Raw genomic sequence first — 288,358 nt, 5'->3', positions numbered from 1 at the left:
TTCTAGTCTAGGAATAGGATTTCTACAGAACTAGGAAGTTAGTCTTCCCGTATCATTTACTGAACAGCCTTTCCTGCTGTACTCAGGCCAGGGAGTATGTACATATGGACCAAGTTCTGTGCCAGGATGGGAGATCTAACCAGGGTCCAAAGAAACCTGATAGCCCCATAGAGGAGTCAGGGGTAAAACCAATGAGCTCATCAGTGTTAGGGCCTCTTTTGGCCCATCCAAAGAGTGAAGTCTGCACATGTGCTCTCTCTCTCTCTCTCTCTCTCTCTCTCTCTCTCTCTCTCTCTCTCACACACACACACACACACACACACACACACACACACACAGCCTGTGGCAATGAATATATATGAAGTGTGTGTAACAGTGGTCTTACCTAAGCCACAGAAGCGGTGTTGTAGCTGAGGTCTGAAGGGTAGGCAAGGTGATAGGTAGAGATAATGTACAGCAGAGAACCTAGAGAAAGTTGCCCCTTGTTTAGGTGATCAATACACAGGAACATGGTGGCTGGAGCACTCAGTGGGACTGAAGGGAACATGCTAAGAGTAGCTGAAAGACAACAAGTCTATGTCACTAGGAGCCAATTGTGATTGTCATCTTAGAGCAATGGACTCCTCAGTGAGATCATTGTTTTCCAGTGACTAACATGCTTAAGCAAGGAGATGAATTGGAAATGGCAGGCAGTGATGGTGAACTGAATTAAGAAGGCATCCGGGCCAAGCAGATGTCCTGTGTGGGGTTGAGGAGAGTGATAGAGACACACCCACACACCTGGGCTCCCAGGTTACCTACTTTAGCTGCCCTGGAATAGAATCTAGTTTGAGGTAGGAGTTTAGTTTCAGATCAAACACTCAGAAGCAGGCATTAGCAAATATCTGTCTAGGTCTACACAGATGAGAGTCCTGGGATTGGGAGTCATCAGAGTATAAGTGGAATTAAAATTGGATTCCCAGAGGAAATTGTCCTAAAAGGAAGTAGCGTACAGGACTAGATGTCCCCAAGTGGTGGGGTCATGACCTGAAGAGAGTTCCTGCCAGCATGACATCATCTGGGAAAAAAAAAAAACCAGTCTGTGAAGTAATCAGAAGAGGACTTCTCCATACCGTACATCACCTTCTAGAATTCTCCAAGACATTCAGATGGAAAGACCCTCTAGGTACCACCAAGAGAATTGCTGTTGCTAAGGCCTCTGTGATTCCAAAGGCTACTGAGCAGGGAGGGAGCCGTTGAAAGTATAATCAGGAGTAAGTACCCAAGGGCACACGACTTAATGTAGTTCTGCTTTCCTAAGTAGATCATCACATTTTCAAGTTTCCTTTCCTCATGGCCTCTCCAAGAAAACCCACCCCTACCCCACAGGCTCCACCCACCCCTACCCCACAGGCCCACTGCTTTCCTCCCTTATGCATATAGCCTTGTTTCCTTCTCTGAGTCACATCCAAGCTATTCTGACTTCTCCTAATTAGCTCTTCTTACATTGTAGCTTTTCAATTCCTTTCCATTTCCACTGCCCATTTAAAAGCCTTATTTTCATTTCTGAAGCATCCCTTTAAAATCCCTGTCACTGCTTTGGTTTCTATTGTGAATCTGACAAGTTGCTAGCTTAAAAGAGTACATTTCCATATTCTTCTTACAGATTTGCATTTCCATTTCAGCTAGAGAGAAAACAGTGGAATCCTCAGAAAGTGCTGGTGGGCAGAGGGAGTATCAAATGAAGTGGCTGGCTCCTTTGCAATATGAGATCTCAGAGGAAGATTTAAGAAACTATCCACAGGCACCGAGTGTTGGTGGAGCAACTTGGGAGGCAGAGGCAGGTGGATCTCTGTGGGTTCAAGACCAGCCTGGTCTACAGAGTGAGTTCCAGGACTGGCTACAAAGCAATACAGAGAAATCCTGTCTGGAAAAACCAGGAAGAAAGAAAGAAAGGAAGGAAGGAAGGAAGGAAGGAAGGAAGGAAGGAAGGAAGGAAGGAAGGAAGGAAGAAAAAGAAACTATCCATAGGCAGAAAACTTTGACATAAAATTGCATTCCTACATCACTGCCCCAGATCCGCCCTAACCCCTTAGTTTATATTGATTATGTCCCAAAGTGCTTATTGTAGAAGGTATAGTTGATGTCCCAAATAGTTCAATTGTACTTATTTCATCTCCTAAAGAGTAAACTTTGTTTCATACGCACATTCTTCCTGTCCTCCAAGCAAAGCAAAGGAAAAGCAAAGGTAATTTCACTTAAGGTTCCATATAAAACATTCAACCGGGCTTCACAGAGGTGTCAACAGATGGCAATATTCTCAACCCAGCAACAGAGACGGCAAGTCAGTCTCCTCTGGCACTCGCAGCACCATTATTTCATGATCCTGTAGCTACTCTTCCCTTACTGATCCTTGCCTTGCTCACCAATTTCCCTCATGACATATAAATAGAGCCCCACGCACAGGCATACTGCCTCTAGCATGGCGTGAATAGCTTTGCACTAGTCCACTGGCAGTGTCTCTGTGCTTGTGTCCACCCTGTCTCAAAAGGAGAAAAGCCCTTAGTGCTCAGGCCTGGATTTGGCTTCTGAGTGTCGTTCTCTACTGTGGACCAGTGAGAACTATCTCTTGGAATGCCGAAGAACTAACCAATGGATCCTCTTGGGAAGGAAGGGTCTCTTTTGATGGTCTATACCTGCAAGTTTTACTCTCTTTATCTTAGGGACCATGGACACAAAGGGGCAGTGTGCCTCTTTACCTTCGTCCCTGGCCAGCAACTGATGATGTTAATGCTCCCCCTTCTACTCTCCCTCATCCTCTCCTCCCTTGTCCCCTTCTCTTTTACTTCACCATGACAGCATTTATCTCATCATGGCTGGCCCTCCAAGAACATCTTAGGTCCAGAGTCAGACATCTTCCCGCTGTTGGTATGTGTTCCATGTGCCCTTGAGAGGGTCCCTGCGGCTCCGCTTCTTTCTCTTTACACTGTACCTGGCTGTATCTGTCAGACTTTCCATCCCTGAGACTAAAAAAGAAAAAAAGAAAAAAGCTTAAAAAATAAGTTATGCTGGGCGTTGGTGGCGCATGCCTTCAATCACAGCACTCGGGAGGCAGAGGCAGGTGGATCTCTGTGAGTTCAAGACCAGCCTGGTCTATAAGAGCTAGTTTCAGGACAGGCTCCAAAGCCACAAAGAAACCCTATCTCAAAAAAAAATGTACATGCCCCAAGGACAAGCCCCCAGTGACCCACAGTTTCCAGCTAGGCCCTTCCTCTACAATCCAGAACCCTCTAAGATATGCCACCAGCTGGGGTCCAAACAAAATGGCATTTCCTATTTAAACTGTTATTGCCAACCTTTCAGCATTCACTCAATTTTCAGTCAGTTACTAGGTCTGTACTGTGTTGTGGTTAGCTCTGTGCCCAGAGCCATGCTATGTCCTTGCTCAGCGGAGTACATAGGGCATTAACTAAAGCGCATCTCGCTATATATACACTGTGTGCAGGACACTGAGGCTGAGCTGCCTAGCCATCAGCTCTTGTCACTCCTGCACTGGAGACAGACAAGGGTGCTTTTGGAAGAACAAGTAGCAAACTCCTCCCTCCCCCAATCTTCCTCTTCAGTTTGTAAGAAACAGAGGAGGTTTCCATATTTCAACAGAGGCCTTTGGAAAGGACCCTGGGGCTTGTGAGATAGCTCAGTAGGTAAAGGCACTTGCCATCAAGCCTGAGGTCAGGCGATCAATCCCTAGAAGCCACATGGTAGAAGGAGAGAATCAGCTCCCACAGGTTATCCTCTGACCCCACATGCATGCGGGCACATCACCTCTCCCCCATAAAAACCATTTTTGTTTGAAAAGAATGGGCTCTGGATCCTCACACGGGCAGCCAGTGGAACCATTCACTTACAAATTAGATGGCTATTTTGCATGCTGAACACATTTTTCAGATATAAGGGAGACACATGGACATTTATTTAGCCACAATAAATGAATCTACAGCAGACTAGCTCCCAGAAAATTGTTTGCCATGGTTATTGAACACAATGATGACCTCAGCCCCAGACTGTTGCTAGACCTACAGATGCTTTCACTGAACAGTTGGTGTAAGACCCTGGTCACAGAAGGCCAGCAGCCCTGTACAGCTCAAGCAAGACAGTGTGAGAGTATGAGGTTTGGGACGGACTATCTAAACCCCCACGACCAACACCTGCAGTTCCTTTCCCCCCCCCACCCTGCCTACGCCATGCCAAACGGACAGCAGCGACCAAGAGAACTGTTGGCTCTAGGCCCCGTTTTAGCCTCTCCATTGGGATTCTTCCTGGCGTTTGCTTCCCTGTAATATTTCATTCTCTCCCCCTCTGCCTCCCCTTCCAGTTACATATTTCATTATTTGGTTCTGCCTTCTGATGTACAACAGATGATGTTCACACATACATGAAATATGCATGTGCATGCACACAGGCACGCGCGCGCGCACACACACACACACAATTCACAGTTGATGCTAGTGTTAGCAGTATTTGGAGATGAGGGTGTTAAGGGGCTGTGACTCATAACAACATGAGGTGCATTCCTCGCCTTGAGATTAGCATCCTTACAAAGAATGACAGATGAAAGTTCCATTCCTCTCCACTCTTTGAGGGTTTTTTTTTAAAATGCCATCTGCCAACTAGGCCTGGCCCCAACCACACACAGGATCCACTGGCACCTTGACCTTCTGATGGGAGATGTCATTCTGTAAATGTTTCTCATACTGGTTAATGAATAAAGCACTGATGGCCAATAGGAAAGCAAGATAGGAGGGACCAGGAGACAAGGAGGAAAGAGGAAGGAGTAGGGAGGGGTCAACATGGAGAGATTGGAGAGAGCAAAACACCAGCCCCCCTCTCCGGTAAGATGAGACCACGTTGAAATACTTAGATTAACAGAAGTGGGTTAATACTTAAGACAGAGCTAGGCTATAAGAAACTAGTACCTGGCCAACAGCATTATATAAAAAACAGAGTCTCTGTGTGTTAAATGGGGCTGGTGCAGCAGCGGAACAAGACTAGCGGCGGGCAGAAAAACCTACTCCTTACATATGGTGCCACAACGTGGCTAATAAGAACTTCCATTTGAAACTTAACAAAAGCTTGTAAAAAGGTTTTAGAAACAAACAAACAAACAAAAAACAAACAAAAAAAACAAACAAACAAAAAAAAAACAGAGAAAAGCAAGGCTTTTTGGAATCAGCATTTTTCTCGGTTGGGTTCTGTTTTGCTAAAGATAAACAGAGATTTGTGCGTCTCCTTTAAGGGAGGTTTCCTGACTCAGCATAAGCGGCACAAAACCGCATGGCTTCTAAGAAGCACTGCTAACAATTTATTGGTGTGTATGAGAGCTGGCAATGGCAGTGACCACATCTCCAAGCCGGCAGCATGCTGCTGGGTGCAGCATAGATCAAGACGGTGAGCACAGCTCTCACCGCTGGCGGTAAAGGTACCTGCCGCCATCTTTGATAAACTGCAGCAGAAACAACTATGACTTTCATTTTAGCAATGTTGTTTACCTGATAAAAGACTCGTGGCCAGAAAAAGATAAAAGATTTACAGTAAAGACAGATTCACATTTTAAAAATGCCCTAAATGTTTACAGTGTGTTCTAAAATATATATATATATATATATAGGCTTGGGAGAGAAAAGGAATAAAATGATTTTAAAAATACAGCGAGGAGTTGGGTGTGGTGGCACACACCTTTAATCCCAGCACTAGGGAGACAGAGGCAAGCAGATCTCTGTGATTGCAAAGTAAACCTGGTATACAGAGTGAATTCCAGGACAGATAAAAGTTATACAGAGAAACCTATCTCAAAAAATAAAACATAAAAAGTAAAAGAAACAGAGTAATAATAAAGCCACGTAAAGATGAAAAGCTTAGAGAGAATCTGTATACTGTATGGCATTATATTGTCTTCATATCGTTTGACTGCTGAGGAAACAACTGTTAAAGGAAATACTGCTGGATTAATTCAATTTATATATTTTAAAAATGCTTTGACTTCAAAATTTAAGTCTAAGGACAAGTTACTGGGGAACAGGACTTCCATTTTTGTTTCCACAGAAAATAAAAAGCTGTGGATTCCTTCCAGACTAATGTGGTTTGAACAAGCCAGACCCCCTGAAACAGAGTACCAGGTGATCCAACATTCAAAACAGCTTGAACAAGGCAGCCTTGCAGATTACAGCCAGGATTTCTGCATCTTCTTAGGATTCCCAAAGACAGCACCCCCTACCAACAGGAAGCAGTTTGTAAAGAACAACGCCCAAATTCCCAAATATTATTTATAAATGTTTGTTTTCATTTAAATGGGGTTGGTTATAAATGGTTAATGACCACAACCAATCTCTTTTTAAAGGTATAAAGGGAATTATGGTATGGATATGAATACTTTGTGTTGGAATGGATTTTCACTTACTGATACAAATTTAAGGTCAATCTTGTGATAAGTATATTTCTCCTCTTGTTTAGGTATTGTGTTTATATAGCTCAGTTAGAAATGTAATGTATAATTTAGTGCAGATTATAGATAGTTATCTATAATAGTCAAAACTTATAGTTAGGTGAGTTAGGATTTCTAGATATATAGAGATGTGTTTGAGATAAATAGGCATTCTTCAAACCTTTCAAAGACCTACAGAATATGGCATTTAAAATGGTTTAGGGTTTTTTTTGACAATGAGGCACAACTGCTCCTGGCAACACCACCTGACAGAAAGGAAGATGGACATTGAAGAAACTCATTATGGAATTTGCTTTCAATATGGCAAGACTAGTCATTTGGGCAAGATACTGCTCTTGTCTGGACTGTTTGACTTTATGCTGTATAAACTGGACATGCAGGACTCACAGGAAAGTGACTGCTGATACAAGATGCACATTCCTGCTTCATGGAGGAGTCTGCCAGACATTCTGCAGGATGGACACACACAAAAAATGACTGACAAACTGCCAATACAAGTGGACGTTTAAAGTTTCCTGCTTTGCTGAAGAGTCTGCCAGACACACTATGGCCTACCGGCTGAAGATGGAACATTACAGAAGAACTTCGGGTGACTGACCAGGCAGTGAGTTGTCTCTGTTTCTAGAGTTTATATATTATCCTTCTGTGGTCTTTGAGGGAGCTGAAGACAAATAGTAATGGTTATAGTTTTCCTTAGTTAGGATTAAAGATAAGTTACATAGGCTTTAGACACACAAAGATAGGATAGATGATGGAATATTTTCTTAAAATCTTGCTAAATGTTAATGAACTAAATATTGTTAACTGTGACTCTTACTTGGTAAGTGTGTGATATATTTTGCCATGTTAAGGTTAAAACCCTTCTTTTTATTTAGACAGAAAAGAGGAGATGATGGGAGATGTCATTTTGTAAATATGTTTCTCATACTGGTTAATGAATAAAGCACTGATAGCCAATAGGAAAGCAAGATAGGAGAGACTAGGAGACAAGGAGGAGAGAGGAAGGAGTAGGGAGGGGTCAACATGGAGAGATTGGAGAGAGCAGAACACCAGCCCCTCTCTCCGATAAGATGAGACCACGTGGAAATACTTAGATTAATAGAAATGGGTTAATAATTAAGACAGAGCTAGGCTATAAGAAACTAGTACCTGGCCAACAGCATTATATCTAATACAGGGTCTCTGTGTGTTAATTGGGGCAGGTGCGGCAGTGGGACCAGACCAGCAGTGGGTGGAAAAATTTACTCGTAACAACCTTCAACCTCCCAGCTCCCAGAACTATGAGAAATAAATCATTGCTTAAACTGTCCAGTCTATGGTATCTATAAGATTATTCCAGATTGTGCCAGTCTCAAGACCAGCACAGCAAGAAGAGGGCCAAATACTTCCTGGGGGAGGTGTTCAGATTTAGCAAGTAAAACTATAGGATTCTCAGTTAATTTAAGTTTCCGATAGGTAATAAGTCATTTATAATGTGAGTACATCCATGTAATGTTTGGAATGCACTTACATTAAGATGTTTCTTTGCTTTTTTTTTTTCATATCTGAAATTCAGATGGAGTTGAGCATGCTGTGTTTTCACTTAATCTGGGACCTCCTCACTTCAGCACACAGCTTTGGTGGGAGGAGTCATGGTAGGTTAGGTCCTTTGCTGTCCCTGTGACAGGGAAATGATAGGAAAAGCTAGGCCCCAAGTGAGGATGCAAAGATACCATTGTGGCAGACTATTAGTTATGTTCCTAATCACTGCAACAAAATACCCCACAGAGACAATTTAAGGAAACGAGGTTTCTTTCGCCTCATGGTTTCAGGAAATATGGCCAACTATAGTGGAAGGGATATAGTAAGTGGCTGCCTGGAGTGGCAGGAGCCAGCAGCTTTAACCTCTCACATCTTAGCAGATCATGAAGCAGGAAATGTGGGGGTCTCAAGGCTTATGTCTGCCAGCTGGGGCCTATGTCCCAACATTTTCACCTGCTCCCAAAACAGCACTGGCTGGGCATCAAGTGTTCTGATATATGAGTTTTCTGGGAACACTTCAGATCAAAGCAAACATCTGGTAAGGAGAAAAATCAGTCTAGAGGGATCTCATTACACCTCAAGCACTCAGCTCCTTTGCGTCTGAAAACCGGAGTGTGTAACTAGATAATCCATCAACAGCCTTTAGTGCTGACCCCCTGAGCCTCCTCACATAGCTAGAACCATTACTCTGTATGCATGAGAGAGCTGTTTTTCTGTTGGCTCTGCAGCCACACCTGAATCTACTATTTTAACCACCATCTGGGGTCCCAGTGCTCCCCAGTCAGCATCCTGTCGCTCTGGTCCAGCCAGCACTGGCTCTGCCGCTGCTGCCAAACATAGTTTTGAAATAAATCTTCCATTCTATTTATCAATAAAAACTTGGAAGTCAGATGTTGGGGTGTAAGCCTGCTAGCTCAGAGAAGCCGAGAAGCAACCAGCTGACCTTCATTTTGGGCTGGAGACCAAGCAAGAGAGTAAGTACCTCTCCAGCTGTCCAAAATCAAAAAGACACTGAAACTCCAAGTCCCTCCCTACTCCTACCTGTTCATCCTTCTATCCATCTTCCTGTCTTATTCACACTCTTTATGACTAGTTCCTGCCAACTAGCTGCTGGCTCTGCCTACTGATCATCCAAGGTTGATTTTATTAATACTGCCTCAGGTTTAACAGTGTGAGCAAATATCCCTCAGCATGAGAGTCATTTGAAGGACACACTGAGTGAAGGTGACCAACCTGGTCTTGAAGATCCTAACATTTGGAGGAGGGATGTGGGTCCCTGTGTTCTTATCACCAACAAGAGTCAAGATTCTTAGCTGGCTATAGTGATGCACATCTTTAATCCCAGCTTTTGAGAGGCAGAGGCAGGCAGATCTCTGTGAGTTCAAGGCCAGCTTGGCCTACACAGTGAATTCCAGGACAGCCAGAGCTATAGAGACCCTGTCTTGGGATGGGGGGAGGGGAAGAGTCAAGATTCTTGAGCATTGGCACTGCCCCAGGTAGAGCCAAGACTTCAAGCACACCTTCCCTTCTGTTACCAACAAGTGGCCATTGCTGGGCATGTCTGACAAAGCATCACTTCCCTAAGGCTACATAGGTTGGTGATGAAGCACATGTGTCCTGGAGCTAGGTGACCCACTGTCACATATTTAATCCCTTTGCAAACTAAGGAAAGGATCTCCTTCCATGACACCACTATTTCCAAGAAATGAGGTAGCTCACACACTGCCTCCAGGTACAGATGCCTTCAGACCAAGTCTGCTTGCTTTGTAGACTGCACCAGTCAGTGACTGGACATGAGCTGTCTTGGGCTAGAGATCTCCCCTTCACCTAGAGTTTTCTGAGCTCCCTGCCATCTGAGGATCCTCCTGTTTGATCCTTCCTCCTCCTCCCTCACCTCTCATAGACAGCTGACTTCAACAGAGACTGGGATAAGTCTCCCTTCACCCACCTTTGCTTAGCTCCCCACCTCATTTGCGGGTATTCTACCCCACACCCGTCCACTATATCCATGTGGGTTTGGGTATATTCTCCCTGGAGGATCCAACCGATGAGTCATTCCATGCTTTGGGACGCTAGCTTTTCCCATCAAGGTCCTTATGACACAGTCTGAGCGTCTTGTTTGGATTCATCCTCTCTGCCATTTAAAGAATTAAAAGGCAGAAAACCTGCAGCACAACAGGTGGTAGCAGAAACACCTTCAGCGTGGCAGATAGGATCAACAGTTGAGGAAAGGGATTTACTGGGGGTGGGAAAACACACATGCAGCAGACACACAGAGAAAAAGACCCTATGCAGAGTAGAGGGGGGCTCAGAAAACTGAAAATCCCACTCCCTTCTTGAAGGCTGGGTTTGTTTTTGTTTGTTTTCAAGTCTCTGGAGAAGTTTCCTCCCCTAAACTAGGACTGGTGAGTTTGAAAGAAGATAGAATGATTGATTGGCTGGCAACTATGTATGGCATGTCCTCATCTGGCTTTGAACTTGAGACAGTCCAACTGCAGGGGGCCTGCTGGTGGGAGACAAAGACTTGTTACAAGGCCTTTGTTTTAGGCTGTCAGGCTATCAGGCTTTTGTCTCAAGTCAAGAGGGTATACAAGAAGGCGTTTGGGGGGTTTACCACCTTTATTCCCTGACCCTGGCCCCTGTCTGTCTGTCTATCAGACAGTTTGTCAAACCCCTGGTCTTTTGTTAACTTTAGCATGAAGAATTTATTGGCTGGGTCTTTCAGATAGCAGAAATCAAACTCACTAATCTTGACCTCACTTCAGTGTGGCAGGAAAATGACCTTGGAACCTTGCACAGAGACCTGCTGGCTTCAAGTCACATCCCCTGCTGGGTGCTTTTATGTCAACTTGACACAAACTAGGGAACCTCAATTGAGAAAACAACCCTGCCCAATTGGCCTGTGGGCAAGCCTGAGGATTGATGTGGGAAGACCCAGCTCACTGTGTGTGTGTGGTGCCACCCCTGGGTTGGTAGTCCTCTTGCTAGAAGCAAGCCAGTGAACAGAACTCCTTCATGGCCTCTGTATCAGTTATTGCCTCTAGGTGCCTACATTGAGTCCCTGCCCTGACTTCCCTAGATTATGAACTATAAACTATTAATATTAAATATTCCTTTTCTTTCCCAGAGTTGATGTTGGTCATGGTGTTTCATCACAGCAATAGAAACCTTAACTAAGACATTCCATGGGTTCACAATTGATGGTCTTCTCTTCTTTTGTACTTTTGTTTCAAGCCATTGTAGACCATTGAGATCAGACACATAGTCTTAGCCAACCAAAGGCAAAGAGGGTCTTTATCACCATTTAGTTTCCCATACTAGTTGACAGTTGCCCTGAGGGCTTTAGATTTCCATTACAGTTTGTGTGTGTGTGTGTGTGTGTGTAGGTGTGTAGGTGTGTAGGTGTGTGCTCATATGCACATGCGTGTTGAAGCCACAGTTTGATATTGTGTGTCTTCTCCTATCATTCACTCCTTTTTTTATTTTAAAGACGGTGTCTCTCAGTTAACCCCGAGTTCAGTAATTTAGCTAGATCCCACCAGCTCTAGGGATCCCCCTATCTCTACCTACCTAGCACTAGAATTAAAGGCTCATGTCATCATGTCCTGCTTTGTATGTGGAGGCTGGAGATCTGGAGTCAAGTCCAGATGTTTGCATAGCAGGCACTCTATTGACTAAGTCATCTCCCTGACCCCAGATTCCCAGTGACTTTTTTAAAGACGGGACAGTCTGCACACAGAAGGGGCTCTTGCTGCAACTGTAAAAGAAGCCCTTAGGCCAACAAGCAAACAGAAGCAGGGACTCAAGGTAGGGTTTGTAAGCTGTGTAGGAATTTACTGGAATGCTGGTTGATGTCTTTCATTCCAACATTCAGGGGCCTGAGGCAGGAAAACCGTGGCTGTGACGGAAACTGTCTGAAACAAACAGGAAACAACATAAAGCAAAAGCAAACCAATGAAAGAACAGCCAGGAATGGAAATGCTTGTCCATTGCAGCTGTGCAGAATAAAGAGCCTGACCTCGCCCATCCACGGTGTATGCCACAAGTGACATTGCCCCACAGGTGGCACCACTGCTGTACCACCCATCTCAGCTGTTTAATCCCTCATGGTCCATGGCCAGTGCCAGGCCCCAGCAGCAGGGCAATGTGGGGAGCGTTAGTTTTCCAGTTAGAGCTTTGAGGGGATGTATGTAGCCTTTCTTTTTTAGAAGGCGCTACTATAGACTATAATGTAAATGTCACATGACTTTTCGAAACTAAGTGAGAATTTCCAAAAGCCCTCATGATTGAGACTGTCTGCTTTGTATGAATCATCTATAGCCCTTTTGTCCAAGGTGAAAAGGCTGACAAGCAGAGCTGAGGGTCATTCGGGCCACCCAGCATTATCATGTGAGAGACTGCAAGGATCGGATTTATGGGTTTGAGGGTGATGCTGACAGCAGCAAGCCCCAGAGAGTATATGAGCCTAGGGCACAGTGGTGACAACACAGGGACCGGCGTTCTTATTTCTGGGTTGGGACAACAAAAAGTCATTCTTCAATTATCACTGAGTTAGCATGTTGAGGTCCACTATGACCAGTGTGGCAGAAGGGAATGTATGATAGGACAAGACTATTCCCTGAGCAGTTCCTAAAGGAAATGACACTGGGTATGAACTCTGAAGAGAAGCAGACATGAATTGAGAAAAAGGTGTGGAAGAAAAAAAGTCTCAGGTATAGGAGGCAGCTTGTGCCAAGGCCAGGGAAGAGAACGTGCTATAGGAATGACAAGCTTGGCCATGAACCAGGAAGAGAAGAGAGGCCACACAGGACGGGTCTGCACTCCAGGCTGCCAGGCAATGCTAGAGATTCTGTGACTGGAGCAGATCTGCGGAGACAGGGCTCCTGTCAGCCTTTGAAAAATCTTGCAGGCCTGAAACAGGCCACTGAGTCACAGTGTGGAGAATGACATAAAGAAGGACACTGTGGTTACTGAGTAGTCATTGAGGGGGCAGAGGTGTTAGCCCAGGAAGGAGATACTCAAAGCTCGGGCCAGGGGGGTAGAAGCAACCGGTAAATGTGGAAGGAAGTACAGTTTCAGGGGAGAATTAAGGGGTACAGTTGCTGAGCAGGAAAGGAGTAAGAGGACAGGACAGAGCCCCTGGATTTGTGCCTGAACAGCTAGTGTGTTTGCAAGCCTTCCGTCACCACACAAACACCCACAGTAAATCAACTCATGACCAAACGAAGCTTGTGTTAGCTCACAGTGGGGGAAGTTTCAGTCCACGGTTGGTCCCATTCTTTGGAGTCTGTGGTGACACTTTGTTAATTCCAGAAATACAAATTTCTTGGAGTGTTTGCCCTGGAGCCAAATAAGAGTGCCTACAGCTCAGGAAGACACTTTTAGGTGATCCCGAATCCCATGCCCTAATGCAGTGTCAGCTTTGTGAAGTTTTTATAGCAGAACAAAGAACAGACATGCTAAACATAATAGTGACTGACAGCTTCATCCACCACCAATTGCCCTGATCGTGTTATACTTCCTTCTTTGTAAGTCTATCAGCACTTAGTCCTGGCACGTGCTAAGACTGTCAGACAGCCTGCTAATGAGATCTACAGTTCTTACCCCTGAGACAGAGGGATGAGCCTCAGGCAACTAAGAGACCATGGGACAAAGCAAGAATGCAGGATGGCAGACCAGGGAAAGCTTGGGCTGTTGCCAGCATCACTACTTCCTGTCCTCCTCTGCTCATCAAACCTGTGTCAACAAAAACGGGCACTAATCTCAGAAACCATTAGAAGGCATGGAGAACAGATAAAGTTTGAGCCCCACAGCAGGGCAGGCATGTCCACCCAGAGCGCGCATTCACCGTTTGCTCAGTAAAAAATCAGGGAAAAAGATGGGAGGGAGGAAGAGAGGGAGGGAAGAGAGGAGAGAGAGGAAAGGAGATCAGTACTGTATGACACCCTCCTGGAGGTCTGTGCCCAGGCAAGGTTGATTACAGGAACTGTCACACCTTCACATCTGCCTCAGCATTAGCATAGGGCAGGGGAAAAGATAGGCTGTGGAGTTGAGTAAGTTAGCAGATGTTTCTAGGGTACTTAGAACAATACCTGAGTCACAATAAGCATAAGTGCCAGATATGGTGATAAAACAATAGCATCAAAAGTAATTATTGTTCTTCAAAAGCAGAAGTTACAGACAGAAAAACTGACAAACCAGATGTGAATTGTACATTGACTGCTTCCCCAGCCAGGGTTCTCTACTGATAAGTCGTGTGAACTCTGATCTCCGTTTCTTTTCCTTTTGCCACTTATGGTACAGAGTAGAGTGGTTGTGTGGGACAGTGGAAGACACCAGTATAGTTTAGCAAATAGCAAGAGTAGTCTCCCCAGGCCAGGCTGATCTTCAGCTGAGGTGACATCTTCCCTTTGGGAATCTTCCCTAAGATTCTGTGATGGCTATTTTTGTGTCAGCTTGTCTAGGACAAGGAGCTGAGATATGTGATCAAGAACTATTTTGGACTTTCCTGGTAATGGAAAGTTGGGCTCTGTAGTCAGGGTTTAGGTGTAGATGGAAGTTTATGTCTCACAAGCTGCTCCCAAGTAACCACACAGAGGCTTACTATTAATTATACATGCTCAGTCAATAACTCAGGCTTTCTATTAGCTGACTCTCACATTTAATTGACCCATATTTCTTATTTGTGCTTTGCCACATGGGTCAGTACCTTTCTCAGTACGGCATCCATCCCGGTTCTCTCTGCATCTGCTGGTGACTCCTCTGATTCTGCCGTTTTTATCCCAGCATTCTTAGTTTGGTTATCCCAATTGTACTTCCTGCCTGTCTACCAGCCAGTCAGTTTCTTATTAACCAATGAGATTAATATATATTCACAGCACACAGAAGGGTTATTCCACAGCATTTAGGCATGCAAAGAACCTGGTGTCTGTGAAGGTGTTTGTTAGATGAGGTGGGTGCTTAAATCAGTAAATGTTGGGTAAAACACATTGACTTCCCTTGTGCAGGTGAGCCTCACCTAGCCAGGGCAAGACCTAAAGAGAATAGAACTCTGACCTCTTCGGAGCCAGATGGAGGATTCTCCATCAGACCTTCTTTGACTGGAATGGCATCATCGGCTCCTTGCTGGGTTGCCAGCCTACTTCAAACAGTTTGGACTTGCTAGCTTCCAGAATCTTCTGTAATTTCTATATATGCACATCCTACTGGTTCTGTTTTTCTGGAGAATCCTGATGAATACATGGGCAAAATTTGGATGGCTTGTAGAAAACAGAATGAGGGAACCTAATCACCAACCTAGCCCAATACCCAAAGAAACAAAATCACATCCTGCCTGACAGCAGGGTCTTTTGCTAGGTGGTGCTTCCAGTCTGACCATGGCTGAGCATCCACTGATGACCAGGATGGTGTGGAGTCTGAGGATCTCACCTGGAACAGGAAGAATCTCCTCCTTCTAACAGGCCCAGGCCCAGACATTGTTCTACCCGTTGGGGACAACGGTAACAACATAGTGGACTCTAGTGGCCCTACAACACAGTCTGCTGGGGGCACAGCATTATTCTGTGTATAAACAAGACAGAAGGGAAAGTCCTGACGTTTCATAGATGTAAAAACAGGAAGAATATACCTCGTAATGAATAAAATATGAGAATGGTGATAGTAGATCAGGTAAGCCTTGCTGTGTCCAGGCACCAGCCTTAGCAGCACCTGTATGTTGACATATTTAGTGCACACAGCACAGTCTTGAGACAAAATCTATCGTCATCCCATTTTATGAATAAGGGCTTGTGATTATTCAGGCCTGGTACCCACATGGGTGCTCATAGCTGCCTAAGAACAAGGCTAGGATTTGAACCCAGAGTCTGGGGTTTCTTCACAATCTCAGGAGCAATGTAGGAACTGCTTATTCCAAGTCTGTTCATTGTCCAGTTTCCTGCTCACCAGTCTGTGGCCCATTCTAGAAAGTTCAGGGGCTGTCAGTCTGCCAGCCTGGCTGTGTCTATTCTCAAATGTATCATTTGCATTTATTGAGAAATTAAAATGAAAGACATCTATAGCAGTTTAGGGTTGAGCCATGATGTCACCTTGTCAAATGGCAAATGTAGAGAGAGGCCAGAAAACAAAGAGCTCTATGCTAACTGGATGTATTGAGAGAGCATCAGATTGCTTATGTTTTCTCAGAGCCCAGTCCTCACCCATAAATTCACTCAATAAGCAATTATCACACACCAGGAACAAGGCAGCTGGTGAACAGTGAAGATTCAAGGACCATGTGGAGAGTGCCTGTATCACTCGCCCTTCCCCCAGGCTAATCGAAGTGGGGGCAGAAAATCTGGACTCCTGCAACTTGAGAAGTGGGAGGGCTCTGAGGAAATGCACTGCAGGACAATCTCTTACATGGTCTCCTCTCTGGTGGTGGTATTCAAGACATCCTGGGGCATTTCACTTCAGCAAAATGATCACGTTGCCATTCAGTTCCCATGGAAACCAAACTGGGACAGGAAGAGCAGCAGCCTCTCAAGGTTATCAGCAGCAAGGACAGTAAGAGACAGTGGCACTTCATCACTCCAGTGGGCCTGGGCCCCAGTGCCAAGGACTCCATCACTTCAGTGGTCCCTGACCCCAGCACACCTTCCTGCTCTGTGAGTGCTAAGAAGAGGCACTGAGCCTTGCAGAAGCAGTCTCCTGGTTCCCTGCTGCCTCCTGGCCTGGTCTGGCATCTGGTTCCGGGATGGACAAGCCCCATGTTGTGTCTTACCCTCCTCCTCCCTCCCCTTAGAGCCACCAAGGTTCCAAGTGAGTCATCTTCATTATCAGCTTCAGGAAATGACTTTCGGGAGTCGGGGACTGCTGCCTGGAAGGCCATCTGAGCATAAGCTGGCTCCTCAGGATGCAGAGCAGGTGGCAACTGACTGCCCCAAGTGAACCCATGGCCCATGCATATCCCCCTCACACGCTCCCCTCAGTGCTGATGTCTCCAGGCCTGCACGGCTGCTCCCTCTCGCTCTTCTTAGTACTCCGTCTCTCTTCTATAACCCTGGCTATTTCTCTAGCTAAGATCCTTCTGTCCTTCCAGATACCCAGAATTCTGAGGAGGAGGATCTCCAGGGTCTTACTCAGAATAGTGAACCCTGCTGTATCCAGTCCCTGGTGCTTGTAACAAAAGTCTTCAGATCATGCTGAACTTGGGAATCCAGGTTCACAACTTTGTCAGCCTTGATTTGAGGGGGATCCTTTCTGGTCAGCTGGCACCAGGCACACCCACTCCTTCTATCTAGTCTTGATTGTAAATAGGGCCCAATGTATATCCACAACCCCAGAGAAACTAGATCCCTCTTCCAGAAACTTTAAATGGAAGCAGATGTGGAGATCTATAACTAACCATTGGGCTGACTCTGCAGAGTACAATCGAAGTGAGGGAGGAGTCAAAACTATGATGGGGAAACCCACAGAATCAGCTGACCCGAGTTAGTGAGAGATCACTGACTCTGCACCATCAACTGGGGAACTGGCACAGGTCTGAACTAGGACCCTCAATACAGATGACAGTGGTGTGGGCAGTATATGAGGGCCCTGCATTAACTCTAATGCATAAACTGACTTTGAGGAGCCCATTCTCTATGGAGAGATACCCTGATCAGCCTAGATGTGTGTGTGTGTGGGGGGGGGGGTGCTTTGATCCTGCCTCAATGGGGTGACGGGACAGACTTAGTTGACATCCTAGGGAAGACCTTACCACCTCTGAGGAGTGGATAGGAGGTTGGATGGGGGAAGGAGGAGAGAGTATGAGGAGGGAGGGAGAACTGGGATTAGCATGTAAAATATAAATTTTTAAAAAATAATTCAATGTGTATTCTCTGGCCTGGCAGAATACAACCCACATGGAGCATCACAGGAACCCCAGTCTCTGCCCTATGAACTCCATTCCTGGAGTTCGAGCACACCTAAGGCTCAGCGCTGCAGGAAACCAACAGCAGAAAGGATAAAGGGGGAAGATGGCTTGTTCTTGTTGTTAGGACCATCCCTTAAGAGTTACAAACACAAAGCAAAGCTAGGAAGACAGCTCAGTAAAATGCTTGCTGTGCAAACACAAGGATCTAAATTTGATCTTAGAATCTACAGGCAAAAATATCAGGCTCATGCTGTTCCCTTGTAATCTTAGTGATCTGGAGGTGGGTGGGGTTTAGGTAGGTCCTGGGGGCTTTCTGGCCAGCAAGTCTAGCCAAATCAGTGGGATCTTGTCTCAAATAAACAAGGTGGACAGCACCTGAGAAATGGCAACAAAGGTTGACCTCTGCCCTACACACATACACACACACACACACACACATACACACACACACACACACACACACACACACACAGGTGCATGTGTGCACTAAACAAAGTATTTAAAAGAAGTTAGATTTCTAACTAAATACTCAAACAGGAGGCGTTGGTACTGAATTTGGGGAAAGGAAGCCAGGCAGTAGGTTGGGATCAGGATTGTCTTTAGCCAGGGGACATTAGGGAAGGTAACAATCCTTCTTCGTTCACAACTATACAATGAGGGCTGTACAGCTTCCAACTGTGTTAATGGTTAATTATCATTACAGGGCCAGACTATGAGGAATACTGCCCATAGGAAGCCTGTCCCCTCTCCCTGGTAGCAGAAGAAAGTTAGTGGAGGTGGGGTGAGGGGAACAAAAGCCATAGGTCTAGGTCACTGAGCCAAGTCTTTGCTAGCATTAAGTACCTGTCCCTCCACTAATCTATATAAAAAACTAAAAGTAGGTAGCACCCATATCTCTCTTTACATATAGGAACCTTAAGGAGGCTTCAAGAATGATGAGAGGTACCCAGACTCATATCTAGGAGCTAAAGGGACAAGACTGTCATCAATATGATAAAGTCAATATTCTCAAGAGGGACTCAAACCAAGATGTCCCATCCCAGAGAATCCTAGAGGAAGCTCACCTTGTCACTAGCTGTTGTCCCTGCTGAAAACAACCTTCCAATAGGGTGGTGAGGAGCAGGTTTTTCAAGTATGGGCTGGCTATGGGGATGGTGCAACCTCTGGAACCTGGGAAGAGGTGACCTGAAGGTTGGCATGCAGTCACTTGAATGAAGAAGTCTTTTTCCCACCCTCAGAACCCAAGGCCTTTGCAGAGGGTCATGGGGCCCCACAGGGACACAGACTCCATTAACTTTTGTCTCCCCATTCTTGGTCACCTGCTGACTCTCCCAGGGACATCAGGCATATCTCCAGAGGCTTGGGAAGCAGAACAAGAAGATGGAATGGTCTGAAGAACAAACAGACATGTCATATAGGCATGTCCCTCAAATGGATGTTCACACTCTCCAAATCACCAGGTAGCCATCTCCCACCCCAATTTCCAAAGTCCCTCTAGAATGAGAGTCTAGCCCGAGCACCCTGCATTAGCTTGGGGAGGAGGTAATATGGTAATGGGGGGGTGTGTCCCTTGTTACAGAAAGTTTCTGCCCCACCAGCCTGGTCCCACAACTGTTTCAGCCCCAAACAAACACACAGATGCTATATTAATTATAAAACTGTTGGCCAGTGACTAGGGATGGACAGAGGGTTCAGCAGTTAAGAGCACCCAGGTCCTGAGTTCCAAAGGTTCTGAGTTCAATTCCCAGCACCACAGTACCTCTTTGGGAACCTAATGGATGCCAACAAACACTGACAGGGACAACAGCTAATAGCAATTCCATCACCAAGCTCACAAATAAGAACACATCTATGATAGGTCATTAAGAGCCAAGGAAAATGAAAGGCCTTTTTCAGCACCCAATCTTCCCCTCAGAGGTTTTCTTGTTCTGAATCAAGGTGCTTCCATCCACCTTCCTCTCTGATCTCCTGGATGTCACAGCTCTCAGTCCATGTCTCCCATGGCTTTGTGTACTTCAGGCTCCTGTAGACATTTTCACTGTGGGGACTGCTTAGTCATTCCCTGTGCCTGCTCTCTCTGGGAAAGGACTTTGTTCCAGAATTCCCACATCCTTTCCCTAGCAGGGACAGTGACAGCTCCTAGTGTTGCAGAACTTTATTCTGGATGGTTAGTGAGACACAGTGTGCAACACTTACAGAGTGCCCTCCCCCCAGCACCTGGGTCACCCACAGAGATCACACACAGAAGTGGTATGAGGAAGCCACTCTCCATGCAGAGGCACTGAGAGGAAAGAACCATTAAGAGTTTCCTTTGTCCCCCAGGAAGTGGACAGAAGCCACAGGGTGTGTATATTACAGGCAGGAGGCTGAGGCTAATAGCATCAGAGTCCAGGCCAAAAAGTTCAGGGAGACTGTGATTTTTAGCCCTCTCCTTTAGATATTCGACAATTCATTCGTCTTTGTGCACACTAGCAGGTACCTGTAGCTCTGCTGAATGCTGTTCGCATACCATTTCTTGATGTCCTTCCTCCATTCATTAAGTCCTTTCTCACTCTAACAAGGAGTGAGCGAGTGCAGAGGCAAGGGTTGAGTGCAGGCTTGTGAAGCCAAAGGCCCTGCACACATCTTCATGCGGTCTCTTTGCCGACCTGCTTCTGGTAAAGAACCTCAGCAAGCCCCAGAGGCTCCATACACTCTGAAGAACTGTCCCAGGGACTGGGACAAGATGTGTCAGTGGTTAAGGGCACCTGGTGCCAATCATGATGACTTGAGATCGGTTCCCAGGTGGTGGGAGAGAAAACTGACTTCAGCAATTTTTCCTCTGACCTTCACAGGTGCACTGTGGCAATGGTACACACATGCACACACGCACACAGGCACACACACATACACATTTTCAATCAATGTTTAAAAAAAAAAAAAAGGTTTTTTTTTTTTTTGTATTTTTTTTTTTTTTTGAGAAGCTGTCCCAGAACAATTGTACAGGCAGCTCACAGCTGAGATGAGATGTACTCAGCATCCTCCTTACAAGATCCACCCAGAGGTCCCCACTTGGCTCATAGCTGTCATAGGGTTTCTATTGCCACATGACCATGTCAACTCTAATAAAGGAAAACATTTAATGGGGGATGGCTTACAGTTCAGAAGTTTAGTTCATTATCATCATGGCAGGAAGCCTGGCAGGGAGAGGCAAACATGGTGCTAGAGAAAGAGCCAAGAGTTCTATATCTGGATGGGCAGGCATCAGGAAGAAAGAATGACACTGAGCCTGGCTTGAGCATCTCAAACCTCAAAGGCCACCCCCAGTGACACATTTCCTCCAACAAGGCTACACCTATTCCAATAAGGCCACATCTCCTAAAACTGCCACTCACTATGAGCCTTTGGGAGCCATTTTCATTCAAAGCACCACAAAGGCATCTACAGGATAGAAAGCAGAGCAATACTGATGCTTCCATCTCCCTTTTCAAGGGCTGAAACACTATGTTGGTGTGTCTTGAACTTTATGATGAACATTAATTCAGCTGAGGAGTGGAGCTAGAGTGGGCTTCCTCAGCCAACTGAGTGTAGGGGACTCGTTTTCCAGTCCTAAGTAGCTCATGCTACACCTTCAAGAGGGACTATGACCCAGAAGACTAGGGTAAACTTTCCAGAAACATGTTTCCAGGCAATGAAAAGACAGGTTTGTTTTTGAAGATCCAGGCTATTTCTGCCTAGTGCTGGCTGCAATGAGTGGTATTTCCGACTCACACTTGAGCATAAAAGTTTTCAGATAGAAACACTCTCATCCACCTAAAAAATGTATGTAGGAGGGGTCCTGTCAGACTTCATAAAGAACCTTAGACTATATGTTTTGAAGCAGGTGCTATGCAAGGCCCAATTCCAACAAGAGGTTTCCCTCTTTGCAAGATTTCTTCATTGTTCTGGGCCTGTGAGTTGCATCCTTGCTTAAAGTGCCTTGGTTGACCCCCTCAACATCTAAAAGCCACATAAGAGATAGAATGGTCACTTCTTTGTTATGACAAAGAACACCATGGCTTCCGGGAAGGGAGCCCATTTAGATGACACAGTGGCCTGAGGCTTTTTAAAGACACTGAACTGATGCTGAAGGAGAGATGGCAAGCATCTCTCTTCAGCCTTGATGAGGCAGAGCTAAACACTTCTGGACCCATCTCTGATGTAGCCCTCAGTAGAAGTAGCCTTGAATGATACTTTACTTTCACTATTCCCTCTAGAACTCAGAGTTTCTGATGTGCTAGCATCAGGAGATGGTGCTCTTTAGAGCTTGTGATTGGGTCACACAAAGGATCATAGATAGATGGATTGTTCCTCCCCCATGGGGCTTAATAAGCCATCTTGGAAGCAGAGAACTAGGCTTTGTCACACACTGAACATACCAGCACATGCCCTTGAACTATTTGCCTCCAGATTGAGAGAAAATCCACTCTGTTCTTAATAAATGAAGACTTATTATGATAAACATTCACTTCTTAGAAATCCCAGAACTTTTATTAAACTGCCTAGGATACCCTACTCTGAGTAACAGTCTCATTTGAATTATTAAAAATTCATTTTGTACCAAGAAGATGGCTCAGCAGGTAAAGGCTCTTCCCACCCACTCCTAAAGGCCTTTATTTCATCCCCAGAATTCATGCAAGGAGGGGGAGAGGGACTCCATAGTATCCCATCACCCCCTCCTGCAGTATGGCACACACACACACACACATATACAACAGGCATACACATATTTGCATACACAATAATACAAATTAGAAGTTTCATCTGTAAGAACTCTCCAATCAACAGTATGTGCTTTGCTATAATAATTTTTTGTTCAAACATGTCTTCTTCGGTGTATTGTAAGGGGTCTGGAGGGCATGGAGTAAAGAACTCTGTTCAGGATGGTTCCAGTGTCATTGCTTATCCAGTGACTAGGGGAGAAAGGGTTGGGAACAGAGGCCTTCTCCCAACACTCCTGTGATAGTATCCAAAGCAGAAGGTCAACCACAAGTTGCTAGAGAGGAGTTGTATGGCTCAGATGATACTTCTCTTCAGATTTGTGTTCTGCATAATAAGTACCCTTAGAGAGGCCTCTCCCTCATACAATTTGCCTTTGGGGCTATGCCCACTTTGTACACTCAGCCTGTTCCACCTGTTGACCCAGGTGAGGTACCTTGCTTCTTGTCTATTGTCCTTTGCTAATCCACATAGAATTTCAACATGTATAGGAACCACAAACTCAAAAGCACTTAGCATCATCCGAGCTATTGATAAATGTTACTTTTCATACTATTGTCTGTTGTAGCATAAGGAGTGGTGTTCCTTTAACTATATCATCAAAGCAAAAATGAATAATCAAACTGCAAACATTCCTGACTCATTAGCCTAATGCCATTCTGGTCACTGACCTTGAATGCTGGACTTGAATAGAAGGAGAGGGTAAACACTGACAAAGTTAGATCCAGGCCAGAAAATAATTATTATCAAAGCTGCTGAGGGAACTGAATTATCCTGCAGAGGTACTTCATAGACTATAGTCCCAGACCCCTCCTTAACATGACTCATGTACACGAAATGGTGGTCCTAGAGTTCCATCCCAAATCATTCAGTCAGTCTTTGTTGAGCCCAGGAATCTACATGCTGATGATTGATATCAGTGTGCACACAGGCTTTCTCTTAAGACACTGGCACCATTGACATGGTTGGCCACTTTAGCTGCACTTGATTCAAATGGTAAGGCCAGAAAAGTGATCATTAAAAGACTCCAGCTGAGAAATGACAAAGCTATGAACTAAGTCATTAGTGGGATTGAGGTATGAGGAAGTCAACCCAACGATTTGGGGTTTGAATGACCGAGTAAATAACAGACAATTAGAAGAGGAAAAGCATTAACAGATGTGGCCATTTTGGCTATCCAAACTCAGGAGTCATGAGGAGAAGTTGAAATGACAGAGCTGGAGCCTAATGTAAGTTCTAGGACATGGATCCAAATGTGTGGGAAAGGCATTTCATGAGTAATTTTCCAGGAAGAATATGAGACTAGAGAAAGAAGACAGACAGACAGCAAGATCTTCTGGAACATCAACATCAAAGGGACAGGTGAAGAAAGTGAGCCTTGTCCACGAAATGGTGACAAGTATGTGTGAACTTTATGCGCATTCATATGTATCCACAATGGAAGGAGAGAAGTGACCTCTGGAAATGTCCCTGACTTCTGCACAAGTGCCATGCATGCATGCGTGAATATGTCCACACTCACAGATTCTTCATCATCACCACCACCACCATCATCATCATCATCATGATAAATCAAAGTCTGGGAACTTGAGAGATAGATGGCTCAGCAGTTAACTCAGCAGCTAAGAGCACTCACTGCTTGTCCAGAGGACCTGGGTTTGGTTCCTAGCACCAACACTACGTGGTTCACAACCACCTAGAACTCGGGTTGCAGACAATCTTCGGCCTTTTCTACCCATCCCACCACTTGAATACACATAGTGCACATGAACTCACAAAGGCACAACACACAAACATGTACATAAATAAAAATGAATAAATCTTTAAAATTAAATTTTAAAAATTTAAAGGAGGCGAGGAGAGGATTGAGTTAGGTAGGAGAATAGCTAGCGCTAGTCCAAATGACGTGGATATAATTTGACCATATTCAAAAGCTCAAGTTCCCGAATGTTGAGAAAGTAAAAATTCTTCCAGGAACATTGCCTTCCATAAGAAATGGCACTAGCTGACCTTTTCAGGGGCGAATATGAGAAAAACCAAAAGGCCATTTGGAAGGACAAACTGCTTCTGTCCCTCACATTTGAATGGGATGAGAAAGGGTATTTATTGTAAATATCTCTTGGCTGAGAGTAAAATGGATTTCCCTTTTCCTTGTTTATGGTATATTGTTGGCAATAATTCACAAGCATTTTCCTATTTATACAGCATTTCACTTCTCCCAGGAAATGCTTAACTGTGACTGTGCCTTGAAAAGGAAGAAGAATTTACATGGGTTACAGTGTGCCAGACCTCACACTAAGTATGTAACTATATGGGCCCACTGGCTCTGCACAACCATGTTACAGAGTAGGCACTGTTGGCCTCAATTTATAGAAGAGTAAACACAGGGGTTGGAGGTCAAATAATATTACCAAGGTCCCCGTCTAGTCATTCCAACCAGCTGGCTTCTGTGCTTGCTCTCATCCTTATTTTATGCTGCCCATGTCACAGAACCCACTGGTTATTAATAAGTGGAACAGTTTAGATTACTCAGGTACTTTTGAATCTCTCTGAGGAAGTCAAATATAGCTTACACCTCTGAACTGACAGGAGTGCTTATGGTAAATAAACAATCAGCCAGACAGAAAGATTCATAAATGTTCTTCCTTGCTCTCAGGTGATTGGGACCTCATAATATATGCACATGTCATTAGGAGCGTTATGCATATTCATTGCTTTAGATGGCGTTCACCTCTCTGGTTTTATATGATTATACATGTCTGAGGTAAGGAAATACACACTCCCAATATTTCTACAGGAAATCAGTGAAAGGCCAGTGACTCGATTTTAATGAGTAACTCAGGGAATGGAGGGGAGCTCAGAGGGCTGCTTTTAGCTCACAAAAATATTGTCAATTCTTCCCCAAAATTTCCTGAGTTCATGAATCTAAACCTAAAGTATATTTTAGGTGTTTAATCTCCCTTTTGGAATGTTTAAATACGTTTTCCACTTCTAGAAAAACGTAGACACAGTTTATTTTGAAATCTCCACAGAATGAACAGCAATTCTTTCTGCTACTGTATAAAGAAAAGAACTTTTGTTTTTAATCTCAGCAAATCTCTGAAGTAAAGACAGAGTCAACTGGAAGTTAGCTACAATCCAGTCACCCCAGAACCTTGTACTCTCTGTCAGTACCCCAAATGCCCGTCTTCTCTCTCTTGCACCTGCATACCCTCAGTCCCTATTTGCTACAGAACACTTGCATTGAGTGTTAAAAGAGAAATGCTGGCATTCAAAGTGGCCAGAGTTGAAACTCCCAGTAGGATGGCCTCCCTGATGGTGGGGAACTTAGTCATTGAAAATAGCCCCTAAACTGAGGACAAATTTTAACGTGTCTCTTAAAGGCTGCTTCAGCTATCATTAATGAGGGAACAACATCTCTGTTTAAAATGTGTCATCTTTTGTGTGTATATGATGAGGTTATTTGTGTGGGGACATGAGCTGTGGTGTGCATGTGGAGGACACGTGATCAGTTCTGAAGGCGCTGCCTGAAAAGCTGAGAGGCCATTTGCTAGGTTTGCTGTCCCTGGATCCCAACATAAAGCTTGATGTGGTGGTGAGATAGGATGGGCTGATGAACCCACGTTCTTCAGTGGGGTCACTAAAAGGCTGTGCATAGGAGCAAAGTGGATGCAAATGGAGTGGACACAATGTGTGGAGATGGAGAATGGCTGGGAGCTTAATAGCACCGCTGGGACATATCAAACCATGCACACAGGAAGTTCCACCACTCCAAGCAAGATGTTAAAAAGTATAGGTAAGCTGGGCATTGGTGGGGTGTCGGGAGGCAGAGGCAGGTGGATCTCTGTGAATTCGAGGCCAGCCTGGTCTACAGAGTTATTTCCAGGACAGGTTCCAAAACAATAGAGAAACCCTGTCTTGAACGCCCACCCCTGGCAAAAAAATAAAAAAGTATAGGTAAAATATTCATTAAATGTAAGGCTTTTTTCTGAAATGAACAGATAGGGGAAAAAGAAAGCATTAATGGAGGAAATGATCTGCCACAGGGTGGGAGAAGACCCCATACATTAAATGAACAAAGGATCCCTGCTCTTCTCATTGAGGCAGGGCACTGTGATAGGAAAAACAGGGACATGGGGAGAGGAACCCTCACTCAGGACTGTAGTCAGAGCTGCGATAAGCAAACGGAGAGCTGTTAACAACCCTGAACTTCACTTGGCTTGAACCACAGGCACACACCCCTTTCCTAGCAATGCACCTGCGGTCTGAGACCCACACCTGCACTGAATTACACACACCCCTTTCCTAGCAATGCACCTGCAGGCTCCTCACCTGACCGAGTTGCATTTATATCTCACTTGAAATAAGGGTCTGAGTGATTTCTCCTTGACAACCTATGGTAATGCTGCATTTCCATTCAAACATGTCCAGGAACAGAAGACATGGGGCTGAGCCAAGCTGAACTGGCTTAGGGTGCATGCACAGTGAGGTAAACAGAGTCCCATAGGTGGATTTTTAGGGTAAATCCCTACTTATCATCTCACGACTATCCATAATTGGCAATGCTGTATATGATTAAAATTGGATGGATGGGGGAAGGATATGTGCAAAGAAGGAGAACTGATATAACCCACATCTATCAATCAAAATAGGAGACCACTTACACCTAGGCAATTTACCCCTCCCCCACCTCCTGGACCAACAAAAGGAGCCCAAGCAGGGCTTTGGGGCACTGGAGTGAAAGTAGCCTGCTGCTCTTTTGCTGTGTAACCTGTGCTATTTCTATAAATAAAACTTGCTGTTTTTGCCATTTCAGTGCACCTTTTCAGTTTTTTAAAGAGGATGCCAAGAACCTGGAAAGTCCTGGTCCAGATGAGACCTCCAAAAGCCAAAGCCTCTTCCTGGATGAAAACCAGGAATCTCATCCATGGGGCTGGAGAGATAGCTCAGTGGTTAGGAGTACTTGTTGCTCTTGTGGAGAACCTGAGGGGGTTTAATTCCCAGATTCCATGTAGCTCACCACTACATGTAACACCCGGTACAGGGGGTCAAAGTCCTTCTACAGGTATCAACATATATGTGGGACCCAGACATACATGCAGGCAAAATAGTAAAAGAAAATGTTTCAAAAATTAACAATTATTGTAAAGGTTATTATCATTGAGAAATTTCTTTTCAAAAATAGAGATATGGGGTTGGACTCAGAGGTTAAGAGCACTAACTGCTCTTTCAGTGGTCCTGAGTTCAATTCCCAGCAACCACATGGTGGCTCACAACCAACTATAATGACATCTGGTGTACCTTCTTCTGGTGTGCAGGCATATATGAAGGCAGAATGTTGTGTATGTAATAAAAAGTGAACCCTTAAAAAAATAGAGATGTGTCAAATAATAATGTTAAAATAGTAATGAATCGTGCTTAATTATCAAAGTCTGTCTCTTTTCTCAGTGATTATCTTACCGTTTTTTGAGGAATCACACCAGAAAGCCCATTTACAGTAACAGGACATGCCCCAGCCCCTCTGTATAAACTTAGCTTCCTGGTATTGTTTATCAAATTATATTCCCACCCAAGGCACCTCCAGAGCTATTCTACAATGGCAATTTTTTGAGATGTAACTTGAGAGCCACCAGCATGGTGTGCATGCCTGTTTCTGTCTTAGCTTTGTTTCCTGTTGCAGAGATAAAATACCCTGGCCAAAGCAACCCAGGGATTTGCTTTACTAGGAATTCCAACTTAAAGTCTACCATTGCCAGGAAGTCAGGGCAGCAGGAACCAGAAACAGCCAGTCACATCCATAGTCAAGGGCACAGAGAACATAGCCGCCTGTGATTACCTTGTAGTCAGCTTATTCTCCCTACTTTTACTCAGCTCAGGACCCAAAGCCCAGGCAACTGTGCCATCCACATTCAGGATAGGTGGTGTCACCTCAACTAACGTGATTTTAAAATCTCTCACAGACATGTCTACAAACCAACTTAAATGTGACCATTCCTCACTGAATGTCTCTTCCTGCTTGATTTTAGATTGTGTGGAGTTGACAATTAAAACTGACCCTAACAACCACCAAGACACCTAATTGTAGCCCCTATCCGAGAAGCACATGCCGCAGGGCAGAGGTGCCTGATTCTCTCCCTGAGTGCCTTCCTGTGTTTAACCAACTCTGACTCCTGCTCCACAATGGCTTTTTCTAAAGCTCTGTCCACTGCATGGCCAAAGGTTTTGCACAGTGACTGTGTCTGAGAAGGAACTATTCCAGCTGCCTGGGCAGCGGCATGGGGGCTGTGCATCTGCCTCTGCTGCCACCCACAACATGATTATGCAAAAAACTTATGAAAATGAAAAAAACAGACAAACAAAAACATCAAGTTCAAGGCAGACCATGGAAGAAAGGCAATTGATGACCCACAGGCCTTCTGGTTACTAGCTGTGCTTCTGTTCGCCTGAATGGGGGCCACCTGGCTATTCACTTTGAAAACAAAACAAAACAAAACCTTAATTGGCACTTTTCCAAAGTGTTCTATTTCACAGACCAAAAATTTTATTAAAGAAGAAGGAGGAGGAGAAGAAGAACTATGAAAACCAGTGAGATAAGGGCATTCGCTGCCAAACCTGATAACTTGAACACAAGTCTCAGGGTCCACAAGGGGGAAGAAGATAATTGGCTCCTGTAAGCTGTCCTCTGACTTCAACACACATGCCATGGCATGCCCCTTCCACTTATGTGCATATGACACATTCTCTCCAACTGTTCTCACCGATGCTCTTGTAATTGATTAGCAAGCTCAGAGCATCCAGTCACTTTTGCCTCATATTTTAAAGATGTTTGAAAACTGCCTATAGTGATTTGTCTTTTTAGGTGGAAAAATAGTTTTAAAAGATAAAATATATTCTGTAAATATTTATATATCATCACCATAAGCATGATTCATGATAGGAAAGCCCATGATCTGCTCCCTGGTCCACACCCATGCATGAAGTCTGGTGGTAACAGAATAGTCTCTTTGTTTTGTTTCCTGAGACAGGGTTTCTCTGTGTAGCCTTGGCTGTCCTAGAACTCACTCTGTAGACCAGGCTAGCCTCGAACTCAGAGATTCACCTGCATCTGTCACCTGCATGCTGGGATTAAAGACATGTGTCCCACCTAGTCAGAGCAGAGTCTTGTGACTCAGTGTCCACATCCCAAACTAAAACAAACGAGAGAAATGCATGCATACGGATGTCAAAGGTTTCTTGCTTCACCTGTAAGCCATACCATGACCGAGACCGGCCATGGACTTACTAGCAGAAGCAGCAAGCTGTGATAGAATAGGTCTTCTTTCTTTCTTTCTAGGCGACTGCTATCTCTGCTGCTGGGAGGCAGCCAGCCTCCCGCGTGGGCAGAGCAGCATAGATCCACCAGGACTCTAGGCAAAGTCCAGAGCCTGTGTCCCTGCCCCATTTCAGGTCTCAGAACACTTTCCTGGCTCCTTTGATCTTATGCACTCTTTCCTGGTTGCATTGTTGTTCTCCACCCTTCCTAAGCACCTGTCACATGGCTGTAGTAGCACACATAGTGGTTTGAAGATGCCATGTTCCTTGTCTTGCAGTCCTGAACTCCACAAGTGCAGCAGGAGTGAATTGCACAGCATGGCTGTGCATGGTGGATGTCTAAGGGACAAATGATCTTCTTGCCTTTCCAGTTGCTGCCCACATCCCTTGTGCACAGACCCTTCCTCCAACCTCAAAGCCAGTGAGGTGAGTCCTTCTGCATGGGTTCTCCGGTACCAGCTGCCATTTAATATCCCGGTCTTCGACTCTCCCACTTTGAATGATGCTGGTGATTAGATGTCTAGCCCACAGAAAATCTCCCTGTTTAGGTGGAATGCCTTGCAACTGCGCTTCCCCTCTGTCCCATACCTGTGTACTTAAAGGTTCTGGGGATTGCAGTATGCAGGTCTTTGGAGGAACACTGTCTCTTTAGAGGGACACTCTCACTACCACAGCATTCATTAGCTACTTAATTTTGTGTTTAATGTGCCTTCCAGTCAGTACGTATGTGGGTCCCTGTGCACACAAACATGTTATTCAAATTTAAAATATCAACCATGACAGGTGTGTGAGGAAAGGTCTAGCATAAAGACCCCGGGATGGGGGGGCAGACATAGATAAAGGGACTGGATAGATGGCTCAGTGGTTAAAAGCACTGTTGTTCCTGCAGAAGGCCTGGGTTTGGCTCTTAACAACCTTATAACTCCAGTTTCATGGTATCTGCCCCTCACTTCTGATCTCAGTGGGCAGCAGGCACCCACATGGTGCACAGACATACATGTTGGCAAAACACTCACACCTGTAAAGTAAAATAAATAAATAAATAAAATACATAGATGAAAAAAAAAATAAAGGGAAAGGAACAAGCTAGAAATAGTAATACCAGTACCGTCTTATGTCTCTTAAGTTCTTGAGTCCGACGAACAAACAGAATGACATGGAAACATAAAGAAGGGAAAAGCTCTGGATGGGATGGAGCGCACTTGTAATCCTAGCATAAGGAGGCTGATACAGGCGCTCTTTTGAGCTTCATGCCAGTCATCCAGTCTTTAAAAAAATGGACAAACAAAACAAAAAACCAAAACAGAAAAAGAAAAAGCAAAGAAAGAAACATTCAAAGAACAATAAGTAACCCTGAGGAATTAAATATATAGAGAAGAAATAAACGATGTAAGGATTTTTTTTCTGAACCAGAAAACAACCTGGAAAGTAAACAAAATGTCAAAGGTGATGAGTGGAGAGAAAACAGTGAGAATCAAAGAATCAAGGCAATAGTTCAAAGTTCAAATGACAGGTGTTCATAAAGATTCCTTTCTCTTTGAGAAGAAAACACCAAATTAAGAATGTTCAAATCCGCAGAACTGGAAAGCCATGGTTGCAGACTGGAAGGACCACGGGGTGCCTGGCCAGATTAGTGCAGACTAACTCACAGCACGGTGCGGCATCAACATCCCCAGCTTGGTGAAGAAATCGGGCTTCCACACAGAAAAGTTACACAAGGATCAGGAAACCAGGTAGCATCAGACTCAACATCTGCCTTGACAGGCAAAAGGCAAAGCCATCAGAACTCAGAGGGGAACTGGCTTTCACTTAGAATTCTAAAGTAAGCCAAACTTTCCAAAGTGTAAGAGTCGGAAAAGGTATCTTCACACACACACACACACACACACACACACGCACACGCACACGCACATGCACACGCGCGCACACGCGCACACGCGCGCACACACACGCACACACACGCACGCACACACACACGCGCACACACACACGCACACACACGCACACACACACCAGTGGTGGACTGTAAGCTTGGCAGGCTGCAGCCCTTGCCTCCTTGATTCGCTCTCCCCTGTGTTCTTTTGCTCCCTTTCTAGTGGAAAGGTGCTGAGGAAGTGTGTGTGTGTGTGTGTGTGTGTGTGTGTGTGTGTGTAGGGATGAGTGACATTTTGGCTCTGGGGTAACCCTGATCCCAGGGTCCATGTGTTAAAGGCTGATCTACTCCCTTGGTGCTTTGGGGAGACTTTAGGGAATTAAACTGCCAGCTTCCAGCTTTATCTCAGCCGTGAGGCAGAGGTCTATGCCCCATCACAGGCCTTCACTGTGATGTGCAGTTCAACACAGGTTCAAAGCAGCAGAGCCCATCAGTCACGAGCTGACCCAGATGGAGGTCTGATACTGTGTCCTCTCTGTAAGTCGATTAGCTCCAGAATCTATTACAGGGATAGGAGCTGACCAAGAGTGACTGTGTGCAGCTGGGCCCTGACTTGGTGCCAGCAGGGTATTGTTCTCATCCAGAGAGTCACCAAATATCTAAATGGGAAAGTGCAGGACCAGCAGTGTCTAGAAAAGGGTTGTAAGCAACAGGAACAGTGACCAGAGGAGAAAGCCCACCCTATGCATCAGACACCAGGTTAATGAATGGGTGCTGCTGTTTTACTACGAGACCTGTGATCAGATTTGACTTTTAAAACTAATTATTTATGTTACAGGAAAATTGTGTTGCCAATGGATGCTGTCCCGGTTTGGAGATGTTCAGCTCCCAGTGCTAATAGTCCAATGTTTATGTCCATTGGACACTCCTTAACAAAACGCAGGCTGAGGCCTGGTACTCAGTGTAGCATAGAGTGGGAGTGGGAATGGGGCCTGCCAAGAAGATCATAAAATCTACCCACCCCAGGTAAGGGATGACTACCTCTGGGAGACAGTTCCTGCCCTCCAGGGGCTGGATTTCTGACAGGGTGGGTTGTTATAAAGCAATGCTCTTGTCAGTAAACACCCACTTACCTCTCTGCTTTCTAACATGAGCTGAGCCCTCATGGCACATTTCTAGATTCCCAAGATAACAAATAACTCCCTCTTCTTTCTAAATGACCCAGTCTCTGGTATTGCATAACAGTCACAGAGCAAAGACCACAACATAGCTTTTTCAGAGCATTCTCTCATGGATCTCTTCCATTGTTCCTGGGTGGTTCTAGGCATCATGACTGCGGGTCAATGTCCCCCTTACAGAGACAGCTGTGAAAGCTGGAGGAGGTAGAGTAAGTTATCTGCCATGGGGTCAGCTCCCTCAAGTTTAATGTGGGATCAATAGTATAATTGGTCTATTCTAGATTCTTTGTGACCCAAAAGCCTTCCCAGAAATGCATTCTGGGAAACATCCCATGGACAAAGTGTTCTGTGATCCAATAGGACAAGCAAACTAGCTTAGTCTATGACCATGCTATCTTCTGAGGAGTGGGGGCACTCAGGGATAATGAAGTTCTTTGAAAGAAAGTTTGGGCACGCCCTACAGAACCTCAGCTAAAGTCCAGGACTGGCAGGTGTTAAAAGGGAACCTGGAAAGGAGGCTGTAAGGTTTTCTCCACAAAATGGGCTCCTATATCATGGGAGGAAGACTTGTCCAGGAGGCCCTGTTAGTAATTCAGCCTCTGTGGTCCCCGAAGACAAATTTAGCAGAACAAGCAGATATTTGCATTTAAAAAATCCCTGCAAGGATTCTGGTGTGGCTTTAAGAGCCCTGTTGGAAAGAGCACAAGAGACTGAAGAAGCTGAAGTCTGATGTTTTATGCAATTGTATAAAATAGAGCAAAAACTGACAGTCATGAACATAAATACATGGGAGAGTCACTGGAAATTTTAGGGCTCCTCAATGCAGTTTCAGGGCTTGTTCCAAAACAGTGCTTATCAGCAACCACGTCTCTTATCCCGGCATTTTCTGTAGAGCTATTGCTTTTAAAAACTGCTTTTGTAAAAGTGGAGTGAAGACAAGGACCTAGAAAATCAGCTGTTCAATCATAAGCTGTAACTGGCTCCAGTAATGAGGCAAGGCCCTTCTTGAATAAAAAGTGTGCTGATACCACCCTCTAGTGGGATCTTAAAAGTACTACTCCCTATGCAGCAAGCGCATTTGTACAGACTGCTTGTGACGAAGGGCATTTTACTTTATGTCAAGCTCCCATGCAGCTTACAAACAAAGAAATAGACACAGTCAGCAACTCCGTAAATAACCTCTAAGAAGCAGTATTTAGAGAATTAAGGAAGCTACAGGATCAAATGGACACCTCAGATTGGGTTCTCTGGTAGTGTCAGACGGTGGTCTCTCATGGCTTGTACCAGGAGTCTGAAAGTGGAGATAAATCACAGGCAGATCCTATGAGCCTCGAGTATGTGTCAGAAGCAAGACGAAGGAGGAGGAATTCTCTAGGAGGGACACAGTACTTTCACCATGCAGCAGACAGCTCCAAAACAACCTTCAGGAGACACTGCTGTATGTCTAGAATTCTACAAATCACATTAGTCATGGGAGAGACATTAAACGTTTCATTTACCTGCTTAGTGTTTTAGTCTCTCCTACTGTACTGGGGCCAGATGAGAAGCTACTTCTGTGGCCAGTGCATGCTACTGGTAGGTACAATGCCACTAAGCAATAGTCCCAGCCTGAACAGCCACTCCTGAGTGAGGGACCATTTGAGATCTCTCACAGGGAGGCAGAACCCTTTTGTTCTGAGAGCTGTGTGAACACCATACATGGCTCTTATGCTTATCCCACCTTCCCAAGTCTCCTGTCTTTTTCCCCCGTGCTTAGGGTCACAGGGGAACTGGGTGTGTTGCTAAGAATTGAGGAGGTGTGAGGGTGGGTGGTAGTAAATCTTCCTGGGCCATAGTCACCTTCTCTAAGACTGAGTGGAAATTATCCCAGAGAGCCAAGATAACTTTCAAATTGTTGTGATGGCAACAGCCACTATCCTGAATCACTCATTTGTGATTAGTGGAAGCCTTTTCCTGGCTTCATGGAAGTTATCTCTTATTTATCTTTTTAGAAGGGTCATAAAAGCCAAAGAGCCTTGTCTTTCAGCCTCCTAATAGTTACAAATATTGATAGAGAAAAACTTCCCATAATTAAAGTATAATTAAGTGGCATCAAGAGGAGCTTGCAAGCAAGGTAATGGCCTGGCTAGCAGGGCCCAGATAACTATGAAACCTGGTTAAGACAATTAAGTTCAGAAATTCTTTATAGGTTTTGGGATCAGAGAACAAGGAGGTCTTAGGGTTCCAGGAAGTTTATCTCATAAGGGTCTGTGCAGCACCAATGGTATTCCTTCTAAAATTCATGGAGATCTGTTAAAGTAGATCATCCAGGCTGGACAGTGGTGGCCCACACCCTTAATCCAACATTCAGGAGGCAGAGGCAGATGGATCTCTGTGTGAGGCCAGTCTGGTCTACAGAGTGAGTTCCAGGACAGATAGGGCTACACAAACAAACACTGTCTCAAAAAAAAAAAAAAAAAAAAAAAAAAAAAAATCAGACCGGAGTTACTTAGAGCTTATTGTTCCTAAATGTTATTGTTTCTTAGAGCATGGGTTTTATGGTTGCTCAAACTATCTAAGCCTTGGTCTTTCTTCTCTCAAAATTGCTATGCCCGGAAGAAAAGCGCTGGATCTTCATTATCTGCATGCAGAGATGATGTGTAAGGAGAGTGTACTGGGAGGTCTTTCTTACCTCCAAGCTACTTGTCTTCCCAGCTCCCCAGGCACTCCACTGGGCTTCATGACTAGCTCTACACTGTTTGGAGACTCTGGAAACTAGACTGCAGATATTCTCAGCCTTGTCTTCCTTCTGGAACCAAGGCCATTAGTCCAAATGTGCTGACAACACGTGAAAACAAAGTAAACAAACCAGATTTTTTCTTTCCATGGGAAATGATCTGCTGTATTCCAGTTGCCAGCAAGAAGGGCTCTGAGCATCTTCTCTCTAATGCATTGCAATGGGCCTGTTCATTCTCCAACAGCTGCAGAGGCACTAGTGTGTAGTTGTAAGAGAAGCAGGAGACAGAATCCCTGCCCTCTGAAGAGCCCACATCCCAGAGGAGTAAGATAATGTATACAGTGAGACAAGAGCTGGGTAAGGTGCTTCCGAGTGCAGCAGAGCACAAGACAGGGTGATGAAGGAAGCCATCTCCAAGCGGTGAAGTCTGAGCAAAGTTAAAGTGAGAGTTAATCTGAGCATTTATGGTTGAGCCAGTGCAAAGGCTAAGTACAAGTAAAGCAGACAGGTCGCAGGGAAGGTGGCCATTCCTGGCTCTCAGACTGACTCTCAGGAAAGCTCCTTCCTCCACTTTTCAGGGCTGGAGCAAAATGCCCCCTTCATTTTCAAAAGTTCCCTGTACCTCCAATCTATGGTCAGAAACATGTAGACACACAGCTAATATCCACACACATTTTAAAAAAGTGTTTTTTTTTTTTAAAGATGTTGACCTGAATGTATATTTGTACTGCACGTATAAAAGTGCTCATGGAACCCAGACGAGGCTGTTGGATATCCTTACACTGGTTAGGGGTCAGAGAACTTTGTTGTAAACTACTATGTGAATGCTAGGAATTGAACACAGGTCCACTGTTCAGGAGTCACATGACTTCTTGGAAAGCTTAACAACAACAACAAAAAAGAAAACCTATTTCAGGTATTTACTAAGACCTTGTAGTAAGCAATAGTATTCACTATCAGGTATGTTCTAAGGATCACTGTGATGTCTCACCTTAACTACTAACTTATCGCTTGCTCATTTAATTACCAGAACCCTTTTCTTACAGTGTTTATTAGCGATGCAAAAATACAGGTGTGCTGTTCACTTAGAGACAAGTTCTACCTATATAGTTCTGGCTGGACTGGGGTTCATTATGTAGAGCAACCTGGCCTTGGACTCACAGAGATTGACTCATTTCTGTCCTTAGCATCCAGATTAAAGGTGCGCATTGCAGCTGGCTCTTCATTTCCAGTTATGTATATGTTTGTGCATATACTCCTGCCTTTGGGGGCCCGTGTGGTGGCCAGAAACCACCATCAGATTGACCTTCACCCTCTCCACCGTATTTTTCAAGACAAGGTCCCCTACTGACCCTGGAACTTAAGAATTTGGTTAGACTGGCTAACCCGGCAATGCCCCCCGGGTCTCCTGTGTCCTTCCACTGTTAGGATGACTTGCACTCTTGATGCACACACTGCTTTTTACATGGGTGCTAGGGATTCGAACTCGGGGCCTTCTGTTTGTGCAGGAAACACCTTACCCACTGAGCCACTTCCACAGCACACCAGTTTTTCTTTTATGATTGACATAAAATAAGTTGTAAATGAATACAACTGGATTAAAACCTTTCAATCGATTATGTACGTATAGGACAGCCCACTTCCCTTTAGCTGCCATGTGGCACTACACTCAATTATGGTGAGCTCTGGCTAGCTCATTCATTGCTTGCTCTCCCATCTTTAAAAGGCAATCCTCACAGTAACCCTTAGTCGGTACTACCCATTACTATTCCCATCTAGAGCTGAGAAAGCCACAGCTTAGCAAGTGCTGTAGATACAGCTTTAGAAGTGAGCTCAGTAAGTGGTTGAGAATCAGTAGGCAGCAGCCAGGTTTCAGTTATCCAATCCTAACCCACTTTACCTGGAGTGTAACTCTGAGAACAGGGTCTGAGTCTGTACCCCACCCCCAGCTATCATGTGAAAGTGGGCAAACTGCTAACTTCTGTGTGCCTCAGTTTCATCTATGGAGCAGTGGCTCAACAATAACTGAGTTAGTGGTAAGATGCTTAATGCTTACCATAGTGCCTGCCACTATCAAACACCAAGCAGTTATTGGTAGCTTTAAAAACACTGCCATGTTGTTCATAACACACACACACACACACACACACACACACACACACACACAGTGTAAAACATTTTTAAAAAGCAAATTCTTTAACAGTTCTTATAAATAAAAAAAAAAACTTGGAAGTCATCACAAACTAACCAGAGATCTTCCTACTTTCCACACTTAGTATTTGAAATAGCTGACACACTAACTAGCAAACATGCTGGACCTGCACTTCCTAGACAGCCTGAATGCCACACCAGACAAAGCACATGGAAACAAGTATCAATAGTGCTCAGCAGTCTTCTGTTGTTTGTGTTGACGTTTTTAAAACAGAGAACTTAAAATTTGGTCATTATCAGAGGAATTAAGATAAACCTAGTTCTAGTGTAATAGCTTCTCACTACTGTGACAGACACCCGAGGTACACCAATTCATATTAAAGAAAGATTACTCTTACTTGATTGACAGCTTTAGGGAGGTTGCTCCTGGGCCTGCAGTGCCATAGCACATCAGGATCACTGGGAGCCAGGTGGCAAAAGAGGTAGGTATCTGAATGTCCTTGTCTCAACCACATTCTCCATGAACTTCTTCCTCAGGGACCCACTTCTTCTTCTTCTTTTTTTTTTTTTTTTTTTTTTTTTTTTTTTTGGTATTTTTCCCCCCTTTTTATTATTTTTTTTTTTTTTTAATTTTTTTACATGTCGATCCCAGTTCCCTCTCCTTCCCTCCCTCTTACCTTTTCTGCCCCCTCACATGTACCCCGACCACCCTCCCCTCCCACCTCACCCCCCCCCACATGTAGGGCAATGCCATCCAGGTGGGTTCAAGTCATTTGAAGTAGGGACTAGGACTTCTCTCCTGTCTCTAGGTTAAGGCAGTTATCCCTCCATGGGGGATGTTGTCTGCAAGGTCCTTTTGTGCACCAGGAATACATCCTGGCTCCACTGTCTGAGGTCCCTTAGACTGCTCAATCCTTCTAGCTGAAACCCATATTCAGGGGGGCCTGAGTCAGTCCCATGCTGGCTTCCTAGCTATCAGTCTGGGGGCCCATCAGCTCCTCCTTGTTCAGGTCAGCTGTCTCTATGTGTTTCTGCAACCTGGTCTTGTCCTCTCCCTCTGCATCTGGATTCTAGTTCGACTCAGTGTTTAGGTATGGGTGTTTGCTTCTGTTTCCAACAGGTACTAGAGGAGGGCTCCTTGATGGTGGGTAAGTTAGTTGTTGATCTCACTACCCAGGAAGGGCATTTATGGTAGCCTTTCCATGGTTGCTCAAATTGTTAGTTGGCGTCACTCTTGTAGGTCTCTAGACATTTCTTTAGGTTCAGTTTTCTCTTCAAACCAATAATGGCTCCCTCTTTTATGTTCTCTCTCTCTCACCCACTCATTCTCACTCTCTCTGTCTTCTATTCCTACCCTGACTCAATCTTCCTAGTGGCATGTGTTTTCCTCTCCTCCCTCTTGCTTTCTCCTACTTCTCTCTCCATTCGCTGCCCCCCCCCCACTTCCCCTGAGCTCTGGGGGACTTGTCCCTCTCCCCCTTCTGTGAGGGACTTTATATGAATCTCTCAGAATACACCTTGTATCCTAGTTCCTCTGGTGGTGTGAATTATAGGCTGGTGATCATTTGATCTAGTTCTAAAATCCATATATAAGTGAGTACATACTATGTTCCTCTTTTTGTGACTGTGTTACCTCATTCAGGATGGTTTCTTCAAGTGCCATCCACTTGCCTGTGAATTTCAAGATTCCATTATTTTTTTGTGCAGAGTAGTATTCTATTGTGTAGATGTGTCACATCTTCTTTATCCATTCTTCAGTTGAAGGCATCTAGGTTGCTTCCACGTTCTTGCTATTACAAATAATGCTGCTATGAACATAGTTGAGCACATGTCTTTATTGCATGGATGTGGATCATTTTGGGTATATGCCTAAGAGGGGGATTGCTGGGTCCTGTGGTAAACCAATGAGGGACCCACTTCTTAAAGGTCCCACCACTGACTAACAATGCAACAGGCTGGAAACCAGGTACATATGGGCCTTTAGAGAGCATTTCAGATTCAAACTCTAGCACTCAGTATTCCTAAAACCATGGGATTCCGAGGTGTGAGCCAAGAATGTGATAAGTTCAATAACTAGACAGTTCCTGTAGACAAACAGCCTGTGAGCCTAGCCGTGCAACCTTCGTTAGCACTCAGCTAACACCAGACCCCTCGGGCACAGGTACCCGAGGCTGACTCCAGATCTATGCAGTTAGCCTACCAGTCTCTCTAACACTCTAGGTGCTTACTATGAATTCCACATTGTGAAGATTACTAGCTAGAAACTTCAGGATTTCCTTTCCAAAAATTGGTATATGTAAAACATTAGTTGAATCAGGGTGGTGGTGGTGCATGCCTTTAATCCCAGCTCTGGGGAGGCAGAGGCAGGCGGATCTCCATAAATTCAAGGCCAGCCTTGTTTGTCTACAAAACTACACAGAGAAACCCTGTCTAGAAAAATCAAAACAAACAAAAAACAGACAAAAAAAAATTAGTTGAGTGAATCATACCTGGACCAGAACATCTGTGTGATACTCTTGCTCTTAATTGTGGGTGTCAGATGTCCTCTATGGACTAGCACTTTGGTGTTCAAGTGTGTATGCAGAGGTAGGGGTGTGTGTGTATGTGAACAGAGGTCAGTGTTGGGTGTTTTCCTGGACTATTGTTCACCTTTAAGAGTCTCTCACCAAACCTGGAACTCAAGTGTCTGCCCATTCACTCAGGCTGCCTCTAACCTCTAGCTAGGATTTTCCTATTGGCAGAAAATCTACTGACAGGGGAAATGCATTGTGTCTAACCACATGTCCTCCATATAACAAACTTCCTCTCACTTGGAACTACCTCTTCCAGACTTCATTCATTACCTCTCAATAGTGAGTGCCACAGGCTGGTGACCAACCCTTTTACAGATATCTGAATGACACTTCAGATCCCAACTCTCTTGATGTGTCCTGAGGTTACCACTGTATCACAGTGCAATAATTTGAAGTATACCAGCATCATAGTTTATGGTTTAAAATATATTCTGGGAATCTTTTAAAATACCTAATATTGGGCTAGCCAGATGGCTCAGCAGCTAAGAGTTTGTTGACAAGCCTGAGGGTCTGAGTTTGATCCCTAGAACTCATAGGATGGAAACAAAGAATTGACTTCCCTAAGTTGGCCTCTGACTTCCATACTTGTACTGTGGTGTACACACACACACACACACACACACACACACACTAAAAAAAAAATCTAAATAACTTAAAGATAGTAAGTCTCTGACTTAAACACTGAGGATATGCAATCTCAAGAGAAAGGCAGGGATGACTATAATACTGAGTCACCAGGGAATCACACACTTCATGGTCTATCACGTGAATGCCACAGCCTCATTCCCTTCTCATATTTAAATTGACTCCCGAGGGAGGGACTGGGAATTCTACCTTGTGTCTTCCAAGTCCATTGTGAAATTAAACTCATGTAGAGCTTCAGAGAAAATGAGGTCTCATTCTTTTTAAGAAGTATGTATGTTTTCCCAATGTGGAAAGCATGGCCAAGGGCATTAATCTGTTTGCACACATCCTGGGTTCCACTGCAGTGAGGAATTAGACTTACAGTAAAATGTGCCCTTTCTAGGACAACACAAGTGACTAAAATTTCAAACACCGACAATGCTATTTGCCATCAAGTCCTGATAAATACACATTTGGCAAGGCAAGTCTGCATTTTCGTCAAAATCAAGGACATTTGGTAGTGAAATAGTTGGAATGACAGAGACTAGACATACCCAATGTGACTGTCCTAAGTGGCTCTTCTGTCACCTCATGTAATGTTTCCATGGAAACTCAGGTCTGGATAGTTGCTTAGTCTGGAGTTGTAGTAGATTATCAGGGGTACCCAGTGCATGCAAGAAACTTCCTAATGCTGAAAAAGGGGGACATGACCATAATATGTTCTCAGAAATGATTTGTAACTTTCAGCCAACAGTGGGAAGACCAGCATCTGATAGTTGACTAATAAGGCTCCATTCTACACACTCATGCAATGTATTATGTGTGTGTGTGTATACACCCACCCCCCCACACTCACACATATATGTATACGTATAATCTTATTTATTTTTATTCTATGTGCATTAGTGTTCTGCCTGCATGTATGTCTGTATAAGGGTGTCAGATTTTGGAGTTACAGACAGCTGTTATCTGCCATGTGATTGCTGGGCATTGAACTGAGGACCTCTGGAAGAGCTCTTAACCACTGAGCCATCTCTCCAGCCCTTCTCCCCAAGTCTTGCTGACACTGAAACATTGGCCTGCCAGGGGGCTATGTTACTCACACCTACAGTGAGTTATTTCACCGAAACACTGCATCCACTGGGTGTGCCAAAAGCCAGCTTACCACAAGTAGCCAAGTCTAGAGGATGGCTATTTTCTGGTTATCTTGCTCTGAAAACAGAATGTCCAAGATGCTTTGTGAGAACCGGAAGGCATGTGTCTTTCATTTGACTTCCCCTTCAAGAGGACCCTGAAAGCCAGTTCACCTTTCTGGAGATTGCATATGGGTCAGGAAGCAGCAGACAGCAGACCCCTCAGGGAAGCTCAGGGCACTTGCTCTCCAGAATAGACAGAGGGCCTGAGATGGGTGTTTGAGCTAAGAGGAACTGGCCAGAAAACGCACTGCAGCTCAGCTGATACACCACCTAACCTAACGGGTTGTGGGATAAAATATTTAGTTCAAACACCCCAATAAACTACCCCATCTACTTCATCATAATCCATACTATGTTAAAAAGGAAACACATACACAAAATGTCTGTTTTAACCTGAAATAATTCTGTTGATATTGGAATTGTTTTCAGTGGGACATTTGCTTTAAACCACAAGATATCTCCATCTCAAGTACAAAAATCCCTTTTCCCCCCACCCCCACCCACGCCAAACAAGGAAACAAACAAAACCCCAAACCCACAACTCAATTTCAAATAAGTTTGGAAGAAATGAGACTGTAAATATTTACACAGGGGGCAAGGAGTAAATCACAAAACTATTTACAAAAATACACAAGCTTATATGCATTAACAATTTACACCAGTTCACAAAAATATTAAAACATAAAAAAACACTATATAAATTAAAGAACTGAAAAGTATGATCTAAGACTTCCTAGGATGCTTTCTCATGCAGGTCATGGTTGAAAATCAGGTTTTGCTATCTCAGAATCTAACTGCAAAACAATCATTTTTAATTCTTTGAACATTAACAGTACTAATCAGATAAGGAAAAAGACCCTCTGTGCACACCAACATTATCTTGCACACATTAAAATACATCATTCTTGACATTTCCATAACACACAGTACTGACAACCACATGCCTCTAACCATTTGGAAGTAACTTTCTGACATACTTCAGCTTTCTTTATTACTTTCTTGCACTCTCTGCTCAGGTGACACTTTGCCAACATATTGAATGGGTGACCAACGGGGCTGGAACAGAGAACCGGACTTCACAGGACCCTTCTCCATGCACTCACTGCTTCCAAACTGACAACTGGCTCCTCTACCTCTGCTCACCTTCGTGGTCCTCCTCTGCACAGAATCACTCTTGGGATATTTCTTTAACCTGACCCTACATTTTAAAAAATGTTTTACCATGGTAAGAAATGTGTAGGCTCTGCCCTTGGGATCGTCTCAGGGACTTCTCCAAACCGAGCATATAAAACAGACGGGTGTACGCTTGCAAAGAAACTGTTTTCAGTAAGAAATAAGGCTCAGATTAGACTTATTAGTAAGAACGCAATGCCCCTGGAGCCTTTAGCTGAGCTCCCAGCCTGCTATCTAGGAACATCTATTTCAATCTAACCAAACTGTGGAATTTTGCCAAAAAGATAAAATCTGGAGATACGGCTGGGAAAGTACCAGTGGGGTGGGATTATGCTTAATGTGTAAGGCAGTCCCACTTCCTTGACCATAATGCTCCACGCCAACACTTGAAAATAACATTCAGTTCCTGTGTTTGTGAAGTCACACACAAGGTGGACAACACTGAGGTAACCCTGGCTCACAGTGATTTGCCATCCAATTTCTGCCCCCACAGTGTTAGAGAAACATGTGGGCAACGTTGTTCAAATAGCTGAATCCAAAGTTAAGGCTGTTGCTACGTACAGTAAATAACTTTAGACTTTATCTAAAGTTTGTTTTCATACTTATACCAATAATCTGAATTATTATTCTATATTTAAAATATTTTCCTGACATTTCCAAATCCATAGGATGTTATTAAGAAAGGGATTGTTCTAAGGAATTTATTTATAAAAGAGACTTTAGTTTCTGGAGTAAACAATGTGTGTGACAAACAAATCTACAAACATCAAAATTGGCCTGGACCTTCCAGCTCCTCTTTTCAGGCCAGGCCTGCAGATACTGAAGCCACTTGTCTGTCTCACCATCACACTGGCCTCTCTCACTCCATCTGTGCTGCTAAGGGTAACATTCAGGGCTGGTGTGGTCTTCAAGAGGCAGCAAGTTGCCTCCTTAACAAAAAAAGATGACATGGTTTGAAAAGAAAAAAGTGTCTGCCAGCATATCTATATGCCAGACGGAGGCACCTATCAGGTCTCCAGACACTCTGACCATGTGCCAGCTGGGTCTGCACTTGTAACTCAGATGCCAGAGTTCCCACAAACCTTTGTGTGTAGGGGTTTCCAGGTATTACTTTAGATTTCACTGGATCCCTCTGGTCAACCTGGGAAATAAAGAACACCTTACAAACTATCTCCAAATATAAACATGTTCTTAAAACTTTACTTCTAAATGTAAACCCTTAAAATGCAATTATATGACTTAATTACAAAGACTGCTGTAAATCTAACCTTTCATGATTTCACAGCAGTAACAGCAGCATGATTTTAGTCTCTTAAAAGATTTCTTCCCGTGCTCTAAATAGATAATCCCATCCTAAAAAGCCAGAACAGCAATCACCCAGTAATAAATGGAATGAAATCGTCTGTGTCTCCTACAGAGTATTAAAAGATACAAATGTACAAAACTCAAGTAATATGATGTAAGGAATGAAATGCCAATCTAACTCATTCTAGACACAGGTCTGACTTACTGTCTTGGCTCTCTGAGGTGGGATGGGCCTAGGAAACAGAGGGAAGCTGGGCTAATGAGGTACCCTGTCCCAAACTTAATAAGGAATGCAACTTTCAAAAGAAAGTCCTGGGTATTTCACATGTTTAACATGTCTAGAGAGTTAGAAAGAACTATTTTGAAATGCTGGTGTAGATGACAAATACAGTAAAACTATGACCACATAACAGAAGTGAGCCAAACCGTGTGGCTCCCAGAATGCCAGCTGGTGAGATGGGACTGTGTACTCAGGGTCAATGAACAATGTAGTTTCCTAACAAGTAATCTGTAGGGGTTTAAATTCACAGGGAACCTGTACTGTAGTTTAGAAATAGAATAACATGTACATTTATATCCCTAAGAAATTTTATCTAGCTAAACTGCACTGGTCTCTTCTTAATGAGAATGTTTTGGATCTAGAACAGGGTGACTATTCTATTTGTAGCACAGCTTGCTGAATCTTGTGGGATGTGCAGGTGGGCAGCCCACTGAAAGCACTAGTGAGGTTTTCTGACACTAACAGTGGCCAATGACAGTCAGAACTTCATTTTCTTTCAAAGAAAGTTCCTTAAAATTTTAACTTAAAAAGCAGCCCCTCGGGTTTCTGTAGTAATAGGAGCATACACACGAGCAAGTCAAGAAAAATGGCAGATTAATGAAGAATAAGGTTCAGCTTGGATTTGCTATTTCACAATGATGTGCTGCTAACTGCTTAAAATCCTAATTCCTTTACCTTTTAAGATCATGCTGCTAGCAGTCTACATTACACAGCTGAAGGAACAGGGAGATTTCTCTCTAATTTAGCACACTGGACTCCTTCATGGACAGGGATAATGAAAGCAGGACAGAGTGGAGAGTCCATCTGGCCAGGCTGCATGGCCCCCTACCGGGGAGTGGGAACGTAACAGGGAATGCAGAGCCCACCAGGAAACAGAGGCGAACTGCTCTGATCTAGGTAGCAAGTGCTAAGAAAGGTCAAAGTTAAATTAGTTAAGGGTGGTCCTTAAAGTTGTACAGATCAGCCCTGCACGGAAGTAGGGTCTGCGGTGAGAACTTCTTCACTAGGCTTTCAGCACAGCGCTGTACAATCATCCAGATCTCTTTAAAGACAAACAACACAGCCTATAGATGGATGAGGCGGTAATGAGTGGGAGGGGAAGGTGTGATTTGTTTACTTTTATTATGCTTCTTTCATGTGGTTAGGGGGTTTGTAGCATTTTTTTTTTTCCTTAAATCTTTTTGGTTATTGAAAAAAATAGAACAGTCCACTGTCCAGCAGAGGCTGCTTCAACTCTATTGCTCCCAGGGCTCATTCTGCATGGATCTGTGTGTCAGGGTGTGGCAAGGACAACTCTGTGGGCAGAAAGGCCCCCTGACCCAATGCTGTGGCGTATGTCCTGCTCTGTGGATGGACAAAGCCAGAGGGCACATAGGGCCCCATGCTTCCCACTCCAAAGCCTCCTCGAGGGTGCTGGGGCAGGGAGTGGTAATCCTCCAGGTTATCATACTGGGACACAACAGTCATACTGCTCTGGCGCTTGTTGTGTGTTGGATACTGATATAGCACGCTGGGGTCCCTCTCCAGGTTCTGGGTATGATGGAGTTTTAGGCTGTGACTCCTCTCGGGTTTGGGGGGTGGGACCATAGACTGAGTGAAGTGTTCCTCTTCTTTGTAGCAGTCTCTGGAGTGTTTCTCGGGGGCAGGCGGCTGCCTGGCTCGAGGCCTGTCCAGATCTTTGGAGAGCCTCACTTCCTTGTGGTTCATTCTCAGAGACTCCTGCCCTGATGTGACATACTTCCCTCCAGAGTTATGGTAGCTGCCTGGTTCAGAAGTGTCTGGCATCCCTTTGGGCCCATAATCTAACTGGCCAGCTCCCTGTGGATAAGGTGGTCCATTTTTTGATTCACATAATTGCCTATGGCTTGCTTCCTGATGTGCCCTGTGCTCTGGGAGGCTACAACCCATTTCGTGAAGCTTTCTGTTCCTAAGGCTGCTTTGCTTCTGTGGGAGGGATGGCTTTTCTACCTGTGTGCTGCCATACCCCCCATGATGGTGGGCTCTGTCAAATTCAGGCTCTGGATGCTTCCTGTAGGATCGGTCATCCCCCTCAGGGCTGACAGCTTTGGCTGGGTGCCGCCCTTCTTTCCCCTCAGCCACAGAGAGAAGTCCAGTTTTCCCAGGATCTGATTTACTACGCAGATGGATGACATAGATCCCTCCCAAGTCGTCTTGCACAGCTGGTGTCATGTTGTCATACTGTGACATAACAGGACCTTTCACCTTTTGTCGTGCTCGACTTTCTCTCCGGATGGACTGCATGCGGTATTTTTCCATGTCCTCAAGGTCCCATGAGGTGTAGGTGTGCTTTACATCAGCAGTGGGGGGCATATTAACCACATTATGGTCATTACCAGAGAAATAGCCAGTCATGTTGGTCCGTGGGCGTGGAGGCAAACCAGCATAATTGTACAAGTTCTTTCCTTGCAGCCTCGGATTGTAGAAAGCAAAATCACGATTGGACAGGCGGTGGAGGGGCCTCAGTTGGACTGTGCCATAGGCATCAACATCACACAAGGCTCCATCGGGACTGTAATAGGAGCTTGAGGAGCTGGAGTATGGACTATAACGGTAGTGGACCCGTCCATTCTCAAAGTAAGGCTGAAGCTGAGTTACATGGTAATCTGAACGGGCCTGGGAGGACTGATATGGCTTATATTGGTAGACGGGCCTTGGGCAGTAGGCTGGTTCATCATCTGGGGGAACTTCTGTCCGTGAAATGGGAACAGAACGGATCATAGAAGGTGGGGGTGCATGGAGGGACTGTACCCTCCGGATGGTGGGGTAAGGTAGAATGTCTTCAGGGCAACAGGCATTCCTAACTGAGGAGCCCAGAGAAGAAACATACTCAACCCGACTGCATGGTTTGGAGTGGTGTCCAGACAGGTTTCTTCCCGGTGCCACATAAGTGTTATAACGAGGACCCATGGAAGCTGGTGGCTCTGACCGGGCACCATACACCTGGTGTTGTTCCAGCTTGTTGTGATGTGGAGGTACACTCTGGGGACGAAACTGGCAGTTTGGAGTCATATTGAAATGCAAACAGTTTTCTGGACCAAAGGGCTCAGTGGTGACATCAGGTCTAGCAAAGGAGGAATAGGCTATCTTCTGAGAAGCATGCTTAGGTTGTGAGATGGGGAGTGGCAAAGGCAATACATCATCCACTGAGGCTGAGGAAGGAACAAAGGAGTGGTAATTTGAACTGCTGTTGGCATCTGCAGTGCTGGAGTGCATAGCAGCTGCCATCTTGCTTTCCACTGTCCTTGTTGGGGGGATAGGGGCAGCAAAGCCACAGGAATGGCCAGGAAAAGACTCAGCACGCAGGTGGAGCAGTGGGGCTCTGGTGCTTTCCCGCACCTTCTCAGGCAGTCCTGGTTGGGGAGCAGGAGCAGCCATGGGACACTGGGCTGCTTCACTATCATCGTTGGCAAAGATGGATGCAGGATCACTCATGGCTTGAGGCTCAGGTGGCCTCTCTGGAATTGGAGCTACTCCCTGGACCTGCTGAAAGACAGTGACATTAAGAATCTGTTGTTTAACATCCCCCATGCCACACCAATGGAGCCAAACCCTTATAATGTGCAGGGTGGCAGCGTGAACTTTCCCAAACTCTGTAGTCACGCTGGACTTAACACCATGGCTAGGAAAAGAGCATTTGTGTGGCCACATGGTACATTACCACCTGTGGAGAAATATGCAGTGTTTTCTAATTCATGCTAGGCTTTAAATATGAGGAGAGGTTGCCCATAGTGGAATCTAATATGTCAACCCAAACACAGGGTTAGACAAAAAACAGTGCTAGGCTTAAAAATAAACATCCTGCCTATTGGTCTAAGCTTAGCCCCAAGACCAGAAGGATTTTTAAAAATGAAAACAGTTGATATTATCAGCTGGAAGGAGTTTCAAAGTGACCCAGTCCCACTCAGTGAACAGTTTTAAACCTCCGAATACAGGGAAGAGCTGGAAAGTGGTTGTCTGGGGTTTGTTACTACATCTTCTTTCTGTCCATCCTGTTTGTGGGTCTACACACTAAATGTTCCCAAGACACAGGTGCTACAAATAACTTTCTCCAGGAATGACTAGATGTTTAACTTTTGGTTTAAGGTGACCACAAAATCTGAGGTACTTCTGTTTTTGCTTTACTTTGCTTTGTTTTGTTTTTTAAGGAAAAATAAGAAAAAAAAACAAACCACCTTGGCATTCTGTGTCTAACATTCCTTCACCAAAGCACGTATTTAACTGCAGAATATAGCTGCTTATTGGTTATGGCTGAAAATGTAACAAATAAACAAACCAACAAAACACACGAAATTTGCGGGATATTATCATTCCTTATACTTCCATAGAGCCCGTAAGAGGATAATGCCCTTCCAATGTACAGATGTGAGGGATTGCCACAGGGTGGTTCCATGACTGGCTCAGTCACAGTGAGTCCGTAATGGAGTTGGAAAAGAGAACCCCCACTTTAGGCCTGATATCTGGGCTCACTTTGTTCATTCTGTCAGAATCTTACTGTGAAGGACTCCATGCTCCAGGAAGGGAAAGCAACAAGTTGGTTAAACTGTATTCATCAGTGGCTGCTGTCTTTACTGCAAAACTAGTTGCCAGGTAAAGGCAGAGATGTTTCAACTTCAAACAGCAGCTGCTTCATGGAAACCTGCCACTTGACTGAAATGTATTTCAAAGATAACACATCTTACTGAAAAGTGACATACCTTTGGAAACAGTATATTACTTTATTTACTTCCTCTCAGTCTTACCTTGTGGGAAGTATTCAATCCTACACTTGGTGCTTCTTGTACCTGCCCCAAGACTGGTGGTTGCTCTGCAGGCCTCTGGGAAGGAGGTGGGGGGAGGGGACGGTTAGTTCTGTGTGCACGCTGAAGGGTGGCAGCCACAAAATCAGCAGCAGTTGGCTGTTCAGCCATGACCCTGCTGGTATCTCTGGTGCTTGCTTCAACTCTTGCCGGAGCTGCCATCATATAAGCCATAGTGGCTGTGCTGGTATTCTCTTCAGGGGACCCAGAAGGAGGGTGGGCTTTGTCCCTAGGCAAAGTAGAAGGCGTGGGAGATTTGTCTGTAAGATCTGAGGAATGATGGGGTTTATCCAGACTGGCAGCAAGGTAACAGGGGGGCTGATCTCTACTGGAGAAATGAAGTGGAGACTGGTCCTGCTCCACAAAGGAGACAGTGGGCATGCTGCTCCTCCCAGCCTGGTCTTCAGGGAAACTTCCATGGTCATCAGACTTTTCTGAGTCTGTTAAGGGAGCTGAAGTGCTTCTAGCCTTTTCTGGATCCCCAGATAAATGGTTTCGATGTAGCGTATTCCCTATTAAGTCTACTTGGTGGAGTTGCTCCCCAGGGTCAGTTGTACTGGAATGAGTGGGATCTCCCATAGCTGCTGTTTCTGGGAGAGGCTGGTTACAATTTCCGAGTCCACTCATCTGCAGGTGGAACTGCTCTGCTGGTCGGTCCGTTTGGAAATAGGTTTTATCTAGAGTAACATTAGAGTAGGAGCTAGGCAGCTTCTCTTCGGATGTAACAACTGCCATGTCTCCGTAACTAGTACACCCAGCCTGGGAAGTCCCTGGTCTCTTCAGTGTCTGAGTTGAGGCTTGCTGTGCAGACTCAGCTAATGCTAGTGCCAACATTCGGGCGACATTTTTCGGAGGCGGTGGTGGTGGGATAAGAGAGACTGAACTGACAGGAACGGGATCTTGAGGGGGGTCATGGGTAACTGCTCCTAGTGGGAAATTGGGAAAAAAAATTAGAATGAAAAGGTAGCTTATGTTATCCTACACGGAAAGCCAAACACTCCCCATGTGATCACTAAAAGCAGGAGCCTTCCATATTTCAAAATGGCAATCCATGATCTTCTATCCCACATGCAAACGCTGTTGAGAATACACATGGTTCAAAAGGAAAACTAACACAGTGCTTAAAGGCTGCAAACTGGGGTGGAGGGGAAGCAGGTCCCCACCTGACTTAGAAAAGGCCACTTAGAATACAAGCTTCCAGTGCTTACAGACTGTGATAACAGTTTTTACATTGGTGGTGTAGACTGGCTGGTTAACTTGTAAGGCTATAATATGATATGTATCAGAAGAGAAAATAGAATCAAGAGCTATAAAGTTGTGCAAAATTTATCCATGAATTCTGACTGTCCAAAGAGGTAAGGGGTCTTTTGTGAAGGTCTGAAGCAGGACCAGGGGCTGCCCTTTGGGGAGCTCTGTTGGACTCAGTTTAGGGCTTTGAACCTTCAGCACCATTCAGATAAACATTCTCTTTGATTCTAGCCTAGCTGCGGAGAAGGCTCTCTCTTAAAAGGCACAGATGGCACACAGGACGGAAGACCCCTCTTAGCTTAGAGAAGGAATGGAGGAGAACAAACGGTACCTGTCTGACTCTGTCCAGAAGGTACAGCCTTGCTCTGACTGCTTGAGACAGGCCGCTCCTCTTTCCCTGGCAACTCTACTTCTTCAGCTGCCCCCTGCTCCAGGGGCTGCCCTTCAGGCCCACTTCCTTCCTGTGCCTCTCTCTCACTTGACTTCATCTTTCCTATCTGGGTGGGGGATCTATTTATGACATCTCTTTCTTCCACACTTTTATCCCAAGATGGAGGTGATGCATTCTGAGCTACAGTATTGGAGACAGTACCAATGACTTCTGACACCCGAGGCGGAAGAGTCACTGAAATGGGCTCAGATATGTTCATGGAAGGAGATTTGCTTAGCTTCCGTCCAATCTTCGGAGAGAAAGCATAAACGACCTTTTCTGTAAATGAAGATGGTTTAGAAGACTTGTCCTCAGTTGGGCTCAAGTCCAGGGTGAAGAAGGGACTCAGCTTCTCCTGGACTGGCGACACAGGTTCAGAACTTGCAGTGCTGCCTGGAGTCTGAGACTGGCTACCACCTGCTTCCACATCCTTCTTACTGGTATTTGGTTGATCCCTGGCAAACCCTAACGAATCCAGAAAGGAAGCTCCACTCTCCAGACACTCTGACTCAGCTTTCGGAGGACTACATTGAAATGACATGGGATCAAAATCCAGACTGGCCACTCCAATGTCTGGTGGACTCAAGTCAACGTCCTCAGCAGAATGAGGGGACACCAGAGCTGGGATGTGGAGCAGCCCTACTTCCTCTTCACTCTCATTGTCGTGGGGCAGATTATCGTAAGAATTGCAGCGGTTCCCCAGCATTTCTCCATTGAAAGAGGCAGAGAGTGCATCACTGCTAGATCTGGGTCTCCTAGGTCGGAACAACTTGGAATCACCTGGTAAAAATGGACAACAGTGTCAAAGCATGAATGTCACAGGAAACATAACACCACAGTTAGTCACCTAACTAGTAGTAATACTGCATAGGGTAAGAAAAATGCAACTTTTAACTTCTCCCCACAAACTGTTTCTGGGTGTGTAGATGTCAGTCACACTTGTGCTAAGAGAACTTCCGAATCAAACAGTAATCAGCAAGACCACATGCTATAAGCAGCAAAGAGTGCACTGTCTTATCTGTAGCCTGGATAAGAAAAAGGCAAGAGGCTCAGATTATATTACTGATCCACCATTGAGTTTTGGTGTGGCACTGGGCAAGTTTTTCACTTTCTTTGTGTCTCATTTTATCACTGGCTTCACATATGACTTATAAGTAGAAGCCATTCTTAAAATAACACTTTGGGCATAATACAGAAAAAAAAGTTGCTTATTATGGGAAAATATCCTTATTGTGTCCTATTTTTTTACAGAAAAATGTTTCTTCATAATTATAAAAAAGTATTTATGCACATTTTATAAAGTACTCCATTCACACGTTTAAAATACTTCACATTTTTTTTTTTTTTTTTTTTTTTTTTTTTTTTTTTACCAGACCCGGCTTTTCACTTCTCAAGCAAACCCAAGCTACACAGTATAGCATAACACTTTCATAAAGTTTGCTCTTGAGTTTCAACTTAGGCTATAACTTCACCTTCCTAAGTTCTGTCAGGACATGACTTCTTTGGAGGCAGAGCCCTTGAGTAATGGAGACCACCCATCATCCATTAACAAATGAGGCTCAAAGCTGCTCCCATACCAAATCTAAAGGAATTAGTGACACTTGCTTTTAAGCACTGACAAATATAAATACTTGCTTTGAAACATTTCAGCCATTTGATATAAATAGCATTCATGCTGAAATATGTCACCATATTAAAAGATTCATGAGTTTTAATTGAACCATATTTAATAAATACTGATACTACTGGAAGTGATAATTCATAGTCTTCTTGCTAAGCACACATTCACACCATTGCTGTGTGCATGTTCTTTTATGCAAGCCATCACAGAACACTTTAGTCTTACCATCAACTGCATGGAGAGAAGTAAGAGACTCCTCACTTTTAGCTGAGCGGAGGGTTCCTTCTGCCCTGCCACCTAAACAATCAAAATCAAATAGTGTAAAACCTGTGATTTTTAAGGATTATGCAATTAAAGGGCTCGGTGTCTTTCCTAAGTTTGTATTTCCAAGTGGGGTTAGCTATGCATTTTTATAGCCATGTTGAGTTTACCACTCTACTATGTAAGGTGCTACATTATTCAGCTTTTCATGTGAAGATAAACCCTTTTCTAAAGCCTGTGAATTTTCACACAGAGGTGAATTACAGAACTTCTTCCTTATGTTTCCTGATGACCAACTTGGTAACCTTGAGTGATGTATTTAAGTTTTATTTTTACTCATGTGTATGGTTCATGTGAGTGTATGTACATGTATGCCAGTGCTCTAGGAGGTCAGACGAGGGTGATGGATCCCTCAGAGTTTGTTACAGGTGCCTGGAACTGAACTAGTCCTTTGGAAGAACTTTTGACCACTGAACCATTCCCTCTCTGATGATATCTTACAGTGGCCCAATCCTCAATGATGGTGCCCTTGAAAAAAATACAAGACAACGAGGCACCAAGAAGGAGACACTGTTGGAAGTTGGAGTGATGCTACCTAAAGGCAAGAGATGTCAGAAGCCATGGCGGGATAGATGGTGTGGGAAGGAATCTTCCCTGGAGAATTTACAGGTGACCACAGTCAAGCTGGCACCTGCCAGACTCCACATACTTTTGTGCTTCAGTCTCAATTTGTAATTATTTACAATGGCAACCTCAGGAGACTGCTATTTTAATCATATGTACTAATCTTGCCTGCTAATCTCCCATGTCTTGTTGACCTGCTGGTAGCAAGCACTCCAAACTGCAGGTGCTTTAGGCTCTGTCTCTTAAACTCTTTGCATCCTTCCTAATCACCTCCTTCTGCTCTTCTCTCTTGACAACAAAATCTCTTGCAGTCCTTTAAAAGTCTCTTTTCTCCAACTTCTTCCCACCCTGCTCTCATCCCCTTAAAAATCAGGTGAACTGCACCTCCTTCAACACCCAAGTTAAAAGTTCTCTTCTGAGGGGCTGGCGAGCTGCTTTAGTGGTTAAGAGCACTGATGCTGTTTAGCAGACATGGGTTTGGTTCCTAGCACCCACACAGCAGGCAACTCACAGCCATCTGTAACTTCAGTTCCAGGGAATCCAGTGCCCTCTTCTGATCTCCATGAGCACCAGGCACATGGAGTGCACACACAGATGCAGGCAAGAATTCCAAACACATAACATAACATTTATTTTTCTAGAGTTAAGCATTCCTATCAGCCCATTCCCATGAGAACTGACAATGACTGTCAAAGATGCCAAACAGAATTCTACTTCAGCTGTGCCTAATACTCAAAGTCATTTTCTTACAGATTCCTTCCTAATTAGACTGTTAATGCAGGGCACTGACTTAATTTTCTTTCTTCATAGTTTGCTATAAAAATACCTAAATACATATTTGCAAACTGAATGATGTAAATGAACTGAACTTTACTTGTAACAGTACCAAAGGAGAAAAACACTACTATATTTCCTAGATTAAGAAGGTGTTCTTATTCGAGCACAAGTCTTTAAAAACTATTTTATAGAGTATTTTATTCAACAGTAATAGCTCTAACTGATAGGGCACAATACCAGCAAATTACCTAGGAGATAGAGAATGTCACTTGTTATTATAGTTATACATTTGAAAAGTATGGTGAAAGTTCTATAAATTTTAAATCTGTAAAATTAACTATCAAAACAAGTATATAACACAGAAGAATTTGCATATTACCAGCAATATTATAAGCTATGTTACAATAGAGAAGCAATGTCACAAATGTAGTTAATTTTTAATGTGTATGTATGGAATCTATCTTCTGTACATAATTTATATTATCCCATGAGTTGATAATAATCAGACCTGAAGACAATTCACCTGTGCCATACTACCATGGACACTTTACAGTGAGCTGTGTCATTACGGCAGGGGAAGGGACACCCAGAGAAGACAATCACAAGAACAGCAGTAGGTGCCAGGAGCCACCAGGCAGTCTGCTGCAGCAGGACGAGGAGGCTGAGTGCTCACCTTTCAAAGCCATGGCTTTCATCTCTGAGGGCTCACTCTCATTACGTTGTAACTTGCGTTTAGAGACAGAAGATGACTTCCCCAAATTGAAAAAGGAACGCCAGCTGCCTACAGGAGATTTTTTCATCTTATTCTGAGGCCTCTTTCTACAAAATAGAAAAGAGATTATCAGTATTAAGATAACCGAGGCTCTATTTCCCTACAGAAAAAGAAATGAACAAATGGTAGAAAGAGAAAAACAGCCTGGAGAGGCACAACTGGAAGAGAAGACAAGCCTTCTCCCTTCCATGTCCACACTGCACAGTGGTTCTGCATGACCTAGAAGCTAAACATGTGGATAGGAACATGCGCAGCAGCTTCACAAAGGCCCTTGTACCTCACAATCTGAAAAAAAAAGGGAAAATAACACAATGATACTAAGCTTCCACAAATAAAACAGAAAACTGAGGTGCAGAGAGAACAAGGACAGAGGAAGGAGGTTTAAGAATCTGGCATATGCTGAATGCCAGGCAGTGTGCCAACCACCTGTGTATATTTAGAATGTCCTTTAAAATCAGATAACCACACAAGAGGCTGATTAAATGAAGACCTAAGAAGTTCAACTGCTTTCCTTAATACTGTGAAACAGTGTGAGGAAATGAGGATTTCATGAAACCCAAACACGTCTACATCCTAATGTCTACTTTGTGAATCACTACTCAGTAAAGACATTTTTGAGTAAATCAGAACTAAAACATGAAAGCAGGGTGCTCAAGATCAACTCAAGAATGACAAAGTAACACTATGTACCAACTTCTTGCTTTTCAGTCACAGAAAAAAAAAAGAAGGTGGAGGAATATACAACAAGGAAAAAAGAACAAATTCTGAGGTTTCATGAGTGTTACATCATCTAGGGAACAAGATCCCTACATTCATGAGCACAAACCACAGGGGTAGCAGACACATAAAAAATAACCCGCACATGCATTCATCTTCCTACAAACCTAGTAAGGGATTCACATCATTAGTAGTGTTTCCTTAGGGAAGCAAGCAGTGAGGGTATCAGCTCAGATGGGCACAACTAAAAATTGGAGAACAAAATAAATTCTCAAGCAAGTTTATAACAGTGTTGTGTTGAGTTCACAGCTTCTCTGGGTAGCACAACAACTTCTGCCCTCATGAAAACCACACAGGAGGCTCTGCCCTCGTTCCTGACCAGGCGGATGTGAGCTGGGAGGAAGGGTCTCTATGTCTCAGTTACCAGGGACTCTAATGCTAATCAGGAGTTTGTGGGAGCTGGATAAGGAGCCAGTGTCACAGAAGTCACTGCCCATTCACTACTTTATGAATAAGTTGTTTCAGCACAACTGTTTTTAAAATTCCTAAATAACATTTCTCAGAGAGAAAAGCCAATGCCACATAGTGAACATGTATCACTTTATTAGCAATTTCCCTTGTACAACTATTATTTTAAATTAAATTATGTTATAAAGCTTTGCAAGAATAATTTTTATCATTCCTTATAAAGTATTTGGTATTACTTATATTCAAGTAAATGTTTTCTACAATTGCCCCAGATTTTAATATAATAAAATAGAAAATTTAAAGAAAACTATTTTTTTATAGCTATGAAACCATACTTTAAAACAGGACTTAGTGTATTTTACCTTTCAAGTGGGAACTCAATTATGGTATGAAACTTCCCTTGAAGTGCAGCAGGCCCTTCTCCTACTTCGATGTATTTATTTTCAGTCACAATGGGAGAATTGACCTGAGCCTGTGTTCTTGCCTGGGCTTCCTCCAATGTCAGCAGCTTGGTAGATGGAGAAGAGACCAGCAGGGACTTGGGCCTTGACAGAGAAGCTTTAAAAGGAAAAGGAATAATGACAGTATCATTATGTGTCCACCTTCACTCTCTACTTAGTGACAGTGTTCTCACTTTTCTTCAAGGTTTTTCAACGAATAATATCAGTGCTTCATAATTCACAAGAAACAGAAGGTGACATCCCAAAGAACAGTGAATTTCTATAATAATCTATTTTGCCTTGTTAAAAGTTATCAATCAGGTAAAGGTTATCACTCAACATTTTTAGTTTCAGAAGGACTTTTTCCTTTTTCTGATAAATCTCATACCCTTATATATACTAATAATGGGGTGAATTTTTTTAAATGTTTAAAATCTGTTTAATTATTGTTTGTGTATGGGTGTTCTGCCTATATTTTGACTGTGTATTCCCTGGCATGCAGTACCCATGGAAGCCTCAAGGGGGTGGTGGATCCCCTTAAACTGGAGTAGGCAGATGGTTGAAAAAACAGAACTTGGGTTTTCTGTTACTAAGAGTCAGTGCGCTTAACTGAGGCACCATCTCCCCAGCCTGGAGGCAAGATATCCTTATGTGTAATGAATTTATAATAGTCCAGCATATAGTATTCACTGTATACACCCATCAAGGAATTGCCAATTTGTTGAGTTTGTAACAGATTTTAATTTACCATTTTCACATTGTATTAGATGAAATGATAATTGCAAAGTTCTCTATTAGGCATTTGTTCCTGCTAATGAGGAAAAGCCATCTGAGCCATACCTGCCCCTTCTTGCATGACAGCGCTGATTTTGCCACTGAAGAGCACATCGACATGATTGAGAATGAATTCAACAACGACAGACTGAATTCTCACTTCCATGAAAGCTGCTGTCCCACTGAAGCAGGCCGACTCTATCTGTTTGGATCTGTGGGGTCAGTAACAGTTCCATCAGAGCTGTGACTGGAGGTCTCCTAATGCACAATTCTTCAGCACAGAAGTTACAAAGAAAGTGGAAGAAACCACACTTTTATAGCCCCTTAGCTAATGCTTACAGGCTGCTTTAGGGAGATGTTAATAAAATAATGTATTCTCTAAAGTTCATAGTCAAATATAAATTACCTCAAAAGGTTTGGTGCCCAGACAATGGCAAGATTTTTTGCATGCATATTTGTGATGGAGCAATAGTCCGCTAGAAGAGATAAGTGCCTCATCAGGAACTCCAGTGTTCTGGAAAATGAATACAACATGCTAACTGAAACAAACACTATGGCAGTGTGGAGATCATTGGCTTGTGAGTTTCTAACAGCAGAAAAGGAAATAGTGAGCACACGCGCACGCACGCGTGCGCACACACACACACACACACTTTTTGGTTACTCATGAAGTTTAAACATCACTCAAAATGAAATATCCACAAAACTAAGTTTCTACACACAGTGATATTTTGAGGTTATGCTATTCTGCTTTCAGCAGTGAACTAAAAGGAAAGGATTCAAACATCTAAAAGCATAAAAACAAGGCATTACAAACCTAAAGATGGCCTGAACAACTTCAGCAGCACAAGGAATAGTGCCTGGGCAGCTTACGTGCTTTTATAATGAAAAGCCCTCTCAGCTGTGATGTCCTTATTTATCTTATTTTATTTAAACAATTCTATGCATACGGAGATTAAATAATTGAAAAGAGAAGTTTTAGAAATAAACCATGATCAACTACACACACACACACACACACACCTATACATACATCATGTACACAACATCAGCCATCTACAGCATCTCTGGATTCCTAACTATATAGAGATTAAAAACCAGTAAAAGACAGTGGTCAAGAGACAGAACTACAGCTTCTATTATTAGAAACAGTAATTTATATAGGAGTCACAAAGGTTCAGCTGTGTCCCACATGCACTTCTCTGGTTGCTAGTATCTATCTGCCAAGTCATGACTTACCTGTAGTGTGGTGGGGGTAGCTGCTGGATGACATCATGGATTTTTATCAACCGTTCTTCATCTGTTGCTGCTGAAACGGCATCCTGAAACAGATATAACCCAACAAACCAGTTAGCTTTATTAGTCCAAATTAGAGTTCCTAACTTGCAGCCTCACTCTGAGACTCATCTATAGGACAAGGTATAAACACAGCATCAAGAAGGCACACTGCTTCCACGCTGTGGTGCTCAGTTGCCACTGTTAAAAAGCATGATGGTATGCAATGTCACTCCTACTAAATTAGCAGCTCAAAGTCAGAAACGCAAGAACAACAATTTGAACACTTCAAAGAGCCAGTTCACTTGATAACTACTATTTGTTTAAGGAGGGTTTGTTTGTTTGTTTGTTTTAGCACAAAATTAGTTCTCACATGAGATTAAACCCAAACACATTTTTAATAAAAACACAGCAAAACTACAGGGAGACGTTGAGATGATGCATCCTATCTAGTACTCACAGAGAATTTCTCATACAGCTGGTAGGTGAGCAGAGGGTTGGGGAGTTCTCGGAAGTACAGCTTACAGAGGGAGCCCACGGAATGGATGTCTTGAACATAAGGTTCTTTTGTCAGGTCGGGGACATGCTCAGAATCAAATTCATGACTAACCCAAACAGGAGACAAGACAGGATTACTTTAATGAAAAGAAGAAAATACACACCATAGAACAGAATGCAAGTTCCAAAATGTTCAACTCTATTTCAGAGTTGTGGTTTCCTTCAAATTATTACATGCAACAGTAGTGAGAGATTATCGTTTGTCAGATATTCATGTGAAAATTGAGAACAAAATTTTAATAATAAAATAGAAATAAACTACTTCAGTGACTTGCTACTTTCTTCAAATCATTATCTCTCATATATTACATTAGAATTTTGACACACATGCTAAGGCACATGCTGGGCCATCTCATTAGCCTCTTTCCAACATTTTAAAGAGAAAAATATACTGAAGTACTGAGAAGGTTAGCATGCATAGTTCTGGGACTCTACAGGTAATGAAATGTCATTTACATGGAGAATAACATGAATATCCTTTCCTAGTTTATCATAACCATGTTACTGGTAACTATGATTATCAAAGTTATTGTTTTTGAAATAATTTTGATTGGGTGAATTAAATAATAATTAAAAAAGTCATAAAGTTTTACCGAAGTCTCTGAATATTGGAGGCAACGCCAGAGAGCCGATATATGCCATCCACAATGCCATACCTCTCGATAAATGCTGTGCAGCTTTGAAGAACCTGGGGCACTAAACAGAGTTTTAAAGACAGATTACTACTGCTATTCAATGTAACTAAGGTGACACCCAAAACATACTGGTCTTCATAGGCAAAATACAATTCATAAACCAAAGAACAAATTAATTAGTCATAAAAAATAGGGTGTGTTTATTAAATCTCATATCTAAACCTGGCAACACCAGGCCTGGCTCTATTTATACATAGTTTAGACAGTCACTGACCATAGACTCATTTAGATCAAGTTTTTAACCCTCACACAACTATAGACTAAAATAGACAGCAGTTCACTCGAATGCTATCTACAGCAAATGATTTTACAGAGCTAAGCACTTGCCCCAACAATGTAATTACTTACAAGTGTTATAGCACTCCTAAACATGTCTCTTTTACCTCTCAGTCAATGCAAACCACATATGGGCTTGAACAAAAGTTTGAAATCATGTGATACACTTCTATAACCATTTAAAATTTTACAGTCTGAGAATTAGCATTCCTTACTTTGTTATGCAAACTAATCAGCACATCAATTTCTTAATTGGTCATTTGATAGTTTCAGTTAAAATCTCTGACAAACAATGCTTGGGGGGGGCATTACTCAGTCTGTAAAGAAATACTACACTAAAGGAAAAAGACCCAGCGGTAAATGAAATAGGTTGGATGTACTAGTAAGACAAGCTGAGCTACTGAATTTTACTTCCTGTACAGTAATTACTATGTCATTTTTTTCCTGTATTGGTATCTTTCTTTTCCTATGTCTGGCTAGAGTCATGCAATCCACCTTTCAAATTTTATCAGCTATCATATTTTACATATCATAATTGTGATTAAAAATAAAAAAAAACAGTGGCAACTAGCATTGAGCACTTTGTATATCAAGGACTAGTCCTTATAGTGTAGACACTTCAAAACTGTCTGTCTCTCCCTCCCTCTTCCTCTTCCCTCTCCCCCACACCCCTGTGTGCTCTCCCACATGTGCACAAACACACCATGAGATGTATGTGGAAGTTAGGGGACAATGCGAGGGAACTGCTTCTCTCCATCATGTGGATCCCAGGGATCAAACTCACATGATCAGGCTTTAAGGCAAGTGCCTTTATCTGATAAGTCATCTCATCAACCCTACAATGCATACTTGTTTAATTCTCGAAGAAATTGTATGGGCAAACTACCATTACTATCCCATTTTATAGTGAAGCACTACATCTTCAGACATCAGGTTCTCATAGAGACATGGAGGAACTGTGATGGAAATTAAATTCTAATGCAAGCAGTGTAAGCACAAAGTCAACATTTTAAATTACTGTACTATACTGCCAGGTTCATTAGGCCCTTTATAATTTATACTCACTACCTTATTTCCTGTGTTTTACAATTCTAGAGCAACTGAAACCTCACCCTTTAATACAATGGACATTTTACAACTCCTCTCCCTAACCAGTTTCACCATACAGAGGCCTCTATGCTGTTGTTCTAGCAGGTTCAGTGATCTTTTAGCTGCACTGAATACCCACAAGTCAAGGCAGCTGCAGCACTCTGCCTATGTGGTCACAGAGCAGCATCATTTACAAAGGCCTCTGGATTGTACACCATTACCCCTTCATAACTGTAAACTCTTAACAGTGAAAAACCAAAACAAGCTTCCTCCATCTTTGGGTATCCAGCACTCAGGAATACAATCCTGATATAGGTACAAAATCGGCTAGTGATTAACTTGTTCATGCCCTGAGAGACAGTTACTTCATACAGAGCTATATTCATTTTCAGCTCAGTGAAAGAGAGAGAGAGAGATGCTTATGTAGCAGAGAAGAAAAACACAGAGAACTGTTAGAGATTTTTGTGGGTTTCTTATTAATAATCAATCTGGTGTGCTAAATATGAAGTCATGTTTTGAGAGCTTAGGTTGTCTTTACAATATTGTTTTATCAATAGCCTGTGTGCCTTCAGTCAGTTTCTACTTTGTAAACTAGGAGTGGAGTACAATTCAGGGTAACAAATTTGTCACCTATCCCAAATCAGATATATTATGGATTATTGGAATAATGAATATGAACACTTTATAAAGGAAAACAGAGCATTAGTGTATGTATGTGTGCATGCTACTACCCATGCCAGACTAGCTCATCTACAAGCTCTAGGGACTTTCTTGTCACCATCTCACATCTCTCTGTGGCAGCTTTGGGTTCCAAGTGCTCATACTATTCATCTGGCTTCTATGGGGTCCTGGCTCTTCACACCTATGCTTTTATTTACTGAGCCAGGATCTCCCAACTCCTTGTTCTTTGTTAAAGAAGTTTTTCATAGGGCTGAGTACATGGCTGGGTGGTTAAAGTGCTTACCACACAAGCAAAAGGATTTGAGCTTCATCCCCAAAAACTGCATAAGATTTGGGAGCAGTGGTCCTAACACCAGGAAGGAGATGGAGGCTCTGGAACTTCACTGCTTGACAGTTTCGTCTAAGCCTAATCAGTGAGGCCCAGCAAAAACCAAGATGCAGACAAATGAGAAATACATCCAGCACTGACCTCTAGCTTCAGCATTCACATACATGCACCAGTGTGCACGCGTGCGTGCGCGCACACACACACACACACACACACACACACACACAGCTTTTTATTGAGCATGCCAGGTCACCTGTGTACATAAGGCTTGGCCTTGGAAGAAATCCTTTCAGGGGAGGATTTTATTTCTTTATTAGGTTCTCTTCATCCATACATTATTTAATTTTCATAGAAATAAGCTACTAAAAAGCCTGGGTAACTTTCACTAGACATATCGCATGATAATAAGTTAATCTTTATTAGCTACCCCCTCCATCCTCTAACAAACTAGCCAGGGTCACACAAAACAATGACCTAGTTGAAATGTAAATAAAATGTTCAAAGTGATCCCTCTAAAATAAGATCACTTCAATAAATATACAATTTTCAGATTTTGGTATAATCTTACAAGAGGATAAGGAAATATTTAAATTAGAATTTCAGAAATTTAGAATTACTGCTAAAACATGTAAGATAAAGACTACAACAACAAAAACTGATCCTTGGTTTTACCTGATGTTTTGGTTTCATGTTTGTTCTCTTTACTCACTCTCACACTGACCAATCAATATTTATTGTCTATTTTATCTGTGGGAACCATGCAGGCATTGTAGATGAGGATGAAAAGCACAACTGATATTTAGGGAGATGGCTTCAGGACACTGGCACAACCATGCAGGGCACTCAGAACAAGCATCACAATTCTGAGTTACAAAACTATACTGGCTCGAAGAACTAAATTCAGGAGTGATTTCATCCTGTTTTTGTTTCCTACTATGCTCTAGTCATAAAATTCTCATATGTGTAGAATGGTTTAGAAATAAGGGCCTTTGCAAAAGGAGAAAAGTAACTTCAAACACACTAATGTATGGAATTTCCTCCCTTTAGATTTTAAAATACTTTTCACATATTTTTTTTTTCTTTTCTTCTTTTTCACAGGGTTTTATGTAACCAGGGCTTGCCTAGAATTCATTTTGTAGCCAGGGATGACTTTGAACTTCTGAACTTCTTGCCTTTGTCTCCCAAGGGTTGGGACTACTGTGCTTATTTACAATGTACTAGTGATGAAGCCTAGGGCTCTGTGCCTACAGGCAAGTACTCCAGCAACTGGGCTACAGCTCCAGCCCTCACACTTTTGTATTATACCAAACATAATTTTACCTCTTTCCTACAAAGTTCTCGCTATTCTGATTAACAATCTCCTTTCAAACTTTTAAGTAAATACCATTTTAAATATGTATATGAAATAAAAGAAGCCTTCATGAGAAAAAACAAGAAATATTAAACAGATACCTGAAAATTCCTTTCCACCTGACCAGATTTTATAACCAGAGAATTTATAAATACTATAATAAACCTTCTATTTGTCAAAACAAAATGTTATGTTAGCAGCTATCTTCCACTAATCATGGAGGGAGGGAGGGAGGGAGGAAGGGAGGAAGGAAAGGAGGGCGGGCAGGCAGGCGGGCAAGCCCAAACTTCTAGGGATCCAATGAAACCAGTTCAGTTAGTGGTAGAAGCTGAGCGTGCTGGAGCAGCCTGGTGAAGGCTGGCTCTAACTGATGACCCCAGCCGAGCAAGAATGTACCATGTTAAGAGTCATAAAAACAAGAAAATAACCTGACTCTAGGGCTAAGGACGTTCAAGTAAATGATAAAATCAGTAACGACTGCACAGAAAATAAGTTGGCAGACTTGTAAAGAGCCAGTCCAATGAGTATCTGTAATTTTTAGTGAACTCACTTTGTGAAACTATGGAAGTTTAAGCTCTGTAAAATTATTATTGCTAAAAATTACTGCTACTAGAAACAACAAAATAACACACAGAAAACTGGATTGTCAGGCTCCTGAAGGATTTCTTACCACACAGTGTAAAAGGGACAGGTGTGGTTTGTGATTCACTCTGACAGGGAGGTGCTGAAGAGTAGAAAGTGTAACAGGATTATCTCTGTAAGTGTCATCACTCAGGAGGAATACAATTCAGAAAATGAGCCACTTAGCAAAGTATTACTCTGATATGAGCCTCTCAGAAAAAAAAAAGTGCCACAAATGTACATGTTTAGGGTAAAGACCCTAGAGTCAATCATGCTTTGTTTAGTGACAGTGACATGTGCTCAGACAAACACCCAGAGATTTCACTGTGCCTGTATCAGCCAGCCTGTGTCCTCACACATACCTAATGATGTGGTTACTTTATATCCAGGCTGTATAATCTTGCCACTGTTCCAAGGGCACAGAGCTGGGCAGCATATTACTGTTCTGAACACTGTGGTAAGTATTTGTATCTGGAAACATATCTAAACATAACAACTACTGAGAAAAGTACAGCATAAAATAAAAAATATAGCTCACCTGCTGAGTGCAATTATTATAAATGGGGCTTTCAGGACTGGAATAAGCGCTGGGTGAGTCACTGCCTGGGCCCAAGGCAGTGCTAGGCACCTCCGACTAGAAAACTATTGCACAGGCTGCACCAAACTCATAAAAATATTTTCTTTCATAAATTAATCTTAGCTACCATAACCATTTATTTTTTATATTCTGACTCTGTAATCACAGCTAAAACCACAATGTACTACAGTTTTCTTCCTTAATCTCCAAACTTTTTTTTTTCTAATTATTTTACTCTCTCAACTTTCTTCTTAGAAACAAAGACATAAACATGCTGACCCAGTCTAACTCAGGATCTGCAGTACCACAGTCTCCTCCACTTCCTACTGGAAGCCAACAATGCTCTCTGGGATCACTCCGAGGCCCTGCCACAGTTGCTCCTGGAGAGCTGGCCATCGCCAGGTATCCACAGGGGGTGGCTTGGCTTACTTCTCTTTTACCCAGGTTCACCAGTAGGAGGATCACAGGTCCTTCCTTACTGACAGCCTTTGGTGCTGGTGTAAACTGAGCTGGGGTCTAAGAAAGCTGCTGTGATAGTCTCATTATAAATTGGGGGGGGCTCTTTTACCCCAAAAGCCTCCTTTACTCTTGCTGCTGTGCACTTGTGACCCAGTTCCAATTACTCCACATACACCCATTCCTCAAAAACATCCCCTGGGACTGAGTGCTGCCCTTACCCACACCCAGAGTTAAGGCGTTTGCCCGCTCCACCTCAGCCATGCTGGTTTTCACAATCTTCCCACCCTTGGCAAATCTTCTGAAGCAGAAGGACTCCTCTTACTCATCTTCTAGATGCCATTTATAACCTGCTTTGGTGATGCCCAAGCAAAGTTCTGGAAATCAAGGGTATTTCAGTTTGACCAGAACTCCACGATTCTGAGCACAAATCAGCAATTGAACTCAGGGTCATCTCCCCAGCTGCAGACAGTCAATTTCTGTTAAGTCTTCTTGTCCCTGATAATGCAGAGCATTCTTTTAAAAATTTATTTTTTCACAACTTCTCTCTCTCACCTGTCCTGCTACACTTTCCTTATCTCACCAAATCCCTTATTACTCGTGTGTGTGCACGTGCGTGAATGTGTGTGTATGTGTGTGCGTGCGTGCGTGCATGCGTGTGTGTGTGTGTGTGTGTGTGTGTGTGTGTGTGTGTGTGTGTGTGTCCCACTGCACTTAAACAATGGTAACTTTGTATTTACCACTAAGGAGTATTACACTCTCTCTCTAGCAACTGCACATTGCTCCCTAGTGAGGGATGGGGCCTTATGAGATCCTTGCCCACTGATGCAGAATGCTAATGATATCAGACCGTCACTGCTGTTGAGAGTCTATGGGTGCAACAGCCATGACATACCCAGAGGGGACTGTATCACAGTATTCCTTCTGATTCTCCAGATCTTGCATTCTTTCTGTCTCCTAGTTAGTGATGTTCCCTGAGCTTTGGAGGAGGTTATGCAGAATTCCTGTCTAAAATTGAGCATTCAATAGTCACTTATTTTCAGCATTTTCATCAGTTTTGGGTCTCCAATAAAGCAGCCTCTTAACAGCCACCAACACTTTCTTCACAATCAGAGCTACGCTAGACTGGGTGTGCCCGACAGGAGGGACTAACCATCACTGGCTGCGTCTACATGCATAGTTCTTAATCACTTAACATTGGGTCCAGGGTAAGCAATGTGGCCTCTTCCTGACAACATTAACAGTGGCTTTTGTACACTTAGGAGCCACAATGAAAAACACAACATGAGATTAAATCAAATACAAGACAAAATAATCCAGTCAAAAGACACAATAAATGAAAGATGTGTGTGAGGCTATTGTTCCACAGTAACTTTTAAATAGAAGTAATGTATTCTAACAAGTATAATTCATAATGTGTAAAACTGTTACAAATGAAACATTTTCTATAGTGAAAATGTGTTTATTTTAAATAGCACAGTTATTATATAAAATAGTAATATTATCATTATGTACATAGGCATGTCTGTTAGGTCACAACTATAATCCCAGCACTTAGAAGCAAAGGTAGGGGGATCTTCATGGCCACCCTGGACTATATAGGGAATGGCATATGCATATGACTATATATGCAGCCCGTCTTAAAACAACAAAAAATTAGGTATGTCATTATAATTTTATAGTTTATACTTTTATACAATGACCAACACTAGTGTTGACACAAATACACAGTGCTGTGCTAGCCTAGACTTTTTGTTGGGAACAGTAATACTGGAGACTAAACTCAGACCCTGGGATCTCTAGCCTGTCCTAAATTTTTGGAAGACTACAATCTTACTAGGTGACAGGAATTTTTCATCTACATTACAATCTTATAGGACATAAATAAAATCTATCACTGCCAATACAGTTTTATGTGGCACACAACTATAGTTTATAGTTATCATTTATAAAATTTAAATAAAAGCAAAGTAAATGTAAGGAAAACCAATTATATATAATACATAGGTATATCCTTTTATTTTATATGTATTTCTCATCTCCTCTCAGTCATATATAAAAAGTTGAATATTTTTCTTCATGATTATTCTAGTTATTTTATAATTTAAAGTATACATTTAATTCTTTTAGACTTTAAAATAGTCTATGTAAATATAAAATATACATTCATGGAATAACTGTACAAACAATATAAAGTCTCAAATCTTTAAAAAAATCCTTCCCACTTAGTAAATGAAGTACAAATAATTTACACATTTCTAATTAAAATTTCAGCCAACAAAACTCAAATTCCTTTCCTTTCCTCCAACCATTCATCCAACCACTAAATTATTCACTCAGAATTGAAGGAGAAAGGAATGTAAATTTTAGGTGTAAAATCTAGGAGGCAGGTTTAGTATTTTACAGTCTCAAAAACAACATCTGTCATTGGAAATAAATGTTAGAGGACATGAACAGGGAAGCTGGCTAAAGAAGTTATCTGGACAGATGTACAAAGGCCACAAGGTAACAACACCCATTGTATGTCACCAGCTCTTTATCTGATCAGAACACTCTGGCAAAGCACTTTCTAAGACTCTCAGCTCCACCATGAACAGAGGAGAGCTGGGGAAGCTCAGAGCCAGATGCTGAATTGAATGAGCCATGGCACATACCAGCCACCACATCTACCCAGTTGACTGGTGACAGAAAACCAATACAAATACATCAGGAACTAACACTGTAAGTTCATAAAATTTAATATTACCTTCAAACCCAGAATTCAGAAGGTGCTCCCCCAGGTCACAACCAAATACTCTCTCTCTCAAGATTCCCCGCTGCTTTAGCTTCTGTTTTGTTGGGCGAGACTTCATGAATGTTCGTAAGAAAGTAATGAGCTTGCCGTGCTTTTTAGACACTAAAAAATAAAAAAAACAAAAACACAATGAGTATCTTAATTGTAGCAAGGGATTACATTTCAGTTAGCACAAAAAGAAATCAACCTTATAGTCTACCATCAAGATAATCTGTTATAAACAAACATTATAACTGTATGCAGCTATCTGTTGATGCACTTTGTTCTCCCTAGCCTGTGTTCCTATTTGATGGGACTGTGAGCAATTATATGTACTGTACTCTGTGACCTTTACATAAAGCCCACCTGCAAAGTAGCCATCATCTCAGAGCATGGTTTTGCCAGGTGTTGGTGGCACATGCGTTTAATCCCAGCACTCAGGAGGCAGAGACAGGCAGATCTCTGTGAGTTCGAGACCAGCCTGGTCTACAAGAGCTAGTTCCAGGACAGCCTCCAAAGCCACAGAGAAATCCTGTCTTGAAAAACAAAAACAAAAAATGAGAAGGAACTGAGTTTGGATCCAGTGTCTGGATTCAGTCAGTCTTAAAAAGTTCTTTTCTTTTTTTCTTTTTTAGTATTGGAGAGTGAGCCAAGGCCTCTTGCATGCTCATTAAGCACTCTGCCTTAGCTATCCTTAGCCTTTATACGTTTTTTACACTGAGATGATAAGTTGTGTGGACAGCTTTGAACTTGTTCTGCAGCCCAGGTAGGCCTTGAACTTAAGATCTTCTTGCCTTAATTTCCCAACTAGTTGAGATAGGCCTGCACTAACTGGCTTGGCTAAAATATTTTTCTTAATGGTGAGAAATTTCCACAATATTTGTAATTCATGGGATACAACTGGAGAAAGAGTTGGTTTTCATTTTGCCGTATGATGGCATAAAACATGGCAGTCAACCCAATGGCAATAAAAATACCACATTATCTAAATACATCAATATAACTTCTTTGAAAATCAGGGCAAGAAATAAGACAATTAATATTTGGAGAAAATATTTCCACTGATTAATACATGAGAAAGACAATAGTGAAAGCACTGAAAACAAACTAATCTCTAGAAAAGTGATGTTTTCTAAGAGATGCAGCCTGCAAGGAGAGTTACTCTACGAGACAACACACAGCAAGCAAACACCATAAGCTTAGAGATCAGGGGCTGGACTAAAGACTCTTTCCCAAGGCCTTAATCCCCTACTCTGTACACACGATTACTAAAGTCCAATGCTTCTTACTATAGGTTCTTCAGCAAATCTCAATCTTCATCTTCAGAACAGATGAAGACTACTAAGGGAGGTCTGTGCACCTACAGCAACTCAGGGCCCAGATGGACCACTCTAGACCAGATCAGACATTGGTCATCCACTTGCTTCATCTCATGGGGAACACAATTTGTAGATGGAAGCCTTTTTCCCACAGACTGCAAATATCCTAGCTAAGCTTTCTTAGGGAAAAGTCCTGGGCAAACTGGAGCAAATAGTCATTCTACACAGTACAGGTTCAATGGAAGGATTTTCTTTAGTCTTCAAATGTTTAAAATTTACTTAGAAGTCAGTCACGATGCACACACCTTTAATTCCAGCACTCAGAAGGCAGAGGCAGGTGGATCAATGACTTTGAGGCCAGTCTTGTCTATACAGTGAGTTCCAGATTAGTCAGTGCTACACAGTGAGCAAGGATTTTTTTAGTTAGAATCATCAATATAATTTTGATGCTACCTGTAACGTGCAAAACCTGCAAAAAGTAAAAGTTCTTTGTTGCAAAATTAAATGTTATGCTCTTAATTTCACCAGTATATGGTGAGACACACTTTAGAGTCTGTGACAAACTATAATAGGCTAGTGTGCATTTATTTCCCCCTAATGACTAGTAATTTAATTAATTAATTTAAATTAATATATTAATAAAATATTAATATATTTACATATTAATTTATATTGTGTGTACTCATGTGTACAATGAGCGTGGAAAACAGGACAACTTTTCGGAGTCAGTTCTCTCTTTGTTGAGAGGCAGGGTTTCTCTTATTGCCATCTTGTACACTGGAGCCTAGATAGTTCATGAGATTTCAGGAGTTTCTCCAGTCTCTGTGTGTAGGAATACTGGCATTCTAGATTCCAGACATGTACCACAACATCTGGCTTTAGGAAAAAAAAAATTTTTTACATAAATTGAGTTAACAGGCTTGTGAGGCAAGTGCTTTTACACTGAGCCATATGGTCAGCCTTCATCCCCTATTTTAGATGAGGACACTGAGGCACAAGAGGCTAAGTCAACATGCTGGGGTTAAATAATTAGAATTCAAAATCAGGCCATCTGATAATACCCAAGCTCTTAGCAACTGTATGATATGACCTAAATGCAGAGAGCAAGGCAATGCAGATGTTTTCAGTGGCTAACAAGGAAATAGGTAGGACAAAGACAACATGACTTGGGAGCAAAGTAACTCCTAGAGACAGGGTGGTCAGAGAGAACTGCTCCAAGAAGTATATGTCAGAGTCAGAAGGTATGAGAGCTAGTGGGGCAGCAAGTATTTCAATGTGGTTACAAATGTCAGGCTACAACAGAGAGTATGGGCTTTATGCCATGGGAACACAATGACTAACTCAAACAATTTAAAACAAGTGATTACTTAAACAACAACAGCAACAAAAACCAACCAGTATGTATATGAGAAAGCCAAAAATGTACCAATAAGGAGTTAGCTGAATAAATCATTTTATACTTACACAGATTATTGATATGCATTTCTTTGTTCCTTTGTTTAGTTTTTTGAGACAGCGTCCCAATATGTAATCCTGACTGGGCTTGAACTTAAGAGATTCATCTGCCTCTGCCTCCCAAGGGCAGGGACTAAGAACATGCATTGACATAGTCAGCCATTTTTTTAAAGACTATCTACTGATAAAATATAATCCCTAAGAAAATTGAGTTTGAAAAGTAATATATAGAAGTTTATTATATAAAAGAATGAAAAATTAATAACTCTCATAATCATAAATTCACACATTCATATGCATGAATGTATATAAAGATTTATTTCTTAAAAGTAGATCTCTTAGCCGGGTGTTAGTAGCCCATGCCTTTAATCCCAGCACTAGGAATGCAGAGGCAGGCGGATCTCTGGTCTACAAGAGCTAGTTCCAGGACAAGCACCAAAGCAAAAGAAACTCTGTCTCAGAAAACTAACAAACAAAATAATAATAATAATAATAATAATAATAATAATAATAATAATGTAGATCTCTCTTTTAAAAAAAAAGATTATTTGTATGTGTATGGGTATTTTGCCTGCAACACAGATATACCTGCATGCATGCCTGGTGTGATGGATTCCCTGAAACTGGATCCATCTCAGCTGTGTGCTGTCTTATGGGTGCTGGGAACTGAACTGGGGGAACAGCCTCTAGAGGAACAGCCAGAGTACTCTTAACCTCTGAGCTCTCTCTCCAGCCCCCTTAAGATTTATTTGTATTATGCATATTTGTATGTGTTCAAATGAACTCATCAGCAGAAAGAGGCAAATAGAATATTTTCCTTATTACTTAAAGCATCATTCCTAGAATTATCAATGGGAATTAGTTACACATAGAAATCACAACTAATTAATAGTGATGGGATAAATTTAGAATTATGACCCTTTAACCAAACTCTCAATACAGTAAATCCCATTATCCAGAAAATATCCCATGTTCAACTGGTCTTTCCTGGGCATTAGGCTGTTTTAACTATGTTTTTTGGTTTGCTAATGTGGCTCTCTTTCCCGGTTAGGGTCAAGAATGTGTGCATTAATTTTTATTCTAAGGTAGTGGCACAAGGCCTAAGTGATTAAAGCGGCAATAAAAATTAAGGCAGCAGAGAATGGCATTAGGATTCTAGGCCCCATTTGCATTTGAGGGTGCAGAGAAAATGCCTGCGTGCATATCCTCCTTGCTTCTACTGTGTGTCACCTTGTTCCTCTCACCTTTCCAGACCATTACTGATGTATGACAACATGACATCCAGACCTGGGACTAAGAATAGGAGGGGTGGTAGGTTTACTTCTTGACTACTTACATCCCAGCCTAAGGCTTAAAATAATAGATATTCATGATGATAAAGACTAATCACACTGGGTTAGAAATCAGTTAAACTAGAAAAAATGTTCAAAATTCATTGTACTGAAATTGATGCTCGAGTAACAATTCTAAATTATTCATACTTGTTTTCTTCACTTAAACTCTCTTCCCCATTTCTTACATATTAATATAGCAAAAAAAAAAAAAAAAAAAAAAAAAAGGAATTCATTTTGGATATAAGAATTGTCTCCTATCCTTGTCCAACGTTGCCAGTATACTCCTTGAAAGGCAAAAACAAAGTACTGTCAACTCTATCGGTACACCTCTGTGAGGAAGGTAAAGTTTGACTACACATGGTTAAATGCTGGCAAACCCAATCCTAGGGAGAAACACAGTAATACACCAGAAGCGAGGCTGCAGGGGTCAAGGTCCACAAAACATGCTAGATTAGAGACAATAAAATAATCAAACATGTAAGAAGTAAAGTTTAAAATGATACCACTGAAGCAAATCACATATTATATCCAAATTTCCTATTCCAGAATTAAAAAATGAAACATGGGTCACAATACTAAACTCTTCCATGTTATTTTGCCAGGACAGATTTTCTAGCCACAATCTTTTTATAAACCAGGCAAACCTACCAGACCTGTCTTCCTGGCAGTTACATGCTTTAGCAGTACAACTTAATTTTGCCAATGTAAATCTTTATGATACCAATTACCAGTTTATGGGGAGATACTAAAGGCAGCCATTTCTGTAGTGCATGGTGAACTCTGATATGGAGGTTGGACGCTGAGGTCTTTAATTATATGACAACAGTTGCCAAACAGTCTCAACGAGGACCTGAGTTCTCACATTTCATTTAGAGTTCTCTAAATCAATTCTCACTTATCTTTCAGACTAACAGCACAAGTCTAGGCTTGGCTTAACTTCTGAGGGTTTAAAAGAAGCTGGTTTGTCTAGAAAATGGCCCTAGCATTAAGTTTATTTGAACATCCATCATTGTAACATCTATAACAAAGTCAGAAAGTCAAGCAAATAGTATTTTTGGTACATACAATCTGAGATTTCCCTGCAAACTGAAGATATAATAAAACCTGTAATTCTTAAAATTCAGTGGTATTTTACATATTGTATTCAAAAGCCTACCTACTGCTTTGTTCTCAAACACTGAAATCAACAGCAGGGAATACAAGCATGGGCAACTACTACATGATATTTAGGTTGTCTTAGAAAACCTCTTTCTACTTAGCATTCTAAGTCTTAACTGTGTACTTTAAATATTTTTCCATTATATAAATATAAAGACTTTAATTTTTATTAAAAAATCATTAAGTTCGCTTTTAGTAAATATAGCAATATCTATATACACCATGGAACACATAGTAAGGGTTTTATCTGGACCACTTCTAAGCTGACTGAATGGGCTAATACAAAATTCTGTTTTTCAAAAGAAAACCTAAACAGTAAATTTCAAGGCCTGCCTTAGTCTGTGACAATCTACCAGGGTCACATTCTTAAAGAAAGCTGACTCACCCTCTCCCAGCAGTTATCAAATACCAATTGTGCCTCAGACAGGTAGATTTCACACTCACCTTCCTCTCCACTGTGCTCCCAGCTAGGCTTTTCTCTCTGGCTTGAGCTTGTGCAGATCTTGTGTGTTATACTGAACTACATGTGTGTATAGTCACAAACAATTCAGATGAGCATGCTGTGGTTTAGAATTTTTAGGAATGAAATCATGACATCTAACTTTATATCACTAGATATTCTGAGATTTATCCCTGGTACTTGTGGTTCAGTATATTAATTTTTCACCGTATTAATCATCCCTTTAGGTGTATACAACCATTTCTACTACAGTGTCCTACTGGCAGCTAGAGCTTTTATTATTTTAATCAATGTTGCACTAAGCAATTTAGTAAGTGCTTCCATGGCAGGTGAGAGGCTTCCTCTGGCAACCATGCTTAGAATCCATGGACTCCAGAGGATGCTGCTGCCCAGCCTTACCCGAAGTTTACCAATAAAACTTAAAGTGAAAGTTTTAGTGCCTTCTGCTTAGAAGTTTACGGAACCTGTCTCTAGAACGACAGTCCCCTACCTAGATAATGTACTCATGTCACACTCTCACAGAAGACGGAGCCATCCTTCAGACCTATGTCCTATTCTGTTTCCCATCAGTCTCATGAATGTGACACTGTATTTGACTTTAACGTGTACACTGTGACTGTTAGTTTAGCAAGTATTATGCTTCACTGGTTAATCATTTTCCTCCTTAATGGAATACTTGTTATTTTTGTTTGAGTCTGTTTTTCTTACTGATTGGTATTAATTTCTTATATAATCTGAAAAAAATCTGTCAGTTGAATATGTTACTCATAAAAATCTTTACCATGTTTATAGCTTGCTTTTTATTGTACAAATTAAAGCATGTCTTTAGGTATGGCATCTTTATTTTATGTCATTTTTCTTCACCCAGAGACATAAACATATTGCATGATTTCTCATGTAAAAATCCAGCATTTCACATTGTGAAGCTCTCTTTTAAATGTATTAGCAATTATTCTATCACCCTTAGTTAAATATTTGTCTACTAATTTGCTAAACTAATTCTGCTTTTGTAAAAGGATGTATATTGATCTGTGTAAGTTGACTCTCAATTAGCAACTCACTTTACTCCAGTACTTAATGAAAATGAGTCCTTCCTCTTATTCTTAACACTTCAAAACTGCCCTGTCTTTTTAGCCCTGTATCTTAGAATCAATTTGAAGAAAACCATTGGAAATGTCATTGGAACTGCATCCCATTACAGATTATTTTAGAGGAAACTGAACTTTTTGAACTACAATGTTGAGTCTTCCCAGCTATGAATGTAGTGTTTCTCTCCCTTTATTGAAGGTTTTTTTTTTATATCCTTAAATTACTTTTTCTATGAAGATCTTCCCTATTTTTTGCTATAGCTGGTATTAGAAATGTTACAATTTTTTATTGCTACTGTAAATACTATCTTTTTTCTTAACTACATCCTCTAACAATCTCATTACTATGTAGAAAATTAACATAGTTGGGAATTGTGAGGTTCCTAAGGTTCCAAATTTGCCTTGTAACCACTAGCAATGTGACTGTGGATAAGCTAACTATAATTCATTAAAAATTTTTTTTTGAAAAATAGTAACTATGTAATAGTTTTGGAACAGTGGAATGATTTATTTATAAGTCTAAAGCACTTATTGCTGAGAAGAAAACTTAACAAATATTATTATCTTTTATTCAACAACCATGCTGACCCCCATTATTCTTTTAAAGATTCATTTATTTTGTATTCATGTGAATGTGTGCATGCCCCTCTATGTGTATGCAATTCTCATAGAGGCATAGAGGCCAGAAGAGGGAAGCAGAACCCCTAGACACATACATAGAGATTCTAGTGTGACAGCCTAGACGACTTCTAAACATTAGAAAAGACAAGGATTTTCATATGTGATCTTAACTGGCACAGATAAGGGATGTGAATATTACCGTATTTTTGGCAAACAAAGGTTTGATAAGCTAAGTGCTTAAACAGGGTGAAGGGAGGAGATGCTGATAGAAATGAGACTTCCATTTGCAAATAAATGGACTCATAATTATCCATTAAGTCACTTGAATATCAGCTCCACAAAACTCTAAAAAACACCTTATAAATGGCTGAGGAGGAGTCTAACATGCAGGTCAAATACTAAAGGAGCTGAAATTAAAAAAACAAAAAACAAACAAACAAACAAACAAACAAAAAAAAAAACCTCCCAGCAATTGAAATACAGAATTTCTAAAAACATCTTTCTCTTGGAAAGTTTTCATACATTCATACATATCCATCCATTAGGATGGATAATGTGGTAACTGAATCCTTTATATCATTTAGCCACTTAATAAAATTAGGTATGAATTTGTGGGGTTTTGGGGGGCAGGATCTTGCCATACAGCCCAGGATGGCTTTAAACTCCAGATCCTCCTGCCTGTGCTCCTGAGTGCTGGGGTTATAAGGTCAATTTCAAGAACATTCTACAAAACACAGTAAAACACCTTACTGCAGATCAAACACCAAGTTAAGTTTCTATTAAGGAATAAGGACATGCCCAAGATATTCTATCCCTGACTCTATTCTTATCTCCATAAATGTTCTGATCTACATAGTGAGACAGCTATACTTTCTCCAACACTGTGCACAGCTCTGTTCCTGGTCCTACAAAGATAATACAAATTAAAAGAAATATGAACCAGTTATAAAATAATTATAGGATAATTAATGCTCACTGAATGCTTATTATGTGCCAGGACCTTAGAGATATAATGAGTTTCAGTTTGTGTTAACATTGCATTCTAAATGAGTTATACGTATCTAGTCATTATTATACTCTTAGAAGTTTATGTTCAAACAGAAATATTAAATAAAATTATTATCTCCCCCATTACACACTATGTTAAGCATTATGGGGTACTGACATGTATGCCTTTGTTCTTTTTTTTACATATTCATCAATATATTATCAAGATAACCTAGCACCCCATATTTCAAGTCTCTTCAGGTTATCTGGTACTATTACATAGTTTGCATGCAGTTAAAAAAAAAAACAACAAAAAAGTTAGTCATTCTATTTGAGTATTTTAAAGCATTCTTGAGCTGATGACCTAGGAATTTAAGCTTTTATAAGCTTTTTCAATAATAAGGTAAATACAGGCTGAATATCACTTATCTAAAGTGCTTGGTAGTAGAAATACTGTAGATTCAGATATTTTCAGATTTTGACATACATGTCTATCTACCTGAATACACACACACACACACACACACACACACACACACACACACACACACACACACACGTATGGAAAAAGAGGCAAAGGGACCAAACCTAAATATAAAATTCATGTATATTCCATGTATGCCTTATATACAGTCTATTGGTAATTTTATATAGTGTTATAGTATATCCACATTTTGACTGCAATTTGTCACATAAGGTCTGGTGTAGAATTTTTCACCTACAGCATCATTTTGATGCAAAACATTTTGAGTTGTAAGCATTTTGAATTTGGGATTCAACCCCCTGGTCTAATGAAGGTGAGCCTTTTGTTGGCTAGGCTAGCAAAAAGTACTGGGCTAAGAGTACAAAGATAAGGTTTTGACAAGGACTTTTGTTAGATTACAAACAAGGAAATCAATCAGTATGAGACCTTAGTTTAATGGTATCATAAAATGTTTCACTAGGCAGCACAAATCTAGATTGCAATAAAAGCAACCTAAACCTTAAAGTTCTTTGGGAAAACAAGCAGCATAGAAAACCTCAAGCCTATGCAAAATGTTTTAAATAATTTATTAGGAGCATTATCTAAAACTTAATTGGAAAGCTCTGATTTAAAAGGGGAGGGTTTCCTAAGTCATCTGAGGGTAGCATAAGAACTTAATATTAAAAAGTCATTATTAAGGTTATTGTTTAATATCTAGTATATTGAGTTTAGTTCTTTTTTATTATTTATTTTGTTCTATGCTTGTTTAAAATTAGATGGAGGAGTCTTTATATAACTAATTTATATTACATACATTCCTTTCTAGGTCTTAGGCATAAAATTGATTATGCTATATGACATTCTACTGATTATTTCGGTTTATTTTCTTTCAAGTTCTTAGACAACCATAAATGACATTTACATTATGATTTCTGTTAATTGATTCCATGTACACTTTAAAAATTAACTTTGGGCCTAAGGTTTCAAGAAGGATGTTACTGTAGAAAAAGAAGAAATACAGTAATTTTACCTACAAAATTCTAGGCTTCTGTAGAGTGATGCTCAAAAGCCAAAATCCTTCATGTCTTCTTAATTAGCTTCTATTTTTGAAATCAGGAATACAACAGTTGTCCAGCTTTGGACTTCACGCCCTGATTCCCCACACATATATTCTAAATTCTTCAAGAAAGCTGAGTTCGCTTTTAAAATACTCTTGATGTTATTGTGGAACAAAAAAGTACAGAATCACTCTTGCTCAACATTTCATTAATAATTCTGGAAGTAAGAAAAACATAATTCTGTAACTGATGCATGTGACAGCTGCCAAGAAGCTGCCAGAGAGAATATATCTAGAGCCTGCACAGCTCACAGTGATGCCTGACATTCCAACCTCAAAGGGAGGAAACCAGGTATCCTAGGAATGCTTGCCTGGTCCTGAAGGCTGGATTTAAAATGGCACACTGGCAGTAATAACTCTGTTGGATAAAAAGAGAAAAAAGAGAGAGAACTCTACTGACAGTTATATAATAGGTTCTCCTTAACCTTTGCTGATAAGGGAGATGAGGAGCCATTTCAAAGCCAAAGCTGACCTGAAAGCAAATCAGGGACATTGAGGACTCTGGAAAATAGGTCTTCAGTGAATTAAAAAAGACTCTTCCAGCAGCAGTAGAAGAAGAATAGCTCACATGGAAAAAGCTATGCAGACATGCCAGACATGGGCAACCGGCTTCCCCATACCTATCACAATGCACTCACAGGCATGCCTAAAAGACATGGATATTTGACACCAACCACAGCAGCATCAGGATGCTGCCCTTCCCAGAGGATACAAAACACAACATGGAGCTTTTAAAAGCAATGCTCCTTGGGAAAATATCATGAAGTTAAACAAGGCTCTTAGTATCTATCCTGCATGTTTGATTTTTCCAGGAAGCTATGACTCTTACTAGAAATATCAGAGGTTCAAATCTAGATTATGTGACTTTAGGTTGACATAACTAAGCTGAATGTTTTTTCAGCTCACAGGTACTTGTTTTTATTTTTAAATTTCAATAATAAACTAAAATATACACAAATTTTGTTCCTCAACTCTTTGCAAAAGCAAGTGTGTCCTTTTTTTAAAATAACTTGGTGACTTTACCAACCCAGTTATATAAAAGACTATGACTAATTTCATTTCTAAAAGTAGAACAAAAGGAAGATTTGCATTTTACCAGAAGCAAGTAGGAGGAAATATGAGGTGGATGTAAATTTTTTGACGCTGAATATATTTTAACACCAGAAGGAGATATAATACACAGGTTACAGGTTTTTTAAACTTGCCAAGAGGTTTAATATTGTTTGGGTTCTTATTTTTACAGGATGACTTACTACTATTTGGCAAGTATGATTTCAGAAAGAAATGCATTAATATGTACATTCTCATAAAAATTAAATTATAGCAACCATGCATTTTAGGAATTCAGATATATTAAAGAAATAGATCTACCAAAATACTATATGAACTTCTGGGAAACAAAAATTTTGGAACCTTAAATTCAACGGTATGAAAATTTTCTTTCCTAGGTATTATTTTTTTCTTCTTTGATTAGATGCATACATAAGCATCTTCATATTTCATTGCCATAGCAGATTCTATAAAGCTTTCTGGCTGTGAAGGTTGGTATGGAACATTTGTATTGCCATAGGTGGGCTGGGGGAGCTGTGGAGACTTTAGAGCAAAAAGTGAAACGGATAGGTTCTAAAAAACTGGTATCTTGAGAGTATGGAACTTAAAATAAGTCTCTTTAAAGGCAAAAACTGGGTTTTGAAGTCAGGCCAAGGGATTAGGATCCAGTCTTTAGCAAATTACCTATTGAAATGTTACTTCCTTCATGATAGAACAGAAGGACGATCCTAACAGCCACCACTGGGCTCACAAGAAATGACAGATGCCAAATGCTCTGTGTCATTTTCCCCAGTACCATGTCTCTTTCCCTTTGATCTGAAAACTTTGGTAATCTTCCCTTAGTACATGATTGACCAAGAATCTGACTCAGTTTTTCAGAACCTGTGACGTCCAATTTGGCCATATAACTCCATGGGAGACCCAAACTAAAAGAAGGGCAGAGACAAATTCAGGACAGTTTCTAGTTTTCTCTCTGTAATTTTCCACCTTATGTATGTTTCAGCTTCCTTCTATTAAATACAAAGTAACATTATCTAGTACTTGGAAGAAATTGTGCTTTCAGAACATCTGACTGAGCTACAGATGTAAAGTTGGCTATAAAAAATGACTCTTAATTCTGAACCCTCTTCACCTAATATTTTGAAAATTAAGCCATGGTAGGTCAACTTTGAAAAGAAGGGAAAAAAAAAATCACTGGGTTGATGTGTGATTTAGAGAACATACTAATTTCTATGCCACCACATTAGTGAAATAGTGTACTGAAAAAATGTCATTATCAAGCAGTACATGAGCACAACCTAGTCAGGCAATCTCTGGGAATAAATACACAGGCCTTCCTGAGTGGAGAAAGCTGTCCTGATGGAGGGCAGTGCAGGAAGGAGCAGAATGCTGACAGGAAAGGGACCTTTGCAGAGCCTGCCCTAGTCTTCACTCAATCAGTGCTGCTCATTCTCCACTCATCAAGCACTGAAACAATATCAGCCCACAAGAAACTTACACACACACACACACACACACACACACACACACACACACACGAATGCTCATCTAATAATGAAAACCTCTATTACATTAATTCAGGTCTAGAAAGCATTACCAGCTAAGCTGACCAAAAACAGAAGAAAACTAAGTGTTTACTACAACTCTCTGGGAAGATAATTCCAGTGCAGTACAACTGACAAATTTTACTTTTTGAAGTGAATGCATCTCTACAAACAAGACAAATATTAATGCTATTATTCAATTTCCAGATACATTCTGAACCACAACTCACTTGAGAACCGAGGAAACATGTGCCAAAATATGATCTAAAAATAGCTCCAAGGAATTATTAGTTCAAAAGTAGTTTGAATGAAATACTCAATGAGGGATTGAAATATCCTTACCTCTTGCTGTGGTGCAAGTTTTAGGTTCAGTATTTAAAATTACTCCGTGACTGTGTTTAGCAGTAGAGTCAGCAGGCTCTGCATTCGGTGCAATAGCTTAAGGATTCAGCGGAGTCACACCAGCTCAGACCTTATCCAGCACGTGAGCGCTTCTGGCCAGGTCTCCACCACACTTGCAGATGTCAGCTGTTTCCAGGTCCCCCTTTAGAAGCACTTGGCCCAGAGTTCAGGCCTGTTTGAGCCAGCGTCTGTGAGAGCTCTGCCTTCAGGAACTTAATCCTCCTCTCTCAGCCAGGCAGATTTGCTACACCACAGGAACGCCCCACAGTAAGCTCACACTTGCAAAACAGGCTTCACCAGCGCGGCTCCACCCATTAGCCTCCCACAGGTGAGCGTTTCCTGTTCAGAAAGCAGCCTAGGAAACCGACGTTTAACTGTGCCCTTCATGCTTTTCCAGTTACTTATTATTTAGTTATTTGTGTTTGCCAAGTGGGTGGGGACAATGTATCTGACAAAATGAGCTATGTTTGGCCAAAGTAAAGCAAGAAAAATAAGTAATCAAGTAGGAAGAATTGCTAGTAAAAAGCTGAGTCATGAAACCCACTGCCACAGGCTAAGAGGACAAAATCTTTCAGTGACTTTGCTGATAGTAAGCTGTGACTGTTTTACTACTGGCCTGTTTTGAAACGCATCCATTTACACGGGTCTGTATGAAAAATTCTGAGAATAACAATTATGTCTGGCTTAGGGAAAAAGAGTTTGTTCAGAACTGAAAATCCGGAACTTCCAAAATGAACTTTGATTGCACAGGTTTGAGACTCACTTCACCACTGATTCCAAGGTACTTCCTGTGCTCTACCAGAAACTTTACCAGCAAATGAGGCAATCCTCAGCAACATCCATTAACCAAGCATTCAACCAGACTCAACTTGGGACAATGAGACATTATCATTAGTTAGCGACATAAACACATAACCTACATAGTGTCACCACTGAAATGCAACTTTTTTTTTTTTTTAAATGACCTGGAAAACACTGACATTCTTCCAGTTCCAATTGAGGTTTTACTAATTAAAATGTAAATATGTAAATTCCACCATCAGATCTTGTTTTCTTCAACAAAATCATTATTATGTACCAGACACAATTCTAAGTACTAAAATCTTCATCTTAACTCTGTAAAGCTGATGTGTTATCTGATCTTACAGACAGGCAGGGAGGCTGAGCAATGTGCCAAAGCCGCATAGCAACTAGGCAGCAGAGACAATACAGAGGATTTATATGTGCCATGCCAGACTGTTGACTATACTTACTCTTTCCTCATTTTTTGAACATAGCTCTGAATATAAAATTGTTGCTAGATGGCAAGCCACAGTAAAGAAAAAATAATAATTATTTTGATTTTAAAATACAAAAGGACACAGAGAATCCCAAGTGTGGTGGGAAAAAAGTAAGTTAATTTCCCACTAGTGGAACAGTTGTGGACTTGAGGGTTTTGTTGAACAGGATGTAAGGCTCCTAAAATGTATTCTTTAATTTCAAATTAAAAACAACTTTCCCTCCCAGTCCTTTCTTTGCTCAACATAAACACAAGCAAAGGAGAGTAAGGAGGGAAAGAGAAAAGAGGCAGAGGCAGAGAAAGAAGAGAGAAATAGCAAAGACAGGTGCAGGGGAAATGGCTCAATTGGGAAAGTGCTCTCCACACAGGCATGAGTACCTGATTCAGATCCCAGCATCCACACACAATGCCTGGTGCTAACAGGCCAAAAACTCTCACTGAACTGGTTAGCTCCAAGCTCAGTGAGAAACTGTCTCAAAAAAAAATAAGGTGGAGAGTAATTGAGAAAGACACAAACATCAGCCTCTGGACTTCACACGAATGCAAGCATGTGCACACACCCACACAAACGTCTAGACACATACATACCACAAAGAATAAAGGTGGGAAAAGAAGAAAAACTTAAATAATGTAAAAGCCACTTTGCTAGTACAAGTACAAGCCACAATGCTCTTGTATTACTTAAAACATTAACAAGTACCAATAAATACATTCCATGAAAGTTTACGTAGAGGTGAGAGAACTGCACAATTAATTACCAATAGCTACTCTCATGTTAAAACCAAAGACTGTTGTCTGGAAACAGACAAGAAAATATATGCGAAAACTGGCAGACCTGGGTTTAAAGTCCATGCTATGTTTAACTGTATTAGGATAATGCCAATTTCCTGCTTTTGATAATGCACCACCTAGCAAGTTATGTAAGATGTAAAAGTCAGAGGAGGAGTGACAAGTACAAGGGACCTCTGTGCTATATTTGCAACTTCTTCTAAGACATTATTTCAAAATGAGAATTCGAAAAGTACCTCTAACTGGAAAATGGACTGTACTGTGTCAACTATTGATCACTTATGGCACTGGGGAAATCATTTGTCATTTTTTCTTTCATATTTAACAAAATGTTTAGAGCTATATATCTATGACAAATGGAATAGGATGTGCCTTGGATTGTAGGAGGCACAAGAAAATTCACTGGGAAGGCAACTAGCTATATTCTTAACTTTATTGGAATAAGTCAAAGCCTTCACAGTGTGTCTGCAAGTTGATCTTACGGCCAAATATATCCAGAATCAAAACACTTCTTATCACTCTCATCTTCCACATACTGGTCGAAGCTACCATCATCTCTTGCCTGGTCACCTCAATAGCCACTGCGAGTCTCTTTTCTCTTACCCCTAAGTCAGCCACCAAAATTATCCTTTTAGCAAAGTACCTTAGATCAAGCAACTGTTTTGTTTATAATTTTTATAACCTTCCCAAGTAACAATGAAACCCCACAGTAGCACTGAGAGCCAGAGGATGTGAAGGTATCCTCTCCCTTTTTTACCTAAACTTTCCATTCTCTTTCTAGCTCCCCTGGCCTTCTTGATAGCACCTTCACAAGTTAGAATTGACACAGCATGATGTCTTAATACTCCCTTCAAATCTTTGCTCATAAGTGATGCTCCAACAGTTCTTTCCCTGAACACACTACTCTCCTGAAATCTCAACCTTATATGAATCATATCCCAGATGTTCAGCCTCTGAACTCTTCTCTTAGTTGCATTTTTCTCCACAGCACTTACCTATATACCATATAGTTCCATATAATATGCCATATTATACCATATAGATTTATTCATCACCATACCCTCTCATTGCTTCCTCTCAATTCCCCCAAGATTAAAATTCCACTTGTATTCTATTTTAGCTACAGCATGTATTATGCACTCAGTTAATTACTTGCCAGAGGTCAGAGTGTTATTATTTCTCAATGGCATGGCACTTGGTCTAGCATGAATGAGGACCAGGGTTAGATCTCTAGCACCATAAAAGATAATAAATAATTCTGATGAATGAATGAAACTAATATTTGAAATGACGTCTAACAAATGTTTAAGGGAATATGGGGGCGGTTAGGAAACATTTTTGATGTCTCTAATGGAAACAGCTCTTGTTCATAATTAGAGTCAAAACTGTTTTCCAAGGAGGACCCTAAGACAGACATACATGGTCCCCCTGAGAAGGGGATAGGGACAAGATCTCATGAGCAAATTTGGAGCATGGTGGGAGGGGAGAGAAGGAGGGCATGAGGGAGTAGGAAGATTTAGTCAAAGAAAAGAATAGAGGAGAGCAAGAAAAGAGACCATAATAGAGAGAGCCATTATAGATTTAAAAAGAAATCTGGCACTAGGGAAATGTCCAGAGACCTACAAGGATGAACCCAACTAACAATCTAAGCAATAGTGAAGAGGTTACCTTAAATGCCCTTCCCTGATAATGAGATTGATGACTATGTTATATGCCATCTTATAGCCTTCATCCAGTAGCTGATGGAAGCAGAAGCAGACACCCATAGCTAAACACTGAGCTGAACTCCTGGAATCCAGTTGCAGAAAGGGAGGAGTGATGAGCAAAGGGGTCAAGACCAGGCTAGAGAAACCCACAGAAACAGTTGACCTGAACAAGGGGTAGCTCATGGATCCCCAGTCTGACAGTTGAGAAACCAGCATAGGACCCAACCCAGACACCCTGAACAGGAGTGATAGTTAGGAGAACTGGGCAGTCTTTGAGGCCTCTGGTATACGAATGGACTTTAGGAGCCCATTCCACATAGAGGGATACTCTCTCAGCCTAGATACATGGGGGAGAGCCTAGGCCCCTCCAAATGATAGATTTTGAAGACTCCCCCATGAAAGGCCTCATCCTCCCTGGGGAGCAGAAAGGGATGGGATGGGGGTTGGTGGAGAGAATAGGGGAGGATGGGAGGATGAGGTAACTGGAATTGACATGTAAAACAAGCTTGCTTCAAATTTAAATAAAAAAACATTATCATTAAAAATGTCAAAAATTGTTTTCAAGTATGTATCGGCACAAAGGGTGCAAAATTGCATAAAATGAAGGAGATGGGAAGGAAAAAGCCATCATAAATTTTCTAGGGTTCTTTTCCTCATGAAGCATAAGAAAATATTATCTTGATATAATCTTTACAATCTATTCAGAGAAGAATCTGATTCAGACATTCTACCACTCCCCTGACTTTTCCTTCAAAGGTATGGTTTTATCACCTGACTCTCCATTTTTAAATTTATTATCATTTTATTCCTGTTATGAGGGGTTTGCCTGCATGCATGCCTTTGTACCATTTGAATGCCTGGTGCCCACAAAGGCCAGAAGAAGGCATCAGATCCCACTGGAACAGGAGTTATATAGCACTGTGAGAAAACATGTGGGTGCTAAGTCTTTTGGAAGAGCAGCCATTGCTTTTGACACTGAATAATCTCTCTAGCCCAAACCCGATACTCAAAAGTACCAACCTCATATTTGTTAACATGCAACAGGAAGAATATTTAAGACAACATTCCAAATAGGATAAGGAAAAGAGCAGTCACTTCAATTAAAATGACACTGAAGGAACATGGCAATAAAGGAGCTGGAAAATCAAAGCAAAAAGAAAGGCAGGGATGGGAAGAGAGAACAGAGAAGTAAGGAGGGAGGGAAGGAGGGAGGGAAGAAGGAAGAAAGGGAGGGAGGGGCAAGCAAGAAGAAATAAAGGAAAGAACTGGAATTAGCAACTTCACAATAAAACAAGAAAGCAAGCAAGATACTAGACCACTTTCTTAGAAGAACATTAGAAGGAAGTCTTGCCTTAAAAGAACACTGTAGGAGGGAAAGGGGTGGTATAATAAAAATGAATTTATGTAACTCTCAAAGAACTAATAATTAAAAACAAATAAATTCAACATTGCAGGCTGGGAATGCTGTTCTGGGACACAGCCCTTGTCCAGCATGGAGCTAAGGTCCTGGACTCCACCCACAGCACCACTCAAAACACAAAGAAACAAACAGAAATCTATGAAGACTTTTAGTTTAGGGGTGTGTGTGTGTGTGTGTGTGTGTGTGTGTGTGTGTTTCTCTAATTTCAAAACTGTGCTACTGATTCAGGCTGATAAGGTGCCATATTAAATTACTTCTTGAATTAATTGGAAGATCTCATCAGTTACATGTTTTAACTATAAAATTCTTATCCAAAGTGAAAGCTCAGTTATTTCAATATCTGTTATCAGAGGAAAACAAAAGTGGCTATTACCAAGCAGAGAACAAAAATACACCATGCAAGCCTATTTATGTGACCATCTACAGAGGCTCCTTCTCCCACCATTGTGCTATAAATACTATGATTAGGGCCTGAGAGATGATTCAGCAGGTAACTGCACTTGCTGCTAGGTCTGGAGATCTGTGTTCCACCCCTGATCCTCACGTGATGGAAAGAGAGAACTAACTCATGCAAGCTGTCCTCTGACTGCCACATATGTATCATGACATGGACACACATATGTGTACACACACACATTAAGTACACAAAAATAATCTGTGATGTATTAGAAAAAGTTTTAAACAAAAAAAAAATCTATTCCAATTACATAGATCTAACTTCTGACCATAAGATTAAATAACAAGAATCAATGAATAGGAACTGAGCACAGCTAAGAGTAGGAATTTGTCTAGCATACCTGAGACCTGGCTTAAGCTCCAGCACAGAGAAAAATGAACAGATGACAGACAGACGCGCAGACAGACAGATCTCTTTTTACTTTAGTTTAACTCTGATTGCTTATTGTTTTATTAACTATTGTTTCAAATTGATATTTTAATATTTCCTTTTTAAGATTTTTAAAACTTATTGTTAGAGAATTTCATACAATGTATTTTTTAAATATTTATTTATTATATGTATATGTGTGTTTTCCCTTCACATATTTCTGTGTACCACTTGTATTCCTGATGCCTGCAGAGTTCAGAAGGGTAACAGATTCCCACACAGAATGCATTTTGAACAGATTCACCCTCCCCAACTCCTCCCCTGTCACCCTCCTGTCAGCCCATCCATCTCATTGTACCCTACTTTGACATTCCTTTAAAAAACTCACTTCTTTCCCCAACTGGTCCAGTTTGTGTGGCCCAGCTGCTTTTGGGATTGGGGCCTGCTGTGTTGTATCAGATTTAAAAAACAAGAACAAAAACAAACAAATGAAAAAACAAACAAACAATTTTCCCTCACAGCAGTCACCAAATGCTAAAGCCTTCTCAGTTGGCGGAGGGGCTACATGTCTACCTCCCTGCCTTGTATGATGGGATTTTGTCTGGCTGAAATTGCACAGATCTTATGCCTGCTGTCACAACACTATCACCTGTCCTGTTGTGTCTAGAAAACACTGCTTCCTGAAGTCACCACCACCTCTAGCTCTTGCAATCTTTCTGCTCCCTCTTCTGCACAGATCCCTGAGCCTAGCAAGAGAAATGAAATGACCAATCTGGGGCTCAACACTCTACAGTCTTGTTTTCTGCACATTGATCAGATGGGGTTCTGTGTTACTTGCCATCCACTCCAAGGAGAAGCTTCTCTGATGAAGGCTGACAGATGCTTGGATCGATCAGAACACAGTGATAACTTATCAGGAACATGTGGCTACATGGGTAATAGGCTCTAGGAGAGAACCCAATACTACTACTCTGCTAAAAGTGCTAAATGGCCACAGTACTGGCTTATGAAAAATTTCTGTCCAACTATTTTAAAAATGATCAGAGAGGTTTATCTAAGTCCCTAGTCATTTGTGTTTAGATATTCATACTTCAAAAATACACTTTAATTTTACATCCTTTTTTGTTTGTTTGCTTGTCTCTCCATGTAACAGCCCTGGTTGTCCTGGAACTCACTCTGTATACCAGGCTTGCCTTAAACTCAAGAGATCCTCCTTCCTCTGCCTATTGAGTGTTGGGATTAAAGACAGGTGTGACCACTGTCTGGCTAATTTCACATTCTAACACCCTAAATATTTATGTTCCTTATAGGATTATTTCATATTGTATGCTGGATGGTTGTAATGTTTGTGTGCTATGCTTTGAAGCTCATATTGAAGATAATAAGGCTGCTTAGAATCTTTTGGGCCAGTGATTTTTTTTTTTTTTTTTTTTTTTTTTTATTTTAAACATTGGGAAGTTGGAGTCATAAAAGATAGCCTGAAGGAATACAAAAAGCAAACTTTGTTCTTTTCCACCAGTTTTTCTCATCGGTTCTCTTGACTCCTCTCCCTCCCCTTCCTCCTACTCCCCTTTCTTTTCTCTCCCTCTCACAGATAAGGTTAGATAACATGACAGATGTAGAATGTCAAGGAAAGTATCTTTAAAAGATTAGATGCTGATTCTAGTAATGAAACCATGACATGAAAACTTAAGAATTTATTACGTAAGTTTAAGAGAAAACTATACAGAGAAGACAGAATCACTGAACTTGAAGACAAGTCAATGGAAAGTATCCAGATAAAGAAATGAGAGAATATAGGCAACAGAACAGAATCCAAGATCAGTAAGACAGTATCACTGAATGAAAGGAATATCGGTAGAAAAAGAAAGGAGACAACAGCTGAGGACAATTCCAAACCAGTAAAAGATACCACTAGTTCCTCCAGGAACACCAAGCAACATAAACCCAAAGAGACATATTTCCTTTCCACATAGCACAACTAACTGCAGCTTCTTCCATCAAACTACATTTAATTATTCACTGCTATTCTTTCCTTTTTATTCTCTCAAACTTTTACTTTTTTCCCCCTTAAGCACCATGGATATTGGCTGCTTTGGTCAGGACACAAAAACTTAGGTTCCTTTTCATCTACACAAATTATTGAACAAATTAAGAACATAAAAGGGAAAAACAAAACAAAAAAACAACCCATGGTGATATCTTGTTTGTGCAAATAAAGCCACTATGGCAAGCTCCATTCTCTGACCTTCAGACAGGCTTTATTCATGCAAGATATCACTACACAACCCTATCTTTAAAAGGAAAAAAATTCCTATTGCCCTTGTTGTATAATAGTATAGGGAGCTTTAAGTTTTCAGGCCCAAACTATAGCTGCATCTTTCCGATTTGGCATCTAACAGTGACAGATGGCAATGTTAAAAATAAATAGAACATTCAAGTTGTTTATACTGTAGGCAAAGACAGTTTTAAAGTGTGAAACAAGCCCAAGGCTGATTGAATTTGCATCATCTCTTTCAATCTGCATTAGGAATGCACATTTCCTTAAGCCAACTCTAAGTTGTTTTCAAAAAATAAACTATTAGCAGTTGAGGGTAAACTTGTTTTTCTACTAATGATTTATAATTAACAATGACTTGCAATTCTGAAATATAAACTTTTCTATACGTGATTAACTTTCTAAATGGTAAAGGCTTCAGTATTATTATTATTATTATAAGAACATTATTTTCCCTTGAAAAATGTGATAAAATATGTGATTAATACAAATAATTTTAATGCCAAAGATAAACTAAGTTATAGGATGCCTCTAATTGAAGCTACCAAAGTTGGGATGTAAAGGCTAGTAAAATTTTAACTTATAACACAGGAAAACAGATAAAACAATGCTGAAGAAATTACAGTATTTTTTTGTTTTCATAAAAATCCACCAAGACCTCGACAAACTGGCTTTCAAAAATGAATCTGACACCACCATTTTTACAACACTGAACAAACCAGAACCAGAGGGAACATTCCTTGGTCTGGTAATGATCATCTATGAATCTGCAACAGATAACATCTCCCTCAACGGCTAGACACTGAATGCATCCCCTAAGATTGTGCGTAAAAAGAGTGTTAAGCGCTTTCAACTCCTATTCAATTTTGTGCTGACGGGTCCCACCAAAGAAAACCATCAAGAAAATTTAATAAATAAAAGCTGCATCTGACCTGGAACAGAACTAGTATATTTACATATGATTTTTAATATAGGAAATCCCACAGAAACCATTATAAAGTTATTAGAATGGAAGCTTCTGGAAGCCTCTGGATGATGTGGAGAATGAGAAGCGTCAAATACAATAACAAAGAATAGATTTTAGGGGCTGGAGAGATGGCTCAGAGATTAAGAGTACATACTTCTGTTACAGAGGATCCATGTTTGGTTCTCAGAAGCCTCATCAGGTGGCATACAGACCCAGGGGATCTGACACACTCTGAAGTTATCTGTTTTTACACAAACACAAAATGGCTAAAAGTGCTCAATATCCTTAGCCATCAGAGAAATGCAAATCAAAACAACTCTGAGATACCATCTTACTCCTGTCAGAGTGGCAAAAATCAGACACCAATGACAGCTTATGTTGGAGATAATATGGAGAAAAGGGGAACCTTGCTGCCACACCTGCCAAATGAGTTTCAGTGTACTTCTTTATCTTGTTTGGTACCCTACTGCTGCTGTTACAAGAGCCCTTTCCTTCTCTCTGAGTGGTACTAGGAATTGATCCTACAGAGTCACCAAAAACATTGCTGTATCTAGCAAAGACATATTTTGAAACTGGCTAGGAAATAAGGACATTTCAAGAAAAGCCTAAACTAAAGCAATTCATGACCAACAAGCTAACACTGCAGCAAATAATTTAAAAAAAAAAAAAAATCCAACCAAGAAGACAAAAATTATAGGATTCAGCGAGAACTCTAACCATAAATGGTCTTAATTCTTTTATCTGGGAGACAATGGCTGGCTACGGGAATTTTTAAAAGATCCAACTATGAAATGTCTCCAAGAAATTTAATGGCAAAGATACCACAGACTCTGAGTAAAAGAATACAAACATGTGTATCAAGCTACTCACATCTGAGATCAAGGCAACAGAGGAAATCTGATATGTGAAGTAGATTACAATCCAAAAGTAGCAAAAGATATTAAAATGCTACTAGATACTAACAAAGGGAAACACACAGATAACAGCTGTTAATATATGTGTAGCAAATGTCATTAATAAATACTGATAGACATAATACAGTAGATATGCTTTAAGAGAATACTGATGGGGGATGTCATTCTGTATATGTTTCTCATACTGGTTAATGAATAAAGCACTGTTGGCCAATAGGAAAGCAAGATAGGTGGGACTAGGAGACGAGGAGGAAAGAGGAAGTAGGAAGGATGGAGAATCTGGAGAGACTAGAACCGCCAGCCGCCTCTCGCTGGTAAGACCACGTGGAAATACATAGAAATGGGTTAATAATTAAGACAGAGCTAGCTGATAAGAAACAAGTAACCGGGCCAACAGCACTGTATCAAATACAGAGTCTCTGTGTATTATTTGGGACTGGCGTAGCGGCAGGACAAGACCAACGGCAGCAGATGGAAAAACCTTACTCCTTACAGATGGCGCCCAACGTGGTGCTAAAATAGCCGCAGCCATATTTGGTAAATCGCGGCAAAAACAACAATGACTTTCATTTTAGCAATGTTGTTGTTTACCAGATAAAAGACTCATGGCCAAAAAAAGATAAAGATTTACAGCAAAGACAGATTAACATTAAGAAAAAGCACTAAATGTTTACATAGGCTTGGGAGAGAAAAGGAATAAAATGGTTTTAAATAGACAAAGAGGAACTGGGTGTGGTGGCACACACGTTTAATCCCAGCACTCGGGAGACAGAGGCAAGCAGATCTCTGTGATTTCAAAGTAAACCTGGTATGCAGAGTAAATTCCAGGAGAGATAAGAGTTACACAGAGAAACCCTGTCTCAAAAAATAAAAAAAATAAAAAGTAAAAGAAACAGTAATAATAAAGCCACGTAAAGATAAAAAGCTCAGAGAGAATCTGGTTACTGTATGGTGTTATATTGTCTTAGTATCTTTTGCTGAGGAAATAACAACAACCATTAAAACAAATGCTACTGGATCAATTCAATTTATATATTTTAAAAATGCTTTGACTCCAAAATTTAAGTTCAAGGACAAGTTACTGGGGAAAAGGATTTCTATTTTTGTTTCCACAGAAAATGAAAAGCTGTGGATTCCTTCCAGACTAATGTGGTTTGAGCAAGCCAGACCCCCTGAAACAGAGTACCAGGTGATTCAACATTCAAAACAGCTTGGACAAAGCAGCCTTGCAGACTACAACCAAGATTTCTGCGTCTTCTCAGGATCTCCCATGACATCGCCCTTTACCAGCAGGAAGTAGTTTGGAAAGAACGACGCCCAAATTCCCAAATATTGTTTATAAATGTTTGTTTTCATTTAAATGGACTTGGTTATAAATGGTTAATGATCATAGCCAATTCTTTTTAAAGGTAAAAAGGGATTATGGTATAGATATAAATACTTTGTTTTGGAATGGATTTTCATTTATTGATACAATTTAATGTCAATTTTGTGAGATGTATATTTCTCCTTTTGTTTAGGTATTGTGTTTATATAGCTCATTTAAAAATTTAATGTATAATTTAGTACAGATTTTAGATAGTTACCTATAATAGTCAAAACTTATAGCTAGGTGAGTTAGGATTTCTAGATATACAGAGATGTATTTGAGATAAATAGGCATTCTTCAAACCTTTCAAAGACCTACAGAATATGGCATTTAAAATGGTTTAGGGTTTTTTCTTGACAGTGAGACATGAATGTTCCTGGCAACACCACCTGCATCAGAAAGGAAGATGGACATTAAAGAAACACGTTATGGAGTTTGCCTCCAATATGGCAAGACTAGCCATTTGGACAAGATACTGCTCTTGTCTGGACTGTTTGACTTTATGCTGTATAAACTGGACATGCAGGACTCACAGGAAAGTGACTGCTGATTCAAGATGGACATTGCTACAGAGTTCCTGCTTCATGGAAGAGTCTGCCAGACAGTCTGCAGGACACAGAGAAAAGTGACTGACAAACTGCCAATATGAGAAGACAGTTTAAAGTTTCCTGCTTTGCTGAAGAGTCTGCCAGACACACTATGGCCTATGGGCTAAAGATGGAAGATTACAAAAGAACTTCGGGTGGCCAGGCAGTGAGTTGTCTCAGTCATTTCTAGAGTTTATATATTATCCTTCTGTGGTTTTTGAAGCAGTTGAAGACAAATAGTTATGGTTATAGTTTTCCTTAGTTAGGATTAAAGGTAAGTTATATATAGGGCTTTAAACTCACAAAGATAAAATAGATGATGGAATATTTTCTTAAATCTTACTAAATGTTAATGGACTAAATACAGAATACAATAGAAGAATTTAGTATCCAACTCTTACCAATAAGGAGAGCAACTAGACTGAAAATCAATAAATACACTTGGAGTTAAACTGTACCAAATGTATGTAACAGAATATTCAAAAATCCATTAAAAAATTACAGAATATACATTCTTCTCAGAGGGCTGGTCACAGTCTTTAAAACAGACCACATTTTAAGCCATGAGATCAGTCTTAGCAAGTGTAAATTTGTCGAGATTTTTCTGTCTTATCAGATTATAGTGGAATATAGCTAAAATTAATATCATATAATACAAGTATGTGTGTGTGTGTGTGTGTGTGTGTGTTATGTATTCTCAAGATACATAAATACTTGGGATACTGAACAACATACTCTTGAATAAGTAAGTGGAAACTAAAGAAACCAGGGAGGAAATAAAAATATTGCTCAATTAAAATGAATCTTTGAGATTCAGCAAAGACAGTTCTAAAAATAAAAGTTCATGGTTATAAATGCTTAGATTAAAAACTAATAGAGCTCAAATAAGTAACTTAATGGTGCTCTATAAAGTCTTAGGAAAAAAAGGCCAAGCCAAATCCAAAACTTGCAAAAGGAGAGAACTAATAAACATCAGGAAAAAAATTAATGAAGTGGTGATTAAGAGAACAGAGTAAACAAAAACAGGAACCAAAGAGCTGTCTCTTTGGGAAAAAAAGACTGGTAAACCCTTATCTAATCTAGCCAAAATAGACAGAAGACCCCCCAAAAGACATAAAAGAGTTATAAAAAATTCCAATGAAATTCAGATCATTAAAAAATAACTTGAAAATGTATTCTGAAATAACTATAAAATTCAAATGAAAAAATGCTCCATGACACACATGACCTAGCAAAATTAAGAGACACAAACAACATGAAAAGATCCATAACAAGCAACGATATTGAAGTAGCAGTAAAGAGTCCCCCCTCAAAAAAAAAAAAAAAAAAAAATCTCAGGACTGAAAAGATTCATCACTACTACCAGACTTCCAAAGAAGAGTTAACACTGGTCCTTCTCAAGTTGTTCCACAAATACAAAGAGAAGGAACACTGCCAAACCCTTTTGTGAATCTGAGTGTTACCCTGATATTGAAACTAGATAAAAACACAACAGAGAAAAATCAGAGATCAATTTCCATAATAAATATAGACACAAAAACTCGCATTAAACTACTTAAACATATACAGAGCACATTAAGAACAAACATCATGGCAATGTTAGTTTTGATTCATGATGCAAGGGTTGTATTTTAATTTGCTTTCTATTTCTGTGATAAGACACCATGTCCAATAGCAACCTGGGGAAGGGTTTACTTTAACTTACAACTCCTAGGTCATGATCCATCACTGAAGAAAAGTTAGGGCAGGGATTCAAGGCAGGAACTGAAGCAGAGGTAATGAAGGAATGCTGCTTACTGGCTTGCTCTCTACCTTAGTTAGGGTTTCTACTGCTGTGAAGGAACTCTTATAAAGGAAAACATTTAATGGAGGAGGACTTATAGTTTCAGAGGTTTAGTTCATTATCATCATGGTGGGGCATGGTGACATGCAGCCAAACATGGTGCTGGAGAGGAGCTGAGAGTTCTGTGAGCAACAGGCAACAGGGCGTGGCTTGAGCATATGTGAGACCTCAAAGCCTATCTCTACAGTGACACACTTCCTCTAATAAGGCCACACCTACTCCAACAAGGCCTCATCTTCTAATAGTGCCACTTTCTTTTGTGTGGGGGGGTGAGGGGGCGCATTTTCTTCCAAATCACTGCACTGACCATAGCTCACTAGGCTTCCTTTTTTAGATAAACAAGGGCCACCTGCCCACAGTGAGCTGGGTCCTCCCACATCAATATTAATCAACTGCCCACAGACCAATGTAATAAAGAAGCAATTTTCTCAATTAAGGTTTCTAGCTTGTGTCATGTCAACAAAACAAACAACAAGAACAACAACAAACTACCTAACACAGATGGTTTAACAAACAAAAAGGAATCATATATACAAACGTAAGGACAGAAATCTGGAAAATCTCATTAGATGAAAAAAGTATCTTTGATAAAGTTCAAGAAACAATGAAAATTCTTGAAAAAAAAAAGTAAAGGTACTATAAGGAACATACCTCAACATAATAGACTATGTATGACAAACCTTATAGTCAATATTACAGTAAGAGGGGAACTGACAGTATGGCCTCTACAACCAGGAACCAGATAAGGGTAACCAACCTACTCTTAATTCAGTATAGTGCCTACAATCTTAACTAGAACAAAAGAATATAAAAAATGTACCAAAGGGATATAAAATATAAAAAGGGGAGGGTAAATTTCTCTTTATTTGCAGACAACTTGGAGACCCTAAAGAATCCCCCAGACTTCTTAGATGCATAGTCAACATACAAAATTCAGTAGCTTTTTAAAATAAATCAACAATGAGCATGATGAGAAAGAAATCAAGGGGGAAAAGAATTTACCTTATCTTAAAAAATAAAATTATGACCTAAGAATAAACCTAAGCAAAGAGGTATATGCATCATGAAAGATCTGCATCATGAAAACTTTAAGAAACAAAAGAAAAATTGAAAAAACAAACAAACAAAAAACTAAACAAACAAACCACTAAAAGATGGAAAAACTTCCCATGATTGTTGATTGGAAGACGTAACATGGTAAAAATGGCTATATTACCAAAATGTAATCCCCACTAATATCCTAACAACATTCTTCACAGAACTGGGGGGATGGGGGGGGGAGAATCCTGAAATTTAAATGGACCGATAAGATCCCTGAATATTGAAAGTGATCCAAGCAGGAAAAGCAAAAGCAATGTTAATAGTATCACAAGACTTAATCTGAAATGATACTACAGCGCCCAAACAACATGGCAAGTTACTGTGTCTCTCTCCCTTCTTCTCTCTGGCCCTGCTCCCTCTGTCTCTGCGTCTCTGTGTATTCACCTCAAGATAACAGAGTAGAATGGAATTTCTAGAAAATGAGCCATGTAATTTCAGCCATCTAATTGTTTTCAAAGGTGCCAGATGCATGCATAGGATTCAAGAAATCATTTGGGGGAAAGTAGATATCCACAGTAGAATGAAACCACATCCCTACTGTACAAAAGTCAGTTCAAAATTTATCAAAACTTAATACACATTCTAAGATTTAATATAAGATTTCAAATTCTGAAATGCTCCAAGATATAGGCACAGTAAAGGACTTTCTGAAAAAGCCTCTAATAGCTCAGGAAATAATATTGAGAACTGGCAAACTGCAGGTGCATGAAACTAAAAAGCCTGTGCATAGCAAAGAACACAATTAGTAGAGTCAAGAGATGGTTTACAGAATGGGTTAAAATCCTGGTCAATTACACCTCAGAAGAGGTGAATATCTAGACTCTTAAGATTTCCCCACAAATCATTCAATCAATAAATGGGCAAGTTAATTGAAAGACAGTTCTTAAAAGAAGAAATACAAATAATATATGAATCACCTAGGTGATTGGACTATATAAGTCTGAGCATATTTATGGGGTTGTTTCTAGAGAGACTTAACAGGGAGAAAACTTACTCTGAATGTGATGGTACTGTCTCATAGACTAGATTCTCATACTGAATAAAAAAGGGAAGAGAGGCTGGAGCCAGCAACATTCACCTCTCTACTTTCTAACTGTGCTGGCTAGTTTTATGTCACCTTGGCATAAGCTGAAGTCACCTAAGAGGAGGGAACCTCAATTAAATGAATGTCTCTAGACGACACAAACAAGTAGGTCATTTTCTTAATTAGTGACCCATGGGGAAAGGCTTAGCCCATTATGGCTGGTACCATTCCTAGAGTGGTGGTGGTCCTGAGTTCTGTAAGAAAGCAGGCTGAGCAAGCCATGAGGAGAAAGCCAGTAAGCAGCATGCCTCCATGGCCTCTGCATCAGCTCCTGCCTCTAGGTCCCATGCTTGAACTTCTGTCCTGACTTCCTTCAATGATGAACAATGATGCAGAAGTGCAAGCCAAATCAATCCTTTCCTCCCCAAGTTGCTTTGGTCACCGTGTTTCATCACAGCAATAGTAACCCTGACTAAGACACTGGGGACATAATGTGACCAATTGTCTCATATTCCTATTGCCAGGCTTTCCTTACTGTGTTCCTTCAAATCCTATGTCAACACGAGGTCTTCCTTCTTAAGTTGCTTTTGTCAGGCATTGTGTCCCAGCAGGGAGAAAAGTAATTAACACACCACTCTTGGACATACACCCAAAGGAAGTTACATCAGCAAACCACAAACACATGCACATTCATGTTTACTGCACAGTTACATAGTATACAGTATTCCCCCAGCCAAAATATGGACCAGACTAGATGTCCATCAATAGATGAATATTTTTTTTAATGTGGTACATATACACATCAGCCATAAGGGAGACTGACCTGATCCACGATGTGTCAAATTGTCAATTAATATTAGCTATCACACATGTTTACAGGAAAATAAATGGAACTGGAATCATTGTGTAAAGCAAAATAAACCAGGTTCAGAAAGAGAACTACCATATCTCCTCTCACAAGTCAAATCTAGATTTAAATACACACACAGTGACAAGGAGTAAGAAAGTATCTATGAGTTGGGGAAGAAACTGCTTAAACAAGGGGAGGATCAATAGAAAAACCCATAGAGATAAAGAGTAAACTGGGTCACAGGGTAAGACAGAACAGTTTCCAATACCTGCTAAGTGACAGGGGTTTCTTTGGGGTAATAATGTTCCATATAGGCTTTACAACCGTGAGAACACTGAAGAGCTTGAATTACTTTATAAATACAGAAGTTTTGTTTGTGTATATGTGTGAACTTTGTGTCTAGGCATGTGTGCCACGGCATGAGTATGGCGGTCTCAGGACAATTTCTTGGACTCTGTTTTGCTTTTGCTTGCTGCATTTTTATGTGAGTTCTGGGGATAAAGTCAGGCTATAGGCCCACAGTGACAAGAGTCTTCTCCTGCTGGGCCATTGTGACAGCCTTGGATTTTTTTTTTTTTTTTTTTAAAGGGCGAACTTCTTGGTACATAATTGTATTGAAAATGCCTTTTACAGGCCAGGCAGTGGTGGTGCATGCCTTTAGTCCCAGCACTTGGGAGGGAGAGGCAGGTGGACCTCTGTGAGTTCCAAGCCAGCCTGGTTCACAAAGTAAGTTTCAGGACAGCCAGGGCTGTTACACAGAGAAACCCTGTCTCAAAAAAAAAAAAAAAAAAAAAAAAAACAGTATTCCAAAAAAAAAAAAAAAAAAAAAAAAAAGCCTTTTACATGACTAATGCCATATTGTAAAAGAAACCTATAACTGTTACTAATAAACAATTACCAATCAAAGACCCCAAGCAGGACAAAATTGCTTGAAAATAACAAGAGAATCCTGGCTCAAGTAAAACTGCAGACAACACTGTCCTTAAAAATTTTCTTTAGTGAGAAATAAATTTAGTCCCCCTAAAACAAGAAATGATGAGAGAAGTTGGAACAATGACCCCAAACCTGTGAAGAGATGCACTGTGAAAGGCTGTCCCCTTTAGCTTTCCTCGCATGCTCAAAACAAACACTGATGTGTGCTGAGAGCAGATGCCGGGGAACACTAATATAATGAGTTAGCTTTTATTTTCCTACTTCTCAAGTATGGGTTCTAAACCCCAAGGGTACTTCAGGAAAAACAGTCCAAATGAATTTGAGGGCCCAGAAATTTCTTCTTCTTTCATTAGGATGGAGGGAAAGAGCAGAAGAAATAAACCTAGGAAAAGTAAATTTCACTATTTCTTTCCTCCAAAATTCATTGTTCTTATTTTTCTTTTTAAAAATTTATGCCAAAGCATGTAGTTTACACCTCTAATCCTCACTAGGAAGACACAAGACGACTGCAGGTCTAAGCCAAGCTGCTCCACACAGCAAGAACATTTCTTGAAAAAATAAAATGCCTATCAAATCACGCATCCTTACACTAGGAATTCAGTAGAATCCTGCCCAGGTGAAACCACATGAATAAATTTAAAATAAACTACAGAAATAACTACAAATGTTGTTCAAAACAGTTTTTTTATGCCCATGCTTATGGATAGAATACATATTCTTTGCAAATTTAAATTTTCAACTGATTATACCACCCAGATTAGATAGGTCAGGCAGTCTGTCTCTCTCTTTCATCCTCCCCCCCCCATATGGTGTGTGTGTGTGTGTGTGTGTGTGTGTGTGTGTGTGTGTTGTTGTTGTTGTTGTTGTTGTTTGAAAAGGGTTCTCATGTAGCTAAGGTTGAACTCAAATTCAGACATAGTTCAGTCTGATCCTGAACTCCTGATTCTCTTGCCTCTACCTCCCACATACTAGAATTACAGACAAAAGCTACCACAGGTGACTTCCAGTGTTACTTCTCTAACTTGTACTTACCTTATACATCAGTATCTAGTCTCCTACCCATGTAATTGTAGGAGCAAATGATGACAAAACTTACACAACCCACAGTTCATTAAAACTGTCTAAAACTTGGAATGTACATAATTCTCTGTGACATGTTCTTCAAAAAAGGAGGCATTTAAAAATCAAACCATATTTTAAAAACATGGATTTTTATCTATAAACACAAAGAACAACAAAGCAAGCAAAACACTTTCTTGAAATACACAGTATGTTATCTGCAACCAGCTGGCCACAATCACACAATGGAGAAGTGCACTCACCTGGTTTTGGCACGGAGTTGGTCACTGACTGGGGAACTTTCTGGTTAATTAACTCGACACAATGACCAGGGAAGAGTCCCACCTAAAGAGAGCAACAAAGAGAGGATTCCAAACCAGCAAACAGACCAGTGTGTGAACACTGCCAACTCAGTTCCAGTAATGTACTCCACAGCCCCTCCCAAATGATTCTAATATTCCAAGTCTCTGAATACCAGTTGACAATTACACAAACAAATAAAACAGTCTGTTGCTATGAATATATGAAGCTACGTGTGTTTTTCTTTTTGTCTAAATATCTAAGTCTGCTTTGTTAGAGTTTTAAATTCCCTAAAATTCTTTTATACCAACCAAAATAGCTAATCAGACTACAAGCCAAGTATCAAATAGGTAAAGTTATAACTAGCTAGTAATTCACTTTGCTGAAATCTTAATCTAGTTGTATTGATACCTCTACAATCAACGTTTGTGTTATTTTTTTTAAAGACTAACACCAAACCATAATTCAAATTGGTCTGAGTATCTTTTTCATTCTCCTGGAGGTTTCATTTAAAAATAACACATAAAACCAAGTTTATGAAATAATGACTCATCTAAAATTACAACAGCCATGGCTGCCAAGGAATCAGCAGTGTTGTAAGGGGAAGCAGGAAGGAAGGAAAAGGCCCTTCCACCCAGTGCAACAGACTGTGGTTTTTTAGAGCACATATACTGCCCTGACATCAAAGCTGCCTGCACGGCCTTAGGTGAAATCCCAACAAGGTGTATTTAGAAAACACTGAGTTCCAGGCACTGAGAAGTATGGTGTGACCCAGAGAATGGCTACAGGGATAAACACCCTAGAGAAAACATATAAAGAAAATCTTTACCAATATTTATAGATGTTTCCACAGTCAGGGACATAAATGGGATGCAATGTAGCAGATGTTAAAGATGAAACATGAAAACTACATCTCGCTGCATCTCCCCTTGTTGACAGACTGGGGAAGAATGGAACTGTCTTGGTTCCAAGAGTATGACTCACGAAGTTCTGAGCTGTATAGTGCCCATCTGTGTGGGGTTATTTTCATAGACGCATTTGCTACATTCTTATTTCAATTTCTGGATCAATACTCTATGATGTGTCTTAAAATTACAAAGACATAATCATAAGTTGAGTTGTTAATAGAGTGTGAATTTTGTCTAAAAAATTTGAATTAGGGATTATTAAAGACATGCCTTAAAAATTATTAAATGAAAAATTATTAAAATTAAGTATGTTTTAGTAGTAAAATTCTCTTACCATATATTCTATCCATTTTCTTGTTTCTCTAAAAAAGTAAAATCCTTCCAAGATTGACTGGACTGGGTAGGAATCAACTTGAAAAAAACTTTTTGCTTTGTTTTGTTTTTAATGTATTCTACAAGAGGATACATAACACACTGGCTAACAGGACAGCCTCAAAAGCAAGAACACTGGGCCAATCCTGAATTTGCTACTAGCTAGATTAGATAAGCAACATGTCTTCTCTGTAATTCAGTTACTCTCTCCAAACACAATAATAATAATACTTATCTCATAAGGGTGTATATGGGGATTAAACAGATTAGTTAACCAGAATGCACATAGTAATCACTTGTCAAATGCTATGTTATTATCCCAGTGTGCTGGCTACTGAAGACTTTAGGGCTCTAGCTCCTCCACTAGATGAATAGTGTCTTCTCTGTGTGTATACAAGCTAACTTACTCTCACGTTATCCCTGCCATAATAGTTTAATTCAGTTTAATTTGCAAACACCTGAAATTTGTCATAAAGACCAGACTGGAAAAGCACATCACCCACTTTCCTAGGCTCTCGGCCCTGAGTAAACAGCCTAGTTTTCAACTTGTGAAGTGAGGAATCTCACCACTCACACTTCAAGAGTTTAACTAAAAATACCTAGTCCTGCCTGGTGTGGTGGTGCACACTTTTAATCCCATCAATAAGAAGAGACAGAGGCAGGCAGATCTCAAGTTTGAGGCCAGCCTGGTCTACAGAGAGAGTTCAGGAGAACAGCCAGGGCTGTTAAACACAAAAACACTGTCTTGAAAAACTCAGGAGTTATCTGAAACCCAGCAAACAATGAGTTTCCTATCATTTCCCTACAAATACTGCTCAAAGCTTGATGAGTTTCTTAGGGAACTATGTCACCATGTATACTTTAACTTTGTCTCAATGTGCTATTTAGAATATAGAAAAATTTTCACATCCTGTGTAGATATATAATAGATCGACTGAGTATCTAATTCTAATCAATATTCTCGGTGCTTTCTTACACATTATAAGATTAGGCAAACAAAATATTTGGTTTCTAGATTTGGCATTCAAGTGAAACTAAGACATATGTGAATGCAATGTCATGCTATTCTCCCGTCTCTCCTTGCGCTTACAGGCATCTCAGTCATCACTTGACCACAAGGAAAGGCCTACAGAATCTCAGAGGCCTTTGCCTGATGGGAGACATTCTGCAAATATGTTTCTCTTATTGGTTAATGAATAAAGCCGTTGGCCTATAGGAATTCAAGATAGGTGGGACTAGGGCACAAGGAGGATTCGAGGATTCTGGGAGAGATAGTAGAGAGGAATCAAGATGTAGGGAATTGAGAAGAGGTTCGGACCCTCTCTGGTAAAATAAGACCACATGGAAACACTTAGATTAATAGAAATGGGTTAATATTTAAGACAGAGCTAGCTAATAAGAAATGCTAGTAACAGGCCAACAGTTTTATATGTAATACAGCATCTTTATGTGTTATTTGGGGCTGATGAAACTCTGAGAACAGGCTGGTGGGAAACTGCATGTAACATTTGCCTACCATCATTAAGCTGTTGACTCAACTGTAGACAACATGTATCTTTTCTCTTAATTTCTTTTCCTTAAAGCCAAAGGCATTCCTAATGGTGGAAGAATCTTTTATTTAAAACAGACAATTTTATACATCTGTAGAAGGCAAACAGGTTTTATGTTCCTATTATAAATGATCCATCATGAACAACTGAAATTGTATTCTGTTCAAAGTACTATTCACCCTGAAACAGTTAATGAACACTGATATTCATCAGACAGACACTTAACTACTCCAGTACATACCAACATTCCAAGGGTTAAGTAGTTAAAGTGTTTAGAGCTCTGGTAATAGGATCTACTTGCTGTGACATCTTGTTTCTCATCTTACTCTTTTTGTATCAGTGTTGGGAACAGAATCAGGCCTATCAATCATCCAGAGTCAAACGAGATTCGGCTTTTGAGAGAAGATGGAAGAAGGCAACAAAGAATGACACTGAAAGAGGGGAAAGACTGATTTGAAGAAAAGCTGGGAGAGAGTGAGGAGGGCTCACAAATAGAAGTGAGGAACACTACTTCAATAGCTTCCCTGTAAGTCTCTGTGATGAAGAGAGAAGTCAGAGAGGATATTAAACCTGGAAATACACTGGTATTTATTAACAGTCTCCAACGAAGAAAATGACTTTTGATTTTATGGCATTTGCTAGCGCTTGTGGCATAAACACCCCTACCACAGCTGGTTTTAAAGTGTTAATGGGGCACAAGATTGAAAAGTGATGCAGAGTAGCACTTGGTAATGTAGTATTTGTATCATACAAACCCATGAGAAGAATGGAACCTCAAGAGGTTCCATTTGTATTTTAATACAATTCATTTATGAGATGTATATATGTTTCTCGTACTGGTTAATGAATAAAGCACTGTTGGCCAATAGAAAATGAAGATAGGAGGGACTAGGAGACAAGGAGGAAAGAGGAAGTAGTAAAGAGGGTCGAGATGGAGAGTCTGGAGAGAACAGAACCGCCAGCTGCCTCTCGCTGGTAAGACCACGTGGAAATACATAGAAACGGGTTAATACTTAAGACAGAGCTAGCCTATAAGAAACAAATAACTGGCCAACAGCGTAATAGCAAATACAGAGTCTCTGTGTATTATTTGGGGTTGGTGCGGCGGCGGGAGAAAAAACCATACTCCTTACAATTTATTGTAAACTTACACACTTCAATTTTTATAATGGTTTTATTTAATAACTACACTAACTCATAGTTTTACGAGTTACTCCAGCTCACCCCTAATCTGTAGCTGTCTTCTAGATCCTACACCTGTGTACCACTGTTCCAGTAGGTTTGCAAGTATCAGTTCAGACTTAGACTCTTATAAAGACAGGAAGAACTGTGGTGGGCTGGGCCTATCTTGAGAACATGAAAGCTAATTAGAGAGTCCAGTTTAGCTTCAACAATGAGCATACTAAAAATATTTTGATGCAAATTAAAGAAAATGTTAGCTAGAAAGGCGAGACAGAAATAGCCTGAAGCTTTGGTACAAGTAGGAAGAGAAAAGAATCCTCGCTTAATAAGGAGGCCTCCTTCTGAACGCAGTGCCTTAGACCACTCGGCCAACCTGCAATTGCAGGAGGAGGCCTTCTTCTAAATACTGTGTCTTTGAAGCAGCCAACTGAAAGCTAAAAAGGAATTTCAACATGACCGCAACCTGCATAGCACTAACTTTCATGAACTTTTAAAGTTTAATTTGTGGCTAGGCAACTCTGGGGTTATCAGAAGAGCAAAGCCTTTAAGTACAGTCTCTTTCAACTTTTTTTTTCCATGTCTAGTATGAACACCCTGTTAACCATTTGAACATTTAAAGCCTTAGTTTCCTCCCATATTAATCTTGTACCACACCAAATCCGGCAACAGCCCAAAGTAAACTAATTATTTTTTATAACTACACATCCTATTTCTGAAGAAAACCACATAACAGAGGACATTCAAACCAGTACAAATTCATAGAAATGCAAATTATATTCCCCCATTCCACAACCATTCTCAGAGACTCTACTCTGCTTTAGACTAATCCTGTCTGACCTCCAGGCCCTTTCCAACACCACCTCATATATGCAGATGACAGGTGATGGGTGTCAATTAGTCTAAGATTTTAAAACTAGATCTAGCTCTCTATTTCCAGTAAGTTGCTAGAAGTAGAAAACAGCACTTTTCAAAAATAAAGAGGAAGAGACAAACAAAACAGGCAAAAACTCTTACAAAAAAGGATCTAAAAGCTGGGGTTTGAGTTCTCAATTCCTTCATCTTGTGTCTGGTTACACTTACTGGTGGTGAGTGGTTCTTTCATAGGTTCCTTTATGCAGTTCCACTTGAGTCTCTCCTCTCCCTACTCATCATCTCCTACAAAAGCATTCAGTACTGTCTTCTGAAATTCCCACTCCCTAATTTCCATTGGAAAAAAAAAAATAAAAGTTTTACAGACTGACAGACTGATTTGGGATTCAGAAATAAGGTCAGAGATTGAAATGTTAATCTGGGAGTTGACAGAAACATGCTATTTAAAACTCAGGGAGTAAAAAGTCCAGAGCAAAGAGAACATGAAGGTAATTCTCCCCAAACTGTACAAGTCGAATGGTAGAACACACCCTAACCAAGGCAAGAGGAAAAAAAGGTCAGAACTTGCTAAGTTCTGTGGCAAATCAATCAAGTGAAGTGTCAAGAAGACAGCAACTTGATACTGATGAGAACAGAGACAGGAGGAATACGAAGAACCATATATATGTTTCTGCATTAAGCCAATCACCACAAGTGGTGACAGATGCAGTGTTTAGCAGCATACTTGTCATACATGACTGCTGATGAAAATTAGAGTCTACCTCCTCAGAATACAAAGAACATTGAGCTGAAGACAACTAAAATACAGGAGAACTCCATATTCCCTTTGATTGCCTAAAGCTCAGCTTCTTAAAGATTACATAAGTGGGGGTCATAAAAATTTGGCAATCTTAAAACATTTCTGTACAAGAAATGACCAAAAAAAGTAATTGGAAACCAAAAACTAATGTACCTGAGAAGTCTCTGGCAGGGCTTCCTTGGGCTGTCTCATGTCACTTCAGTTTGCTCTCTGAGCCCACAACGTGCACACTTGCACTGCACATACCTCCACACCATACAATTACCTTGGCTCAGATGTGAGACTACTGAATGTTAAGAGTTACAGTGTCATTACTGCATGTGCAAAATTTTCTGTTCTTACAGAAACTATAATGGTTTAAAAACAAAGACTTCCAATATTTTCCTGCCATAATTCTTTAGTAACTATTAAATTAGTGCATCTTTGGATCATATTTGATTAGAATGCTTGATTGTAAAAACTGCTGATTCCCAGTATGGTGGCACACACTTTTAACCCCAGAACACAGAGGCAGGCAGGTAAATTAGAGGTAAGTTAGAGGACAGCCTGGTCTATATATAGTGAGTTCCACAATACCCAGGGCTATGAAGAAAGACCCTGCCTCAAAAACAAAATAAAACTGCTGTTTGAGTCTTGTTTAATAAAAATCATGAAATAAATTTTGCTTAGAAATTAGGACAGAACTTACAACCATTTCTGAAATGCCCTAAACATACTTCTAATATGCTACAGTAGGTATTTATGCAAAGTGTTAACCTTAACATTTGTGATCACAAGATCAAAACTACAGTCTAATATGAAAATACCGATGATGTTCTACATCCCAGATAATGAAATATGTAGTCAAAGTTTAATTTGTATGTAAAGCTAAACAAACATGTCATCAACAAGTAATAGGAGTATATGTATACCAAAGAATTGGTTTAAAGTAGATTTCTTTATAATTTATTGAGTATTTGATTGGTAATTCTATATTTTATACCTGTATACCCAAGGCTATTTTCTGGTTCACTGATTCTCCAGTGGGAGTGGTTACAAGGGGAAAGTTTCAGAAGGCCTGGCCTGAGGCAGGACAGAAATTCATTATGTTAGTAAAAGGACTGAGTTCTTCACTCTAGAGGATGTTCAATCTCATCCTTCCTCCATATAACCCTGCAATGGCATCAACAAGCTCTTGGGAGCCAACCTGACTCCTCCAGATCATTTCTCCCTCATTTGCCTTACTAGTTCACCACCTTTGGAAAACTAGGATTGCTTTCCCTTACATTTTCATTTCTCCACAATCAACTAACTAACTGTTCCTCTGTTGAAGGGAAAGGAGCCTCCTGACTACGGTTTGCAGATACCGTTCCCTGAGGCTGTCTCACGCTGCGTGCACTACATCTTAACTTGGTTATCTCTTGTTAATCTGCCTTTTGTTTTAAGAGTCGAGTCCAATCATACATTTGTGAGGTCTGGGAGGAAAATATTTTTCTCACCTTCAATGTAATGCTGAGCCTAGAATATAGATTGGATAGAGAGTAAATACAGGAAATGGAAGGACAGTAGAATAACAACAATCACAATTCAGAGTGTGGAGCAGATTCCTGAGGAGATTCTGTTTCTTTTCTGAGCTGATTCAAGGAAATGCCAAGTAAGACAAAATAAATTACAATTTCCTTAAAACTGCAATTACATTCCTTTATCACTTAAGAAAGACACAAAAGCAGGAAGGTGGGTTAACGGTTAAATATGATCAATGAGTAAATTTATAAAATAGAACATTGGTCAGTAGTTAAGAGCACTTGCTGCACTGGCAGAGGACTTGGGTTGAGTTCTCAGCACCCATATGGCAGCTCACAAATGCCTGTAACTTCAGTTCCAGGGATAAAATGCTCTTCTTCTGGCTTCTACCAGCACAAGGCACATACACAATGTACTTACACATATGCAGGCAATACATTCATACACATAACTAAAAGTTAAATCTTATTAAAAGAGAGAGCACTAGAATAGAAATCTGAAACAGAGAGGGAATGAATGAATAAGAAAATGCGGGCAGAGTCATGAGTGGTCATTTCATCATAGCAAGCAAGGAAATAAAGCCAGCAAATTCTGAGTAGCAGAGGGACAGAAGGTCTGTTTTAGGAAGAAATCTAGTAGCAATGTGTCTTTCAAAATAGAAGGAATGAGAGATAAAAGAAGCAGAATTTCACTGTAAATCTGTAAGAACAGAGTAATAAAAAGATAGTTTAAAACATATAATCTGTAAAATGAAGAGTAAATGGATGTAGGAGGCACAGAAATTGTCAAGTGGGTTAGACATTTTTTTTCTTCTACCTTTGTTGAGTTCAACTGGTAAACAATGAACTGTGCATGTTTAAAAGTACATTTTAGTAAGTTCTGACACCACAGTCAAGGTAGCTTTTAAATACATTCACCAACCCTAAGGTTCCCTTGTCATTCTTCCTTCCTCACATCTCACCCTCTTCCCCTGCTGCCAGGCAACATCTATACACCACTGTACATTACTTTTAATTTCCTATGATTCCTATGAATGAGATCCTGTGGAATAAAGCTGCTTTATCTGTCTTCTTCCATACAGGATAACTACTCTGAAGACCATTTGTGTAGCTGCACATATAAATGACTAATTCCTTTTAATTCTTAAATAAACCTTCATGGTATGGATGCTACCATATGACTAATCATTAATTTGTAGTTCACAGATAAATCATTTACAGTCTTAGACTATCTATATAAAGCTGCTATAAACATACATGTTCAAAGTTTTGCATAAACATTCTTTCTTCTTGGGTAATTCATTGGGAATGGGATGGGATAATCTATGTAACAGGTGTTGTTCTTTTGTTGCAGCTGCAGGCATTGAAACATGAACACAACACTCAACACGCCCATGTGGAGTTTATTGTTGGAGAGAAAATAAAGGGGGATGTTGGCCAACTGGGAGCAGATTAGAAGGTAGTGAGGATGAGGGGCAATTGCTTCAATGGGAAGCTTGCACGCGGGCACTGAGTCCTTAGGCAGCCCCTTAACGCCCCTTAATGCATGATGTAGCCATGATGTGTCCAAACCTGGTATGCGTGTCCCACTCATTGTTAGGGGGTGGGGTCAGCATAATGTCAAATTCCCAGCAATAGGTATACAATTCACCTAAAAATCCAACAAACTATAAACCAAACTGGTGTGGAACCCTACATTCTAATCCACACTGTACAAAATTTCTAATTCTTTAGACTTGCCTCTTAAGTTATGGGGCTATGCCTCACTGTTTTAACCTGTGTTTTCCTAAGGATTATTGGTGTTGAAAATATCTGTATGTTTGCCATCCAAATCCTTTTGGTTATGCATATGTTCTAATCTTTGCCCATCTTTGAAACCAAGTTCCATTTCTTAGTTTTGGAATTCATTCACAAGTTCTGTGTGCAAGTTCATTATCAGATAGAATTATTGCAAATACTTGCTCCCAATCTGTGCTCATTTTTCTATTCTTCTTATGGTGCTTTTTACAATTTGATAAAATTAAATTTATTTTATGAATTGTTCATCTGAGGTTACATTTAAAAAATCTTTGCCTAATCCAAAGACACAGACATTTTCTCTTCATTTGAAGAGTTTCATAGTTTATACTTTACTTTTGGGTATGTGATGAATTTTGAAATAATTTTCACAGTTGATGCAACATATAAAGTTCATCTTGGAGGCAAGAATAAATCATTCCTTCACTGAATTGACTTGTGATGGTTGTTGGAATCACTTGTCAATATATGTGTGGGTCTATTCCTAGACTATCTTGTTCCCCTAAGCTGACATCAACACCACAAGCTCTTGATCCAGAAGGTCTATGGTAGACCTTCACTTTGTGCTAGCTTTCTAGCCTATCCTAAATCATTTGCATTTCCATGTGAGTTGTTTAATCCTCTCATCAATTTCTACAAAAGGTTTTTACGTAGAATCAATTTGGGAAGAAAACAATAGCTTAAAAGTGCAGCCTGCCAACACACAATCATGGAACACCTTTACATTTACTTGTGTTGTCTTTCATTTCAGCCAGCAAGGTTCTGTGGTATATAGTATACATATCTTTCACATCCTTTTTTCAGAGGTATCTTTATGGCTGCATATTTTTGATGCTATTATAAACGGGCCTTGTTATGTTTAATAATGCTGTTTAGTCTGTGGACTCCTTTTAAAGTAGGAAATTTCCCATGCACTTATCCTAAATAGTTATATCTAAATATTTGTGTATTTTAAAAGACAGAAATTATTTTGCTTTTTATGTCTTTTGTGTGTGAAAGTTTCAGCTGTTTTTGACATTGTATATACATGTAGGCAGAGGTATTATTTGTAACTTTTATTGCAGAGTCATAAGAAAGGGTCTTAGAAGACAGTTATCAAACAGGGAGAAGGCAGAGTTTGAAGAGCTTAATAACTATTGCTCATAGTCGTCTTATCGATGGCTTCTGTTAAGTTGGAAGTATCAGCTACCACTTGGTAGGATATATTCTGATGGTATATAGTAAAAAGCTATGCAGTAGCAAATTCACCGCTGCACATCAGTGACAACAATGGCACCTAGCTAGAAAACATAAACATCAGCAGTGAATGAAAATACATAAAATTTGCACATTTCTGTGTTCTAAGGCATGGCTGGTCAGAATTCAGTTCTGTATTTTTAGTATTCCTGTCAGGACTATATTTTGTATTTGCTATTTCTATGAAATAAAACAATTTATCTAAATTTATTTTTGTGTCTAGATTTTTTTCTTTGTGTGTATCTGTCAACATGTGTGTGTGTCAACCTGTGTGTGCCAGTTTGCATGTGTGTGGGTGCACACATATGTGAGGGTACACATGTACACAAATACATGTCTACACATACATTTGGAGACAAGGATGACATTGGGAATTTTTTTAAATGTGTATTGGTGCTTTGCCATGGGAGTCAGGTGCCCTGGAACTGGAGTTACAGACAGTTGTGAGCTACCATGTGGGTGCTGGAAATTGAACCTGGGTCCTCTCAAAGAACAGTCAGTTATTTTAACCATTGATCCATCTCTCCAGGCCCCAATATTAGGGATCTTAATAGCTTGTCCACCTCATTTTTCTTGAGGCAAGGTCTTTCAATCAAAACCAGAACCCATAGTGTGTCTTGCTAGCCATCTTGCCCTGGAGAACCTATTTCTACATTCTAAGACTAGAATTACAAGTTAGTCTCCATACCCAGCCAGCACTTACTGTGATCTGGGGATCCGAATTCTGGTACCCTTGCTTGTATATGAAGCACCTTGATCACTGACTCATCTCCCCAGTATTCTCTCCAGACTTCTATCCATAAGTGACAGTTTAGAACCAGATGGTCCACTGTCATCACTACATAAATCTAGAATTCTTACAAGGAGAGAAGTACAGAATACTATAGTTCATTAATTGCTACTGTGACCTATTCTTTACCAGAATGCCTGTTTCTATGTGGGTTCTGCAGTGAATAGTAGACTGTTTTGTTTTTTTCTACATGTAAATGCAATAAAAGAACTCTTACCTAAAGTTGTGAGAATTAAAGGTTAATGAAAAGAACTTAGAATAGTTTATATATGTACTTATGAAATGACTTCTATTGTATCATATATTCCCTCTGCTCTTGAAAATATGTGCTGTTCTAGATAAAATCCATTGTATATTAATATTTCTCATTACTCATTTAGAAAAGAAACATTTTGCTATATTTTGAGTTATAATAAGGTACAACTTTTTATAAGGGACAAGATTTCCAAATATCTACATTTTTTTATGACAATCAGTTACATAGAAGCACATTAAACTCTTTAGTAAAGGCAGTATTGCTTTGATTTATTGTGCACAGAAACACTCAAGCACTGTCAATGTAAGTAAGGAAGACCCTGTAAGTTGGGAAGACAGAGCAACTGTTGAACTTTATTGCCTCCCTCTGTCTGTGCACAGTTAACAATATGAGGCTGAATCAGTGGGCTTTATATATGCCATGAAAATCACCTGTCGAACTTGCCATAAAACTCAACCTCCTGTTCCATGCCCTGAGATGCAGATACCAACATCCAGTTTTAACAAATTTCTTGGGCCATTCTGATGCAAGTGGAGCCCATCCCCAAGACAAAAGCAAAAACCCTCTGAGAACATTGTACTTAAATCAATAATGATTAAAGATGTTCCCACTATACATGAATGATGCCTTTTACCTATGGAAAAATGTTCTAAGCCCTTACTCTACAATCCTAAGAGTGGTCTATGCCTAGGACCATGAATCTGAGAGTCATACCAGTTATTTTAAAACAGTGAAGGCTTCTTTTCCACCTAAAGTATATAATAGTATGAAAACCTTCAAAAACAAAGAAAAAGATTCAATACATTCCTTAGGAGACAAAAACTATATATTTCAGAATTTCAAATCATTGTAGTTAATATAATTTCACACTTCCTACTCCCAAAAGTTTAAAGAAAAGAGGATCCTGGTATAATTTAAACACATGGATGAACTTACCCTTCTGTTCCCACAGCTAAATTATGGTCTGGCCTAGGACAATGTGCTGAGAATAATGTAGCAAACTGCTGGTCTTAACCAACCACCAGCTGACTACCTGAGCTTTCCTAGTCAGCACCCAAACAAAACATGCCAGAGGTGCTCTGGCATCCTACCCCACAACTACTGAGGCAGAACTTCGGGGCTTTAGTCCTGGGACTCAGGGTTCTACGGTATTTCACTTGTGGTTCTTATACACACGGACGCTGAAGCATCAGAGGCAAAGACAGTGTAGAAAGGGCCACTGACAGCAGTAGAGTAGTAAGTATGACCTTAAGTGTTAAGACAGCCCATGTAATATTAAACACTTAGCCGGGGCAGTGGTGGCACATGCCTTTAATCCCAGTACTCCGGAGGCAGAAGTAGGTGGAACTCTGTGAATTTGAGGCCAGCATGGTCTACAGAGCTAGTTCCAGGACAGGCTCCAAAGCAATGCAGAGAAACCCTGTTTCCAATAACAAACAAACAACATTAAACACCTACTGTGATAGATAAGACCCCAAAACCTGAATGCTGTCACACAAGAACATGGACAGTTAGCAGCAAGGACCCCTACAGCTGGTAGGAATATGAAATGGTACAGCCACTCTGGAAGACACTTTGGTCTTTTCTTTAAAAGCTGAATGTATGCTTACAATGTGATCCCACAACCACATTCCTTTGGTATTTATCCAAAGGACTTAAAAGCTTAAAATCTACAGAAAATGTACAAATAGACATAATAGCAGCTTTACTTATATTTGCCAGAACACAGAAGCAGCAAGATGTCTTTCAGTGAGGGAATGGAAACATAAACTATGGCATATCCAATACATAAGATCTGTCAAAACCTACAGAACATATACAATACTCTGCATCCTAATTTAAAAACTGGCTATAGCTAAAATAGTATACCAATGTTGCTTCATTAATTATAAACCAAGTCAAAAACTGGTTTTCAACAGTTGTGGGACAGGAACTTGGCAAGTATTTGGTTTCAGCAAAAGATGGTAGTATTTTAAAATCCTTGGTAGTAGGTTCTCTGCCAATGCAATAAATCAAATCCAGCTAAATTAATAAGATCAGCTTTGATAAATAGAACAAAGTAACTCCGGGGTGACTCTCAGGAAAGGCAGGAGAGAAATCACACAGGTCCAGGTCTTAATACCCTGTAGGCAGGGTTCTGAGCTTTGGAAGAGGTACCTCCTCTTTGTGGGCTTTCGGGGTGGGGGGCAGGGTTTGGAATGGGGGACAGAGAGGCTGGAGGGGAGATTCCCAACAGAACTGAGACTGAACTTTTCTTATCTGTGTCCAGCCTGTACTTCACCTCAGACCAGTTTCTAGAATGAATGTTTATTTTGTGCTGCAGATGAACTCTGCCAACAGCTTAGGAGGGACAAAGGTCTGTGCTTGCCACATAATCAGTGCACTATAAACCACGATATAAGTAATGGAAAAATTATGGGGTAAATGATTCTGTGAAATTCTGTGAACTACTTATTCATTTTAATCTGAAGTCCAAAACTTTACTAAAATTCAAGCCTATTTGTTTTTTTTAAAAAAAAATGATAGCAAAGCAATTTCATCACACAGCAATTGTACAGCTAGTTCCCAGGAATTACAAGGAAAGATCTCCATGTGGGATCAGTCCTGTCACAAGTGGGCTCTTGACAAAGAGACAAAGCTCATCAGCCAAGCAGAGCTGCAGCATGGACATTTCAGAGGCCCACAGCAGTGTTCAAAAGATGACATCCTAGAAGACTGTCTTCGGAATGCAAAGCAGCAGCCTACGTCCTTATTCCCCTCTTCCCCTCTACTGAGTCATCTGTACATGGTCACCAAGATTCCTATGAAGACTGCAGTCACAGCCATCCTAAGCCAAGCCAAACCCTTCACTTCCTATGCACCTCTATCAAGCAGGCTGTCACCACACATGGCTCCTCCTCATTGGTGTGATGTAATGTTCATGTATGCCCAGTACCTCTGACAGAGACTCCCACCTGTCACCTGAGCACCACTGAAGACTTCACTGCTTCAGGAATCCCTCCAAGATCTCCAGCAATTCTAGCTGAGAAACACTGGAGAGCATACTAAGCCTGTTAGTCCTCTGTGGCTTGGAGAGTACCTAATGCCACAGGGATTTCTGACACAATGAGGAGGGCCTAAGGCTAGCCTGTGAGCCTCACATAGGCTCTTCTCAAATGCACTTGACTACAGGAGTAAGGCAGGTATCACTACACTGCAGTATTTCCAAGGCATTCTTCACAAGGACCTCAGTCTCTTATCAGGCATGGCTAATACCCAAAGTTCTGACTACCTTTGGCCTGGGAACTTAGAGAAGACCCTACTCATTTTCAAATATGGGTATGAGATAGACCAAAGGGCCCTCAGAAAGGCCTCAAGGGAAACTGACAACTCTTTAGTAATGGACTTATAACTTCTAGACCTAATGAAAATAAATTTCTAGTATTAAAGCCACAAAGTCTCTGGTATTTTGTTGTCAAAGCCCTAGAAAATAAGCATAGCATATACTGTACAAATAAAGCAATGAATGAATCTTGGAAATACCCATGTCCAATAAGAGCATGCACACACACACGCGCGCACACACACAGAGTTTAACTTCTGAATTTTTATCATCTATCTATACCAGAATGTATATGAAATACAAAGACCTTCAACAGAATTTACATTAGAGAAATTGAAATTTTTGAATATTGTCTTTCTAAAAGGGGTCATATAAAAATGCTCTTATAAAAAATGCACTCCTTCAACTGTTACAGGCTTTTAAAGGTTACAAAATTCATGTAGGTTTTTTTGTTTTTTGTTTTTTTACAATACATTTAACTACATAAAATAAGGCTCACTAGTAACCTAGAGCAGTTACTAGCTCTGCTGAGGTTCCCACAACTCAGAATTCACAAATATCTAATAAGAGTAGGGAGAAAGCTTGGCAGAAAGAACCTTCCCAGTATACACAGCATTCATCTTTACATGACAGCCAGGACATAGTGACATCAGTGCACCAGTTCATGGCTCTACCCCAGGATGCTGCTGGCCAACCTTTACTGCACTAGTTGCTGGTTAAAAGGGAAAGGTGTGTCTTTCTAGAGCATAAAAACTGAAGTACAAAGTTCGAACAAGTGGAGAATAAACCTAGAAACTATACTTGGTGCTCGTCAGGCAATAGGATATATAAACATCCATCATTCACTGCTTCAGCACCCGAGCTCTTTACTGAAATATCAAACCTCACAAAAACTATCTTCTCTCTATAACAGTGGGAGGAAATAATTACCTGGAAGACTTTAAAAAAAAAAAAAAAACACTGCATAAGAAATGCTAAGTAACACCTCCCTCGGAGATGTCCAACACATTTTCCCACTCATACTTCTCCATGCAATCGGCCATATGCACTCTTACAAATGACTGGTGTAGGTGCAAGGAATAATGAGCTGAGTAGAGTCTGTTCTTAAAATACTGGGCTCCTTTTTAAAAAGTCTGACAATGACATTTGAAGATTTGCTCTTGGTACATAGGTACCTCATCAACTATTGTTCTTAGAGGAGATCCCAATGTCATCTACACTCAGTTTGCTTTCCTGAGGCCAAGGGAAATGAAAAGTCCATATAAATAGGATTTTATGGTCAAATACAAATCTGTCTACATTAAAAACAAAAAAATTCTTATTTTTGCCGGCATGTGGTACACATTTAATCCCATCACTTGGGAGGCAAAATCAGGCAGATCTCTATGAGCTTGAGGCCATTCTGATCTACAGAGTAAGTTCCAGGATAGCCATGGCTAATTCCCTATGTAGAGAGACCCTGCCTCAAAATAAATAAATAAACAAACAAATAAATAATTTTATGTTATATAATATGTTCTGGCAATAAGTTCATTTTCTAATAGTTTTAAACTAGTTAATAAATACTAATTTTGTGTAATTTTATTAAAATATTTTTTTAAAAAAATATATAAGTGAGGCTTAAATTTGAATGCATGAATACAGGTCCCATAGAGTCCAGGAAAGGGCTCCAGATCCACTGGAGCGGGAGGTACAGGTAGCTGAAAGCCACCAGATATGGATGCTAGGAAGTTAACTTGGGTCTCTATAAGAGCAGTATGCATACTTAACTACTGAGCCATCTAGTTACTCCCCATGAAGTCTTTGAAAATAATTAATCTGACAAACTAATCTGCGTAAGTCTTAATTAAAAAAATAGAATAAATCTATGCCTACACTACTCAACAAGTATTTGCTATACAAATGAGGGGGAACTGTTACTAACATTAGTATAATTAAGATGTTGAAAGAGAATATGAAAATTATAAGCAGAGCCTTTGATTTTAATAAAAAACTTAAGTCCAAAGGAAACAAATAAAACATCTAAGACTATACAGAAGAGAGCTGATAGCCAAGACCAAACCACCACTCAATTTAAAGCCAATTTGGTTCTGGTCACTTCTTTTTTTAGCATTTATTTATTTGCATCACACTTGCACAGGCACACACATGCAAGTCAGGGCACATGGGTGAAGACATCCATCTCACTGGGCCAAGAATTGACCTCATAATAATAATGATAATAATAATAATAACGATGATGATGATGATGATGATAAAAATACCCTAGTTTACTACCCAGTTTTACATTTCATTATAGCACTGATTACTCATAGCTCCGAAGGTATTAGAAGAAAGAAAAGTGTCCAATTATACAAAGAAGGTGTGCAGCAACATGGCAATGATAACATTCTGACCTTAGGAAATTAAATTTCTGTCTGTGATCTAAAGAAAATTACAAAACTAAAAAAAAAAAAATAAATAAAAACATTTAAGTTTTAACATTAGTATTAGTACTAATGTTAACATATATATTATGCCTGATACAAGTACTTAGCATTTCTGTCTTCACACAACTGACCACTAGGACAAATCTATGAGGTAAAATAGAGTCCTGTGATCTCCATTTGAGAAGACACAGCACCAAAAAAATATGGCCAAGATAGGACAGGACAAAAGCCAAGCACACTGGCACCAGAACTTACAATTAACTACCATGCTGCACTGCTTTAACTGTATTAATATTTTTAAGTATGCATATTTCCTAACAACTTAATAATCAGAATTCTTAAATAGGTGAAGCTTAAAATAGTTACACAAAAGTTAATAAATTTCTACCTCCATAATATACTTTATATAATATTTTTGTAACAGTTTTATAGAGAGGCCACAGCTATCAAAACATACACACACAAAAAAACCCCAAAAAACCATGGGTGCAGATTAAGAATATAATTTTAATACATATTAGAGGCTACTCTATGTAGTTTTAACAGATAAGATCATATAAATATCAATGTAAGGGATTTAAAATATCAGTGTAAAATCATTTAAAAGACACCACCGTGATGAAGTGGCCAAGTGGTTAGAGCTATGGACTTTGGAAAGATACCATTGTCAAATCCACATTGTTGAAGCATATGTGGAAAAGATAAACAAGACATCTTCAGGTTCAACTGTTCTATTATCAACATGCAGTAATGACTCATTTTATAAAATTGATCAAACTGAGAAAATTCTAACAGAAAACATATGTGAATTGTTATTTAAAACCAATTAGAAGCAAAGCAGTCACAGTCTGGAAAATGGTCCTCAGGTCTGAGACTGTCCTCACTATGGCTCTAGTCAATTCAAGAGGAGGAAAGGAGAGGGGGCTAAGCCAGAACAATACAATAGACAGAAGAATAGACTAACAACAGCATCACATACACCTCCTTTTTTTAAATTATTTTTTCTTGTTTTACATATGATCCCAGTTCCCTCTCTCTCCCTCCCTCCTACATCCCCAGACCCTCCCCCCTCCCATTCCATCCCTCCCTCCACTCCACAGGGAGGGTGATGCCCTCCAGGAGGGCTCATCAAAATCTGTCATTTGGAGTAGAGACTAGGCCCTCCCTCCTGCCCCTAGGCTAAGGGAGTATCCATTCATGAGGAATGTGCTCTCAAAGTCCTTTCCTGCACCTGGGATACATCCTGATTCCACCGTCAGAAGTCCCTTATTCTGCCCAGGCCTTCTAACTGAGACCCACGTTCAGGGATCACCTACACCTCTGAACAGTATTTCTAATAGCATCTCTTGGCACATCTTATAAATAGCTACACTAGTAGAACATATAGAAAATGTTCTTTGAGCTTTCTCACATCCAGTGTTTGTGATGCTTACCTGAAATCCATGCTTGCCTCTCCACCATGTACTTAATACTTTGGGAGGCATGTCAATAACAGAAACGATGTCTCCCACCTACAAGAATCAAAATTTTAAGTAAAACATTTTTTGATGAATTTTAAACCAATTGCCAGATCTATAATTAAGGTATGAACTGTATAAAAGAGCAAATTGCCATTTTTATGCTTTAATAAATCTTGGGAAAAGTATTACCTTCTATTAAAGGGTTTTCTACCAAAAGTAGAACAACACAAAACTGATCCAGCTGACATACAGTACTTAAAAAAAAAAAAAAAAAAAAACAGATTTTGGCATAATGTTTCTTAAAGATTTATTTATATTTCTGCATAGTGTTATAGTGTTTTGCTTGTATGCAGATGTGACCCTGTGTGTGTCTGGTACCTGCAGAGATCAGAGGGCATCAGATCCTTTGGAACTAGAATTATGAATGGTTGTGAAGCATCATATGGATTCTAGAAGCCAAACCTGGGTCCTTGCAATAGCAACAAGTGTTCTTAACAGCCATATCATCTCTACAGCCCCAGCATAATACATTTTTAAAGTAAGGCATTACTCAATCTCTTAGAATAGAGCTGCCCATTTATGATGGTTTTGCTATACTGTGGTGCAAACAACAAGCATTCGGTATAAACTTTGTATGCTGTTATTTTGTGATGCTGGTGGAAACAGGTCAGCCATGTGATCATGGAGTCAAACCATACATACTCTAATTCAAGACAGCAAAGCTAAGATGCTTGGGTTATGTACATCAAAACATCTCTGACTTATTGTACTTTCATTTTATTGAGACAATAGTTAAGGAAATTTAGAACTTTGTTCCTGCTGTTACTATTAGTGATCAAAGTAACGTCTAAAAGACAGCATTAAATAGACATATTTCAAATAATAATGGTATATATTAATACTGATCACCATGTACATACAAGCACAACACTGAGTACTTGACATCTTATTTAAGCACATTGAAAGAAGCTTGAGATGAGCTCTTAGTGAACATAAAGCCCTCTAACTCCACTATCAGTAGATGATACTAATACTCTACTAAAAAATCAAATTTCTTCATTGTAAAAGGAAATGTGTAAGTTTATACAAATGAACAAATCATAAATACAAAACTGTGCAATGTTTTATTTAACAGAAGCTATATTCTTTAATCAAAAATGTACATATGGGCAGCACTAATTGGAGTTAATAGGGTACTGAGAAGGAAGAGAACATGGCGCGATGAAGGGGGAAGTGTTAGTGGAGAACTGAGGAGGAGGTGAGGGGAAGAAGTGGGGACGTATTTAATCATAACACTCTGCATACATATGGGAAATTCTCCGAGATTCATTAAAAAAACTACAAATCCTTAAAAAGTATTAAACTTAAAAAGAAAATACATTTCAAGTATTGAAATGGTACAACTATGATTAATTTTAAAATGTTCAATGATATAATACTTTATAATGAAAACATTCAAATTGATTGATTGATTTGTTGAAAGGTCTCACTAAATATAAATAGCCCTGGCTGTCCTGGAATTCACTACACAGACAAGCTGACCTCAAACTCACAGAGACCTGCCTCATGAATTCTGGGACCTAAGGCATGTGGAACAATGCTTGACATTAAAGTTAATTTATTAACAGAGACTTATTTTATGAAAAAATACAATTTTCCATACAGATTAATTCCAAAATAAGAATCAAAATTAAAAAAGAAAAATGTTGACAGCTACAGGGCTAAGTCTGCAAGACTCTTACTACTACAGTTTGTGTTCAGGAATCGGTCTTTTTATGTTTATGCTAATTTCTCAGGTCACGAGTAATCAATCTTCAAAGTCACATTTATTAAAAATCAAGACATCTTTCAATATTTGCATTTTTAGATACAAACCCTAGTAGTTCAGTTTGAAAAGTTTTTAGTTTATACTGTAAAATTGTTAAACTGTTCTTTCTTTTAATTTGCTCAATCAACATACATTTACTGATTATTTATTACACACCAAGGACTATCATAAATTCAGAGAATAAAAATGAAAACCAGAGAGACATGTTTCAAACCTCAGCATGATCAAACTTTCCATTCTTGTGATAAGCAATTTGATTTAGATAGTCTACTCCTTTTTTCAAATTTTATTAGAACATCTCTGATGCAATAATATTGGGCTTAATTATATTTTCATACAAGTATACCATGGCTTCTGATCAATTTACCTTCTGTTACTCTCTCTTACACTATCCGCCACAGTTTTCCTTCTTCTCAAATAGAGTCCCTCCACTTTCGCATTCAGTAGATGATAGGTAGACAGATTTAATTCTAGATTCCATATATGAAAGAAAATGTGATATTTGTCTAAGTCTGATTTATTTCATTGAAAATGATGGTTTCTAGTTCCCTCCATTAACCTGGAAATGACATAATATTGTTCTCTTTCATAGCTGAATATAACTTAATTGTGCACAGATACATTTTCTTTCTCCATTCATCTGCTGATAGACCATCAGGCTGATGACACAACTTGGTTACTGTGAATGGAGCTGTAATAAAAGGATGTTACATGGCTCAGTGGTAAATAAAAACTGATATTTGTGCTGTCTCTTAACAGCCAATGCATATTTGTAGAGAAATAACTTAAACCACCTCCTTTTGTATATGACAGCAAGAAATATTCATTTTACTCTTAGCCTCTCCTTTGATAACTCCGCTTTCCAATAAATATTAGATACTATGCTTGCTGAGATTCCAATAAATATTAGATACTATGCTTGCTGAGACAAACAAGACAACCATGCATGCCAGAGTGACGACAGCTGCTCCACATGGCAAATAACCCTGCTTTGAAGTATACAATTCCCATGGAGTAAGGCCAAAGATGACCTCTGGTAGAAATGGGTAACATCTACACTAAAAGCTGAAGGATAAATATAGTAATTTAAACAAAATCAGAAAGCTTTCCAGACTGAAATATAAAAGACTACAGAAAAATCACATGTCTTTATTTTTTTTTAACTTAAGTAAATTCTTAAAATAGCTACAGACAGGCTATAAATGCAGCAAATACCAGAAAACAATGAACACTTTCTAATCATTTACCTCTAAGGTCAGTTCATCAGGGGCCCGAGCAGTATACCGTTTGATAACATGGGCAGCACCAACAGCAGGAGTGTTGATGGATGACTCCTCATGAACTAGAAGATGGTTTCCCTTATTGTCAATCTACAATAAAAACCAAGTACCATGAAATCTTTAAAGACATGGGATTTGTCTACCCATAAATGAAGGTTCAATTTAGAAAGACAATAAGAAATAAGCCCCCAAAAGTCTTTAAAAGAAAATCTGCCATTTAGGAGGGCCAATGAGACAGCTCAGCAGGTCAACACATTTGCCAACAAGCCTGAGCAGGTTAAGCTTGAGCCCTTTGGACTTACATGATGAGAGGAAAGAAGCAACTTCTGCAAGTTATTTTCTGATTGCCACGTGGCTCTGTGCCACGTGTATGCTCCACCCCACACATATAAAAAAAAAAAAATCTTTAAAACCCTATCACTTATTAGGTAGCTAATACATGGTAATAAATGTGCTGTGCATATAATGTATATGATTTTACTTAATTCTCATGATCCCAAAACATACTATTATTATCTTCACTTAAAAGTAAAGATGAAAACTGGAGCAAGTTATATAATTTAAGATAAATTAAATTATTTTTCCAAGACCACTCAATCAACAAAGGCAGTCATGGTTTTAAGTGAAAGCAGGCCTAGCTCAGGGTTCCATATCCCTCTTTTCTTGTAGTATCTCAATTTTTACTAGGAGGAGAGAATATACATAACTCCATGTATACAAATCAATAGTATCTTGACACTCCTACACTGGGACCTCTAAAAGGCTATTTGTTCATAAATAACAAAAATATTTTCAATTATTGAAACAAGTAAAAAATAGCTCACTAAACGTATACATTAACATAATACTGTATAACAAGATGTCTTTTATAAGCAGATTTATAGAAGTTAATAAATATTATCTAAAATCATTATCAAACTTTCATAATTTATAATATATAATCCAAATTATTTTTAATTAAAGAGAGAAAAATTTAATATCAGATATCATGCTGGAGAAATTGTTCAGCATTTAAAAGTACTGTTGCTCTTGTCAAGATTAAATCCCAGCATTCATATGGTTCATAGTATTTGTAACTTCAGACTCAGGGCATCTGAAGCTCTCTTCTGGCCATTTGGGATACCAGGCACATAAACAGTACACATGCAGACATGCATACACATTAAAATTAAAAATATCAGGTATGAGTTCTCCTGGAAGATGAGAACATACTTTATTTCTTTACTTGTGAAACTCACCAACTATCTCATTACTAATAAATTCCTTAAGTAAAAATGGTTTTAGAATAAATTCTCATTAGAGACAATTACACAGATACCTCCATCCAGGTAAGGGCAGGACCACAGTTGATCTTGTTGCCAGCGATAGTCGAAAGGCGTGACAGGTAAGCTGTAAGCATCTGAGCAACCGACTGGGAAAAAAAAAAAAAAAAAAAAAACAAACAAACTCATATAACCCAGAGGGAAGAACAACTCCATGCTTTTTGCAAAATGGTTATTTTTAGGAGGAAAAAAATCCCTATAGATCTTTAGGCATTTAATGATTACATTGGGTGGGCATGGTAGCACACACCTTTAACCCCAACACCTAGGAAGCAGGAATAGGTGGATTTCTGTGAGGCCAGTCAGGGTTGCACAGTGAGACCCCACCTCAAACACCTAAAAAAATAATAACTATAAAAAATCCTTTACTGTAGTTGTTGAAGATTGTCCTGAAATGATGACACTTTTTACATAATTCAGCCACTATTTATTGTGGAATTTTTAGCTTTTAATTCCTTATCACCAAGGGTCATACACTACAGGTTCTAATCTTATGATTTTCTTTTACTAATTTTGTATTGAAAACACAAAAAATACTTATTAAGAGGTACACATCTGTGGCTTTTCTGCCTAACTTTCCCATGTTTCTTTTGACTTTCTATGGCTTTACTCTCCTGGGCATATAGCTGTACAGGAGCAGCCATGATCCCATGTCTGTATAGCCTGTTCACCTTCCACTTCCTCGTACAAAGGCAATGTGAACAGTTAAGCTCCAGCCCCTGCCACTCTGTCTTCCCTCCTGAAGCCTTATATTTCCCACCACAATGAACTGAACCTCTCTAGAAATGTAATTCAAGATACTTTCCTTTCTCCACAAGGTTTTTAATTTGTTTGTTTGTTTCTTTTGTTCTTAGTGTGTGTATACTGTTGTTTTGGTCAGGATATTTTGTCACAGTATCAGAAAAAGAATGGAGACAAATTTACAGCAAAAGTGGGAGTTCTTGCTACACTAAATCTGACTGTCCTGTTTTTAGTATTTGGAACTGGTTTCTATGAGGAATGTGGTAGAAAAGTTTGGAAATTTGGGGTAGGAAAGATCTAAAAGGCTGTAAGCAGAACAGAACCAGCCATTCTGGTAGAAGTTTGGAATGTCGGAATGCACAAAAATGTAAACTGTGAAGGCCCAGGCCAGGAAGTTTCAGAGTCTATGAGAACAAGACTAGAAGCCATTTGGATTATATCCTGGCAGAGTACAGATGTATTCTGCCTGTGACTCAAGAACTGGAGACTGATCCCACACATATGAGGCTATGCTGTGATTACTGGTTGCTGATCTCATCCAGATCTATAATGTCACAGAGTAACAAGTAGAGCACATAGAAATTAAATAATGTGGTTACCCGAGAAAGGCTGTATGAGCAAGCTTAAAGCTGTACACAGAGAGTATAAATGGCAAAGACCTACAACTGATAAAGGAATTAGCTCCATTAAACAGAAGCCTCCTGCTCTGTACAGTATAGGAAAGTATCCTGAGGGCAGGATCCCACTCACCAAAGCTATTAACTTGTGAAAACACAATGTATTTGAAACCAAAGAAACTAAACTGTAAATGCCAATAGAGTTTCCTATTTGTGAAAAGCAACTGCCTAGGCAGTGCTTCTCCACAGTCAGCACACAGAAGCTGTTAAACTGTGGTCCAACACTAATAAACCAATCTCAAACCAACCAGGAAACCCCACTCTTGTTGGCTAACTTCCATAGTGCTGGAAAGTACTGTGTAGGCTTGGATTAGGCTGTGAAAGTAACAAAGAAAAGATACTACTGCTCTTATTCTGAGCTGAGCTTTGCATGTTACAGTACCTACAAGTCAGGTAAGAAGTGCCCACTAGTTCAACAGTGATTCAACTATTACAAGAAAGCTAAGCACTTTCTGCCTAGAATTGATGTCTTTTCCACAGGAGGGCATTTCATGCCTGTTACAACAATTCTGAGTCATAAGCTCACATATGCTTTAGAAAGTACAAATTCTAAGTTATTTTGTCCTATTGCTATTTTGCCAAATAGTCATGATGTCTCTCAAATTGCTTTCTAAATATTTATGTGAATACTTATAGATGGGGGCAGTGCTCTTAACACTGGTTAAAGAAGCTGCCCCCTGCTGTGGGCAGCAGTCAATGTAGATAGTGGTCAATGTGTTAGGAAGAAGCAACAGATTGTTCAACACCAAGGGAGACATCTTTCTAAAGTACGCTTACCCCCTGTCCTTGGAAGGATCAAAAGACAGCTTGGAAGAAGAAACAAGAGTTTAAGTGCTACAGGATAAGAAGTACTATGAAATACCGTCTTCCAGATATGAAATGGTTATTGCACTCATACTAGCTGTAGTTACTTGCCCAAGACTACAGAAGATCAAACTACCCCAAATTCCAGCATAAACCAGGTAGACAATGTCCAGGTCCCACTCCTTACTTGGGAGCAATTGGCAGTTGATAGATTTAGGGGAAGGAGAATCATTATGCTTGGAGAATGTGGCCGCTGGTAAGTTTCAAATGGATGGGCACACACCCATGTACACATGGGCAGCACTAACTAGAATGATTGGGGTTATTGAAATAAGGCATGGAGGGGCATGTTTTGGAGAGTATGGGGAAAGTAAAAGATGGAATAAAGGGATGTATTTATTTCAGTGTATCCATAAATGAAACTCTAAAATTTTTAAAAATCTAGATAAAAACTATAATCAAGAGGGCCAAGTTCCACCTAAGGAGGCAGCAGAACTTGTCAAGTGTCTTCTATGTGATGCTAGTTTTGCAGGAATGGAAGATGCACGATTGAGGAATTTAGTCTGCCTTCACAGTTCCTGAGATCCATGAATCCAAACAAGTGGCAAAGTCATGTTCCCTGCAAGAAGGCACCAAAAGGCCACTGTATGAAGCTATTAAAGTGAGAAGCCAGGAACATGGGATGTTCACTGAAGAAAGCTGCATTCATGAAGTAAAGTCAATCCTAGAGAAAGGATATGCCTGCTGTAAGCAGCAGAGTTTGACTGCTTAACTCCACTGTGACTAAGGTGATCCTATTACCAGTCCCAGATGCTAGATATTGAGCTACAGAATTTGGTATTTTCCCTGATGAATTTTAGTTTCACTTTGGTCAAGTCTTTCTTTGCTCTGCCCCATCCATCCCCATTGGAATGGGAATGTTTACTCTGTGTCATTGTATGTTAGAATTATGTCAGTTTGATTTTTGATTTTGCAGGGTGTCACACTTAAGGGAGTGTCTTGAGTCTCAGAAAAAAAAATCTGAGCATTTTAATAGTGTTGGTACTGTCAAAGACTATGGGGGCTTTCGAAGATGGACCAAATGCATTTTGCATTGAGATGTCTATGAAATGGGGTCAATGACAGACTTGCTGCTTGAATGTAAACTGGCTCCTATATTCTAAAGTGTTTCAAAACTGGCTTCCCAGATGGTAGTGCTTTCCAGATGGAAGGTTGTAGAACATTCAGTAGGTTGAGCCTGCTGGTTGAACTGGATCACTGGGGCAAGCCTTGAGGCTTTATAACCTACATATACTTCCTGTTGACTCTCTGCGTAGAATGTGACCCGCCAGCCTCCTACTCCTGCCACCATGACTTCCGTGCCAGCTGCCACATCTCCCTTGACTTGATGAACCATGTCTTTCTGAAAGGGGAAGCCCAAGTAAATCCTTTCTTCTGTAGGTTACTTTCCTTAGGGTATTCTGTCATAGCAACAGAACAGTAAATAAGACACGTGTGAGGCTTTTCACTCAGTTATTTGGCAGCATTTAATTGAGCCCTCTAGAACTGAAAACATTGCTTTCTTTAGTTTTTTTTTTTCCCCATAAAAAGCAACTCATTTACTTTCAAATATTACTCACAACTGTTATTCCAATTGTACTTTTTATTACTGTCATGATAAGAAATACTTCTTTACACAAATAGTTAAAATTGTTTTATGTCTTTAGAAATTTTGCAGAAGTGAAAGTTAGTGCACAGACACAGCCTGTCCTCAAAACACCCAACAACACTGCTTCAGTATGGATTTCACTAGAAATGGAAACTCTTCCTGTCCTTGGCTTTTATATGTTCACATTCCTGGAAGAATGATCTAATACATATTAGCTACTAACATTATCATCATTATGAGGCTCTCTTACCCTCATAAAATATTCACTGACACTTGCTTGTTTCTGAGTATCCCACTGAGTCTCTCTTCTGAAATAAGCAATCTCAGGAATGACCCTAGGTGCTCTTGTATTCCACACTGACAAAAACATCAGCTAATTCCTGTGTGTTATTATTCCTGCAGGATTCTAAGTGGTTACCTCAGGACTGTCCTTCAGGATGTCAGACCGAGGAAGCTCTGTGAGCTGGGAGAATCGGCGGTCATAAATACAGAGATGGAGATGTTTATCAAGTACCCGAAAATCTTCATAACTTCTTTTGACAATCCAACTTTTGCCCTATGGGTAAAGAACAAAATTTCAATGAATTCATTTTTTCTTCAAAATCCTTAAGATCAGGCCTTTATTTTCTAATGGTATCTTATTCATGAAAGTTTGTGTTTCTTAGTAAGAAGTTTCTATTAACCTGATGATAATAAAAAGTTCCACTCCAAACACTACAATGCATCATATTATAATAAAAGGTCAATATTTATACAGAAAAGATGGAGCCTCTCCCTACTACTCTCCAAATTCTACTGCTACTCACTGAAAAATAACAGCCGGGGATAGGATAGCATGTGATTCTCAATCTACAGAAAGAACCACTGAATAACTTTACACAACAAGGTCGTTTCTAAAATCAATGAAAAATAAAAAAAAAAAAAAAAAAAAAAGAGAGAGAGAGAAACAGGAAGCAGCATTTGGGAGGGTCAATGTCCACGTGTACATGTGGAAGGTCAGTACCCCGTCCCCAACGTGGAAGGGTAAACTGACCACATCTCTCCTGCAGCCCCTTCTTCCCCCCTCCCTTCTCAGCCTAACCTAGTAGCTCTCATTAATGCCTAGTAGTCTCAAGCATCCAATCAGAATATATATTGCCATTATGTTGACTATAAAAAAACTAAAGAAAAAAGGACTAAAAACTAGAAATCCTGCCTCATTATCAACCAACACTAAGCCTAAGAAATAAACTCAAAATCAAAACTACTAAACTGCACGTCTGACAAGGCATTAAATTCAGAAGATACAAAGAATTTAACTTGATTGCAGAGTAATAATAATCTGATTAAAAATGAATAGTAGCTCCAAATAAACATTTATCAAAAAAAGTTATACAAAGAACCAATGGATACATGAAAAATTTGTTAGTATTCTAATTGGGTGGAAAGCAAAATAAACTTATGAAGAGGCATCACCCCACTTGGGTTAAAACATTTATCATAGCAAGAAGGCTAAAGGTGAAAAATCCTGGAGAAGGCATGAGGAAAGGGAACCTTTGTGTGCTATTGGTATTGGTGGGGAAAATAAATTAATCTGGCTGCTATGAAAAACAATATGGAAGCACCTCAACTAAGAAAAATCCTACCCCAATACTGGGCACATATATTAAGTAACTTACATTAATATATCAAAGAAAACCTATATTCCTGTTTAAAAACTAAATTAAGAAAACAGCCTAAATGTCACATATGGATAATGGAGTATTATTCCATTATATATCTAATTACATATTCCATTACATATTATAACACACAATGGAATAGTATTCAATCTTAAAAGAAAAGGCATTTGTAACAAGGATGCTATACACAGCTGAACAGTAGTTATCAGAGGCTGAAGATGGTTGTGCAGAAAGAAATCAGTGGGTACTGGCAAACAAGGTAAAGTTGTAGATAGACAGGAGGGATAAATACTAAGTACTGGGGGGGGGGGTGGAGAGATGACTCAGGTTAAGTGCACTCGCTGCTCCCACCTGTAATTCCAGTTCCAGGGGCTACAGTGCCTTCTTCTGACCTCCACAGGCACCAGGCATGCACATGACAACCAGACATACACGCAGGCAAAGTATCCATTCACAAAATATACAAGTATTTTTTAAAATGTTAAGTACTAAAGGTAGAATAATACATAAGCTAAAATATGGAATATGGTAAGTTTGGTCACCTTGGGATGTTATGCCTATGCAGATATTTAGACTATATCTTTAAAAAGAATTCCAAAATACACTTTGAGCTATGTAATTGCTCAGCCAATTTTAAGTTCGTTTTGGTGAACTATTACCAAGCACCCATGGAAATGAAAATCCCTACAAAAATAACTTTGTCTCTTTTAAGGTTGAATACTATTCCATTGTGAATTCAATAAAAAGTGGAATGTGTAACAGGCACTGTACACTTACCTAGACACACATATAAACACACACATACAATTTTTTAAATGCTGACAGAAATGCCAAGTGTGTTGTAGAAGGGTGAAGAGACAGATGATTTGACAGTTAAGACAGCTCCCAAATGTCTGATTTTCTAGTTCCGGATAGATGCTCTCTTAGATATGCACACAACAGGCAAAACTCACACACATAAAATAAATAATATTAAAAGGAAAATGCAAGGTGGAAAAAGATCAATCTGCCATTGCAGTTAGAGAGTTTAACCTTACTTGTATACCAGGTGAACAGATCTAGGAAGTATCTGACTCAGTCACCAGAATATAACTGACATACAGAATACTAATAGATAGACCACACGTGCTTTTCAGATTCACCAAAAACATAATGCTACATTCTGGTATATAAAACACACTAAAGTAAGTTTAAAGGGATAGAGACCTTTGCTCTCAGACCATTAAACACATTATAATATTTAAAAGGATAGAGACCATATAATGTTTGCTTTCAGGCCATTAAGAATACATGTCTATAAACTAAAAACCCAGAAATTAGTAAAACAAAACCAATTCTTTGAAAACATCAATAAGTTAATGAGCTTCTAGTCAGTTTAATGGAAAAAGAGAGGTGGATGGGGAGAAAGGAAACAAACTACTAACACAAGAAATAAAGTAGAGATGTAGCTAGAGGTGACAGACAGCAAAAGGAAAACATGAGCAACTTGGAGCCTGTCAAACCCATACAAAGAAATGCACAATTTGAGTAAGTGTATAGATATTTAAGCTACTGAATCAATCTTTAATATATTTTAAAAACAGCAACAAGCACTAACAAGTGTACCAATAAATTTTACCAAATACTTAGGACAGAAATTATACCACACATCTAGAACCTGTTCAGGGAACAAAAGGAGGAAGGGCACTTCCTAAACCCATCTGCAAGGCCCACATTAGCTTACTTGCAGAACTAGACAAAGCTTGCTACCTGAAATACACAGAGAATTCATAAAAGCAGGAAAGGAACAGCCTAATTTCAAAAAAAAAAAAATTAAGCAGATAAAATTAAGCAGATAAGAAATAAGTATGTGGGGAAATGCTTATGAAATCAGAACAGTATGTAATATATTATGTGAAAATCACCTAAGTGTGTTGAAAGTTACTGGGCAAAATTCTCAAGCTGAAGATCTTATATGATGAGTAGACATGAAATAAAAACTTTAAACTAAGGCTTTGGTTTTTGTATTTGTAATCTGAGAAGTATAAATAAAACTTTTTGAGAACTATAAATAAAATAATAATTGGAACACTTTAGCTTAATAATATTGCAAAGGAATAATGCAAAAACCTTCATTATACTAACAATTTTAATTTTCTACTAATTTTTATCTTAAATTATCACTAACAAGTACTCACTACCATTTAATGATGTTAAAAATCAGTAAATTCTTAGTAAGTCTGAGAAAAAAAGGAGTATTTGCTATCCTTTCTAAGAACAGTCAATCATTGTCCATGTTTTTGGAATTCTTTTGTTTGAGAAAAGTTAATCTGAAAAAAATGACAATTGCTATGAATTATGAAATTCAGCAAAAAGAAGGAAATACAACATAAATCTTGGGCTGGACTATGCTCAGTACAGAGCCTGACACAATTGCTCAGCACCTATGATCAACAGTGTATTCATCTGTGAAATGGAATAATAATGCCTCCATCTCATAAGCTTTACGAAGTTTAAATCAGAAGACCTATAATCTGCCTACGTGCTTTGCTCACACACAGATGTTCTCCAAATGTTAATACTCAATCCACGTTGGTTTGCCAAATGGACTGAGTTGAGAGGAGATATTTAATACAAGGAATGCATTTCTGTGGTGGAATGCCAAGCATGGGAACACCAGAGTACAGGAGATATTTTGAGACAGGGAGGCATTCCCTTGGAATCAGCTGTCTGCTCCACTACCATGACAAAAAAGAACCCCGAGATTACTGTAATGTTTGCATTTTATCTTCAGAAAAGATAAACTAATAAATCTGAATGAATTTTAGCTATAGTGAAAATGTAGCTAGCATCTTTCAATAAGGATTATTAATATCTGGGGCTGGAGAGATAGCTCAGAAGTTAAGAGAGCTTAGTACTTTTTCACATAGACTGGAATTTGTTCCCAGCACTCACATCACAGCTGTGAACCACCTGTAACTCTGGTTTCAGCAGATTCCATACCCTCTGGCCTCTGTGTCTATTAACACATATAAATTCATGTCAGCACACACACATACACATAAATAAAAATAAATTTTAAAAATGGTCATTGGTATCATCTACTCTAAAGCAACACGATTAAAATATACTTGTTTTATTGAATACCAATTATCCTTCTACCAAGGAAGCTATACTTTAGAAAAGATCAAAACAAGATTTTCAACTGACATGTTAAAATAAACATGATTAAATCTGTCACTTTAAAACTGATAGAGACCACCACACTGACTTCAAAAGTGGCTGTACAAATTTGCACTCCCACCAACAATGGAGGAGTGTTCCCCTTCCTCTGAATCCTCTCCAGCATGAGCTGTCACTTGCATTTTTGATCTTAGCTATTCTGACAGATATAAGAAGGATTCTCAGGATCATTTTGATTTGTATTTCCCTGATGCCTAAGGATATTGATATCTCCTTAGGTGTTTCTAAGCCATTTGAAATTCTTCTGTTGAGAATTCTGCTTAGATCTGTACTCCATTTTTAGTTGGATTATTTGGTTTGTTGCTATCTAGTTTCTTGAATTCTTTATATATTTTGGAAATCAGGCCTCTGTTGGGTAGGAGAGTGGTGACAATCTCCAATTCTGTAGGCTGCTGTTGTGTCACTGATAGTGTCCTTTGCCTTACAGGAGTTTATCAATTTCATGAGGTGACATTTACTGCCCGTGCTACTGGTGTTCTGTTCAAGAAGTTTTCTCCTGTGCCAACACATTTGAGATTATTTCCCCACTTTCTCTTCTAGCAGGTTCAGTGTAACTGTATTTATGTTGAGGTCTTTGATCCACTTAGACATGAGTTTCCTACAGGTTGACAGATACAGCCACTTTGGAAGTCAGTGAGGTGACATTTACTGCCTGTGCTACTGTTGTTCTGTTCAAGAAGTTTTCTCCTGTGCCAACACATTTGAGATTATTTCCCCACTTTCTCTTCTAGCAGGTTCAATGTAACTGTATTTATGTTGAGGTCTTTGATCCACTTAGACATGAGTTTTCTACAGGTTGACAGATACAGCCACTTTGGAAGTCAGTGAGATGGTTTGTCGGAAAAGTTGCAATCAATCTACCACAAGACCCAGCTATACCACTCATAGGCACTCAAAGGGTGCTCAATAATACTACAAGGATGCTTGCTCAACTATGTTCATAGCAGCTTTATTTGTAATTACCAGAACCTGGAAACAACCTATAAGTCCCTCAACTGAGGAATGGATAAAGAAAATGTGTTACATTACACAATGGAGTATTACTCAGCTGTTAAAAACAAGGACACCAGAAAATTTGAAGGCAAATGGATGGAACTAGAAAAAAAATCATCCTGAATGAGGTAACCCAGACCAAGAAAGACAAGCATGGTATGTAGTCACAAATAGATATTAGCTGTAAAAGAAAGAATAACTATGCTACAATCCAGAGGCCCGGAGGGATTAGGTAACAAGAATTCATGGGTCGATGCCTAGATCTCCCTGGGAAGGGGAAATAGAAGATAGTTCTTGAGTGGACTATGGGCAGGTGGGGATGGAAACATCAGGTTGAGTGAATGGAAGAAGATAGTACTGGGGTGCATTTTGGAGTCAGGAAAAAGACCTGACATAAGGGATCCCCCAGAAATCTACAAGGATGACTCCTAGAATTAAGAGTTATGTAGCCTGAACTGGTCAACTCCTGTGACCAGATTGGTGCCTCCTTCAATTGCCATCAGAGAGCAACTGATGGAAACAAACACAGACCCACAGTCAAGCAATAGGCAGAGTTCAAGAAGTCCTGTAAATGAGGTGGAGAAAGGATTGTAGGTGCACCTCGAGGGGTTAAGGACACCAAAAACAAAACAAAACAAAAAAAAAAAAAAAAAAAAAAAAAAAAAAAAACCCTCACAACCCTCACACAATCAACTAAACTGAGCTCAACCAGAGAGTTTGCAAGGGACTGACCTAGGCACTCAGCACATATGTTATAGTTGCGTAACTTGGTTCTCTCGTAGAACTCCTAACATTGGGAACACCTCTTCCTCATACTGAGTCGCCTTGCCCAGCATTAATATATGAGGAGGTGCACAGTATTATTACAACTTGATATGGCATATTTTGTTGATACTCGTGGGAGAGCAGCCCTTTCCTGAACAGAAACAGAAGATGGGAACTAAGGGGGGGGGGGCTGCAGCCAGGATGTTAAATAAATTTATTTCTTTAAGAAACTGATACTTATTTGCTAAAGAATGTAACAGAAAAACAAACAAAGCTTTTAACACTAAATGCTACTGACATTACTGATGGGAGATGTCATTCTGTAAATATGTTTCTCATATTGGTTAATGAATAAAGCACTGTTGGCCAATAGGAAAGCAAGACAGGCATGACTAGGAGACAAGGAGGAAAGAGGAGTAGTAAGGAGGAGGCAGCATGGAGAGACTGGGGAGACCAGATGCCTGCCCCACTCCCCGGTAAGATGAAAGCACATGGAAATACGTAGATTAACAGAAATGGGTTAATACTTAAGACAGAGCTAGCCAATAAGAAACTAGTACCTGGCCAACAGCATTATATCAAATACAGAGTCTTGGTGTGTTATCTGGGGCTGGCGCGGTGGCGGGACAAGACCAGTGGTGGGAGGAAAAACCTTACTCCTTACACATTATACAGAGGAAATGCTGAAGGAAGACCCCAGACTCAAATAGTATGCAAGAGCAAAGAGCATTTATTATTATACCAGCATATGCGGTTCATTCATCTGTACAAAATCATGACCATCCCCAGAGGAGCATGCAGGCTCCTTTTAAGCATAGCTAGGGAAATTTTAGGGATGGTTAGGTCATCTCAACAAAATTGGTTAAGCAAACAGCAGTTACATTAGTATACTAACTGGCTGAGTTTTTGTCTTTGGATGTACTTGGGTTAAGTTTCAAGGGGCTTGCAGGAACTGTCCTTGAGACATTATAGAGCTACTCTGGCCTTGTTTCTGTTCTCTCCGTTGTCTCTGAATGTAATTTGTTGATAAATGGCTCTTTGTTGGGAAAGATACCTGTTTGCCCCTCTCAGAGAACTGAAACCTAAATTCAGTTGTAAAAAATGGAAAATTTTAAATGCTTTAGCATCATTTTATGTAGTGGAACTATCTATAATTGACGTCTGTGTTCACTGAATTTTGACCTTTCAAAACTTATTTGATTTTCAACATGGAAGACAGTAAAATTTTCTTCATATTTTCTGTATAATATCCCTAACTTCCCAGGGTTCTTATTTATTTTCATTAATTTTAAAATAAAGTACTTTTTTTCTTAAAAATGCAAGAAATATACAAAGGGGAAAAATGTATCATTTTCAGAAGATGCCCCATCCACAGCAATAAACACACACAAAGAAGACAGTGTTTGTTCTTCCAGGGTAGCTGATATGTTTGTTCACAAAGGATAGTATACAATGAAGAAAGCAGAATGGGAGGATCTGAGGCACACATTAGTTAAGAGAAATTTAGATGATATTAACAAGAGGAAAGAAAACTCAGAATGACCAGGTCTTCAAGGCATCTGGAAGTACTTTTCCCATGGTTAATTAATTCTCAGCAGACATACACCTTCACAGATACTACATTTGTTTGACTGGTGTCTGTGTCTGTGTACTTGCTTTTGGCCCATGATAGATGATAGACCACGTTAATATTTTTGTATCATGAAAGCTACACTCTTGCACCTAGCTGGCCTGAACTATCTTCCTTGAGGGCTCTAGGATTTAACCTGCACCTGTGCTTGCATGTAGATGGAAAGGGTAAGAGAAAATAGACCCGCTGTTATGTGACAAAACTTTTCCTTGGGAGACACAACACACTTATCTACCTACCCCAGATAAAGATCCCATGACAAACCACAGCACAGATACCACCAAAGTCCAGTTTAGCGATCCAATGAGTTTTACTGGAGATACCTAATGAAATATGGGGGAGGGGTAACTTACAGGAGAAGAAATGTCTCAAGAGAGTCATTTTAACTCTGCCTTACCAAGGCCCATCCTAGCTGAATGACAGCTTGGATGACAGCTTACAAAGCTGAGAACCTGGAGCACACTGAACAGCCTACAGACAGATTAACAGCAGGCTGGAGGGTATCCTTTATAGATGCAACAGAAGGGCTAGCCCTCTTCCATGCCCTTTTGAGAGGTTTTTGTGTTGTACCCCAGCTTAGCTTTTCATCATCTGACATGGGCTCTGGCTTCTATTGTTTACTCTGCCAGGGAGAGGTCTAGTGAGTCTGGTCAGTTTCAGGGACTTCCTGAAGCTATTTTGAGTTGTTTATCTTCCTGTTTAAGGAGCTTCACTGCAGGAGGAAATGTTTCAATCTCAGAAAAAAAAAAAAAAAAAACTGTTACACAACACCTGCCCTCTAATGCCCAGACTACAAACTAGACTGCCAGTCATTTATGAAATTTATTAACATTTGGGGTATGTTTACAATACAAATCACACCAGAAAATGATAAAGTTGCCAAAGTAAGCCAGCCAACCACACTACACTTTATACCTCTTTGATTACAATGTGGAAGGTACTAACATCCCCAAGTCTTGGTTTGGTTGTATTACTTACAAGACAGAAACCAGAGAGAGCAGCTATCTCACAGACCTGTTGTAAGAATGAAACAACATAATATATGTCATATGGCTATGGAAATGTTGTTAGTCAAGAAATGCCAAATGAATTTTGGTTCATTCTATATAGAAGGCACAGTTTACACTGCTAGACTCGTATTTTAAAAGAAATAAAAACTGCAAAGATCAGACAAAGATACATTTAAAAGGTTCAAAGATAATATCCAAAGAAATTAATGCCACAACCTACAGAAATTAAAAAGACTAGTCTATTTAATTTATTACCTTCTTAGCTAACAAGAGAGAATGTAAGATGACAGATCAAGAATTTTAGATAAATAGAAAGAACTTGGGGCAGGAGAGATGGCTCCATGATTAGCACTGGCTGCTCTTGTAAAGGACCTAGGTTCCGATTCCAGCAACCAGTTCCAGGGGATCCAATGTCCTCTTTTGACCACCAAAGGCACCAGACATGCCTGTAATTTACATATATGCATGCAGCCAAAACACTCATACACATATATAATTAGTTTAAGAAGCACTTTTAAATGTACACATTAGCAGAGTTATGTAAACACAAACAGCTCTTGAAACAGATTACATAAGTATGAATCTCTGTTTCATTCTTCTCCGTGGCAAAACACTTTATTTTATCTTACAGTCCCAGGTTTTAGTCCATCAATAGCAGGTACATCAAGGTAGCAGGAACTTTACAACAGCTAGCCATGTCACATCCACACAGAAAGGATTGTGAGAGAACGAATGCATGATACCTATTATTTAACTTATCTTTTCCACCTTTACACAGTCCAGGACCTAAAGGAAGGGAACAGTGCTGCCCACAGTGGCCTGCATCTTTCCTACATCAATTAACCTAATCAAGATAGTTCCCAACAGATATGCCCATAGCCCACTTGAAGCAGACATTCCCTCAGTGACACCCTCTCCCCAGGTGATTCTAGATTGGGTCAAGTAGACAATTACTACCCATTGTGGTGTGAAATAGTGATCTTATCTTGCTAGAGACTAATCAGTTTTTCCATTCTATTCTGGAATGAACATTGTAAGGAAGTAGAGATAAAGATGGCAGTCAGACAGCTGAGCTCTTTTGAAGCTCTAGCTGCTAGGACTTCACATAGCTTAGAACAGCTACTTTTCTACTGTGAACCTCACTTTCTTTGTTTGCGAAATTAAAGGGTTCATCAGTGAGGCTTTCAATTATTTTTTAAATTCTCATTTAATATCACTTATGGCTGACAAATTGTGGTGAGACTACTGAACTAAGCCATAGGATGCTTCAGTAATTGTATACAGTGAGGCAGAGAAGAGAGGAATGGCATCATTATCATGTAGTAAATTATAATAAATACTATTAACAACTGATCCAAAACATTTTAAGCAGTTTGACAGTACAAGTCCTGGTTTCAGCTTACACAAATCACCAAGATTAAACTAGTGCATATGGGAGAGACAGAGAGAGAGGGGGGGGGGAGAGAGAGAGAGAGAAAAAGAGAGAGAGGGGGGGAGGGAAAGAGAAAGACAGAGAGAGAGAGAGAGAGAGAGAGAGAGAGAGAGAGAGAGAGAGAGAGAGAGAATGTGTGTTTGCATGTAGTAAATTTTCAAAGTACACAATCATGATCAGGACTGGGGCAAATGTCATCTTGGACCCAGTCTCAAATGAAGTTTGTGGAGCACTAAGAGCTGTTTGCTGCTATACCCTAAAAGAGAAAAAGCATCAAATGCAAATATTCATGTCTTGTCTGTCATCAAAGCCTTGAAATAAGAAAATACCTCTCTAAACAAAAGCATTTTATGAAATGTTACATGGAACTTAGAACTTCGTTATTTCTCCAAGAAACTGTGGTGACATGTGACAAACAAAACACATTTTAATTATATACAAGCTGAATTCTTTTTCCAATACTGTTTTAACACCCAAAATTAAAAGTACTTACTTTTTAAAATTTTTGTTTAAAACCAGATCTAGGAATTTACATATTCCTCATATAATATAAACAACAGAATCTTCCACTCATCAACTTCTAACTTCATGAACATGATTACTATGTTTTTAAAATACAGAGATCCTGTATCTTATTTTCTCGCCCAAACTAAATAGTATGTGCAGAATAAAGTTTTCCTCCCAACATTCAGTTTCCAATAACCAATTCACTAACAGGCAGAAGGCTCTGTGAGTGTAGAAGTGAATCTGAAATATGCTTATGCTCAATGTTAATTAGTTGAAGGAATTTCTCATTTCAAATGGTGTATTTTAATCTCATTATGAGCAAGCCACAATGAATACCCTCACATTATAATATAAACAAACAAGGAGCATACTACAAAACCATGAATATGTTTTGTTAAACCCGTGCAGTGTTTCTCAACCTTTCTAATGGTGCAAGCCTTTAAGCAGTTTCTCATGATGTGGAGACCTTCATTATTTCATTTCTATTTCTATTTCATTTCTACTTCATAAATATCTAATATGCAGGATTGTCTGATATGAGGCCCCCAGGTTGAGAGTCCCTGCCATGGAAGAACTTGAGGCAGAGACAAAGGAATACTTAAGGTTGTATATCAAAACCGATTCTGTTGAGCTGATGGCTTCAACTCTCCTGTTTAGAAGTGCTGATATGAAAAACTAAGAAGCACATTGTTAGCACTGTCAGTTACTCCAAAGCATCAGTAACTTCTACAAACCTAAGAAGGCACACAACTATAACCTCACTGTACACACCATGATGACACTTTTTCTTTTTAAAGATACCAATTTGTTTTCTTGTAATAGTTACTTGTAGCCCAATTAAATTTCAACAGGAGCCTCTTTCTGTAGATTAAGCACTGTGAGAACTACATTGTAGCAAGCAAATTACTAGTCACTCTGGGTAATGAGCTCTATGTAGAGGATGTGTCCTCAGAATTACCTGACAGGCAATCTGCACGAGGTAGACCAGCTCCTTAGAGTCACAGCCATTTTTCATTACTTCATTCTGCTCTTCTGATAGTGAAAGCTGTGTCACAGAAGAAAAGGAACAAGAAAGTCATGATTCACAAATGAGGATGAACTAAGCGTACAATAATACCTGAACCCTCACATCAAGTTTGTGTAAGATGTGCCTTATAGAAGTCTGCAGCTTAAAGCAGGTAAATAAATAAGTCCGAATTTAAAACCAAAAAAAAAAATTTTTTTTTTCATTAATTCCTTTTGTGCCTTGCCTTTTATCTAACTAGCACAACTGCACAAAAGAAAAAGCAAGTCGCTGTTACATAAACAGAACCTCATTCCATTTATTCATTTATTATGCACAAAAACATTAAACTGTAAACTGAGAGATGCCATGACAACTTTAAAACTACGCCAGACTAAGGGGGGGCTCATGGACCCCAGACTGATAGCTTGGAAACCAGCATTGTACCAACTCAGACCCCCTGAACATGGGTCTCAGTTAGAAGGCCTGGGCAGTCTAAGGGACCTCTGACAGTGGAACCAGGATGTATCCCTGGTGCATGAAAGGACTTTGGGAGCACATTCCCCATGGAGGGATACTTCCTTAGCCTAGAGGCAAGAGGGAGGGCCTAGACCCTACTCCAAATGACTTCACAGATTTTGATGATCCCTCCTGGAAGGCATCACCCTCCCTGTGGAGTGTATGTGGGGGGGAATAGAATGGGAGGGGAGGCATGAAAGGGAAGGAGGGGGAACTGGTATTGATATGTAAAATAAGAAAAAAAAATATATATTTATATTTATATTTTTAATAGCCCAGACTATTGTAAGGAAGGCAAACCGGCCGCCAAGAGAATGGTTTAGCCTATATCCATGTTTAATTTCAAACTTTCCATTTGGGCCTGAACATTGGCTTTTATTTTATTTTTATTTGAATATGCTAACAGCATATAGAAGCTATAAGGTCTCATATGAAAAATAGATATATAGTTTCTATTGAAGAAAAAAAAAACCCAGAAAATCAGCAACATTAGGCCCACATGTGGGCATGGACAACAGCTGAGAACAAATTGCCTTTAGATGAGGCGTATATATCCAAAACAGTGTGCTACAGATCTGATTATTCTTTCTTATGCCAGCATCTAGGCTAAGTATCACCATGCATCATGCTTCTAGCTTTATTATTTTTCCCATACTCTATTTGCTTCACACATTCATGTGATACCTGATTCCAATTTGGAAGTGAAATTACAACTATTCTCTAAAGCAGGACCTTGTGTTCAAATGTATTAAGTGACTATGTAATAGTAATCTACCTACTTAGTGAAAGGCCTAACACCTATTCTCAAGTCACATGGCACTTAAGAAACCCTTCAAAATGCCACATGTCATTGTAGTTAATGCTGTTTAACGAAAATGCTCTACTTAAGAAAATACACTCTATGGGAACAGTGTCACAGGAAGTTATTAAAAATCTTCAGATATTAGGGCATTTGCAAGGTAACAATGAATAACCTAGTTTCATGGCACAATGGCAGTTTTTAAAAACATTAAATATTTAAGAATGCAAAGAAGCCTACATAATATCCTGAAAGAGACAAGACTGTGTTAAGGCAAGAGGCAAACACGGGCCTGGAGCCTGGTAGAGGTTCCAGACAATCAAGATTCTTCCTTACACAGGACAAAGAGAATCAGCCAAGTATTGAGACTGCAGACTAAAGTGACAAACTGTAATGACAAGATACAGCAGCAGAACTGACTGATGTCCAACCATCAACTGCTTCCCACAAATATGGACCAAGAGTATGGAAGACTAGGAAAAAGCAGAGGAATAGGGTGTGGGCTATGTGGAGTAGGGAGCCTCTTCAACAAGGAACTCTATGGCTGAGGAGCAGAGTATTCAAAAGACAAGAATGGCTGAGAAATATCCTTCTGAGGCAATCCAGACACTCAACAGCTAAGATGGAAATGGCATAGAAAAGTGCAATAAAGGCCTCTTTACTATGTATATTCCTCCCATCCGTTGTATATATGAAAAACAAGACAGGAAGTTATCAGCAGAACTGCCCTTGAAATACACCTCATGGCACATACACCAGACATCCACATTAATGATGCTCAGAGAATCAGAGCAAGATGTGAACAAAGTCCAGAAAATACTCTGTAAATGAAATAAAACATTAATAGGGAGATGTTTTAAGCTAAACGGAAAGCAAAATAAAATTGCATACCTAAAATATATAGCTGGAATGGTAAATTTATTTGAAGGAGCTGAAGGCACACCAGAGCAAGCAAAAAGGAGTCAATGATCAAATCAGAGGGACAGGAAAGAATAAGACTAAAGTACTGAAGAAAAATAACAGGCCACCATCAAATGTATGAATTTGTATGCATGCGAGTCCCAAAGGAAAGGTGAAGGGGGGCGGAGGAAGAAGGCAATGAAATATCAAAAACTTCCCAGACTTGTGATTGACCTGAATACCAAGATGCACAAGAACCTTGATAATATGAAGAGATCCACATGAGTGGACTCGTGACACGAGTCAAACTTCCATAAGGAAATCTTGAAAGCATCCAGAAAGACTCCACTAGATTAGAGACAAGGAGTCTTTTAGTGACCATCAAACACTCACCAGAACCTTTGAGTGCCAGAGGTCAGTACATTCCAGTGGCCACTCGAGGACAGTTACTGGGGGGTATAAGTATACATGTATGTATGCTTGTTTGTATGTATGTTGGTCATGAAACTGTTGCTGGAGTTTCTTTCCAGGCTGGTCCTGCAGTCGATTAGCCCCAAATAAACACACAAAGACTTTTATCAATTTATCAATTTATAAACTGTTGTCTGAATATACAGAAAGACATTCCCATCATGAAACTAGGGATTGTGTGAGGGAAGGAAGAGATATTAATGGAGATGAGAAACAAAAAATGTAATAGTATACAAGTAGCAGCAAAGTAAACATAGACAACTGCAGGAAGAAGGGAACCAGCTATAGGGGAAGAGGGAAGAGGAAAGGGGTTGAGAGAGGGAAACAAACAGGAATAAAGTATAATGGTGCACACACTTGATGATCCCAAGACACTTAAAAAGAACACCCCAAATTGTAATGTTTGTAGATACAGAAAAGCTGGGGTGTATGCTCTTTCTAGATTTGTCCTACAGGTAATACTCAAAGCTGCTGTACAGAGTAAAATAAAAGAATAGCACACACTAACACAAAAACATGGAAGAGATGATAAGCACATCAATAAAGGTAAAAGCATGTGCAACTACATAAGCCTGGTTAAGGATCCACCTGTGTACATGATTTAAGAAATTCATCCTTTAAAAAAAAAACAAGTATAAACAAAAATTTTAAAAACCTAATTACTGGGTTAGAAATATAGCTCAGTAAAAATAAATAAATAAATAAATAAAATGCACAATGGGCGCATGCAAAGCTCAGATTTCCACACCAGGACCAGAGTAGTAAACAAAACAAGACCAAAGTAACAACTAAAACTGTCACATTAAGAGCTAACCAAGCTTTAACCTTGGTTAACAATTCCATATTTTGCTACCTACATAATTTAAGAGACTAATGCATTTAAAAATTTAAGAATTATTTAAGATTTAAGATAAGATTTGTGGCAAAGAATTATACTTTTAGTTTTGTGACATCAACAGTATAATTATAGCTATTATAGTAAAAGTTTCAGTGCTATTGATACTGATATAAATATAAAACAAGAAAGATGTAAATGAGAAGCTATTTGATGCTTATATACTAGACAATTTAATACTATAAAGCTCTCAATACTATCCCCTCAGAACAGTATACAGAGTCAACGCAATCACTATCAATCTCCAAAGACAGTGTTTGGTCAAAGCAATCTTTAAAATCAGAGTAACTTACCATTCATGAGTTTGAAACTTACTAGAAATCTGAAATAATAGCACAGTGTACTACTGGCATACAGACAAGCATTACAGATCAGTGAACTAGGACAGTAAGACCACAAACAACTCCTGATATATGTGATTAAATGATTTTGACAAGGGCACCAAGACCATTCAATAGAGAAAGGATAGTGTTCTCAATAAATGGTGCTGGGAAAACAGGATATCCATATGCAAAAGAATGAGGCCAGATCATTGCCTAACTACTATTTATAAAAGTTAACTCAGAATAAATCAAAGGTCTGAAATAAAATCTAAAACATATGAAAAATTTAGAAGAAATTGTAGAGGAAAAATGTTTCACAAAATGGGAATCATGTCTTGGTAATGATACACAATGACATAAGAAACAAAATACATGACACAAAATTTATGTCACTAAAACTCTGCATCAGACCAAGCATGGTAGCACCTTTAATCACAGTAGTCTGATTTTGAGGCCAAACTGGTCTACATAGAGAGTTCCAGACAAACTAGATATATATGATGAGATCTTGCCTCAACACACAACAAAATGATGGCTATCTCTTCCTATCCCACACCATGCTTTTGGGACTGAAAAGATGGTTCAGTCAGTAAGAACACACCCTTCTCTTCTAGTGGACCTAAGTTCAGTTCCCAGCACCCATGTCAGGTAGCTCACAACCTCCTGTAACTCCAGCTCCAGAAGATCCAATGATAATATGGATATAGAAAAATTAGAATCCTTCTGCAATAGTAGTAATATAAAAGGGGCTGGCCTGTGTAAAGCAGTATGGTGATCCTCAAATGAAAATATAATTAGTACATAACTCTGCAATTCCATTCTGTGTATATATTTCCCCAGTGAAGGCAAGCTCTCAAAGAACACTAAAAAGAAAACAAACAAACAACAACAACAAAAACCACCCAGAAGCTATATAAGCATAAAGCATCAGGTGAAAGAATAACGCAGAACATAGTTTATATTTATACCCAGGGTATTATCCAGCCTTAGAAAATAAGAAATCTCTGGCACACAGGTACAACAAGGCTGACATGAAGGACAATCTTAAAATAAACCTGTTTTTAAAGATAGTAGCAGAACACATGGGAATTCCAAAAGGTTGAAATTTTAAAAATTCCCAAGGAAATGAAACACTATTCTCAGGTACTGATAGCAAACTAGTCACCATGAATTTGAAAGCAAGACAATATGGAATTTATTAAGAGAACACCATGAGGAAAAAAAAAATGAAGCAAGTATCAATACAGTTTAGATCTTTTGGACATTTCAGAGAGATAACCATAGATATAAAGTATATAATGAGAGGATCTAAGAACGGGGCAGAAATGTTTGATGAAAACTTTCCAAATTCATAAAAGGCATAAAACCCCAAATACAAGGCATTCAGGAAGTCCCAAACATCACAAATAAACCAGTTCTAAGCATATCACATGCATGCCTATAATTACCAAGATAAAGAGAAAAAAAATCAATCTTTAAAGAAGAAATATTATTTCTAAATGGATAAAATATAAAATAGCAGCTGATTTTTCACAAAGAACAAGTGAGAGAGAAAGTCAAAATGAACAGGTCTTTTAAAAAGTGAGGAAAGATTTTCTGTGTGTCCCAGGATGTGGGAATGTTCAGATAGGTAAGCAGTGTAAATACAGTCACAAATTACAAAACTGGGAGTGGGGGTCTGTTTCTAATAGACTAGTTCAACAAGAAAGCCTAAGATAAATTCTTTGTTCTAAAGTGAAGTATTTCCATACAAAAATTTAGAACTGCAGGAAGGAGGTAAGGATACTAAAAATAGCAAACATCTAAGAAAATACAGAACAGTTAATTTCTGCACAGGAACAGATGGAGCAGATTAAGAATATCTTCAAGCCCTAAAACAAATTTACCAAGATTTTAATCATACCTAAACTATCTTGCAAAAATATAAGTCAAAATGAAGTATTTTCTGATGAACAAAAACAGAACTTCCATCAAAAAAGCCTTGCTGAAAGAGTTTTAATAATACGTACTTGAGAAGAAGAAAAATGAGCCTGAGGAAATAAAGTATGTCAGAAAACAGAAATATTGAGGAAGGCATTAAGCCACTGAGTTTAAACTTGCTAACTACTTGTAACTGTATTAGAATAATAATGACTACCTATGGGAGACAAAACAATGAAGTGGTTACCACTGAGTGTGAAAGATGAGAAAGAGTAACCATAATTAAAAACCATGTACAATAGAAGCTGACAAGATACTAGTACATTTTTTATTTGAAATTAAGTATTCAAGATAAATTCTTAAAAAATGTATTTTCCAAACCAGGAGAAAAAGTTTTGAAGTTGTTTTTAAAAGTGAGAAATAAAGACTAAGAAATAAAAGCATTCATCCCAAGAAGAACTAGGGGAAAGGAGGTGAAAAGAAATTGTATTTATGAAAAACAGCAAGCAGGTAGGACTAAACAGCAGAAACAAAACCTAACAGGTACCTTGTAAGGTGGCAAGGGAAGAAAGCAGTGAATAGCCCTACCTTCTTTGATGCCTATGAACCACAAAAATGACCAGCATGGCAAGATAGTCCTAAAGTTGTATCTTGGTAGAAACCAATACATTCTCCAATTGGACTGAAAACCTGCTCAACAGGAGGAAAATCATGCCTGGTACTAGAAACCAAGCAAGCCTCATGTGCTAGTGAAGTCATGGATCCTGGAGGAGGACCTGTAACTTCCACTTCACTAGACTAGTGCAATTCCTAACTACATTCCACTTAGCCTTATGCCCCCAGACAAGTGACTGGAACCCAAAGTGACTGCAGATTTAAGACAATGACTTATCCCTATGCCTTCAACTTTGTAGGCCCAAGTAAGGAGTTAATGGTTTTTAGCAAAAACATCTTCTTTTGTGTTTCACCTTCCCTAACAGGTATTTTATCTTTTCAGTTTTCCACTCTGGATGATCTCTACTTCTGTCTTTCAATATCCAAATCCCTTCCCATCTCCAACAAAGGTATATTCTATCCACCTTTGAGTACTTTGGGAAATCACCTTTCAGACATCTGAAGACTACACATTCATACTTTTCCTTCTTAAATGCTTACTGTTAAACTGTTCGCTTTCCCAGAGGCCTTTTTTTGCTCTAGGTGGTGATGCAAGGTATCCAACAATGTTATCTGGAAATGAGCTATGAGATTTAAGACAGCCTACACCCAGGTCTGGACCATGAATGTGTTTTATGCAATACCTAAGTCAGAATATGAAACAATGAACTAAATTTACCCACAGAAATTTGACAAAATTCAGTAATGTTCACTCCCTTCAAATTAACAGTATATCATCAGTCCTTTGTTAGAAATAGCACAACTTTCAAAGCTCATATTTCTAAATTCTTTCCAGATCTATCTTTGGAATGATGTTTCCTGTATTGGCTTTACTTTTTTATCACCATGGAAACCAACCATCATTAGTGTTGTTGGAATTTTTAAAAATACAACTCTACTCAGCAAGCCTCAAGTATTCAGAAAAGTCCTTTCTCACAGGGAGCATGAAAGGCAATAGCATGAAGCCGAGTAAAACACAACACCCTCACCCACAGCATAGTCATCCTTCAAAGCTTAATCAATAAATGGCAAGGAGCACAGAGAGTTCTTCTTTCATTCATCCTTTACCACCAGATAATGGTGGCAAATTCACTGTGTTGATTCTATAGGCTGTAAAAAGCTTCCTTTCATGTCAGAAGCCTACAGGAGATACAGAGGTGTGAGAACAAGTTCTGCTGTGCAATATTAAATGATCCACCCACATAACACTTCATCCCCTAATACTCAACTCTAAAAATACTAATTCAACTACCTAGTTTAGAGCACTGGTAAAAACACCTATGGGGCCATATTTCATTAGCAAGCAGATAAGCACTAAATTTAGCCTAAGGATCAAATATCAGTAATCCAATTAGCCTTCAAATGTATTACAGAAATACTAGAGACAGACATGCATTTTAATGTACATACTAAGTGAGAGTCAGCAGAGCACAGTCTCCTTAAATGAGTGATGTAACACAAGTTAATAAAGACCCAGAGACTGACATTGGGGTTCAAACTACAAACTGATGGTCAGAAAAGCAAAGAAGCTGGCCACTAGCTTCTCACCACTACATCACACTGAATGAGCTGGTCCTGTTTCCACAAGCTCTCACCAACTCTCAGACTGTAACCTTTCCTCAGTATGGCTGGAGAATGAGTGCCTCTCTGAGACCTTGCTTCTGTCTTATGTGCTTCTCTAATGCTGGAATTAAAGATGTGAGCTATAATTCTCTTTTAGACAGTTTCACTCTTGTGTAGATCTGATAGATCTGTCTATCTCTTAATCCTGAGTCCCAGGATTAAAGATGTGCACTACCACGGCCTCGCTTCTGGCTGCCAAGATTAAAGGTGTGTGCCTGGCTTCTAAGGCTTGTGGCTGGCTTTGCTTTTCTGAATCCTCAGGGAAGCTTAAGATATCATAAATAATATAACACTGCATTGATTTGTTCATATCTAAACACACAATCATACTCAGCTCAGTATGGTGTTCATGATATACAGATGTAAAAATAAACAAAATTCTTCCAGGGCCACAGAAGGATCGTGCCCCGTCTGACTGTGACTCATATCAGAGCACACACTTGTTAGGAAACAAGGCTTCATGAACACTTCTCCATTTTTGCATCAATGGGGCTTTTTGAGCAAAGATCACTGCCACCGAGTTAAAGGGAGGACTGAGTAGTGAGACTATCACAAGACAAAGCCTTGCCTCTCACCCTAAGCCATATGTTCACATCCCAGGATGTTTGTGACTTGAGCTCTTTGTTTCTTTTTTCTCCGAGAAGCTGCACTAATTCCAAGGCAAGGTCTTTTTCTCTTGATCATGGCAAAGGGGGATGCTGGGTAGAAGCACAAGTATCCTAAATTAAACTCCAGCTTTCATAACTGCATTTCTCTTTAGCTACAAAACCCCAAACACAAGGTATGTTTGTTTCTCATCATATAACTCCACCCAACACAGCAACATAATCATGTCTGGGTTTCCTGATGGTCTCATATGGCCCCTGTAAAATGGCTGGGTCACAACCCATAGGTTGAGAACCATTGTTATAGACTAATACCTTGCACCTTCCACAGTTTCAGAATCAACATACCAGTTTTCAAGCATATTTAGCTAATTTGATAAGCAAGTTTCATGAACAATTATGACTCCATAAGCCAAGGACTTTTATACCAATAAGATAAACTCATATACAGTTAATAACCCAGGTTTTGGATAACTGCAGCAATGAATTCTCATTTCAATTATCCTTTCAAATAACAATGATTTTTCTCTCAGGTGGAATATTGCTACAGGATATGCATAAGAATGGAGCTGCATTTTCCATTTCTTTTGGTTTGAGGAAAACTAAATTAAGGATGGGAAGACTCCCTGGAGAAAGCATATTGTAAAGTCACTCCTACCATCTCAGTCTTGATATTATCACCCTCAGTCATCAAAACAAGTGTGACACTCCTCAACGTTCACATTACTATCTGACTGCACAAAGCTTCTGCCTTAGCACTTCTGCCTTTCTAGACAAAAGTCCGCCTGAGCTACACAGATCTAGGCCAGCGTGGACTACACAGTAAGACTCTCTCATGACATGTGAAATAGAATTGATGGCCATTGAGACAGCTAAGCAGGTAAAGGTGCTAGTTACCAAATATGATGACCTGGATTCAATCTCCAGGACCCACATGTTGTCCTCTTCTGATGCCACATGTACGCATGGGAACACATAGGTGTACACACACACACACACACACACACACACACACACACACACACACACACGAAGAATTTCTGTCTAAAATGTTTCAAAGAATACTACGTAATGTAGTTTATGGTTTAACTCTCGTCTTACTTAATTCTTATACTATTCTGTGACAAAATGGGATAGATATTTGTGTTTTTCTTTAACAAATGAGAAAACCAAGGGCCAGAGATATTAAAGAACTTATGTCAGATAATGGGAGACAACAACATAGTTCACATACTTTTTAACTTTCAACCATGGCATTTTAAAACTATGGTTCATTCATTTTTATTAAAGTATTAGTTCTGCCTACTTAATCCTTTCCAGTTGTAAAGGAACATTCAAAAAGGCTGTAACACACATTGAGTTCTTAAGTAATGCTTATTTCAAATTCTTTTACTGAAATGGTTGGGAAGAATTAATAAGACCATATGCAAACAGTTAAAAATAATTCAAATGACCTTATTTAAAATGAAGTGCAAGGCTCAGTGTTAGAGGGCCCCTGCATTTAATCACCCGCACTTGAGATGGAGAAAATTCCAGAACCAAGTGTGTTAGTCGAAAATCTAAGCATTTTAGAGGCAAAGTTAACGGAAAAGTTCAGCATAGTCTATATGGTACGTACTAGATCAGCCTGGGCTCCAGAGTAAAGCTCTCAAAATAATCAAATAAAAGTCCAGACTTCAGAAAAAAAGTTTTAAGTCACACTTCATTCTTTTCTATTTCCCAGTATAAAAGCAAGACTGTAAGGAAAGTCACAGCTGCATTCCCAAGCTACCTGCACAACTCTCCTCCTTAAAACAAACAAAAAAAAACACAAACAAAAACCTAGAGAACTCAGATGTTAAACTTACACTTTTTCTATATCTTATATCTTGATCTGCCACCTTGCATTGAGATTACTTAATGGTATATATGAATGCTGGGTAAAACCAATAGAGTCCGATAATCAAACATGTCCACTTACCAGTCTACCACTAGATGGCAGTATGACACAGAGCATGAAGAATAGGGCTTCAAAATACATAACCCACACTGTTTCTATTAATGTTGTAGGAGACTTTTTCCTCTCTAAAGACTAAAGACTAAAAATACACTTTTGTTAAGTCTGGATAAATCGTTATTTTTGTTCATGAGACACTACAATTTTGAAAAATACAATAAAAGTTGCTGGGAGCAGCATGGCAGATACCTGTAGCCCAGGAATTCTGAACTGTAGTATATATACTATGCTCAGCCAGTCAGCAAGAATTGCAGCACCAGTACAGTGACCTCCAAGGAATGGGGAACCACAGGGCTGCCTAACAAAACCAGCAATAATCTTTTATTTGCATATTTACATTTCCTTAAGCAAAATATAATACATTGGCCACCAAAGTACTATTCAAAGAAAAATACAAAACAAACAAACAACAAACAAAACCTGAATGTCGAGAGAGAGACAGAGAGAGAGAGAGAAAGAGAGAGAGAGAGAGGAGAGAGAGAACATAAAAGAGGGAGCCAATATTGGTTTGAAGATAAAAATGAACACAAAGAAAGGTCTAGAGAACTAAAAGACTGCCGCCAACTAACAATTTGAGCATCCGTGGAAAGGCTACCATAAATGCCTTTCCCGGATATTGCGATCAACAACTAACTTATCCATGGAGCCCTCATCTAATACCTGTTGGAAGCAGGAGCAAACACCCATACATAAACACTGAGTCGAACAAGAACCCAGATGCAGATGGAGAAGACAAGACCAGGCGGCAGAAACACATAGACAGCTGACCTGAACAAGGAGGAGCTAACAGCCACCAGACTGATAGCTGGGAAGCCAGCATGGGACTGACTCAGGCCCCCCTGAATATGGGTCTCAGCCAGAAGGACTGAGCAGTCTAAGGGACCTCAGACAGTGGAGCCAGGATGTATCCCTGGTGCACAAAAGGACCTTGCTAACACATCCCCCATGGAGGGATAACTGCCTTAACCTAGAGACAGGAGAGAAGCCCTAGTCCCTACTTCACATGACCTGTCAGATCTACATGACCCCAACTGGATGGCATTCCCCTACATATGGAATTGGGATGGGGGGCTGGGAGGGGAGGGTTGTTAGGGTGCATGGAGAGGGCAGAGAGGGTAAAAGGGAGGGAGGGAGGGAAGGAGAGAGGAAGGAAGGAGAGGGAACTGGGATCGACATGTAAAATAATAAATTAAATAAAAAAATGCTTTGACTCCAAAATTTAAGTTCTAGGACTAGTTACTGGGGAAAAGAATTTCTATTTTTTTTCCACAGAAAATGAAAAGCTGTGGATTCCTTCCAGACCGCCTAAAACAGAGTACCAGGTGATCCTACATTCAAAACAGCTGGACAAAGCAGCCTTACAGACTACAGCAAGGATTTCTGCATCTTCTTAGAATCCCCCATGACAGTGCCCCTTACCAGCAGGAAGTAGTTTGGAAAGAACGACACCCAAATTCCCAAATATTGTCTATAAATGTTTGTTTTCATTTAAAGGGACTTGGTTATATAAAAGGAAGGAAGGAAGGAAGGAAGGAAGGAAGGAAGGAAGGAAGGAAGGAAGGGAAAAAAAAACCTGAATGTACTTATTACAAATCCGTGTATGGGGACATTGATAGCAGATGGAACGCAAGTTGAGCATAAGTAAAACCCTAGTTAAATACCCAACAATGCACCCAGGCAATGGCTGGCTGGAAGCAAAATGATCTATTAACAATTCCTATAGCAACGTATTTCTCTCAAGAAAAGATAATGTGACATTGGTAGCATAATATTAATGGAAAATATAGAGAAAAGAGTAGTTTAAGAAAAACAATTTTTGATATACTAGTGAGTTTGTTTTCCTAAACTCTTGTGCAGAAAAAAAGATAATGAAAAATAACCTTTCTAAGCAAGAAAAAAATTTAAATAGAAAAATCTATTTAAAAACCAGTAATTTGAAACATGACAGAAGACAGGTTGATCAAGAAAACAAAACCCTGGCCTTCCGGTCAGACTTAATTTTTAGAATATTTTACACAAATCTGAAAGGCAAGACAGGCACTTTTCTTAATATAAACATAAAAACTAACCTTTTAAAAAGACAAAAAACAAATTAGACCAATCTTAAGTGTTAACTTGAAATGATAATTAGAAATTAAACCCCTTACTGAGAAACAAGCACAAAGGTTTTAACAGGAAAACTCAAGAAACCTTTAAACAACAGGTAGTTCTAACTAATACAAACTATTCCAGAGTACTTATTAAAAAGGACAAGTAAACCCCCACACACACTTAGGCAGAGAGATTAATGAAATATTAGAAAAGTGATAAAAAAATTTTAGACACATGTAACATAACAAAGTGTGTTCCAGGAATGTAAAGACATCTGAATGTGGCGCTTGCTTATACAAATAAAGCCTGTCTGACAGGCAGAGAATGGTGCTTGCCACTAGCTAACCATAGAGGTCTGGAGGGCTGTACAGACAGACAGGAAGTGAACTAGCAGGGCAGAAATAGCATATAAGCAGGGAAAAATAGGAACTCGCTCCCTTGTCTGCTGAGATGCCAAAGAGGTAAGGTGTGGCAGTGTGGCGGTGGCTTGCTCCTTCTCTCTGATCTCTCAGCATTTTCCTCTATATCTGACTCTGGGTTTTTATTACTTAGACCAATTAAGAACTCCATTCACATCTAAACAACCTATTTCTAGAACAAGAAAACTCTGTGTTTCTGGTAATTTTTAAAAACATTCATTCACACTGGATGGGAGTAGACTAAAGTAATGCAACATGGCACAACCTTCTCTGCCCTGTGCTGTTATATCCTTTTTCCCTTCACCTTGTCACCATCTTAGCTATTTAAATCAGAGCCTACAGTCACATAGTTTCTTAGCTGAAAGAAAACATTTGCCATCAAGGAATCCCCATATGAAGACAAAGAAAGCAAAATCAAGAATGAGTGACCAACCGACCTGTAGTCAGGAAAGCATAGTGCAATGAGAATATAGCACACAGCTCACCCACTCCATTACACCAGCATCAATCACTTCCCTGAATGGCACCAAAATCTGCTCAACAGAGGTCTTCCAAGATGCTGAGATAATCTACCTAGGTCACTGCTAGACACGGGCACTCACCCCATTTCTGCAACACAATGCTTATGTGCTGCCAACTCATACATATATCATTCATATATATGATTGAGAATCATTTACAAAGTAAGTAGTAATCAAGAGAGTGCCCTTAGGGTAACTGGTGCACAGCCCAGCTTCAGATGCTGGCTCTATTGCCAGTGTAAGCCCTGGTAGGTATAATTTGGGCACTCTCTAAACTGGGACAACAGAACGAACGTAGCTTAGAAGAGCCTTGGAAGACACTAACCAAGCTTAATATTTTCCACATGGATGATCAGTTGACCAATACATACTAGATAATCCATCTTCCTTTATGAATTAAAAAATGTTACTCTTTATTAGATAATAAAAATTTAGATACACATATATCTATTTCTAGACTATAATTTGTTGGTTTGCCTAGTCTTGTGCTAGACCATAGTTAAGACAAAAGAACAAAAAATGATACATAGTTCACCTATCCTATGAACAAAATATAAAAAGATTAACAATGCCTGTTACTGCCATAAATGTTCAGGAAAAGAATCTGACTGTCCTCAAAAAAAATTGGCATACAGTAACACCACACACCTACACCTCAACCACACACACACACACACACACACACACACACACACACACACACACACTGCCACAATGCACCCTACTCTTGTCTGTGGTTCGGCTTTCTATTGTTTCAGGCACTCATGCCTTCCAAAGTCCAAAGATATTAAATGGAAAAATATAGACATATGCAACTCAAGTGTTCAAATGCATATCATTTTAACTAGAGTGATAAACTCCATGTTGTCCTACCCATACTGGACATGATGCATCCATCATACAGCACACTCACACCATGTTGGATACAGCCACTTGGTATTCAGTAATCCTAGTTATCAGATTAACTGTCATGGTATCGCAGGGCTCATATTTAAATAACCTTTATTTTATGTACTAATGGCTCTAAAACACAAATGAAGATACGAGCAGAGCAGTTTTATTAAATATGTTGCTGCAATTACTCTATTTTATTATCAGTTATTGTTGACATCTTACTATACCTCATTTTTAAATTAAACTTTTTCATAGGAAAAAATAGTATTACAGAAATATGTGCTATTGTAGGTATCCACAAGAGAGCTTTGGATTCACCTCCCTGATCATCCTAACAAATGCCAATATTTTAAATGTGCATAATAACTCACTGAGTCCTCTCATAGTATTTTATTTAGGGAACACATTCAGATTAATAAAACACAAAATGTCTATTAACAGGAAGATAATAAATTATGGTACAGTTTTTTGTTTTTTTGGTTTTTTTGGTTTTTAAGTGGGGTGAAATATGGGGCAGCAGTTAAGAGCACTTGCTGCTCTTGCAGAGGACTTAGGTTCCCAGCACCCATGTAGTGGCACACAATATCTTCAACTCCAGTTCCAGTGTTCCAACACATATCACTTCTGTGGGCACACACACAATGCATATACATACATGCAGCCAAAAACATTCATACACATAAAACAAAAAGAAATGCATTTTAAACAACATAAAATAGCCTATGGTGGTTTGAATGAGCAGGGCTCCCCACAGGCTTAAACATTTGACTACTTCATCACCTGTTGGTGTTTAGGTAAGTTTAGGAGTTGTGGAGTTAGTATGTAACTGCCTACAGACTGATTTCAAAAGTCACTTGCCAATCTTATTTAATTCTTCCTACTTAGCCTGCATGGTTCCAAATGTGGGCTCTCAGCTCTTCCTGCTGCCATGCCCACTGTAGTAGATCCTTACTCCTCTGGAACCATGATCCTAAGTAAACACCCTCGTCTATAAGTTTTCTTGGTCATTGAATTTTATCACAACAATAGAAAGTAAATAATACACATGAAGCTGTGAAAAGAGGGAATTCCAGACTTTCAGGAATAATAAAATAGCTCCTAGATTCACACTTTCAAGTAAAAAACAAACAAACAAACAAACCATGTTTCAAGGCAGAATACATAGCAGAACCCCATATGTATTTTCAAAATGAAAATTGCTAGATTGTTAGTAGGGCTGTATCTATAAATTTTACCACAGTTTCTCAAACATTTTAAAAATTCAAATAGATACATACTAATTGAGAGAAGGGATAAAGAACAGAAGGAATTTTAACTTGCATTTGCACTTTTTATCATACATCTTACATGTGTACAAGTCAACTATTCACCATTGTGACAAAATACCTGAGGAATATAACTTAGGAGGCCACATTGGTTCATAGTTTCCTAACTTTTTAGTCTATGGTGGCTTTGTCCTTTTGCTATGATCTATGACTAAACAATGATGACCTGCCTACATGATATATCGAGGCAAAAGTGACACAAAAGTTGTGGGAGTAACCAAGCACAGTCTAACCGGCTTTAAGGCCCACTCCATGTATTGGAAACTTATCCGACATTACTCAGGTGGCCAAGAACCTGAGACCAGATAAGCCATGGGCCTAGAGGAAAAGTATTGTTCTACTAAAAGAACACAGAAATAAAATGATTCAGTATCTGGCTCAACCATTATCAGAAGAGCTTCCCCCTGGAGTAGATAGAATCTAATAGAGAGCCAACAACTACACAATGTGCAGAGTGAGAAAGCTTGGCATACTCAGACCTAAATGGGATGTTTTCATCAAACCCTTCCCCTCAGAGCTCAGGGAATATTGAGGAAGAGGAGGCAGAAAAAGTGTAAGAACCAGTGGGTATGGAAGACACCAAGAAACAGTACAACTGAACTCAAAGAGACTAAGTCAGTGACTGCACAGGGCCATGCCAGATGGGACCCCAATGCTGAGAGAAGTAGACGCAAGCCTTCATCCCTAAACCAGAAGCAATCTTCAAGTGTCTACTATTTGCAAAGTCAAAATTAGTTTTCTCCAACAGGGTCTCACTGGGTATACAAACCACACTTAGGGGCATGTTTCACGACAGCAGAAAAGGCCAATAAACATTGGGAACTAGGGAACAACAGCCAATTACAATGGCAAGATTTTAAGAGCTGAGAGGAAACATAAATGTAAGTCCAAGAGAATTTTGTTGTACAATATTAAGGATGTGTTACATTTGTTTATGCTGTAAAACATTTATTTAATGATACAAAGATGCGTTGCATTCTTTTATGTTGCATTAGATTAACTCTGTATACAACACCTGATTGGTTCAATAAAGAGCTGAATGGCCAATAGCTAGGCAAGAGAAAAGATAAGCAGGGATGGCAGGCAGAGAGAATAAATAGAAGGAGGAAAAGAGAGAAAGATCTAAGAGAGAAGAAAGACTCCAGGAGCCAGCCACCCAGCTGCACATCACAGATTAAGAAGTAAATAATAGTGTATAGGCAAGAGGTAGATGGAATAATTTAAGAAAAGCTGGATAGAAATAACCCAAACTAAGGCTGGGCATTTATAAGTAAGAAAAAGTCTCCATGTGTGATTTATTTGGGAACAGTGGGTAGCAACCCCCACCCCAAAAGAGGCCAAAGAGTAAAAAACAACCACTAACAAAATTTCTATGATCAAAGTTTAAACCAAGAAGGTAAATGACTGAAGAGTGTTCCAGAGTTGGCATGCCTTAGGAAGTAAGGCCGCAGGCCACTGACAGTGTGAATGGCCAACTGACGTAACAGAGCTGCCCAACAAAACTGGCAGCTTTTTCTAGGCACATTTTAACAAGTTGTCTTGCTTGCTCCTCAGAAAATATTTTCAATCTCATATTGGAAGTGGGTTACATATAAGAGATTCATTTTCCCAAAATATCTTCAGGATCAAGTATATTAGGGTATGTCTATTATAAAAAGCAATATACTTATAAAGTGATAGAGTATTAACTGAGACAAACTTTATTTTTAACTGTTTATGTGAAACAGAATGTAGGATTGTTTGAACGTCAGTATTATATATTTAGTTTTCCTATAAATGGCATTCAGCCAGATTATAAAACATAAAACCATATACAAAAACTAATGCACAAACAGCAAGTCAAAAATCACCAACAGTCATGCCAGGCAGCTACTACAGTTCTTTTAGTATACAACTACAACTCAGCTCATGGAAACTGATGTTTCCCTTCTAAACATGACTTAGGCTCAACTCCATCAGTAACAGAACCTGAGGGGTAGCTGGAGGACCCAGCTCCAAAGACAGAAAACAAAATCAGAAAAGAGAAAAAAAAAAAAAAAAACTGACAAAAAGCAGCTTTCTCAAGAGGAAGTCATCCACATGGATGGGATTAATGATCAAGGTGAATGGAGCTGGTTTCCTATAAATTGCCTCCATTCCCACATTCCTGAACTACCTGACACATCAACATAGTCCAGAAAAACCCTCATTCATGAGCTTTAGATATGGAGGGGGCATGGTGAGTTGGTGTCTTCCGCTCATCCTATCTCTTCTAGTTGAGAGGTAGCAGCAATGAGGGAGCACAAAAGCATAACAGGCAACTGAAACTAGTACAGCTCTTCTCAAATGAAGACGGGCTCTGTTCACCAGCAGGAAGTCTGCCTGAACTTTTCTTGTGACACAGTACTCCACACTTGAATTCTTCTGCCTCTAATGCTATTTTAGAAAAGTCAAGCCTAGCTGAGTACAATGCCTAATCTACATCTCTTCCATACACACATTATAAAGCCTTCGATCATAAACCAAAACATGGAAGTTTAGTACTATAGTGTCTTACAATCCCATATACCTCAGCAATAAAGGAAATGAAACACAAAGATATGTACCTGTTTGCTCAAGATCAGGAAGTTCCATACTTCCTAGTAGAAAGGCTAACTAAAGCCTGAATTCCATTCTATCATGCTTACCAATTTTTCATTATTATTTTAAATTGGAGTCCTTAAAGACTCCTGGCCTCTTATATAATGCTAAAAATTTAAACACTCTTCTCAACTTGGCTATAGATTTCTTAACCACTGAGTCATTTCTTCAGCCTCTTGGCTGTAGATCTGTAGACTACTATTTCTCTTCCTGATGTATTCACAGTGTTTATTACTTGCAAATGAGGACTTTCAACCTTATAAAAACAAGAACAACAACAACAACAAAAAAAAAACCAAAAAAAAAACAAAATAAAACGCATACCTACAAAGTGAGTTTACCAAGAAATAAGTTATCTTCATTGTAAAGCTATGCAAACAAGTTAGTTAAGTCACTCAAATACATAATAGTCACAAAAAGAAAAATATATTTAGTAGTAGATTCATGACTAGCTCTTCTGTAGCAAAATTATTATGAGAATAGTCCCTATTAGCTCATATGTTTCAAAGCTTGTTCTGCAGTTGGCAGAACTGTTTGGGAAGGATTAGGGGGTGTGACCTTTATTGGAGGTGGTGTGTCACTGCAGGTAGGTTTTGAAGTTTCAAAAGGCCATACCATCCCCCCTTCCCCACCCCTCCATGGCTCTAGTGCCATACCTGCCTGCCTTCATGCTTCCCACAATGACAGTCATGGTCTCAACTACCCTTTGAAACTTCAACATCCAAATTAAATGATCTCCTTCATAAGCTGTCTTTGTCATGGACTCTTCACAGCTACAGAAAAGTTACTAAGACATTATTATAGTTGAAATCTCAAAGACACAATTATTAAGCAAACAAAACACCCTTTGTTTGGTGTCTTATAGTTCACAGTCACACAGTCAAGTGTTAGAAATCCTGTTGCATTTTAAACTGTTAATTACCTGAAACAGAATATCCCGAGCTTTCATAAATCCTATAGATCAAACCCATCTAAATAATCTTTAAGATACAATTACAAAAGTAGCAAGCATACTGTGACAAATATCAATCATGCCTGGAAGAATTCCTTCTGAACAAGGTGGAGCTAGACTGGCAGGTAGAAAACTTCTCTACATAGTATGCAGAAATCAAGATCTTTCTATTTGACTATCACGAAAAACAAATAAAATAAAGAACAGCTTTTGTTGCCCTGGAAAAACATAGCTTTTTAAAATAATCACAACCTGCCCCCTTTAAGGTTTTCATTTTTCATATTAAGCTGCCAGGGGCTTACCACAAGAGTGAAGTATTTCATTTAATGCCAAGTGAGAATGCTGAGGCCAATAATAACCAAGACACTTGAGAAAGATTAAGTGGGTGCACTGCAACCTTGCAGATTTCAAAACTCACAGTGTTGTGTTAGCAAGGCTACATAGTTCCAGAAATCAAAGCTACTTTACAAACTCATGGACATATGCACAGGACACATAACTGGGGCGGGGAGGGGGGGTCCCTAACTGATACATTAGTATGGTGGTTAAAAATATATGTCAATTACACATCAAGTACTAATCAAAGTATCACAAATATTAAAATATCAAGTATTATTTATCTCATTTCAGATTTAGGAAGTAGTTCAAATATACCTGTATACTGCCAAATTCCACGTTCTCATAATGAAAATGTGCACATTCAGCCATCTTTGGAAAGTGTCCCTTTGTGAAGGGTAACCTAAAATATATAAAAGTAAATATGAAACAAGATACTTCACTACTCAAAATTAGCATAAATACCATGTATTTCAGAGCTCATGCAAGCAAAAATACTTAATAAGCACATGCATGTGAACCACAAACATTCACACAAACCTTTTCTGAAACACATGGAAGCAAATGAATACTGCATTGAGTGTGCAGATAGGAACCAAAAATGAGACATTAAGTCTCTTAGTCTTACCCCAAGTCAATGCTCACTGAAAAGCCATACGTTTGGCAAGCTAACTGTGAACTGCCAGCTTCTACAGAGAAGCAGAATTCACAACACAAAGATTTTACCTGTGAATGTTGTCACAGCCCATCAGTCCGGGAGTGGTGGACCTGGGTACAGAACGAACATTTTTATCCTTATCTTGCCTAGACTTACACTTGAAGATTACTTCCCTCTTTAGTTCTCCTTTGCTAAGGAAGAAGCTGGATTTCCTGTTACCTGGGAAAGACTCAGGTAACTCACTTAACTTTCAACTCTGGATATCTCTTTCAGGCTTCTACAAGGTAAGCCTAGGATTCCATAATTCAACCAATAAAGCTGATTTTCCTTAATAAATGAGATTTTGCATTAGAGGTAGAGAGACGAGTCTAGATTTTCCTGTTAGGCAAATGAAACTTAATAGGCAACAATATATAAGGAAAGTGGGTTGTATGAAAACCAGTTTATTGTTGAATTACAATGTGAGGCTTAACAGTATAAATTGTTACGTACATGGGAGGATAGAAGTGATACCCATTGGCAGAAATTCACTTGGAGCCACTCCTGGCTGTACTTACTTCTTCACGTGCTTAACCTTCATACTCGCTGTACTGCCACATGTCTTAAGAGTAAGATCTCCAGGGATCTCTGGGACATCTGCTCCTCTCGCCTTAAAAAAATAAAGACAAAGGAAGCTATGGTTATTCTGTTGGTATTGAGACTTCTTTTATGAAAATAAACTACAGATACGTTTTTACTATTTTTTCCTGAATCTGTATTATAGGAACATGTTTTGATTTAATAATTTTCCTTTAAATTGTGAACTTACCTGATTTTTAGCTATTCAGAATAAGCTAACAAAAATATTAAATTCAAATGCCTGAGTTTACCTTACAAGGGAAAACATACTGTAAAAAACAAGAATTTTCATGTTCTTAGCATAAAATTTTATAATGTTATTAGGATTTTCAGTACAAACTAAAATCTCTCCTAGGAGTTACTAGAATGAAATAATCTTGGTTATACTACAATTACCAACAAGAGTTAGAAATGATAATATGTACAACGGAACAGCAGGCATTTCTCAATTCAAAATTTGAAGGCAGTATGTGGTACTGCCAGTATACTCCTTGGGCCACCAGAGTGTACAGAGATCATTTTGAAATTTAGTGAAATATTCAGCTGTCTAAATAAAAGCAACTAAGATCAAGAGGTTCATAATAGACTGAAAGAAATAAAATTTAACCCAAGTATCCATCAAAAGTGAACTCATTCTTATAGCCTAGATCAGAACATTAATACTTAATGCTAAAATGGAACATGTCACCTACTTCAGCAGCATCAGAGGCACTCAAGGTGTGCTGACAGGAAAATCACAATGTTCACAATCTAGGCAGCCTGGGCTGGACTCAAGCTCACAATCCTCCTGCCTCAGCTTCCTAGCTCAAAAATCACAACTGTAACTAAATTAACTTATTAAAAACAAACAAACAAAAACAAAAAACTAGCCAATATAAAGTTAAAAATGCTTCAACTAACTGTGTGAACTTATAAGAATTGATTCTTGGTATATTACCATAAACAGAACTAATTTTTTTTTTCTCCTTAGTAATTAAGACCTGCTATTTCAAGGTCAATCTTCTTAGCTGTTCTTCGACTCTTTTCAAGGTCTTAAAAACAAGAAAGAATGCATAATATTTCTGTATTTTTCATTGTATATATGAGAGTGCATGTGTGAGGAAATACACTCTTCACTCATCAGTATAACAGTGATGTTATACTGTTTTTATCTCAGGTTTCAGTATTAATGAAAAATGTACTATCTGCGATCTTTCCCACCATTGCTGTCTATAGTCCTGTCGCCTCTTGAATCTACCTTTTGATGTTTCTGGTTATTGTGAAGTTATCTTTTTTTTGCAACTTCTTTATTCTATTATAGATGGAATATGAAAACTATAGAATCAATGAATATATTCAGTGAAGTAAAAATTCAGCCACAAAGCCAATGTCTATAAGCTAACAAAACAAACAGAAATCTTCAACCTTCTAGAAGGATGATGCAACCATTTGAACAACTTCACACAAAAGCTGGGTGAGGAATGGTTTCACTTGGCACCAGACTGTAGGCCAAGGGTTGCAGAACTCAACTCGCAGTTCTCTTGCTTTTGTAGTAACCACTGGATTGTGCCCATGTCTAGTCAGAGTGGGGTAGACACTGTGGCCACAGGACTAAAATTATGCACCAGATGGTCTTTTAAGAAAACTTTGCCAGCTTGTCAAGTAGGTGATTCCCCCATTTTCCTTTTTAAAATGTCTTTTAGTATTATAAGGTATTTTAGCATGGGATGTTGACAACTGGTAAAATAATACCCGAGATGATAAAATAACTTTCTAAATAAGGGAAAATTAATACTAGGACCAATAATACAAGCAATTTATCAAATTGTTCAGTGGGTCCAAATGGCAACTGGGAAGTGGTGGATAACCGGCGATGGTTCCAATAAGAATGGCCCCCATAGGCTCATATATTTTTAGGCTTTAGGCTTTAGGCAGTGAAACACTTTGATAGTATCAGAAGGATTAGGAGATGTGCCCTTGTTGAAGGAAGTGTGTTACAGTGGCCTAATTAAAAAAATAAATAAATAAAATAAAAATAAGGGCAGGTTTCTGTTTCCCAGGAATCTCCTTTAATCTGCTTTATCTTAAACCAGGGCATCTAGTTCCTGGTCAATCTGAACGGTCTGGATCAGCTGGGATCAAAGACCCCAACATGCTAACTGTCATATAAAATCTTCAGCTTTTCTGCCTTCTGCTCTTCTCTCTGCCTCCAAGAGATAGCCTTGGGAAATTTTAACACCCAATAAACCTTTCTTCCTACCCATGCAATGGTCTGGTCTTACTGTGCCCTTGCTTACTTTTGGTGCTGAAACCCAGGAAAACTTTGTTTACCCAGTAACAATAATGTTTTCCTGATCAACCTCCTTCTGTTTAGGCAATGTCACCAGTAAGTGTGTGGGGGGAGGGGGCGCAATACTTTACACATAACAACTAATAGTTATGATTTAAGAAGAAAAGGCCATCTTAAAACATATAACAAAAGGATTAAGACAAGGCTTCAATGAGGACATAACTAAAGATAAGATCTAACAGCCATTAAGAATAGGAAGCAGTGCTAAATACAAATAATAGCCACAGGAACAGAAAGAATCAGGTGGGGTTCTAACATATACACAAAAGAATGCAAATACAAAAAGTACATTCGTGTTACAAGGACTCCATGTACAAGAGGAATAAATACTTCTGGTAGAAAAAGAAGCGTCCAAGAGGTTTCTGGATTTTATATAACACTCTATATTCAAATCTTGATCTTGTTCATACATGAAGTAATTTCATCAATATATACACATAAGACTTGTGGGGGGGGGGACGGGGAGTGCACACCTTTAATCCCAGTATGAAGGACACAGAGGCAGGTGGATCTCTGTGAGTTCAAGGCCAGCATAGCCTAAAGAACAAGTTCTAGGACAGCTAGGCCTACACAAAGAAATTCTGTCTCAAAAACCAAAATAAACAAAACAAAACAAAGATTATTACTTCTCCATATGTAAATTAGGCTTCCATTAAAGTAAATGGTGAGAGACCAGACAACAGAATAATAGAAAATTGTAGGCCAGTCACAAAACAGCAAAACAAATTCATTGTATTAATAAAATACATCATAACTAAATTGACTTTGCTCCAGAAGTACAAGCATGATATATCTTTAAATCTATGAGTTGTCTTTCATTCTCAATTATAATTAAAATGAGTAGGAAAAACATTAGCGTACAGACTTGATATACACAATTTATCAGATAAAACTCAACATGTTTTCACAATGAGTGTGTCTAGCAGTGATTATGGCTGAGGCTTGTAGACCAAAGACACTCATCTCTGCCCTCTCACATCTTACCAAGACAGGACTGGTTTTCTTTCTCCATTTTTATCTTACGTTGGCAAAAGTACAAACTGTTCATACAAGGGAGTAATCATGACTATAAAGCAATCAGGAAGATTCTAATCTGCTGTGAAGCAGTCTTCACCAGGCTACCTTAAAAACAGTAAATACAAAATATGCACGTGTGTTTTGCTTAGAAAACAGAAGAGTAAGCAAAAACTAATTTGAGTATTTACCAATGGGAAAGACAGAAAAGGGGGAAAAGACAAATTGTTCCTATTTTGAGATTTGAGGCCATAGGGATGACTTAAATATCAGTAAAAATAAATTAAAATGGGAAAGAGCAGCACTCTCCAAAAATAAAGAACGAAATAAAACAGATGATCCTAATTATACATTAGTGGCTAAGCCCAGAGAGGGATTACTTCAAGTGGCAATAAAGCAAAACAATATATCCCTACAAGGATATTTCCTACAAGTGAAACAAACTGTTTTCCATAAAATTGGCATTCTTATCTTGAAACTTTTAAAGGTAGAAGAAGATGGACTGCTACAGTGGCTCAGCAGGTGCAAGTCCTGACCACCTGAGCACACTCCCTAAAACCCAAGGTGGGAGGAGACAGCTCCTAAAAATTGTCCTCAAACCTCTATATGCATGCCATGGCACACACATGCTTGTTCTCACATACATATCACACACAAGCATACACAAAGTAACAATAAAGTAAAATTTTGAAGTAAAATAAAAATGGGAGATTAGAGCAAACAAGCAATTAATATCACTAAAAATCTAAGGACTTTGGTAAAAGAAATAGTAACTACTATAAAACAGGAATCTGCATAGAAATCTGTAGTCATTTCTGCTGTGTGTGTGACAATGATGTGTCTATGTTAACACACAGCTCTGATGACAGGACTGACAAATGCTGAAGTCATGGCAAGGCTGTCCTAGAACTAAAGTCTTCTATGAATTATTGTTGACGTGGTTTTGAAACGAGTTCTATAAGAACACAGCTGAACTGAGAACTGATTGAACACTAAATGTAAAGTAAATGTCAATCACTGCACGAAAAGTGTGTAACAGGAAGCAGGTAGCTGTTGTCACTGGGCCTTCATTCCTTTCTGAACACTTTAGGAAAGAGCTACAAAAACATATGCCATGTTTATCAAATGTATAGACAGAGGACAACTGAAAGGGAAACTGACACTAAATACCAAAGGTGAACAATTTCAGTGAGCTACAAAGACAAACTGAAATGAATGCCAAGTTCATTGAGAATCATATTTAAAGCCCTCAATTCCTGTTAAAAGTTCCATTGTGTAAGGATGGGGTTGGGAGCATGCCTCATTTGGCAAGAACTCATGCAACAAAAACTGAGGTAAAAAAATCTAACAGATATAAGCCAAAAGGATTTCCTTCCTGTCAAAGTCAGCAGTCTGTAGAAATACACATTTACAACCAGGCAAGCATTTGCTGTTCTACAGTCTGAACCAATCAAGCAATAAGGAACAATTGACCTATCCTACTGAAACATACTTTGATTTTGAAAACATGAAAAAAAATAGGGAGACATGCTTTGTTCTATCAGTATTTACTGCCCTAAAATTACTCTACCTTTATCCCACTGGTGCAGATAATAGAAGGGTCTTTCAAGTAACTGACTTTGGTGACCACATATACAAATAAAGTGGTTGGCAGTGTTGCCTGGTTAATTGCAACTTCATTCAGCAATAATGCAAGGTATTGCATTCTGAAACAGACACAAAAGCCAACTACTTCTACAGTCTCTACCCCAGCACAACCTGAAGCCCTCTACATTATCTCTGGGTGTGAATCTTTTTCAAAATGCAGTAAATGTTGATGTTTATCAGGACACTAACAAGGCTTACAGACTTTAAAATTTTTATTCTTCGAAATTTTATACATGAATACAATGGGGATTTGACCATATCTAACCCCCCTGGTCCCTCCAAAATTTTGAACAAAGACAAAGGAGAAAAATGCAGTACATGGAAAGTACTTAATGTATTACTGACCCAGCTGGTTCACTGAGGCCAAGAAAGAACAGCAGTCTGCAGTGTTAGCCACAATACTTTAATTAAATTGGCAAGTAATTTGGGGATCTCCATATCCATTAGTCAGCAATTCTCTATTTTAAGAATAAAAATAAAAAGAAACACTCAGCATAAAATTATTCACTAAAGTAAAATAATATGAAATAATTTTAGAGCCCTATTAACAAAAGAACTATATTCTACTTTATGGGATATTATGAAATCATTAAATATGTTTAGTACTCTTTTTAAAAATCTTTTTATTATTCAAAATTCACTTTTATTGCCTTTAATTATGTGTATGTATATGTGTGTCTATATGGGGGTATGTGCAGGTAACTATAGCACCCTAGGAGGCCAGAAGCCTAGGACCCCCTGAAACTGGAATTACAAATAGTTGTGAGCCACCGTATGGTCCTGGGAATGAATTTTGGGTCCTCTGGAAGAGCACTGCTGAGCCATCTGTCTGGCCCCACAGTACTGTTTTTGTGTTAACAATAGCAACATACAGAATACATAAATTACCCCAAGAAATTGGTTTCATGAATATTGACAAATTTAAAAATTTTGCACTATCTCTATTTTCATCAACTATTATTAACACATATGGCAAATATATTATGATGCATAAAAGCTGAAGAAAACATCTAACACTGCTGTAGGTAAAATTCTAAAACAAGCCCTCTGCCTATTTCTCCATTACTTCATCTAACTGGGTTGTTCAGTGATGTGACTGTAGATGAAATTAAAGGCTCAGGTCAGTTAGTCTTAAAACATCAGATTCATCTGGGACAGCAATCCCAAAGTAGATTTTCTCAAACTAGTAACAGAAAAAGAAAGTCAAAGAAGACTACAGCTCACTTTGAAAGCCGAAAGGGACATATGAGAATAATTCACATCACTTAAAAGAACAGGGATAGGTTCTTCTCTGACAGCCAGGAAGGAAACATGGACCTCAGACTTGGGACCACAGGGAGCTCAGCCCAGTGGGTGCCATTTTCTGTGTTACGAGATGCAAAGCAGAAAACATTCCACCTGCCCTACTCACAGAATGAGAAATAATAAATGACTACTCTTTTCAGCCCCTAAGCTTGTGATAAAACCATCTGAAAATAAGTTAGAAAATATGGTCACGTGTTGCCATTTTCTATCTTTACTCTCTTAAGATTCAGTTCATTGCATCATCTTTATTTCTTGCATTTAAATTTAACACTTGAAGGAGAGCACAGCAACGTTTAAACTGTCATAAATATTATTTCTAGATAGTGATTTGTTTTAATTTCTGCCTAAAATAGAGTGATAAAGGAGAAAATTGTTTACATCTTGAATTGTTGAAAAACAGTAAACAAAATTATGAGTTGTTTCTGTGTGACAGAACTGCACCTATATAACCAACCATAGGAATTGTGCTGTCTAATTTTGTGTCAACTTGAACAAGCTATAGTCATCAGAGGGAAAGAACCCTAATTGAGACAATGCCTCTCCATAAGACCAGGTTGTAGGCAAGCCATACAGCATTTTCCTATTTAATGATGGATGGGGAGGGCCCAGCCCACTGTGGATGGTGCCATGCCTGGGCTGGTGATCCTGGGTTCTATAAGAAAGCAGGCTAAGCAAAGCAATAAGCTGCATTTTCCATGGCCTCTACATCAGCTCCTGGCTCCAGGTTCCTGCCCTGCTTGAGTTCCTGTCCTGACTTCCTTTGGTGACGAACTGCTACAGGGAAGTGAGTGAAAAAGAACCTCTCCTCCACAACTTACTTTTCATCATGGTGTTTGATCACAGCAATAGTAACCCTAACTAAGACAGGGGCACATGCCTACTGTGTTCCCAGGATTTAGGAAGCTGAGACAGAAGAATCATGAGATAAAGTGCAGACTGGGCTACATAGCAAGAACCAACCTGCAGTGGTTTGAACAATCCCATACACATGGGCATTAAAACATGTGGGCCCAAATTAGTGGAGCTAGGGAGATTTTAGAGCCTTTAGAGGGCAGGGCACTGCTTAAGGAAATAGGTCACTTGGGGCAGGCTTGTCCCACCTCCATTTCACACTCTCAAGTTTCCCATGTGATGGGAAACAGCTTCCTGTTCTAGCTGCCTTCCTTGTCATTATGGACTCAGTCTCCAGAACATAGAGAAAACCAACTCGTTCTTCCGAAAGATGCTTTTGGTTATGGTGCTCTATCACAACAAGGTAACTAATTCACTGTTGCCAAAGGAAAAAAAAATCCCCCCCCAAAATCACGCAAAGTATTATGTGTATTTACATAATCAACTACATGAATGAGATTATAATATAAAATTTATGCTATCAAGAAAAGACAACAGTGCCGGGCTTTAATGGCACATGCCTTAATCCCAGGCAGAGGAAGGCAGATCTCTGTGAGTTCGAGGCCAGCTTAGGCTACAGAGCTAGTTCCAGGACAGGCTCCAAAGCCACAGAGAAACCCTGTCTCCAAATAAAGAGAGAGAGAGAGAGAGAAAAAAAAGAGAGAGAGAGAGAGAGAAAATAAAACAAGAGGAACACATGTAAGGTATCTCTAAAAATGAAAAGTGGTGTGTTTACAGATGTCTTTGGAAATATTGTCCCATTTCTGACAAAGAAACGAGTTAATAAGGAAAAAAAAAATCTAATAATCATTCCAATACCTTAGAAAAATAAACATATTAAACCTAGAGTATATTATGGTAAGTGACACCATCATTAAAATGATGGCCCCTTAAAGCATTAATCTGTCACAAGAAGATTAACAATACCTTTCTGAACATTTCCAAAAGAACTTGGACAAATATACATAATTTAAAAAACAAAACAACAGTAACAATTTTTTTCACTTATTCTAGAAACTTCACAATTTTATATTCTCCAGGAAAATTATCCCCATGCAGTCTGAAGGAAATAAACAAACATTTTAAAGCCTGAATATCATGAGTTCATGTGAAAATCTCCCCTCAAAAAAGTCACAATTAAGTAAAAAATACACACACTGTCTCTAAATGTTGTCTATAGTTCTCTCCGAAAGGTCCGTTTAGCATTATTGGGCTGCATCACATTTAATAATGGCTAACATATTTACTAAAAAGACAAATTCATTAACATGAAAATCTAGCCAGACAGTGCTGCACACCTTTAATCCCAGCATGCAGGAGGCAGAGGAAGAGGATCTCTGATTTGAGGTCAGCCTGGTGTAGGTAAGAATTCCAGGATACGGAGACTGTCAGAAAGACTTGGAGGGAGGGAGGGAGGATTTAAGCTCTGTAAAATAAATAATGGCAACAAGTGTATCTATTTTCTAATGTCTGGACACCACAGAAATAGGAATGAAAGAAGGCTGCAGGCAGATTTAAGTCCCTACACAATTTATAAACCATACAAACAGCCTTAAGTAAAATATATTGCTGCTTCAGTTCAATTATCTACTTCTAAAAACAAAAGGATGAGAAGACAAGAGCAAAACAGTAACCATGATGCCTGTGAACGAGGTTGAAACCAGCTATTCTGCAGCAGAAGAGTTGCCTGAAGGTTCACTTCCACTAGAAACATCTCAGAGAATCAATTAATAGCAGGAGAAATTATTCAAAGGCAACATTTAAAATAATTTGAGAAAATTATTAGCAAGCACCATTAGGATAATTATCACAACTCCTCCGCTAGACAACAGCTGGTTAATCAACCTAAATTAGCACATTTACATATTAGCAAATGTATGCTTTTCTATAACTGAGCTTCATCTTCTCCATCTCCTTTTACATCATTCCACTACCCTAGTTGTTTTACATAATTCTGCTTCTTAAGATTATACTTGTTCCAAAAAAATACATATACTCTTTGTTTTTCCAGACAGGGTTTCACTGTATTGCTTGGGAGGCTGTCCTTCAACTAGCTCTGTAGACCAGGCTGGACTCGAACTCACAGAGATCTGCCTGCCTCTGCCTCCCGAGTGCTGGAACTAAAGGCATACTCCAGCAGCACCTGAATACATACAATCTTATCACATGTTTTACAGAAGGTTCTAGGAAAATCTAATAACAGTATACTGTTACCTTTACAAGTACTTTATCTGGGTGGGTATGTGTATGTACAACTATGCAGGGCAATTATTACGCTCTCACCTGTTTAAGCATGTGTATGGAGGCCAAATGAGGTAACATCTGGAACTGCTCTCCACTTTGTTTTTCTTGAGACAGGGTCTCTCACTGAACCTGGAGAACACTGTTTCTGCTAGACAGACTTGGCATCATAACTCCAAGTTTACCTGTTCTGCCGATCTTTATCCCATGTTAGTGCAGGAGTTACAGGCAGCACATCGGGCATTAAAGTGAATGAATCCTGGATATCTGACCTCAGGTCTGCATGCTTGAGTGGGAAGCAATTTACCCACTCAGCCATCTTCCCATCCTAAGATACTTTGTTAAGGCAATTTGTCTTAAAGTACATATTACACATTAGATCCTCACACTCACATACACACACTCACACATTCACTCACACTCACACATTCACTCACTCACGTATGCATGCACGCACACTCCAAAATTACCTCTTCATCAAAATTACTCTAAAGGAATAATCCACCTCTTTTATCCAAGTTTGCTCTGCTAGGAAAGGTAAGTGATACAGTGGGAAATGGCCCAAGTACTAAGAGCTGCTTGTGATAGCCTGAAAAAAAGTACCAGTAAGTCTCTTTTTTGTTTAAAAAGAAGGGGGTTGCTGAAAATAATGAAGAAAATTCTTATTAATGCCTGTTCTAGTTCAGTGTCTGTTGTGGGGGGGGGGGAGAAAAAATACTAGGGAAGGAAAGGGTTTATTTCTTGTTGCAGGTTACAATTTATCACCAAGGGAAGCCAAACCTGGAGGAATGTGGCTTGCTGGCTTGTTTCCTCTGGCTTGTCCTTTCTGATACTGCCTAGGCACACCTGCCTACGTATAGCACCACCCACAGTGAGCTGGGTCCTCATGTCTCAATGAGCAAGTAAGTAAATGGCCCACAGATACACCCAAAGGCCATCTGATCAAGACAACTCATCAACTGAAGTTTCCTCTTCCAGAGCAATTCCCCATAGACTCTAGTTTGTGTCAAGCTGCCAAAAACTAACCTGTATAATGTTTAAAAAGATAAAGAAGAAAGTTCAGTGTTTTAAGGAAAAGGGCCATCTTGTCTGTATAAAGAATGGCAGTTCCATTTACTGAACAAGTATTTCCTGAAAACTAACTATGCCTGGCACAGAAAAGAAAGCAGTAACTAGCCATAATTAAAGGCTCTACTCACATGGCTCACATTGTGATGGGGAAGAAAATAATTCCGTACATTTTCAGTGTTTGTAAATAGTAAATAGAGAATTAGAGCAGACTAAGAAACAGAGGGGAGCCAGGCAGTGGTGGTGCACACCTTTAATTATAGCACTGGGGAAGCAGAGACAGGCAGATCTCCATGAGTTCAAGGCCAGACTAGTCTACAGAGCTGGTTCCAGGATAGCTGATAGCTAGGGCTACACAAAGAAACCCTGTCTCCAAAAACCAAAACACACACACACGCATGCACACACACGCACACGCACATGCGCACACACACACACACACACACAGAGGGGAGTGCAGGGTTACTGTTTTTTTGTTTGTTTTTTAGCTAAGATGGTAACATTTAAATGTTAAAAATGCAAAAGCAAGTCTTGCAATGATCTGAGAAAGAGCATGTTTTAAGCTCACACAGGTAGAACACACACTTGTCATCTCATAACTCAATTTTGGTATTTCTAATACTAAACATAAAAATAATCAATATCCTAATGTGATGGCACCAACCGATGGAGGAAAAAGTGTGATGGTGCAGGTAGTTTTAGTCCAAGGTGTGAGCTAATGCTCAGCCACTTGAGAATTGTGTAAGAGCCAAAGTGAATCAAGTAGTTAAGGACTTTAAATTATCTGATTCATAACAATACAAGGTTTTGGACACGGATGATAAAGTAATTGTTAACATAAACCACAAAGCTGGAAAAGGGGAGGTTCTTGCAAGGAGTCCGGGAGATGAGATATAAGAAAAGTCTGTTGTTTGTGATGTTCAAAAGATTTTAAGTGGGGAACGAATACTCTTAGGAGTAAAAGACAGGGACAGGTCAGGTGCACGGTAATGACAGTGAAGAACTAGGAGGTTACAAACGTAGAGGAAAGCATGGGGCTGTGGGTGCCAACATGTATGGTGGGATGGAAGCATTCCTGAAAGGTGTAACCATTATGAAAAGCTGAGTAAGCATGGGGGTGGAGTGCCGTGACCTTAAGTGATGGAGGGGACGGAGCTCATGCATTCAGGGGTGGCAATACCAAACGCTGCCCGTTTTCCTTAAGTTTAATACTGTGATATTCTGGAAAATTATATTTTATCTTGTTTTCAGGGATGTGGCTATTAACAGTATAAATAATTATTATATACTGGCCATTTATTTTGTTATCAATATTTTTTTGCTCCAACATGAACTGACCTGCTTTTTAAGCCCAGTGCTGAACACATACCAATTTTAATGACTGAAAAGTAAACTGAAATGAAAAAAAATGTTTCTAACACAAACCATTAAAACAGTATGCTCATCAACTCACACTGCTGCTTGGCCTGCTGTAAGTAGCACTATTAAATCACAGCAGCATTCCATTCTCAAGTGCACTGAATCATTATGCTTTTAAAATACCAATGCTTACACACATACACATTACATGTATTGTTTGGTCTGGGTATTTCTAATACTCAACATAAAAACGAATAACAAAATCCTAATGTGATGACACCAAAATGAATGGAACACAAGTGTGACAGGCAGGGTGGTTTTAGTCCAAAATTGGCCACAAACACACACACACACACACACACACACACACACACACACACACACACCAAAAAACCTACACACACACATATATACACACACACCAGCTGTTTTATATTTTATTAGTTTTAAATTACTAAAAAATCTCAATGTTCAGTACAAATGATTCATTTTTAGTAATTTAGAAAAGTTCTATATTTCTTTATTAGATTTCTTTTTTATTTCACTGGTTCTATCCCGTTTTAAGAAATTGTGGAAGGGTCTTACTGCATTGCCTGGGCTGACCCCAAAATCCTAAACTCAAGCAAACTTCCCAACTCAGTCTCAGTCTCCTCGCTGCTGAGTCTACAAGCAGTGTCTACATTAGAGTTTTCACAGTGTGAGAAGCATTACCTGTATGTGTATGTGCACATGTATGCAGTACACTTGTATGCATGTATAGAGGCCAGAGGATAACATCAGGGGCCTTCCTCAGCTGCTCTCCACCTCACCTTCTTTGAGACAAGATCTCTCCATGCACCCAGAACTCAACCACCCATCAAACCACAGGGATCCTACTTTTTCTGCCTCCCGTGTGCTGGGTGGGGAGAGCTGGAAGGGATGGAAAGGCCTTCCTCTGGTATGAATGTGCAGGAAAGGCCAGCCTTTAGCTAAAACAAGTATGCGCTCAAGAAAAGCTCCCACTGCAGCTTCCTCTTCCAAGATGAGCATGCTCCCCTACTGAGATTAACTGGCCCAGCCCCTCACAGCTTACCTTGCTGTGATGCAATGCTGTGTGTATCTCCACTGAAACACACAGCTCACTGAGTCCAGACTTACTTCCCTGGTATCTGTCTTAGGGCTTTCTTCCCTGCTTCCAGTCAGGTTCCCAGGTCCCAGCTGCACAGGCCTCAGCAACTGGCAGTACAAGCAAGCATGACTGCACCCAGATTTTACCTGGGTACATGTATCCAAACTCAGATCCTCAAGATTGTATGGTCAGTGTTTTACCAGGAGAGCCATCTCTCCAGCCTCTGGACTGGGTTTTTTGAAATAATGATCTTATGTAGCAATTTGTGAAGAGTAGCTAATCATATCAGAAGCAGAGCACTCACGGGGGTTTACTATTGCTTTGATTTTAAAAATATCTCTATATAAAATCCTTGAGTTTAACAATTCATAAATTTCTGTATCTCCTTAAATGTTGATGAAAACTAGTTTTCTCACTGTACCATACAAATCAACATTTAAGTCCATTAATATTTATATTAATTCAAAAACTAATTAAGTGGAACTGTTTTAGAGAAAAATTTAGAAAAGTTTCCTTAATAAATTTTTCTCAAAATGTTTCACTTGAATAGTTTTGAGAGAAAACAGTGCAAACTTCATTTTTAGTCAGTTTGTAAAATTAACATGACTTTCTAGAGAAAGCTTAGTAAAATACTGGCTCAAATTGCATCCCTGTATTTTGTTTTTCTTCCTGTTTTACATTTTAGATTTCTTTATTTTTGAGTATATGAGTGTTTTTGCCTTTATGTATGCCTATGCACGATGTACGTGCCTCGTGCCCACTGAGTTCCAAAGAGGGTGTAAGCTCCTCTGGAATGGAGTTATAGGTGGCTTTGAACCACTATGTGGGTTCTGGGAGTCAAACTCAGATCCTCTGGAAGAAAAAGTACTCCTATAACCACTGAGCCAGCTCTCTAGTCCCCCTTGTGTTTTTTGACAGAGGTCATATGTAACTAGGCCAGCCTCTAACTTGCTACATAGCTGAAATGACCTTGAACTTCTGATCATTTTATGATACCCTGGGAATTCTGGGATTACAAGCGTGAATCTCTACACCTGGTTTTATGTGGTCCTGGGGATCAAGCTAAGAGCCTGATACATGCCAGACAAATTATTTAGCAACTGAATTACACCCCCCACACACATTCCCTGTACACTTTTACAATTCAGGAATTTGGTTATTTATTGAAGGTGATGTTTTTAATGGAAGGATTTATAGCATGCCCTCAAGGAACTTACACATGAGAAAATTAAGAGCACAAAATAAGATTATAACAAGGAGCTGATACATGTGACTCTCTAGGAATCTCCCAAACCTTTCAGGTATCTAAAGCACCTAGCCTTGTGAAATAAGTAGCCATCAGTTCTCAGCCTCTCCAGTATGAAGACAGCACATTGTACTACATAGACAGAATTGAGTAAAGTCTTCTAATAAACCCCCTTTTATTATATATTTGTTCTAACAGTCTGTTCCTCTAATACAACCCTTAACGGATTCCTTAATTGAGTGTTCATTTGATGTGTTCACCCTGTATTTTTGTGAAAGTCATGAATGTACCTTTTAAAATGAATGTGATCCCTACCCTTCCTCAAAAGAATAGGAGAAGAACAGATATGTACATAATCGATTGGAGTTACACTGAGTTCAGGACTACAGTACAGGAATAAACAGCATACTGAAAATTAAAGAATAATTTTATCTCCAGAAGGCTTGGGAAAGTCATCTACAAAGTTCATGCTCAAGACCCATGTAATCAAACTACAGAAGAAAAAAATACATTAAAAAAAGTCACATAAAAATCTCAGAATGGGGACTGGCAAAATGGCTCATCAGGTAACGGCACCTGCTGCCCAACTATGAAAACCTGAAAACCTTAGTTTAATCCCTGGAACCCATTAAAGATAGGAGGAAAGAGCCAACTTCCACAGTTATATTCTGACTTTCACACATCTTTGGCATGTGCACTACACTGATAGCATACTTGCACAAATACACACACTAATAATAATGAATAAAATTTAAAAATTAAAAAAGTAAATTATGAGTGCCATACAGTAAAGGAACAACTATTTTTTAATTAAACTAGAAAGCAAAATATTACATGGTGAACTAAAAACAAATCATATTACTAAACTATGCATTCTACATTTTCAAATTACAGGAGGACAATCTCTGAAAAATCAAGAACAAAACACCCTGTAGAATAAATACATCACCATCTAGAATTTCTTCACAAAATTACAGAACTTAAGTAGCTTTTCTAAGTAGCTCATCTGTTAGCTGAACAAGGAAAGCTGATTATCGATGGAGACAACTCAATTATGATTGACTGCGGCAGCTCAAGAAATTCACCCAGAAAATACAAACTGGCTTAATTACATTTAGGAAAAACAGTTGTTTGAAGAGTTGAGATAAATATCAGTAGTTGATCTAAAGAAAACTAAGCAGACTATGTTTCTTCCCTCTTCATGAATGGCTATGTATAACCAATAAGGCTCAGAATCTACTGAGTTTGGAGGAGATGAAGCTTTGGGCCCTCCCTATGAGGGATATGCATGGCACCATCTACAGGACAAAATGCACACAAATAACTGAATTAATAACAAGTATTAATTCAATATAACCCAAAGTAGAATTTACTAACATTATAACTGATTTGGCAGAAATATGTACCTAGCAGAAAAAGGCTTAGTTAGATATATTTCAACTTCTATTACTGAATACTAAAATGCTTTGGTAACTTAGTTTTGTGACAGACTTGGCCTTTTGAGAGGAACTTAACCTAAAATTATAAGGCAAAGAATAATTTATAAATTCATTTGAATGGCTAGTATTCCTAGACCCAAATGTAGTCACAAACTACTGTGTATACTTCCCAGGCTATCAAATCTTAAGAAGGGAGATTTTCTTTCCCATGGAAGTTTCCAATAAAAATAATTTTCAAACTATGGACTGCTACAATCTGTTACTATCCTGGGTCAGACCCTTACCATTTCTGGCTTATTGTAGCATTCCCTCCAACACACACACACACACACACACAGAGAGAGAGAGAGAGAGAGAGAGAGAGAGAGAGAGACAGAGACAGAGACAGAGACAGAGACAGAGACAGAGACAGAGACCGACAGACCAACTGACCTCTTATACTATTATTATATCCCCTCACTGGAGCACTCCCTCACTGGTCTCCTGGCTTACTAGAACACATCACTGGTCTTTTGGCTTCCTCTTTTGCCTCTTAATACTTACTAGCAATCTGGGCTTCCTTTAAAAGTCAAGCCAGATCCTGTCACTCCTCAGCTGTGGTTTCATCCTCATTCAGTATACAAAGCCAAAGCCCTTGTCATTAGATCACATGAGCACATATGATCTATTCTCAACCCAAAAAATACTTCTTCTGACTTGTCTCATATTCTTCCACCAGCCAGTTTAATTTGAGACACACGACTTGTGTTTCTTCAGCTTTCTTTTTAATTCTACAACACAGCCTTTATTTAGCTTGATCTTCCATTGCCTAGTATGTCCCCAGATAAGAACACTATTCTCCTTCACATCCTTCAGTGACTGCTCATATTTCACATTCTCACAAAGGCCATCTGTAGCATTCTCATAAAGCCAGTAATTATTATCTCACAATGTATTTTATTTCTCTACCTACAGCATCTAAAACAGTACCTGAAAGTATCTACTCTAAAACATACAAACTAACAAGAAATACTGTGATATTTCCTGTGAGTAATGCTGCAGTCATTTTTACTTATATATATTTACTATACACATATGTATAAACTGATTTACCATTGCACTAAGTGTTTCTTCCCAATCAGGCCTCTCCCGGGGGTGAACATTTCTATGTAGCTCTGGAACAAAATCATCCTCTTCAGACTGTATTGAGGACTTCATTTTCCTACAGAGAGAAATAGGAGAGACTTTTGTAAGAATGTCTATTTCAGTAATAACTGTTTCAATGAACACAATCCAAAAGGCAGAAAAAAAAATCTTTTGATTTTAAGTTTAACTCAAAGAACTTGAGTGGCTAGTGGTGGTGATCTTAATTTCTATACTGGCTTCCAGATATCTTCTGTGGCATACAGAATACCTGCTTCCTACTCCAGAAAATAACTATAGTATTTATTATACAAGGCCTGATTACATCACTTCAACATAATGTGAAACTTGAAAAATGATCTCTGTAGTATCTACAGAACTGTGTGCGAAGCATTAGATCAGCATCACAATGGGACTGGGAAGGTGCATGATGGAGTTGGTCAAGTATTCACTGCACAAGCATGAGGACCTAAGCTCCTAAGGCTTGAGATAACACCGGGTTCATATATATATATATACACACACACACACACACACACACACACACACACACACACACACACACACACACGACCACTGACCCAGAAGTCCCTGTGGAAATACTCCTTAAATCAGTAAACCAACGGTTATATACTCAAAGATGTCATCCAAGCCATTCAAAATGAAGTGGGGAGGAGAAAACCAGCTGAGAACTGAGTAGCTCCTCAACAGCCCAGCAACGCTGAAGAGACAAGGGACAAGATGGGACTGCTAAGTGCTCTAAGCTCTCTCGACTGAGACTCCAAGAAAGCCATGTCTTAGAACTGAGCCCAAGAGAACAAAAAGTAATGCTATACGGTCAGACCCAAACCATACAGTGTCAGAAGTGTTAGGGAAAATACTACCTCAATTTAGAAAATACAAATGTAAAACAAACAAAAACAAGATTTATGAGCAATTCCCCATATCACACGATAGCCAATAAAAACCTAGGAGGCAAACTTAAACAAAAAGTAAAGGTCAAGGCAAACTCTCATTTAATTCAGATTTTTAAGTTATCGAAAAGAAGAGGCAGTATGGTCCATTCGTAGAGTCTGCCTCAGATGGAGGAATCTGTAAGCAGCATCACTCTTGGCCCAACAGGAAATGGCAGATAAAGGGCCATCAAGGTGACTTCCTGGGTGAAGGCTCTTACCATCAAGCCTAATGACTTAGTTCTAGCTCCCAGACCCAGATGGTGGAAGGACATAACCTCCACGCATGTGCTACAACATGTGTGCCCATACATAAATGTACATACACATACAATAAACCAATAAATGTAATTCAAATTATAAGAGTTTGCTAAAGCAGATAATCTACAAAACTGAAACTTTCCTGGAATGCATCAGATAAAAGGACTCAGGGCAGGCAAGTAGGGTAAACTCAAGAGAAATGAGAAGCATGGGCTTTTTTAAGATGAATTAGATCACAGGCAACTACTTGCCTGGGGCCAAGCAAGGGAAAGAAATACACTAGCTGGTAAGAAGCATTTGCTTAATTTTTTATTAAGTTGCTTAAAATATTTATGACTCATATGTTCAATGAAATGAAAGAAAAATAGATAAAAGTGAAGTTTTCAACAGGGAGTATTGAGACAATAATGCTCACCCTAAGAAATGCATCTGCAATTATAGATTCATTAGATGTGGGCCACAGAGACAGTTCAGGAGGTAAAGGTGCTTGTTGCCATGACTGATACAGGAGTTTGATCCCCAGAATGATGATGGAGAATCGACTCCTGAACATTGTTTGCTGACCTCTTACACGCTACCAAGGAGAGTATGTGTGTGTGAGCAACAAGAAAAGGAATGTAAAACAAAAACGAAAGCAGGTAGTTTAGAATTGTTTAAAAAGGAATTCAGTAGCTGTATTAACAACGAACCTGACTAAACAGTTAACTAGAAAATAATCATCAACCTTGAAGGACACAAAAAAGGAGAAGAAAAGATAACGCACGCACGCAAACACACACACACACACAATCAAATAAGCTGGGTGAAGGTGTCACAGGCTTTTAATACCAGCACTTGGGAAGCAGAGGCAAGTGGATCTCTTTGTGTTCCAGCACAGCCAGGGGCCAATAAAGATACACAGAGAAATTCTATCTCAAAAAATGTCATATAATATAAACTCTCATATATTTTCTAAACTGATGATTTAAAAGAGTAAGGAAGATTTAAAAGAGAAAGGAACAGAGCCAGCATTTAAAAAACAATGTCTGAAACTTTTAAAACTAATAAAAAAATATCAAGCTACCAACTCAAGGAATCTTTCACCAAATCTCAAGCCAAAGTTTCTTTGGGGATTTTGATTGATTTTTATTTTATTGTGGGGTTCTGCCTGTCTTCATGAGTGCACACCATGTACATGCAGTGTCTGTGGAAGCCATAAAAAGCACCACATCCCCTGGGAATGGAGTGACACTGTTGTGAGCGGTTATGTGAGTGCTGGGACTTGAACCAGAGTCCTCTGGAAGAGCAGTCCCTGCTCTAAAGTTCTGGGCCATCTTTCCAGACCTCAAGCAGAATTCTTAAAAGCAAACTAGGTATATCATACCCAAACCACTAAATATAAAATCCTACAGGAAACTCAAAGTCAGTACAAAGGACAAACTGACTTCAAAGAAACAAAAATGACAAGAAAAAGGAGAAACCAAAAGCATGAATTGGTGTTATAAGGAAACACAAAACAAAAAACAAAAAACACTATTACCTACAAATTCTATCTTTCAAAGTATCCATTTGAAAAACACAGGTAAGATATGCCATTTTCAAAACAAACCTAAATTTACCAAAAGGAAAACAAGGGCACAGGTTTGAGAACTACAGAAACATTGGAAAAATAGAAAAGACTGACAGACTCATGGTTGAAGAATGTACAACTATAATCCCAGAATTTGGAAGTCAAGGCCACCTGTGCTACATGGTGACTTTGAGGCTGGCCATTGACTACAAAGTAAGATACTCAAAACGCCATTAGTAATAGCAATGCTTTATGTGATGTGTGTGCATAATATGCACATATACAAACACATATGATACACATACATTTATTATGACGTGTATTATTACAAAAACATAGAGAAGCTGAATTAATTGAGTTGTAAAGACACATCTTAAGAATAGGCAGTTTCGTTCTATGGACTGAGGTCTTGCACTTGCTAAAAAGGAAAAAGCGAGCTGTGCACCAGCACTCACCACTCTGCTTCATGACTGCATATGCAATGTGACAGCCTCCTCAAGCCCCTGCTGCCATGATGACCTGGCCTCCCGCCGGTGACTATCTGCCCTTGAACCAGGAGCCAAAACAAGTTCTGTCTTTCTGATGCTGTTTCTGCCAGACCCCTTTGGAAGGATCAGAAGTACAAGGTCAGCCTAAGCTACAAAGCAAGTTTGGGGCTAGACTGAATATATCCGACTCAGAAAGAGGAGATGAGAACAAATCATATATACAAAGAAAAATGAGCAAAAGCTGATGCTTCTTCAGTATCTAGGAACCCAGGACAAAGACAGATGAAGGGAATAAAAAAACACAGAGAACACACTGAATAATGAAAAGGGAGCCAACCATAACTGGAATACAAATGGGTAATATACAGATTCTGAGGACATTGTAAACAATTTTATTTTAATGCAGTTACATTCTAATTTAAATGAAAATTTCAATTCCCAGAAGCATATAATCCGTCAATACTAAAAAAAAAAAAAAAAAAAAAGAAACAAAACAAAAATATAGTCATAAAAAAATTAAACTCTGGGCTCATATGTATTTATTGGTGCATTATTTCAAGCACTGAAGGAATAAATAATAACACTCTTGTACACATATATTCCTCCAGATTATAAAAATAAATACCTCTCAACCCATTCAATGAGCTAAACAAGTCTTAAAGATGATACAACAAAAGCTGTCAAAGACATCACTAGAAAGAAAATGAAATGTGATACCATAAACACAACTCAAAAACAAATTAGTGGTGGCAAATGGAGGTCCAAAATTAAACTGGCTTACAATCTAACATCAACCTCTAACACTGACCACACTCTGAAAGGCGGGAATCACATATGATTCTAACAATTAACATTTGATGACTATCATAAACTCCAAAGGGCGGCTACTTTAAAGAAGACATCTAGCATAATTCTTAAAGGTGAACCAGGAGAAACAGATGTCTCTACTAACACTGTTTGAGGTCCTACTCAGTTGTTGCTGCTTTTTCAAGTTATAAAAAGAAAACAACATAAAACTGGAAAAAGAAATAAAATAAAGATTGTAATTGCTTGACATATACACAGATAATATTAAAGTCTGTACAATTTAGAATTATAAGATAATTTAGCAAGATTCCTGGTCATATGATCAGTATGTAAAAATCAAGTATATGTATATTCAACACTACATTTATAATTATTTATGCTAAAAATGTAACCAACACACATATTTTTAATAAATTTCCTAAAACAGCCTACTACAAAGTATTAGTACTGCCACTTGCACCAAATGAATAAATTTCACAAATGTTCAGCAACAAAAGCCACCGTCCATAACACAATACATAATTCTATTCAAGTGAAATTCAAGAAACAACAAAATTCAAAATTCATCTACAATGACCAAAGAAAGAATGTAAGAGGAACAAAAATTGTGAAACACTAGAAGAATTATCTTGATTGGATTGTATTTAAATAAGGGTGAGTGTGTGAGTGTTTGTGTCTGTGTGCACCAAGCTATAGACTTCACTATATGCAAGTCATATTGGAATAAAAGTATAAAATAAAGGCTTATGGACAGGCAATAAACATCAATTTACTAGGCATAAATTATATTTACATATACTGTATCTCATAAAAACTTAGTATCTACATATTACACTGACTCTTATTCTCTGCTTTTAAAGTATGAACAAATTTTGCTTTCCCCATGTCTGAGTACAGCCCCACCTCTTACAGAACAACTTACTGCTAAGAATTTTCAACTATGAAATCTAAAGATCCCAAAGCTATTTTTTATAAGTTTCTGTAAAATATCTTCAGACTTGAACCTGTATATAGTAGAACAAAACAAAGCAAAAGTCCTCAAACAGAAAAGTTGTCAGCCAAACTGACTTGCTGATTCTCCTGAGAAAAACTCTTTTTATCTTTAATACACACTCTATTTGTACCAGATCCCTGCTTCTCACCTCTGAGAATGCACACACAGCAGTTCTGAAGTCCCACAGAGGCCCAGGTAGCCCCCTTCTAAAGATAAACAGCATTATTACAATGTCCAGACCAGCACTCCAGAGACCACTCCAGTCCAGACCCCTCTTCTTGGTCCTGTGAGTGAATTCCAAGTGGCAGCAGTGTTCTGTCTTTCTCTTTTCCTTTTCCCAGTCATTTGTTTATCTATTAGCCTTTATCAAGTTTGGCCCTGGTTCTGCTACAGCTGAACGAAGAAGTTATTCCCTACTAGTGCTAACAGGAACCAGAAAGAAGCCTGTCTTAAGGCCTCACCATTTTCTGATTTTTTTTGTAGATAAGAGAAAATGAGGGATAGGAAAAGTGCTCTCTATCAGAGACAATGGGTAACTTGGGAGTGCTAATCAATTTCTGTCTATATGGACAACAATATGATTCACTTCCACAGACCGCTTTGAGAGACATCCTATACAGCAAATCTCATCACCTCTGCTCCTTTCAACTGTGGGTGAAATAATTCAATAGTAAATCGGAAGCTACGAGGCTTTTGTGTATTCTGTACACCTACAACAGAAAAAAGCTACAACCTGACATCCTAGAGTTTGATATATTACTATCCTACCTTTGAAAGACACTAAGAACTCTGACTGCAAAGCCTCTAAATACAGGAGCTTGGGGCTGGAGAGATGGCTCAGCAGGTAGAGTGCATGCTGTTCCTTCCAGATGATCCAGGTTCAGTTCCCAGCACCCACATGGCAGGTAACAATCTGTAACTCCAGTTCCAGGGGTCTGACCTCTACAGGCACTGCACACATGTGGTTCACACATACTTCAGGCAAAACACCTATACACATAAACTAAAAATAAATCAATGTTTTAAAATATGCAGGATCCCTGTTCTGATTAGTTGTATATAGATTAATACATGCTTAAATAAATCTAAAATACCCAAAATTAATAAGAAAATTTAAAAACAAAATTTCTAACACTAATGGGACTAGCTACATTGTTGAAAATATCATCCATATTTTCTAAAGCTTTTATTCACTTCTAACTGAAAATGTCTGATATTTTAATAGTCATTATGTTTTAGCAACAAAAGTTCCCAGTCCAGTATCCCTGACAAATGAATAATATTATATGCCCCACTGTCTTGGGGGAACCCTCTATGTCATCTCTAAATCCCTCTGTGGACTTGTGTGTGTTCTAGGCTTCTCACGCTATGACTTTACAACACTGCACCACAAATTTCAACCATTGAGGAGTTAGTTATTCCTTAATATTCAGTTGCCCAAATCATTTACCTTAATTATTCCATGGCTAAATTAATTAGCCCAAATTAATTCACTTAAACATTTATTCATCTGTTTTAAGCACTTTATTATACTAAATGCACAATTAGACAGAACTAACAAATTTGTGGTATTACACAGTTTTATTCTGAACAAAGTATATTCTTAATTTGTTTCCTGGTTTCTTTTATGTTCTTCAGTAAAGTCTGTTATTTTTGTTGTCATTACCTGATAATGTTGATTGGAAGCCTTTTTTAAAAAACATTACTTTTGTCTTCCATTATCTCTTCTAACGTACTGGTACTTAATAGTTTGATATGTGTGATTAGGTATTTTACAAAGAAGACTGGAATGTGTTGTCACATCAATCACTCTTGATACAGCAAACCAGTTTTCCTGGTTTTCATTTAGATCCCTAGAAATCCATCATGCTAAGCACCAAGCCTTTCAGAGAAGTTTCCTTAGGAGACTGGGGCAGGAGAACAACAACCTTGGCACTGTGCCTTGTATTCTAAGACTACATATATGTGAAGACACAAATGTCTGGCCCTAGTCTGTGAAATCTCTGTAAGTTCAACAAAGGGAAATGAACCCTGAACAAAATGGGATGGCTGACATCAGCAAGCCAGATTGACCAATTTCAGGAAGACTAAAAGCAAGTGGGATCACCCTGACTGGTAAACCAAACTCTCCCCAAAGGCAGGGATGAAACTGTTACAGAAGGCAAAAGAACCCTCAGAGCTTTCCTTACCAAGCAGGAAAAGGAGAAGAAAAAAGCCAAGACAGAAAAGAAAGAAAAAACAAAAAAACAGAACACTTAGGTAGAAGAAAAGTATTTTATTTCAAATAATTATAACTGAAAGACAACACAGAAAAATGGATGACTGTCAAAGAAAGCAAACAAGAAGCAGAACTTCAGTGTCCAGGAAGGGTCATCTGTTCTTGTTAAGCCTGCTTTCCTTTGAAATACAGTCCATGCAGCCACAACTAGAATGGACCTCACTGTATAGACCAGCCCTCAAACTCAACAAGGTTCCCTTGAGTGCTGTGATAAAAGGTGTATTCCATATATTTTTTTAAAAGTTACCTATGTTACATTTATGAGTAAAAGTTTAAGTATGCAGAGCTTTAATTTAAGAAGTGTGAAAGTGTAATTAACTGAGAAACTTTTGAGTTCACAGAGAATGCAATGGTTAGGAAAAATCTTAGTCTCTCTCTCTCTGTCTCTGTCTCTGTCTCTCTCTCTCTCTGTGTGTGTGTGTGTGTGTGCGCGCGCGCGCGCGCTGGAAATAAACCTAGGCATACTAGACAAGCATTCTAACACTGACCCACACCCTAACCCATGTGTTTAATTTTACATAAACAACTTAATAAATCAAAAAAAATTTAACTACTTACACAGTTTCTTTGCAGTAAGGCCTTTTTGAACATCAAAAATCTTATGCAGACAAGCATATGACTTTCTTATGAAAGGTTCACCTTGGGCACCCAGCCAAAGGGCTGAATTACTGAAATACCAAGAAAGTCTTGCACTAGCATGCCTTGAGGTTAGGCCATCTATATCACAAATCATAAAGGCAGAATAATGGCTGAGCTCCAATACTATATACAATCTTCTGAGGTTAGGGATGCTTACAGCAGACTTGGATGGTTGTTATTCTGACACTGATAACAATATGCTCAAAAAGCACATATAACATTAAACAAATATTTTGAAGACCAAATTAAACTCCCAAGCAACATAATAACTCTTTATGGCAAAAATACACATTTTGGCATTTTACATGAGATATTAAGATGAGATGCCTATAAAAAGAACATGAGTGTAGAGCTATAATTACATCAATGGTTAAGTGTTAGTATTTTCTCTCCACCATGCCCAGTTCATAAAAACTGGTTGGTAATCTCAAGAATTTCAGAAGAAAGACAAGATGATAAAAACGGGAAATTGTGAAGTATCTTGTAGACATGAAAGTAAATTATTCTAACAGAAAAGTAGGCCTGTAAAAGACATGAAACACCACTATCCAGTCCTACTGAACAGTGTAGCATCACTGCAGGATCGTTCCCAGCAAGGCAGAGATGGGGTAAAGCATCTGCAAGCCAGTCAAGCATGAGATACAAGTTCCTAATGCCCACCTGCCTGCCAAGGAAGATGTGTGCTCAAAATTGGGCTGCTAAATGGAGAAAGAAGTTTCTCTTCTCACTTAAAATCAATGGTCTTGAACTCGAATACAAGTAAAGGTGCTTGAGGGGCTCAAAATAGTGGATTCATGGCTCCTCTCCAGTGTTGGCTGCATCTCTCCACATCATTGATGCAAAGAAACACTGCCTCTGAGAACTTATTGCTTAAGCAGGGACTAGCAGAATAGACCAAATATATCACAAACTTTTATACAATGAAAGTCTTGATCTCGATCATTACACATGGGCTCAAATCTTTACCGTATCGTGACAATGTGTGCTAGGTAGATCTAAGACATAAATCCCCATCTGGAGAAATATTTTTTTTAAAGCCCTATTTTATAGACTTGCAATGCAGTTAACAGACATACTGTATGTAACATATTTAGCCAAATATACTTCATGTAACAACTCCTAAATAAAATTTCTCTTTCCTGACAAGATTCAACATTTACAATCTTCAGTTTCTGGGTTGTGATTCTCTTCCCACTTACAGAAATCTCTTTTTAATGATCATTAAAGACTATTCTAGTCTAAGACTCTACGGATCTCTAGTCTAAGGACCACTGCCCAGGGGAACAAGGCAGATAGAGCACATGAACTCCACAGTACAAGTGAAAAGTAACAGGAGCTGAGATCTGAGTCTGTGGCCCCCTGACCTCACAATGGAGAGGTCTACCTCTCCAGTGCTACCACAAAAAAGATCCATTTCCTGCTAACAAATCCAAAGATAAAGGATATTGCAGAAACTACCAGACAAACATTTGCTCTTCTCTCAGAAGGTAGTGCCTTCCCTAAAGCAGACAGTGGCTAGAGCCAGCAGGAACCCACATTCCAGATACCTGACAACATTAGCTCTCTCATCCAGGACACCTCTAGTGACATGGTGCCATTCTTTTAAGAGCATATTTAAAACCTAACTTCGATGCTATTCATGAGAGAATAATATACAATCTTTTGCCCTCATCTCGTTTAGGAGAAAGGCAGACAGAAAGAGACAGACAGACACAGATGGGGAGGGGGTGTGCAACCAAGACAACGGCTTGATTTAGGTGAATTAGCACAGGTTTTAACTTCAGTGTACACGTAGCTATAAACTGACTTGACAAACAGCTCTTCTCGGCACAGACCAGGTTCTCCACAGTTATAGCTGCAGCACATCTCATCCAACCCTTCACCTTCCACGCCCACATGCATTTTTCTGCTTGGCGTTTCGGCAGGAACATGCTGGGGATGTTGCGAAAGGCTGTACTGCCTTGTTTCCTCATGCCTTACTGGTGAATAGGGTGAGAAACACTGGGTGAAATGGGGTCTTACCCACATCTCTCTCTGGAATTTGTAAATAAAATCCCAAAGGCATATTTGGTTTGGAAGATTTACGGTGATATTCAGATAGGATATATAATTGTAAACAAGGACAAACTAACTATGATTTTATGGTTTCCCAAAACAAGACCTACAAGTAGCTTGGTTTCTCAGAATGACTATGTTGTCAGTACTCCCCAAGATAAAGGCTCAACCTTACAGACTTACTCTTAAATGTCAAAAGAAAACCCGACGGGGGGTCCCCACTGCTTAACAAATATATCTACGATTACAGTTCCTAACATACTGTAAAATGTCAACAGTCAGGCCCAAGGTATGTCTTCCTTTAACTAATATCACAAAGTAACTAACACAACTTTAATTCGGTCATTTTTAATACAAACCCAAACAAAACATATACTGATGGGACATACATAGACAATAGTAAAAACCACACCTTGAGAGATGAGATTTATGTAAATCTGGAAAGCTAAATGAAATTATGGGACAAAAAGTGAAACAAAAAAGAATGCTATGTTAATAAAAGCTCATTTCTATAATCTCAACATTTTTAAATATACTTCTCATTTGTTTTAACCTGTGAGTAACAAATTCACATGATGTATCAAGAGCTCCTAATATTCAATCACTCCATTTCCTTAACTAAGACTTAAATTCTAGATTTAAAAAAAAAAAATCCTTTAACTTGAAAGGGAAACACAGACACACACACACCCATGTACACACACAGGGAGTGGGGGGCGGCTACTTGTTTTGAGTATTAAACATAAAGACAGTATCTGATGAACTGATATGTTCACCTGCCTAAGGACTCATAGATAAAATTAGAAAGTTATCTAATTGCCCGTGCTAGTAGCAGTGGGTGTATGAAGCTCTAACTTCAAATTTCATCAAGGTTTTTGTTTTTTTAAAGTGTCTATAAATGTGTTAATGTCCATAACTCTGTATGAAACAAAAATGGTTTCCCAAATTCTGTGGCATTGTGATGGGATTAAATACTGTTGGTTTCCTCCAGCAGGCAAAATCTCTTTCTTTAACAGAGGCCACAGAACTCTCAACCAGGAGACATCCTACGAAAGCTTCCAAGTATTAAGGTTCTGCCAGAAATTCCAAAGCCCAGAAAAACGCGGGTGTGGGTAAGTGGGTAAAATGAGGATCAAAGCCACAAAATAACTGAATTGAATTTAATCAAAGTATTTCATTTATATTCATAAATGCAGGCAGCTGTACACACACACACACACACACACACACACACACACACACACACACACTCACTTCAGCACACATCCCAAAGAAAAGGTGAATATCCATTAGATGCAAATTCAGATCAAATCTATTAAGATACAAATCAGACACAGAAAGGGGTAGCAGTTCATTATGAGTCTCTACTTGAAATTCCTGAAATGCTACAACAAAACCTGTTTAACACCTTCTCTTCCTGGTGTTGGAACAAGTAATTGAAAATACATTTTACAAGCTCAGGGCAAGTTGTGGAATGAAGAATGCTACAGCCAACTGGAAAGCTGTCCTCTTCCACCCCAAACCTACCCAGAAAGAAAAGAGGATTGAAACAAAGGGGACAGAAGAGGACAAGAGGACAGACAGACCAAGGATTGAGGACAGAAGACCTTAATCACCTGAAATTCTCTTCCCTTCCTTCATCTTCATCATCAGTCAGCTGGGTTGTAACATCAGAATCCTGCCAAAACACACTGTCATCCCCCAAAGAGCTACTCTCACTCTCTGTCTCCATCTCGTTTTGAGATCCTCAAGGCATGAGATACGAAGCACCAGCATTCAGGTGGGTGAGCACTACTGATGCTCACTCAAGAATGTGCCTGCTATAACACTGGCAAGTGATGATGCTGGTTTCATTGCAGCTGGGAGTGCAGACAGGAAATCCCAGGCAGCACACTCACTGCAGATGACTGTGCACCTGTCACACCTTAGACCCTCCCACTGCCTTAGGCTCTCTGACCTACATAATAAAAACCAGAGTCCAAATCAGGGGGATCTTTCGCTAATTATCCACTTTTAATGACTATTTTCTTATCTCATTTCCAGGTAATGGGTATTTTCAAAAAGCAGGCTTCTGTTTCTATCTCAGCCTTTAAAATGACAAACAGAAAACCAGAAAGGCTAACTACACACACACCAGTGTCCTGTGCTAGGCACCATGCAAGGCACAGTTATACACACCTCACGGTTAGGGAGGATCATGATTAGTAGAGAAGATATGTAATGTCTAGAGCCCTGCCCAGCTTCCTGCCTTCCTCTCAGAAGTAACTTTCAGGTGTACCTTTGCTCAAGTGACCAGAGTGACATTGAAAAATATAAGCCTATCCAGGGTCCATCTAAGGGGGAAAAATGTCAAAAGTTGAAAGGCACTGACAATTATTTTATGAAATGAAAACATGTTTCTACATTTACACTGGAAAGGTCTGTGCTGGCAGTAAAAAGGGTCTACTAGGAAGTAAGTACAGGATCAGTGACAGTTAAACAACACAAATGCTTCTTAGGAAACAGCCATGCTGGTACCAACCACAGATGTATCCTGCAGTGGTAGGTACTTCTCTCCTGCTGAGCAGCAGCAGCAAACATGGAGCCCTGACTTTTATACTAAGTTCAAACATATCTCCAAAAAAAAAAAAAAAAAAAAAAAAAAAAAAAAGGAAAAGGACAAAACCAACATCCAAGACCTACCCCTACCCTTGAGCTTTCTCACTTGGAAGTTTGGAAAATGAACTTCTGGGTGACTTGGCTTATACAATAGCTTCTCCTCCCTGCAACTTCTAGAATACTCACTGATTGAATGCTGCAGCTTTGACAATTGATGGAGGTTTTGTCTTCTGCTAGAAACTATAATTTATTGGCAAACCTGAAAACAGGTTTAGAAAATGAATTGTTTCTGACAGGGATTTTGAAAATTTCCCTAATAGTTTACATAAAAACATCTTGTAAAATATTCCCGTTCATACCAAAGACAAATCCTAGTATATTCTTATCTCCAAAATTGCTTCAAAAAATGAGATGACCATGGTATCACTATAACAAATTTATTATCATCTAACAAAAATTCAGAGGATGTGAATTACATTTCTTCCTTGTTTTATACATTTAAATAAATACCCCTCAAAACGGATATTCAAATCTAAAAATTAAATTACAGAACATCATGTGAAAACTCCTCTCAACCAACCATCTTACAGTAAAAGGGTCCTGAATATAATTTTATAGAGTTCTTACTAAATTTTTATAAAGCCATAAAAATCATAAAACACAGATAAGTCTTACTATACAAAAATGTTTGTATCCAGCTTGAGATGGCTCAGTGGATAAAAATGTCTTCTACATAAATATGAAGACCTAAGATTAGGTTCCCTAGAATCTACCTATACAGCCAACAATGGGGGCTGAAGAGATGACTGATCAGTTGAGAACACTTATTGTTCTTACAGAAGACACAGGTTCAATTCCTAGGACCCACATGGATGCTCATAACCATCTCTGTTGTCCACTTCTGACCTCCTCAGGCACCAAGTTACACACAGCATAACAAAATAACATGCAGAAAAAAAACCACCCATACACATAAAACAAATACTTTTTTTTAATTTCTTTAAAAAGTTTAAAGCTGAGTATTGCTGTATGTGTCTGTGATCCCAGCACTGGGAGCAGAAAAGGCAAACCCTCTCAGTCTAGCCTAACTTTGAACAACAGGTTCAGTGAGAGGATTTAGTTTCAGAAAATAAGGCACGGAGTGCCAAGCTGGACATAATATCAAATTCTGGCCTCCACACATGCATACACAAATGAACAAATCTGTACATGCGTGTACGTACACACACACACACACAGGGTTTATATCTCCTTTATTAATACCAAACATGAGCATAGTCAAACTATAAAAAAGAGAGGAAAGAAGCACATCACAGCTGCTTAATTTTTTTTTAAAATATTTAATCAGTTGATACAAATCTCTAAGATCCAACAGCCAGGATGGTAAAATGTTAAAAAGCATAATAACCAACAAAATCCACAAGACAACCCTATTAGACATGAAAAAAGTACTTAATGTAACACAGGAACAAGGGAGGAAGGCCCACAAAGGAGAAGGCTCTTGCACATAAGCAAGGATTTTAAGTGTTCTTAATAAGCCAGGTATGATGATGCACACCATTCACGACCCAAAGGCAGAGGCAGGAGTTCAGGCCACCCATGGATCCACAGTGAGACACTGATTCCTGGGCAGGCCATTAATTAACACAAATTCCAATACCAAGCATGAGAACCCACCCCACCCCCGCCTCAACTTTACAAGCTGGTCAAGGGAATCCAAGGGATTCCCAAAACACTATAGGCTAATGATGCTGTCCTTGGTTGCCTCCTAGAAATGGAAAGTAAGTCCTCATTGCTAAAGATACCATATATTTTGGACACAGGACCTTGAGGGTTAGAACTGCATCTAAATCCTTCTCCTGGAGAACTTGCTTTAATACCAGAAGATACCATGCAAGCTTCCAAAGGAGGGAAACAGCCATTAACCCCACAGAGTCTATGAAGCCTAATAATGGCCTATGGGTGCAACAGTGGCACACATACCTTCAGCAACAGACAGCTCTCCAATTGGACTGAAGGCCCCTCAACACGAGGAGACTGTGCCTGGTACTGTAACCTCACCACTACCCAGGACTAGTGAAGTCATGGGCCTCGAAGGGGAACCTACAGCCACCACTTCACCAGAACAGCATAATCCCTTCTAAATATTTATCCTCTTACTCACAGATAAATATAGGCCTCACCCCTCATCAAAAGGGGAAAAAAAATTTACAACAATGATCAATACAGAAAACCACAACCAATCAAAACACTGAACAAGGGACCATATGGTGATTAGGCCTAATGGATACATCTGCAACACAACTTCTGCACCTAAGGCTCAGAGATCATAATGGAAGTAGGTAAGGGGTGAAAGACAGCAAGCAAAAAAAAAAAAAAAAACCAGGAAGTTTGTGTCTTCTAAAAATGTCAAAGAAGCTAGACCCATGAAGGTTCACCAACCTGGCTGCCTAGACAAGACCTAAACAAGTATGACACGGAGACATCCTAACATGGAAGGGAGATATCTCATTGGAACTCAACCCTGGACAAAGAACTGCAGGCAACTAAGCAATGCTGGGAGCTAGAGAACTCTGGATACTTTAAACAAAGAAAGATCCATCTGACCAGAAAATATAAGAACTAATGGAACATTGTACCATTAAATACAATAACAGTCTAACTTTAACTACACATGTTAGTTAAATTAATTTCTCCTTCTCTTTAAAATGGCCACTTTAACACTGAACCACTCATTGTGCCCATTGTGGAAAATATGTTTAAAAACATATGTTCGGAGCCAGGCAGTGCTAGTGTACACCTATGATCCCAATACTCAGGAGGTGGAGGCAGGTGGATCTCTCCCTTTCTCTCTCTCTCTCTCTCTCTCTCTCTCTCTCTCTCTCTCTCTCACAGAGTAAGTATATGTAACAAAATTTTAAGATAATTAACTGGGAAATCTGCACTCCAAGACTTTCCTACTTCACTGGCCTCAATGGTAATATGTAAGCAAATCCTTATATAATTCAACATGTCTTTAAAAGAAAAACAAAACTGTATGTGTGTGTGTGCACACATGTGCGGAGGCCAGATTAATCTTAGATGTCATCTTCAGGTATGAACTGCCTTGCTTTATGAGACGGGTTCTCACTGGCCTGGAGCTTCTTCTGTAGGCTAGGATGGATGCCAGACAGTCCTAGGGACACACCTGCCTCTGCCTCACTAGACCTGGGGATATAAATTCATGTGACCTTGGTAGGCTTTTTTTTTTAGTGGGTCCTAAAAATTGAACTCAGGTGCTAATGCTTGAACTCTAAAACTTTTTAAAATAATATTATGGGGGGGGGGGTGTGTGATAATCCCTTACCTGAAATACCAGTCAGTAACTAGGTTCCAACCATCTTAACCTTTTTCCGTTTTTCATCAGTCCATCTGTTTAAATCAGAAACAGTCCATGCACATTATGACAGTCAATGGGTCCCTTTTCACTGAAGCTTCCCCACCTCCTCCACGGCTCCGCCACTGCTCTGCTTACTTCCGTTCACCCTTTTAGGGTGTGATGAGGATTGAACACCTGAGCCTCGTATGTGGGATAAAATCATAAATTCTTAAAAGCTACAAAGAATACTGTAGCTTAATGTTTTCTGGCTATCTACTAGTTTTCTAAAATAAATATTACTCAAATGAACAAGACACATGTGTGCATAACACACACTGGAGTGCATGGGCATGCATGCCTGTGCACGCACACACACTTTCCCTACATGCACACTCATTGTGTGACCAAAGATGCATAGATAACCTGTCTCACACTGCTTTACCAAGTATAAACAGGCAGTTTCTCAAGGACTATGACATTAAGATGTTTCAAATGCCATGTGGTTTTAACCTAAATAGTCTCTTTTATTTTGACTGCCACCTACAATATGTCTGTTCTCCCACACAGTCAGCTAAAGACAATGACCATACTTGCACACATATGAAAAACTCCATGTTTGGTTCCATTGTCTGTTTAGTTCCCATGGTTTAAGAACAACAAAGAATCAATGCAAACTATAGAATATCCTTATTGTAGAGAATAGGAATTTGGAATCACTCTTAGGTTCAAAAAACATTTAACACCCTAAGATGAACTGACCTGTTCATGAAAACAAGAAATTTAGTGTGCTAAATTTAGAGATTAGATGACTACTGAGAATCAGGAGACCAAAGATAGTTTACCCTAATATATGGCCTGAGTTATCTGAGAAAATACGAACTCATGGTATCAGAAATTTAAGGCAGTAACGCAGAAATACCCAAGACCCTCCAAGTCCATCCTGTGTAGGTCCATCTGGCCCAGTCTTGTCAAAAAGGATTACATTTTTTTCCCTGCTCCACTCTCCAGCAAGAAAACTGATACTGTGATATAGAAGTTAACCCAGCAATAGATTCTGCAAGCAATCACAAACATACTAGAGCTCTTCAAAGAACAAGAGAGAGGACAACTCCCCAGAGTGCTGGTTTTCTCACACAGCCTGCCATGATGCCTATCTAATCTGTTGCTTCCAATTTTATTTCTCAGTATTAGTGTGATTTATAAAATATTACTTTAAAGTCATACAGGAGCTTACTGTTTTCAATGCACTCATCCATCAAAATGGAGAGATGACAAAAAGAAATAAAGCCAAGAGAACAGTGGGAAATTTGCATCTAAAACATGGAATTTAGGGAACCAAAGTTTCAAAAGAACAAAAAATAGTCAAAACTGAATTCATTGTTCTGCTTAATATTAAAGGATGTAATAATAAAACAGGTGTAACAACAAAGTTTAAGAAATGATACACTGTAAGAGAGAACAGTCCCAGCACTGTTACCTAAAGTAAACAAGCTACCTGTTTCCTGAAAATTCCACTGTATTAGCAGAGAAATCTGTGGTCTAAATACACAAACAAACATACACTCCTCAGTAACTATGATTCAAAACTACTCAGAGATGATTTTTCACTAATAACTTACAAACAAGTTTGTTTGATTTGAAAGTATCAAGTCTATTGAGGATCCAAACCTTCAGGTGAAAATTAATTCTAACTTAATTTTGAAATCAGCAGCATTAAGGTAGTTAGAGACTAGAAAAGAGAGCTGCTGAGTGGCAATGTGAGAGTGTGCGTGCATGTGTTTGTGCACACACACACACACACAAACACGCAGGCACAGAGAGAGAGAGAGAGAGAGAGGGAGAGAGAGAGAGAGAGAGAGAAAGGCAAACGCAAAAGAAAATAACTGCATGCTCAGAGAATAGGCAATATCTGTCTTGTTATCAGGGTGGACCTTTGTTACACATGTGTGCATAAAGACTAAGTTCTTAAAGTTACAAACAAAAAATATCCACTGTTCAAAACCACAGGTTTGGGGATTAAAGAGATGCTTCACTGATTAGAGGACTGTGGTTCAATTCCCAAAACTCCCAGCACACAACCATATGTAACTCCATTCCTAGGGGATCTGAAACCCTCTTCTAACCTCTTAGGGCACCAGGCATGATGTGGTTCACAGACATGATATATTCAAGCAAAACACCCATACACGTAAAATTAAATTTTTTTCATATTAAGTTTTTTTCAAAACTGAAACAATTGTTTCATTATCTCACAAAACACAAAATGAAGCTATGAAAAGTACTACAGATGGTGGCACACATCTGTAATTCCAGTACTGTGTTGTAATTTAAAAAGTAGCTGAAGAGAGAAAGGCGCCATGCAACAGAGCTCACATGGAGGTTTTTTTTTTTTTTAATTAGAAAAAGGAATGGGAAAAGGCAGCAGAAGAGAAATGAAATGCTGAGAAACAGAAAGAGGGAACGGGGAGGGGAGGGAGGGAGGGAAGGGAGGAGGTAGGGCCCTTTTAAAAGGGAATATAGTAAAAGTACACACGAGATGCTCTTAGTAGTTGTAGCTGAGGATGTATCCTGTCAGAACCCCAAGGGCAGGCCAGTACAGATGCCTGAATACTAACACTCTGGAAGCTACAGTAGGAGGACTGGAGTTGGATGCCAGCCTGGGATTTGTAATAAGACTATGCCATATTATTTTAAAAAGTGGAGAAAAGATAAAGAGATGGCTAAGTCAGTAAAATGTCTGATGTGTGTGCAAGTGGCACATCTAAGTTCAGATCCCTAGACACCATGCAAAATGCAGGCACAGCGGGGAGCATGTATAATTCAAGTACTGAGAAGGTAAAGAAGGTAATGAGTCCCTGGATCTCATTAGCCAAATCTAAGACCTCAGATTCAAGAAGAAGCCCTGTCTCAAAAACTAAAGTGAAAGTGATTGAGGAAGACATTCAAACTCAACCTCTGGCCTGCACAACATGTGGTGTGCACATATTCACAGAAACACACACATATGCACATATGGCACACCACACATACACATACGACAACAATGTAGGTGATAGCAAAGGAAAACTAAGATTTTTTTTTTCTTCTCTAAAGGCAACTTTTAAAATCATGAAACTGAAAAGCACAAAATCAATTGAGTGTAAGAAGACTACTATACTTTATCAAATACAGTCATTTCAGAAAACAGTACGACGTATAACTTCGCAAAGTCATGTGTGAAACAAACATAGAATGTTTGAGAATATAATTAAGAATATCAATATTCTACAAAGCATTCTTGAGATGAAACCTAGATGACAGGATATTCAAGATCATGGAACTTAAACCATGAATCAATATAGGGAATAATCCTCACACTGTTAGGCTCCTCTCTCTGAACTAGAAACAACAAAGCTGGGCACAGCGGCACACCTGAAGGGACAGCTACTGAAGAAAGTGAGGCTGGAGGTTCACTTGAACCTGGAAGTTCAAAGGAGGTTCCGTGTCAAATTGTAAAGGAAGGCATTTGCCTAATGGACTATTGCACGTAGATGTCTGTGAGAGTAAAGAACCAGGCCAGTAATTTTTTCCTACTTTAAAGAATAAATGATCAGAGAAACCCAAAGACCGCTCACACAAATTAGCATATACTGGAACTGTATGGATTCAGACATTTACATAAAGATCATCAAGTGTAAAGTCAGTTAAAAAACTAAATTCAAGTTCATGCATTTTTGTTTTCTATCTTACAATTCTGTGGTCAATAATCATATATTTCATTTTAATTCTTATTCCCCAAAGGTCTAGAAACTGATAAGGAAATGCCACTATCCCTCTACTACATCTCAAAAAATGAAGAGTGGCCAGGGTCACATAAATTCACCTAAGTCACCTGGGAAGAAACATTTAAAGTGTCTCTTCCACTGAGAAAATAAGTTATTTTCCCAGACCAAAGTATCCTGCAATGCTTTCAAAAGTACTGCTCTAAATACTCTAGGCTATCTTCAATATGCAGGAGAAATGCACAGAAGAAGTTCATCTGTCCAAGGACATGCCGGGAGAACTGCATCTGATGCACAGATCCTCACCTACCCACTACTCCATTCTCCACACCACTTATGAGCCAAGCATGATCCCTTCCACTGTAACACTTTTCTATCACATAAATTAGTTCAATCATTTCTGTAACATTATGAAAAAGATGCACATTAAAAATGTTCCTTATGGAATTTTAATTTAATTACAAAAAACTTTCAGAATTTTAGTCTAATGTTTATATTTTAGTAATGTATGATTTATTTAATTCAGTTGAGATTAGGTACACTGTTTTCTAAGGGAACATTTTTCCTTTTTTTGAAACTAGCCTTTTTTTCTCACATAACATATCCTGATTCCTCACCCTCTACACCTCCCAGTTCCTCCCCACCTTCCTCCTACCTGGATCCATTCCCTTTCTCTCATTAGAAAACAAACCGGATTCTAAGGGATAATAATAAAATAAAAACTAATACAACAAAATAGAACAAAACAAACAGAAGGAAAAGAGCTCAAGAAAAGGCACAATAAATAGATATAGACACAGAGACCCACTCATTGACACTCAGGAATCTCATGAAAACATTAAACTGGAAGCCATAATATACACAAATGACCCATAGAACCAAAAAAAAAAAAAAAAACAACTGTGCATATATATTTTAAATATATATATATGTGTGTGTGTGTGTACATATATATGTATATGAGATAAAAAGAAAAAACCTGACATGACATTATAGCACAAGGAACCTCCAATGATGTGCTGAATTCATTTTCTGTTGGCCTACTCTTAATAAAAGTTTATTTCCCTAGTAAAAGTCCCTTGATGAAAACTAACATTCACAAGTGGTTATCATTTGGAGACAACTTCTAGGTTGGGAATGGGACATTTTGTCCACCTCTCCTTTTATGTCTACTTTATTTAATTTTTTAACAGTAATATTTGGTTTTCCCTTAGGTCCTTAGGCTACCTAGTCTCAGACCAAGCAGTGTTGAGCATAGTTTCCATCTTGTGAAGTGGGTCATAAGTCAAATCAGATATTCGTTGGTTACTTCCACAAGCCTTGTGCCACCACTGCACTGGCATTTCTGACAGGCAGGACACCATCGTACATCAAAGGATTTGTGCTAGGTTGGTGTTTGTGCACCAATTTCAACATGTCCTACAGCACATGCTAAGGTGTACACCTTGCACTGCTGTCTACACTTTCTAATCCCATCTCTCTGTTAACTGTGGGTGTACCTGCTATCAGGCACAGGTAGCTTCATTACATTACTATATGTTATCATTTACCTTCAACAATCAGGAAGCTAGATGTAGGCTATAGGTGTACATTTTGTGCCAGTTTTTAAAAAATCCCATGCAATGTATTTCTGAGTTAGCTGAAGAAGCAATTATTTTTGCTCATTTTAAGCTTGGGGTCATTTCTTGATTATCCTCTGCCTCACTGGCATCATTGTCATCTCAAGTAAGGTGACCAAGAGACCAGAAATATTTGGTTACACACACACAAAAAATTGACACTAGAATTATATTTCATTAGAAGTTCAGTTTAATGAAGTAGAAATTTTGAGGAATAGAACTTGAGACATTTTTATGGATAACTATGTGAAAATCAGGTCAAAATATAGAGACAAAAAATAATTTTATAACACAGGTGAGATTTGTTTCTTTATATGTAAATTGAGAAATTTCTTATTCCCCAATTAGGACAATACTGCTTTCTGGATCACAAACATACATGCATCACACATACACACACATACATACATACACACACACACACAATGTATACATATGCATACATATACATACATACATACATACTTATCCTGTTGAGGCATGAAGGACCAGATAGCATTTTATTTCAATAAGCTGCTTAACTCAGGTGCTATCTAGAATGTTCCAGTCGTACTGCTGATAGCATTTACTAGCTGTATAGCTGTGGTAGACTCATAAGAACATTTAAATAGGAAATGTTAGTAGAGAAGTGTACTTTATGTGAGTTAAGCCCCATGAGTGTTAAAGCACTAATGGCATTGACATTGGCACAGCTTAAATTACAATTTGCTCTCAAAGTTACAAGAATTAAAAAAAAAAAAAAAAAAAAAAAGTTCAAAAGAAAAGGCCTTCTTTCAGATAACCAGAGCTCTGTGGTAAGAGGGAAGCTCCCTGTGTGCATGAGCATCACAAACACCAAGGTCTCTGCTCTCACTGACAGGATTTTCTTTCACAGTAGGCAACTAACTGAAAGCTTCGGCTAGTATCTGCCACTGAAGTCTCTTAGAGTGGGGGGTAAGCAGCCCTTTCATCTTTGAACTGAACAGTGCTGAGATACAGGAGTGAAAAGGGCTAAATAGTTTTGGTAGTCTTCACTTAGAAATGATATTTCTTTCATGTTACAAAAGCAATCTTTGAAAACATTATTTTTGAGAATACCACACACGTATGAAATGAAATATGATCATATCTACCCCTATTCCCCTCTCCGATTCCTTTCATATTCTCTCTAAGATACCCATATTAATTACCATGAGGTCACAGTAGACAAGGGAGAAAATAGGAATTATCCTGTCTCTCTGAAACTTTTAGGTAAATCTAAATCTAGTCTAAATCCAATGCTGAGTACTGATGGTTTTTTAAGTCCAGTATAAAATGTATCTCCCTTCTACAAGTACTTTCTAGAACTGCCTTCTTTCACAAATATGTACACCTAAGCTCTGGAACTTATAGAACATGAACCACATAAAAAGTACTTTTGACATATCTTCCCACACTGCTTAGAAATATATGCTCATAAAAGATGGCAAATTCCATACCATTCTCCATTTCTGATATCTGACATCTTTTAACTAATTTATAATGGTTGTAATCCCAGTACTACTTAGGACAAAAGGCAAGAGGAGCACCAACCACAAGCTGGAGGCCAGCCTGATCCAGAGTGAGAATCTATCTATAAAAAGGATAGATGACAGACAGACAGATTCTCTAGGAGGCAGAACAGATGGCCATGCAGTTAGAGCAGATGTTACTCTTCCAGAGGACCTGAGTTTGGTTTCCAGCATCCATGTTGGACAGCTCACAAGTGACTATAATTCCAACTCCAGTGTATTTCAACTGTCTCTATGGGCACCATATATGCACATGTCCATACACATAAACATACACATGATTCAAAATAGCTTTTAATATTTTTAATTATAAGTTGATATAAAACTGCAGCCAAGAGGAGGGTTTGGGGAGGGGGTAGGCATATGCATATAACTTAAGTTAGCTTTACAAAGGAGATAAAGTAATTAGACAGGAGCTCAAATCTGAGCCTTGTTTATTACTCTGGGTTCAGGGCAGGAATTTTAACTTAAGCTTCGATTTCCTTATCAAAAAACTGGATCACCAACACCAACCTGAGAAGAACAACAAAGGAGTTAAGTGTGGCAATATGCCCAACAGAACTGACATTGTAGTCGCAACACAGGATGTGTTTACTAAGTTGTTCTTCAAAAGCAACTATCTACTTTTCAAATTTACATGCATACAGCATTGTGGTGTGACAGGCTTTTCCTGGAAAAACGTAGCACGTACCCCAGAAAGGGAATCTATTTCCCAAAGTCCAACTCCATTGACAATTAGATTAGTTATAATCTAACAAAGAAATTGACTACATTTTTAACATATTCTGCAACTCTGAATGACTTTAAAAAGTGATGGACTAATTAATTTAGTGGAGGAATTTGAAGCTAACACAATACACAGGCCATGGCATAGATACTGCTGGCACTTTTGGAACAGATTTACAGGAATAATTAGGAAGAAAAAACAGCACAGCAGAAACACCTGCAGTTTGATCAGATAAGTCTGTGTGAAGCCAGGCTGAAGTAGCCACTATTTCTTAAGAGATAAATAACACTTAAAACAGTGAACAGGGCAGGAAAGACGGCTCAGCAGTTAAAAAGACTTGGTACTCTTCCAGAGGACCAGGGTTCATGTCTAGCATTCACATGGCAGCTGACCATCTCTAACTCCAGGTCCAATGTATCCAGTGCCCCTTGTGGCCTCCACAGGCACTGCATGTTCATAGTGCACAAATACCCATGAAGGTTTAATACCCAACTTTTAAAAAACTGTTGGTGGCACATGCCTTTAATCCCAGCACTGGGGAGGCAGAGGCAGGAGGATCTCTGTGAGTTTGAGGCCAGCCTGGTCTACAGAGCAAGTTCCAGGACAGGCTCCAAAACAATACAGAGAAACTGTCTGAAAAAACCAAAAAAAAAAAAAAGAAAAAGAAAAACACACACACAGTTAATCAAGTCCATGAAAGCCTGCCCCTTTCTGACAGAGATGTAGGAGGGTGTATGGGGGGGGGGGGTGTAAGGGAGATGGGGAGGAGAGGAGGGAGAAGAAACTGCACCTGGGTTGTAAAATAAGTGAATATTTTTAATTAATAAAAAACTTATCTCTTCATTCAAATGAGGGGCAGCACGGGTGGTGACAGCAGTGACACTCTGGGACAACAGAAAAGATGCCTTTTTCAAAAACCAGGGATCGTCCAGAACTCATTTGGAGTCTTGAGGGTATGAGCAAGTAACTGGATTCTTAGAAGAAACCTTCTCTGGGTGAGGCAGGACCTTCAGGACACCCTGCCAACACAGGGCCACCAACAGAGTTGCTCCCAGTATTGCTTCCATGGTGCTCATCCACTTGGACACTCAAAGGCTGCCATGACTATGGTCTCAGGGTAGCTCAGCAGACTTTGGGATTACCTACGTGATAACAGTTTTACAGTCATGCAAAACAGTTTAAAAGGGTTATGAAACTCCCAGATTTTTATGGGAGGCCTGAGAAGCCAGACAACCAATGACAAGGTTCAGGGTCCTATAGTCAGCCTGAGAGGTAACACAGGGTGAGTACTGAAAGCTGGAGTGTCCAGAAAGCTGATTCTTACATATGCATGTCTAACGGTTGGTAGGCAATGTTAATGAAAAACATCTGTAGTGAGAAGCAATCAGAACTGAACAGGCAACTCTTCCAGAAACTTCTGACTTAGCATGGCTATACAGAACAAGGGCACAAGAGAGACAACCTCTTAACCCTATATGCACCAACTGTCGGGTAACACTGGAACAAGGGACACAGTTCCTCACACATACACACAGCTTGGGGATGGGAGTGAACAATCACACTCTAATTCCCATTTCTCTCTTAGGAACTCGATGGCTGAGTTTTACAGTTTTCTTTTCCTCTTCTAGCTAGAGCTTTTCCTTCCTTCCTTCCTTTCTTTCTTTTTTTTTGGGGGGGGGAGCTTCATTTTGAAATATATATTTTATCTCACCAGAAACAGACGCTTCAGCTATGCATGCACTGGAATGCGCACAGAAAAATTACTTTCTCATTCTTTCCCAGGATGTTCCCATAGGATTTGCTGAGCTTATGCTTTCCAAGGGTTCTTGATCTGACTGAGGTAAGGATAAGCACGTTTCTGTACTACTTCTGGACATCTCTCCTCACAACTAACAAACTGAAAAGCATGTGCCCATGTTTCAGCTGTCCCGGGAACTGTTCTGTCATCTATACTTCATACGAAGCACAGCAAAACTGAGTATTAGTCATGCACCAGCAGAAACCATATTCTCAGGGCAGCTCTCAGGCTTGAGGGCAACACTCTTCTGGCCTAGAAATAATAATTTCTCCAGCAACTTTCAAACTTTTTCTAATTTTAAATTAACTTGGATAGCATTATTATATTATTTATGAAAATAGGCATTAAGACTCCTAGCCTCAAGCTTTAACAAATCAAACCACAGCTCTACTTTTGACCACATAATAATTAATATTCAGACTCTAAAAGTGAAAAATAGATATAATCAGAATCTGCATACAAACAAAAACCTAAAATCTAAAAATTATTAACTTTTGTATTAATCATTAACACATACAATGTTCACCCTCATTCTGTCCAATTTAAACTTTTAGACTATCTGATAACATTTTGCCATGGAAAAAAAATAAATTCTGACAATCCGTGTTAAGTCAAATCTATTCACCCTCAGGCTCATGGAAAAACAACTACAAGGAATTAGATACTAGGAAAAAGAAGGTTCCACAGATACCGTATTTGCATAAACTGCCTAAGAAAACTAGACCTGCCAGACCAGGTAGATCATGTAACAATGAATATGTTCATCCTGTATTTGGAAGAGGCTCTGGAATTGTATTAACTTTTAAAACCAGAGTGTTATTAACTGAGATAATGCAGCTTAAGTCCCTCTAGAATGTTTACTCACCATTTGCTATGTCCAGGAGAACACAGAATAAACAAAGCAAAACAGATAACACTGGGCTTGGGTTTTAAGGCAAAAGAAAGGAAGGGTCTGTGTGTGGAATGCGATCAGGAGTTTAGGGAAGCGTGATTGATATAGACAGGGAACCATGAATAAGCTTTGTGAACAAAAAGGAGAAGAATGAATTAGTCTTAAAACAGTACAACAAAAACAACTGGTCACTTTCACTTCTGAACAAAACAAAGCCCTCACTTTTAGCCTGGATTTATTACCGAAAATGGCATGGCTTTCTGAACATGAAAGTCCAAATATTACTCCAAATACCTTTCCAGGTCAGAGAAATTAACCTCATGAGCCATTGAAGAGTATAAAGTGTGTGTTAAGGTCAGAAAGCTAAGACAGAGGGTGTCATTTTCAAAGGCAAGCACAAGAAGACAAAAGTAGGTATATGGTAAAAGTACCAATTAAGAAGATATAAAGTTACTCTCTGGCCCCAAATAAGCATACTACAGCTACCAAATAAAAACTAAATTCTAAGAGAACTATAATTACACCCACCCCAATCTTTCCTACCCAAACACTTTGCTTTCAATAGAAATGGCAAAATGGTTTCTGTTTCTCTAGCAGCCCCATTTTTAAAATGATCAATAACTTACATTAAAAAAAAAAAAAAAAGCCAACTGGTAACTAGGAAACTGGGGGAGACTGATGTAATTTTACCTTGCCTTAGTTAGATTTTCCTCAATAGGAGCTTCCCAGATTCTAGACTCACCTGGCTTAATGCCAGATTTGCCTACTATCACAGGACCACTGAAATAGAAGGGTTCTTGACTCCGCTCTAGATTTAGAAAGCTCAGACCCAGAAATTTGCTCACTGAACAACTTCAAGCTGACTGATAGCTTTAGAGGTTAAAGTCTAAGTCTGGCTCTGTGGAGAATCTGCAGAGGTAATCTTCTCACAAATAAAACTGATCTACTGTTGTGCTGGTTCTCCAGGCTTAAAGACACAGGAGAATTACCCAGGGTGTGGATTTTTAAACAGACTAAATGCTGAAACTCACCAACTAAATCAGGTTCTCCAAAGGCAGGTAGAAGGCATCACATGCCCTACATGGTAACTGACATGAGTTCATGAGGACAAGAGCAGGCACTCAGAAGATCTATGCATCCTGATTATAGTAGAGAGAAGGCATACAAGAAATAAAACTAAAAGAAAATAGGATATGAAAACTGCATAATTTCTTTAACATGACAAAGAAAACTGAAATTTTACATTGTGTGTCAACACACATATCAAGGAAAAAAAGTTGTGTAAAACCACGAATTCTTATTTCAGGGTCTGAATTTCTTCTAATAAAACATTCACATAAGCTTTTAACAGGGTGACCTTCAATGTCAATAATGAATCCCAAATTTGAATAGGAGAAATTAGAAGCTGAGCCTGGCAGTGTATGCCTGTAATCCCTGGGCTCTGGGAGGCTGCCAAGAGGCCAGCTTGAGCTACAAAGAGACACTGTTTTAAAAGGGAGAGATGGTCAAACAATGAATGAGAACTCTACATGAAGAAGGTATTTTGCCCCTCCTAAGACCTTAGTAAACAAAAAGGTTTTCAAACTGTTGTATCTATGTTCATGTGCATGGTTCTCCTGCCCTCATCCTGCAGCAGTAACTCTGGGAGGATGGAGAACAAGGGGCACACATACGGGAATATCTCCGCCTAAAGCTGATGCCAACTGTGAGTGTACAGAGGGATCCATGTTCCATACCCACTCTTCCTGTTTCTTCTAGACATGTTTCATACAGTGGGAAGACACTGACATCTCCTATTCCTTTCCATAACCTCACAGCATCACTGATCTCTTTAGGCTGAGCTTGGTACCAAAGAATCTTATTGATGGGCAATGCAGACCCAGAGACTTCTGGAATACTGACAATGGTGACTACTTCTAGAGTTTATTGAGTGGCAGGGAGTAAGGGAAGGGAAGGATACTGTGTGAAGCTACCCTTGGCACTAATCAATTAATTTAAGTAATTAAAATCTTTCTTATGGACTTCAGCTAATCACCAGCATATTCTCCCTTGCTACTATCAAGAGAAAATGTGACATGTAAAGTAAATAAAGAGTAGTAGGATCCTCAAATAGCATTTTATGTAACAGCACAATTTACTTGGTCAAGTTCTACCATCGAGTATGTGGAAGCTGACATCTTAATCTTCCCTTCAGCATGCAGGTGAGACATCCTTCCACCAGCAGGCTGTTACTAAGAGAAAAAGTTAGTGATACAACCTGCTTCACTGGAAGACAGGGAACTTCCTCCAACTTAAAGTACAAATACATCTTAAGTCTCATGACATTAGCTGTAAGAAGGAGCAGTTTACCATATACAAAGAACCCTTAACATGAGATTAATAGGTGAAGGTGACCAAAAACTAGAAGACAGAATTTGCGGTTAGCAACCTACCCCCATGAGAACCACTAAGCCCTTTAAATTAAAAAAAAAAAAAAACACTAAATTATAGACAGAATGCATACAAAGAATTATAAACACAATGCATACCAGTAACTAAAGAAATAGAAATGATAGTTAACATTTTGTTTACCTGTCTTTCTTTTCCTTCTAAATTAAAAGTCAGTTGAATAAATTAATAATTTTGAAACTGTCTTGATAGGCACACAGTATATAAAGAGTACTTTGTCTTAAACAATAGTACATAGGAAGAGATAGAAAAGATGCAACATGGGAACAAAGGCTTTGCATGCTGTTGAAATTAAATTAATATTAATCCATTCATTAACAGTTATACTCCATAGGTGTGCTGGCTAGTTTTTATGTCAACTTGATACAGGCTAGAGTCATTTGGGAGGAAAGACTCTAAACTGTGAAAATGTTCCCACCAGACTGGCCTGTAGGAAAGCCCACAAGGCATTTTCTTGATTAGTGATTGATGCGGTAGAGTCTCCACCCAGTGAGTGGTGCTATCCCTGGGCCCATGGTCCTGATTCATAAGAGAAAACAACCTGTGCAAGCCAGTTAGCCAAATTCCTGCATGGCCTCTATTTCCATCAGTCCCTGCCTTCAGGTTTCTGCCCTGACTTCTTTGGATGATATACTACAACCTGTGAGATGAAATAGACCCTTTCCTCCCCAAGTTAATTCTGGTTATGATGTTTTACATAGAAACAGAAGCTCTAACAAAGACACTAGGGTAGCCACAAGATAAATGTGTTTCTCAAGACATTATAGGGCTGTTGCACACACAAACTCACAGTGTGGCTATGACTGCACGCAAAAGACTTGCACAAGATCAAGCCAGGCAAAGTCTCAACATCCATGGGTATGGTCTCACAGCCCCCTGCTAAGGAGCTGATGGCAGTGGATGGCTGCTAGGCTAGACAGTTTTCTTCAAGGTTGTGTCCCCTGATGGCCACCCCACAGGGATGGCTGCCCATGTTCTAGTGGGTGGCGCTACATCCATGAACAGACTGTCAGCACAACTTGTGCTCAGTAGGTTTAAAAAGAGCACATGGAGCTGGGGGGACAAAATGGAGGTTGGGTGGGGGAGAAATTCGAAAGGATGGAGTAAGGGAGATATGAACAAAATACACTATATGAATTTATAAAACTCCCAAGCAGTAAGTTTTTTAATGAGAAAACAAAAACTTAATGGTGTTACTAGAAAATATCTAGCAGACAAGATGGTCCTGGGGCATTAGGCTAAGATTAAATTTGGGAAGAAAATTATATGGAGGAATAAAAATAATAAAACACAGAAGACAAATAGCAAGTATATATCCTATCTTATCAGTAACTACATTTAATATACATGGATTACACTTTCCCTATTGACAAGCTTTTAATACTGGCTATGAACTACTAAACAATACATGTAATTTACTTAATTGCTACTTCAACCCATACAGGAACATTTGGCCATGTCCAGTTCACACAAAAGTAAAGAGAGATCATTTACCTTAGGACAAAGAACCAGGAAACAGAGAAGTTTACATTTAATACCATATTCTTTATATAAAGCTGCATTGTCTAGATTAGTTTCAGGATTCATGAAAATCTAAACTGCTTTTTTCCCTGTGTGTAAGAGCAGAACATGAAAGAGAGAGACAGAAATGGGGATTTGGGAGGCCGGGCCAATCTTTCTCAATGGCTCTCTATCATATTTCTGAGACAGGTTCTCTCAATGAACCTCAAGCCCAAGGATTAGGCTACACTGACTAGCCTGAGTGCTCAGCAATCCTTCTGTACCTGCTTCCTTGGTGACTACAGCCACATGCCTCCCTACCATGTTTTACATGGGTGCTGGAGGTCAGAATTCAAGTCTCAAGGCTTCGTCTACAAGCACTTTCCTAAGCCATTTCCCTGTTCCCTCTAAAATGTGCCTGTGTGCATGTGTTTCAACAGGGTTTCTCTGTGTAACATTGGCTGTTCTAAACTCATTCTGTAGACCAGGCTGGCCTCGAACTCACAGAGATTTAACTTTGCCTCCCAAATGTTGGAACTAAAGGCATTTGCTACTACCTGGCCCCTCTAAAGTGTATTTCAATGACTACAGTTATACTAATAAATTGGTTTTTGTAAAATTTTGGTATTTATTTATGAATTTTTGTTTTTGTTTTTTGTTTTTTTTTTTTTTTTTTTTTTTTTTTTGCTTAAATCTTATCTGCATTACTCACAGCTTCAGGTTTCATAACCTTACTAATTTTACACACTTATTAAAAGTGTGTACTCACACAGACCTAGAAACTTGAAGAAATGCTTGCTATAAGTAAAATGCAAACTGTGTAATTAAAGCATCAGTCATATGTAATGACTAGAAAACATGTGTGTGTGTGTGTTACTTTTAAATTCTCTTACATCATGTGTATGGTAATTTAATTATTAAACTTTGAAGGGAAAGTTTCCATATAATGTATATTTGGCTCAACTACTTCAAAATACCAATAAACTAATGAATACAATGTTTACATTTGCAGTATACTAAAGTACCCCACTACCAACACAAAATAGTTTTGCTCTTGTGTTAAGTAAGGTTGGTGTTTGTAGAGAACAAACGCATAAAGGTAGCACGGCTGAAGGTTGAAGACAGCATACTCAGCATACTCGGACACCAGAAAATGACTCTAAAATGGTCAACTTTATAAAAGTTAGGTTACTCAAAGATTTGATCTGTATATGCTTTGTTAGGACAGTTTGAATATTAACAGGTAACCTTCAGTAATCTAGTTGCGTGACAAACAACAAAATACCTTTTATTTTTTGTCAACTTCATACATGTGCGTACCTCTCATTTTTATCCCCTTCCCACTCCAAGTGAAACCCCTCTTCCCCACGGTCCCCATGCTACTACTTTCATGGTCTGGTTTTGTGTTTGTTTGTTTGTTTGTTGAGTATTTTCAACAAAAATGTTTTTAAGATGATAAATGAACTATATGGCTAGCTGCTATGGAAGAATGGAAACATTAGTAGTACCTTAACAAAGAAAGTTTTTCAAGGGAGCTAAGAAAATTTAACATGATACAGCATATCAACACAGGCTAATTTATAAAACATACAAAAATAAATTAATTTTTCCCAAATAAATGCCTACATAATCTGAGGAAATGATTCAGATGTCACTGGAAGAGCAGTTACATCAACGTCTGAATGAAAGAAACCTTTAGCTCTCTCCTAACCTCCCTCACTGTGGCTTCTAATAACCAGAAAAACCATACAGTGTGTAAAACTGTATGAATAAACATACTTGATTTACTTCCATTTTTTTCATTTGGTTTCAAAATATCTTTGCAAGGCATGGCAGCAAATTAACAATTCATTGTACACTTTTTGTCTTCAAATTTAAATAGATCTTTTCATGGTATTTTCAACACATATGTAATAGGGGAGACATGTCACAGTGTGTGCTTTCTGACAGTAAAACATGTTTCAAAGTGATTAAAGGATCTCATTGGGATCTTTATCAAATACCATTTTTCAAATCAATTCAATGATTAGATGAGTCACAAAATATATAAATCTATGGAAAGGAGCCTAAAATGTAACATACAATAACAGTACTTTTTATGCTCACACAGCTGGCTCTTCTTCAAATAGTTCCCGTTGTAATAGTGCTATTGTTCTGTGTTAGGAAATCCTGCCTGATTCTTTATAACTAGTAAACGTGTAACTTACAATTGTTTTCTGACTACAGCTGAAACTGCACTACTAAAGTGTATTTTTGCTAAATACACCAATAAGCAAATAGTTAAAAGTAAATGAAAAAAACTTGAACACTTTTGTATAGTCAAATTCCCATGTTAGATGTTACTAGTAAACCTGAGTTTAACTACACATTTTAGTTAGTCTGGGTTCTGACCAAGGTTGAACAACTCACATTTCTCCAACACATTTTCTATCTCCACCAACTCAAAAACTATCAACTGTAAATAAAACATAAAACAACCAAAGGAGTAGTATGCCATGTGCCACAAAAATACTCTCCAGCCAACTGACCCACATAGATAACAATGGTCCCGGGATGGAGCTGAACATTCCCAACACCTACTGAGGTTGTTTTCAAGGAGGCTACCCAAATTTTAATAACTATTTTTTAAAAAAAAGTTTTACTCTCATTAATCAGTCAGTAGCAAAGTAAAAGCTGTCACAATGAGCCACACTGTATACCTGCTATAATGGCTGAGGAACTAATCAGAGAAATGCTAGTCAAGACAAAGAGCATCAGTTATGAGATGGTGTAGAGTTGAGGTCTCTTTCAAGGGTCTACTAATAAATTGCTGCCTTGGTCACTGTGTTGCTATTTGTAGTGATAATACAAATGCATATGGGTAGAAATGTTAAATAAAGGCAGGCTGTAACCCATGGTGCGATATTATCTTCTCCAGGAGCATGTACCTACAGTTTCAAAAAAGAAAAATGTATTTTATCTACTACTCTACAGAAGGTAGTAAGGGTGTTTGCCTTATTTTCATGTTAGATATATGTATGTCTCTGTGTGACGAACAAAAGGATATACTAATCACTTTCCACCTGAGTATACAGCAGAGGGCTTGCTGTCTCAAAGAACAGCCATGACTAAGGCAGAAGATGAACTAGCTCCATTTTCATGGAATAACACTTTCATTTGAAAAAACAAATTATGGCCACTCAAACAGTATTTAATAGTTTCCTTAAAATTAATGAACTGAATTTGTTATTTCTAGGAAAGTACTTGCTATAAATAATAAAAATTGAGCTTTAATTAAAGTTGCACTGTGGAGAGCTGGTAGAGTGCCTTTCTGTGGCCTGACACAAAGTCTCACCCGTCATGACACAACTCTGCAGATTCAATCCCTCACAATCCAACCCAAAGAAAAGAAAATTACTCTCAGAAAGAAATTTATCAGACACAAAAAAAATATGGCAGCTGGAATTACAAGTGTTTGCCACTATGCCCAGCACTGTGGTCTAGCGTTTGTTAAAATAATATTGGTTATATAGTCAAACTAGGGAACTGGTACATTAGAGTTCATTGTGTTATCTTTACTTTTATAAATATTTGGAATTTTCTAGAATGAGAAGATTCCTGGTCAAATCAACGCCTGGAAGATAAAATACTTGGCAAACTTTCTAATGTGTATTTGACTGCAAATTGATACAACCAAATTATTAAAGATAACTGTCTGAATTTACTAACAGTGATTGTAGACCCTTCAACTCAGCAAATCCATTTTAGGAGGACTCAGGGAGGGCAAGCATACACACAAAAAAAACATACACCAGAGGCCTAAAAGTATTTAAATGGATGACAAGTGAGGACAAAATGTTCATACCATGAAAAATGTTCTGGAATATTAATTAAAAATGTGTTAGTTTTGTTTATGCTATGGAATACTTGTTTAACGATGTAAAGATGTGTTGCTTTTGTTTATGCTACATTTGTTTAACTCTGTAAAGCTGTGTTACTTTGCCTGCCTATAACACCTGACTGGTGTAATAAAGAGCTGAACAACCAAAAGCTAGGCAAGAGAGGGATAGGTGGGGATGTCAGGCAGAAAGAATAAATAGAAGAATTCTAGGCTCCAGAGGAGAGAGAAGAGCTAAGATGGAGAAAAAAGAGAAGGAAGAGCCATGGGCCAGACACCCAGCCACACAACCAGCCACAGAGTGAGGAGGAAAGAATGATCTATAGAATAAAGAAAGGCAAAAAGCCCAGAGGCAAAATGTAGTTAAAGAGAAACAGGATAATTTAAGTTAGATAAGCTGGCTAGAAACAAACCAAGCTAAGGCTGGACATTCATAAGAATAATCTCTGTGTATGTATTTGGGAGCTGGGTGGTAGGCCTCCAAAGAGTTAAAAAAGAAAGGAAAAAAAAAAAAAAGAACTATAAAGATATGCTGAATAAGACAAATTATAGCTTTGTGTATTGACATGCAAATGCAAAACATGACCTATACATCTGTAGTCAATTGATTTTTGACAAAAGTATTAAGAGTGTTTCTAAGACCTGAGGGTTGGGTTGGGGAGAACTACTCGGAATATGAACTATATCCTTCCAAGATAACTGGGTTTTAGAAACTAAGACACATGTACAGAACTGTCACTGTCTTTGAATTCCCGTTCTACCATTCCCTTTTTTTTCCAGGTTTTTAGTGAGGATGTCACAGATTTTGATCACTATAGAGCTGAATGCCAGCCTCTAAATCACATCCAAGTCTGAATTCTCAGTCCCAGTGAATCTTTCATACTTGCGGGGGATGGGGAGTGGAGGTTAGGGGGGTGGGGGTTAGGGGGTGGGGGGTAGAGTTTCTTTATAAATATAAGAATCTTAAAATGAAAATTATCTTGTATTCAGTGGACTCTAAATCCAAAGATAAGTGTCCATTATAAGAAATATTGGAAAAGATTCAGACAAAGGTCATGAGAACATAAAGCCAATGACCAGAACCACATACACAAGCCAACAAACATCTGTAGACACCAGAACTGGAAGACTCAAACAGCCCTCTATTCTTTGGAGGGAGTGTGGCACATCTGACACCTGATTTCAGACCTCTGTCCTGAAAGACAAACTGTATGAAAACAACCCAACTTCTGAACATTTGTTGACTCAATTTCTCAAACATTGCCTGTACCAATTCAAGTGTCTACTTAACACAGCATCTGTCACGGACATCACCTGCCCTAGAATTCCCTTCCACATTCACTGAAGTCCTGGCTCAGGGCCCACCCTTAGAAGCATGAGCCATCTATTCTGAAACTTTAATCTTTGGTAGCAAAAGCAAGTTTGTATCATTTTTTGCTGTTATCTGATGGACTTTAGGAGCAGGCCAAATACCAGAGTAACATGCGTAGTATCACAATACATGACAGACAGCACAATGGAGCACAATCTTCCATAGGAGGAAAACAAGTACTGTCCCTGGGTATCATACAAGGAAACATGGAGACTGATGCTGGTACTGAAGCAGAGTATGGGCAATGGAAATTAGACTTTTGAGACAGTATATAGCATGATGTGATCTATAAAAACTAATCTGGTAAAATGCAATCATTGCATTAAAGTTTTTATTACATTTATTTATTGTGTGCATATGTGTACACCTACTACAGTGTGTGTGTGTGTGTGTATGTGCGCATGTGGACATGCCATGGCTTGTGAGTGGAAGTCAATGGATAACTTGGGGGACATAGTTCTCTCCTTCTAACATGTGGGATCTTAGGTATCCAGTTAGGCTCTCTGGCCTGGCGCTGGCCCTTCTGATGCAGCAGCACCTGTGCATTCCTCTGAAGAGAAGCAAAGGAAAGAGAAAGCAAAAAACAAAATAGAGCTGTGAGACAAGGGCAGATGTTTCCAGCTGGAATCCCGGGAAGGACAACAAGAAGACCAAGTGGGGACTGGAGAGGTCGCTCAGAGGTTAAGGGAACTGACTGCTCTTACTAAGGACCCAGAACCCACAGGGAGGCTCACAGCCAGCTGTAACCCTAAAGTACTGTACAGAGTCAAGACCGTAGTGCAATAACCTATAAAAGCACTGGTAAGAGAGAGAAGAAGGGTGGAGGAGACACAGACTGGGACATTTCCATTCACCAAACTATCAAGCAATTCTAGAGAAAGATGGCAGAAATACCTTTCTACCCTGAAAGTAAATTATGCACTGTAAAAACATTTTTCAAGACACAAAGCAAAAATCAAAACTTCAAAGCACATCATTCTCCTTCAAAATCTGTAAAAAATTCTACTATTCCTATTTAAAAGAAGCATGTATATAATAACTAACGATATGCTTGCAAATACTGAAAAATAACTCCAGAAGGATATATGGAGTGGATGCTAGAAACACCTCAATTTCTCATAAATTCTGTACTATCTGTTTATTACTGTTCAAAACTCATTTTTAAAAATCAAAGATTGTAACAAAAACCATGCATTCTGAAAAATGTTACTGACTTTAGTTTTGTTTTGATTTTTATTTGGGTTTTTTTGTTGGTTTTTTTGAAGACAGGATTTCTCTGTGTAGCCCTGGCTGTCCTGGAACTCATTCTGTAGACCAGGCTGGCCTGGAGATCCACCTACCTCTGCTTGCTAAGTGCTGGGATTAAAATCCTGTACCATCACTGCCTGCCTTGTGTTAATGACTCTTAATGTGGTTTGTTTTTTGTTTTTGTTTTCAAAAAGAAACTATTAGGTGAGTACTCTTATCATCTTCATTTTATGCACTTAAAACCTGGATGGCAAAAACACTGTCAGCACAGAAGAAATGTACTGCTAATCATCCAACATATCAAATCTAGGGCTTTTTAAAAACTATAAATTAGAGTTCATCAAATACATAATGACTCTTGTCATATTTTGGATGCTGCAACATTTCTTACCAATATATAAATTTAACTTATTTCACTCTCACCAAACTGTACAACCAATCTGTAACATTCTATTTCCATCTTTTAAATCACAAGTAAGACAGCTCAGATTTTTTTAATTGGAAAAAAGTTGGTTTTGGTCGGTCAGTCGGTCAGTTGGTTGGTTGGTTGGTTGGTTGGTTGGTTGGTTGGTTGGTTGGTTGACCAGGACTTACCATGTAGACCTAGCTATCCTGAATTTGACCAGGCTGGCCTTGAACTCATAGAGTTCCACCTTTGTCTTCTAGCACTGGGGTTACTACTGGCTTTTCTTTGTTCGTTGATGTTCCCTTGGTGTTAGATAACCATCAGAGGCTATTATTTACCTCTAAGATCATCTGTAATTTCCTGTATATATCCAACCACATACTACAATAATGTGTTCAAAATAAAAATGGGCGTGGGGAAGATGTCAGTGAATAAATGTGCTTGCCACCCAAGCCTGACAGCCTAAAATCAAACTACAAAGTACATGTAAAAAATATGGATGTGGCAGTGTGCATCTGTAATACCAGCAGTCATACAATAAGATAGGAGGCAGAGACAAGAATCAGCTAGAAGCCTCAATTCCAGCTAAGAAAGAGTAGGCAATGCAGCAGCAGAAGCAAGAGATCATGTCTCAACAAAGGGGAAAGTAAAAACCAACTCCTGAAAGTCAGCCCCTAACCACCACACATGTACCAGGGCATACACACACTCAAATTCACATACACACAAACACAACCACCAGCACCACCACCACCCACATTCACACACAGAGAGACAAATAAATAATTTTTAAGTGAAATGTTGTTTGTGGTTCCATTTCAAAGTATAATATTTCTTTTTTCTTTTCTTTCTTTCTGACTTTCAAGACAAGGTTTCTCTGTATTGCTTTGGAGCCTGTTCTGAAACTCATTGTATAGACCAGGATGGCCCTCGAACTCACAGAGATCGGCCTGCCTCTGCCTCCCAGTGCTGGGATTAAAGCCACCAAAGCACAGCCAAAGTATGTTATTTCAACATAGTTAATTACATTAAAAACTGGCCATCTTTCCAGACTGTGTTGGCACACACCTTTAATCCCAGCACTCAAAAGACAGAAGTAGGTGGATCTTGAGTTCAAGACCAGCCTGATCTTTAGAGCAAGTTCCAGGACTGATGAGAGATGTCATTCTGTAAACATGTAAACATGTTACTCTTGTTGGCTAATGAATAAAGCACTGTTGGCCAATAGGAAAGCAAGCCAGGCAGAACTAGGAGACAAGAAGGATTTGGGAAGTAGTAGGGAGGATGTAGGACAGGGAGAACAGAATACCAGCCCCACTCTCTGGTAAGATAAGACCACATGGAAATACTTAGATTTATAGAAATGGGTTAATATTTAAGACCAAGCTAGCTAATAAGAAATGCTAGTAACAGGGCAACAGAATTATATCTAATACAGTATCTCTGTGTGTTATTTGGGGCTGGAACAGCTGTGGAACCAGGCTGGCGGAAAAACATGCTCGTAACACAGGACAGGCAAGGCTACATAGAAAAACCCTGTCTTGAAATCTAAAAACAAACAAAACAATAAAACTGGCCATCTTGTTACTACTAGTCAAATGGAACAACTTGGTAAGTGCATAAAGGACCACAAAATGGAATGTTTGCCTGGCAGGTCAATTTTAATCATAATATTAAATATAACATGGCATATGCAGTGTAAAATTTATGGAGATTTTAATGATGAATAAGGAATTTCAAAGAATTTAGATCTACTTAATTTACATTTGGCATTAGGAGTGCCTCAGTGGGGCTGGAAAAATGGCTCAGCTTAACAGCTCTTGCAGAGGACCCGCCCAGATTTGATTTCCAGCACCACATCACAACTTATAACTAACTCCAGTCCAAGGGAATCTGACACCTTCGTCTGGCCTCTACATGTGGTCACTACATGCAAATTATGCATGGACATACATATAGGCAAAACACCCATATACATAAAATAAAAACAAAGGTTAAAAATTTTTAAAAAGAAAAAAGTAGGAATGCCAGGTATGCCACAGTGGACATTTACAACTTGTCAACCTATTATCAGCTGGTGTTTTTCCAGGTATCATATATATATATAAAATTCTACTTACAGAGGGCCCAATCTCAATGCCTTACAGACAACACTGAAGATTAACCATCTTTATATCCCTAGGTATAAACAAAACAATAAGTCATTTTCACACAAATAACACTCACAGATAGATACATATTCTGCAAGGAAAGCTTGCAAAGCAACTATTATTTAGGGGATTTTGGTTGTTGTGTGAGTTGTTTTGTTTCTGTTTGCTTGTATGCTGAGAACCCAATTACTATCTAATGCAAGTTTAGGTACATGTTTCACCACTAGTGTATCTCCTCTCCCTCTAAACAAACAAGGATGCCTCTGTACATTCCTCCCTGTTAACAGTTTTTCTGTTGCAGCAGTCTTAATCAGTATACTGCTAAAAAAGCAAACTATAAGAATGTTCTAATATTTGCATTTAAGCTTGAACAAATCCCAGCGATGATATGCAAAATTCTTGCACTTCACTGTACAGCAATGTGCTGGCTGGCTGGCTGTTTGGCTATTTTAGTAAACTTGACATAAGCTAGAGTCTGAAATGAGGCAACCTCAAGGAAGAAAATTCCTCTATAAGGCTGACCTGTGGGCAAACGTGTTGTTTGTTTGTTTGTTTAATTACTGATGGTGGAAGGAACCAGAACATTGTGGGTGGTGTTACCCTTGGGCAATTAATCCTGGGGTGTATAAGAAAACAAACTGAGCAAGACTTGAGGAGCAAGCCAGCAGCAGCATTCCTTAGTGGTCTCTGCATCAGCTCCTGCCTCCAGGATACTGCCTTGAATTCTCAAAATGACTTCTTTTGATGATAAACTGTGATATGAAAGTGTAAGTGAAATAAACCCTTTCCTCTCCAAGTTGCTTTTGATTGTGTTCTTTTTTAAATCATACAAATAAAAATCTAAATTATGAAGGTGTCTTTTCATTTTCTAAATCTTAATTCCATTTCTCACCTACTGGTTCCAAGTCTCCATAGTTCTTATCACCACTACAGCAGAGAAGTACAAGATATCTAGTCAAGTGATAGTACATTTTCTGCAGACAGTGACCACAATACAACCATTAAATAGTGCATTAAATGAGTGTTTTCAACCATCAAACCTTCCACAGTGGACAAACCTGCCACCAGCGCCACTATGGCATGTGAAGTCAGCACAAGAACCATGAAATAACTCTGAGAACTAAGTCATTTCTCCCTGGGGCTCAGAAAAGATGTTTTCTGCTATCTTTTGAATTTTGTCTGCAAATAGCTTGGGAAACACAGACCAAGAGCTCACCATCGATTGTGATGACAAAGAACATGGTAGGGAAGCCAGAGGGCTAACACAGTACATATCACTTTTGCGAAGGATGGAGTTCAGTTTCCAGTACCCATGTCAAGTGTCTCACAACCTCCTGTAACTCCAATTCCAGGGGATTCATGGCCTCTGGCCTCTATAAACACCCACACATGAGTGCACAGACACATACATTCACATAATTAAAATTTTTAAACTAAATCTTGAGAAAAAAATGGAGGAGTTGACAATGGCTGTTAGTAAGTGGCTACAGGGGACAGCAGCATCTGTAAATCTACACTGATTTCTTACTGCCCCAATACAGTATCTAGTACAACATCAGAATTCAGTATCTAGAAAAGGGTTATTTGCACCTAAAGTAATAAAATATGCCTGCAGTAGCAGCCAAATTGGAATACACTACATATTCCAAGCACTATCCTGGGCACAATACATATAATATTCCATTTGTTCCTCACAACAGCAGTATGAAGAAGGTACAACAAACTGAATATTTATTTGAACTTGCCAGAAGTTGTGGTTATGTATTATTTATGATTTATTAAAGCATGCCTGAGGATTCAGAAAGCAAAGTCAGCCACAAGCCATAGAAGCCAGGCAAACTCCTTTAATCCCAGCAGCCAGAAGCTAGAAAGTGGTGGTACACACTTTAATCCCAGGACTCAGGATTAAAAGGTAGACAGATCTCTGTGAGCCCTAGGCCACCCAAATCTACATAAAACTGATCTAGTCCTAAAGAAAAACAGCTCCCACAAAGATAATCTCAGCACCTGGGATCATACACCTTTAATTCCAGCATTAGGGAGGTATATAAGACAGTAGCAAGGTCTCGGTAGGAGGCATTCATTCTCCAGCCACACTGAGAATAGGAGGAATCCACTCTGCAGCCACATTGAGGATAGGAAGACACTCAGTCTCAGGGTTCTCCAACCACACTGAGGAAAGGCAGCAGGATCAGCCCATTCAGCCTGAGGTAATGGTAAGAGCTAGTGGTCCAGACTTTTGCTTTTCTGATCATCAGCTTGAAGTTTGAACCCCAATATCAGTCTCTGGGCCTTTTATTTATTTGTGTTACAAGAAATATCCCAGATTTCATATTTTATCCCTATTTATATATTACAAATACATGATAAAGTATTTCTTAGGAACACATACCATCTAAATTTTGAAAAATTAATTCATGTTTCATAAACACCTTTACACATATCATAAAGGTAATTTTATACAGTACTGTCAACATACCCTTTTGACTAAGCCCATCACATGAGGTCGGGTATGGAATTTCCTTTTGGAACATTATTGTAGCACTCAAAAAGTTTCAGGTTTTGAAAAATTTTAGAGTACAGATGATCAACCTATACAGTCTCCATTTTATAAATAAAAAACTAGAGCAGAGATATAATTATTCAAGGTTTAACAATAATCCATTTGTAAATGATTCTATATTTAGCATCTTTGTTAGCTTCTTAGAATATTTCATTCTATTCTAAAATTTGTAATATTCAAATAGTACAGACAATTTCATGGGTCTTCATACCTATTTTTGTGTTTTTAAAAAGAGTCTTAAAGAAACCATCAACAATGTGTAGGAGAAAAACTTTTCCTGTCCAGACCTAAAGTGCCATTACTTTTCCACTCTCCTGGTTCAACCAAGCCAAGGATGACAGGCTTCATTTCTGACCCCCAAACTGATCAACTCATCACTCACTTCATGAACTGTGCTTGGGGTATTATTATAATGCTGTAACAAACAATAGGCCTAGTGAATTTACTTAAAGTTATTTTTGTAATATTTACAAATAAAAGGAAATCAATACAACCTACGCTCATTAAACTTCTAACAATATGCTCCCCCATTTAGTCAAATCCTGGTATTCCCAGCTCTCCAGACTCAAGCTCTCCCTGAGATAGGGAGCTATTCCTAAATATAGATCACTAGAAACAACTGATACTGAGATTAAACTTTTGATGTGTATGACCTGCTTACACAATTTCTAATCCAACCTTCTGTAAGCATTACAAATGTTCTATAAGCATTCAAACTAGTATTTCAAGATTTTACTGTATTTGGCTTTAAAGGCACTTATCTTCCTTCCTATTTGCCTCCTCTCCATCATGTCTCTACCTTGAATGATGCCCCTAAAGAGTCCAATAAAAGAAGCACATCCATCCTAACATCTGTGTTTAGTGAGGACTGAAGGCGAACTGTGAAGCCACTGTCAGCTCAAAGCAGCATCTCCCACATGGAGCACCCCACCCCCTCCCCTTCTCACTCAATAGGATCTTTTACACCATAGCTAGAGGGCTGAGTCTTAGTCATCATTCTCCTACAGGCCGAGGGGGCTTTACATCTAGTAAATGATTAACAGTGAATGTTAAATGATTAAAGAGAACAATTTAAAAAAAAATTCCACAAGTCTAAGAACTGAGTAGAAAATACAGAAAATACTGCACTTCCATATAATTTACCTTGGTTAAATACCAAGGGTTTGACCGTTAAAACACGGAAATGATGTGCAGATCCGACTGAATTCATTAATCAAGGCAAGCTGCCAATAATCATAAGAATTTAAACTGATTAAGTTCATTCAAAAGTTTATCTTCTCAAATATTCATACTTCCTATAAGATTTTGTATTCATATTTTTAAAGAGACATCATAAACACCATACATAAATTAAAGGAGAAAAAACAACTACTCCGGCAATTATTTCCTTGAGGGGGAAAAAAGCATACCAAATTTTATTCACCTGCCTTCAAAGAAGTTTATCTCTAAAAATCAGTGTATTTCCCTTAAAAATTTAATTGAGATTGTGGCAAAAGAACTGTAGAAGAAAAAGACTATAGTTTATAAACTGCAAAAGTTAAAGGAGGAACCAGCGAGATGTAGCTCAGTTGATAGAGTGCTTGCTTAGCATATGCATAGAAACCTAGGTTGGATCCCCAGCACAGCATAAATTAGGTGTGGTGGAGATGGAGAATCAGGAGTTCAATGTAATCCTTGGCTACATAGCCACTTTGAGACCACACTGGATACGAGACTTTGGAGGGAGGGAGGAAGAGAGAGAAGACATACAGAAAAAGGCAAATTTCTATCCATGTTTTAGAAAGTCATTTACAAATTTATAATCTTTGTATTCTAATCAACATATTTTATGAAGGAAAAAAAACACATAACAAAAACTCCTAATAGCAAAACTTTAGTCAAAAGTAGTAACTACCAAAACTCAAAACTACAGGTCCTAAAACGAAACTGAATCAGTGGACTTTTTTCTTTTTACTCACTCTGTCTTCATCTTCAGTGCCTAAGGACCAGCTGATCAAGCCACAGGATGCAACTAAAAGATCTGAAGGTTTACCTGTCGCAGTCTAGCTATTTAGGTTAGACCTGCATCACCCTCTCACAATACTAACCCACAGCATTTACACTGAAAATGACCTCCAAGGGATGAAACCTGATTGTTTCCCTATTTTGACTATAGTACATCTGAGTATTTTAAACTTACTTCTGACAAAAATCAAAGTGAAAGCTATTCTAACATCTAACCATTGAAGGCATCTTTCTAAGAAAGAGCTTTCGGCACCTAAGTCCCCATTAACTTAACAAGAACATTGTAATTACAATTACTTAATTTTTGGTGGTATTGTTGGTACTTGCTACAAGTTAAATACATGCTTATAACATGCATAGAGTAGGTATTTGGAAATACAGTCATTATTAGCATCTTAGATATTTTCAAAAATCTAATTGAATCTTCCCTCTCCTTCTTTGTACCTAACCTCCACAAACACCTAGCAATACTGCCAATGACTCAAGCTGCCGTTAAATATGAACACCCAGTTTTCTTACTATAATTGAGTGGAGCTATATTCTTGAGTACTCAGCTTCAATGTGAGTATGCTTTATACCAGATAATGAACAAAAAACAGTATGTGCTCAATAAAACAGACATGGTCTCTGTCCTCGTGGAGTTAAGAGTTCCTTCACTTCCTCTTTGACATGATTATTTAGCAAGCACAATACCTCTTAAATTAGTTCTTATAATAAATAATGTTGTAAAGGATGATAGTAATGTACTTAATTAGGTAAGAAAGTAAGTTTTTATTAGCTGTAAGAATACATTCAAAATATAACCATTCTAGAAGTCTTTAAAAACACTACAAATTTTGCAGGTAAGCTATGTGTTGAACAATAACAGTTTTAACTTAGGATAAAGTTATATCCTGATAAACCCACACTAAACAAATAGAAAACATCATAAAACAAAAATGCTCAAAATACAGTTACTACACAGAAGATGATGGCTTACAGTTGTCTACTGTAAACATTCACAGCATACAGTAACTTACAGTTGGGCAAACTCATATCTAAGCATTGAGTATATCAAGTACACACACAGATGGTCATTTCCCTGACAGGAGACACTGAAAACATACCCCCCAAAAAATCCCCAAGCACAGGCAGCATAGCGCTCGGCAGCGCGCATTGTTTTACTTCCCCCTTGTGAAGGAATGACTGATGGGAAACAAAGGTCCATGTGGATACCTGGCTTCAGAAAAGATCCAAATTAAAGTCCAGTTTATTCCTGTACTCCCTCTATTCACAGATTAAGGCAGGAGAACTGCCAATTCAAGCCAGCCTGGGTCACATCTCACAAATAAGTTAACTAATTTTTTAAAACACTGTCTCTATAACATGTAATTTTGGCAATACTGAGACAAATAAAACATAGAGCAGGCTACAAAGGTAGGTTTCAGCAAAGGCAATATGCAGAGAAATAAACACACATATCAGAACAGAGATTAACTCAGAAGGGTCAATCTCAAGGGATTTTACAGTTTTGAAAGGCACTGAACTGGTGTTAAAATTACCTTTCCTATCCATAACCAATATTAAAAAGCACAATTGCTGCTACAGAATCACAAGTGCCGCCATGAGCTGAAATACTGCTGCTGACTGAGTCACAAGAAAGCAGCTTCCCTAAACAGCCACACTCTCTATCACATGAAAACCTATCCAAGCCATTTTCAATACGTGCATTCTTGAAGGGCTACACGACTCGAGGATGACTACCAAAAAGATAGCAATAAGTGAAAACCAATTACTCATTCAAGAAACAAGACTAAGTAAGGAAGTGAAGGACTCCCAGAAAGTTCCGATACCCACTATGACTGAGCCCTTTACTTAGAAACCCTTTTATGAAAACACCTAGAGGCACTGAAATCCAAGACAGCCTGAGCTATCTCTGTGTGCACTTAACAGGCTATTTGATATCAATTAGTGATCTTCATTAAACCTGTGGCAAAAGAGCAAGAAGGCAAACTTCACTATCGCTATTGCACTTCAACTGGACACAATAAGGTGATGGAATCGCTCATTGCTGGAGTACTTTATGCTGCTATTTTCTCTAAAGTATGCCACAGAAATACAACCTCTGGAATTAACAAAGACATCTCAGTTTAGATGTTGAGCGACTACTATAAGACTACTAGCTTCAAACACTGAATATCTCTGTATTTGTACTGGCAGGCTTGATGAGTAAATACTGCACCAAAGGCACAAAATACAAAATTTCATCACATTGAACCAGGAGAAGATATAGTTTAGAAGAGACACGTTGTTACTAACAACACATTCTCAATTCTCCTCCTCCTTCCACAAACCACTTTGTTTTGCTCTAATGAACATCTTCATGCCTATTCTATAGTAGATGTGTTTCTGAAACTGGTCTATGTCTCAGCTGTCCAAGTTTTCACTACCTTTGAGTTTCTGTTAAAATATTCCTGGTGTTTGGAGCCTCTTAAAAAGGATGAGGTTGGCTCCCAGCACCCATAGGGCAGCTCACAATCATCTGTAACTCCAGTTCCAGGCAATCCCACACCCTATTCTAGACTCCACAGGTAGTAGGCATGCACATGGTGCTCAGACACTCACATAGACAAATGTCCATACACATAAAATAATGAATAAATAAATCTTAAAAGCTCTATGGCATTTTTCATCCATTTGTAGAGCAGTTATATTAACTATTATAGCATTAAATACAGAAAAGGGAAGGAAGAAAGTTGATCTATGTCATATCTTACTTCACCCTCAAAGAAAATCCTGGAAGGAAAACAAAGCAGTCTCTCTAGAATCACACAGCTAGTGGCAGTCTCAGCCAGGGTCTGAGCAATGCCAACTTTAACTCTAGACAGTGCCATTACCTTACTCAGGCCTTAAATCTCAAGGATGGAGTGTAGCAGTCAGCAGTAGAGCACATACTTGCATGGGTAAGAATCTGATGTCAATTCCTAGCACAGTATCTTACTAATATTTCAGGTTACAAAACTAATGTTTCTTCATTGTCAAAAATTACATGGAATGTACAAAGAAAACAACTACTCAATCTTCTCCTTCTAGATATGACCACCACTTACATCTCAGAACTTTTCTTTATACAACTGAATCTCAACTTTCTGGGAACAGTTGGTTTTTGGGGTTTTGTTTGTTTGTTTGTTTGTTTGTTGTTTTGGTTTTTTTGTTTGTTTTTGTTTTTCCTTTTTAAACAGTGCTGGGAACTGAACATGCTAGGCAAGCATTACATATCCCACCTTTTTGTTGGGGGCATCAGGATCTCCCTAAATTGCCCACACTACCCTCAAGCTTCTGATCTCTCTAAGCCTCCCAAGTAGCTGAGACTACAGGGACACCGGCATTGCACCCAGATCTCCCAGGCCTATTCTTTGATCTATATCCCACTTCTATCATTTTCCACTTTCTGTATAACTGGGATGGGTATGCCACAGCACACATGCAGAGGGGTCAGAGAACAACTTCATTAACTTGGTTTCTCTCCTTCCATCCACCCATTGATTGCAGGACAGGCTTGCATAGCAAGCACCTTTACTGGCTGAGACATCTCTAGCCCTTGCCACATTTTAAGACAAAAAGGGATTGTGTGGCCCAAGCTTATGTAGTCAAAGATGGCTAAACTCTGACCCTTCTGAATCCCTTCCCAAGCACTTTACCTTTAATTATAAATGAGTATAAAGTATACTTTCCCTTCCTCTATAAACCCACTGCTATTAAGTGTGACACTTTTTTTTCTATTCATGTAATCCCTAATTCTGACTATAAATACAATTCACTTAACATGTTTTATATGTTGCTTTCTTTCGTAAGAGTTACTTTTATTTTCATTTGTGTGTACATGTGTGTTGGTACACGTGTGTGAATACATGCATGTGCATATAATTTGTGAACATGTATATATCCCTTTTTCATATTTAACCATTACAGGTCTGAACTTGCAAGTGTGACTTCTCTGGGTTTGAGATGAAGGTGCAGCACTGGAATGAACCCAGAGCCTATTGTGTACTAGGTAAGTTCTCTTCACCAAGCTGCAAATGCAGCTCCCTGACTTTATTATCAACTGCTAATTACAGAGAATTCATCTTTTTGTGAAGTTCTTCATGTTGCATTTTTAAGCATGAGCTTTTCTTATTTAAAATTAGTCTTTATGAATTAACTTTATAATAACTACAAAATTTTTAATATGAATAAGCTATAATTATTTTTTTTGAAATTTTTGATTTGCCAAATATTCATCACTGAAATCAAGACTACCCTGAAATCTTTATCTTTCACATAATTGTGTTAAGATGGGACCACAGGGTGCAGGTGAGATTGTACAACAAGTAAAGATGCCTATCCTATAAGTCTGAGGAGGTCAATCTCCAGAATAAAGGAGGAGAGAACCGACTCCACATACTTCCTCTGACCCATATGTATGCATCATGGCACATACACACCCACACCATGCCCAGAAAAAAATAACAGTAAATAAGAGAAAAGAATCTTAAAAATCTACTGAGTCAAAGTAACATTTCATGGTTCTTCATACATATTTCTAATTGCCCTACAGAAATAGAAATTCTGTTTAACAAGCAGGTATAAATCCTACTACTGCATTGTTTTTGTTTTTGGTTGGTTGTTTTGTTTTGTTTTCACTACATAGAATAAGTTGGTCTGGAACCCATAGAGATCTGCCTGCCACTGCTCTGCTTCCCAAGTGTTAGGATTACAGGCCTGATCCACCACATCCAGTTTATTGCTGCTCTTTAAAGTGTGTGTGTGTGTGTGTGTGTGTGTGTGTGTGTAACTTAAAGAGTTATTTATACAAAGTACTAAATGTTAAAATATTACAATGAATGCAAAAACTCAACTTTGAACTTTGCTTATATCACAGACTATCCCAATAATTTAAATTAGTGAGTTGTGACTTCTTATGTATTGGTTAAAGTAATTCTAAAACAGAAGACAACAAAGTAAAGTGATCTATCTTGAGGAAACACCACTAAGCAACTTCAAAGATGATGGTGATAAGATAACAAAGTTGGCCAAGGTATAGACTCAAATAACCTAGACCTTGAAGTACAACTCTACAACTCTAATAAGTGACTCATTTTCCACCAACTACATCACAAACTATTCTGACAGCTTCACTAAGAAGGACAGAGGAAGAGGGCTACAGAAGAAGGCTCAGCAGGCAAAGTATTAGTTCAAGCATGAGAACCTAAGTTTAAATCTCAAGCACCCATTATGTCTGAATCTATGTTTGTTTGTTTGAGGGGGGATAGCTGCAGCCACATGAGGCCGTGTATACCTGTATCTGTAACCCCAGGACTGTGAAAGGTAGAAACAGGAGGGTCACTGGAGTTCACTGGCCACAAGCACAGCTCCAGGTTCAGTAAGAGATCATCTCTCAAGGGAATAAGGCAGACAGTGACAGAACAGGGTACTGATGTCTTTCTCTGATCTCTGTGCACTGACACACAAGAACAAACAAACAAAAAGAAGCAGCAGCAGGCCTTGTTTGCTTTCTGTTGCTGTGATAAACACCATGACCAGAAACAACATGATGGAGCAAGGGTGTATTTCACTTCCAGATCATTATGCAGCATTGAGAGAGACAGGACAAGCAACCCAAAGCAGAAAACATGGACAAAAGATGCTGACTGGCTTCCAGGCTTACAAGTCATCCTTTCTGATGAGACTGGAGCCCAAGACCTAGGAGCATAGCACAAGCAATGGGCTGGACCCTCCACATCAATTAGCAATCAAACAAGTTCTTCACAGACATGCCCACAGGCCAATTAATCAAGAGAGTCAATTCTTCAACTGAGGCTCCTGCTTCCCAGGTGTCAAGTTGAAAACCAAAATTAGTCATCACAGCAGCCTACACAAATAGCACAAAAATGTTTTAATGAAAACATAGAAAATAACATCTAATTTCTTATAATTAATATTTAAGTGAAACTACCTTTAAATGACAACTTTAACTGAAATTTGCCTAATTATCATACCAAAAGCATCAATAACAATTGGGTTACATTCATAGCAAAATATTATCAAAGAAATAAGGCAGAAAATAGTGAAGGTTAAAAACAACAGCAGAGTGTCATTACCAAAATGAGCCTCTATGACAGGATCTCAAATCTGTCTTATCACCGTCAAACAAAAGGAAATATCAATTCTAACTAATATTCACTTTATATCCAAAGTATGTTTTATCCTCTTGAAGTATCTTTACTACCACACTCATTGACTAATTTTCAGTGTAACAGCTTTCCTCTCATCTATAGCGTGTGAGTGTGTGCAACAGAAAAATACCCAAAAAAATCCACTGAGACCTAGTCACTAGCTCAAACCAACCTGGGTTTCACAGTAAGGCTTTTTTGTTATGGTTTTCTGCGGAGTTTGTTTTTTTAAAACTGTGTTAGGGGGCTGCCCCTTAACTAATTACAATAGTATTTTGGTTCAAACACAAAATGTCTTCCATGAGCTCCTCTGATGGATGCTTGATTGTCAGTTGACAGGCTTCAGGGAAGTGACTAGATTCTAAAGGCTTTAGTAATGGGTCAAGCCATCGATGGATTTATACTGTGACATTATTGAGAGACAGTGAAGATTAAAGTCTAGTAAGGAAAGTGTTCAGTGAAGACATCCCTTGACTCTGTCTTTCTCCGGCCATTCCTATATTCTCTCTGCTTCTTGCTGTCCTCCACCATAAGAGCTATACTGCTTAACCTTCCCACCCTGTGAAACTGACCCAAAATCAATCTCCTCCCTAAACTGTTTCTGTCAGTTACTGGCTATACAGTAAGAAGAGGAAGGCAGACAATGTCTTTCCTAACTATACCTATATCACAACAGCCCCAATACTAGTAAACATGCTGCTTTCACTCAATAATTTAACTGGCAACTTCTTTCCTTGACATGGGGTACCAACCACACTGAGAAAACCACTGATCACCATTAGAAATTAGAAATTTCTCCCCAGTACAGTACTTGCCCATAGTTTCAGTTACTCAGAGTCCGGCAGGGTCACCTGAGCCCAGCAGTTGAGAGCAAGCTTGGCAATACAGTGAAAGGAAGAGAGATGAAGATATAGTAGGGAGAGGCAGAAAGGAGAAGAAAAGAAGAAGTCAGCTCTTTCTGTTTAACTAAATAAACACTATTAAATAAGCTAAATATTGCAGGAGTGTCAGAGGAATAAGCCAGTAGCTTATAAAACTATTAGCTACAAAGGGCAAAACTGATATTTCAAATCCAACTGTAAGAACAGGTTCAACTGTATCTGCATACAATCATTGTTTCAATACACTGAAACAAAACTATTATCACAAAGCAGTAGGACTGATTTTGAGTGTATACTGAGGTAAATAGTCATTAAGCCTAAATGAACTCCAGTCGTGGTTAAAAACATGAAAGCCTTCCAAAATCTAATCCCTCTCTCAGCCAGCACTTTCCAACCCCTTTCTGGCCAAGCTGTAAACACAACCAAGGAGTATCACATAGGGAGTTCCCAGAATTCCTATACATGCATATGAGTAAAATGATCTGGCTTCAAAGCAAGAAGCTGGCAGCATGAAGTACACCTGAAGTCCCATCTACTGAGAAAACTAAGGCAAGGGCGATCTCCCGAGCTATTCAAACAAAACAGGAGGAATTAGAATACAGTAAGGCTGAGGTTTGAACAAAGAACACAAGAGGAGACAGACACCTCCCAGAGATAGAGCAGTGGAGCTGGAAAAAGGCTCAGCGGCTAAGAGAACTTGCTGATCTTTAGAGGACCCAGGTACAATCTCAGCACCACATGGCGGTTCATGACAGTCTCTAACTCCAGTTACAATGAATCCAACCCTTTTCTGACCTCCATAGGCACCAAGTACACACACAGTGCACAGACATGCATGCAGGCAAAACACAGATACACAGTTTTGAGGATTTTTGTTTTGTTTTTTTTTTGTTGTTGTTTTTTGTTTTTTGTTTTTGTTTTGATTTGGGTTTTTGTTGTTGTTGTTTTGGTTTTGTTTTGCTTTTCGAGACAGGGTTTCTCTGTGTAGTCATGGCTGTCCTGAAACTCACTATGTAGACGAGGCTGGCCTCAAACTCAGAAATCTGTCTGCCCCTATCTCCCAAGTGCTGGGATTAAAGGTGTGCACCACCAGCAGCAGCTAATTTTCTTTTTTAATTCAAAATAACTAAAGCAGTGGCAATAGAAGTGGGCAGACGATGACAAATTGGTAGTGGTTTAAAAGATGTAAACACAGAACTGTATAAATAATCCCGGGTATGCTCTGAAGGACTGAGGACTGGACTGCCAGGTAAGAGCCTATTCCTCCTCCTACAATAACAATATATAAGAATATAAACAGAATTGTATTGCTTACTTTCATGCTATGACCAAACACCCAAAAGAGAGGAAGGGTTTGTTTTGGGTCATGCTTTAAGGACATAGGGTAAGATGAAGTGACCTGAATGATGCAGGAGCTGTGTTGTAATGACGGGCTACTAAGTAAGAATTACTTACATAGTAACCTGTGATAGTTGATCTGGTAACCATATGATCACTAAGTGGCTGAGGAGCACATAGCATAGTGTATTCTCTCATATCACCACAAAAAAAGGAGAGCAGGGGTTTGGAGAGATGGCTCAGTGGTTAGGAGCACTAGCTGCTCTTCCAGAGGACTCGGGTTCAATTCCTAGCACTCACATGGCAGCTCACAACTGTCTGTTATTCCAGTTCCAGGGGATCTGGCATCTTCACACAAATGCACGTAAGATAAATTTAAATAAAAAAAAAAAAACAGTCAAACAAAAAGGGAGCGCATAGTACAGCAAGTTGCACTGATTGATTACTGCTATTAATGTCTCACTAAATCTAGCTTATAAATTAAACATTATATAAGTTTAGGAAAAAACAGTATAGGTATGGCTCAATGTCTCAAGCATGCACTGTGGGTCCCAGAATGTATCTTCTTTACACAAAGACAAATACCAAATTATACTGTTACCAGCAAGCAAAGTCACTAAATGTAAGTAAGACGTGGTATGAATCTCCTCTGCCCAGCTCTGACTGGAAAGTTCTATCTGAATCATATCCATTTTACTCATTTTTCTATTCCAGCATTTACACAGTGTTTGAAAATCAGCATGTACTCAGTAAATACCTACGTGGCAAATGCTGTCATTCAACTCTTTAGGCAAAAACATATACCTGATCTGTGAATACAAAAGAAACCCTGCCCATGCTACAGTTGTATAAATAGACTGCCAAGCAGTACAGCAATTCTTAGTTTTCATCAAACTGAACTAGAACACAATTATGTGCTATTCTATCTGCTCAAGAGTAATTCTGCTAAAATTGCATTATAAACAAGGTGTGTTACTGTAAATATTCTTACAAAGTGTCAAATATGTATGTAACTCAACTTCAGCTCCAATTTCTGAATCAAGCAAGCACTTTAATCTTATAACTTAGCACTTGGTAACCAAATATGGAGGAACAAACATCACTCATATAGGTCCTATGCACAAAGATCTCTAATTATTTGTTCACTTATTTTTAATAGTAAGAAAAAAAGTTTCCCAGAGTTCTTACAGCAGCCACATATTTCAATTTCCTAAGATGGTCTCATTTCACAGAACTGTAGAGCACACATTCCTTTTACCCAGGGTGTCTTCCTCCTATCTATAGTCTCTATCTACCACAGAAAACAAGCAAAACTAAAGGATGGAGAAGGAAGGGCTGAATGCATGTAATAGACATGAGTTTGGCCAGATGAAGTAACATGAAAATGGAAGGGAAAAGAAGACAAGTTATTAAAATGGAACATCTTCAGATTGACAAAATCAGGCTGTTACTAACAGATTATTGCCTTTAAATGTCATTCTAAGATGATTCACACTTCCAGATGGACTCAATCACTATTCTCATTTCTTGTTTCTGAAACAAATTCCCAAACACCACATCTACAGAGCTGGTCATAATGGTATACAAAACAGCTAATTACTTACAAATGAGAAAATCAAGTATCAGTGCAATTAAATACACACATTTGAATTAAGAATGATTACTGCATACTAGTGACTGACGCTAAAAGTGAACACTGATTTTAAATGTGTGCATAATCTATAAACCATGAAAATATTTCCACTTCACTCAAAAAACCTGTAAATCCATTAAAAGTTTAGAGATGTTGACTGGGTTCTCTATATGGACTCAATATGCAGATTAATGCAGTATGCCACTGAGAATATATATAGTACAATTTAAAGGCATACAAAATAAATATTACCTCTACCTAGCCAGATGGCAATTCCCATGATTAGTTGAGACCATTTTAAAGAAGACCAAAACTAGAGAATCTGATAGTAAGAGTTGGAAAACCTGCCATAAAGCTATAATAACTGGAACAGTGTGGTTTTTGCAAATGGAGAAAATCTGGCCAATAAAACAAAGTTGACAAGCATCCCACAAATATGTGGTTACCTGATTTATAACAAAAAAGATCACCTTCCTAATGAATGGTGATGACTCAACTAAACACCCATTTGGTGGGAAGAAATGTCCCATAACACTTCGCATCCTACAGTAAAAGCAAGTACAGAAGAATGCGGGGAAATGCAGAGGAAAAGCAGTAAGTCTAAGTCCTCTAGGAAAGAATGTGTACAGCCATCTGTGTGACAGCAGAGTAGCCAGGCGGTAAGTATGCCAGAAGCAGTAACCAGGAAGGGAAATGTGGCCATCCAGACTACACATACATTGAACCTACTCTTCAAAGGATACTTAAAATAGGCTGAGGATGTAGCTCAGTTAGCAGAGAGGTTGTCTAGCATGCAACAAGCACTGGGTTCTATCTCTGGTACTACATAAACACAGTGTGGTTCAGTATTGCCTATAATTTCAGCACTGGGGAAGTGGAGGCAGGAATCAGAAGTTCAAGGTGTGTACTACACAGCAAGCTCAAGGCCAGCCTGAAACACATGAAACCCAACCTATCTAATCAAAACTGATAAGTAAACAATTTTAAGAACATTTAAAATAGTGAGAGTAACCCAGAGAGTAAAAAAAGATACTTCACAATTTATAAATCTGACAAGAATTACAACCTGTTGGGGGAAAAAAAACCACACCCCAACAATCAGAAAACACAAGCCAACAGAAGGGTAAACAAAAAACATAAAGAGGCACTTCACAAAACCAGAATGACTAGGTTAACAAGTGCCAGTGAGAACAAGATTCAAGAACCCCATGTGTTGCTGACACCCTCTCATCTTGCTATTCTACTCTCAAGTACATACAAAACAATCTTACATATAATAACCAACCATATAACCACAACACATGTACTAGAATATTCTTAAGGTAGTATTCACAGTAATTAAAGCAGGAAACTACCAAAATAATGCCCACCACCAGTTAGGGTATATTTACATAATGGAATGCTATAAATCAGTGAGGATAGTGTATAATTATATATAATATGGATGTGGAACCAAAGGACACACACACACACACATACATGCATGTAAAGTATGTTCTGTACAACTCCAGTCTACAGTCCTGATACAGGCAAGAACTAATCCCTATGGTTTAAAGTTGAAACTTGAAACCCACTAAGGCAACAGGGGTATTTACTGTAATCCTCATTAGATGCTAATTACACATACATGTTCAGGCTGCAGCCATGGAACGATGCATTTATCACCGATGAACTTAGAATCCATTAACACACAGGAAAATGAACAGTGAACATGACATACAAGAGGAGCTAGACCACAAGCTCCTATCTTTAAACAGTCCACACTAAACCTAACTGTGCTGTACGTAACTACGGATATTCTCTCCAGTTCGAAAGGAGTGCTATGGTTTCTACAGGTTATGTAAGTAGATGAAGCCAAAGACTTAAAGATGAAATGATAGTGGGAAATACCACAGGCTATTTTTGAATGTCCCTTGCATTTCTCAGCTCTGCAGCAAGTAGCCAGCATCCATCTGGCTGAATATCCAGCTTAATCAAGTCTAAAAGCAGCAATTCCAAAAATTCCAGAATAAAAATCCCTTGCAAATTAAAATCAGAAGTCTCCAAATCTCCTGAAATATGTCACCAGAAGCACAGAAACTATTTTATCTGTTAGGGACAATGAGTAGAGACATGTAAGAAGTCTAAATTACAATGGCTTCAACAACATAAAGGGTATTCTTCCTTGCAACAGGCAGGCAAGATGGCTCAGAGATGTAAGAAATAAGAATGATCCTCTCTGTGTAATAACCAGTTCAACACTAATGAAAATGAAAACATTTTTAATAAACTATTCTGCAAAAGTGGACTCCAGAACAGAGAAAAGGCACAAACAATGGATAAGACTGGTACAAAACAGTGGTTTTAAGTCCCTGACCATAAGAAATCCCTGATTTTTTTCCAAAATGTCAGGACTTCTATAGAGATTCACAATCTAGCATAGGCCCTTTCTTAAGTTCCTCGTTTTATTGGTTTAGAACACAAAGCCTTACCTAATGTGTAATATGGGGCTTGGCACTGCCCCCTTTTCTGATGGTGGGCTCAGTCACATAGCAGACTCCCTGTAACTTTCCAACTATCAGGGTTTTGACAAGCAGGTACAGTCACCAACAAGGGAAGAGACCACACTAGAGCCTCCTACTTTTCTGTAATTTTGATGAACTCTAAGCATGCATCATACTGAGACTACATAAGAACAATGTATCTATTACAGAAGGTAAAGTAGTTTACCTCCTAATCCTGGAGAATTTTTATCTCCTGAACCCATGTGAAAGCAAAAAGAAAACTAATGCTACCAAGTTGTCCTCTGACCTCCATACAAGCACAATGGCAGAAGTGCACACATGCAAACACAACATGTACTTATACCCACATTCACACACTAATTTAAAAAACTATTTTTATAATTTTAAAGGTTTATTCTTCCCATGAAATGCAAGTTCAGAGAGAGGCACTTGCTCACATGTGGCCTTGCAGTTCAAGAACACTATAAAAGAAAGGGATGGGCCTCAATGACATAGAGCTTTTGTGTATACATTCAACGCCAAGTTCGGCTCCTTCACCATGAAAAAGGAATAACCATACACACACACTAATCCTTAGCCTGTATATACAGCTAAACTGCTTGGTCTTTTCCTGATGCTTCCAGAATATTGCTATAGCTTGTCATCATGTGTAATATCTAGACAGAAGGGAGAAGAAATAGGCTTGGGGGTTGGTGGGGACCGGGGTTTCATTCCCACCAAGTGTGGTAGTAAATATCTGTAACTCCAGTACACTGTGGGACAGAAGCAAGATGACATTTTGCAGGCCAGCTTGGACTAAAGGGAAACCCTGTCTCAAAAAGAAAAAAAAAAAAAAAGGGAGGGGGGGACAGGCCTTTCCCAGGGGGAAAAAAAATATAGCTTCATTCACAATTTCCACCTCCATCTCACTGACCAAGGATTGCCACATGGCTATCCCATCTAGAAAAATAGCTAACAAATACATAGGGTGGCAAAGGGAGGAGGTGTGGGGGTAAGAACGGCACACAGGGATGACTGCCACTGCTGAGATGTGTGCCTAAGTGTTTGCCAACTGAGCATATTTCTCTAACAACTGACAAGTCCTGACTCACAGCCCTAGAAGTCTTCTGTGGTATAATTCTGGCAAATTTTTCCCAAAGCCGCCTCCCTCCCTCCCTCCCTCCCTCCCTCCCTCTCTCTCTCTCTCTCTCTCTCTCTGTGGGTGTGTGTGTGTGTACACTATTTTCTACAAGAGGAAATTTTGTAAAAGTACTAGCCCCATAACTAAAGGCCTAAGCAGAGGGATCAGTGTCCAAAGTGTGAGATTTCAGATCCTTTAACCAAATACTTACCAAAGGGTTGAATACATTTTTTACATTATTTTTTAATGCAGTAAGACAATGATGGATCAAAAAACAATGTAACCAAGAGCTGGAGAGATGACTCAGTAGTTAAAAGTGCTGGCTGCTCTTCCAAAGGACCTGAGTGAAATTCCCAGCACTTTGAAGATCCCCTGTGGAAGGCCCCCCACCCTCCTTGGGGAGCAGAAAGGGGATGGGATAGGTGGTCGGTGGGGAGCAGGAGAGGAGGGGGGGGAACTGAAATGTAAAACAAGCTTGTTTGTAATTTAAATAAAGATAAATAAATAAATAAATAAAATCAACTGTGTGAATAATGACTAGATTGTATTGTTTAGGGAATGCTGACATGAAAAAGTTCATACTTGTTCAACTCAGATGCAATGTTTTTCTTTCAAAAAGCTGCCACCCACAGTTGACTGAATCAAAGGATGCAGGGCTGTAGTTCAGAGGACCTGCTATAATGTGACACTGTCTGCTGGTATATAGATATCAGAACATAAACTCCTTCAAGCATACATATGCAAATAACTCTACAATCAGCCAGTATTTCTCATACTCTTCAGTGCTCTCCTTTATCTTCCCCTTGCATAGTCCATCCATTTAAATTAAATGGACAACTCAAAATCAGTATTTCTGTCTACAATTGTAATTTGACATACTTCATGTTCATTTTTCTATCTAATCCAAGGCTTTGCAAATGCTGGGCAAGCATTCTACCACTAAATCACAACCAGGTCCCAGAGAATAGTCAAAGGCTGGGATGTTGCTCAATGGTACAGAATTTGCCAAGCCACAGATTCATCCCAGGCTCATGGAAGGGGAGAGTGGAATATTCAACTCATGCTATATTATTCGTCTTTTGTATGGTATTCAGTCAAATGTATTCTCTATTATGTACTCTGTCTTTTAAACAGCTACCACATCAAAGGTCATACTTATGAATATCATGGGACTAATTTAATTTAAAGAAATCAAAACTAATACTGAAAATACACAAATTAACCCAAATGCATTTGGTTGTGTTTGTTGTTGTTTTTGTTTGTTTGTTTGTTTGTTTTGGGGGGTTTGTTTTTGTGGGGTTTTTTTTGTTTTTTGTTTTTTTGTTTGTTTGTTTGTATCTATAGCCATTTAAGAATGGTCCCTTTTACCAAATTAAAAAAAAAAAATAGTGATGTCTGAAGATCCTCCCCCTCAGTCTCTCATCTATCACCTTTAGACTGAGTCTGAAAGGCTGCTGCCTGCAGTGGTATGTATCTTACACACTGTTCATTCTCATCAGCCCCTCACCCCCACTCTCTCCTTCACAGTTCCCATTACTCACATCTCTGACCTCTGAGGAAGGGGGTCTCAGATAACTGACTCCTGAAGATCATCTTATCTTGGGCCTTTATAACAGGCATAAAGAGTACTAAGACTTTTTTTTAACAATAAACTGTTACATTTCATAAGAATAGATAATAAATCAATACTTGAAGCTAAACTGCCAAATGATTTTTTATGAATGTGGTGAATAAAATTCTCTAAATATCAGCTGATTTAAATTTTATGTTAAACTTTTCATTGACTGAAATATATAACAGTGTATTTCAAAACATTATTGAAGCATTAATCACTCTCTTACCATAACTACCATAATTTTACCCTTCTCACTCATTATCTAAGAAGACAAAGCTACTAATGATGTTACAAACTCAATCACATGACTCCAGTTACGTAATATGGTCCCAGATTTCTGAACCATATCCTAACCAGGACATTAAGGTCTGGTACTACTTGTTATAAAGAAAACTGTCTATATAAAACTGCAAGCACAGATGCATCATTAATGGGAGAGGAACCACATCAAAGAACATGTAGTAGCTAATGATAAATTAGGGCATTAATTTCAAATGTAAACACCTCTTTTTACTAATCATTGGAAAGACAGATACAAGATGACATGAATCAAAATCAGGTCTTCTCCAAAACTTTCCCTGAATTGTTTCCAAGGACAACAGATTTTAAATAAAGGCTTGTAATACTGACCCAAACTTGATCACTAGTATATACAGTATATAACTAATACAACCAAGAGCAGTGTACCAAAGGCTGAGCTGCTCTGTCACTTGCAGACATATTTGATATAGTATCTGCAAAAGACATATTACTATACTTACACAATCCTTGCATAGAGAAATGTTACTAGATTTTGTTGACCACCTTGGAAGAAAAAAAGGAGAACAAAGTAAGTATGCAACTGCTGTGAGCACTTGCTCATCTGACAAATATTTGTAGGTTTTACTCTCAGAATAATGCCCCATGTCTAAGCAATGTAAACGCGAGCCAAGGAATTAGTGTGACCCAGATTTCAGGACTTCTCAAGCGCTGAAGCTGGATGACAGTTTGAAGCGGGAGCACAAGAACTGCTGAGGAAGAAGCCACAGGCATGCACTATCCTTCTGAATAGACGAAATAGCAACAATTAATGTTGCCATGTTTGTAGGAGAGACGATGTTTTTAATGTCTATCACTTTGGAATATGAATGTCTAATTATATTTGCTGTCCAGACACAAGGTTCTTCTGAGACCAGTAGTAATTTCTTCCAATGAGACTTTCTTAGCTTTTTTGATTTTCTGGAGTAGGATCATTCAACAATTCTGTAGAAAACAAGGAGAAAGAATATCCCAAGTCTACTGGCAGCTTTTCTCATCCTCAAACAATTCCTCCTTCATATGCACAGCCACAGAAGTTCAGAGGTCACTGGCTTCTTTGTACTCAGTTCCACGGTTCTTACAAACAAACTGTTGTCCCCATTCCTTCAGTGAAATGGGCTACAGAACTGCAGCCTGAGTGACATCTGAAACCTACATAAGCAAGGACACTTCAACTCTAAGTTATCAAGCCTCTCTTGTGAAATGAAGTCACTTATTTACCTGGGCATAAAGTAGTAATAATTCTCATCAAATGCAATCATTAGCACAAAAGGCTTTATGATTTCTCTTGATAATTATGCTTCTTATAGCATTGCTTTGACAGCTTTTTTTTCTGAGTTTTTCTTATCCATGTTATCTTCATTTAAATTATACATAATAAAAAGTGAAAATGTATTATGGACTTTTATGCTATGAAATATAAACCTTAAAAGTTATTGATTAAAATGTCATAATGAATGTAGCTATGTAAGAAATCTTAAAGTTATTTGGCCATGATAGCCCATGCTTTTAATCCCAGGACTAGTGATGCAAAGGCACAGGGCAGGTGCCTTTCTGTTGAGTTCAAGGCCAACCTGGTATATGCATAATAAGTTCCAGGACAGCCAGAGCTACAAAGTGAAACTCTGACTCAAAAAAAAAAAAAAAATAAAATAAAATAAGGAAGAAAGAAGAAATCTTAAAAGTTATTAAGTTTATTTTACAATAGATAAAAGTCTACAATATCAGCTTTTATAACTGATATATTATTTAGAATAAAAATAATGGCTTTCTTTATAAACTTTAATAAGAAATGCTTAAATAACTGACTAAACTAGATATTTTTATATTTTTGGTTGTGAGCCTAGCCTTTAACGGCTGAGCCATGTCTCCAGCCCTAAACTGGATATTTTTAAAGCACTGGTGTTTTGGGTTTTATTGTTTTTGTTTGTTTTGGGGTTTTGTTTGTTTGTTTGTTTGTTTTAGGTTTCTATTACTTTCAACATGCTAACAGGAACTCCAAAATCTACTTTATTATAGTTGGATAATTAATCTAAAAATTATTAAATTACTCCCAAAAATTAGGCAGTGATTAATCAAAGAAAAGGTTACCTGAGCATCTCTGAAGCACGTTTTGTTTTGTTTTGTTTTGTTTTTTGTAACTACAAACTTCTTCAGGAACACCAAAGAACTGAACCATGGCAAGAAGGATGGAAAAAAGGGTTTGCAAGCACAAAGTTAGGGCCATCCAGCCACAGAAAACTTTCCACACCTCCTAACCAAGGCAAACACTTCTACGAGGATGAAAAATACTATTCAAAACTTACTGAGACACCAGCAATGTGGGAAACACTGGAGTTCACTGAGAAAGTGAGCCCCGTCTTTTACATTTTTTATTTTAATGAGCATAAAGTGAAGCTGAAGACACCTGAAACCTCCAAAAATGGAACACAGAGATCACAACCGCAAAGGCTATAGAAATATTATTGAAATTAAATCATGGTAAAAATTTTTAGGAGTTTTTAAAAAAAACTAAGGTAAAAGAGAAGTTATCCAAGATTTTGTGGCATAAAATTCAGTAACCAAGAGCCAGGCATGTTGGCACACACCTTTAATCCCAACACTTAGAAGGGAGAGGCAGGCAGGTATCTGAGATCAAGGCCAGCCTGGTCTACAGAGAGACTTCCAAGACATCCTAGGCTACAGAGAAACCCTGAGAGGGGAGACAATAGGCCTATCAGCAACCTAGAAGTATCTGCAAACCACTGTTATTTTTATAAAGCCACTTAACAGGGTGTGTTTTCTCCTTCTACTAAAGTCCAGTCATAAAGCAGTAGGAATATTCTAATATTTTTGTGTCACTCAAGTAGCTAAAAGTGAGATGAAGGATTTTCTGAAATTCTGCCTCAGTTCAGACTTCCCTTTCTATCTCTGAGGAGACTACCCTACAAAGGCAAAGCTCCAGTTATAACATTGCTTCTCCACAGAAACCCTGAAAGAAATAAAGCCAATAAAACAGAAGAATTCTCTTCCCTGTCCCAACTCTCTCCCAGGCTCAGCAACTAGGAAAAATGTATCAGATAGTTTTCAGGAAATACTGTTGAGCAAATAAATACATGAAAATTGCTTCCTACTCAGAGCAAACAGCTGAAGTGAGAACTGCTTCTTTTAATCAAAGCAATTTTCAGTTAAAATGTCTCACTAAATGACTTCCAGAATATTAATAATACAACCTTAAATATTCTAGATTATTTAGCAGACAATTAACATGCTACCAGCAGTGCTGTAGACAACTGTTTTTCATAGACAAAGGCATCTCCTAGTTCTCCTGTTTGGAAGTAAACTCAGGAAAAGTAAGAAGAAAACACCCAGAGCTTGGTTGTGCTATACTGTGAAGACACTTAACACTACCACACAGTGCACCTCAACATGCTGGAGAGGAAATTTGATACTGTGTACATCTACACAAAAACACATGGTAGTAGACTACTTCACAGGGTACTTGTGAGGATTACACCAAGTAACACCTACAATGGACTTGAAAGGGCTCCTAGTCTCTCAATAATAATTAAATTACCAATAACAAGAACTACTGGTATACTAAAGCAGATATTAATTTCTCATTTGCCAAAATGGAATATTGACTCATAGTGGATATCTTTTAAAGGGTTCTCTAAAGAGCTTTCTAAGGGAGTATGCATCTAGACAATTACCATGGCCTTTGACTGCTTAAATTGACACAATGAAACTGAAACTTCAGGAAGTAGATATGGTTATCTGGATCAAGGGAACACAGTATCAAGCCTGGAGAAAGCACTGAAAACAGATGGGAAGCTCTAGTCATGCCTTTAACTCAGTCCAAGAGAAAAGTCCTAATAAAAATATTGCCGGGTAATGGTAATAGCACCTGCCTTTACTCCCAGCTCTCAGTAGGCAGAGGCAGGCAGATTTCTGAGTTTAAGGGCAGCCTGGTCTACGGAGTTAGTTCCACGACAATGGGGACTATGTACAGAGCCCCTGTCAAAGCTAAAACAAAATCTGAACTGGGGCTCTTTTGAGGACCTAGATTACATTCCCAGGACCACAAGGTAGCTTTCAATGTAACTCCAGTTCCAAGGGATCTAATGCACTCATCTGGCCTCTGCAAGGAGCAAGGACCAGGCATGTTCATGATATACAGACAAACATACAGGCAAAAAAAAAAAAAAAAATGAATTTTTTTTTGGGGGGGGGTTCAAGACAGGGCTTCTCTGTATGGCTTTGGAGCCTGTCCTGAAACTCGATCTGTAGACCAGGCTGGCCTCCAACTCACAGAGATCCTCCTGCCTCTGCTTCCCAATTGCTGAGATTAAAGGTATGCATCACCAACACCCAGCTATAAAATGATTTTTTTTAATTCAATGTTGAGCCACTGCCAGCTGCAGGGTACCTCTTTATTAGCTGTTGGCCAGGGAAGCCCTTAGAAACCTGAAAATAACATAGCCTGTTGTCTCTGCTGTGGGTTATTCACTAAACCAGATGGCAAAAACCTATTGTGAAGCCACTACACACTTGAGTTCCTGGATACAGAGAAATCCAGCTGGAAATGATCTTCATTGTTCTTGCTAGCTAGTTCTCATATGCTAGAAGCTGTTAAACTCTGGGGGGGGGGGTAGAGGGGGATATCATCAATGGTTGTACCCAGATGTAGACCCTTTGTGCCACAATACCAACTTGCTAGGTATGAGAGACCCACTAGTAAAGTAGTGGCATGGTTGTTACAGGGATAGCCAATCAATTTCTAATTGGATATGAGGCCAGCTCCATCAGAGGGAAATCATGCCTGTCACTGTAAACCTCATCAAAATCTGGGGAGGTTGTAAGACCTAAAGGGAACCTACTACTGTTGTGTTGCTAAATGGACATGTTGTCAACTGTATTCTAAATATTTCCATTCATATCATAGACTTATGTTGTTCTCAATCTTAGTCAGAGAAGCTTCTCTCCTCTATAGGGTGGTGACTATTACAGAGACTCTTAACTAGCCTAAGTGCCAAATGACAAACAAGTACTCAGTCCTATACCTATCTCTATCACCATCCTCTCCCCTACTTTCCAAGGCTCTGGGAGCATTGCTGAAGAGGGGCAAAGGATGAGAAGGTGTGCTGTTAAATGATGTCCTGTGCACACACATAGCTACTGTACTCATGAATTCATAGCAGCTGTGGTTAATTTGCAATCACAAGACAAAATCTAGCCAACCCACATCCTAACTCGGGTGTGGCAGGGACTCATGGGGCTCCATTCCTAGCTGGGGAGCTACTGGAAGTTAATAGATGTCTTGGCTTATTCATCAGTGGTGTAATCACTCGTTAAGTCACCTGCACTCCAGTTAAATCTGTTCTCATAGAAGATTACCAAATCAATCTACAAAGACCAGCTCAGCTACAAAGCTCCAAGTCAAGTTTTCCTATTAAAATTATTTTTAAAAAGTAAGCATTAAAACATAAAAGGCCTAACATTCACTGCTTACAAAGCCTTTAACATCATCTCTGGTCTTCACCTAAAGATGGAGTTCAAGCTCTTTCTGACACCTCTCTTTCCCGCTGTTACCCTAAGATAGACAGGACTTTTCCTGTCTCCCTCTTCTCATCTGTCCTCTCTGTCTCTCTTTACCTCTTTTCTCTTTCCTCTCCTCTCCCTTCCCTTTCTAATAAAACTTCTCATTAAAAAAAAAAAAAAAAAAAAAAGATGCAAGTTCAAGGGTAAAGTATTTGCCTAACATACATGAAGGACTCTTGGTTTTATCCCTAGTACGACAAGAAAGTTGAAGCTATTAACTGTATCACCTGTCCAAGTAATGGAAGCAGAGGCCGGCAGAAGCAGAGATGTGCTGACTACTACACAAAACACTCAGCAGTTGCTGAACCTTGGCATGACTGACATTTTTTTCAAATAATTCTTTGACAGGTAAGCAGGGGAAGTTCTTCTGCTCCTGAGTACATTAGAGAATTAATTTCTCCAAATATAAAAACAAATCTGGAAAACATTCCTTTCCCAGGCCAAATTCAGTATTTATAAAACCACATGGTTCGCAAAGTAGTGCTGAGGAAAACCGACACTTCATGTCAGCTGGCCCCAGACCTAGATTCTGAATCAACTCTCTCCCTAGCAGAGCAAGGCAAAATAAGTGACCACATTTCTTTGAATGGCACCACCACCAAGACTGTTGTAAGGTCTGAATAAAAGAACATGTGTAAGGATTAATAAAAGTATACACTCAGTGAAAAGAAAAATAAGTGTATCTTTCAGGGTCAGTACTTCATAATTCGTTTTGTGAAAATATACTGCATGTTTTTCCACCTAAATGCACTTTTATAAATACTTTAAAATGACCATTTCAGGGAGAGATGCGCCCTCCCCCAGCTCCCAGCCCCCTGACCCTCGCCACCTGCAGCAGGCCAACAGGCCCTGGAGTCATTAGAGTGGAAAAGTTGGCCCTGTCCCTCACCAGCTGCAGCATTCAAGAGAGTAGGCCCTGAACCTCACCTGGGCAGGACAAAAGTTGACAGATGAGCCAGCCCTGAGGTCATGAGAGTGAGAGAGCTGGTCCTGCCCCCATTTGACTGCCATGTGGCGGTGTGAGGAAAGGAAAGGTAACCCCACACACTCCTGTGCAAGCAAGAGAGCTGCCCTTGTGGGAGCTTAAGAGGGGAGGACGTGCTGGGAGCAGGAGAGCTCGGTCCTGCTCCTCACCAGCTTCAGCACTTGGGAGAATGGATCCTGCACCTCACCTGGGCAGCACGGCAGGGCTGGCCCTAGTGGTGTTGGTGTGGATGAGGGTGTCGGTGAGCTGGCCCCGAGGGTGTGAGAACAGGAGAACTGGGCTGCTCCTTGCTTCCTACTACATTGGATGAGCTAGCCAGGGCAATGCTGGAGAGCTCACTCTGGTATTGAAGATGCGGGAGAGCTGGTGAGCTGACCAACCCAGTTACCACCCAGGCCCAGAACCAGGGCTATGGGTTGACCCACACCAACATTCACCCCATCCATGATTTGCTGGAGCACATGAAGGGGCTGGTCCTGCAGATCCGAAGCTGAAGGATCTCCATGACACAGGACAACAACAGGATATCCAAAAGGAGTCCAGTGAGGGCCCAATATTAATGGTGTAGCAGAAGCCATAGACCTAGAACCAGACCAATGACTTATTGCAATGAACACTTGCAAGTAACGATGTATGGACTGAAGGGTGTACTTGTCACACTACAGCTTCCACAAGATACTTTTTCTTTTAAATTTTATTTTGTATTGTGGAGAGGAGGTTCAAGGGCAGAGGGCAGATACGAAGGGACAGGAGATGAATGGGACTAGGATATATAATGTGAAATCTACAAAGAATCAATAAAAATTTTTTAAAAATGACCATTTCAGGCAAATATTACTATAATAACCAAATACATAACCAACCTAAGGGAGAGAGCAGTCAATGTAGCTAACATAAAATCAAGTTTCAAGATGTTATACCAACTGTCAAATCTCACTTAAAAAATCATTTGCTTTATATTCAGGTCAAAAAATAAAGGGACTATATAATAAAAATTAGGATAGCAATATTCTCTCTTAAGAGAGAGAGAAGGAGGAAGAGAAGAGGAAAAGAACTGACATAAAGCCCTAAATCTGGAGGTGATGGGAGGAGGTAAAGAACACAATTTGGGTTAGTAGAAAGAATATACAAAAAAAAAAAAGTCAGAGGAATGGAGTTCTAGTTTCTGCTAGCCTACTTGAATGAGAATGTGTTGCTAGACAAGTCATTATTTCCTCATAAATAGGGAGAAGACAAAAAAAAAAAAAAAAAGCTCATTTTGACAGCTCTAACATTGTCAAGTGTTACACACACACAAAGATTCCTTTAGAATGCCTTTAAGGTTATACATAAAATCCCTGGTACTATGAGACTTGTACAGTCATCTATCAGCCTGAAGGGAAGTTCCCCAGCCTTTTACACATTATGATACAGAACAGAAACGACAGTACTGGTGCAGGCACCCTGGGGTAAATAGGTCATGCCACTGGAGTCCAAATACCATCAACCTAGTTCTTGCTAGTCCTCTCTGAAGACTGGGGAATTGTTATTTCTGACCCATCAGTGTATACTCAGGACATTGCTTAACCCACCGGTTAGAACACCCTTAAGTGAAGCAGCAGGCCCAACTAGGGGCACTCCCTAGCAAATAACTCCAGCAAACAAGATAAAGTTCACAATCTGACTAGAACAGATCTGTACCACCTTGGACCTACTCAACTAGAACTCCTGTCCTGGGCCTCAGGCTTTAAAAAAAAAAAAAAAAAAAAAAAAAAATTAAGCCAAGATGAGAGTGGTGGCATTCACCTTAATCTGGGCACTCAGGAGGCAGAGGCAGACAGCTCTCTCTGTTTGAGGCCAGCCTGGTCTGCAGAGGTAGTTCCAGGACAGCCATGGCTACAGAGAAACCCTATCTTGAAAAAACAGTAACAGAAGTGTACCAGCCCTTCCTCAGTCTACACTCCTACGGGAGCAGCAGTTCTTAGGAACTATAGAATGTATCCCTATGCAACCCGCATGTCCTTTCTCTTAACTAAGACTCCAGAACTCCACTCCTGCTGTCAGTGTCTGCCCAGGCCTCTTCCCTGAGCTGGTTCTCTCATGGGCACCAGGATATACAGCCCTAGACCAAGGGCTGACAAAAGTGCTGCTGCGTGAGTGTAGGCTGGGGTGCTTATACTGCATACATGACCCTGGCACAAGAGGACAGAGAGGAGGTGTCAGATAAGAAGCTAGTTCCCTGTAGTTCACCTCAAGCAGAACTCGGAAATCTGAATCTCTAACCCTGATTCAAGTCACTGTTAAGGTGGGCAATGGGACTCCTTTCTCTGTTTGCTTGATTTATAACTTCAGATTTTAGACATTCAGCAAAATGACTTCCCAAAAATGTTAGATCTGGACCTAGAAGCAAGTCTAAAATCATTGTTATATAAGGAATAACTGAAGAAGAAAAATAGTTAACCTGGTAAGGGAAAAGGCTACTACTAAGACGGCAAAATAGCCATCTTCCACAGGACAGCTAAAGAGCTATCCCATGAACACTGAACAGAAATGCAGAGAACTGTGTCCTAACTTAAGAGAATGAAGGTTTGTTTGGCTAAGGATTTTTTTCAACAATGTTTTTAACTGTTTTTTAAAAAATTAAGCTGGGGGAAATGGAGGAGATGTCTCACCACTTCAGAACACTTGTTGCTCTTCCAGAGGACCCAGGTTTGATTCCCAACACTTAAGGTAGCTCATAAATATTCTTAACTACAGTTTGAAGGGATCTCCTGCCCTCTTCTGACCTCTAGGTACACCAGGCACGCAAGTGGTACATACACTTACATGCAGAAAACACACATAAATGAAAAGAAATTCTTTTTTATAAATAAAAATTTAAAAATCTGGTCAGGTGGGCTGGAAAAAATGTTTGGTGGATAAAGTATCTGCTATACAGGCTCAAGGACCTAAGTTTGGAACCTCAAGACACACTCAAAAAGCTCAACATGACAGTGTGTGCCTATCTGAGCTCCAAATTCAGTGAGAAGCCCTGTCTCAAAAATATGGTGAGGAACTGCAGGAAAAAACACCAGTTCTAGATGTCTGACCTCCATGTGCAAGCACCAGCACATGTGCCCACACACATCCACACATGACACACACTCACAAATTTGAGCAACCCCTAAACCAGGCATGATGGATCATACCTGTAATCTCCCTGCACTTTAGAGGAGAACACTGGAGGATCACAAGATTAGCCTGGGCTATTTAAGGAAATCCATGCTAGCCTGGATTACAAAGTGAAAGCTGGTTTTTTTGGTTGGTTGGTTGGTTGGTTGGTTGGTTGGTTGGTTGGTTGGTTGGTTGGTTGGTTGGTTGGTTTTTATATTTGTTGTTGTTCTTCTTCTTTGGTTTTTTGAGACAGGGTTTCTCTGTGGCTTTGGATGCCTGTTTTAAATTCTACCCTCTCTCAACTCAACAGAAAACAAACCCTTGTTCTTTGAAGAAGGAAGACAGAAGGAGGCCTTTGTTTTGGTTTTGGTTTGGGTCCTAGGGATTGAACCTAGGGAACCATGATCCTAGCTCTTGATGACAGCACATTTTAATCAAAGACAACAGCAAGCAAGCATAACTAAGAAAGGATATGTGTTCACTGAGGTAGGAAAATGAGTATCATCCACCTACTACAATAGCAAAAATCAATTAGGGTGACACCACCAAATGCTGACAGATACTCAATAGGGATCCTCGTTCACTGCTGGTGCAAATGTAAGAATGGCCACTTATGAAGGGAGTTAGACAGTGTCTTGCAGAACTAAACATACTTTTATCAGACAATCCTAACAACTGTGCTCGGTGCTCAAAAAAGAGTTGAAAATAGATCTACATAAAACCTGCACATGGGTGTTTATAGCAGCTTTATTCACAATTGCCAAATCTTGGAACAACCAAAATACCCTTTAGCAAAGGAATGCATAAATGAATTGTGGTACATCCAAACAATGGATTATTATTCATTGCTAAAAACAAATGAGCTATCAAGCCACAAAAAATGCAAGAACCTTAAATACATTACTAAGTAAGAAAAAGCCAGTATGAAAAGGCTTCATTAGGCTGGAGAGATGGCTCTGTGGTTAAGAACACTGGCTGCTCTTTCAGAGGACCAGGGTTCAATACCCAGCACCCACATAGCAGACCACAACTGTCTGTAACTCCAAAATCCAACATCCTCACATAGCCTTACATGCACGCAAAACACCTATGCACATATACTAAATAAAAAATAAGAACTGCAAAAAATAAAAAAGAAAAGACTATGTTAGAGCTGGAGAAATGGCACAATGACTAAAGAGTATTTACTACACAAGTGTAAAGATCTGAGTTTGTATCCCAGGACCCACATAAATAGATGATAGGTAGGTAGGTAGGTAGATAGAGATACATACATACATACATACACACACACACACACACACACACACACACACACACACAGACACATGTTGGGCATGGCCAAACACAGGCCTATAATCTCAGTGCTGTGGGAAGCACAGACAGGAGTATTCTTGAAGTTTCTGGGTGCCCGCTTAGCTCCACATTCAGTGAGACCCTGTCTCAAGGGTATAAGGTGGAGAATAACAGAACAAGACACCCAATACTCTCCTGTCATCTACATATGTGCACAGGTACACAAACCCAGGCACATACACATGAACATACAACAGATATGTGAGTATATACACAAATGCTCTCCCACTGAAAGGAAGGGGGCAAGGCTACACAGTCCATGATTCTAACTGTAAGACACTTTGAAAAACTATGAAAGCAGTGAAAAGACATACAGCTATTAGGGAGAGATAAATATGCAGAAGAACATGGAGACACGGGACTTTTACAGCTGTGATACTACTCTGTATGGTACAATGGTGAATACATCATTCATTACCATTTGTATACCAATAAACACTGAACTTTTGGATGATGGGTTGGTGTTGGTATAAGTTCACCAACTATAATAAATGGACCTCACTGGAGCTGTTAGTAATGGAGATGGAAGGCAGGGGAGTCAGGAAGTTTGTACAGAACATTTGTGACAGCTTACTCTACTTTGCTATGAACCTAAAAATATGGTTACATGGCTCAGTGGGTAGAGTGCTTGCCTAGCATGTATAATCCTTAGATTCTATCCCCAGCTTCACTAAATAGACTGACTGTCAGATTGAAAAGTAAATAAAGTATTTTTAAAAGAGAAAAAATCATTGTGACTTCAGTATAATAGCCAAGAGACAAGGAAGAAGCAGGGGATCAGAGGATGTGCACAGACATGCTGGACTAGAGGTTGTTGAAACTGTTCTGTATATTGTAGGATGCTTAGCAGATCCAGACCTCAATTTGCTAGATGTCAGTCTCAATTCCCAATCTGTCCCTAAACACTGGTTAATGTCCACTATGAGCAAAACATTCCCGGGTAGATAACCACTGACACAGGTCAAGCTAAAGTTTTTGCTTCTTTGTTAAAAGAATGCACTAACATTCATGGAACCATTCAAGAGGAGAATGTTAAGATCTGACTAACATTTACCATTACTTTGGCCCCTGTGTCCCTGTGTTGTGGAATGTAAGGAGAAGGACAGAGTCCAGAACAGGGCAGAGAAACTATTGGCAGGTTTCCAGCACAGAAAGTAGCTTGGCCTACAGTGTTACAATAAAAGAAAATTAAGATGACTTCAGGACCAGACTGTACTGTGACAGTTGAGCTTCTTGAGCCTTAAAGTGAGATAAAGAAAAATGGTCAAAGATGACTAGAGACAGTTTGGTCTTCACAGTGCATGGATGAGGGTGCCACTTACTAAGTCAGGAAGACATGAAGGGAGAGGAAAAAGTAAAGCACAGGAAACTATAATCTTGTTTTGTCCATGCTGTCCTCAGAGGTACCCACCAGAAACCCAGAAGGAACTAAGATGAGTCTAGCACTCAAGGGGTGTGGTGGCTTGAATGAAAATATCCCCCATGAACTCATAGGGAGTGGCACTATGAGGAGGTGTGGCCTTGTTGCAGGAAGTGTGTCACTGGGGGCAGGCTTTTATGTTTCCAGTATTCATTATCTCTTCCAGCTGCCTGTGGATTCAGATGTAGAACTCTCAGCTACCTCTCCAGCGCCATGTCTGCCTGTAATCCTGTGACAATAATGGGCTAAACCTGTAAGCCAGCACCAATTAAATGCTTTCCTTTGTAAGAGTTGCATGGTCATGGTGTCCCTTCACAGAACTCGAAACCCTAAAACAATGGGGGAGGGACCAGAAATGTGACTCAAGCGACCTCTGAACCATTAAAAATGGGTGAGTCACCTGAGTCAGAGACATTCTCAATTTTCATACAGGAGTAAGACGACAGAAAAGGATGTAGAAAATCAAAATGTCATCAAGATGCAAGAGCTAAACTGGCGAGATACAGGTGACTGCAAGATACCAGTTTTAGTGCCTAAGGGTGTAGCCCTGTGGCAGAGTTCTTGCCTTTCATGTGTGTGGTCTGGCTTCTATCCCCAGAACTGAAAAACAAATAAATTAATCAAAATCCCTTTTTTCTATTTTGTTGAAACAGTATCTCCCTTTGTAGCTCTGGTTGGCCTTGAAATTATTAAATCAAGCAGCGTTTGAACTTGTAATAATCATGTCTTTGTCTTCTCGATGCTATGACTATAGATGTGTGACGCTGTATCTGGCAAAAGAGAAATAAAAAAACAAAATTTTAAAAAAGGAAATGTTCTTATGTAATTCAGGCTAGCTTTGAACAGACTATATAGGACTATGTAGCTAAGGCTGGCCTTGAATGCCTGATCCTCCTGCCTCTGCCTGCCAAGTGCTAGATTTGTAGGTGTGTACTACCAAACCTGGCTTGGTGGGTGGCTGTGTGTGTGTGTGTGTGTGTGTGTGTGTGTGTGTATGTGTGGGTGTGGGTGTGTGTGTGTGTAGTGGATGGATGGATGAGCTATTTAGGATTGCATATGTACCAGCTTACCTTCACACTAGCTATGAAGCCAAAATTGAACTTTAACACCAGATCCTCTTCCTCTACTTCATGAATGCTGCCACTTATGTCCAGGTTGTTTGGCACTGGAGATCTAACACAGGTCTTTATGTATACTAGGCAAGATTCTACCAACTGAACTTCATTGTCTGACTAAAATGTATTAAAAGAAAAAATTATCAGTGGAACAAGAGCATGAATGAACCAAACTAAAGAAAATCAAGTAAGAAAGGAGAAATAACAAATGTAAACAACTCTTCAAAACTTCTGCTTCAGAAAGAATAAAGCAATTGGGCAGCAAAAGAAAGGCTAAGGTAAAAGCAATGGTGGTTTAAAGCAGGTTACTTACTCAATTAAGATAACAATGACTGGGAAGAAAAATATTATTCCTCTCCCACTATCCACTTAGAGAAAATGAACAGTCCCAAACTAGGCCACAGCTCTACTGCAGAAGTTATCAGGGACTTATATTATTTATCCATTGCCCTCAAAGGCAAAGCTCTCAGCTACAAGGTTGAATAGCATGTCCCAGCACTGTGTTAACATGCTACATTCTCATCCACAAAAAGGAAGAGGAGGAAGTAGAAGGCAATTAGCTTCCCCTCTAAGGCCATGACCTAGATATCACACACACCACTTCTGTTCACATCCATTTAGCCAGAAGTGAGTCACATGTCCATGCCTAGCAATCAGAAAGAGGCTAGGAAATGTAGTCACTAGCTAGGCAGACACATGTCAAGATAAAACCTGAGGGAAGCTGAAGGAATGGCATCTAGAAAACAATTAGTTACCAGGCCTTCCAGTAACATACCTATGGGTGCCTAAAAGAGATAGGCCAGGAAAGAAAGAATGACAAACTAAGGAAGAATAACTGCAAGTGAAAACCAAAAAGGTAAGAAGATCTGTGTCTTAAATGGTGTAAGGAACAGGGAGGGTTCCTTCGGTCTTGTCACCTCTCATGTCTGCCTTTTCAGAAGAAAGGCTGTCCCTTCCATGTACGTCTAGTGAATTAAAATATGTAATATAAGTAACTTCTAGGGCTGGAGAGATAACTCTTTAAGTAAGAACACTGTGGTATAAGCATGAAGACCTGAGTTCAAATCCTCAGCACCCATGTACAGATGCCTGAAATCCCAGCTTTAACAAAGATGGGCATATCCTTCAAGTTTGCTGGCTAGCCAGTCTAGCCAAAATGACTTCATGGCCAGTGAGAGGCCCTGTTTCAAGGAATAAGACAGAAAATAATAGAGGTAAATAACAAAAGTCCTCCTCTGGCCCCTGTGTACACACAGGGTCACAAGTACCACACAAGAGTAAATAAATGTGGTAGCTTGAATGAAAAAGGCCCCACACCATCATAGGGACTGACGCTATTGGGAGGTGTGGCCTTGCTGGAGTAGATGTGGCATTGTTGGAGGAAGTGTATCACTGAGGTTGGGCTTTGAAGTGTCAGAAGCTCAAGCCTAGCGAGTGTATGTTACTCTCTTCCTGCGGCCTGTGGATCCAGATGTAAAACTCTCAGCTCCTTCTCCAGGACCATGTCTGCCCACATGCCACCAAACTCCCCACCAGGTCAGTAACAGACTAAACTTCTGAAACTGTAAGCCAGCCCCAACTAAACATTTGCCATTATAAGAGTTGCCATGGTCATGATGTCTCCTCACAGCAATAGAAACCCTAAGATAAGAAGTAAATAAATAAAAGTTAAAAAAAAAAAAAAAAAAAAAAAAAGCAACCTCCATTTACTATGACCTGGACTGAGCAGTTCTCATTCAGGTTTAATAGATTCATTTAGAGTTGCTACTTCTTAGCCAAAAATAAAGTGACCAAATTTCTGAATTGGAAGGAGTTAATAATACAGCTCATCCTGCATATGCTCAATAAGGTAGGCCCCAAAACTGCCTCATTCCATTGTCTTCTTCCTTGTGTTTTTGAATATTCCTCCTAACATAGCGCTCTCTCTCTCTCTCTCTCTCTCTCTCTCTCTCTAGGGCAGAAACTCCAAGACACCTTTTTTCTTTCTTCTCTATTTTCCACTGTAGTAGCACCATACAAAATCTGTAGGTGTACTTGATAGCTACTGATAGGGGAGATTTGGTTTCCCTCCTTCTAGGGTGAAGACTACTACTTACTGAATGTGAAGGACTGCAGATACAGCAAGATACCCTGGAAAGGTCAACAGAAAATGGGCAAAGTGCAAGATAAGATAAAGATCTCCACTTTAAGAAAAAAAAAAAAAATCACAGAATCAAAAATTGTTGATACACAGGAACTGGAAGCATAGTTCAATCCTCAGCATCCCCCACATGGGGCAGGGGGAGAATTTTGGACCCAAAAAAGCCCCCATACCAGTCTGACCCCTCATTTTGTACTAGACAAAAATGAATCTGAAAACAAACCAAGTACTCAAGGCTTCAAGGTTCCAAATCGCTTACAGCAGGTTCAAAGGTTCCAAATTGCTTACAGCAGGGTCAAAATAGATGCCTAGATTCTCCAGCTTTAGGTTCAATATTACTTTCCCTGTAAAAGTTGCTTCATGGGGACGGGGGAGGTCAGTGTTTAATGCTCTGGGTAATTACTAAACTTACATGACATGTTCTTTAAAACCACTGTAAATTTTCATCAGCAGAGTCCTCTGAGCATCTACTTTTGCAATGAAAAGAGGAACAAGAGTATTGTCAGATTACCTACCAAGGATAAAAGCTGAGCTACAAAAAATAAAGATCTTACTATTTCAGACAAATGAATGGTATATCTACTACAGTTATCACCCAGCATATGCTTATAGACAACCTGAATCTAGGATTTTTGAGACAGGGTTTCTCTGCATAACCCTTGCTGTCCTGGAACTCACTCTGTAGACCAGGCTAGCCTTGAACTAACAGAGGTCCACTTGCCTGTGCCTCCCTAGTGCTGTATTAAAGACATGTGCCACTACCGCCCAGCTACCTGAATCTAGTTTAACAAGTCCTAATGGTGTCAATACACCTTTGTTTTCAATGTATATCATCTCTCCAAAGGCCAAGATCAATGGGTTACTGCATTTAAGCAAAGTTAGCAGGCTGGAGAGATGCCCTAGCAGTTAAGAGTTCACATTGCTTTTACGGAGAACCTGTGAACAGATCCCAACACCCTCAGGCCGGTCATAACCTCCTCTATCTTCATCTATAGAGGATGTAATGCCTCCTCTGACCCCTGGGGCACCCAATAAATGTGGCATACACATACACATAAAAATGAAAAATCTTTAAAAAGGGAAGAAAAGCTAGCTAAAGGATGGCCATGAGTCAAATGATTGAGTTATTTATGAAAATACAATTTTACATTAACTTTGAATAACCTAGTTCACATCTTCCATGTGAAAAAGTAAACCAAACACCCTATTTCTCACTTAATTTCGCCTATCCCACAGTGGGTTCCTTTAAATACCAAGGAAGAGTCCTTGTCCAGGTATACTGTGAAGCTGTAATTACTTTATCAGATCCCACACTTTAATCCCTCAGGGGATATTTCTGTTCAACCTTCATCTGCCAGGTTAAGAAATCTCTGGTTTTGCTGGGGTTTTATCTGGAAAAGAATCACCTGACCTCAGGCATCTCCATTTTTCAAGTGCTACAACAGTAGCACAGAGTGCTGACCCACTATGGGAGACCCCTCCACCTCTAACCCACTGCTTTACCAAAGGCAGTGTGGGAACTTCATCTCCTCTACCTCCCCTGCTTCATCTAACTTCATTTAAGGATCATACAAGGCTAGGCAACCACCCAATTTCCAGGACTGCAAGAGCCACAGTGACCCCAATTCTATTTTGTTTAACTCTGTCAGAACAATGGCCTTTTTCTGTTTGCTCACTCTTCCATTGGGATTAACACTAAGCAATAACAGCATTTGAGATGCACACCCTACTTCTGAACTGTAAAATAAATTAAGCCAAAACTCAAGAAAGCAGTTTAATATATGTCTCTAAACAGTAAAAATAATAATAATAATAACTTTTATTATTTTAACTTCAAAGAGAATGTTACAAAAATGTTGCTGCAAATCCTAAGAGCTGGAATACAGCATACACACAGGGACAGTTATCTTCCCTGGCCTAATTAAAACAGGTCCTTTCTCACACATCTTTCTAAAAAAAAAAAAAGCCAAAACCAAAATAGAAGTGGTATTTAAATTCACCTGAGGGTTTTGTTAGAAAATTATCAAGAAGCAGGACCTCTGAAAAAACAGATGTTAACTTCCCCTTTCTCTTAATTATCTGACATATATGTATGTATGTATGTATGTATGTAACAAATACATATTACAATATATAGGACATAGCTCAAATCATTTATTGTTGTTAACTAAACTAATTAGCTTCAGTAAAAGAGAAAACTCCATAAAATTTCAAGTAGCATAACACTCAAGGAGAAAAAAAATCTATAATCTGAACTCAAAACTATTACAGTATTTTAGACTAGAATTTACAACCATCCTGTTCACTTACTTCACACTTACTGTTTACCCAGTATTGTGTCAAGATGTGACAAGCACCATTCATTTAATCCCCAGGGCAGCTTCCTAAGGTAGTTGGTAACTATACAATTTTCTAGTTATAATGGAGGCACCCATATCACCAAGATACAAGCTTATGCAGGACCAAAGGTTGTATATATCACAATGGATACAGGTCTATCTGCCTCCAAAAGGAAACTTAGTGCTTATCCAGAAGTCAGAACTTCAAGAGGCTGTGACAGAAAACAACACCTGTGCTAATTACAGCAAAAAATGTCAAGTCCCTAAAATCAGGGATTGGCAAACTTTTTCTGCAAAGAACTTGGTGTTAAAGATTTTAGGGCTTACTGGATGCACTACCTCCAGAAATACTAAGCTCTACTGCTGAATGCCAAGCTGGCCATCAATAGCATGTAAAATAAATAAATGTGACCATATAGTCAATAAAACTTTTTCTTATGATTCTAAGCACTAATCCCAGGGCCTTATAGGAGCCAGAGCAGGGCTCTATAACTGGACCACTGAGTGATACCTGCAGTTTGTCTGTTTGTTGTTGTTTTGTTTTTGTTTTTGTTTTAGTTTTTCACACATTTAAAATTTTTAAATTACTCTTAGCTTATGAGTCATTCAGGCTTGTAGTCTGCATTGTGCCAATCCCAACCTAAATAATAGAAACAAGCTACAGAAATGGCTCAATCAATAAAGTACTTACCATGCAAACATGAGAACCTAAGTACAGATCCCCAGAACACACATAAAAAAATAAAGGCCTAGCACAATGGCCTACATGGTACAATGCAATCCCAGTGCTGGGCAGACAGCTCCCTGGAACTCACAGACTTGTCAGTCTGATCTACCTGGTAAGCTCCAGGCCAATTAGAGACCCTTCTCAAGAAATAAGATGGTTGGTTTCTGTGGAATGATACCTTAGGCTGACCTCTGTCTGCCATACTCTCGCTCCCTCTCTCTCTCTCTCTCTCTCTCTCTCTCTCTCACACACACACACACACACACACACACACACACACACACACACACACACAAATGCAGACAAACACAAAATTTGTTTCTTAAGAGTGCAAGGAATCAAAGCCTGGACCTTCAATGTGCTAGGTAAGCACTCTACCATTACATATCTAGTCCTATAAAATATCTTTATGACTTACTAATGCTTACTTATAAAATTATTGGATATTTTGAATATGGTAAAGAAGCCCAAAGTCTCAATAAACTTAGCCTTTCTGAGAATAACTAAAAATTCTCAAAAGTCCAAAAATGTAGTTAGTGCATAGGAATCTCCTCAAAAATTAAGTACCAGGTAAAGGTTAGAACCAGAGGAAATCTAACATGTCCTTGTTCATTATCTACGTTCTGTAAACTGTAAATCACTTTTAAAACATCTGCCAAGGGCTGAGGGTAAAATTCAAAGACAGAACATTTATTTACCTAGCATGCATGGGTCCCTGGGTTCCATCACTAGCACAACAAGAATGTATCAAATTAATAAAACAGTTTGCCAAGCCAATCTTCCAGATGAGACAGGACTATATTTAACACCATTTGTATGTAATGACAGTGCTGCCTTACTCATAGCAGGTTTTACAAAGGCATTTCCACACGGTTACCATCACCTGACCCTTCCCAACTATATTAAGAGGACAATACAAGCTTTCCTATACCTATTTTATGAATAAATAAAAACAGGTTCTGAAATGCCAGTTGAGCCCAAGGAGGGTACAATGCCACTAAGCTACTCTGCTGGTCAGTTTTACTTTGTCAACCTGACACTAGCTAGAATCAACTGAGAGAACTTCAACTGAAGAACAGCCTCCACCAAAGTGCCTGTAGGCATGTCTGCGAAGCCATTTTCCTAATGAATAACTGATGAGGAGCAATGCTGCCCCTGGGCCTGTAGTCCTGGGCTGTATAAGAAGCCAAAAGAGAAAAGAAAGAAGATGAACAAGGCAGAGAGAACAAGCCAACAAGCAGCATTACCCCCACTCCCTGTCTCTGCTTTAGTCCCTGCTTCCATATTCCTGCCCTCTTGTCCCTCAGTTATGGACTATAAAGGTGACCTGTGATAAACCTTTCCCTCGCCAAGTTGATTTTGACTAGTATTTTATCACAGCAACAGAACAGTAACTAGAACAGTTACTAAGTAGCAGAACAACAGCCATGGCCTATCTACAAGTCCACTTGCATCTTGACTACTTCCATAGATATCAGATAACATGATCACTGGTTAAACCCTTAAAATTCCCAAGGATGTTAGTCTTAGCCTTTAAAGATACTATGTTTAGTTCAACTCCTTTTCTTTTTGCTACAGTCTTAGGAAGAAAACATCTGCTAGTTCCTGACATTTATTAAATCCATCTATAGGCAACAGTGAGTCTATATATACTATGCAGATAATATGCCCAGTCAGTTTAGAAAGAGAATATTTTGATGGAAAAATCATCCAGTGGGTGTTGAAAACACAGCTAAGTTGGGATAGTGGTGGCCTAGCATTCATGAAGCTCCATTTACATGAGGTCTAGTGATAAGTCTTATAATTCCAAGAATTGGGAAGTAGAGATAGAAGAATCAGAATTTGATGGTCATCCACAGCTACACATCAAGTTTGAAGACAACCTAGGATCCCTGAAACCTTGTGTTAAGAAATGAAGACAAAAGTCATCTAGAGTGGAAAAAGCAACAATAAAACCATATTCAGTATATCATCCAATGAGACAACGAAAAAAAAAAAAGTAGAAGTGAATGTATTGCCATTAAAGTCTCTGCCCAACTGTGGCTAAGCTTCTGGTGATTGAAAAATAATGTGGGGTTGGGAAAAGGAAATAAAAGGAACATAACTACTAGTGGAATTCAAACCGACATCAAAGGCTCTAATGACAGCTGAGCCTGCTTTGCTGGTTCTTAGCCTCTCCCTCAGAAACAAAACTGTTATATAACTGACCAAGGTTCTTCAACTAACACTTCCTCTCTGCCCCACATACATCTTTTGTCCCCCACTGCGTCTCCCTGCCCCCATCTCCAAGGGAAGGATCATAAGCAATCTGGGCTGCCACCATAGCTACAGCTGGACAAGCCTCTGTCCAAAGTGCTGCTTTATTCCAGGGACTGCTACACAGACCACAGTAAGAAGAGATTAACTGGCTTAAGCACAGTTCCAACCTCACACAGTTACAGATTACTTGTTCTGAAAAGCATCACCGCCATGTCCAACTCTAGGATGAATCAGAGTCCAGACATTCCTGCAAATGGAAATCACATCGTCATCATAACTCATCTTCACAAACAACCCTATGAAAAAGAATATACAGTAGGACTCTTGAAAAACTCTGAGAACATGCTGTGGCAATTGCTGCTTCTACTGACTTCCCACTAAAGGCCAAGGAACAAATGCGGGTTCTAACTTCAATTCACTCAAATATGGAAAAAAAAATGCATTCATGAACCACAAACTCCATTACTCAAAAATATTCCAACAAATCCAGTCACTGAATCAAAAACTAGCAGTTTGTGGACTCTAAGAGCCAATTACTACAAGTACTGTTTGCCTTTTCTTCTTCCAACAGAAGCACACAAATAAAGGCAATGTTTACAAAAGCAACCAATGTATCAGAAAAGTTCTGCCCATTCAGAAGCACTTAAAAGGTCTCAATCTGTGCCAAATAAAACTCTGAAAGAATGAAAAATACAAGGGACGCATACAACAATGCCATGGCCCAGCTATCCATGTAGCATCATGCAGTGCCTCGAGCAGTTTACAGCTTGACTATAATTCTGCATACGATCAAGATTGTAATTATCCAAATTCTGTTTCCTAAAGGATAACTAGGAGACCATCCCAAGCATCCTGAGATGGCTTCCTCCTCCCAGCCACCTTCCCTAAGCCTCAGCCGCAGGTGAGATTCTAAATGGTCCAGACTAAAGCTAAGAAATCGGGTCTGACTTTCTCCCTACAATGTCCTGTGCGCTGTGCACAAACCCTTTAACATAAATATTTACTCTAGTCAACAAAATGGGAAACGCCGTACGCGGGGATGGTGGGGGGAAGTCAAGGGAAAGAAGGGAAGCACTAAGTCACCACTACCGTCTAACTGAAGCAGCAACTTCAACCAATTAGGATGAGAAGGGAAACTCCACTGGAGTCCCGGGGAGCCCAGACCGCTGGCTCCGCTGCCCCCACGAGCGCCGGGGCTCCTCTGGGAGCAGCCGGGTCCCCGGGTAAGCGCGCGGTTGCTGGCCTCGGCCTCGGGCGGGAAGCGCCGCAGCAGGCCTGGAGGCCGTCGGAATGCCGGGTTTGCCGAGGGGTGAGAGCGGGAGGTGACCGGCACCAGGCTCCGTCGCCCTGGAAGGCGGGAGAGACCCGAGATGCCCCCAAGAGCATCCGATCGCAACGTGCACGGCCAGAAGCACCGGTGCCGGCCAAGCCAGGAGGCCCCGCAGCCCTGCCCGCCGCGCGGCCCACGTCAGCGGCGCCCCCGGCCAGCTCGCCCGCCTGCCCGCCCGCTCGCGCCTTACCGAACCCCGCGGCCCCGCCGCGCCGCCGCGGCGTCGCTGCGCGCCGCTCTCCGATCCGTGTCTGCCCTCCGCGGGCTGGGCCCGCCGTCCTCGTCCGCCGCCGCCGCCGCCGCCGCCGCCTCCGCGCTTAGCGCCGGGCCGCCCAGGGCCGCCGCGGGGGCTCGGCCGGGCGCCTCCCGCGCCAGCGCCTCATCCCGCCTCGCCGCCCCGTCAGGCGCGGGGGCGCCGGCTGCGGGCCGCGGCCTCGGGTCGGCACCTCAGGCGCGCGGCGCGCTCCCCTGCCGAGGCCGCCTCGACCCCCGGGCCGCCACTGCTCGCTGCAGAGCCCCCTCGCCCGCACGCCTCGGGCCGCCCCCGCCCCGCTGGTCCGCGCCCGCTCGGCCTCCGCCTCCTGCGCTCCGCCTCCTCTGCACCCGCGACGCGCGCAGCGGGAGAAGAGGCGCGCCGCCGCCGCCGCGGGCACGAGCACGCGCGAGGAGGGCGCAAGGAGCGCGCGCACGGCCGCCTCGCGCGCCGCCAGGCCTCGCCTGCTGTTGTCCCGGGGAGCTTGTGCACTGCGGGGGGCGCGGCTGGGGGGCCGCTTTGTGGGGGAGAAGCCGGGAGCCGAGTCGCTGGCCGGGGCTTGCACTTCGGCTGTCCCCCTCGGTCCCTGCTTCCTGCTAGGTTGCAGATTCCAAAGCCGCAGCGGGGGGGTGGGGGGGGAAGCATCTTCAGAGACTACTGCAGAGGCTTTTCTCCTCCCCCTGCTGACCCCAGAATCCTGTCCCTGCCCCGGGGTAGGGAAGGGAGGGGAGGGGGAACGTTGCCTCAAGTGAGGAGATCCTCGACCCTTGCTTTCTGGCTGATTTGGAGCTAGACTTAACTGGCGCAGCTTATATTTTGGAACTGGGGTATAAGGGTATAAAAGTTCCCTCAGTTGGCTCCTTCATTCAGACTTCTGGAGCAGAAAACTGAAAGTGGGGTCGCTGAGGAGAAGAAGGGCAAAAGAAGGGTGAAAGAGTAGGGAACTTGAAGAAACGACAGATATGGAGGCAATAGAGGGACTCCCTGGGAACCCTCTGACTGGATGCCATTGCCCTTGGTTACCCCCCACCCGGTTCTTTTGTTCCGCTTCCAAAGACTGCGGTGCTGCCTTCCACCTGCACCAACCATCAGTGTGACAGAATGCAGGGAAGGGAGCTGGAGAGTCTACCGCCATCCTCCCCCATTTATTCCTTTTATATACCTTTTAGTCCTTCTGACTCGTTCCATATCTTAATGTGGGGGCAACGGGAGCAGTTAACTTGCTTTTACGTTCAAGCCTATTAATGCCAAATACTGCATCATCTCATGTCACTGCAGTGATTGGGTCCACTCAGCATTTAGTCACTTCAGTGGGAGTCATTGAATGTAAAGCAAGGCCTTGACCGCAATTAGCTGAATTTCAAGGGCACACACGAACCAGGATTTCATATCCTAGAGAGAAATTAGAGAGTGAACATGTACAGTAATTCCATTTCCCCAACACTGTCAGTCAGTAAAACCAACGTTTCTTTAGGATAAAGATCCTACATGTTTTCTAGCATAGAATCAGGAAGGCAATGGAATGAAAAATGCAGGGGCACAAATTGGAATGGGGAACATCAAGAAGCCATGTTTGGTAAATGCATCTCAGCCCTCTACTAGAAGAAGCACAAGCACTTGGGTCCTAAGGTAAATGAGGAACTCTGGAAACCTTCTGTAGTTGGAACTTCTTTCTTTTTACCAAATTGCAACTGCCCCTTTTGGTCACAGAGAGCAATGTCTGCCAAGGCACAAGCATGAATCTGGTAACTTGTGTTGGCCTGGGGATTTGGTGAGCCTGAAATGCAAATATCCTGTGGTACCCAAGGAAGTCAAAGTAGAAGAACTAGGTCGCCATAGGAGGCAAGTTTTTCCCAAGACTGTGGTAGCTTGGCTACTCTCCAATCAGATTCACCCACCCCCAGTCTTCATTCTATTCACAAAGCCTTCACATACTAAAGTTTTACAGAAAACCCTGAAATACTGAATGTTAGATGGTTTATGATCCAGCATTGGGTTTGGGTGATAGATAAAGGAGTTAGGGTTTACATATACATTGGATGATACATACATTTTGCTTTAAACCTCTTAAATGTTTTGGTAACCATGCCTTTACTTTTATTTTATGTAGTTCAAAAAAAAGAATAGATGCCAGGTGTTCTCCAAACACCAGAGATGTATAGGCAAGTTCAAGGATTCTGATTCTCCTTTATCTGCTGTGAGCCACACACCCTCCCCATGGATAGAATCATTCAATGCCCTCCTGTCAGTGTTTATCGCTGCTAAACCTGCCTATAAAGCCTAGGCTTTGATCACTGGGCAGTTCTGTAACCATCTGACCTTGGTGTTTTAGATGTTTATAATCAATTACCTCTGTCATCATAACACCCTCAGTGACTCAACATATAAATCACAAAAAAATGCAACATTCACTAAAAAGAAAAAAATCCTCCCAACATTAAAATGAAGCTCAATTATAAGATTTGTTATCTATTTGTGACTTGTTTCAATATTTACAAAGTGAAGAGACAAGAAAGGAATGCATACTCACTCTATCTCTCTGAAACTGTTGGATGCCTCAGGCTGGCCTCCTTTCTCAGCCTTGGCACTGCCATCTTCCAGGAGGTGGCATCTGGGCTCTCTCCCTGCATCTCAGATCTGTTGCATTGCAGTCCCCTCTGGGCTGTGAAGCAGAGTCACAGTGCAGAGTAAAGCCAGCCAAAAGAGCAGCCTCACAGATGACTGCAACACTCACCTAACCTTGAGTTTTACAAGAGCCTGGGAATTGAGCAGGGAAGAGAAAGGAACTCATTTGAATCCCAAAACCGAATGCTCAACAGCTGGCTTGAGACAAGCAAGTCACTAAGAGTGGGCCAAGTTTAACAAAGAATTGTCCCAACCTGACAATTGACATTGCCTTGCTTATTTATTTTTCTGGCCAAGAGACCGAATCTATATTACATCCCCATTCTAAAAGGGGACAAACAACAAATAAAAGATTTGCTATCAGCCCTGTAGTGGTAAACCATGCCTTTAATCCCAGTACTCAGGAGGCAGAGCCATTCCAGTCTACAGAGCAAACTGCCAAGGTTACACTGTCTTGAGAATCCCTGACTTGAAAAACCAGAAAAAGAAAGAAAAGATTTGCTATCAAATGTAATATTCTCTGTGATTGGACAACATTTTAAGGAACATGTGGGGTACTCTTCACCGGGGTTTGACAAATCTGGGTATATTTGAAATGATAAACTTTTCATCTTCTGGCTCTATCACTTTTAGTTTATGAGCTTCTGCCAAATAATTTATAACTTTTACTTGTTCAACGTTGCAGAAATTTTACTTATTCTCCCACAATGTTTTTTTATTCTTTCGTTCTTTTCTAAGCCTTGACACCAGCTGTACCTGTCTGCACATTTGAATCATTCCAGTCCTTTGTCACCTCTGCTGTCCTCTAGTATTCTAAATGTTGACTTCAGAGCTCTGACCTCGGGCTCTTCCTATTCTCTTTTCTGCACTCCCATCCTGGGCAATCTCCCACTTTAGGCTTTAAATAGAAGTCTATGCGTTGACTCTGACCTCTCCCAGGGCTCCAGACTTGTACATCCAGCTGACACCCAGACATCTGTGCTTGATGTATCTGAAACAGAACATTTTTAAGACAGGGTCTCTCTGTGTAACTCAAATGCAAACTCATAGTGTAGAGTAGGCTAGCCTGGAACTCACTCATGATCCCTCTGCTTCTTGAGTTCTGGATTCACAGGTCTGCACCACCATGTGGTGGTTTGTTCTCTCTCTCTCTCTCTCCCCTCTCTCTCTCTCTCTCTCTCTCTCTCTCTCTCTCTCTCTCTCTCTCTCTCTCTCTCTGTGTGTGTGTGTGTGTGTGTGTGTGTGTGTGTGTGTGTAGGGCTAGGGATCAAAACCAAGAGCTTACACATCTTACACATACTGCTAGACAAACATTCACTATTACCAAGCTACATTCCCATTCCTAAAAGAGAACCATTATTTATTTTCAAAACAAAACCCCGGCCCTCCCATCCTGTGGCCAAAGCACCTCTTTCTATCAAGCACCACACTGGTTTTGTCAGCAAATCCTTTCAGTTCCACCCTCAAAACTGAACCCAATCCCTTCCCTTTGAGCTATCCCCATCTAGATAGACCCTCATGATCACTCTCCTGGTGAGTTTCCATTCTTTCTTCCCTATGGTCTAGTCACAACAATACAGCCACCAGGGAATTCCTTTCAAACACTTAATAGGAAACTATTCTTGCTTGAAGCTTTCCAGAACTCCCTGCTTCCTACACACTACTGGAGAAACCTGAGACTCTTCCTTCAGCCTTTCCAGTCCCTAAGCCCTGCCTGCCTATCCAGTCTTACTCTTTGATTGACTCCACACAACTACCTGCCTCCCACTACTCCTCAGACCTTCAAGGGCAGCTTCATTTTCCTGACTTTTGACTTGACCTCCTGAACACCCATTTCAAATGCTCTGTCTCTTCTGGCTTCTCATTCTTTTTCTTTCCACAAAGCACTTGCCTCTGTGTTGTTATTGTGTGAGACTGATACCTATTATTTTTCTCTTTCACTGAGGAGTAAGGACTGTATGTTTATGTACCATTGTGTCCATATCGATAAATGGATAAATGGCACTATCAGGAGACACAAAATAATTGACTCACTTATCTATTATTTGTTACTATATATTACTACAAATGAGAACAACTTCAAATTGCAAAATTAATTTGTAAGCCAAAGTGTCATGAAAGTCTAAGAAAATATGAAGATTTAACAAAGAAAGATGTGTGTGTGTGTGTGTGAATTCTCACATTCACAAAAGGCCAAGGAAGGAAGACATCAGGTGTCTTTTCTTTCCACTATTTTTTTTTAAGACAGTGTTCCTCTGTGTAGCCGTGGCTATCCTGGGACTCACTGTGTAGACCAAGCTGGCCTCGAACTCAGAGATCTGTGTTCTTCTGCCTCTTGAGTGCTGAAATTAAAGGCATGCACCACCACTTCCAGATGTCCACCTTAGTTTTTGAGACAGGGTATCCTGCTCAACTTGAAACTTGCTGTTTGACTAGACTGGATGGGCAGCAAGCTCCTGGGATCTTCCTGTCTCCAACACTAAGTTACATTCATAGGCATACAAAGTTATGCTTGACTTTTTGTTGGTTTTGTTTCATGTGTATGTGAGTATGGTGTTTGTACATGTGTGTATGCATATTAGTGTGTCTATATGTGCATGTGTGTGTGTGTATGTGAAAGACAGACAGACAGACAGAAATGGGACCAACATTGATGTCAGGAAACTTTCTCCTTCTTTCTTTCAACATATTCTTTGAGGGAGTCTCTTGATCAAAGGAAAAGCTCACCCATATGGCCAGCCTCACTGGCCAGTTTGCTCTGCAGATCCCCTGCCTCCACTTTCTGAGGCTAGAATTTCAGGAGGACCATCACACCTACCTGGCATTTAATGGGTTCTAGGGATCTGAAGTCTAGTCCTTTTGCTTGTACTAGCAGCTCTTCTAACGGCTGAGCTATGTCCCTCAAGGATCTCAGTCCTGTGGGTAGACAGTGGGTGGATGGTGAACAGAGACCTGTAGCCGCAGAGACAGGACATAAGAGAAAGGCAGGGGAAGGGGGCAGAGGGGTGACAGAAAAGGTCTGTCTGCCCTCCAGAAAAACAGCCGGAAAAAGAGAACATAAGTGGGTGGGGTCTTTCTTGTAAAAGGATCATTTTCACCTGCATGCAGACTACGTAGCCATGGACTCTGGGCCGACCAGGGTACTTTCTGAGCCAAGTGACAGGGGCAGGCCAGCACAATGCCTGAATCCTTACACCTATTAGTTTTTGTCTTGTATTTGAAGAATAAGGAAGAGGGCTGGGGAGATGTCTCAGCAGGAAAGGACACTGGCTGCTCTCCCAGAGGATCTGTATTTGATTACTAGCTCCCATATAGCAGCCTCCAGCTATCTGTATCTCCAGTTTCAGAGAATCCTATGACCTCTTCTGGCCTCCTCACCAGGCATACTCATGGTACACTGACATGCAGACAGGTAAAACACCCATAAACATAAAATAAAAAAGAATAAAGAACATATACGTGTTTGTACATGTTCACATATATATATTATACATATATGTATATGAATGGCTAATATTAAATAAGTTTTAAAACCAGCATTTCTAAGTCCTTCATAAAGTATCAGAAAAAAGTTTGCAGAGATAAGAGATAGCAATGTAGTACATATACTAAAAGCTTACCCTCTCAATCTTCCACCCCTCAGCCCTCCACCCTCCACCCCATGGCAATATTTAGAGACATTTTCTGTGATGTCCTGACTTGTCTCAAACTTGTGGGCTTAGGTCATCCTCTTGCCTCAGGCCTTGGAATATAGTCATGTATCACCATGCCTGGCTGTTAGAACAATTAAATGTTAAGAGCTAGTGGAAGTTAGTTAGGCCTCTGGAGGCACTGCCCTTTGGAAGATTAAGGTCATTCTTCTAGGACCCTGCTCTCTCAAGAGCAAGTTATTGTAAGCTATTATATGCGAGTAAGCTTGATTCCCCTTTGGTCTCTGGTATCCTGTCTCACCATGTGATCTCTCCCTTCACATGTACTCCAGCCATAGTTGCCATTTGTCATGATGGAAAGCAGGGAGGGAAGGGGGTGGCATGTCAACCCTCCTAAATTATGAGCTCTATAAGCCTGTTTTCTTTACAAATTACTCAGGATCAAATATTCCCTTAGAGCAATGAAAACCAGCTAAAGAGACAGGATGAAGCAACCTGTACACAAGTATGCCGCCTAGTGAGAGCCTATACTCTGTGGAATCAGAAAAAACAACACATAATTCATTTGTAGTTAGATGCCAAGGTGGGCCAGAAATTAAAGGAATACCATTGAAATGAAGACATTTGTATTTTAAAAAGTGGTAATTCTGTTTCTTATCAAGTAGAGCTTTGTGCAAAGTTTAATGGACAAAGAGACAACTATCACATTTTTGGGTACAAGATCCTTGAGAGGCAGCAGCATATCTCGGAGGGGAGTGTAGTACAGAGCATTTTCAACTCTGAATACCCCAGCAAGCAAGCACACTGCCTTAGAGGGCATACTTAATGGAGGTGACTCGGGAGAATCTACAACTCCCTTTCGTGGCTGTGACAGTGGTGAGATGACACAATGAGAAAGCACACACACACACACGCACACGCGCGCACACACACACACACACACACACACACACACACACACACACACACCTCTTTTACTGTAAACACACTAGATGCTCACAACTCCCTCCAGGCTCAGCCTGCCTGAATCAGCAGCACTCCACTCAGACACGTGGTGATGCTTCCAACCCCAAAGCCTTTTATTAGATCTAAAGAACTGAAGCCAGTGTGGAGGGGATGCATGGGAAAGTGACTTGGGAAAGTGAAAGATCAAAGAGAGGTCACTCAACCCCAGGCTGCTGCTTTCCCAGGGTGCTCCCAGCAATTCCCCTCCCACGATCTTGTCTTTTATGACTTCCAGTTTCCAGGACTGAATTTATCTCAGACAGTCTAAAGCATCTGAGTTTTCCTGCCACATTCAAAATACATGTTGGCTGAGCTTTCACCTAGGCTTCTGAGAGGGAATGCAGAAGATAGGAGGTTCCCCAGAAACTTGAAAGGAACTGTGCTAGATAATCCTATATGATATTTTGTTGTTTTTTTTTTAAATCACCTGTACTTGGCGTAGGAAGTTATTTTGTGTTCAACTTTAAGTATAGATGATCCCTGGATTAATGGGGGCTAGGGGTCATACTATATCAAACAAAACAATAAAACTACCCTATCAAAATATTAATCCCCTATTCCCCACTCAGTTTTTCCTCTATGTATTTCATGATGAAAACAAACAGCATTACTCCTCTGAGTGATATAAAAGGCCAGGCTCCAGCAGACGGAGCTGGAAGCACAGTCTCACCAGCTCATTCCTTCTTCCTTAGGTCACGCTCTAATTTCAAAACTGTTTCTCTGTAGTCTTTGATGGATTTCAAAAATAAAAAGCAACAGCCCTCTTGCTTAGGGCAATGGGATGGTTTGTGAAATATTACAACAGAGAGATAGTGTTGAGCAGGTAAGAAAACTCATAATTTAGTTGCTTCGGAATGCCTCTCTGGGGTATTCAGTCGAAGGCTTGGTGTTTACTCAAGTATGAGACACTGTTGACTTTGAGAGAAGTTTAAGCAAAGAAAGATTCATAAAGTCTATATGATAATAAAAAGCACTATTGGGGCTGAGGAGGTAGCACAGTCAGTAAATGTCCTTAAGCAATGATGTAAATAAGACAGTGTCACTAGACAAGCTAAAGTGGAATGAGCAAAGCTCATGTGGTCTCAACCAGACAAACAACTGCAGGCAGTTAAGGAATGCTAAGAGCAGGAGAAATAGTCTTCCCCAGGGAAGAGCACACCAATTGCTTATCCAGTACCAAGTTGTCAGCCCTGAAAACATATATAGGAGTAACATATATGGACTGAGAAGTTTGCATTTATATAATATATATATATATATATATATGCAATATGTATGACAACAATTAAAGAAAAAGAGGCCCTGAATTTAAAAGAGAGCAAAGGGGAGTACATGGAAGGGATTGGAAGGAGGAAAAGGGGGAGTTGATATAATTTTACTATAATCTCAAATATATATATTAAATGATGAAGTACAAATAGTCAATAAACATGTGAAAGCATTTTTTTAGCCAACAGAGAGATACAATCACAACTACTTTGCAGTTAGATCTTACAGCAGTCAGAATGGCAATCATCAAGAAAACAAACAGCAAATGCTGGAAGTTGGAAGGGAAGGATTTATATATTTTTGGTGTGTGTAAAGATCTAAAGATGTTTTAAGATATAACAAAGTAACTTAAGGTGTGCAAATGCGAGTTATCAGATTTGTTTATCTCATTATGTTACTGCTCATAGTCTTAACATTAATCAATAAAGTTTTAATAAGCTACTAATCCAACTCTGACAGAGTACAAAACACCAGACTATACCACTACACAATAACTGCAAGCCTTTCGTTGTGCAAAAAGATCTGTCAGTTTTCCAGATGGAAGGAAGAATGTTAATGCTTTCAACCAAATCATTTCTGAGATGAGTATACTGCCATTTCTACAATGCAAATTTCAGTACAGATGATAATCACTGGAAATGCTAATGTATCTAAAAACTTACATTTTCACAAACTCAGAGGATTTGTAAAAGTTCCAGGGAACCAAATTGGACCCACCCTAGCAGGTCAGATTCATTCCAGATAAATATCATTCAACCTTTCCCTGGTCCTGGGACTCCCTTCCTTCATCTTGGGACCCCTTGGGGAACCCTCCCTCATCTTATAGTCCTCCTTCCCTCAAGTACCATGACCTAAGAAAAATTTTTTTCCTAAACTTAACCTTGTACTCTGTTCTGCCAACATCTTGCCAGGTCTAAAAAGGGCCAGAGTTCCATACAGCCTGGACTGTGATGAAACAACCAGCTATCCCAGGACATGGCAGGCCCCCAGCTTTCTTAGGTCCCTCAAAGACGGTAGATGCCTCCCCAGGACAGAAGGAATTAGTCTTGAGAACTCACTGTCCTTATTCCCTGACCTGCCACTCCTAACTCCTCACCTTTTTAATAATAAGGATGGGAATGTAAGCATTCAGGCATTATGCTGGTCTGTCCCTGTCACCTGGCAAAAGTGCACTCAGGCAGCACTCTGGTCAGCCCAGGGTTCCATGACTACTAGTCTACAAGAAGGTGCAAAGGACCCCTTTAAAAGAAAGACCCCTGTCCACTTAGGCCCTCTTTCCCACTCTCTTTCCTGCTGTTCCCTTGGGGAAGACAGGACTTTTCCTGTCTCTCTCGCTCTGATCTTCTGTCCTCTCTCTGTCTTTGTGTCTCCTTACCTATTTTCTCCCCCACCCCTTTCCCTTTCTAATAAAACTTCTCACTAAGCTCTGTCTGCCTGGCATGTTTGTCCCCCCCACCTGGGTCACCTTTCCTACCATGGAATCCACCAAGGTCCCCCATGTGCTTTATCATAACAGTGTGGATATAAATTAGTCCAGTCACAGTGAAAACAGCATGGAGGTTCCTCAAAGAACTAATTAATAGTCCCTGTACTTGGGAGGTAGAAACAGAAGGACCATGAGTTTGAGGCAAGTCTGGACTATGCAGCAAGTTCCAGGATATCCTTGAATACATAATAATACCCTATCTTAAAGTGAAAGAACAAAAGACTAAAACTAGAACTACCAAACAATCCAGCTATTCCACTCCTAGGAACACTGGAAATGTAGCCTAGTAAATTTAGGCCAACAAACTACTGAGGTACCTGTACACTATTCATCTTTACTGCACACTATTCACAATGGTCAAGGTATTCAAATAGCCTACAAATGATTGTATGGAGAGCATGTAAGGCTAGGAAATGCTTCAGCAGGTAAAGGCACCAGCCAACAAGTCTGATGACCTGGGTTCAATCCCTAGAACCCACAGCAGAAGAAAACTGACTCCAAAAGTTGTCCTCTGACTTCACATGGCTCCATGGCACACACACACACACACACACACTAATAAATAAATAATAGCAATGTTTGGAAAAGAAAACATGGTCTATGTATCCAATGGAGCATTATTCATTCATATAGAAGAATGAACTTATCTCATTTGCAGAAAAATGGATAAAGCTACAGTCGTTTTAAGGAAATTACATCAAGGTCAGAAAAGACAAGTATCACATTCTCTCATGTATAGAATGAAGGGTATGAAAGAAAGACCAGTGAGAGAGGGGACAGAGGGGGAAAATGGGGCATAAGCAAAGTACGTAATACACTTGCATAATAGTTGTTATGATGAAACCCATCATTGTATACAATGAATATATGTTAATTAAAAAAAGAGGTGGCACCCAGTGGGAGGCCTTTAGGTCACTGAAGGGGAGCCCTTGTGATAGTAAGAGCTCAGTCCCCTTCTTTCTTTCTTTCTTTCTTTTTTTTTTTTTTTTTTTTTTTTTCTTGGCCATGAGTTAAGCAGTTTACTTCACCAGGCATTACAAGTAGTTATGTGACAGCTCAGGTCCAAATTAATAAGATCTCAGTTCATTCCCGAAGATCTCTGTTAAAGGACACCATTGAAGAATCACAGTGATACTGAGGAAGTCTTCATCTGGTCTAAGAAACCAAGCAGAGATGGGCAGAGAGAGCAGGGCTAATTTGGAGGCCGGGCTAGTGATTATGGGATGGATTGAGTAGAAAAACTCTCTTACTCTGGCTTACTTGCCAATCAAAAGGTGGCACATGCCTGGAATCCCAGCACTTTGAAAGCTGAGGCAGGAGAATCATGAGCTCCAGGCTATCCTGGGCTGCATAATGAGATTGTGTTTCCCAGAGCAGGTCAGGGATTTTGTCTTTTTACCAAGGGAGAAAGCTCACTTCAGGGAGATGGGTAAAGCTCACTGAGCTGCAACTTTCCTAATTAAGTTCTCACCTGTGTAGTAGGGACCATGCTAAAAGCTGGGCAGAGAAAAGCAAACAGGGAGTGCCTCTGATTCTCAATGCTTGGAGTTTAAGAGACATGAAAACAGCAAGGGCTAATCTATGGGCATACAGACATCAAACAGCTGTGCAAACATTGGGCAGCGGCAGAAATTAAACACGAAAGTAAATAAAGTATTTACGTTATGTAAAAGTCACACAGCTGCTGCTATTCTCCACCAGGGCTCAGGAGGAGAGGAAGGACAGGAGGCAAAAGAGCTTGTATTTTTTTCTGTTGGGGATGCTGTCGGCAGGAAGGAGTGGAAAGGTCACATGTGGTTCAGGGAACAAAGACAAACTATTACATAAACCCTCATCCGCTGGTGCATAACCTCTAAACCTTGGTCTTTGGAATGCACTGAGTTGGTTTCTCAGAAGTAGCTCTTCTGTGTCATATCGTGCTTTTAGGAATCTGTGTCAGTAACTAATTTTAAAGTGTTAGAGATGGCCCCAGTGGCCGGCAACAGCAGGGACCCAATGAAGAGGCCTGAGAGCTGCCACCAGAACTGTCCTACCTCAAAAGACAGCTTGATTTTCTACACGCATCCAGGGCCATCAAGTGAACTGCAGTCACCCATGCCCACTGCCATTGGAGACCCTAGCTGGGAGCCTGGCATCATGGAAATTTCCTCGGCCTTCTTAATGAAGAGACACAGCTTTAATCGGCCCAGATGCCTGGAGTCGACACCTGGTGAACGGGGCACATGAATGATTGATGACTTACTAAGCTGCTGCTGAATCTTACTTTAGATGCTGAGGAAAAGGAAAGCCCTTTGTGTTTAAGCGAAAATAAATGTTCGTCCAGAGACATTATGTCTAGTAGTCTCTATTTGTAAAAAATAGTAAAGATTTTAAAAGAAATAAAACAAAAACAAGCTTATCAGCACAAAATTAGAAATTATAATAACAGAAAAATCCAGAACCATAATTTAGACATGATCATTGTTAATATTTTAGCATACAACTTTGTATAAATAGAAATATTTTAAAAATTTACAAGGCTAAATAATATGTGGTAGGTTAGGGGCCTTGCCTTCAAGACAGATGGCCTGGGTTTAATCCCTTATGCCCACATGGTAGAGGGAGAATGGACATGCATATCCAGAGAATGGACCCAGTAGAGATGTCCTCTACATACATGCCAGGGCATGTATTGTGTAAACACAATCAGTAAATAAAATATAATTGAAAAATGATGAATTTTTAAAAATTATATCAACAAGACCATATTAGAAATATTGTATATAATCTACTTTTTTCCCTTCATAGTATCATTTAGTTTGTCATGTCAATAAGTGCTTATGTTATTTTTATGTAATCATGTATTCATACCATATTCTCTTTCACAGTACCCTGCAGCAATGACCGGTGGATCATTTTTTCTGCTAAAAGTGTATGCACATTGTAGACTCCTGAGAGTTAGACATCTTCTCTCCTATTGAGGATGCAGCTCCAAGGCAGAGTACCTGCCTAGCATAAGGTCCAGAGTTCAATCCCCAGCCACACACATGCATACACACACACACACACACACACACACCAAACAAAAAAACCTTCCCTCATCCTAGCTGATAACTAGAACTCAGAAATCAGTGCTTAGTTTAAAAAAGTAAAACAGCCTCAGAAGAGACTTCTTTTCTTTTGTTCTTTTTTCTTTTTCTTTTTTAATACAGTCTCAGCTTAGCTTGTAGCCCAGGCTGGCCCTGAAGTCAAGCTCCTCCACTTGAGTGTTGAGATTGCAAACACCATTACACTTTAGCTAAGAGGCCTGTTTTCTTGAAACCTCCTCTGCCTCTCAGACACTTCCCCCTATCACATGGGAAGTCCTGAGTTGAGTTTTAAAATGGATGATGTGCTCAGGCCTTGCCTGACCCAGTAAGAGTTCACGCATGCTCTGGTAGGAATGTTATAGTTTTGTAACTGAATAAAATCCTCAAGAAGCTGGGAACAGAGTTAATGCTGTCTGACCCTAATTACTCACAAGATCTAGTTTATTATTGGAAACAGACTCAGTTCTTACCATATTCTCTCAAGACCTGTTCTACATAGCCATTAATTCTATTCTTGAGTTTCATATATTTCATTCATGTTTTTGTTTGAATTTCAAAAACATAAATCTATTTAGTTCATAGTTATTTACTGCAGGGTGATTGAATTAGCCTTATGGAGACATCAATTTTAAAAATGATCTGGGCTGGAGAGATTGCCCAATGGTTAAGAGCATGAACTGTACTTCCACAGGATCGGGGCTTGTTTCTCAGTGCCCATATCAGGTGGCTCACAATTCCATCTATGGAAGGGACCCAACTCCTCTGGACACAAGGGTACCTGCACTCATTCACACATACCCCACTACATACATGCATGCATGTAATTTTTTTATGGCTTCTAAGCAATGTAACTGTAAGAAGGGATCCTAGAATTCAGGGCTAGTGCATTGTAACCCACAAAAAGACATACAGTTCTCCTAAACCCAGGACCTTCAACCCAAGTAAACATGTCCCTGAGCTGTGTTATCACAGTATACTAGCTAGCTACATGTGAAAAGCTGAGTCCAGGAGAAGTGATGTTTCTGTTTCAATGTAACAAAGAGGTAGGAAGAGATCAAGGAGAGAAAGAATATGAATGCATTCTATCTCCAGGGAAAGGTTTCTGCAATGTCGAGGGTTACTAGGCATGTAACAAGTGCTAGTTTGGTTTCCCCTAGAGATCCAAGTTGCTCTGGGTGGGGAGGAGAGAGGATTATGGACTGCTTCCATTACTCCTGATGAAAATCTGAATACCAGGGATGATGATATATTCTGACTCCTTCCATTGGAAAGACATAAGAATGGATTTGTTTACATTATTACTTCAAGCTACCTTTTATATATCCTATATGTTCACTCAACCCTTAAGTAGAAGCAACCGTGCCAAGGATGATTCCTTTCTGTACTGCTCTCTTGTGGAGAGGACTCAATTGTTTAAAGTAAGCAAGCATGGGAAAGGGGTAGGCACCACCCTCTCAGAGTTGAAATGTCAAGCTTAGCAATGAATAGCAAGCTCTTTAAGTTGCAAGCTGCTGTATCTATCAAGCTACTTTTTATTAATTTATTTTACGTGTACAGATGTTTTGCCGGCATGTCTGACTCTGTACCATGTGCACACCCACCACGCTGCTTTAATTGCTCTTGCAAACCTTACTGAGCAAGCCTTGTTTACAAAAAAAAAAAAAAAATCCCAAAACCTGCTTTTCAATCTTTAAAGGCTAATGAGTGAAAATGATTTTAAAAGCAAACATAAAGATGTTTATAAAATGGAATATGAACCAAAGGCTTTAACCAAGAGAGGAGTGATTTTGAACAAATATTCAATTGCTTTCCATTATTCCATCTGGGTCTGTTCACAGGGAATTTGGAACCTCTTCCTGACAAAGGATGGAGGACCTCATTGCACCCCTGGGAGGTCCACAGGAAAAGGGAGGAGGAAGGGCAGTATTTTACAGAGCATGGTAAATAATGCCAAAATAAAGATAACATGCAGTTTAAAGAGAGGCTGGGACTACGAACCAGCACAGGGAGCCTGGAGGCCACTTCATTGAGCTAGGCAGCAGAAATGGAAGCCAGAAACCTGAGCCAGAAGGCAGAGTGACAAGAAGAACAAGGCAAGGAGCAGCAGGAACAAGATCACCAGGGAAAGTCGTCTGGACAAATACTTGGGATAAGGACTCAAGGCACCTAGCTTCTTGCTTGCATGGCAGGGTGTAGGGGAGGACTGATTTTGAAGGGCTAAAGGAGGACAGATTGGTAAAATGTGAAGTCATCATGCTGTCCTAAGCACAGAGATAGTATTAATGTGAACAGGCATGGGGCATAAGAAATGTTTCATGAATTTGTTCAGATAAGCACTCACATATGTGAAATACTTACTTTGTTCCATGCTAAGCTCTTCACAGCAATTATAAGTATGTCACTTAGCATTTCCAACAATAGATTCAATTAAGTACAATTATATCTGCTTTGTAGCCTAGAGACATGAGACAAAGGTTGGATGATTTCCCTAACATCACACTTATGGTTTAAACTAACATCTCTAGGCCTTCAGAGGTCAGACCTTCTCAATGTGGCAGAGTTGGATATGCGCATTCCTCTTTCCTCCTGGTTGTCTGGTTTAGTCATTCTGGGGTGACCAGGACTCTGCATGTTAACATCTTTCACAGTGCAGGTCCCCAGGCCCAGCACATCAGCAAAGATTAGCAACAAACAGATAGGAAAGAAGACTAGAAGTAAGTCATGTGTGGAAGAGGACTCACCATCAAAATCATATACTTGATAGCTTTTGATTATCATGATAGTCTGTCTACTTATTTTCCTCCCCAAACATATGTTTCCTGTCATCCAGAAACAGCCAAAAGTTAACCCATCCAATGCCTAGCAGATCCAAGCTTCCTTACCAGAATAAGCCTCACAGATCTCACTCGATGATCAGCCCCACCTCAGGACAACAGACAAATCCTCCTTATTGCTAAGACTCAGGTAACCTGAAGTACAAATAGTGCTCAGACAAGAGAATCCCATCTTCTTGTCTGTCACCTGAGCATGACTGCAATAAGGATTTGCCTTTCCAATATTCCCAAAGACAGCTTTCAAAATAGCAGGGTCAGTTCTCACAATTACCCACCAGACAAAGCCCAGTGACAGAAATCACTAATAGGTCCCCACCATCACTGTCATATAATGCATGTTTCTCTTACTTTCGATAAATTCTTGGATTCATGGCTCCAGCTTCAGGGGAGAAATCCATCTTGCTTATGAGGTGCCCCCCTCTTTAAAGCTGACAGATTTCCTTAAAGAGATTGTGAGATGTATCTTCAGAGAAACCACGGGAAGCTAGAACAGGTTGCTTTTCGATTGTCATTTCTCCAAATAAGAATTTACAGGTCACAGAGCAATCGATAATCTCCATCAGCTGGAAACGTCCATGTTTGTGTCCTCTTCCAGTTTCCTAGTTTTCTGTCTGCTTTCTTTGCTGCCTTTCCACTTAAGTTTGTCTGTAAGCGCCTTTGTGGCCTCCACTGCAGGCCTCAGGCCAAGGAGGCGGGGGGGGGGGGGGGGAGAAAGAAAAAAAAACCAAAACAGATTCTTTTCATCTATTCAAGTGTGATCTGGGGCAGACAAGCCTGCTGCACAGGCAAGAAGCACAGAGAAGTATTCTGTATTCAGCGTTCAGTCCACAGAGCCTATCGTGGCTTCCCTTGGCAGAGCCAGCCCAGTGACCAGGGCCATTTGCTAGAGACAGGAATGCTACTAGTCTGGCCCCTCCTGTCACCTGGACAGGGCAACACGGTCCAAAGATCCAAAGAGCAGGAACGGGGCATTCTGTTCCAAGCACTTTTCCCAAGATCACCTCAAGTTTTAAAAACATCCTTTATCTATCCAAACAGCAACTTTTATTTTTATTTTGAAATGCTGGGTGAATTCAAGGAATATTACAGTTACTATATATAGAAACCATTAGCACAATGGTACCTGAATGGAGTGTTAGTAGTAAGTGGAACACACTTCCTGTCTTCAACACAAGAGAATGTAGGCCTCAGATATACCAGCAGGAGAAGGTTACCCGATGGAAATGAGGGTTGAGCTGTCCAAGGATATTTTTTCCTATGTGTCTAATTTACTAAAATATGCTCTCCTGGGCACCCTTTTGAAAGTGTTGGGTTAGCCAAGGCTCTATCCTTGAGGTGTATACTCCCAGTCCTTCTTTCACTTTAAGTATGGTGATTTTATGAAAAGCAAAAGTGCTCACTCTAGTATCCAACACTATTCTGAGAGGCCTTTATGAAAATGACAATTATTCATATTGGCAAAAGGGCAGCAAGACTATCATCACTTAATTATAATATTATTATATATCTAAGGGAGGAAATTCACCATAAGCACTAGTATGAGGGAGCTGGGACAATGGCTCAGCAGTTAAGAGTACTTGTTACTCTTGCTGAGGATTAGGGTTCAAGTCCCGGTCTCCACACAGTGGTTCACAACCATTAGTAGCTCCAGTTCTAGGGGACCCAACAGGCATACATATGCATTCAGGGAAAAAATCCATATACATTAGATAAATATAAATACCAATTTTAAAATGGTATGAGAATTCACTAACCTGGTCAGTGACAAGGTAAGCACAACATTAAAAACATCAGAGCCAGAGAGATGGCTCAGTGGCTGAAAGTCCTTGTTGCTCTTGCAGAGGATCTGGGCTCAGTTCCCAGCGCCTACATGATGCCTCACAACCATCCATAACTTCAGATCAGGGGACCCATCCAACACCTCCTCCTACTCCTGCTTCTTCTTCTGCTCCTCTTCCCCTCCTCCTCCTGTTCTTCCTTTTTGTTTTTGCTTTATTTTGTTTTGTTTTTCAAGACAGGGTCTCTCTGTATAGCCTTGGCTGTCCTGGAACTCTCTCTATAGACCAGGCTGCCCTGAACTCAGAGATCTGCCTGCCTCTGCTTCCCACGTGCTGGAATTAAAGGCGTGTGCCACCACTACCTAACCCAATCCCCTCTTCTTGTCTCTGTGGGCACCAGGCACATGTGTGGTGAACTAACATTCATACAGGGAAAACATTCATGCACATAAAAATAAAATGAACAAATCTTATTTAATCTTTCTTATCTTTTAAAAAAATAAATATTTGAAAAGTAAAGCTTAAAACCTCTCATTATCAATAGCTAAAACATAAACTATCGAAGAATAAGATGGACAAAAAAAAATAACAACTAGATGAAGGGAATCCTAAACCTCTGAGGACAGAAGCACCAGATCTAAATCTGCCTAGTAATTCCAGAGTTCTCTGTAAAACTATATAAATATCACAGATTTCCAAAAAAAAAAAAATTTCAGTAATACTTTTGGGTGGTAATGAGAATGGTGTATAAAAAGATAATTTTCAGTGACATATCACATATCCAGCAGGTACTGAATTAGCACATGTCAAATATTTGATTTTTGTCATTAACTAATAAGGAAGTCAGTGTGATATCATAACAGATTTTGAAATAGAATGTGAAAAGAATCATTGCTACACATAATCTCATACAAAGGAGTGTTGAGGTTACCAAGGCTGATTTTATTAAAACTGGTTAACATTCAACATGTTATGAATCTTTGAGATGATCTAGGACAAAAAACCAAAACCTATTTGCACCTTTAACAGACAAAAATCTACAACTTAACAAGTCTGATGATTAATCTTGGTTGTCAACACGGTATGATTTAGAATCAAATAGAGACAAGTCTGAGTGCGTTGGTGCCTTGTCAGCTTTCTCACGGCTATGACAACATACTCCCACAAAGGCAGCTTGAAGAAGAAAGAGTTTATTTTCGCGTACATTTCTGAAGGGATAGAGTCCACAGCAAGGACAATATAGCAGCAGGTATGGAAGATATGGTGGTAGGAGCAGGGTGCTAGCTGGTTGCATTGTATCCATACTCAGGAAGCAGAAAATGAACAGGAAGTGGGACCAAGCTATTGAAGTCTCAAGGCCCACCTCCAATGACCCACTTCCTTCAGAAAGGCTCCACCTCCTAAAAAGTTCCACAACGTTTGGAAACAGTACCACCAGTTGATGACCAAGGGTTCCTATACATGACCTATGGGGAACATTTCACTGCTGTGGAATAATCCTTCTGTACACATTGGTTAATAAAGAAGCTGATTGGCCTATAAGAAGGCAGGATATAGTTAGGCAGGACAATCAAACTGAGGATACTGGGGTGAAGAGGGGGGGAGAGGAGAGGTCACTAGGAGCCACAGACAGAGTAGGACATGCTAGAGGACAGATAAAGCTACCAGCCACATGGCAGAATGTAGATTAATAGAAGTGGGTTAATTTAAGTTGCAAGAGCTAGTTAGTAATAAGCCTACGCTATTGGCTGAGCATTGGTGTGTCATATAAGCTCTGTGGGAGCAGATGGCCGAGACAGTAAAACTCCACCTACATTTCACATTCCAACCATAGTTGGTGAGGGTTTTTCCAGAGGTGTTTAACTGAGTGGGAAGAGCCACCTTGATATAGACAGCACTATCCATGGGCTGTGTTTACAGACTAAATGAAAGGGAAAAGCTGGCTGAGCGCCAGCATTCACCTCTCTGACCCTGAGCACAGACACAATGTAACCCACTGCCTCATTCTTCTGTGACCACAGCTGCTCTTACCACCACACCTTCCCAGCCATGGCCAAGTGTACACTCAAATTGTGACCTTTCCTTCCTTAAGTTGCATTTGTCAGTTAATTTTGTCATAGCAACAAGAAAAGTAGCCAGCACAACAATTAATGTCAATGTCTATCTTTAAGCAACAGTAAACAGCAATACATGCCCCTACCATCCCTTTGTTCCCATATGACATGGATAAGTATTATCCTTTTTTATGTTATTTCTAGGATTTAAATAACTTTCTCCAAAACTCTAAATTTTATTAGGAAAAAAAAAATCAAACAAGCTCAAGGATAGCTAAATGGTTTTGGTAACACAAAATGAAATAAAACAACAGAAAAAAGGCATTTTTCCTTACCTACCTAAACAAGGTCGATAACAAAGAGGAAGAGGCATGCCTTGCCTCCCTGAGAGCTCAGTGACTTCAGAGTACTCATTCTTACTGGTTGTCCTTGTTTAAACTTGGGCAGTGTGTGCTTTCCCAAGAAATCTCTCTCTCTCTCTCTCCTTCTTCTCCTTCTTCTTCTTCTTCTTCTTCTTCTTCTTCTTCTTCTTCTTCTTCTTCTTCTTCTTCTTCTTCTTCTTCCTTCTTTTCCCTTCCCCTGCATTAAGTCCCACCATTTCTAATATTTCTAATCTAATCAACAAGGAAACCTAGCAAGCTTAACCACTTAGCCCTGACCTTTGTCATTCTGGCCTCAGTCCTTTGTCACTCTCAGCCCAGTCCTTTGTCACTTTTTGCTGTTGATCTAAACCCTGATCAGGAAGTAATGAGAGAAGGATTTTATTTTAATTTATTTATTTTTATTTTATGTGTATTTTATTTCATGTGTATAGGTGTTTTGCCTGTGTGAGAGTGTCAGATCTTGGAGTTACAGACTGTTGTGAGCTGCTATGTGGGTGCTGGGAATTGAACTCCAGTCCTCTGGAAGAACAGTCAGTACTCTTAACCACTGAGCCATCTCTCCAGCCCAGAGAAGGACATTTCTTACCATCACCATGTTGTTACTAATGGCTTTCTTCACTTAAGTAACACATTTATTTGGGGAAATAGATCATGTTTTGGGTAATTGTTATGGTTTGAATGAGAATGACCCCTATAAGTTCATATATTTGAATGCTTGGTCTGTAGTTGGTATAGATATTTTTGAAAGATTGGGAGGTGTGGCCTTGTTGGAGGAGTTGTATCACTAAGGGTGGGCTTTGAAGTTTCAAAAGCTTATGTCAGGCCCAGTCTGTCTCTCTTCCTGCAACTTGTGGATCAGATGTGAGCTCTCTGCTGCTGTTCCAACAACAAGTCTGCATGCCTTGCACTCACCATAGTGGTCATGGGCTCACACTCTGAAACTATAAGCAACAGACTAACTGCTTCCTTTTAGAAGTTGCCTTGGTCATACTGTCTCTTCACAGCTAGAATAGTAATTAAGATGGTGTGTTAACTCATACACATCATAGTCTTTTGGCCAAATGGTATACTGATGAAAACAAAGCTGGAAATTTAGAAAGAAATACGATTTCATCCAGAATCTACCAAAAACAAACAACAACAAAAATGTGTTACTTTGGATGTATTTCCTCTTATGCAAAAATTAAGATAGTAGGGTCTGGGACATAAGCTCAATTCCCAGCACCCATATGGCTGTTTACAACTAACCACCTGTAATTGTTCCAGGGGGTATAATACCCTTTTCTGTCTGCTATGGACCTCAGACAGGCATATGGTACACAGATATACAGCCAGGGAAAACACCTATACATATAAAATGCAATAAAAATAAAAATTTTGTTAAAAAATGAGATGGAATTACTAGAGGCTAGAGAGGGAATTCAGTGTTAGAGATACCCTCACAGAGGATGTAGGTTTGGCTCCCATCATCCACATGGTGGTTTACAACTATCCATAACTCCAAGGAGATCTGATGTCCTCTTCTGGCCACACATGGATGAGCATATACATGGAGCAATACAGTCAGTTACAGACAAAACAAGCACACATAAAAGAAAACTTTAGAACATTGATATTACTAGCCAGATATACCTACCTGATCATACCTGCCATTGTGTCCCTTGGGAGACTGAGGTGGGGCATCCTGAGTTCAGGGCCACATGATGGGACCATCTTTGAAAAGGGGGGTGAAAGGTGATTTGGATGATCAGATTTCAGTTGTTTCTATGACTGTTGTTCTTCAATAAATATGATATGCTACCCTCTGAGTGAGTGCCCCTACCCTCTGAGTGCCCCTACCCTCTGAGTGCCCCTACCCTCTGAGTGCCCCTCTGAGTGCCCCTACCCTCTGAGGGCCCCTACCCTCTGAGTGCCCCTCTGAGTGCCCCTACCCTCTGAGTGCCCCTCTGAGTGCCCCTACCCTCTGAGTGCCCCTACCCTCTGAGTGCCCCTACCCTCTGAGGGCCCCTACCCTCTGAGTGCCCCTACCCTCTGAGTGCCCCTACCCTCTGAGTGCCCCTACCCTCTGAGTGCCCCTCTGAGTGCCCCTCTGAGTGAGTGCCCCTACCCTCTGAGTGCCCCTACCCTCTGAGTGCCCCTACCCTCTGAGTGCCCCTACCCTCTGAGTGCCCCTACCCTCTGAGTGCCCCTCTGAGGGCCCCTACCCTCTGAGTGCCCCTACCCTCTGAGTGCCCCTACCCTCTGAGGGCCCCTACCCTCTGAGGGCCCCTACCCTCTGAGTGCCCCTACCCTCTGAGTGCCCCTACCCTCTGAGGGCCCCTACCCTCTGAGTGCCCCTACCCTCTGAGTGCCCCTACCCTCTGAGTGCCCCTACCCTCTGAGTGCCCCTCTGAGTGCCCCTCTGAGTGAGGGCCCCTACCCTCTGAGTGCCCCTACCCTCTGAGTGCCCCTACCCTCTGAGTGCCCCTACCCTCTGAGTGCCCCTACCCTCTGAGTGCCCCTACCCTCTGAGTGCCCCTCTGAGGGCCCCTACCCTCTGAGTGCCCCTACCCTCTGAGTGCCCCTACCCTCTGAGGGCCCCTACCCTCTGAGGGCCCCTACCCTCTGAGTGCCCCTACCCTCTGAGTGCCCCTACCCTCTGAGGGCCCCTACCCTCTGAGGGCCTCTACATGTGCCACAAATAAGACAAATGATATTTTCAAAACTCTTCTTTCTCCTGTAGTTCTGTTTTTTGTTTGTTTGTTTGTTTTGTTTTGTTTGTTTGTTTGGTTGGTTGGTTGGTTGGTTGGTTTTTTTGTTTTTTAGAGACAGGGTTTCTTTGCAGTTTTCGAGGCTGTCCTGGAACTGGCTGGTCTCAAACTCATAGAGATCCTCCTGCCTCTGCCTCCTGAGTGCTGGGATTAAAGGCGTGTGCCACCACTGTCCCCCCATTTGTTTTTGTTTTTGTTTTTTCAAGTGCTGGAGTTTTGAGCTCTGATACAAGAAGGTAAATATTCTATGACTGAGCTATAGCCCCAGTCTGAATTTGTTTAGTAACAAAGTGTCACTGTTGGTCAGGTTAAGTCAAGGGTACTAGCCAGAGTTATGTTTTAAGTTTTAATTACTATACCTAAGAGATCCATGAAACAAAAATGTCTCTGATCTATAAGCCTATTGCCCAAGGAGAAATAGTTCTGTTTATGGGAAATGGCTACTGTTTATGGGAGACAACAAGCCAACTTTTTCACTCTCCTAAGCAAGTTTGTCTGACCCATCTGCACCTGATGTGCTTGATCACATGTGGGCAGGAGGTAGATGGGCAGGAAGTATGCTTGCCCCTGATTGGACCTGATGGGACAGTCAATGAGTTGTGGATTTTGTCTTTTTAAGCCCCTGCAACCATGACTTGGGGTCATTTTCTGAAAACTGCAGGTAAACCTAGCCAGACCCCATCCACCTGGCCAGTATTCAATTAAAGGTTGCTTCAAATTTGGCTTTAAATTGCAGTAGTGGTCTCATTCTTGACCAGTGTGATTAACAGTGCTTACTCCATCCTGCCTCTGGAGTTCTTGCTAACAGGATGAAATCAAAGAGTAGGTTGAGGAGGTAGCTTAGCAGTGTAGTCCTCACCTAGCAAGCATAATGCCTTGGGTTCAGTTTCCAGTGCCACAAAGACAAAAGACAAAACGAGGTCCAGACAGGATCAAAGGTTTCTAAGAATAGCTGTACAAAGAGTTCTTATTAAGAGCTGGACTTGTTTCTGACTAAGCATGAATTCTAGCCTACCTAAATTTCCTTACTAGATTAGCTAATCTCTGCAATAATAATAATAATAATAATAATAATAATAATAATGACCCCCAAATTCTGTTTAGCAGTCTTTTCCTTTGGAATGCCATGTCTTTAGGGAAATTTAACATCTTTGGTAACAAGGTGTGCTTGCAACACTCAAATGTGTAGGCTTATTTTCCTTAATCATAACAAGACAGAGATTTCCTTTTCTGGAAACAACAAAAACAAACCCCAATCATGTATTTTTATTTTACACAAATCTCTGTGAAAGAGAAAATACTGAGGCTTTCTTACTCTGCTTTGGCTTTTGAGTCTGAAACCACCAGAGCAGGATTGAAGTTTTTCTCTTTTCCTGCAAATGTTTTGTACAAGCTAGATGGACCTTAAACTACTTTAAATTGACCAGCATTCCTGCCATGGAGTGAATGAGGTCAAAATATAATTAAAATATGCATACACCTGGAAGGTTTGGGTTGTAATATTAGGTATTTAGTCTTACTTGTCCTGCAGTCCTTACTTGATTTACCATACAAATGAATATCAAATTAACTGGAAATAAATACAATCATCTTTCAGAGTCTGTGGGAGATTGGCTTTAGACATGCTCATCCCCAAGTCCATGAACAGTTAGACCATAAACCAAAATACCTCCTCCTAAGTGTTCTAACTCATCACTAGATTACTTACAATACTTAATACAAGATCAATGCTCTGCAAATAGCCGTTCTTCTGTTCTGCTTAAGGAATAAGGAAAATGGCTTCTAGGCAATTCAGTGTAATTTCTTCCTTCCCAAACGTTTTCAGTTTACAATTGGCTGAATGTGGATGCCAGTCCTGCAGGTCCAGAGAGCTGACTGCATCTCACCTGGAATGCGCTAGGATATAAATTTAAATAGAATGCTTATTTTCAGCAAGTCAGTATTTCCTTTAAATGTTGCTAACTAAACTTCTAAACTATTGTCAAGTGCTTTAGTTGCTGATGAAAGTTTAGATCCGTGTTTTACTTCATGCATTTTAAGTCAAATTTGTGGATTTTTTTAAAACATAGAACTAATCCCTCACCTCCTTTTTTCTTCTATTCTGAGGATTAATTCCAGAGGCTTGCACATGTTAGGCAAGTATTCTTCCATGAGGTATACTCCTAACCCAATGTTAGTTTAAAAGAAAGAAGAAGAAATGTTCCTCCCTAGTACTTTCCACTGAGCATACAAAACTGTTTCACATACTAAATATGGCCACATACCACACTTAGATATTGTATTGACATTTGCAACACTAAAAGAGGATGGCCTGAGGCAAGTAGAGCAGGCCTCTCAGTACAAAGTCTGAGCTCTCCTGCTCACAGCCTTAGACCCGTCTGGGCATGCTTGAATGACTGGCCAAGCAGGCTGCCCGTAGTTCTTCTTGGGTAAGGAGCTTAGAAAGAGTTTGGGGGAGGAGAGAGAGAGAGAGAGAGGGAGAGAAGGAGAGAGACTTAGGAGTGCTAAAGTCAGAGACCAGACTTCTTCTGACACCCTTGTTCCAGTAACGATTTCATCTGTAGTCGCATAAACAAGCCAGAAGAAAGGACTTTTTTCTAATGCCTTCATGTAAAAGAAATGTAAATATTTAAGGGATTAATTAACTTTAAAAGAAGTGTCATAAATAATACTACATGTTCAAAAACTACTAGAATCCAGACTGGTGATGTGACTCAGAACTGCCCTGTTCACTTCTGACATAATCTCCCATGTCCCAGACCAAAGATGACTCAGCACTTGTTTCCGTGTGTGTGTGTGTGTGTGTGTGTGTGTGTGTGTGTGTGTGTGTGTGTGTGTGTTTCGGTCTCTGTGTCTGTGTCTGTTTGTCTGTCTGTGTGGGTCTGTATCTGTGTGGATCTGGGTCTGGGTCTGGTTCTGGGTCTGTGTGTGTCTTTTCATTCATTGTCCTTCAGGTCCCATGTTCAATCTCTTGATGAGGAAAGTGAGTGTGTGGCACTTTCTGGCTTTATCATGAGAGACAATCTAAACAGGCAAGGAAAGGTCTGTTACAACAATCCTCTAAACCATAAATTTACCAGGTGGAAAACAGCAGGGGGCCTAGGCTCCATGGTCTACCAGAGAGCTCTAACCTTGTAAACTGTTTGGCCCTTCAAAGTGTAGCCAACTGATTTTTCTATCAGATTGCTCCTGAACCAGGGCAAGATTCCCAAGATTCCTGGGGAAGTGCAGTAAAGCAATCATCAAGCAAAATTTAAGTTTGCATATATGCAATAGACAGTGTGCAAAGAGAGAGCTTGAACTGTCAGGTGGTGGTGGCACACACCTTTAATCCCAGCATTCCAGAGAGAGAGGCAGGCAGATCACTGAGTTCAAGACCAGACTGGTCAACAGAGTGAGTTCCAGGATAGCTAAGACAGCACTGAGACCCTGTCTCAAAAAATAATAACAACATCAACAAAAAAGAAAAACAAAGAAAGGAAGGAAGGAAGGAAGGAAGGAAGGAAGGAAGGAAGAAAGAAAGAAAGAAAGAAAGAAAGAAAGAAAGAAAGAATGTTTGAGCTAATATATAACTGCCCCCTCCAATTCATTACAAATCATCTAGAAAAAGATAGTTCAGGGTAGCAAAGGTTATTCCACCTGCTCACTAGACTCTGATTTATGTTTCTATTCAACCATCCATAGAGTACACTGTCTCTTTATCTTCATGATAGAAAATTGTTATCTGTTTCACTCCCACTTGGGTATTGTGTTCACATTCTAGGGAGGAAGAACTAGAAAGGACAAAAGTATTATGCATTTGTCCTTAAAGAACATTCCTGAAAGTCTTTCACAGTCTTTCATTTTAATGGCAATAACTGTCATATCAATCGCTAACTTCCAAACATATTGTGAAATGCAGTTTTATAGATAGACTCTGCCATCTGAAAGTATGTCAATGTTCTGATTATAACAAAGAGGATACCAGGTGTGGTGGCACACACCTGTAATCCCAGAATTTTGGAGGATAGAGGAAAGAGACTCAGGAATTCAAAGTTATCCTTGGCTGTATAACAAGTTTAAGGCCAGTGCTTTCTTCTGGCCTTTGAGAATGGCGGTTTCTGTTCCACTCAGCAGCGGATTAGCCCCAAATAAACACATGGACACTTTATTAATTATTAAACTGTCTGGCCGATGGTTTAGGACTCTTATTGGATAGCTCTCTCTTGGTTATTAACCCATTTTTTATTAACAAGGCTGTGGTTTACCCATAATCTGGCATGTTATTCCTTAGGCAGCATGGCCTCTCTCTCTCCTCCCCTCCACCCACATTCTCATCTGGTAGCTCCACCTATACTTCTGGCCTGGCTACTGGCCAATCAGTGTTTTATTCATCAATCAATAGGAGAAACATGTATACAGAAGGACATCCCCCATCAGGCCTCCAAAGGCATTGGGCATGCATGAGGTGCACAGACTTACATGCAGGCAGAACACCATTCACATAAAATAATTAATTTTTAAAAATGAATTTTAAATCTGGGCATGGTGGTGCACATCTTTAATCCCAGCACTTGGGAGGTAGAGGAATGCAGATCTTTGTGAGTTTCAGGACAGCCAAGGTTGTTACACAGAGAAACTCTGTCTCCAAAAACCACAAGAAGAAGAAGGAGAAGGAAGAGAAGGGGGGAAGAGGAGGAGGAGAAGAAAAAAGAGGAAGATGAAAAAGACAAAGAAGAAGAAGGAAAGAATTTTGATTTCTGATACAATGTAGTATTTTATGTATAAATTGTAGATGTCAAAATAATACTGTGTAACAGTGGTGTGGTAAGAATGGGTATTTCTCTGAATTAATTTAATTTTAGTAGATGGGAAAGAGATGGAGGGAGGTCAACTGGTTTTCCTGTTGTTCAGCAACTGAGGAGGTGGTTGCTGAAAGATCAACAATGACAACCTCTGCAGGGAGCAGGCAAAGCTCAGCAGAGAGTTCCAAAGATCCTACTGGGATCTGGTTCCTACTGGTTAGCTCCTCAAACTCAGAGTCAACAAAGACACATAAACTAGTGAGAAAGGAAAGGTGCATGACTGAGTTGTGATACTCCATATGCATTTCTTCTAACACTGTCTATAACCCTGTGGAAGTCTGGCTTGAATTAATAGGTGAGCCTAACAATCCCCTGGACCTAATTCCCAAACAGAAGCTGAGAGAACATGAGTCAGACAAAGGCTGTGATGCAAAGTACTGACCACCTGAAAGTATGAGGCTGACTCGACCCACATCTTCGATTTGCTTGATCTCTCTTTCTAGAAAAGCATGGCACATAAAAGCTAGTTAGTCAAGTATAAAGAGGTTCCCCAAATGTGAGATAGAGCGTAAGAATGAAAGGGCACTGGCACAAGCTAGTGTGCTTAGATAGGGATTGATGGAAGCCATAGAACTGAAATTAGACATCACAAAATGGGAAGCATTTGAACTAAGAGAAGACAAGATGAACAATATCCTATTGAGATGTGATGCAAACTTAAATTTGAAAGAAAGGAAGTAGTTCAAGGGAGAAAGTTCAGAAAAATATTTCCTCCAGCAAGGTGTAGGATAGTCTGA

The 288,358-nt window shown here is 39.8% G+C and overlaps 1 protein-coding gene across 4 annotated transcripts; it reads right to left on the bottom strand.

Moving 5' to 3' along the window:
* Positions 1-46,116: 46,116 nt before the first annotated feature.
* On the bottom strand, positions 46,117-276,438 carry Arhgap32 (Rho GTPase activating protein 32). 4 transcript variants are annotated; one of them, XM_051197026.1, is made up of 23 exons: positions 276,161-276,438; positions 177,757-177,865; positions 160,957-161,048; positions 160,468-160,509; positions 160,060-160,144; positions 139,835-139,921; positions 128,075-128,212; positions 123,783-123,875; positions 122,432-122,554; positions 119,330-119,407; positions 100,847-100,928; positions 68,614-68,763; positions 60,387-60,489; positions 59,696-59,840; positions 59,200-59,282; positions 58,367-58,474; positions 58,027-58,172; positions 57,109-57,304; positions 55,463-55,608; positions 53,353-53,424; positions 51,408-52,286; positions 49,772-50,754; positions 46,117-48,515 (listed from the first exon to the last, which is right to left on the bottom strand). In XM_051197026.1, exons 1-23 carry the CDS (start codon positions 276,208-276,210, stop codon positions 46,263-46,265), a joined length of 6,243 nt encoding a protein of 2,080 aa, XP_051052983.1. In that variant the 5' UTR covers positions 276,211-276,438; the 3' UTR covers positions 46,117-46,262. The 4 variants fall into 4 exon arrangements, with proteins under 4 accessions (XP_051052983.1, XP_051052985.1, XP_051052984.1 ...); XM_051197028.1 differs by lacking the exon at positions 276,161-276,438 and adding an exon at positions 259,813-259,943; XM_051197027.1 differs by lacking the exon at positions 160,468-160,509.
* Between the last annotated feature and the right edge of the window lie 11,920 nt (positions 276,439-288,358).

The sequence above is a fragment of the Phodopus roborovskii genome, unplaced genomic scaffold (assembly GCF_943737965.1).
Source record: "Phodopus roborovskii unplaced genomic scaffold, PHOROB, whole genome shotgun sequence".
In the NCBI taxonomy this organism is placed as follows: Eukaryota; Metazoa; Chordata; class Mammalia; order Rodentia; family Cricetidae; genus Phodopus; species Phodopus roborovskii.
This window is presented reverse-complemented; position numbering and strand designations above follow the sequence as displayed.

Bases quoted from the DNA above. Each gene is read 5' to 3' on its own strand.
- Arhgap32 (XM_051197026.1), bottom strand. From the start codon at position 276,210: ATGGATTTCTCCCCTGAAGCTGGAGCCATGAATCCAAGAATTTATCGA. The intron at 57,305-58,026 runs GTATGGCTCAGA...TTCCTTTTAAAG, and splicing joins TGTCATGCAAGAAGGGGCAG to CTTCTCTGTCAAGGCCCAAG. The intron at 52,287-53,352 runs GTAAGACTAAAG...CATTTTTACCAG, and splicing joins TTCTCTCCATGCAGTTGATG to GTGATTCCAAGTTGTTCCGA.